The sequence below is a fragment of the Pristiophorus japonicus genome, chromosome 11 (assembly GCF_044704955.1).
Source record: "Pristiophorus japonicus isolate sPriJap1 chromosome 11, sPriJap1.hap1, whole genome shotgun sequence".
In the NCBI taxonomy this organism is placed as follows: Eukaryota; Metazoa; Chordata; class Chondrichthyes; family Pristiophoridae; genus Pristiophorus; species Pristiophorus japonicus.
The window spans coordinates 125,899,898-126,188,255 of NC_091987.1; the positions used below are offsets into that span (position 1 = coordinate 125,899,898).

General features: G+C 44.2%; 3 protein-coding genes and 1 non-coding gene across 8 annotated transcripts; 1 reads left to right on the top strand and 3 right to left on the bottom strand.

Annotated features, from left to right (window-relative positions):
• Positions 1-3,448: 3,448 nt before the first annotated feature.
• LOC139276633 (U2 spliceosomal RNA) lies at positions 3,449-3,630 on the bottom strand. The gene has a single exon (XR_011595967.1). It is a non-coding gene; the product is annotated as a U2 spliceosomal RNA (small nuclear RNA).
• Positions 3,631-7,478: 3,848 nt separating this feature from the next.
• Positions 7,479-151,632, top strand: LOC139276267 (integrator complex subunit 6-like). 5 transcript variants are annotated; one of them, XM_070894004.1, is made up of 18 exons: positions 7,487-7,861; positions 8,039-8,116; positions 8,941-9,090; positions 48,387-48,476; positions 57,712-57,895; positions 62,677-62,805; positions 67,550-67,713; positions 69,505-69,657; positions 73,487-73,619; positions 85,661-85,755; positions 114,157-114,267; positions 118,062-118,277; positions 122,704-122,830; positions 128,273-128,415; positions 130,200-130,437; positions 134,351-134,722; positions 141,983-142,076; positions 150,785-151,632. In XM_070894004.1, the coding sequence occupies exons 1-18, from the start codon at positions 7,751-7,753 to the stop codon at positions 150,876-150,878; spliced, it is 2,682 nt and encodes an 893-aa protein (XP_070750105.1). In that variant the 5' UTR covers positions 7,487-7,750; the 3' UTR covers positions 150,879-151,632. The 5 variants fall into 5 exon arrangements, with proteins under 5 accessions (XP_070750109.1, XP_070750108.1, XP_070750106.1 ...); XM_070894006.1 differs by lacking the exons at positions 85,661-85,755; positions 114,157-114,267; positions 118,062-118,277; ... (4 more) ...; positions 141,983-142,076; positions 150,785-151,632 and adding an exon at positions 75,692-75,808 and having other exon boundaries at positions 7,481-7,861; XM_070894005.1 differs by lacking the exons at positions 73,487-73,619; positions 85,661-85,755; positions 114,157-114,267; ... (5 more) ...; positions 141,983-142,076; positions 150,785-151,632 and adding an exon at positions 72,253-72,453 and having other exon boundaries at positions 7,480-7,861.
• A 450-nt stretch (positions 151,633-152,082) lies between these two features.
• serpine3 (serpin peptidase inhibitor, clade E (nexin, plasminogen activator inhibitor type 1), member 3) lies at positions 152,083-177,046 on the bottom strand. Its single transcript, XM_070893053.1, has 8 exons — positions 176,779-177,046; positions 174,463-174,696; positions 167,511-167,708; positions 163,873-164,071; positions 160,457-160,557; positions 160,050-160,136; positions 158,517-158,600; positions 152,083-152,377 (listed from the first exon to the last, which is right to left on the bottom strand). The coding sequence occupies exons 1-8, from the start codon at positions 177,032-177,034 to the stop codon at positions 152,334-152,336; spliced, it is 1,203 nt and encodes a 400-aa protein (XP_070749154.1). The 5' UTR covers positions 177,035-177,046; the 3' UTR covers positions 152,083-152,333.
• Positions 177,047-207,317: 30,271 nt separating this feature from the next.
• LOC139275573 (protein FAM124A) lies at positions 207,318-285,386 on the bottom strand. Its single transcript, XM_070892743.1, has 7 exons — positions 285,080-285,386; positions 281,348-281,549; positions 263,594-263,774; positions 260,921-260,952; positions 258,954-259,099; positions 231,363-232,099; positions 207,318-208,178 (listed from the first exon to the last, which is right to left on the bottom strand). Exons 1-7 carry the CDS (start codon positions 285,384-285,386, stop codon positions 207,318-207,320), a joined length of 2,466 nt encoding a protein of 821 aa, XP_070748844.1.
• Positions 285,387-288,358: the final 2,972 nt, after the last annotated feature.

A 288,358-nucleotide genomic window follows, 5' to 3' on the forward strand; every position in this document is an offset into this window, starting at 1 on the left:
TGTCGAAGACAGAGTCTCGGTTCAGAAGATCTTCGACGTGCACCTTCCAGCGGGCATTGACTGCCTCTCTGTCCTTGATGAGTATCTCTCCGTTCTTAGCCCTCACTGGGGTCGGACCTTGGGTGCTTGGGACATAGGTGGTCTTGACTGCGCTAAAGAATCCACACACGTCATGGTTGTCGGCTAGTTGCTGGATCTCCTGCACTTTTTCCAACCACCATCTGTTCTTTAGGTCAGGAGTTTTATGTTGGACCGCGAGTTTCAGACATCTATAGAGCTTCTTTCTTGCTCTCGAGTTGTGTTACTGTTTCCAGTTTAAGAATGCCTTGCGCCTACAGTTTATTAGCTCCTGGATCTCCTGGTCGTTCTCGTTGAACCAGTCTTGATGTTTCCTGGTGGAGTGACCAAGCGTCTCTTCACAGGTACTAATTATGGAGGCCTTGAGGGCAGACCAGGTGCTGTGGGTACTCTGTGTCTTCGGTTTTGTGAGGCGCTGGCTGAATAGGGCTTTCTTAGCAGGGTCTTTGCGTGCTCCAGCGTTGATTTTCCTGTGGCAGCGTTTCTGTTGCCGCTGCTGTTTTGGGGCTACATTGAAGGAAATGACAGAGCGGATTGAGCGGTGGTCAGTCCAGCAGTCGTCAGTTCCTGTCATGGCGTGTTTGATGCGAACGTCCTTGCGGTCCCTCATTCGGTTGATGACATAGTCTAGCAGATGCCCGTGCTTGGAGTGAGGATGTTGCCATGAAGCCTTGCACTTGTCTCTCTGACGGAATAAGGTGTTGATTATGAACAGTGCGATTGCGGTAATTACAGAGGAGTGTCCCTGCTGTCTGCCACAGGGAAAGTCATCGCAACCATACTCCTCAATCGCCTTCTCCCAGTGGCTGAAGAGCTCCTCCCAGAGTCGCAATGCGGATTCTGCTCACTAAGGGGCACAATGGACATGATCTTTACCGCGCGTCAAATTCAAGAGAAATGCGGGAAACAGCACCCACCCCTATTCCTGGCCTTCTTTGACCTCACAAAGGCCTTCGACACTATCAACCGTGAAGGATTATGACGTGTCCTCCTCAAATTTGGCTGCCCTCAAAAATTCATCACTATCCTCCGCCTGCTTCAGGATGGCGTGCAAGCTGAGACCCTAACCAACGGATCCACAACAGACCCAATACATGTGCAGACCGAGGTCAAGCAAGGCTGTGTCATCGCACCAACGCTCTTCTCAATCTTCTTGCTGCAATGCTCCATCTCACCCTCAGTAAGCTCCCCGCTGGAGTGGAGCTAATCTATAGAACAAATTGGAACTTGTTCAACCTCCGTCACCTCCAGGCCAGATCCAAAGTCGGTCATCCTCTGTCATTGAATTACAGTATGCAGACGACGCTTGCATTTGCGCACATTCGGAGGTCGACCTCCAAACCATCGTCAACACCTTCATCGAAGTGTATGAGAGTATGGGCCTTACACTAAACATCCGTAAGACAAAGGTCCTCTACCAACCTGCCCCGGCCACACGATACTGCCCCCCGATTATCAAGATCCATGACGAATCCTTGGACAACGTGGACCATTTTCCATACCTTGGGAGCCTACTGTCAACAAGGGCAGACGTCAATGACGAAGTCCAACATCGCCTTCAGTGTGCCAGTGCAGCCTTCAGTCGCCTTCGGAAGAGGGTGTTTGAAGACCAGGACCTCAAACCCGGCGGCAAACTCATGGTCCACAGAGCAGTAGTGATACCCGCCCTCCTATATGCTTCAGAGACATGGACTGTGTACAGCAGTCATCTCAAAGCACTGAAGAAATACCACCTCCGCAAGATCCTGCAAATCTATTGGCAGGATAGGTGCACGAACATCAGTGTTCTCACTCGGCCAACATCCCCAGCATCGAAGCATTGACCACGCTCGATCAGCTCCGATGGATGGGCCACATCGTCCGCATGCCCAATACTAGACTCCCAAAACAAGCGCTCTACTCAGAGCTCCGACACCGCAAGCAAGCCCCAGGTGGGCAGAGGAAACGCTTCAAGGACACCCTCAACTCCTCCTTGAAAAAGTGCAACATCCCCACCGACACCTGGGAATCCCTGGCCCAAGACCGCTCAAAGTGGAGAAGCATCTGGGAAGGCGCCGAACACCTTGAGTCTCTTCTCCGGGAGCACGCGGAAGCCAAGCACAAACAGCGGAAGGAGCGCACGACAACCCAGGCTCCCCACCCACCCGTCCCTCCGAGCATCATCTGTCCCACCTGTGACAGAGACTTTAGGTCCCGCATTGGACTCATCAATCACCTGAGAACTCATATTAGTGTGGAAGCAAGTCATCCTTGACTATGAGGGACTGTCTAAGAAGAAGATTTGATGGTAGAAGATGAACTAGATGGATCTTGGTCTTTTTTTGGTTAGCAATTCTTTTGTTCCACTATACATTGAGCAGAACAAGGCATGAGGCTGGAGAAGGTGAGAGGGGAATGTAAAGAGAACACTCGGCCGTGGACATCTCCTTGCTCTGGAAGACCAAAGTTTGTCTTTCACTGAGTTGATGGCTCTCCAGCAGCAGATGATGTCTGTCTCGGTGTGCGTCCCTGGGAACAGTCCGCAGAGCACAGAGTCCTGTGTTACAGAGCTGCTTGGGATGAACCTCATCAGCAACCACTGCATCTCATTCCAGACCTGCCTTGCAAAGGGGCAATCCCGAAGGAGATGGATGACAGTCTCGTCCGCACCACAGCCGACTCGGGGGCAGAGTGCCATGTCTCTGAAACCCCGGCTGTGCATGAAGGATCTGACCGCCAAACAAGCTACGTCTTGGTGCTTGTGTGAAAACTCTGGCGATGAGACATTCTGCCAAACGAGTTCTCTGCGGACACGGTCCATTTTCGATCTCCAGACGAAATGGGTAACTGCCACGGCACAGGAGCGGGGTATGGCCAGACCTGCGCCACGTACAACAACACCGAGAGTACCTCACTCCTGATGACCAGGTTCTTTCCTGCAATGGAGAGGGAGCGCAGCTTCCACTGTCCCAGTTTATGTTTGGCTTTAGCGATCGGCTCCTTCCAGTTTTTGGCGCACACCCCGTCCGCTCCGAACCATACTCCCAACACCTTCGGGTAATCTGACTTAACGGTGAACAAAATAAAGGATCGGTCGGCCCAGCTTCCAAAGAACATGGCCTCACTTTTGCTGTGATTAACCTTCGCCCCCGAGGCCAGTTCAAACTGGTCGCCGATTGTGAGCAATCTGCGGACAGACTGCGGATCCGAGCAAAAGAAGGGGTTGTATAAGAGAAAGTCTGGATTGGCTTTTACTTCATGGGGAAGGCCACATATTTTTTTTAAATTTCACATATGTGTGTCCATTTTTTTTTCATTCTTGTCAGATCAACTCCAGCGCCAAAGATCACTTTGCGCTACTACATTTGATCTTAGCCAAAAGGCTGAGATGGGAAGCTGCACCGTTCCTGGAAACACTGCAATACCAGGTCGATGCGTGAAGTGGACGGAGCAAGCCCCTGTTCCATCTCCCTGTTCCAAAAAACAATTTAATATTTGGTCCCCAGATAGGGGATATTAAACTGAAAAGAACAGATACTACACTTGATCTTAGCCAAAAGGCCGAGAAGCGATCTTCGTGTCCATTTACACAGGTCCAACTGTTGGTTTTCTCCACATGTTTGTTGTTGAGCAGAGGTTTATTGTACAACACATTCAATGGATGCAGCTTCTTGCTGATGGTATTGCGATTTCTGCAAATCTGTATGCTCTTGATTGGGGTTTTTCATCCAATGAGCAGCAAGACACAAATCAAAACTCAAATGTTGGAAATTTAAATAAGACTTGCATTTCTATAGAGTTTTTCATGACCTCAGAATGTCCCAAAGCGCTTTACAGTCAATTAAGTACTTTTGTAGTCACTGTCGTAATGTAGAAATAAGATCCGTCCTAATTTATGATCTTCAGGATGCTTTGCACAAGGGCAGATCAGGGATGAAGCAGAATGTGTAGCAGTTTCCCTTCAAATTATCTACTCTCCATACATGCTGACCTCGAAATCTAACAAGGCTAACCAACAACTTCCCAAAAGTCCCTGATAAAGTGCGACATCCCCACTGACACCTGGGAGTCCCTGGCCAAACACTGCCCTGAGTGGAGGAAGTGAATCCAGGAGGGCGCTGAGCACCTCGAGTCTCATTGCTGAGAACATGCAGAAATCAAGCACGGGCAGCGGTAGGGGCGTGCGGCAAACCAGTCCCACCCACCCTTTCCCTCAATGACTATCTGTCCCACCTGTGACAGGGACTGTGATTCTCATACTGGACTGTTCAGCCACCTAAGGACTCATTTTTAGAGTGGAAGCAAGTCTTCCTCGATTCTGAGGGAATGCTTATGATGATGAAAAGTCTCAAAGAGCTGACAATTCAAAAATAGGCCTGACATATGAAAACATGTAGTAACTGAAGTGGTCGGTAAATACAGCATTCTTTCACATGCATTGAAAGAGGAAAATAAAGCTTAAGTATATGAAAGCTTGAAGGGGAAATCCAAATGTTGAAGGCGCAAAATTGTTGATGTATTTCGAGGGAGCCCATGCTCCCTCAGAAAACAGTGAATTTTAATTTAAAAACAAAACATTTCGATTCATCTCCTGCCTGACAAGTATTAATTTTTAAATTCAAAAACAGAGAAAACAAGTGACATTTGGATTTTCAGCAGATGAACTAAATACTCACTTACTGAAAAATTACTTCAACAGTAACTCTCTCAACACCCAGTGCACAAAGGCATTCTACCTCTCTGGACCCAGTTTACAGAGACACAACACAACTGCAGTGCACACCCAACTGCACACCCGATCACTGAGGAACAGTCTCCTTCTCTGCCCACGTGTTCTGCCCTGGGGAAGGTCATAACTCAAGTCTCACTGATGGGCTTCTTGAGACACTTACTCTAGAAAAGCAGCCAAAGTGGTTTCCGTTGTCTTTCTCACAGTTTTTATCTTGGGAGTACCCTTTCCTAGTTGGGCTCCACCCACCCGCACCCACTGGACATCCAACCAGTATTCAGAGCTTGCTCTCTGGTCTCCATTCACTAGGGCTGTCCGTCTCAAACCAAACCCTTCTCCACTTGCTGGAGTTGTCTGGAACGGGGCTCCAACCCTACATCTACTGACTCAGAGGTGGGAAAGATAATTAAGCTGGTACTCTTCTGCATTCTGCCAGTTTAAGCTGTCACTCATGCTGATGGAATTCTAGGTTTTATTATAAAAAATATGGAATATAAAAGTCCAGTGGTAGTAATAAGCCCATATAAAATCTTAATTAAGCCTGAGCTGGAGTACTATCCCGTATTGAGCTCCACACTCTCGGAAGGATATTGAGGCTTTGGAGAGAGTACACATATTCACTGGGATGCGACCTGGTATGAGAAAATATAAACATAAAGACTTGAAAATTTGAATTTTTCATTAGAACAATGTAAATTATGGGATGATATATGTATTTAAAATTATAAAGTGATGGGGAAGAGTAGATAGAAGCAAACTGATTAAATGTAAAAGAGGACAGAAAAAAATTATTTATTGTGAAGCTGTGGAATTCACTTCCAGGGTTATTGGTTGAGACAGAAACTACATTAACGTTCAAGGTTGGATTGGATAGGTGGATGAGACTGAGTGTATGTGATTAGGACTGATTGCTCCTGCGGAGGTTAAATGTCGACATGGCTGGTTGGTCTGCACGTGTTCTAAATTCTATGCATTTCTACTATAGGGATGAGCTTTAATGCCTTTTCTTATTTTTATCTACCCTTATATGTTATATAGGGGTAGCTTGAGCTGAACACAAAATCCATAAATTCGGACTTGAACTCTCCCATATAGTTAGTGTTTGCTCGATCTAGCAGGATCCTTGGGGCTGTTTGCTGATTGAGGTTTGGGCTCAACTCAGTTTCAGACTAATAAAGTAAAAAGACTTGCATTTATATAGCACCTTTCACGCCCACCGGACATCTCAAAGGGCTTTGCAGCCAATGAAGTACTATTGGAGTGTAGTCATTGTTGTAATGTGGTAAACGCGGCAGCCAACTTGCACACAGCAAACTCCCACAAACAGCAATGTGATAATGACCAGATAAAACTGTTTTTGTTATGTTGATTGTGGGATAAATATTGGCCAGGACACCGGGGATAACTCGCCTGCTCTTCTTCAAAATCGTGGCATGGGATCTTTTGCGTCCAACTGAGAGGGCAGATGGGGCCTCGGTTTAATGTCTCATTTGAAAGACGGCACCTCCGACAGTGCACTCCCTCAGCACTGCACTGGAGTGTCAGCCTAGATTTTTTTATGTGCTCAAGTTCCCGGAGTGGGACTTGAACCCACAACCTTCTGACTCAGAGGTCACAGAGTCAGCTGACTAACGCACAAACTTTGGCTTATGGATCATCATGGTCACTCTTGTGGTGGGGTTCAGGCCCGGCCTAGTGTGGAGTCCTTGTTCATGGGGCCTGGAGCCGCATTGTGCACACTCTGATTTTCAACCCCACCAAAAAGGCTTTCGGGGGATGGGAGCTTGTCAGCTGGATTGGCTTCACAGTGAGGTGAATCTTATCGAAACATATATGATTATGAGTGGGCTTGACAAGGTGGATGCAGAGAGGATGTTTCCACTGGTGGGGGAGAGTAGACCTAGAGGGCATGATCTTAGGATAAGGGGCTGCCCATTTAAAAATGAGAAATTTCTTAAGAGGGTTGTAAATCTGTGGAATTCGCTGCTTCAGAGAACTGTGGAAGCCAGGACATTGAATAAATTTAAGACAGAGATAGACAGTTTCTTAACCGATAAGGGAATAAGAGGTTATGGGGAGTGGGAGGGGAAATGGACCTGAGTCCATGATCAGATCAGCCATGATCGTATTAAATGGCAGAGCAGGCTCGAGGGGCCGTATGGCCTATTCCTGCTCCTATTTCTTATGTTCTTATGTTCTATGTTCCAACAAAGGGAATTAAATCGTCGAATTAAATGAAATAGGTAAAGACAGACTTGTGACAGAGCTGCTCCAGTCTGGGCACCATTCCTGTGGGTCCTGGCACCTGGCGCTCTGCAACTGCCCTTCGCCCAGTGCGCATGTGTCGATATCTGGGCGGTTTGAAAAAAGCCGCACATGCGCAGACACACCGACTGACGTGTTCATTTTTTTCTCGCCCCCTCCACTCTACCTCACACACGGCGCGGGCATGCGCACAAGGAGCCTCGCTGGTTCCAATATGCAAACGAAAGGGGCTGGCCCCCACCAATGAGAGCCGGCGGTGGGTGGAAGGAGCGGTGTCACGTGACACCGGTGGGGGCAGGGGACTTAAAACGAGAAGCAAAGTTGTGCAGAGCTGCATTTAAGCGAGAGACAGGCACACGGTTGGAGTGGGGGTCGGGGGGGGAAAAATAGAGAAAAAAAATAACCCGAGAGGCCGGTGGGGGATTGTGTGTGCGAGGGAAGGGAGCGGTCCCCCGGATCTCGGGGGAACGCAGGGGGGGGGGTGGAAGGGAGGGGGTGACAGACAGACACAACAGGGCAGAGACCCTCACACCCCCCTCAACCCCTCCGAAAGTTGAGCCCTCGGTGCCCAGCTGGCTAAAGGAGCCGAGGCTCCGCTCCCGAGTGCGATCACCCCGCAAATCCCAAGGCCTCCTCCTGGTCGACGGTGGTCTGATTACATTACACCCCCCACCCACCCCCTAACTCACCCCCACCATCATGCCCATCTTACTTTTCCTCATAGACACGTCCGCCTCCATGAGCCAGCGCACCCATCTGGGCACCACCTACCTGGACATAGCCAAAGGCGCGGTTGAAACCTTCATGAAGGTAAAAAGGGAATTAAAAGCAATGGGAGTTTGTGTGTGTGTGTGTGTGTGTGTGGCGAGTGTGGGGGGGAAAGACAGGCCTCAGGCCCCGCGCTGACGCCGAATGCGATGCGGCGGTCCGATCCTAACTTGTCTTCTCTCTCTCTCTCCCTCCATCTTACTACCCGTTTTTAAACAGCTGCGAGCCCGCGACCCTGCCAGCCGGGGGGACAGGTACATGTTGGTGACCTTCGACGAGCCGCCATACGGTATCAAGGTAAACCCGCGCCCTTGTTGTTGTTGTTGCTGGGCTTTTATTGTGATTGTAATGTTGTGTTTGAGGAGAGGGGTTTCCTCATCTCCGCTCAGGCACCGTCAACATGGCCGACATTTTCCTCTGATGCACAATTGCGGATGATATGTGAGGGGTGTGGGGGGAGATGGCTTTACGATGGACACGCCGCCTTATTTAGCATAAAAGGGAGGGGAGGATGATGTGAAGAAACTTAACTTGGACAGTTTCAAAAATGTCTAAATCGACTTTATAGTGAATATAAGTGTAGTGCGAAACGCCTTGGTGACTCATTTTCACAAGGGTGTGTGACACTTAAAGGGGGAACGGCGGACTGAATCAAGTGCCCAGATTTTCCTCTTGAATGGGGAAGGGCATTCTTGAGACGAGAAGCCAGACTTTCTCAAATGGGAAGGATGGTCGAAGCCAAATGCTTTTTGTTTAAAATGACTCCTTCCAATTTTTATATTATTACAAAAGTTACTTTAAATAATTTCGAGTTACATGTAGATCCCAGTATTGGGTCTGACGCTTGCTAAACCAAGTTGTGATGTTGCTGACAAGGTAAGTCTTGGAGCAGCTCCATTGAAAATAGAGGAGCTGTGATTTTTGAGCCTGAGTCTATTAAAATGTGTTGTATTTTCAACTTTTATTAATGTTATTATGAAGTTACTAATCTTTCACAAATTTCTATACCTTTTCTGTATTGATATCCTGCTAAAATGACCTGGCTCCCTGCAACTTAAGTGATGAAAGAATTGGAAGAATTCTGAACAGAGAAAGCATGACTGAAATTTTTTATTTTTCAGGCTGGCTGGAAGGAAAACCATGCAACGTTCATGAACGAATTGAAAAATCTTCAAGCTGTAGGATTATCAACTCTTGGCCAGTCTTTAAGGACATCCTTTGATTTATTAAATTTAAATAGATTAGTTACTGGAATAGACAACTATGGGCAGGTATGTTTAACACAAGCAAAAATATATAATAATTCTACAAAATATAATTTGAACCCTCTACGGATATAGGTGCAATAAAAATCCCTATAACCATTCCTTTCACAGTTGTGAATGCAGGAAACCACTTGGACGGAATTGGGGGAAACAAATCAAGAGACATTAGCCTATATTTGGGTAGTTCAGCAATTTGTTTACCCTTCTTCCCTGCCCCTCCCAATTGTTACAGATTAAACATGCTGCCTGGCGTGGTACTTTGTCAAGCAGAACAGAAAGATCCCAAGGCCTGGTTTTTGTTCTGAGGTCAGTTATCTGATCACAGGGTGGTAGTATAATGCTGCCCCCCTGCTAAGGGATGGAGAAGTTATTCGAATAGTAATACAATAATCCATGCTGCAACCTTCATGTGCGTGGACAAGATTGACCTGGAAAGTTCAATACTGCAGCTCGCTGTCCTTCTATGTGAAGAATGACTGTTGGATGGAGGCTGCACCTGTGGGGTGCTATCCCAACATGATACTTCCAGGAGAGGAGGGGAGAAATTGTAGACCAAGAATTTAGTGGGGTATGAGTGATGAAGTTTTGCATAAGAGGAGCACTGGTAAGTAGTGGGCCATAAGTCTTTCTGTTGAATTCACCATATTCTTAGATTGCCTCTGGCTATTTAAGTCATCACACATGCTGTGGCTCCCCCGCTGACTGAGAATTTGTCTAATGAGTAGCTGACCCATAGAGATCAGGAAGTCCTTGGTTTGATCCCTGCTGCTATTCGCTGAGTTAGCCTCCATGTCCCTGAAGGGATAACTATTGGTGTTCCAGCTGATATTGCCATGCAATGGCCTCAGCTGGACATGGATAGAGTGAGAATGTGATCGGGCGTGACTATGATCTGGCCCCCATTCCAGCAGTCGACCAGCCTGTTGATTCTGGCTGTTGAGGTAAATGCATTAATAATGGCCACTTGGGAATGTTACTGAAAGTAACTGCCAACAGCAGAACTGTATCCAAGCAAAAAGTCTTCGGGAGGCGGGAAAACAAAATCTAGTGCGTGTTGGGTGAAAAGAGAAAATTGTGCTTGAATGTGTCCGTTCGCCTTACAACTTTAGTGAATCTTCTACAGCTGGATGAAAATTGAAATATAAGCATTTAAAACTTGAATTTCCATCCTACAATGTCACGTTTATAAAAAAAAAATCAACTTCTATAGATCAGATTAACACTTGGGCGCACAGGAGATTACTTCCAAACTTCTTGTCACACCACATTCTTAAAACTTTTTTTGTGTGTGCACATTATCTCCATTTCTTAACTTTGCTGTCTCCAAAGCTGCATATACTGGCCTCTGGCAGAGGACATGTGGTAACTATAGATCTCTTCACTGTGGTCAGCCAGTGTGTACACACAGGAATTGAACACGTACCAGATATGTAACTGCTGATTATTTCTGTCTCCTTCTTGACTTAGCACCATCCCTCTGCTGATCTGCATTTGATGGCAACGATGGGCAACTATAACTAAAGCACCAATGTTCTGAGGTTGGCATTGAAACCGGTGTCTTAGCATCAATGCATTGTGCTCCTAGGTTGATTTAAGTATAAACTTTAACTGCTGGTAAAATTGCATTCTACATCGTGTTCCCTAGCATGTAACAAGTAAACATTCAAATATTTGAACCATAAGTTTTTTTTTGTGCCTGAAACATTGCAGTTGATTTGGGTTCATGATGATCCAGCTGAAGATGGCTTGTGTATATTTGTGCGTTCAAGTCAAATATACCGATAATGCTTGATCACCAGTTACTGTAGACCATGACAGCTTGAAAGATTTTGTATTTTTCAAGTTACCCATGGCTAGTTATCAGGGAATCTGTTGGGGAAGGATCTGATCGTAAAAACCATGTGGTTCTCTTTTTTTTTAAAAAACACAAGACCCATCTTGAAAATACAGTTCTATCTCCAGTATAAGTGACAAAACCGACCTATTTTGTAATTTATTCCTTTATCCTGTTTCTTCAAATTTTCTTTGACCTTTTTTAAACATGTAAAAGAATGGAGGCAAAATATTGAAGTACTTTATGCTTATTTATGAATAGCTTGCTTATTTAAAGAACATTTATGCTAGTGTTGGTAAACAAATGCATTTTGGAGAGGGGTGAATTTACGCTCACCAATGCCTGTGATAGAACATAGTCAGTTTTCAGCATTGAGCAAGATTGTCTGTGCTTGATTCTGCACTAGATTCCAAAGATGACAGGACAGAGTTCCAACTCCTTCTTTCATTTTTCCAAATGCTGCTTTAAAGAAGGATTAAATATCTGAAATGACATATTTCCTTTCACTGGCATTAAAAAAAATTCTTCCTGCCTTGGCACCCGAGTTGTGTACTGTTCAAGACTCTGCCAATCCAGGTCTTGAGCTGGCCACGATTGCATAATGGAAGATCTGCTTGGGAAGGCTTATTGATGGATTACAAACCTATTTCCTCCTTTTTAACCCCACCCATTGGCCCTAAAAAGCTTCACTCAGATGAGTTTTGCAAGCCTTCTGCTCCATGCTGCTTTGTCTATAGTTTGCAATTGACATATGTAGTGACTATTTAGGTTTGAAGAAATTCTCATGTAAGTCACACCTCATCATTTTTAATCCTCTGGAAGTTGTGGAAAACAGAGATAAGCACATTTTGTTCAAATTTCCTTGCTCAGCAAAAAGAACAACTTGAGGCTTTGCGTGATGAGGCTTTAAGTAATTAAACTACTTAAATGACTTCATTCTGTAAGACACTGGCTTCCTTTCAAATATCTTGCAGTGAATCAAGCAATATTTGGACCTGAATAACTTTAAAATTCTTTATGGAGTGCTACAAGGCTGGCTTGATTTTGTTTTCATTCCTTTCCCCACCACATTTCTCCCATGCCTTACTTCAGTGGCCTCCATTATCTGGTTCAAGTAGCCATTCTAAACGAGGGAGCCCAGACAGTGAATTTGGGTGGATTATTCAACCACAAGGCATCACAGCTGAGTTTGATCCCACCCTTGCCTCAACATTGATGTGGACTTTGAGCAAGTGTCACCAGAGTGTGATCTGAGGTCAACTGGAGTGCCCTGCTTGTCCTAGCTGAGATTAGCTAACTGGCACAGTCTGTATGGCTCAGCTATTTACTAAATTAACCATCTGCATTAATTGGGGAAGCTTCACCAGATTGACATTCATGGAAGGCTCAAAATACACGGGCATTAATATCAACAGCTTACAGTGTAGTTTTTGAAGATGTACACTGAGGTCCTATTGGGAATTACATGCCAATAGATAAAGGGAATGCTTCTCTAGTCATGGTGAGTAAAGATACATTGATCCTATTGTCAATAATATGCCATAACTGCCACTCGGCAATGGAAGAACCTTTAGTTCACACTAGACTTATATTACATTGATGTCTTTACCAATCATTTAAAATTGGACTAAGAAGCTGCACTCATGAGCAGGAGTTTAAACTTGGGCACGCTCAGAAAGCAGAGGCTCATCCAGGAGTCCTGACTCATCACCGGCTGTTTCAATTCAGACACCCAGATTCTGGACATGCTCATGATGCTAAGTTATTGGAGTCTGCCATTTGGTTATGGAACCATACAGCAAGAAAGAAAATTGGAGGGGGTGAAAATAATTGGCTTTGCTCAGAGCTGCTGTAGGCATTATGGATACTAAGTTATACTGATGAGTGATCCAGGTTTGATCTCTGTTCTGTGCTTGGCTGGTCTTGGATGGATGGGATGGTACATTTGGCTTCAGCTCAAGGGAGGGGGAACATTTCAGCTGGGGCACTCTGATTACCGGTGAGAAAATGCTTGTGTGGATCTGTTTAGGCTGTGATGCCTCAGGTGACATGGACTACAGATGCTCACTGCTAATGCTCACTGTCAGTGCTCACTGTCAGTGCTGTCAATACTCACTGTCAAAGCTCACAGCTGGCCACTTGGATCAAGTACTGGGGGGCGGGGGTGGTTGGTGCTTGTGGGCCTCCACTCCAGCAAGAGTCAATGATCTTGGGGCAAAAAAGAGGGGAGTATGTGGCAGAATAAAGATTAAAATCCACCTCTTTCTCCTCTTTCCTCTGTCCTCCGCCCCCCCCCCCCCCCCCCATTTAAAAAGAACAAAATAGGTAACTGTAAGTAGTGATTCGTCATTGTCCTCCTAAACAGTATGCTTGCAAAAAATTTTGAACGAAATAAGTAATGTGGGTTTGGAATATTTTTACCCAGCTGGTTAGAGAGGAGATGATCTACCCTTCTGCACAGGCAGCTTTGATATTTCAGATCTATTTCCTATTTCCCCTGCCTCTCCTACAATGTGGAAACTTTACCTTGACCTTCCAAGGGCCACAGGCTGTGGACTGTGCTTGTCTGTTTGACTGGCATCAATACTGCTCCACGATGGACCAGCGGGAGATGTCTGCTAGAGGAGTGGGCGGGCAAATGGATGTCTTGTAATGATACCTTTTAACTTGACTTCACTGAGCTGGGTGGATTTTACAGTTGATCAGTCCAAGAGCTTGGAAATAACACGTCTCTTAACGCGGTAGATTTAGTGTGCAGTACAACGACACTGGATTTAGAATAAACATGTTAATCGCTGTTGGATTGAAATACTTGGTAAGATCGTGAGATGTGCATTCCATCCAGTTTGCACTATATTGAGTGCTGCCAGACTTGGCACAGCTACCTTAGAGTGACAAGGTATCAGTGATCAAAGCATGGTTGCAATGCCAGTAATGGTGTTGGAAGCCTCATTGCTTAACTAAATTGTTGAAACTTTAGTTAGAATTATTAATGCAGTATGCTCAATTTTCCATGATTTTTACAGTGCATGAGACAACTTTTATGTTTTATAAAGAAAAAAATGCTGAGTATAAAGTTGTAACATAAAATCACAATCGATAGAAATTGCTGTCAACGAAAGGAAAATCTTCTGGTTGAGTAGGCCCGACTGAGATGTCATGTGGTCTGCAACATTTTGCTGCAGCTGGACAATGGCCATCAGGTGAGAGTTTTTCTTACGGGGCAAGACTTTTTGAACAAACATGGGTGATGCCTAGTTTGTCCTTGCAATCTTGAGGTCATACATGGCCTCCTTGTGTCAACCCTATGATGTGAAGAGCATTCCTCACTGCATGTACAACTTCCCCATGACTGCAAATGTCCAGTTTTCCCTGTGTGCTAAGTACTTGGGAACTGTCTTCACTTTAGACTGGTGAACTGCACTTTTCCTCATTTCTGGCAGCTATTAAATCCCTTTTTCATTTGAATGAAGGCCCTGTGTAACTTTCTAAATTCCAAGTCTCACTCCAGTTCATACAGCTGATTATCGACAGTTTATATTTGTAAATCTTTATGAAAAACATCATCATTAAATATTAGAATTAGAAGTAAGTGTATTCCAACCCCTCTGGTTGGCATAGGAAGGAACCAATACTGTGACCATCACTCTTGTATTGTATAGTCTGGTTTACAGTACTCATCTGAAATCCATTAATTGAAAATATGCAGGTTTGCCCATTGTTATCTGCCTGTCTCCTTTTCAAGTATTTCCCAGTGGTAAAGCAAAATTGATGCCTATTATATATATTTTTGTCACCAGTAATCTGCTTTATTGTCATCAGTATGAAACAAATTTTTAGTTCAGCATGTCACCTTTCACTATCTCGGTTTTTAAAGTAATTTTCATTATCAAATGTTTTTGTAGAATTCATTGATGTTTGTAATGCAAGAAATAGGCCAAGTATTTATCTACAAACTAGTACAGGGTAATCCAATTCTGTGACTGCTTTAAGGAGTAGATTCTCTGGTGGAGATGGAGTATCAAATTGGCATGTCTGTCTGAGATCTGAGGCTTACAATTTTTAAAAAACTTTTTAAACGTGCAGACTGATGGATTTTTAAAAAAATGCTGTTTTTCAACTAGCTCACCATCGGTATAAAAAATATATTTGCGAGCTTCACATCACCCTCGTCAAAAGCACAGAAATCTTCACCTTGCATTCAGGTTGCCTCTGTTCCCAGAATTCTCCTGCAGTAATTTGAGCTCCATAAAACAATATGAATGAATGATTGACTTCAACCAGAGACCAGCTGGGAGGTGGGTGGAGCAGTAGGAGATTTGATAAAGTATAGTCAGTGTTTTATTGCAGTGCTGGAGTTCTATAATCTGAATTAATGATACAGGTTCAGACTTTCAATGCAGTGCAAAGTGTAATGTCTCCAGCATCATGTCTGAAAATATTTAAAGTTTGTATTTATTTAGAACTTTTGTAAAATTGCACTGAGACAAAGGCAGAAGTCAAGCAATGCTTTTCATACAAGTGTAAATGTCCCAGTGCTGTCATTTCAAGGTATGATGAAAGATGAGCAACTTGGGTTTATATCAGTCCGTGGTCATTGAATGCTGTCTTTATCCCAGGGGTGCTTTGTGATCCATTAATTTTTCCTTTAAGTTACAACCTATGTGGGATTTCTTTTCAGCACCCAAGTTTGTTTTTCAATCAAGCCCACCATTGCCCAATACTAAACATTTCCTACACAAATGTAAGGAAGCAAGATCTATACAGTACAACAGATCTCCTTTTAACGTGCAGTGCTTTTTGTATCACAAAACCAATAAAGTACAGCTACATTTTAGTGTACATAACATGTCCATACATCTGGAAAAATGTGCCCAAATTTGTTCTTGTCAAAAACTGGCATTAGATAGATTGAATTTCTGTAGAATGTTTATCCTTTTAGTAGAGTAATTTTATCGCTGTTTTTGTGAAATTGTGAAGACATGTACCTTTCCATTCCCACAATTTTATAACAAAATCGAAGTAACTAACTTTTCAAACTTGGATTCCAGTAAGTTCAGTCATTAACAACAACCTTTTATCTACCAATTCTGGGTTGAAGATTTGCAGTTGAGTTTGGAATTTCGTTGGGCAGGGCAGATCAGGAGGAAATCAGTTGAGGTCATCTTGAAACTAATTCTCTCAAATGTCTGGTTATATTGCTGATTATACTTTTTCACATCCCTTGGTTGTTTCTTTCCCTTTCTCAAGGGGAAGGCTTGATGGGCTAAGTCGTCTCCTCATTCTTGACCTCTGTTTACTCACGTGTTGTGCTGAGATACATCACTGTCTTCGTGTACCTTATCCAACTGGCTATTTGTGTGTGAACCAAGATAGTATGTGTTATCAGGCTATTTGAGTATGGAATGGAGGGAGAAAGATTACCATCACAATTGGGCCCAAGGCAATCTTCAATGATGTCCATCCCTACATTTATGCAGCAATGATTGGAAGCAGATTTTTTCTCGTGTCTCGCCCCCACCCCAGGTTGCCAGCCTAAAGGCCAAAGGCTGATTGTGGTATTGTTGCTGTTGCCCTGATGAGATCGGCTAACTCTGCACAAACCAAGCATCAAATCAAGCAGGGGCTAGATCTGTAATGGCCCAGTACCAACACCAGGTACTGGACTATACTTATTTACGCAATAAGCCATTGGGGGAGCTACTGCTTCACTTGTTGCGATTTTAATGCCAAAATTTAGTGCACTGGAATGAAGGGGCCCTTCATTAGTCATTCTTGCCTTAATCTCTGCCTGAAACAGACTGAGACTTTGATTCCAAATATACTGATTTAAGCAAAAGCAACTAGTTTCATTTTATGTAGAGCTTCTTCATAATCTTGGGACTTCCCAATAAATTTCACATCCAATGCAATACTTGAAATGCAGTCACATTTGTGTCGGCAAATTGAGCATCCAGCTTGTGCATGACCAGACCCCATGAATGAATTGTTTTTTGTGTGTGTGTGTGTGTGTGTGTGGTGGTTGAGGGAGGTATGCTGGCCAAGACACTGGTAGAACTTAGAATTTACAGCACAGAAACAGCATTTGGCCCAACTCATGCTGGTATTTATTTTCCACACATGAGCCTCCTTACATTATTTCCTTCATCTCATCCTATCAACAAATCCTTCTATTCCTTATTCCCACTTGTACTTATTTAGCTTCCCTTTAAATGTATCTATGCTATTCGTCTCAGCCACTCCATGTGGTAGCGAGTTCCACATTCTCACCAGTCACTGAGTAACGAAGTTTCTTCTATTATTGAATTTATTAGTGACTATCTTGTATTTATGGCCTCTACTTTTGGATACTTTCAAGTGGAAATATCTTTACATCAACTTCTTGTTCTTTGAATAACACCAAAGGATCTCTTGCATCCACCTGAGCAGCCAGATGGCACCTTAGTTTAGTGTCTCAGCTGGAGGATGGCACTTCTGACATTGCAGCACTCCTGTACATTCTAGTTTAGACTGAGCAATATTAACATCATAAATGTTCCATAAAAGTAAAAGTTACCTTGCCACACAGATTTCAAAAATTGATTGCAGTTAAATTATAACTTTGGGACTGAAATTATTTCATTACAATCCAGTGTTTATTAAAAAAAAAACCCTTGCTGTTTTCTAAATGATTTCATTGCATGTGCCAGCTGGCAACTATGCCTTACCCTTGCTCCGCTCCCCAGAAATGTTTGGGGAGAAAAAGTGTTTTTGTGCGTTGGATGACTCAAATGGTCTCAACTGCTTAATATGGCTTTCCTATTTTTTATGACTTAAAATGGGTTTAAAAAATGCATTTATTTAGAAGGGAGTTGATTAGTAATCCAGAGGCCTGGACTAATCCAGAGAATGAGTTCAGATTGCATTAGGCAGTTTGGGAATATGAATTCAGTTTTCAAAAATCTGGTAATAGTAAAAGTGATCATGAAGCTGTTTAATTGTTGTAAAAATCCAACTGATTCACCAATGCCCATTAGATAAGGAAACCTGCTGCTCTTGCCTAGTCTGGCCAATATGCGGCTCCAGTCCCACACCAATATGTTTGACAATTCACTGCTATCTGAAGTGGCCCAGCAAGCTGCTTCAGTTGTTTTAAACTGCACCATCATTACAATATTAGTAAGAGAGAATGTAGATAAGGGAAAGCAATTGGCAGAGAGTACGGAAAGAATTAAGGAATAAGAGAGGACTTAAAACTTTACTAGGAGTTGTCTATTGGCTTCCTGATGGCAGCAATGAAATGGCAGAATGTGGTAATTCAGTGATTCGAGAGAATTTTAGAAAAAGCACAGTTTTAATGGGAGACTTTAATTTTCATATGAATTGGGAAGAGCAGAGTAGCTGAAGTCCGAAAAGCAGTGAATTTCTTGAGTGCATTCAAGATAGTTTTCTGGAGCAATATGTGCTAGAACCAACAAGAGGGCAGGCCATACTAGATTTTGTAATGAGCCAGATTTAGTTAATGATGGAACTGTAGGGGTACATTTATCCAACAGTGATAAGTGTCAGCTGTGGCTCAGTGGGTAGCACTCTTTCCTCTGAGTCATAAGGTTGGGGGTTCAAGTCGCAGTCCAGGGACTTGAGCACAGAAAAAATCTAGGCTGACAGTCGGCCTAGATTTTTTTTTTGGATGAACTGAACTGTCTGCGCGCTCAAGTGGACGTAAAAGATTCCACGGCACTCTCGGAGAAGAACAGGGGATTATCCCTGGTGTCCTGGCAAATATCTATCCCTCATTCAACATACCAAAAAAAACATTATCTGTTCATTATCACATTGCTGTTTGTGGGAGCTTGCTTGTGTGCAAATTGGCTGCTGTGTTTCCTAAAAAGTACTTCATTGGCTGTGAAACACTTTGAGACGTCCGGTGGTCGTGAAAGGCGCTACATAAATCCAAGTCGTTCTTTATAATATCAAATTCAATGTTCAGTTTGAAAATGAGAAACTTAAGTTACTGAGAATCTAGAGGCTAACTTTAACTGGATGAGACCGAAACTGATAACAGCAAACTGGTCAAAACTGTTGTTGGGTAGAACAACAGATGAACAGTGGGAGGTGTTCAAAAAATTTTTTTAGCTTAATATAGGACCAGTATATACCTCCTAAGAGGAAAGAGATCCACATAGAAAATAAGAGCCATGGGTGACAGATGGGGGTAATATTGCAAATTAAAATAAGAAAATGGCAGAATTGTTGAATAATTATTTTGGCAGTTTTCACAGTAGAGGAAGAGGACAATATACCTGCTATTCCAGGGAAATTAATAATGAATCAAGGCCTGGAAACTCATTAAAGTTAACATAAGCAAGGTAACAGTATTATAAAATTGAGTGGCACTAAAGACTGATGATGTCCATCCCAGAGTTTTAAAAGGAAGTAGGTGAGGAAATTGCAGATGCCTTTAGCCATAATTTTCCAAAGCATTCTTGATTCAGGAATTGTTCCTTTTTTCGATTGGAAAATTGCAAGTATCACTCCATTACTTAAGAAAGGTAAGAACAAGAAACCAGGAAATTATTGACCTGTTGGTGTAACATCTGTTGTGTGGAAGTTATTGGAATCTCTAAGGACAGAGTGATTGAGCACTTTGAGAAATTTGAGCTGATTAGAGAGAGCCAACATGGATTTGTAAAAGGTACAAACATAATTGAATTTTTTGAGGAAGTAATTAATGTAGTAGTCAGGGGAATGTCTATGGATGTAGTTTATATGGACTTCCAAAGACATTCGATAAGGTTCCATGTAACCAAACTGTTAGCTAAAATTGAAGCTCATGGAATTTAAGACAAATTATTGACCTTGTTACATGCATACATAGAATTACATTGAATGTACAGCGCAAAAACAGGCCATTTGGCTCAACTGGTCTGTCAGTGTTTATGCTGTACACGAACCTTCTCCCGCCTCTCTTCATCTAACCTTATCAGCATTATCTTCTGTTTCTTTCTCCCATATGCACTTATTTAGCTTCTCCTGAAATGCATCTATGTGATTCACGTAACTCATGGTAGCAAGTTCCACATTCTAACCATTCTTTGGGTAAAGAAGTTTGGGAGATTGGTTAGACAGTAGAAGAGAGTAGGGAAAATGGCTATGTACTTCAATTGGAAGCAAATGACTAAGGATTTATGCTGGAGCCTCAACTTTGCACTATTATTAATGCCTTGGATAACGCAATAGAGAGCCATATGTCAAAGTTGGCCAATGAGACAAAGATTGTGTCATAGTAAGTAGATGGGAGCATAACATTACAAAGACATTGATAGATTAAGTGAGAGGGTGAAACTGGCAGATGCATTTCAATGCAGGTAAGTGTGAGGTCATCCATTTTGGACCAAAAAAGGGGAGATTTGAGTATTCTTTAAATGGTGAAAAGCTAGGAATACTGGAGGCCCAAAGAGATTATGGGGTCCATGTGCACAGATCACTAAAATGTAGTGGTACAAAAAATAATTAAGGCGAATTGAATGTTAGCCTTTATAAATGGAGGACTAGAATATAAAGGTGAGGATGATTTTCTGCACTTATCCAAAGCCCTGGATCAACGACATGGAATAGTGTGTAAACTTCTGGACATCACACCTATTTAGAAAAGATATATTGGCCTTGGAAAAATTGCAGCGCAGCTTCACCAGAATGTTGTTAGGGCTCTAAGGGTTAGATTATGAAGAGAAATTACATAAACTAGGCTTGTATTCCCTGGAATATAGAAGGTGATTTGATTGAAGTTTTTTGGTGAATTGATAGATGTAGATAGAAAATGTTTTCCACTGGTGGGGAAGTCTTGGACAAAGGGACATTACCTTAAAATCAGAGCCAGGTCATTCAGGAGAGAAGTTAGGAAACAAAAAGGTGGTAGGTGTGTGGAACTCAAAAAAAAAAGCAGTAGATGCTAGCTCAATTAATACTTTTAACTCTTGAGTTTGATAAATGTTTGCTAGCTAAGGGTATTATGGGATATGAAGCCAAGGCGGGTGGATGGAATTAGAATACAAATCAGCCATGATCTCATTGAATGGTGGAACAGGCTCGAGGGGCTGAATGGTCCAATGTTTTTCTGTTCCTACCACCATATCAGGGCACCTGGGGATGGGCAATAAATGCTGGCCTTGCCATTGGCGCCCATGTCCTGAGAATGATTTAAAATAAAAAGCACTGTTCACATCCTCGGATTGTCCCAAAGTATTTCGAAGCCGGTTAAGTACTTTTTTTTGAAGTAGTCACTGTTGTAATGTAGGTACACGTGAAACCCATTTTGTGCACAGCAAGGTCCCACAAACACCAATGAGATAATAACCAGCTAATCTGTTAGTAATGTTGGGTTGAGGGATAAATATTGATGAGGACTCCCCTGTTTTATTTTGGAAGAGTGCCATGAGATCTTTTACGTTCACCTGAGACGGCAGTCATGGCCTCTGTTTAATGTCTTCTCAGATAGATAACAGTGTTGACAGTGCAGCACTCCCTCACTAATGCCAGCCTAGATTGTGTGTCAAGTCTCTGGAGTGGAGCTTGAACCCATGACCTTTTGTCTCAGGCAAGAATGCTACCAATGATCCAACGAGCTAACTTGGTTAAGATAATGCCCCAAAGGAAATTTACATAAGTACATTAAGCAAAGTGCTATAAATAGTGGCCAGTGGAATTTCAGCTCGTGTGGCAGTGACATTCAGGACCTAATTTAGAAAGTAAATAATAAAATAGTAATTGAGTACTGATACCTAAAAGCACATTCATTTTTAAAATCTACAGTCCAGAATATTAACACCAAAAAGAAAATGGATATTAGTTTATTAATTCCAAAATCCCCTGTTTTTTTTTTTAGTTGACTCATCTTCCATTATACAGTGTTTACCTTGCTTATTGATCAGGTGACCTGTTCCTTGGTCTCTGCCAATATTGTACTGAAACGAGCTGCTGGGAAGCATGCAGGCTGATGTTTGTTTTTTGTCCTGTGGGGGAGCAAAGTGCTTCCCTGCAAGAGCCCAGCTAAGGTCAGCAGCTTGCTGTGTGGAAAATCGTTCACAAACTTGCGTCTTTTTTGGAGTAGTGCATTGGGACGTTAACATGCTGCACCCTGGTCCAAACCAGTGTGGAATTATGGGTGTGATCCAGGCTCTCCCACTCAGTAGGCTGCCTCCTTACTTGCTCTGTTTAATTTTTAAGAAAGGGGTATAATAAGTTGACCGTAACACACCGAAACCTCCGGTCAATAAAGAGCACTATTACAAGTTACAATCCTATGGCAATTGACACCAAACCTTGCTCCCTGGAGCGCAGGATCTGTTTGGTGGATTGACTGAGTAGCTAGAGTGATGGATGTGTAAAATTGCATTTTGTTTTTGTTCATCTGGTGAAATGTAAGGATTTGGTTAATTTCAGAATTGTCGGTGTAGAAATGGACCTGTGCAGTCAGCACGATATCATTTAGTGAGATTTTCATGGAAAAAAATTTAATTGTAATAAATGAAGTGCTTTTTAAATAAAACTGCAGAAAATAATGGTTGCAGGTTGGAAACTTGGACTGTTCAAAGCTGCTGTTTGAGTGGAAAGGAAGTTTTAAAGCTTCACAGGGAGCACAAATATTAGCAATCGTGTTTGTTTTGTGTTTTTAAAAGAAATGTGACACTTGAACGTGATACCTTCTTTAGTTTGTTTGACCGTGATGTGGTATCATATGATACAGTTTTATCAAATTTTTAAAATTTTTAAAATTTTTTTAAATTTTTAAATTTTTTTAAATTTTTTTTTAATTTTTCGTTGTCAATCTTTCCAATTCTTTGTCAAATCACAAACGCCAGAGGTCACCTTGCACACATCAAGGATCACTCTGCGCCAATGCTCTTAGCCAAAAGGCCGAGAGCCACTGCACCGTTCCTGGAAGTACTGCAATACTAGGTTCATGCCATGGAGGTGGATGGGTCAGGCCCCCCACACACCTCCGTGGAGGTGGATGGGTCAATCCACCCCACCCACCTCCTATTTCAGTTTTATCAAAATGGTTTAGAGCATGCTAGGCAAGTGAATAATGCACATAACTGATCACATTAACTTCAGTGGCATTCAGCATGGAAGCTGATTCACTTTACGCTGAAATAATTAATCAGCATGCTGAGAGGCCCATAGGTTCAGAGTGGTCTGTCAGATAAACAACTTCCTGCTGTTCGAAGTGCTTGACTTAGCTCAATTTCCTTGGTTGGCGTCGCGTTGTCTTCCAAGCATTTAAACGGAGTGACACAACAGCAAGTTGTTTTAATCCTAGGTAAAGTGCAGAAGGAAGCTTGAGTTGTGTTTTCTGCTGGAGGTTGGGGGCAGTAATACTGTTCAAACTGTTCCACTCTCAGCTGTACGTGGCTGGAAAACAGCTTGGATATATAGAAATTGCATTTTAGCATTGCAGCCAAAACAAATGCTTCCAAACAGAGGTTCTAGCACTGCGTGCTATTTGAATTGAGCCTCACTTGTGATGAGTTCCTAGTTAGAATTTTAAGTAAAAATAAGAGTGCGATTGCTGGGGGGGATACTCTTGGAAAAAATCCATAGTCATGGAATGAGATCAAAGAGAGACCTAATATCTTAAAGGACAAGGCAAGAGGAATTGGGAGAATGAAACACTTTCCATTTCAGGCATCCAGTGCACCAGCCTGATCAGGTATAGCACAGCTAGGTGCTGTGTAAAGCTCGCTTTATTCCACCCCCGGCATTGTTTCTCGGCCCCGATCTCAGAATATTCTATAGTACTTGTGAAGCGACCTTTTCCATTTCCTACACTAACCATCCTTAGGCCTGTCTGCATAAATGTCTGTCAGCTGTGGCTCAGTGGTTGCACACTCGCCTCTGAGTCAGAAGTTTGTGGGTTCAAGTCCCAGTCCAAGGACCTGAGCACACAAATCTAGGCTGTTACTCCAGTGCAGTGCTGAGGGAGTGCTGCACTGTCGGAGGTGCCGTCTTTCGAATGAGACATTAAACTGAGGCCCCGTCTGCTTTCTCAGGTGGACGTAAAAGATACCATGGCACTATTGCGAAGAAGAGCAAGGGAGTTATCCATGGTGTCCTGGCCAATATTTATTCTTCAATCAACATAACAAAAAGATGATCTAGTCATTATCACATTGCTGTTTGTGGGAGCTTGCTGTGTGCAAATTGGCTGCCGTGTTTCCCACATTACAACAGTATTCCAAAAAGTACTTCATTAGCTGTAAAGCAGTTTGAGGGGTCCGGTGGTCGTGAAAGGTGCTTGTATATAAATGCAAGTCCTTTCTATAATACTTTCGATCTGGAACAATTTTATGCTGAGGGCTCGTGCTAACTGGAAATTGGATTGAAACTGCCCAAACTCTGATTCATTTAATTTGCAGTTAGCAGATGGGAAGATTTAATCCTAAATTTGAGGTACAAGGCCAGGTTGTAATCCACCACAGCAGTTTTTCCCACCCCGACTTTTCATTTTCAATCGGTTGCCTAATAAAATTAGTAAACTGGTTAATTTCTCAACTTTTGGTCCTCCCTTTTTTCTGGAACACACACAGGAAGACCAGGTGAGGGAGCAGATATGTGACTTGCTTTGAAACTTGTGTTGCAGTATGATGGCTATTATAATATGGGTGAGGGGCCCGGCTCTAGCTTGACCACTTTTTCATGCTTCCACTGCGACTTTGTTTGCACCCCTTATCTCAAGAGAAGACTTGCGATTTCCACATTTAAAAGTTGGTTTTAAAATGCTGTATTCCAAATTTAACAGCAATAAGGTAACAAATCGGTAACTGCAGTGAAACTCCCATCATCTGCCTTAATGATGCAGAACCACCGGTGAATATTGTCTCTGGGCTTATAATGAGTTCCCCAAGTTTTGGTCTTGCATATATGGTGTAGCAATATTCTAGTTGAAGAAATGAAAACGCCTGCAATGTAACTTAATGAAAGAAACCTGTTTTATTCACCAAGAAAATTAGACTGGATACAACTAGTGAAAGAAACTGCATTTGGGTGGTCATGTGCAAGGCTGTGTCTTGCATAAAATCTGGCATGCACCACAAAGGATCTCCACTACAGGCTTTTTTGAAAAGCTTTTCCTTTGTAATGTTAAAGAGTAAACTCTTGTTAGTTTGATTGAAGTAAAATGATTTTGGCAGGTTATGAAAGAAACTAATGGTATCAGATGCTGTGTTTCTTCTTACCTATTTTTAAAGCTTGCATACTCTAGAGACACGAGTACACAATGGTATGTTTTACAGGATTATGTGTTCAGAGAATTGAAGACATCTCAATAGTGTATGGCCCACTCCAAACTCTGCTTTATTTGGTCCACTCCAAACTATCCTGCATTAATATTTATACCTGTACTGAATGCCCTTCCATTAGTAATTAACAGTTTCATCTTGTGATCGGACATCTTGAAGCAATAACTTTGTCACCTTTTGGCATGTAATCTGCTTCCCATTGATGCCTTCTGAACTGAGGCACAAGCTGATAAAATCCTAATTGGTGTTTATATTGCATTTTAAAACTTGTTCACTGGTCACCAAACTTTATATTTTCTACATGTGAGCAAAATGTCCTTGTCAAACCTGGCTATGATCAGATAAAATCCAATAATGCTTGCAGTAAGCGTCTTCAAACAGCATTATACATTTTCAATTGATTTCTGAAATATGACGTAAGTAGAATTCACTCAATTCAAAGTTATTTATTTCAAATTATCTGATTGTAATTTTTTTTCCGCACTACTCAGTGCTGTTGTGTGGATTACATTATTCAGATTATTAGATAATTTAAGTGGAAAATATGGCTTTTGTCAGGAGCTTAATTATTTGACAGAGTCATTGACTACATGAATTACTTGGATTGGTAAATTGCTGTAGACCTAGCAGCAAAATGTGAGATAATAGGCATTCTAAACAAATACTTGCATGTGCTGTCTCTGGACTCGATCCTTTAATGTGCTTTTGATTTAATTGTCCCTCTGAAATCGGCTCCTTTTTATTATTTACACTTGTAGTGAACGTTCAGACTTGTGCAGCAGTTATTGATTATGTAGTTTCTACCAATGTTGCTCTGGAACTGACCCCAAGGAGCTATTGGAATAGGTCAGATTACGTTCCGCTCCTTCCTGAGAGGCTGGACTCCCAATGTGGATGCAGTAACTTGGCATTCAAGGGATTTGCATAGTACAGGTCCACGGCCTGTTGGTTTGTGAAAGTGTTTTAACTGCTGCCGCTATGTTTATCTGCTACTGAAAAAGTGTGTTTGTGTTTAATGCCATGTACCTTCCGGTCTGACCTTCTGCTTGGTGACCCTATTGACTGTTTTGTTGATTTTGCAAAATGGAAAATTGGCAATTTTTTCAAATACATACTCTTGATTAAATAGTGAGTAAATGCATCACCTAACACCAAACCATTACGATCAGGAAGGTCCTATGTTTGGATTCCTAGTCTGTGCTAATCCAGCTGATTAAGTCTATCTTAGCAGTGAATTGATCTCCGTGTACCCAATCTGAGGAGAGGAAATATTGGCCAGGGTTCCAGGACTTGATAACTGCTCGTAACCCTTGCTCAAAACTGAAATATAGGTGAGGACGGGTTCAGGTTTGGTTGTGATAACTGAATGGATGAATAGTCCACTGGCATCGTTGTCTAGGCTTACCCATAAGAATGATCTCTTGGGAAAGATTATTAGCGAGGTGCTGCTATCTCTGGAACTTTATTGACCATTCAGCAGTGTCGAGAGGAGGGGTAACTAAAGGAATTCAAGTAGGTTCTGTAGTAAATAACTGCATAAACTTGTGGTTTATGATGTGAATCAAATCTCATTACTGAATTGTAATTCCCTATTAGTGTGTATGTAGGTATTCCATAAGAGATCAAGCTTGTCTAAGTTACATGAACGCACTTGAATATTCCTTGACTTTGTTACAACATGGAATTTTGCAATCATTCATTAACAAATTTAAAAATCAAAAAGTGGTTTCATTTAAGCAGGGACATTGGTAAGTGAGCTGGCTTTCTCTCTTACTCTGCCTACACTATTATGAACTTCATTTGCCCCGATATCTCCACTTCCCGAAGGCTCTGATTTGGTGAAATCTAATATCTTGCCAAGTGGCAATTTTTCATGCCAACCCATAGTGTTTTAGCATCCTGGTATCACTGGTGAATGTGGTCCTGTTCTAATCTGAAGCCTACACATGCACTTAGCAGCAGGGTTCACTGGATAGCAGTGGAGGTGGTTATTTTTTAATACTCCCTAGCACAGGGTTGCTCATGCTCATTGCGGCACACTTCTCTACCGGCCTCATTAAGATCAACTTGCTCAACACAAACGAGGCATTGAACCTTCTGGTCTGTATGGCTCAGTACTACACAGAATGGAGCTGTTACCAACAAAGTTATCGTGGAGCTTTGTAAATTCTCCCCCCCACCCCCCGCCATTTTTTGTATAATTTAAATGTTCTATAATGTAATGATCGATTAACCAGTTAATCCTGGAACACACTAGACACATAGCTATAAATATGTATAAAAGATCAATAAACTAACTGACAAAATTGCAAGTTGGAAGGAATGGGCTTTGAACAACAAAGCACAAATTTAAAAAAACAGGCAGGGATTCATCTTGCGCATTCGGAATAGGAATCATACTGAAAGAAACCAGTACAATAAAAAGGCACTGGGCTGAGTAACTGCTAAAACAAGAGCCAGGGCTGGGCGGGGAGGGAACGAGAAGGAAGGAAGTCTAGAGATTTGGATTAGCCACGACTAAGTCGGACTTGATTCTTACCTGGCAAAAGACACACTTTCTTAAGTCCTGGACCCAACCAATTCCACAGGGACTGGCCCATAAAGGATGGACAAAATAACATGGACAAGGATTCCTGGGGACTCCTTTCAGCACAGTAGTGAAGGGAAGGCAACCATACCCTCAAGGCCGCTGTGGATTTGTAAAGTGAATTCATTTATTGAGAGCCTAAAGCCTTAGTATCTGTGTCATTGTGCTAGTTTGTTTTCCCCTGCTCGAAGTGTTTTGCTCCTTGCATTGGACCTCTTGCTGGCAAAACAGGCAACCAAGTGTCCAGTCAGTCTACAGGAGTAGGTTGAATCAGTCTGACAGCATCAAACATTCTGTTAATGTCTCCATCCTGTTTGGACTTTATTGTTTCTTTTTCAGTTTTCAGATCATGGTTGCAGCCAGATGACCAGCTTCTAGAAAATATCTCACTATGCTGTTCTTGCCAGGACAGACATATAAATTAATTGAAAAGAAACTGTGTTTAGTATTTCTGTAGTAACAGAAGCAACCAATTCTATTCTTCCCTGACCAGTGCTTTTCAAACATTTCAGTGGGGAGGGAGGGGGCAATCCCTGCAAATATTGACACACTCCCAGGGACCTCCTGATCTTAACTTTGTGCTAACCACCCAAAGGAAAACAATGTGCTCACTACCTTTAAAGAAAAACTTTCATTATTTCTATTGCCATATACTAATATAAATGTGTTTGCATGTTAGAAAATTCAGATGACTTTGTGGAATGCTGAGAACCTTCTGCCAATAGAGGCCAAGTAAAAGTAAATGGGCATGAGTATTCAAGGGGTTAATATTATTTGGATTTTCATAGACTGAACAGACTGTCCCAGCCAAGCTGTAGTCATAAGGTATACCCATCACCACAAACCCATGCAATACATTGCCTGCATCAAAATCAAATTGATTGCCTTCACAGTTGGGTCAGCATCTGCCAGTGTTTTTAAATACTGTGGAAATAATACAATTGTTCATTGAAAATGACTAGTCCTGATCATTGCATAAAATCTGATGATATGACTTGCCAAATTGCTTCTGAAACATGCTTGAGGAGTGGTTACACTAGGCATGCATTATTCATAAGATGACAAACACATTAAGCCCAAGCAATTCTGGCAGATCCAGTTGGATGTTACTGAGCATGAATAATGCAAGTGTTCATTGGTACTGATGTTGTTCGCTTTAAATAGTACAGCACTCCATGTAAATGAGGGGCAGATAAACATGTTCTCTCCAAGTTAGTAAATATCCGCATAATCAGACAGGACTCTCCTTTTAAAGGTAAGGTCCTCAGCTTCGAGTTTGAGGCATCAACCCAGACAGTTAACATTGGGTAGCTTTAGAGCTATACTCAACGATAATTAAAATAAAGTATCCCTATGAAGAATATTGGAAAGCTTCACAAACCATAATTTAAAAGCTTTTTCTAACAATCCTGGCTTTGTAATCTCAGCCTCAGCCTCAACTAGGGGGGGATGGTAACCCACTTCCAGCTGACGGTGGTCCCCATCTGCTCTGTTAAAACATCAGAGATCTTACCTGAAGAGAAGGATTTGAGGATATGGAGGCAAGTATGGCACTTTTCCCTGTCGCTCAACCCCTTAAATAAGCCAGTGACTTGGCACGATCAGTATGAGCCATGATCCCTGCAATGGCTAGGCAGGCTACAGTCTATTGCCAGTGGGGACTCAAAGGCCTGTTTTATAACCTTACAGTTTACATTTGAGACAGTTGGATTCACAGGAGTGTCATCAGTCATAATTTGACACTGAGCCACATGAGATGTTGGGACTGGTGATCAGAAGCTTGGCCAAAGAGTGTCTTTAAAGGAGGAGAGGTTTGGGAAACGAATTGCTGAACTTGAGGTATAGACAACTGAATGCATGACAGGGTGAAGGAAATCAAGGTAGCACACGAGACCAGAATTGAAGGAACGCAGAGTTCTTAAAGTTGTCGGGCTGGAGGAGGTTCGAGATGGGCAGGGCAAGACCATGGAGGGATTTGAATACAAGGATACGAATTTTAAATTTGAAGTATTCCTCGACCGGCAGCCAGTGTAGGTCATTGACCACGGGTGATTGTTGAACAGGACTTGGTGAGAGTCAGGATACGGGCACAGAGCTTTGGATAAGCTTGAAGTTCACAGTATCGGATGGGCGGGGTGAGGGGGTGGTGGGGGAAGATGGTTGATATTATAGTTGGAAGTAGGCGGTCTTGGCCATTGGGAGGATATGTAGTTGGAAATTAAGCTCATGGTCAAATAGGACATTAAGGTTATGAACAGTCTAGTGCAGCCTCAGAGGCCAGGGAGAGGGAGGAAATCACAGGCAAGGGAACAGAGTTTGTGGTGGGGCCGAAGACAATGGCTTAAGTCTTCCCAATATTTAATTGGAGTAAGTTTCTGCTCATCCAATATTAGCTGTCTGGCAAGCAGCGTAACCAATCAAATGCAGTGGAGGGGTCTAGAGAGGTGGTGGTGAGGTAGAACTGGGTTTCGCCAACATTTGTGTAGATGTGTTTTTGCATGATGTCGCTGAGTGGTAGCTGTATTGCGAAATTAGATGACAAAAGTGGAATCCCTTTTAAGAGCCTTCCTCCTCCAGTTCACTCAGCACGCTGTATCAGAGCCTGGCTCAGCTGCACCACTTTTTGTGGTATCACCTGGAGTTATTGGACATTGAAGGATTCCCAGCAAGAATTACAATCAACCTTTGTACTTGCATCAGGAACTGCTTCACAAGCAGCCTTTCAATAATCCATGGAAATAGCATCCAGATTACTTGTGGGGATCTGTCAATAATCCATGGAGATATGAAGGCAAATTACCTGTGGGGTTCTCTAAATCTATGGAGTATAAAGCCAGATTACCTGTGGCGATATTAGGCCAGATTTCTTGTAAAGACCCTTCAATAATCCATGGCAATAATCAAGGCAGATTACTTGTGAAGACCCAACAATAATCCATTGAGTTAGAAGGCCAGATTATTTGTGGGGACCCTATCATAGAAAATATACAGCACAACAGTCCAAGCTATTAAGGAAGGAAATTACTGGTATACCCCTGAAAGGTAAAATGAGTACTTTCAGGGGTGATGCAACAGTGGTCGGAGAGTGATTGAACAAAAGGAGGAGGCTTATTTTAAGGATGAAAAACAATGGATTATAGGAAGTAGCAAAAGAAGGCAAATAATCACAAGTGGTAAAGGAAGTGGGCCCCGATAAAATGGCTTTTTTTATAGCACACTGGTAAATGATGATAACATGGCAAAAATGCTAAATTAATTAACTGTGAACTTCACGGCGAAAGATGAAATACTAGAGATACAAGGAAACCCCCCGGATATAAACTAGCAAGAAATATAAAAACATAGTAAGAGCTTCTACAGGTATATAGAAAGGAAGAGGGTAGCTAAAGTTAACGTCATCCCATGGGGGATGAGACTAGGGAATTAATGATGGGAAACAGGGAAATGGCAGAGACATCGAACAAATATTTTGTATCCGTCTTTATGGTAGAAGACACTAAAAAATCCCAATAATAGATAACAGTGGGGGGGGGGGGGGGTGGGGGCGGTACTTAAAACTATCACTGCAGAATAAGTGCTCGGTAAAATAATGGAACGAAAGGTGGACAAGTCCCCTGGACCTGATGGCCTGCATCCTAGGGTCTTAAAAGAAGTGGCTTCAGAGATAGTGGATGCATTGGTTGCAATCTACCAAAATTCCCTGGAGTCTAAAGAAGTCCCAGCGATTTGGAAAACTGCAAATATAGCGCCCCTATTTTTTTAAAAAAAAGGAGGGAGACAGAAAGCAGGAAACTATAGACCAGATAGCCTAACATCTGTCGTTGAGAAAATGCTCGAGTCAATTATTAAGGAAGCAGAAACAGGACATTTGGAAAATCATAATGCAGTCAAGCAGAGTCAGCATGGTTTTATGAAGGGGAAATCATGTTTGACAAATTTACTGGAGTTCTTTGAAGATGTAACAAGTAGGATGGATAAGGGGGAACCAGTGGATATGGTGTATTTGGGTTTCCAGAAGACATTCGGTAAGGTGCCACATAGAAGGTAACTGCACAAGATAGGAGCTCATGGGGTTGAGGGTAATATATTAGCATGGATAGAGGATTGACTAACAGAAAAGGGAGTCGCGATAAATGGGTCATTCTCCGGTTGGCAAACGGTAACTTGTGGGGTGCCACAAGGATCGGTCCGAGGGCCTCAACTATTTGCAATTTACATTAATGATGGGTGAAGGAACTGAGTGGAATGTAGCCACATTGCTGGTGCTACAAAGATGGAGGGGAAAGCAAGTTGTGAGGAGGACACAGAGTCTACAGAGAGATATAGACAGGCTGAGTGAGTGAGCAAACATTTGACAGATGGAGTATTATGTGGGAAAGTGTGTGGTTATTCACTTTGGCAGGAAAAATAAATAAGCAAATTATTATCTCAATGGAGAGAGATTGCAAAATGCTGAGGGTCCTTGTGCATGGAACACAAAGTTAGTATGCAGGTACAGCAAGTAACCAGGAAGGCAAATGGAATGTTGGCCTTTATTGCAAGGAGAATAGAGTATAAAAGCAGGGAAGCCCTACTACAACTGTGCAGGGTATTGATGAGGCCACACTTGGAGTACTGTGTACAGTTTTGGTCTCCGTATTTAAGGAAGGATATACTTGCATTGGAGGCAGTTCAGAGAAAGTTCACCAGGTTGATTCCTGAGATGAGGGGTTGACTTGCGAAGAAAGGTTGAGCAGGTTACGCCTATACTCACTGAACTTTAGAAGAATGAGAGGTGATCATATTGAGACATATAAAATACTAAGGGGGCTCAACCATGTAGATGGAGAGAGGATGTTTCCACTTGTAGGGGAATCTAGAACTCAGGGGCATAGTTTTAAGAATAAGGGGTTGCCCATTTAGAACTAAGATGAGAAGGAATTTCTTCTGAGTGTCGTAATTCTGTGTGGAATTCTCTGCCATAGGGAGCTGTGGAGGCTGGTTCTTTGAATAAATTTAAGTTGGAGATAGATTTTTGAACAATAAGGGAGTGAAGGGTTATGGGGAGCGGGCAGGGAAATGGAGCTGAGCCCAAGATCTGATCAGCCACGATCTTATTAAATGGCGGAGCAGGCTCGAGGGGCCTAATGACCTACTCCTGCTCCTAGTTCTTATGTTGGTCGAGAATAAATTTTCTGGGATTAATATACACAGAAAAATTGTAATGGATATAACAATGGGATTGATGCCATAATCATTTCCACTTGGGCCTATGAAAAGAAATGGGTAACACAATATTAATCATAAGCTTGCAGGATTTGGGAATAATAGAGGATTGGTCAGTAAATAAAGGAGGAAATGACAATAGGGTTGAGTTTAATGTCAATAGTGGCATTAATTGTTTGATTTGAGAAGGAGAAAATTTGCAAGACTAAGGGGAAAATGCGAGGAAGTTGAAATAATTGGATGGCTCTTTCAAACAAAAGAGATGGTGCAGGCATGATGAGACAAATGGTTTCCTGTGTTGTGTGAGTCTATATACTGATCTTGGAGAAAGTACAGTGATGATGCATGGGATAACAAGACTGGGTAATTCCCTGGTGATGAGGTCATGGGATGATCTGATTTAGGTGTTGAAAATAATGGAGAGAATTGACAAAGTAGGGAATGATTCTTTCCTCTAATAGGAGAGTCCAGAATAAATAGACACAACCTTAGAATTCAGTTTTAGTCGGTTAAACGAGAATTTAAAAAACAAGTTCTTGCACAGGAGGCTATGAACATGTGGAACACACAGCTGTAGCACACCACAGATGCAAAGTCAATTGAAGTGTGGCGAGATTGGTACTTGGGAAGTGATAGTGTTGACGAACTATTGGAGTTGAGAGCGAATTTGGATTTTAAGAACTGTCATGGCTAACAAAATGGCAGAGCAAGCTGAGTGAGCCCAAGGCATCCTCCTGTTCTAGAATTTCTCTGATCAGAAGATAACTGTTCTCACCCTCCTCATTCCCACCTGAAAATGTACATTATTGTACATAGATACTGTGGTGGTCTAATTTGTTTGGAGTGGCTTCCTGTCTGTGGGCTCACAATGCAGTTTGCACAGTTCATTCATTTAGTGGACCAACTGCACTGGCCATTGATCTGTTAAAAAATTAACAGTCTGAGTACTTAAAGTGTTTATTTGAATTAATGCTGAAGAATATTTTGGTACTGTATACCTCGAATGAGGGGGTGTACCTGCTTTCTTCCCTGTTTGTTTATTTTCACAGATCATTATTCCTGGTGGTTTTCTTGCCACCAGGCCTTTGGCAGTGCTGCTGTTTGCTGCCATCGTGGATTCCCTATCTTAATCCATCCCTCACTGATTGATTGGGAGATGCCTCTTGGCTCATGAGTGCTTACCATGGATTGAGGCTGAATGCTGGTGTTTGAGTATGTACTATTGGAGCACTCAGCCCTGTACAAAGGACACTAAATTAGATGTCATGTAGCAGTTGACTTACAATCCTGACCAACTGCTTGGAGTAAAATACCTCATGACAGAATTTTTTATAGGCGTATTTAATTAAAAGGATTCCCTGTTTTCATTTAACTTTCTGTTCCCTTTCCATAATTTTGTGTTTCCCCATTCCTTCTTTGGGCAAGTACTTGGCTTGATCTATTCATTTGCCAGTGCTGAGCTGAGATTTCGACCCCATATCCTCTCCATCACAAAGTCTGCCTACTTTTACCGACATAACATTGCCTGTCATCGCCCCTCCCTCCCCCCTCAGCCCTTCTGCTCAAACTTTCATCCATGCTTTTATTATGTCCAGACTGCTATACCAATGCTGTTGTGGTTGGGCATCGATCTTCCATAAGTCTGAGCTGATCCAAACTCTGCATCAAATCATGTTAGCCCATTACCCCGATGCTCACTGACCTACACTGGCTCATGAAGCACCCACAATTCTCATCTTTGTGTTCAAATCACTGTGTCCTCGCCTCTCCCTTTCTCTGTAACCTCTAACCTTATAACTTTGAGAACTAGGGTTTGTCCAACTCTGATTTCTTGCGCATTCTCTATTTCCTTCACCCCACCATGTCTTCAGCCATCCACGCCCCAAGCTGTGGAATTCCCTTAACATCTCTCCCACCTCTCTCCTCCTTCCTTAAAATCTATCTCTCTGACCAAGCTTTTCGTCACCCCTTGAAAAAAATCTTTCTTTGGCTTGGTGTCAATTTAGGTCTGATTACGCTCCTGTGAAGTACCTTGGGACAGTTTTCTACATTAAAGGCATTCCATAAATGTAAGTTATTGTTTTGAGAAAGGGAACTCTGCGAAGCATTAAATTGGGAGGGGGGATGGAAAGAAACGTTTCTTCTACCATTATGTGGGTCAAATTTAATGTTAATCTTGCACTACTGGCCAACAAGTTTTTTTTTAACTCTTAGATGTGGTGGTCAGTTGAAATCTTGAATTGTGTACAGACTTGCCTCATTATGCAAGAACGTAAATAGCAGGCGTATTCTGCCATTCAATAAGATCATGGCTGATCTACCTCAACTCAACTTTCCTGCTCTATCCCCATATCCCTTGATTCCCTTAGTATCCAAAAATCTATATCTCTGTTTTGAAAACTCTCTCTCCCGACTCTTCCAATTGCAGTTATGAACTCCCAACTGTCCAGGCTTTGGCCTTCCATTCATGACATTTCTGCAGCTACAAATCTGCTCAATCACACCCTCCCAACCACCTTTGATGCTCTTGTCCCTGTTGAAACCATGACTCTCTCTCACCCTGGCTGTTCCCCCTGATACAGCTCTGATCTTCGCTCCCTTAAGTCCAAGGGACGCAGACTTTAACGGATATTTTGGACAACTGGTTTAGCCATTCACCGCCAGATCTGGCAGGACCACATAAAGCATTATCAGGTCCTGCTCTTATCTGCCAAAATTGCTCACTATTCCAGAATCATTCTGGAATGTAAAGATAAACCCCGGCTTCTATTATCCACTGCTAACAGTCTTTTTAAACCCCTCTCCCGAGTTGCCTCCGCCACTTCCAACAATAAGTGTGAGGAGCTCATGGACTCCTTTGTCTCTCTAAGATTGAGACATAAAAAACATAGAAAATAGGTGCAAGAGTAGGCCATTCGGCCCTTTGAGCCTGCACCACCATTCAATAAGATCATGGCTGATCATTCACCTCAGTACCCCTTTCCTGCTTTCTCCCCATACCCCTTGATCCCTTTAGCCGTAAGGGCCACATCTAGCTCCCTCTTGAATATATATAATGAATTGGCATCAACAACTCTCTGTGGTAGGGAATTCCACAGGTTAACAACTCTCTGAGTGAAGAAGTTTCTCCTCATCTCAGTCCTAAATGGCTTACCCCTTATCTTTAGACTATGTCCCCTGGTTCTGGACTTCCCCAACATCGGGAACATTCTTCCTGCATCTAACCTGTCCAGTCCCGTCAGAATTTTATATGTTTTTGTGAGATCCCCTCTCATCCTTCTAAACTCCAGTGAACACAGGCCCAGTTGATCCAGTCTCTCCTCATATGTCAGGCCTGCCATTCCGGGAATCAGTCTGGTGAACCTTCGCTGCACTCCCTCAATAGCAAGAACGTCCTTCCTCAGATTAGGAGACCAAAACTGAACACAATATTCCAGATGAGGCCTCACTAAGGCCCTGTACAACTGCAGTAAGACCTCCCTGCTCTTATACTCAAATCCCCTAGCTATGAAGGCCAACATACCATTTGTCGTCTTCACCGCCTGCTGTACCTGCATGCCAACTTTCAATGACTGATGTACCATGACACCCAGGTCTCGTTGCACCTCCCCTTTTCCTAATCTGCCACCATTCAGATAATATTCTGCCTTCGTGTTTTTGCCACCAAAGTGGATAACCTCACATTTATCCACATGATACAGCATCTGCCACGCGTTTGTCCACTCAACTAACCTGTCAGTCATCCTGCAGCCTTTTAGCGTCCTCATCACAGCTCACACCACCAGCTTAGTGTCATCTGCAAACTTGGAGATATTACACTCAATTCCCTCATCCAAATCATTAATATATATTGTAAATAGCTGGGGTCCCAGCCTGCCATTCTGAAAAGGACCCGTTTATCCCAACTCTCTGCTTCCTTCTGCCAACCAATTCTCTATCCACGTCAGTACATTACCTCTAATTGAATTTTGCACACAAATCTCTTGTGTGGGACCTTGTCAAAAGCCACTGGTTCTCCCTTGTCCACTCTTCTAGTTACATCCTCAAAAAATTCTAGATTTGTCAAACATGATTTCCCTTTCATAAATCCATGCTGACTTGGACCGATCCCGTCACTGCTTTCCAAATGTGCTGCTATTTCATCTTTAATAATTGATTCCAACATTTTCCCCACTACTGATGTCAGGCTAACCGGTCTATAATTACCCATTTTCTCTCTCCCTCCTTTCTTAAAAAGTGTTACATTAGCTACCCTTCAGTCCATAGGAACCAATCTGTTCAGCCTCCTCCTGAAGGAATTCCCTTCCTTCCCCGAGCCCACAGGGCCAAACTTCCTCTAAGGATCCCCCATGCTCTATCCCTGACCTCGCATCTCTCTCCAGTTTCTCTCTGATCTCTCCTCATGACCTTTCAGAGCTCATACAGTCCATGAGACCCACTTCCTGCTCCCTTGATCCTGTTCCCACCAAACTGCTGACCACCCAACTTCCTTTTCTGGCTCCCATGTTAGCTGACATTGTTAATGGTTCTCCTCCAGGACTAACTCCCTCATCTGCTGTCATCATCCCTCAAAAAACCAATCCTTGACCCCTCTGTCCTTGCAACCTACCGCCCCATCTCCAACCTCCCTTTCCTCTTCTTCAAAGTCCTTGAACATGTTGTCACCTCCGCACCCCCCCCCCCCCCCCCCAAAATCTGTGCCCACCTTTCCCACAATTCCATGTTTGAATCCCTCCAATCTGGTTTCCGCACCTGCCACAGTATCGAAACGGCTTTCCACAGTCAAAGACAAACTATCCCTCCTCGTCCTTATTGACCTGTCACGGAGAAGGATAGAGTAGTCAACCAACGCCTCTCCACAATTGTTCAGCTGGGTGGGACTCCACTCGCCTGATTCCATTCTTGTCTATCTAACCGTAGCCAGTGAATCACCTGCAATGGCTTCTCTTCCCACTCCCGCATCGTTGCCTCTGTTTTCCCCCAAGGATCTACCCTTGTCCGCCTCCTATTTCTTATCTATATCTTGGCGACATCATCTGAAAACACTGTCAGTTTCCAAATGTACGCTGATGACGCCTAGCTCTTCCTCACTATCACTTCTCTTAACTCCTCCACGGTCTCTCAATTGTCAGACTGCTTGTCCGATATCCAGTTCTGGATGCGCAGAAATTTTCTCCAATTAAATATTGGGAAGACCAAAGCCATTGTTTTTGGTCCCAGCCACATACTCCGTTGCCTAGCCACTGCCTCCATCCCTCTCCCCAACTTCTGTCTGAGGGTGAACCAGACTGTTCGCAACCTTGGTGTCATATATGACCCTGAAATTAGCTTTCGAATGCACATCCGCAGCATAACTAAGACCACCTATTTCCACCTCCCGAACATCGCCCATTTCCACCCTTGCCTCAGCTCATCCGCTGCTGAAACCCTCATCCATGCCTTTGTTACCTCTAGACTTAACGATTCCAACGCTCCTGGCTGGCCTCCTACATGCTACCCTACATAAACTAGAGGTGATCCAAAACTTGGCTGCCCGTGTCCTAACTTGCACTAAGTCTCGTTCACCTATCACCTCTGTGATGTCTGGCCTACATTGGTTTCCGGTTAAGCAATGCCTTGATTTAAAAATTCTCATCCTTATTTTAAAATCTTTCCTTGGCTTTGCCCCTCCCATCTCTAATCTCTAGCCCTACAACCTCCCGAGATGTCTATGCTCCTGTAATTCTGCCCACTTGAGCATCCCTGATTTTTATCGCTCAAACATTGGTGACCGTGCCTTCTGTTGCCTAGGCCCCAAGCTCTGGCACTCCCTGCCGAAACTTCTCCGCCACTTTAACTCTCCTTACTCCAAGACGCTCCTTCAAACCTACTTCTTTAACCAAGCCTTTGGTCACCTGAGTTCATTTCTACTTCTGTGGCTTGGTATCAAATTTTTTATCTCTTAATAATCCTGTGAAGTGCCTTGGGATCTTTCACTACGTTAAAGGATCTTTATGAATATAAGTTGTTGTTGAATATACTCAACGACTGAGCATCCACAGTCCTCTCTGGTAGAAAATTCTAAAGCTTCACAACTATTTGAACGAAGAAATTTCTCTTCACAGTTCTAAATGGCCGACCCCCTTATTGTGAGACTGGCCCCTATTTTTAGACTCCCCAGCCAGTGGAAACATGCTCTCAGCATCGACCCTATCAAGCCCTGAGATCACCTCTCATTCATCTAAACTCTAGGGAATATAGGCCGAGTCTATTCAATCTCTTCTCATAGGACAATCCCTTTATCATAGAGATTTACAGCACAGAAGGAGGCCATTCGGCCTATTGTGTCCGTGCCGGCCGACAAAGAGCTATCCAGCCTAATCCCATTTTCCAGCTCTTGGTTCGTAGCCTTGTAGGTTACGGCACTTCAATTGCATATCCAAGTACTTATCAAATGCTTTGAAGGTTCTAAACCCCAGCCTATCCAATTCTTCAGTCCAGGCAACATCCTCGTAAAGCTCCTCTGGATCCTCTATAGTGCAATTACATCATTCCTATAATGTGGTGACCAGAACTGCACGCAGTACTCGAGCTGTGGCCTAACTAGTGTTTTATACAGTTGAAGCATAACCTCCCTGTAAGAAATAGGCGCACGAGTAGGACATATGGCCGTTTAATACGATCGTGGCTGATCCGATCATGGACTCGGGTCCACTTCCCTGCCCGTTCCCCATAACCCCTTATCCCCTTACCGATTAAGAAACTGTCTATTTCTGTCTTAAATTTATTCAATGTCCCAGCTTCCACAGCTCTCTGAGGCAGTGAATTCCACGGATTTACAACCCTCTGAGAAGAAATTCCTCCTCATCTCTGTTTTAAATGGGCGGCCCTTTATTCTAAGATTATGCCCTCTAGTTCTAGTCTCCCCCATCAGTGGAAACATCCTCTCTGCATCCACCTTTCAAGCCCCCTCATAATCTTATATGTTTTGATCAGATCACCTTTCGTTCTTCTAGATTCCAATGAGTAGAGGCCCAACTTAGTCAACCTTTCCTCATACGTCAACGCCCTCATCTCCGTAATCAACCTAGTGAACCTTCTCTGAACTGCCTCCAAAGCAAGTATAGCCTTTCGTAAATATGGAAACCAAAACTGCATGCAGTATTCCAGGTGTGGCCTCACCAATACCCTGTATAACTGTAGCAAGACTTTCCTACTTTTATACTCCATCCCTTTTGCAATAAAGGCCAAGATTCCATTGGCCTTCCTGATCACTTGCTGTACCTGAATACTATCCTTTTGTGTTTCATGCACAAGTACCCCCAGGTTCCACTGTACTGCAGCAATCTTTCTCCATTTAAATAATAACTTGCTCTTTGATTTTTTTCTACCAAAGTGCATGACCTCACACTTTCCAACGTTATACACCATCTGCCAAATTTTTGCCCACTCACTTAGCCTGTCTATGTCCTTTTGCAGATTTTTTGTGTCCTCACACATTGCTTTTCCTCCTATCTTTGTATCGTCAGCAAACTCGGCTACGTTACACTCAGTCCTTTTTTCCAAGTCTTTAATATAGATTGTAAATAGTTGGGGTTCCAGTACTGATCCCTGCGCCACCCCACTAGTTACTGATTGCCAACCAGAGAATGAACCATTTATCCCGACTCTCTGTTTTCTGTTAGTTAACCAATCCTCTATCCATGCTAATATATTACCCCCAACCCCGTGAACTTTTATCTTGTGCAATAACCTTTTATGTAGCACCTTGTCAAATGCCTTCTGGAAGTCCAAATACACCACATCCACTGGTTCCCCTTTATCCACCTTGTTTGTTTACATCCTCAAAGAATTCCAGCAAATTTGTCAAACATGACTTTCCCCATCATAAATCCATGTTGACTCTGCCTGACCGAATTTTGCTTTTCCAAATGTCCTGCTACTGCTTCTTTAATAATGGACTCCAACATTTTCCCAACCACAGATGTTAGGCTAACTGGTCTATAGTTTTCTGCTTTTTGTCTGCTTCCTTTTTTAAATAGGGGCATTAAATTTGCAGTTTTCCAATCTGCTAGGACCTCTCCAGAATTCAAGGAATTTTGGTAAATTACAACCAATGCATCCACAATCCCTGCTGCTACTTCTCTTAAGACACTAGGATGCAAGCCATCAAGTCCAGGGGATTTGTCTGCTTTTAGTCCCATTATCTTACTGAGTACCACCTCCTTAGTGATTGTATTCTATGCCACAGCTAATGAAGGCCTGTATCACGTATGCCTTCTTAACCACCTTATCTACATGTCCTGCAGTGGACATGGACATGCACCCTCTACACTTCAGTGTCCTACCATTTATTGTGCATTCCCTTGCCTTGTTAGCCCTCCCCAATTGCATTACCTTGCACTTCTCCGGATTGAATTCCATTTTCCACTGTTATCCCCACCTGACCATTGACCATCATAGACAGTCCCTCGGAATCAATGAAGACTTGCTTCCACTCCTGAAGTAAGTTCTTTGCTGGCTGAACAGTCCAATACAAGAGCCACAGACGGGACAGATAGTCGTTGAGGGAAGGGGTGGGTGGGACTGGTTTGCTGCACGCTCTTTCCGCTGCCTGCACTTGATTTCTGCACGCTCTCTGCGTTAAGACTCAAAGTGCTCAGTGCCCTCCCGGATCCACTTTCTCCACTTAGGGCAGTCTTTGACCAGGGACTCCCAGGTGTCAGTGGGGAGGCTTTGAGGGTGTCCTTGTAACGTTTCCGCTGCCCACCTTTGGCTCGTTTGCTGTGAACGAGCTCTGCATAGAGCACTTGCTTTGGGAGTCTCGTGTCTGGCATGCAAACTAAGTGGCCTGCCCAGCGAAGCTGATCGAGTGTGGTCAGTGCTTCAATGCTGGGGATGTTAGCCTGGACGAGGACACTGATGTTGGTGCGCCTGTCCTCCCAGGGGATTTGTTGGATCTTGTGGAGACATTGTTGGTGATATATCTCCAGCGACTTAAGGTGTCTTCTGTACATCGTCCATACCTCTGAGCCATACAGGATGGCGGGTATTTCTACAGCCCTGTAAACCATGAGCTTGATGGTAGATTTGAGGGCCTGGCCTTCGAACACTCTTCCTCAGGCGGCCGAAGGCAGCACTGGCGCACTGGAGGCGGTGTTGAATCTCCGCATCAATGTCTGTTTTTGTTGATGAGGCTCCCGAGGTATGGGAAATGGTGCACATTGTCGAGGGTCACGCCGTGACTCTTGATGATTGGGAGGCAGCGCTGTGCGGCAAGGACAGGCTGGTGGAGGACCTTTGTCTTACGGATGTTTAGTGTAAGGCCCATGCTTTCGTATGCCTCATTAAATGCATTGACTATATCCTGGAGTTCAGCCTCCGAATGTGCGCAGACACAGGCGTCGTCCACGTACTGTAGCTCAACGACAGAGGTTGGGGTGACCTTGGACCTGGCCTGAAGGTGGCGTAGCTTAAACAGCTTCCCACTGGTTCTGTAGTTTAGTTTCACTCCAGCGGGGAGCTTGTTGACTGCGAGGTGGAGCATGGCAGCGAGGAAGATTGAGGAGAGGGTTGCAGCGTTGGCGTCGCCCTGTTTGACCCCATTCCGGATGTGAATTGGGTCTGTAATGGATCCGTTGGTAAGGATCGCTGCCTGCATGTAGTCATGGAGCAGGCAAATGATGTTGACAAACTTTTGGGGGCATCCAAAATGGAGGAGGATGCTCCATAGACCCTCATGGTTGGCAGTGTCAAAGGCCTTTGTAAGGTCGAAACAGGCCATATATAAGGGCTGGTGCTTCTCCCTGCATTTTTCCTGCAGCTGTCGCTCTGCAAAGATCTTGTCTGTTGTGACCCGTAAGGGATGAAATCCGCACTGTGATTCTGGGAGGAGCTCCTCGGCCACAGGGAGAAGATGGTTGAGGAGAACTCTAGCGATAACTTTCCCAGTAGCTGATAGAAGGGAGATTCCCCTGTAATTGCCGCAGTCGGAGTTGTCCCTTTTTAAAAGATGGTCACGATCACTGCTTCTCTGAGATCTCCCGGCATGCTCTCCTCCCTCCAGATGAGAGAGATGAGGTCATGTATCCGCGTCAACAGCGCCTCTCCGCTATACTTTAGCGCCTCAGCAGGGATTCCGTGTTCGTGAGCTGTTGTTTGGCTTTTCCTACCTCGTGCAACGTTGGGGTTTCACTGAGGTGGTGGCGGGTCGCATGCTGCGGGATGGAGTCGAGAGCACTCTCGTCAAAGGCAGAGTCTCAATTTGAGGAGATCTTCAAAGTGCTCATTCTAGCGGGCCCCTACAGCCTCTGTGTCCTTGATGAGTGTTTCCCCGTTCTTGGCCAGCAGTGGGGTGGGGCCTTGGGAGTTTGTAGGTGGCCTTGACTGCGATGAAGAATTCTCGCATATCGTGGCTGTCGGCCAGTTGTTGTATTTCCTGTGCTTACCACTGCAGGGAGCAGCGCGTGCTGCTGCAGGAGGGCAACGGCTACGAAACCAGGTCGCTGATTGCAGTGCGGGCAGGAGGGGCGAAGGAGCGGCAAGAGTCCGTAGAGGAAAGTGACTGGGGCCCAGGAGAGACGTGAATCTGAGGCCCAGAAGAGGCGAAGGCCCAGGGGCAGCATGGTCTAGCCCACACTGCGAAATGGGTGCACGCTCGGTCTGTGCAGCAGAGCTGGTCTCCAGTTCGTCTTGGGTAATCCTTACCACTGGACCAAGACCTAGCTCTGTCAAGCCCGTGTGGTGACTGGTGTGCAACGGCCACCACACTTTTAAAAAAAAAAAAAAAAAAAAAATAATAATCATCCAAGCACAGGCATCTTCCACCCTTCACTATGTAGTTCAGGATCTGGATTATTAGGTCCTTCATTGAAACACCTGTGAACTTATCCCTTTTTGGCGTGGAAGCAAGTCATCCTCGCTTCGTGGGACTGCCTTTGATGAGGATGCTTTCTCCATCCACCACCTGTTCTTTAGATCCCGGGTTTTTTGTTGGACCTCAGCCTTGAGCTGTCTGTAATGTTGCTTTGCTGTTCCCGAGTTGGGTTGTTGTTTGAAGCTCAGAAATGCTCTGCGCTTGCGATCTATTAGTTCTTGGATCTCCTGATCATTCTCATCAACCCAGTCCTGGTCTTTTTTGGTTGTGACCAAGTGTCTCTTCACAGGCAGTAGTTATGGAGGTCTGGAGGGCAGCTCAAGCGCTTGGACATTCAGCATCTCAGGGTCATCAAGGCACGCCAGGTTAGTTGTGAGGTGTTGGCTGTACAAGGCTCTCTTGGCTGTGTCACAGCCCCTGCATTGATTTTTTTTGCAGCACTGTTTCTGCTGTATCCTCTGCTTTGGGCTATGTTAATGTTGATGATGGATCGGATTAGGTGGTGGTCCGTCGAGCAGTCGTCAGCTCCTGTCATGGCGCGGGTGATGCACACATCCTTGCGATCCCTGGTTTGGACGATGACATAGTCAGGCAGGTGCCAGTGTTTGGAGGGAGGGTGTTGCCACGATGCCTTGTATTTGTACCTCTGGCGGAACAGGGTGTTGGTGATAAGTTCATGTTCTAGACATTTTGTCAGGAGTTGGGTACCGCTGGACTTGGCTTTCCCTACCCTGTCTTTGCCAATCAAGCCTCCCCAGAGGGCTGTGTCTTTGCCGACCCTGGCGTTGAAGTCACCTCGGAGGATCAATTTGCCACCCGTGGGGACGCGGGAAAGGGATGTTTCGAGGTTGGAATAAAAACCCTCTGGTCTCATCCGTTGCATCGAGTATTGGGGCGTATGCACGAATGACTGTGGCGCATTGGTTCCGGGATAAGGTGAGTCGAAGAGTCATGAGGCGTTTGTTAACTCCGCAGGGGAAGTCTTTAAGGCGGTCGACCAGCTTATTTTTGATGGCGAAGCCGACTCTGAAGGCGACGTTCTTCCTCTGGTTTTCCTTTCCAGAAAAAGGTGTAACCTCCACCTTGTTCCTTGAGCTGGCAGGGTCTCCACCTTGTTCCCTGCCCGCCGGGTCTCGCTTAGGGTGGCGATGTCGATGTCAGAGTGTCTAAGTTCCCAGGAAACTATGGTGGTGCGGCGTTCCGGCCTGTCGCTGTTGGAGTTGTCCATGAGGATCCTGTCGTTCCAAGTACCGAATTTCATGTAAACAAAGTGGAAGATATCATCTTTTATTATCAACCACTCGGTCAATTTTTGTATCATCTGCAAACTTCTTAATCATGCCCACTGCATTCAAGTCCAAATCTATGATATATACCATAAAAAGCAAGGGATCTAGTACTGAGCCCTGCAGAACCCCACTGGAAACAGCCTTCCAGTCACAAACGCCCATTAACCATTACCCTTTGCTTCCTGCCTCTGAGCCATTTTGGATCCAACTTGCCTCTTTGCCTTGGATCCCATGGGCTTTTATTTTTGTCGTCGGTCTGCCATGTGGGACCTTATAAAAAAAAAAAGCCTTGCTAAAATCCATATAGATTACATCAAATGCACTACCCAAATCGACCCTCCTTGTTACCTCCTCAAAAAATTCAATCAAGTTGGTCAGACACCACCTTCCCTTAACAAATCCATGCTTGATTAATCTGTGTCTTTCTAAATGAAGATTTATCCTGAAGATTTTTATGTAGCTTTTTTTTTCAATAATTTTCACACCATCGAGGTTAGGCTGACTGGCCTGTAATTACCTGGTCTATTCCTTTTCTCCCTTTTTAAACAATGGCACAATATTAGCTGTCCTCTGGCACCACACCTGCAGCCAGAGAGGATTGCAACATGATGATCCGAGCCTCTGCTATTTCCTCTCTCGCTTTTCTTTAACAGCCTGAGAATTTATCCACTTTCAAACATGCTGAATCCCTTAATACTTCCTCTCTCTCTATATTTATTTCATCTAAAATTTCACACTCCTCCCCCCTAATTGCAATGTCTGCATCGTCCCTCTCCTTTGTGAAAACAGAAGCAAAGTTTTCATTATCCCAGGAATCAGTCCAATGAACCTTCGTTGTACTCCCTCTTGGGGACATATATCCTTCCTTGGGTAAGGAGATCAAAACAGTACACAGTACTCCAAGCATAGTCTCACCAAGGCCCTACATAATTGCTGTAAGACTTTACTCTTGTACGCCAATCCCTTTGTGATAAAGGCTAACATACCATTTGCAGCACAACAATGAAAGACTAAATACCACAATACAGCCAAACGTGAACAAGGGCACTAAAGTTCTCAGTAATTTCCACAACACTGCCATTTTAATCGCCAAAACATTGGTAAAGACCCTGGAATCCTATGCAATAAAACATAAATTTGATTTATTTGGTTATTGCATTAGTCATAAGCATACTTGGTCAGTAGCATTAGTCATAAGCATACTTCTTATAAAATATGTAAGATATCATCATTGAAGGCATTCCCAGATATAAATAACCCAAGCTGTGAAGCACTGCCAACAATGCAGATCTTGCTTTTGTGCATCTACTGTTTTCCATCAGATTAATTGCCTAATCTCTAGTCTTGTAAATACACTGACCCAGTTCAGTATTTCTCTATGCTTCTGTCACATCATAAAATAGCATAATGACTCATCCACTCCAGCACACACAGCGAGAGTTTTGTCAATTTCCAGTCTGCCTGCTCCCATTTCTGGACATTTTAAATACAACCCATGTTGAAACAGAATTAACCACTCCGATCTTTTGTTAAATCATTTCCTGTTTGAATATCATTGCCTCTGAATGTTTTCAGTAACCTTTCATTTCAGAGAGAGTCGGGGGAAAATGCAGAAAGGATGGTTAGAATTATTGAAGGCAGGTCAATATTATTTTGCAAGGAATATTGAAGATTATTGGGAGTCAGCAGGAGAATGGGATGAGATCAGCTTGCTCATACGGAGAAGAACACGAACATAGACTTGATGGATCAAATGGTCCTTTTCTGAGCTAGATCATTGTTTGGTTATTTTACCTTTTTTATAAAAAAAACCACATGTTTGGAATGGGAAGTTGCTGCCTTGCTTTTGGTATCTGCAGCTTGCACTCTTATTGATCATAAGTTCCATTTGAGCTATATCCTTTTAACTTGTAGATGTGTCAGAGAATGCTGGGCATTGCCTCTATTGCTTAGTGAACCTGCATTCCCCAGAGTGCATTGCAGTGAAGCTGGAGGAGAGTATTTGAGTGTACACGCATCCACATTCTCAAAGGGTGGAACCTGACCATTCCAAATCCAAGTGACTTGCTTTTGCCAACTAGATGCATAACGATTGGTTTCACAGCTGTTGGTTTCCCAACATTTTTGACTGACCTTAACCATGGTGTGAATTGACTGAACCATGAAGGCGAAGTTCAACACACCCCTGCAGGTCTCTCTGTAATTGATTTGAAGGAAGTAGTTTTCACATTTCAAGTACAGGTGGGATGATCCGTCTCTGAATTAGTATCAATAGGATAATCATCAGCTTGAAATATTGGTGATGGGTCTAATCTTGCTAATTTGGCAGCTATAGCTTTTCTAAGCTAATGACGGTTATATATCCATCTGAAGTTGGTGACCAGAGTTTTCTGCTGAGGTAGGAGAGGAGGGATTCAGCAGGTTAAGGCCTGCTAGAACTTGTAAACAATTAACAAAAATCCCAATTGTGTCAGCCACCAGACAATTCCTGTCTTGTTGTTCATAGAAGTTTGCTTACAGATAAGAACAAATATTCTCCATACCACTTGTCACATTTGCTCGTATCCATGCCAAATCTTCAACAATTCGGGCTTTATGACCGGTATTCTGATGTGTGTTAATTGTTACAGGTCCTAGTTTTGCTCCTTGCCTAATTATTGAGTAAAAGATATTGTCCAATGATGCAGCTTTTTTTTCCATTTAATCCACTCTAAAGGTAAAGATTGTAACCAGTCATATCTCCAGAACAGAATCTGAATAGCTAACACAAGATGGTATATTCAAGAGGAGATACTCCTCATACAAGACTGACCTATTTATTACTTACATTTTCCACTTGCAGAAGGATTTTGCTGAGCAAATGTATAATGTTCTATTCTACCCCTCCCCCACTATTTAAAAAAAAATAGGTTGAAGATATTTTCTTGATTTTTGTCTTTCTGATGTTCCTCAAATATATGATCTTACTTTTCTTAGAAAGGCACTGTGAAACTAGAATATTCAGTATTAGTTAGATTAAATGTATTTACATCTTGTCCTGCCCCTCCGTTGCAGTTAAGATGCAATGTTTGAACATGTTGAATCCCAGTGGCATTGCTCACTGAAAAATAAAATAAGTATGTTCCTTTCCCTGCTTTTCTCTCACTTTAATGGCTAACTTGCACTTGGTCATAGCTGTGTTGCTGGTAGGAAAATTAACATCTGCTCAGCTTTTCTAAAATATGGATTACTTTGCTCCTTGAATTTTTTTCAGGGGAGAAATCCTTTCTTTCTGGAACCATCAATCATCGTTACCATTACTGATGGGAACAAGTTGACAAACAATAGTGGTATACAGGAGGAGGTAAGTTGCAGTTTGTGTTGATTTTGTCAGTGTTGATATCAATTTTTGTTAACCGTAGTAGATTTTCTCCCAGTGATGCTTATGCTTGTCCCTGGAGTGTGAGGTTTTTTTTTTGATTACCTCAAAGGATGGGATCTTTTTTTAAATCCAATTGATTTGGAGTCAGCTAATTGATCAACTCAAAGATGTTTTACCAAAGTCTGAATGTACATTTCTCATTTTGTATCACTTCTTACATCCATGTTTACATCATGTACATCATCTTGGACTTAAGACATGTATGAGGAAATGAAATCTCTATTTTGTTAAGATTGGCAGTATATTTGACGTTGCCTCTTTGTTGTAATTCAGTATACTTCCTGACTGTTGCAGGGCAATTTTTCACAGTACTTGGTGGCGTTGGTTCTATGAGTGAAGTAGTGAAGAAATGCATTGAAAGATCAAAAAATATATATATATATGTTAAGGTACAGACAGCTGGGCTAGAAAGAGGGTCTATCTATGAATGAGGAGCAGGTTTTGGGAACCTGAGAAATTAGAGTGAAAGACCAAAAATGCACCAATGGCCATGTGATTAATAATACCGCTAAAGGTATTGGAAAGGAAGAAGATAGCACAGACTAATCAGATCATAGAGTCATAGAATCATAGAAATATACAGCATGGAAAGAGGCCATTTCGGCCCATCGTGTCCGCACCAAGAGCTATCCAGCTTAATCCCACTTTCCAGCTCTTGGTCAGTAGCCCTGTAGGTTACGGCATTTTAAGTGCACATCAAGTATTTTTTAAATGTGGTGATGCTTTCCACCTCTACCACCCTTTCAGGCAGTGAGTTACAGATCCCCCCCCCCCCCAGCCCACTGGGTGAAGGAATTTCCCCTCGTATCTCCTCGAAACCTCCCTCCAATTACTTTAAATCTATGCCCCCTGGTTGTTGACCCTTCTGCCAAGGGAAACCGGTCCTTCCTATCTACTCTATCCAGGCTCCTCATAATTTTATACACCTCAATCAGGTTTCCCTTCGATCTCCTCTGTTCCAAAGAAAACAGATCCAGCATTTCCAATCTTTCCTCATAGCCAAAATTATCCAGTTCAGTCTAGTCCAATTCTTGGCAATGTAGATCAGTGGTGGGCAAAATCCGGCCCACTGGATGGGGCAGAAATAGAACGCGAGCCAGAGCACGAGCTGCACATTCGTCTATCCACTTTAACTTCTCATGGTCAGAGTAGACCTGAACTGCAGCCAAGGCAAAACCATAGTAATACTGTACTTCATTCAAATTAATAATTCGTAAAAGCGATTCTCCCTGGCCCGATCTTAAAAGGATCCGTTCCGTGAGTCTGGGCCCCAATGGCAGACGTCCGCAACTGGAATGTACTGCGTACTCGAATATGCCCTATCCATTTTAGAGCGGGAGTAATGGCTGCTCACCTCCCACAAATGTTTTACCAAAGAAAGTGACTGTCGCTGCATCTGTCCTCTCCTGGTACCCAGAGTACGACACCAGGGGAGTTCACATTTGGCACCAATTGGGATGACATTGGTAACCTTTGCAGAGGGACATGAGGATGACTGAGGTGGGAAATTGATGCTGTCACAGGCTCAAAAGAGAGTAGAGTTCTATTTCACAGCACTGATTTACAGAGACCAGAAGATATCTCAACTTTTTCATTGATTCATTCCTAAGTATCAAATACATGTGTATGTAAGATAGCATCGGACTACTATCTGAATTTATGTTTATGCAATGTTTATATTTATGCACATGTTCCCACTATTTTTTTTCCGCAAGCGGTCCCTTCAATTTTGTTGTGCGACCGACCAATATGCAGCCGCACATGCGCAATATCTCTTCCAGCGGCGGGAGCGGCCTGCACTGGAACATTGGTAGGCAGCCTTCAGCACTCACCAAAACTTGCTAAGTGGCCCTCCAGCCCAAATAATTGCCCACTCATGGCGTAGATGGAAACATAAAATTACAAAGGGATGTTGTTCGACTGTGAATGGGCAAAATTGTGGCAAATGGATTTCACTGTAGGCAAATGTGAGGTCATCCACTTTGGACCTAAAAAAGATAGAACCGGGTACTTTCTAAATGATGAAAAGCTAAAAACAGCGGGGGTTGAAAGAGACTTTGGGGGGGGTTCCAGGTATATAGATCATTAAAATGTTATGAACAGGTACAGAAAATAATCAAAAAGGCTAATGGAACACAGTCCTCTAAAGACTAGAGGACTTAAATATAAGAACATAAGAAATAGGAACAGGAGTAGGCCAAACAGCCCCTCGAGCCTGCTCCACCATTCAATAAGATCATGGCTGATCTGACCATTGACTCAGCTCCACCTCCCTGCTCGCTCCCCATAACCCCTTATTCCCTTATCGATTAAGAAACCATCTATTTCTGTCTTAAATTTATTCAGTGTCCCAGCTTCCACAGCTCTCTGAGGGAGCGAATTCCACAGATTCACAACCCTCTGAGAGAAGAAATGTCTCCTCATCTCTGTTTTAAATGGGCGGCCCCTTATTCTAAGATTATGCCCTCTAGTTCTAGTCTTCCCCCATCAGTGGAAACATTCTCTCTGCATCCACCCTGTCAAGCCCCCTCATAATCTTATATGTTTTGATAAGATCACCTCTCATTCTTCTGAATTCCAATGAGTAGAGGCCCAACCTACTCAACCTTTCCTCATAAGTCAACCCCCTCATCCCCGGAATCAACCTCGTGAACCTTCTCTGAACTGCCTCCAAAGCAAGTATATCCTTTTGTAAATATGGAAACCAAAACTGCACGAAGTATTCCAGGTGTGGCCTCACCAATACCTTATATAGCTGTAGTAAGAGTTCCCTGCTTTTATACTCCATCCCCTTTGCAATAAAGGCCAAGAAACCATTGGCCTTCCTGATCACTTGCTGTACCTGCAAACTATCCTTTTGTGTTTCATGCACAAGTACCCCCAGGTCCCGCTGTACTGCAACACTTTGCAATTTTTCTCCATTTAACTAATAACTTGCTCTTTGATTTTTTTCTGCCAAAGTGCAAGACCTTACATTTTCCAACATTATACTCCATCTGCCAAATATTTGCCCACTCACTTAGCCTGTGTCCTTTTGCAGATTTTTTGTGTCCTCCTTACACATTGCTTTTCCTCCCATCTTTGTATCGTCAGCAAACTTGGCTACGTTACATTCAGTCCTTTCTTCCAAGTCGTTAATATAGATTGTTAATAGTTGGGGTCCCAGCACTGATCCCTGCGGCACTCCACTAGTTACTGGTTGCCAACCAGAGAATGAACCATTTATTCCGACTCTGTTTTCTGTTAGTTAGCCAATCCTCTATCCATGCTAATATATTACCCCCAACCCCGTGAACTTTTATCTTGTGCAGTAACCTTTTATGTGGCACCTTGTCAAATGCCTTCTGGAAGTCCAAATACACTACATCCACTGGTTCCCCTTTATCCATCCTGTTCATTACATCCTCAAAAAACTCCAGCAAATTTGTCAAACATGACTTCCCCTTCATAAATCCATGCTGACTCTGCCTGACCGAATTTTGCTTTTCCAAATGTCCTGCTACTGCTTCTTTAATAATGGACTCCCAACATTTTCCCAACCACAGATGTTAGGCTAACTGGTCTATAATTTCCTGCTTTTTGTTTGCCTCCTTTTTTTAAATAGGGCCGTTACATTTGCAGTTTTCCAATCTGCTGGGACCTCCCCAGAATCCAGGGACTTTTGGTAAATTACAACCAATGCACCCACAATCCCTGCTGCTACTTCTCAAGACCCTAGGATGCAAGCCATCAGGTCCAAGAGATTTATCTGCCCTTAGACCCATTATCTTACTGAGGAGTACCACCTCCTCTGTGATTGTGATTGTGTTAAGTTCCTCCCCCCTTATAGTCCCTAGACTATCCACTGTCGGAATATTGTTAGTGTCCTCTACCATAAAGACCGATACAAAATATTTGTTCAGAGTTTCTGCCATCTCCATGTTCCCCATTACTAATTCTCCGGTCTCGTCCTCTAAGGGACCAACATTTACTTTAGCCACCCTTTTCCTTTTTATACACTTATAGAAACTTTTGCTGTCTGTTTTTATATTTTGCGCTAGTTTACTTTCATAGTCTATCTACACTTTCTTAATCATTTTTTTCGTCGTTCTTTGCTGGCTTTTAAACGCTTCCCAGTCTTCTGTCCTCCCACTAGTTTAGGCCACTTTGTATGCCCTTGTTTTTAATTGGATACTGTCCTTTATTTCTTTAGTTAGCCACGGATGGCTATCTTTTCTCTTACACCCTTTCCTCCTCGCTGGAATATATTTTTCTTGAGTTGTGAAATATCTCCTTAAATGTACACCACTGTTCATCAACCGTCCTACATTTTAATCTATTTTCCCAATCCACTTTACCCTCATTTTATTTAAGCTTAGTACGCTGGTTAGAGATCCAACTTTCTCACCCTCCATCTGAATTTTTAATTCAACCATGCTCTGATCACTCATTCCGAGGAGATCCTTTACTCAGAGATTGTTTATTAATCCTGTCTCATTACACAGGACCAGATCTAAGATAGCCTGCCCCCTGGTTGGCTCCATTACATACAGGAAAAAACAGGAAGGCAGATTATTATCTGAATGGTGACCGATTAGGAAAAGGGGAGGTGCAACGAGACCTGGGTGTCATGGTACATCAGTCATTGAAGGTAGGCATGCAGGGAAGCAAGCAGTAAAGAAAGCAAATGGCATGCTGGCCTTCATAGCGAGGGGATTTGAGTATAGGAGCAGGGAGGTCTTACTGCAGTTGTACAGGGTCTTGGTGAGGCCACACCTTGAATATTGTGTGCAGTTTTGGTCTCCTAATCTGAGGAAGGACATTCTTGCTATTGAGGGAGTGCAGCGAAGGTTCACCAGACTGATTCCCGGGATGGCAGGACTGACATATGAAGTAAGACTGGATCGACTAGGCTTATATTCACTGAAATTTAGAAGAATGAGAGGGGATCTCATAGAAACATATAAAATTCTGACGGGATTGGACAGGTTAGATGCAGGAAGAATGTTCCTGATGTTGGGGAAAGTCCAGAACCAGGGGTCACAGTTCAAGGATAAGGGGTAAGCCATTTAGGACCGAGATGAGGAGAAACTTCTTCACTCAGAGAATTATGAACCTCTGGCGTTCTCTATCGCAGAAAGTTGTTGAGGCCAGTTCGTTAGATATATTCAAAAGGGAGTTAGATGTGGCCCTTACGGCTAAAGGGATCAAGGAGTATGGAGAGAAAGCAGGAATGGGGTACTGAAGTTGCATGATCAGCCATGATCGTATTGAATGGTGGTGCAGGCTCGAAGAGCCGAATGGCCTACTCCTGCACCTATTTTCTGTTTCGATACTGCTCAAGGAACCTGTCCCTTATGCACTCCATGAACTCCTCCTCAAGGCTACCCTGACCAATTTGATTTGTCCAATCAATATTGAGATTAAAATCACCCATGATTATTGCTGTTCCCTTTTTACAAGCCCCCACTATTTCCTGGTTTATGCTCCGACCAACAGAGTTTCTACTGTTCGGGGGCCTATAGACTACACCCACCTGACTTTTCCTCCTTATTGTTCCTTATCTCCACCCAAACTGTTTCAACACCCTTATCATTTGAGCCAATATCGTTTTACTATTGCAGTGATTCCATCCTTTATCAATAGAGCTACCACACCTCCTTTTTCTTTCTGTCTGTCCTTCCGGATTGTCAAGTATCCCTGAGTATTTAATTCCGAGTCCTGGTCACCTTGCAACCACGTCTCTGTAATGGCTATCAGATCATACCCATTTGTCTCAATTTGTGCCGTCAACTCATCTATTTTGTTACAAATGCTACGTGCATTTAGACAAAGTGCCTTTAAGTTTGTTTTTTTACCCTTTTTTCTTGCTTGTTTCCTCTCTCCTTCAAACTCACTTTCTTTATTTTTGCTTTCTAATTCCCTCTTTACTCCCTTCCCTATTGAATCTAGCTTTAGGTTCCCATCCCCCTGCCATGCTAGTTTAAACCTTCCCCAACAGCACCAGCAAACCCCCCGTGAGGATATTGGTCCCGGCTCTGTTGAAGTGCAACCCCTCTGGCTTGTACAGTCCCACCTCCCCCAGAAGCGGTCCCAATGCCTCAGGAAACTACAGTTCTCCCGCCTGCACCATCTCTCCAGCCACGTATTAATCTGCTCTATCCTCCTATTTCTGTACTCATTAGCTTGTGGCACTGGGAGTAATCTGGAGATTACTACCTTTTTTGAGGTTCTGCTTTTTAATCTCTCTCCTAGCTCCCTAAACTCTACCTGCAGGCCATCATCTCTCTTCCTACCTATGTCATTGGTCCCGATGTGGACCACGACCTCTGGCTGTTCACCCTCTTCCCCCCCCCAGAATGCCCTGCAGCCGCTCAGTGACATCCTTGGCCCTGCCACCAGGGAGGCAACGTACCATCCTGAAGTCATGTCTGCGGCTGCTGAAGCGCCTGTCTGCTCCCCTGACTATTGAATCCCCTACCACTATAGCTATAAGGGGGTAGAAGTTATACTGCAGCTATACAAAACCCTGGTTAGACGAAACTGGAGTACTGTGTTCAGTTCTGGGCACCTCCCTTTAGGAAGGATGTATTGGCCTTAGAGGGAGTGCAGCATACGTTTACCAAAATGCTACCTGGACTCCCAACGGTTAAATTATGAGGTCAGATTACACAAATTAGGGTTGTATTCCCTAGAATTTAGAAGGTTAAGGGGTGATTTGATGGAAGTTATTAAGGGGAACAGATAGGATAGATAGAGAGAAACTATTTCCATTGGTTGGAGATCCAGATCTTTCAGGAGTGAAATTAGGAAATACCTGCACAGGTGCAACGTCCAAAATCCAGAGTTCCGGAATCCGGACACCGGGCCAATTCGTGGCAGGGCCGTCTGGAAACAGGAAAATGTTCCGAAATCTGGACTCCCCAGCCTCTGCCCGACCTCTGGCGGCCCGGCCTCGGCCCGGCCCAACGGCTTGACCTCCCCTACCTACATTCCTCGGCTCAGGCAAAGACGTTCCGAAATCCTGAAATATCCAAAATCCGGAACGACCTCGGTCCTGCGGTTTCCAGATTTCAGACATCGCACAAGTACAAGTTAGGAATTCTTTTCTGCAAATGGCAATTGATGTTAGATCAGTTCATTGTAAATCTGAGATTGATAGAATTGTGTAAACCAAAGGTATTAAGGGATATGGTGCAAAGGCGGGTATATGGAGTTAGGTCGCGGATCAACCATGATCTGCATTGAATGACTGAACAGGCTTGAGGGGCTAAATGGCCTTCTACTGTTCCCACGTTCCTAATACTAAGCCCACAAATATAAAGAAAACATCAAATAGAACATTTGATAATTTACATCAGGTATTTTGGCTTTCACCTCAGACTGGGATAAGACTGCATGTTTGTTTGGTGCTCTTCCTGGAATAAAAATAATCCTGTAAACAGCGCAGTACACTCCAATTGTGGGAAGAGACAGGCTGGATCAGCACTCTGTTTCTTCCCGCCCTCATCCCACAGGTGCCAGAAATTGGTCACTCAATACAACTACAATCCTGGGCAAAGCACAATGTAGCTTTGTTTCATTTTCTCGCCATCTGTTGCCAAAAGAAAAAGCTATCCTTGTTCTATGTGACACCAGTAGTTTATACAACGAGGTCAAGTGAATCATTGCATTGGTATATGTCCCTGTAAATGTCATGTGTACAAATACTGTCCTATAAACCATTGTAATATTCGGTGATGGAGGGAAACATCTGTTTTTGATTTTAAATGCAGTACAGGTGCAGCATCGAGAATCCGGAACCCAAAGCCATTCCGGTTTCCGGACTTTCGATCGCTTTCTGACGTCACGAATCCAGAAACACCCGAGCCCAGGTTCTAGTATTTCCAGATTTCGGAACGTCATAGTGGGGGGAGGGGGGATCCCCGCCGAGGAGCTGTTCGGTCCGCCGGCCCCGTCGATGATGTCATCGGGTGGAGACCCGCCGCCGAAGAGCTGTTTGGGCTGGTGGTTGGCGAGGAGGCCCCGAGGTAAGGATAGCGGTGGGGCCCCGAGGTCGTCAGGATCAGGATTCCAGGCAACCCTGCCACTGATCGGTCCGGATTCCGGAATTTCGGATTTTTGAAGCCTCACTTGTATTTCCTTTATAATTTTTTTGAGATTAACATATTGCAGTACTGACCAGTTGACTAAAATATACTGGAAAATAGTAGTTTGTCACATTGAGACAAGTTTTTTTTTATTCCTGCTGAAAGGAAGCAGGGACTGGTTTCTCCTTCCTTGCCGTGCCACTGAAATCTCATCGTCCTCTTACCCAGTCGCCAGCATTGTGATGAGATGAGATATGATTATGCATCCATTCTGACTTGGCACAGACCAGATTTTGGTTTGGCTCAGTGCCATCAGCTTTTGATCAGCCTATTGTAAGCAAAATAATGTGCCACAATATGAAACTTAATGTCACTTGTGGTCTTGGACTGAGTAATAGATCTGCCTAACCTTGGAGAGCTGCTCTTTTGGGCAGTCTGTTTACATACGACACAGCACATCCAAAGTAATGCCACTGATGTCGGGTTAACTGATGTGTGTATTGAAGGAACTACTTGCTGTCCAGAGTTAAGAATTCTGGAAATCTATAAACAAAATGAGGATGAGGGAAGGATACCATCATACTAAACAGGAATGAAATATAAAACAACCCTGATCACGTGAACACCATCAGCCCTTTTCACAATTCTATTTGGCTTAAAATCCCATATGCATCAGCTATTTTTAACTGAAATGGCTGACCTCGCCTTTCACTTTTACTTTTAATTAATGGAACAGAATTTAAGTTGTTAAAAATGTACCTCTACTTTGTGCTGTTGCCAAGTGAAGTGATTGTCAGATATCTCCGACTACATCCTTGTAAGTTACTATCAAGAGCAGCATCTCCTAAAACCATAATTGGGATTTAACTTTGTCCATCAAGCCCAGTACTTCATTTGTTTTAAAAGTTATTTATTAATAATTGCTAATGGAAAGCTTGGAATCCCTTGATTTACCCGTAATCTAATTGTTTGGTCTTTTAATAATTCCATAAATTATTAAAAAGTTGATAATTTAAGGAGAAATTATTAAGTTTGTAGTTCCAGATGAGTAAAATACTAATTAAGCTGTTTATTTTCCACGATTCCAGCTGCACCTACCACTCAATTCTCCCTTGCCAGGGAGTGAATTAACCAAGGAGCCGTTTCGATGGGATCAGCGACTATTTGCCCTTGTTTTGCGTCTTCCTGGATTGATGTCTCTTGAACCAGAGCAATTAGGTAGTGTGCCATCTGATGAATCTGCCATTACACCCATGTGTGAGGTTACAGGAGGTGAGATTATACACCTTATGTTTTTTTAACTGACACTTTTTACTCCATTTGTTTCACTAAAATTAGTCATGGCAGAAATGCTGGCCCCTTGTTTCATTATTCAGAAGATCCTGATACTCTTTTGTGCTCTAATGTCGTTTTGTACCGCGTGGTTTATTGACACCACTATCAGCCAATGAGTTGGACATATGGCAGGATTCTAAGTTTACTCCACAAATATCAAAGCAAATCCAAGTCTATTTACTCATGAAACAATCTATTTAAAAAAACGCACAACAACAAACGATTTACAGAATCTGCCTTTTTTAAAAAAAAGTTTCTGCAAAATAAAGCAAACTGAACAAGTGTGATGGAAACTACAGCAACTTCTCCTGATAAAAGCATGATGATTTCTCCAGCAAAATGCAGTAAGTGGGGAATAGTTACGTACAAATTATGTGTGTAAAATCAATCCCAGTCACTTACAGCACGATTGACGTGGTAATTACCCAATCGCTTCTATTCTGCCCAGGAATAGTGGTGTCCCTATATGCAGCCCATTTTGTATTGCCAAATGGTCGAGACTAAAAAAAAAAGCTGGTTGAGCCATAGAATTGCAAGTTGTAATTTGATCGCCAGATTCAAATGACTAATGCACAACTCGAGCTTTGTTCTCGCAGTTGGACATCTTCTCGCCCCTCGACTTGGATTACTGTCTTTGGATCCACTCCTACCCATACAGTATCCTTATGATTTTAGCTGTTGTGTGCAGTTACTGTATCTTGTAATGCAATGCTGACCACTTTATTTCCTTCCTTCTGTGCTTCCTTTGCAACCATTTTGTTTTAAACAGGACTGGTTTTGAAAGAGGGAAGGTTATTATATTGAGTACACTTTCTTGTGATTAGTGCAAAATTCTATTATTCAGAAGATGCAATTTGTCAAATGTTACCAAATTGATGTTTATGGTGGATTCGTGTAGGTTGTGTAATGGACTAAGAACACTGAGACATCTATCCTTTTAGAAATCGTGGTAAAACTAATTTAGTTAATAGATTACCTTGACAAGTTAAGGGATGTGCTCCTTTTTTTTCTTGGTTAAAATCTATAATATGGGTAAGGGGTGTAGTTCTTTCACTTCCAGGAACTACTTCTGCCTCTCTTGCATTAGCCTCGACATTGGACACTGCCTCCAACTAGGGTGCTGTCTCCCTAAGGAACAAAACAGAAGTTCGGGATGAGAAAAAGTCATTCAGCCAATTAGAATTAATCCCTCAGGTTTCGAGATTTCGCATGATATTACTCACCTGTTCATACTTTTGCCAATTAACCCTGAGTGTATAGTTACTTTATATTTACTTTTCATGAATTTAAAGTTATATCTTATCATTCTTCCCCTGGTTTACTTTGAAATATTATATTATCAAAACGTATAAAATTTTATAGTGTCAGCCGTTGCTCATTGGTAGCACTTTCTCCTTCGAGTTGGTAGGTTGTGGGTTCAAGCCCCATTCCAGAGACTTGAGCATGAAATTCAGGCTGACACTGACATTGGAGTACTGAGGGAGTGCAACACTCTTGGAGGGGTTGTCTTTTAGATGAAAGGTTAAACAGAGACCCCATCTGCCCCCTCAGATGAATGTAAATGATCCCATGGCACTATTTCAAAAATAAGCAGAGGAGTGCTGCCAGTGTACTGGTCAATATTTATCTCTGAACCAACGTCACTAAAACAGATTATCTGGTCGTTAACCACATTGCTGTTTGTGGGACATTGCTATGTGCAAATTGACTGCCGACATTACAACAGTGACTATACTTCAAATAGTACTTCATTGGCTGTAAAGTGCTTTGGGATGTCTTGAGGTCATGGAAGGTGCTATTTAAATGCAACTCTTTTTTTTACTTCAGTGAGTGAACACTCCTGCCTGGTAGACAGTAGAGCTTGAGTTTCTCTAATCTCTTTTTATCGCTCAAGCCTTTATACTCAACAGCAATCTTCTTCTCTGCATCCTGTCCATTGCTTGTATATGACTTTTCTGGTATGGTGAACAGAATTGATCAAACTGCTCCTCCAGGTCACGTCTGGCAATTGCATCGTCCAGCCCCAGCATGATTTCCAGTGACTTGTACCCTATTGTGATGATCAAAACCAGCTATCTGTTTACTTTTTTAATTGCATCACCACATCACCAGACGAGGATGAGTCTTCTACCATTCCCAGGACCCTCATTGTATACTTCTGGTGTATGTTTTACAACAAATGAGCAATACTTTATTTAATGTTTCACACAAAATGAGTGAAACTCATTCATTTTGTCTAACGTTACCTATTTTGGTGCACCTCACCTACCATATATATGACAACTTGCGTTTATATAGTTCCTTTAGGATAAACATCCCAAGCCTTTTCAAAACAGGCATGTGCAAAATGGATACCAAGCTAGGGAAGGCAAAAGTGGCAGGAGCCACCAAAAGCTTGGTTGAATAGATGGGTTTTGTGGAGGATTTTAAAGAAGGGGAGGGAGGCAGTGGGATTTAGAAGGGGAATTTGAGAATAGGATCCAGGCAGCTGAAAGTTCCTCAACCAATAGTGGGCAAAATTAGGACGAAAATCTGAGTTGGGATTGGAGAGATTTGGTGATGGGATATAGGGTTGGGGGAGATTGCAGCGCAAGGGTTGGACAAGGATATGAGGGATTTGATAAACTTGAGGTGTTGGCGTAGAGATAGTCTTGATCACAGGGAGCTCTTCACACTTGATGCTTGAAGTGGCAGGGTGGATGAGATGGTTTTGAGGAGGCGATTGGTTGTAGGGAAAATGAGCATTTGGTTATCCTTGCCCTCCCAGAGTGATCTTGGAATATTGGGCTATTTTGGCTGAGGGCATGCGAAGCACAACAGTGCTCGACGTCAAACCAGATCGGATGATGAATGGCTCGTACAGCTGTGCGCCAGATGAGTTCCCATTTATGCCCTCGGATGAAGGAGGAAAGATGAAGCCCATATTGAAATCCCATCGAGGGTATTTTTTCTAAAGGTAGTTGTTAGAAATTAAGATTCTTTCCTTTTACCCTGGAATGTTGACAAGTCTGATTGTTGAGCTTTGACGTCGTCTAACAATAACCCAAGCACGTTGTGCCCTTTTCTTAAATGCCTTTTCTGAAAAAAGACATTTGGCCCCTTGATGCATCTCTTGGCCTGTCTGACGGGATTAAAACTGCTCTCAGGCAGAATCTCTGACCAGATTTTATTTCTTGAGATATGGCTTAACTGCTACCATTCATATGTGGGGCACCATCGGCAGTGTAATCTCGATCTTGCTGCTCATGTGGGAATTAGCTCTGACAATTTCCAACTTGCTCAGAACACAAGTCTTAACCGATTGTCCTCACCTGCTTTAATATGCAAATACGTCTGACCATATGTGCACAACTCCTGAAGTCTCTGACTGCCTATGTGCCTGTACTTGCAGCCTGTTGGGACGAAGATTTTGTTTTTTTGATATTAAGGACAAAGCTTGAGTTGTTCCCTCTCCCACAAAGAATGTTGTGGCTTTGTATGTGAATATGTTGCACCAAATTCCAGCAAGCTGATGCCCCTTGTGGCTCAGAATTTGTGCTGTGTTGTGAGTGAGTGTCTTGCACTTGATGGTGATACTGAGCGCTGTGTAATAGGCCTGGTCAGCTGCAGCTGGTGCGTAGTTTGAGAGCTAAGGTAGAGGAGTGGAAAATAAATTCAGTGCATGTATTCAGTTCCTAACACAAAACCAAAATGCTGCGGATGTTGGAAATCTGAAATTAAAAAAACCAGAAAATGCTGGAAATACTCAGTAGGTCAGGCAGCATCTGTGGAAAGAGAAAGAGTCAACGTTTCACATCGATGACTACTCTGACGAAGGGTCATCAACCTGAAATGATAACTCTTTCTCTCTCCATAGATGCTGCCTGACCTACTGAGTATTTCCAGCATTTTCTGTTTTTTATATCAGTAGTTGCTGTTTAGTTTAAAAGGGAGATAGATGACATAGTTTCCCCCAAAGGGTTATTTAAGAAAGACAAACTTTCTTGTACTTCCACTGTCAAAGTTGGTAGTTGAAGTAAATCCTAATTTAAAGAATGGTTGTGATACCTGTAGTGGCTAGGTAATGTATCACTTTCATTGTTGGGGAGGGGAGGAAAATAACTAACCTCCTTCTCCAGTGTTGCTAACTGACAACACTCCTCCAGTCAAAAGGATTGTGTAGACCAGTGTTGTCCAATACCCTATACAATACCCACGAGCCATGTGCAGCTAGTTGGGAATCCAAATGAGGCTAATTGCATTTTGTTGACTAAATATACACTACTACATTTACCAGTGGTATGTTGTGTATGTAAGGTATTTTCTGCGGCTATAATGGTGTTGCTGTAAGGCACACTTCTTGCTCGCCAACGATTTTATATTGCGCAACACTAGTGTATAGACTACAGATGCATCCATTGGGTTAAGACTGGCAACTGACTTTTGACAAATTTCAACTTTCAACTTTTTTCCATTCAGGTTCTGATGCACATTAGCATTTTATCTCAACTCCGTTTAATACAAGTAATCATCTTGGAAACCCTCATGAGCTTTGCATATAAATTGACTTTTTTAAAAATTTGGACCACATTCAGTGGATGGTGGCTGCATTTATCAGTTAATGCAGAAACTGTAGAAGACTTGAAACTGATCAAGCATGTATTGTCTGCTGTTGCTGATTATGTCTGAAGTACCCCCATTTATAGCTGTACCTGCATTTCTTCCTGGCAATGATCTAGGTCGGTCATACTGTGTGTGTACACAGCGGATGCTACTCCAGTGTCTGGAGTCACTCGTGCAGAAAGTACAAAGTGGAGTGGTACTAAACTTTGAAAAAACTGGTCCAGATCCAGCTCCTGTTGGAGAAGGTAAGTTTATGTCTTTTGTGTATGTTGACTACCAAAACTAACTTGCTTAATCTCTCTGGCTTGTAGATATGAGTTTCTTCAAAGACCTGTGGGTATTGAGGTGATGTGTTGAGACCAGCCCTCAAAAATTTCAGCTTGTTCGTGATGTAACTAAAAATGGAATGGCTGGCTTAGTCTGTTAGAACATTAGCCCACTCCTGATTCTTTCAGGCCCTCGGGCCTGTTCCGCCATTCAGTTAGATCATGACTGATCTGCATCCCAAGTCCATCTGTCCGCCTTAGAAACATAGAAAATAGGTGCAGGAGTAGGCCATTCGGCTCTTCGAGCCTGCACCGCCATTCAATAAGATCATGGCTGATCGTTCCCTCAGTACCCCTTTCCTGCTTTCTCTCCATACCCCTTGACCCCCTTAGCCGTCAGGGCCATATCTAACTCCCTCTTGAATATATCCAATGAACTGGCATCAACAACTCTCTGCGGCAGGGAATTCCACAGGTTAACATCTCTCTGAGTGAAGAAGTTTCTCCTCATCTCAGTCCTAAATGTCCTACCCCTTATCCTAAGACTATGTCCCCTGATTCTGGACTTCCCCAACATCGGGAAAATTCTTCCCGTATCTAACCTGTCCAGTCCCGTCAGAATCTTAAAGGTTTCTATGAGATCCCCTCTCATCCTTCTAAACTCCAGTGAATACAGGCCCAGTTGATCCAGTCTCTCCTCATATGACAGCCCAGCCATCCCTGGAATCAGTCTGGTGAACCTTTAATAGCAAGAACGTCCTTCCTCAGATTAGGAGACCAAAACTGAACACAATATTCCAGGTGAGGCCTCACTAAGGCCCTGTACAACTGCAGGAAGACATCCCTGCTCCTATACTCCAATCCCCTAGCTATGAAGGCTAACATACCATTTTCCGCCTTCACCGCCTGCTGTACCGGCATGCCCACTTTCAGTGACTGATGAATCATGACACCCAGATCTCGTTGCACTTCCCCTTTTCCTAATCTGCCGCTATCCAGATAATATTCTGCCTTCGTGTTTTTGGCCCCAAAATGGATAACCTCACATTTATCCACATTATACTGTATCTGCCATGCATTTGCCCACTCACCTAACCTGTCCAAGTCACCCTGCAGCCTCTTAGCGTCCTCCTCACAGCTCACACCGCTTAGTGTCGTCTGCAAACTTGGAGATATTACACTCAATTCGTTCATCTAAATCGTTAATGTATATTGTAAAGAGCTGGGGTCCCAGCACTGAGCCCTGCGGCACTCCACTCGTCACTGCCTGCCATTCTGAAAAGGACCCGTTTATCCCGACTCTCTGCTTCCTGTCTGCCAACCAGTTCTCTATCCACGTCAGTACGTTACCCCTAATACCACGCCCTTTAATTTTGCACACCAATCTCTTGTGCGGGACTTTGTCAAAAGCCTTTTGAAAGTCCAAATACACCACATCCACTGGTTCTCCCTTGTCCACTCTACTAGTTACGACTTGGTTCCTTAACCCTTAAAATGCTTGCCGAACAAAAATCTATCCATCTCCGTTTGGAAAATTTGAATTGACCTGGCCTAGCTTTATGAGGGAGTGTGTTCCAGATTTCCATGAGCCTTTGTGTGTAGATATGCTTTCGGACATCACCCCCTTTATGTTCCCTTGTTCTGGGCTCACCCTCCAGAGGAAATAGTTTTATTCCATCTATCATATCAAATCATTTAATCAGGGTATTGAGCTTGAGCTTGGGTCGTGTCTGCACGGCAGGAGGCAAAGCTTGACTGGTTTCTGACCATCTGGCTATTGATATTGCGTATCCACAGTGATGGCCTTCTGAATATGATGGTTGTTTTGTTGCATGATGAAGTTAAGGGGCATTGTGGCACATGTTCAGGTATTCCACCCTGATTATAAAATTATGGACTTAAGATAACTTTTCAGTCACAGTGAGAGATCTTCAGTGTTGAAGATTCTTGCACTTTATTCTACTTGAATTCAGTATCCTCGACATATAGTAATTATTGGCTCAGAAATTGCTGGAAAAATAATGCTGAATTAACGGCGCCCGCCATTATTAGTTCATAAAAAATCCAGCAATTTGTGGCAAAGAGGAGATATGTCCACAAATTGCTGGATGATTTGCATCATTCTGCCATTCGCCTGGACAACACCAAAAACATTGCAACCTCACCATGAGCCTCCCCATTGAAATTAATTGTTAGCACAAAATTGCTGAATTTACGCCGTTAAGGCGAATTAATCTGGCTGCAGCCATTTAGGGCTGGTAATTCACGTCGTAAGGATTCTATTCAGGATGTGATTTATGGTCCAAATTAGCTACAATGTCGCAAAGACAGTTGATTCTGATCAGGCTGCTTGTGAAATACAAAAGAAGTTGGACAAATTATGCAGGTGGGTGGAACAATGGCTGATGAAATTTAATGCAGGTGAATGTAAAGTACGGCATACAAAAGGGGAAACATCTGTATTCTCTGTATGGTGTCAAAATAACTAACGATGAAATTGAAAGAGATCATGGTGTCTTGTCAGCTCAATGCTGAAACACATCAAACCAGTACTGAACAGTAATTAAGAAAGCAGATGGAATGCTAAAGTATTCCTCCGCACAGTGTAGTAGTAATGCCACATGTACTCCTCAAACTGTACAGTTTACTGATCAAGGCATGTGTCCAGTTCTGCTCATTGATATGAAGGAGACAGAGAAGATGCCCACGCTGATCTTTTAGTATCGTAGGTATGGGAAACAAAAGGAAACAATGGACACGTGATGTGAAGGTGTATGATGGTAACTGCTATGGAGAAAGTAGATCTGGAAAATAACTTGAAACTAAATTGGAAGACCAGGACAAGTTCTTCAGAGTGATGAGCATGTGGTACGGGCTTCTGGATTGAGTCGTGGAGGTGAAACCTTGGATTTATTGAAGATATAATTGGTTGCAACATTTGGGGAGCTGTAGGGTGTTTGTAGATCATTGAAGTACTATTGGATGAGCAGCCTTTCTCTCCCATGTTTATCTTGTGCTCACTAAAATTAAACAAGGCTGAAAATAACCAGCAAATAAATGGTATGGGAAAGAATAAGATGAGGATTTTACATGGTGAGTTCTTCCCCAACCCTAGCTGTTTCCCTCATATTTAGTTGTATGCCCAATATGTTCAGTTTGAGCATTATTTCTCTAAACCCAGAGCGAGCACAAATTCAATATTTCATATAATGCACTAACACTAAAGGGCATAAGGGATTTGTGGCAGCATAGGATCATTTAAATTACTTTCCCCAATTAAAACACACATTATGAATTCTGATTTAGTTATGAAAAACTTTTTGTGATGGCCTATAATCCCCATCAGTTTTACGTCTTCATGTTTACACTGAAGGTCAAAACTGCTTTATTACAATAATTGGGGATTGAGGTGAGGAGCCATTACCAGTAATGCTCAATCCCTTTCTTCCCCCTCCTACCTGCCCCCCACCCCCAATGCTGGTGGAGTTCTCTTGATCAATCACTATAGGGCACCTACCATCTGATCTAAATTGTAGACTATTCACATGTATCCATGCATTTATTGATCCATGAAACTTCTATTTTTCCCGAGACATTAGACAGTAGAAATGGTTTCAGTTCTGCATCGACTTGCACTTTGGATATAAAACAGCAATTAGTTATGAAGATATTTGTTTCTCCTCATTTGCAACTGAGCAAACTTTTTATTGACAGTTTAATACAGGTAGATTTTAAAAATCTTTTCATTAGGCCATCTTGAATTGCGTTGAAAGGCTGCATCTTTCCATGCTTCTGTTGGCTATCTTTGAAATAGGAAGCATGTTTCCATGAAGGAGCTTTTGCTTTCTGTCGGATTGTTCATTTTTAACTTGGTAATCCTTACCCTGTCAGCTGTTTGTTGGAAAGGAGATTGGTCATAAAAAACTTATGCTTGAAATACACAGCTTCTATGAAGAGAAAAGAAAAGTTAATTTTTTGTCGTCCCTCCATCAAAACTGGAGGTTTTTTTTTGAACTGGTTCAACTTCCCGACTCTCCTGAATGTATTGACTCTTCGCTGAAGTACTGATCCACTGGTGCTAGTTGCCCACTGATGACTCTCCCAAATTGTCTTCAATCACGTGTGAGCCTTGACTGTGAGTGTCAGCGAACGAATGAATAGTGTTGGATGAAATTTCCACATCTGCAAGGGAGGCCCTTGTGATATTTATCTTGTAATATTTTTGTGCTCATCAAGGCTGTTCATGCTAGAGGGTAGAATTCACTGCACTTCAGTGCACACTTTGTCCACATAAAGAACCCCCAGGTCAGATATAGCTCAGCCACATGCAGAACACCATCTACTGCACCAGTATGACAACTTATCCATGTCCTATGCCAGTGAGATTGCCAATTAGTGCCTTATTAGATACAGTTTTGTGCTGTAGGACCACCAAAAACTAGAGCTAGCCGAAACTCTGCTCAAATAAGTTCCTTAAAATCAGCAGGTAGAGGATTCATTGATCCTATATTGGTCTGGGTTGGATTTAAACCCAGGTCCCATAAGTGAAAGACCAATCTAGGGCATTGAGCTGCCTAGTTTACCCACCTTATGATTAGAATTCGATCAATGTATACAGTGGGCTGAAAATAAGGAGATGTTACTAATAAGCAACATTATACAGTAAATTGAACCAAAGAATTGTAAATATGGTTGTCACTTGCATTTTATTCATCTTGTCTAGATGGTACTCTTGATGCACTTAAATCTGCCCCTCCATTTGGACCACAACTTTGGCACAGTTGTCACAAACTCATCTATGTACGGCCCAACCACAAAACTGGTGTTCCAGTTGGACATTGGCCGATCCCAGAGTCCTTCTGGCCGGACCAAAACTCTCCAACCCTAGTAAGTTTTTGCTGATCTACTTTTGCTTTTGTTCACCTCCAGGAAATTTTTTGCATATTAAACAATTTTCAAGTACTGTATTAAAGTGTGCATATATTTATCTAAAATGGCAATTGAAAGAAAATTGTCCTTTTTTTATTGGCCTTCCGATTGCGCGTCATTTAGCTGCACAAGAACACTTGAGCCACTGTTACCCCACCACTACCAGAAGAGACCCGATGGGAGTTGTTTGGACTTTGGTTTCCTCTTCTGTGTGCACAAACTGTTACAAAACTTGCCATGTGGGAATCAAAGGAGAAGCAGCTTTGCCCTACTGCTCTGGCACCTTGACACAGCACTTGAATACCACTTGATAACTTATGATCAAGGCGATTGTATATGATGCCTCTAGAAAGGTGGCAATCTATCCGAGAACTTCAGCAAAATGTTACGTATTATATGTAAATATTGTTCATACGGCTTTCCCGTTCTTCCGCTCCTTAAACATGTTTAAAAGGCATAATATGAACACCCAGATTCTAGATTAACTCCAGGTTAAACAGCAATTCATTTGTACTTCTTGCAATTTAATAGCATCAGCATAGGCGGTCCCTCGAACGAGGATGACTTGCTTCCACACGAGTTCACAGATGTTTCAGCGAAGGACCCGATATTCCAGTCCTGAACTCCAATTGAAGGGGTGGAAAATGCCTGTGCATGGATATTTTTAACGTATGATGACCTTTGCACATCAGCCACCACACGGGCTTGACCGAGCTAGGCCTTTATCCAGTGGCAAGGGTTAACCAGGACAACTGGAGACCTGCTCTGATGCATGGACCTAGTGCACATACATCGCAGTGTGGGCTGGCCCGTGCTGCCCCATGGCCCTCAGCTCTTTTGGGCCCCGTACCCTCATCTGCCACACCTCCGCCATGATCTCTCACCGCACCTCCGCCACAATCTCTCTCCACTCCTCCGCCACAAAACACTCACCAAACCTCTTCCACGATCTCTCGCCGTGATCTTTCGCCATTGCTCCGTACCAATTTAGTATACTGTATTTGCTGCTCACTGTGTGGTCTTCTCTACATTGAGGAGACCAAACGCAGATTGAGAGATCACTTTGCAGAGCACCTCCGTTCAGTCCACAAGCGTGATCCCGAGTTTCCGGTTACCTGTCATTTTAATTTGCAACCCCACTTCCACTCTGACCTCTCTGTCCTCAGCCTCCTACACTGTTTCAACGAAGCTCGAGGAACAGCACCTCATCTTTCTATTAGGCACTTTACAGCCTTCCGGACTCAACATTGAGTTCAACAATTTCAGATTATAACCTCTGCCACCATTTTTTCGGACAACACTTGTTGCTGATGATTCTGCTTGTCCCATTTACACCTCCTCCATCTTGTGTTTCTTTACTTGTCCCATTACCACCTCTTTTTGCCTTGCATCATCATCTCTTGTGTTATTTCATCTCTCCTGTCTTCCACCCTATCACAGACCTTTTCTCTTGTTCTTTCCTCCACTTCCCCCTTTTCCCTGCCCCGGCACTTGCTTAAAATCTCTTGCATTTCTCTAACTTTTCCAGTTATGACAAAAGGTCATCAACCTGAAACGTTTACTCTGTTTCTCTCGCCACAGATGCTTCCTGACCCGCTCAGTGTTTCCAGCATTTTCCTGTTTTTATTCTAGAGTAACTTAACTGACTGACTATAATAGAGAACTTAGTTGTGAGACTAACTTAGTGTATTTAGTGACATTTTGATTACAGGCAATGCTTGTTTAATTCTGTACCCTTTCTTAACTCAGCCACCTCGCAGTGCTCATCCTGTGGTGAAATTCTCCTGCGTTGATTGTGACCCGATGGTTATTGATAAACTGCCTTTTGATAAATATGAGCTGGAACCTTCACCTTTAACCCAGTATATTCTGGAACGCAAATCTCCTCACATCTGCTGGCAGGTAAGATAGTCCATATGGTTTTGTCTTTTTGTATATCCACCTTAAAATTTCTGCTGGAAATTATTGAAGAATATCCTAGTTACTGTTAATGGTGACTACTCCCAATTCGTCAAGAATGCTGGTCATTGTTTCATGTTGTCTGTAAAATGTGTCAACTAAGAAAACAAAGCTTTAGACCTTTGCTCAGCCTGCTAGTGTTGGGGTGGACACGTAATGATTTCTGGAGACTAGATTTAGTTGGTGAGTTGAACTTTTGATGTGTCAGACAAATACAAGAATAGAGAATACCTTGGATAAAAAGACAGACATGTTCGAAAATGCAAACTAAAAGTGAATCGTCATAATTTAAGTTCAGGAAATGAAAACCTTTCGAAGTTGTGAGAGATATGGAACTAAAACTCAAGAATGTGTGCAGTGTCAACAAGCATATCATCATACCTCCACCTCAGACCTGCAATGCTGTTATCAATTTGTTGACAATTTATGACTTGCATATAAAAGGAAAGCCTTTTTTGGCAGAATTGGGTATCTTGAGAAAAGCACACTGAAAACTGCTGAATTTGGAGAGGTGGGGAACGAAACTAGGCTTGTATATTCATTTACCAGTGCGTCAAAGTCTTAAATTTATTGCTAGAATTGAGTTTTCAATGGCAGCAGATTATTGGCGAGGTGGTTGAGTGTCCTCTAATGACAGTTCCTGCACTGTCATTACACAGCACCAGCCTCAAAGGTAGTGTGCTGATTTTCCTCATGCTGATGTAATTGCAGCTGGCACAATAACTCCTAGTTACACTTTCAAACTTTTTTTAAATAGACGTTTAGGCAACTACTATCTTGATGGCGAAGCTGTTGAAAGGGAGCTTCCTTTTTCCTGTTTACTCCTTAACTCTTCACTTGAGCATGCTGACTCTTGCAATTGTTGGCAATCCTCAACCAAGTGCCCATTCGTTTGAGAAGCTTGCAACAAAGTTATGTTTAATTGCAAGTTAATATGTTGGGAATAAAGGAATTGTTGATGCAATATTCAAATGGTGAGGTGTGGTTGAGTCCTTTCCATTAAAATTTGCTGCTTCCTAACAGTATTGTTTTGCTGATTGAGCTTTTTATTTTAGCAGTGTGGGCTGTTATGCTTTAATATCCACTCTATTATGCTGTATGGTTGCTAAAGTTTAGCAACTTGTGTGTAGGTTTTCTGTTGCGATGAGCATGCAACCCAATTGACCATGCCTGTTTATCCTGTCTTTGGATCCCAATTTTAAATTTTTGGGTAGGTGTTTCATGTAAGCCGCAACCACTGTCCAAGCACAGGCCTTCCCTCTCTTCCATTACCTTGGAAGACTGCCTCTCCTGCACCCCAAGGTGGCATTTTTTAATTTCTGCAACAGCTGACTTGAGGGCCCCATTGGCTATGATTTGCCAACTTGTGCCAAACTGTGGGAGGTTTGGCACTACAAGTATGTGCTCGTTTGGAATTGACTTGAAACTGCACAAACTAATGTCATGTAGGACCTTCCAGCTGGCAGAAACTTCAGATAAGTCCAAAGTGGAGTTACATGTTAAGTTAAACCTTGTTAGGCTTTTGCAGAAAACTCACATACTGAAATTTTATCAACCCATGTTTAGTTTATTTAAAAAGAAATTTCAATGTATTTCTTTACTGAGACCAAGTCCAAGAACATTTGGTGATTGGTTATGAAATATTTTGTTGCTAAACAATGAGTCTAGTGTAATGCATGTTATTTTCTGTTCACTTGTGAAAAGCTCCTTCTGTTTGTGCAATGCCTGCTTTTCTTTGGACAATACACCCAAAGTGGCTGCATGAGTTTTATCATTACTGTAACAAAGCAATACTTTCTTGGTTTGACCACTTAAGTTGGCCTCCATACTAGTCTGTGACCCACACCCCTTTTTTGTACGATTGTAGCATGAATAATTTGAACCGATCGAATGAGTGTAGAATAATGTTCCATTACTTGCCATAGATATAATCTCTCTCTCTCCTTGCACCTCCACATACACAGCCCACTTGTGGGATATTTGGAGTTTCCATTTTTTTTGTTCAATTTCTCATATCAGTCTGGTCTCTTTACCTCTCTTGAAAAGAACACTGTGCTTCAGAAAGAAGCCTTAAATGCAGAAGAGCTGAAGGAGAAGACTACATGACTTTCGTTTATATAGTACTGAAAATTTGAAGGGCAAAGTCCCAAGTAGTCTTCCTCAATTCATCATTTGTATGTCAAGAATGAGGAAGCTAAGTCTTAATGAGACTTTTCTGGTGAAAATTAATTGAATAGATTCCGATTGTTCATGGTTATAATAGAATCTCAAATTCTGTTTATAAATGCAGATGTACAAATACGGAGATCAGGGAAGCAAGTGGCAAAAACATTATGATTATAATGGGAGATGTTATTTTTCTGACCGTAGACTGGGAGAAGCAGAAGAGCTCAAGTAGTAAAGGCAATGAGTTTCTAGAATATGTTCTTTGGTCATGTCTAACTAATCTAGTTGAATATTTTGTAGAGGTCACTAGCATGGTGGACAAGGGAGTGTCTATGAATGTTGTGTGATAGAGATATATATATATACTTTCAGAAAGCATTTGATAAGGTTCTGCACAAAAGATCATTACCAAAGACGAAAGTGCACAGAATTGAAGGTAGCCTAGTGACCGAGGTCGGTAATGGAACGGTTTCTCATTGGCAGGATGCGGCAAGTGGTGGTGCCCAGGGATCTGTACTGGGATTCAGTTTTAATCGCATATCTTAATCACTCGAATGGAGGAATAGAGGCATCGTAAGTTGTGTGCATGGGAGAATGATGTTGCAAAGAGACCATAGACAAACAGAGTGCAAAACGATGACACATGAAGTTCGATGTGGGGAAATGTGAGGTCGTTCACTTTGGATCCAAGAAAGACAAATTAGAATATTTTCTTAATAGTGAGAGACTTTAGAAGTGTAGAGGAGCACAGAGAATTTGCTGTCCATATATACAAATCATGAAAAGGGTGGAGGAAGCAGATTCAATAGTAACTTTCAAAAGGGAATTGGATATATACTTAAAGGGAATAGTTTGCAGAGAAGTGGGGAACAAGACTAATTGGACAGCTCTGTGAAAGGCATTGTATCATTCTAGTGCAGAAAGTAATCAAAAAGGCTAATGAGGTTTGGCTTTATCTCGAGGGGTTTGAATTCAAAAGTGAGGAAGTTCTGGTTTAGTTTTACAGAGCTGTTATCTGGAAATGTGGAACTTCCCCAAAAAGGCTGTGGATGCTTGAGGTCAATTGATAGATTATTGTTGGGTAGGATATCGAGGTACATGGAGCAAAGGCGGATAAATCTAGTTGAGGTACAGGTCAGCCATAATCAAATTGAATAGCAGAACACGCTTGAGGGGCTGAATGGCCTACCTATGTTCAATATTTCTATGGTGTTTATCAGATGGATGTTCAGGTAATCTAATTTTTTTTTAAGCTATTTATTTTGGTTTTGAGTTTCCCAGAAGGAAGGTCACTGGGACCACCACTTGAGATGTAAGATTTATGTGGAGATTAGAGTGAGAAATATGGAGTGATTAGTGAAAGAGAAAATTAAGGCAAAACTAGTAGTGAGAGAAATTGCTTCCAAGATAAACTTCATATTTTTCCTAATAAATAATTTCAGCTAGCTTTAACATGTTGAATATTCCCAAGTCAACCTTGGTCTGAAATATGTACTATTTATTGAATGAAAATTTCATGGTTAGTAGCTGTGTAGGCAATTAAGTTCCAAACCTGACTTCAGACTTCCTGCATAACAAATTCTAATCCATCAAATTGTCATTCCAGGTGTATGTGAACAACAGTGGGAAGTATAGTGACCTGGGTCATCCTTTTGGTTACCTAAAAGCTAGTACAGCTTTGAATTGTGTTAACCTTTTTGTGATGCCTTACAACTATCCTGTACTGCTTCCACTTTTAGGTAAGTATGATGTTTTACAAGGATTCTAATGGAGGACCAGATTTTGAGATTAATTATAAGTGTCCATGTTACATTCTTGTTACAAGATGTAAAATGTTACAAATCTATAATTTTGCTGTTAACTGTCACTAAATCTATTTATTCTATCGATGCAAATAGGAATTGGTAGCTAAGAAATTATTAGTTGAATTGAAATAATGTCTGCAGTGTCTGTGCAATTAAGCCAAAGGTTCTATTAAGGCAGCAAATGCCATCTGTCTCTTTCAGAATTTGTGACGGGCTAGTTTTGTGATTTGAAAGGAATACTTCTTGAAATAGAATCATATGACTGATGCTTCTGGTGCAACTCACCTTATTTTAAAACCTTCTGCAAAGAAGCACATAATTGTCCAGAGTTGTGAAAATGTCAGCTCACAGTTGAGTGAGTGTCCAGTACTGCACTTCAAATCTGAAAGCATTGCACGTTAAAATGAAAGGTGACAGATTTGGCAGTTCGCCTTGTTGACCGTTTTTTGCTGGCGAGGGTGTACATATGGGCAGGATAACTTGTTCAGAGTCGTGCCAGTGTGCATCTTTGGAAGCACCCTTTAGGAGATGCAGTCAGAATTCCTCTATTATGTATAAATGTAACAATTGGCCTGGAAGAAAAATAATTAAGCATTTCTTCTCTACCTCTTGCTGTTCAGTTTAAGCTCAACTGCTCTGGGGCACCATGAGTCGAGAGACAATCTCTGCCAATGCATGGTGCACTGATGGACTGTGCCATTCCTAGTGTGCCTTTTTACGATCATTGGGTACTAATTGCATACTTAGCAAGGATTATATAGTCCAGTATTCAAAAGAAGTAGACTCGTACTAAAAGTTCAACAAATTAAAAATTAATATTTTAAAACAGATGTTTTTATTCTTTGCAATAAGTGGGGGGAATAGCTGGAATATGAGAGAATTTTGGAAACTGGAGAATATTGATTCAAATTTAAGAAAAATGTAGAGGCTGTTACAGTGCATTAGTGTGTTTTGAATGTTACTTATTGAATTCCTGCTCTCCACCATGGAATCAAAAGCCTTCCCTTGTGGGTGGAAAGAAAGGAGGACATTGTTGCACTGGATGGTTCTTGTGCTCCTCCTAACAGTCTATTCAAGAGCATCTTCAATCTGGCACGGGAATCTTGCCTGGCCTCCTGGCCTGGGGATGAAATTTAATTAAGAAAAAATATATATATATTGTCAGGAAGAAATGCCGATGACATGGCTGCTGTGGATTTAAAATGTCTTGGCAATGATGTTTCATTGCTCACTTCAAGTTGTAGAATATTAGGGGTAATTAAAAAGTCCCTTTGTTGGCATTGGCAGAGGCCCACCTCTTGAAAGATTGATAGGAGGGGCTGACCAGACTGCAGCTGTTTTCCTGCCCAAATGAGACAACCTCCACCCATTTCCTGAATTCATGGAATTGTGACGGACACGTTAAGATTGTCATTATATCTGTCTTTTCAGTTGACCTGGAGAGAAGTGGATTGAGGCATGAAGTTCTTTTATTAATTTACAAAGCAAACCTCACGTGGTTGAGGGAGCTTGCTCTCATTTGTTTTTAAAGACGATCCTTTACTCATTCAGTGATGAGATTGTTAGCATTGTAGATGAGAGAGGCTGAGGACCATCTACATAATATAAATCTACTACTATTAAATATTCTCCTCTCTGAATTTGTACTGCAACATAATTCATCTGCACAGAAAATAGAACTGCACTATCTATTTCCAGTTGTGTACGAATTACAGCCCCAAAGATCTTTTCTAGGTTACAAATTGTTCTGTTAATGGGTTCTTAACGTAAGGAGTGTACATTGTGTTTGACATGGAAATTGGCAGAGTTGCTAATCATTGGTCATCGTGCTCGTAAAACTGTTGGTGCCACTTTATTTTAAAGCTTAATTTTTGTACAGTTATAGAAAAAAATGAACCTGCTTTTACATCTCTGCTTCTCAGCCTTGGTATTGCTGTATGTTGCATTTGTTTGTTGTACATGAATCTAATGATGGTATATATGTGTGTGTCTTTACATGTCCGGAGAAATGCAATCAGCACGAACTGGGCCTGACCAATAAGCCTCTCTCTCGACTTCCTCTGACAGTCAGAAAACATGGTTCATTGGTCGACACCAAGGCCCGCCATTGCTGTTGCATTGTTTCATGGGTAGGTAACTTTTGCTGAACTCTGGTATTACGTTACATTTTCTCGTGCAATTGCTTTCCTCAGGTTTATTTGGATTTCTTCGTGTAGCTGCATTTTAGTTTAATTAGTATTTACCAATGGGTTATATTGTATACCAATAATAGCATATGCTAAAATCTATTGGGATCTGATGCTGCATCGACAAATAGACTGCACTTCATTGTGCATTTCTTTAAGCACAAAGGTTGAACTAGGTGTGACATCTCGCAGCAGATGAAATAATTGATTGGAAAGGCTCTGTTTTAAATTGACTTGGTTAATTTTTTTTTTACTTAATAATGAGTTAACATTCAAGTCCCATTCACCCATCACCCCTGAGCTTGCTGATCTATACTGGCTCTCAGGCCAGCAACGCCTTGATTATAAAGTTCTCATCCTCGTGGTCAAATCGCTTCATGGCCTGGCCTCGCCCCTCCCTATCTTTGTAAACTCCGCTAGCCAGAAACCCTTGAAGATCTCTGCGCTCCTCTAACTCTGGCCTCTTGTACATCCCCCACTTCCTTCGCCCTCATAATTGGCAGCCATGATTTCAGCCGTTTTGGGTGCTAAGCTCTGGAATTCCCTCCCGAGACCTCTGCCTCTGCACTCCTCTATCTCTATCTCTATCTCTATCTCTCTATCTCTCTCTCTATCTCTCTCTCTATCTCTCTCTCTATCTCTCTCTCTATCTCTCTCTCTATCTCTCTCTCTCTCTCTCTCTCTCTCTCTCTCTCTCCCCCTTTTAAGATGCTCCTTAAAACCTACTTGTCCGACTAAGCGTTTGGTCACCCGTCCTAGTGTCTCCTTCATTGGCCCAGTGTCAGTTTTTGTCTGATAACGCTCCTGTGAAGCAACTTAGTACTTATAACATGGTAAAACGTCCCATGTTAAGTAAGATGTTAAATAGAAAATCTTTCTCAATGATTGCCACATTTCCTACTCGCAGGTCTGAGTTTGCTTCATTGCCACAGGTTTTCCTGTGACGGTCACAGAAGTGCTCCATTCAGTTGAGGAATTTTTATCATGACTTTGCCCTCTTCCTCTTGTTTACCTCCATCTTCCTTCCCACACCCAAAAGAAATACAGAATGATCATCACAGATCTCTGCATTAACAACACGCAAATTACATCATTGTTTTTATTTGAATATTTCAGATGCATTTTAAATTGGTTTTAGTTGGAACTGTTTTTTGTTGAGTACTGATTTAGTTGTAGGAAATAGTTGAGTCTCACAGGTTTTGTTTAGCACCTAGCTATGACTTCCTGTACAGTCCCCTTAAAACTGCTTTGATGTTGTGCTCCGTGGGATGCTAGGGACTGCCAGTTACCAACGCGCAGTTCTTGCATAGCCCGCAGTAACCCCAGAGTAAACGTGCTGCTCACATTAGCCGGCATGTGGGAACACACTTTTCGTTAAAACGTCATGTTTTCCCCACAGCCTGCCTTAGCGAATCTGCCAGCTTTTCTGTGGGGTGTCCATCTGCTTTAGCATCCTGCCAAGCACATCATAAAAACAGGTTGAACAGGCTGGATGTTTGGTCTTGACCAGTCAAATCATTTTGCTATTGGGGAGCTATCTTTTGCCAGCTCCCCTTGCCAAAGAACAGGGGATTTAATGTGAGATGCTACAAATGGACAGACTATGGACACCCCTATAATGCTGACTGTGTATCACAAATGGCGAAGTTAATGAAATGTATGGATTTGATCAAAATTTGAAAACCACATCTTTTTGATTTTACACAATGCTTAGATCTGATAGTTTGCTTTCTCTCGCTTGGTGTGCATTAATACAGTCACAGCATTGGAATAAGTCATCCTAGACTGAACATCTGTTTCAAACTGGTTGTCTTATTTATTTGAAAATTTTAAATCTTAGTCTGCAGCCACATTTTTTTGCTTGCTTTCTTTTGTTCTCCCCTTCTCATACACGAGCACACGACTTTTACAAATTCAGGAACTCAAAACAAATGCTAAATTCCTTCCTGTAACTATTTGAAAATATACTGAAGTCTTTGGTGGCTCTGCAGTGAGGAACTGAGTGGAGATGGGGGAGAGGCCCTAATGCATCATACAAATGGACCACTTAAAATCCTACCTGATCTTATTATGCCCCTGCAAGCTGCACACTTTTAACCTCATTATTTTGGGAGCCTGCTGAGAGGGTTGGCACCATGTTGCACATATTCTGGTATCACTTCAAAGCCGATACACTTTTCAAAAGTGCTGCATTTCTATGCATTAATTGAAGAATATGATCCCTGAACTAGTGTCTCAAATCCTGTAATCCTATGTAAAAGAAGGGCTTTTGCCCTATTACCAATGGCCCTGGCCTCCATCTTTGACATGCTCGCAATGCCCCAAGCTCTTTGATATGACTGTATAGGTTTTTGAAAAGAAGGTTCGCAATTCCTGTATTAGTTCTGTCTTGTGAAGACACTGGCTCTCTCCAGTCCCAAATGTATTTTAATGCTGCCGTCATAAAGTTTGTCCTTTCTGATCGTGGCCCGGCTCAGAATGAGTTATTTCTTGGTGCAAAAGCAAAATACGGCGGATTCTGGAAGTCTGAAATAAAAATCGAAAATGCTACTCAGCAGGCCAGGCAGCATCTGTGGAGAGAGAAACAGAGTTCCTGTTTCAAGTCGATGACCTTTTCGTCAGAACTGAAAAAAGTTAGCGATGTAATCGATTGTAAGCAAGGGCAGGGAAAAGGGGTGGGGAGGAAAGAACAAAAGGGAAGGTCTGTGATGGGGTGGAAGGCAGGAGTGGTTAAATGACAAAAGGTATATTAGTACAAAGCAAAAGGTAATGGGATAAGTAAAGAAACAAAAGATGAGTCTAAAAGAGGTGTAAATGGGAATGGCAGAATCATCAACAGCTGCCATGAAGAAAAATTAGGGGCAGAGATGATGGTCTGAAATTGATGAACTTGATGTTGAGTCCAGAAGGTTGTAAAGTGCCTAATCGAAAGAGGAGGTGCTGTTTCTCGAGCTTGCGTTGAGCTTCGTTGGAACAGTACAAGAGGCCGAGGACAGAGGTCAGAATAGGAGTGCAGCGGAGAATTCAAGTGACAGGTGACCGACGGCTCGGGGTCACGCTTGCCTACTGACGGAGGTGTTCCATAAGCGGTTACCCAATCGGCGTTTGGTCTCCCCAGTGTAGAGGCGACCGCGTCGTAAGCAGCGAATACTACATTGAATGAAGTACAAATAAATTCTCGTTCAACCCTCCCTCTGGCCTCTTACCTTTTCTGGATCTTTACGTTGAGAATGATATAAATTTACAGCACCAAAGGAGGCCATTTCAGCTCATTGTGTCTGCGCTGGCCGACAAAGAGCTATCCAGCCGAATCCCACTTTCCAGCTCTTGGTCCTTAGCCTTGTAGGTCATGGCACTTCAGGTACACATCCAAGTACTTTTTAAATGTGGTGAGGGTTTCTGCCTCTACCACCCTTTTAGGCAGCAAGTTCCAGACCCCAACCACCCTCCGGGTGAAAACATTTCCCCTCAAATCCCCTCTAAACCTTCTACCAACTTTAAATCTATGTCCCCTGGTTGTTGACACCTCTGCTGAGGGAAATTGATCCTATCCACTCCATCTAGGCACCTCATAATTTTATACACATCCAGAAGGTCTCCCCTCAGCCTCCTCTGTTCCAAAGAAAACAATCCCAGCCTATCCAATCTTTCCTCATAGCTAAAATTCTCCAGTCCAGGCAACATCCTTATAAATCACCTCTGTACCCTCATGCAGTCACATCTTTCCTGCAATATGGTGACCAGACTACATGCGGTACTCTAGCTGTGGCCTTACTAGTATTTTATACAGTTCAAGCATAACCTCCCTGCTATTGTATTCTATGCCTTGGCTAATAAAGGCAAGTATTCCGTATGCCTACTTTACCACCTTATCTACCTGGCCTGCTGCCTTCAGGGATCTGTGGTCATGCACTCCAAGGTCTCTTTGTTCCTGTACACTTCTCAGTGTCCTACCATTTATTGTGTATTCCCTTGTCTTGTTAGCCCTCCCAAATGCATTACCTCACACTTCTCCGGATTGAATCATTTGTCACTGTTCTGCCCACCTGACCTGTTCATTGATATCTTCCTGCAGTCTGCAACTTTCTTCATTATCAACCACACAGCCAATTTTGTATCATCTGTAAACTTAATCATACCCCCTTCATTCAAGTCTAAATCATTGATATGTACCACAAAAATCAAGTGACCCAGTACTGAGCCCTGTGGATCCCCACTGGAAACGGCCTTCCAGTCACACAAATATCAACCATTACGCTTTGCTTCCTGCCTCCAAGACAATTTTGGATCCAACTTGCCACTTTGCTTTGCATCCCATGTGCTTTTATTATTGAGACTAGGTCCCACATGGCAGACTATCAAAAGTTTGCCAAAATCCATATACACTACATCAAACCCTCCTGGTTACCTCCTCAAAAAAACTCAAATCAAGTTAGTCAGACATGACCGTCCCGTAACAAATCCATGCTGACTGTCCTTAATTAATCTGTGTCTTTCTAAATGAAGATTTATCCAATAATTTTCCCACCACCAAGCTTTAGCTGACTGGCCTGTAATTACTTGGTCTATCCCTTTCCCTTTCTACCTTTTTAAACAAAGGTAAAATGTTAGCAGTCCTCCGGCACCACACCTTTAGCAAGAGAGGATTGGAAAATGATGGTCGGAGCCTTTGCTATTTCCTCTGTTTGTTCTCAACAGTCTGGGATACATTTTATCTGGGCCTGGGGATTTAACCACTTTCAAAGCTGCCAAACCCCTTAATACTTCCTCTCTGGTTATTTCATCTAATATTTCACACTCCTCCTTGCTGATTACAATGTCTGCATCGCCCCTCTCTTTTGTGAAAACAGACGCAAAGTATTCATTAAGAACCATACCCATGTCTTCCGCCTCCACACACAGATTACCTTTATGGTATCTAATAGGCCCCAATCTTTAATGATCTTCTTGCTTTTCATGTATTTATAAAACATCTGGGTTTTCCTTGATTTTACTTGCGAAAATTTTTCCATGCTCTCTCTTTGCTTTCCTAATTTCCTTTTTAGTTTCACCCTTGCATTTTCTATATTCCCCTCGGGTTTCTGCAGTATTGAGCTCTCGGTATCTGTCAGAAGCCTCCTTTTTTTTTTCTTTATCCTACCCTGCATGTCCCTTGACATCCAGGGACCTCTAGATTTGTTAGTCCCACCCTTTTTCTTTAAGGGAACAGACTTGCTCTGAACCCTCAGGATCTCCTCCTTAAATACCTCCCACTGCTCTGACACTGATTTACCTTAAAATCGCTGTTTCCTGTCCACTTGGGCTAAATCACATCTCAGCTTAGTAAAATTGGCTTTTCATAACATAAGAAATAGGAACAGGAGTAGGCCATACGGTCCCTCGAGCCTGCTCCGCCACTCATGGCTGATCTGATCATGGACTCAGCTGCACTTCCCCGCTCGCTCTCGTAACCCCTTATACCCTTATCATTTAAGGAACTGTCTATTTCTGTCTTAAATTTATTCAGTGTCCCAGTTTCCACAGCTCTGAGGCAGTGAATTCCACAGATTTACAACCCTCAGAGAAGAAATGTCTCCTCATCTCTGTTTTAAATGGGCGGACCCTTATTCTAAGATCGTTCCCTCTAGTTCTAGTCTCCCCCATCAGTGGAAACATCCTCTCTACATCCGCCTTATCAAGCCCCCTCAATCTTTTCTGTTTCAATAAGGTCACCTCTCATTCTTCTGAATTCCAATGAGTAGAGGCCCAACCTACTGAACCTTTTCTCATGTCAACCCCCTCATCCCCAGAATCAACCTAGTGAACCTTTTCTGAACTGCCTCCAAAGCAAGTGTATCCTTTTGTAAATATGGAAACCAAAACTGCTCACAGTATTCCAGGTGTGGCCTCACCAATACCTTTATATAGCTGTAGTAAGACTTCCCTGTTTTTATACTCCATCTCCTTTGCAATAAAGGCCAAAATACCATTGGCCTTCCTGATCATTTGCTGTACCTGCATAATATCCTTTTGTGTTTCATGCACAAGTACCCCCAGGTCCTGCTGTACTGTGGCACTTTGCAATCTTTCTCCATTTAAATAATAACTTGCTGTTTGATTTTTTTTCTGCCAAAGAGCATGACCTCACACTTTCCAACATTATACTCCATCTGTCAAATTTTTGCCCACTCACTTAGCCTGTCTATGTCCTTTTGCAGATTTTCCTCAATTGAGAACTTTTATTCCAGGTCTATCTTTGTCCTTTTCTAAAACTACCCTAAATCTAACTGAATTATGATCACAAGCAACAAAATGCTTTCCCACTGATATCCCTTCCACCTGTCCAGTATAATTTCCTAAAACCAAGTCGAGAACTGCCCCCTCCCTTGTTGGACTTGCGACATACTGACTTTAAAAAAAAAAGTTCTCCTGAATGCATTTTAGGAATTCTGCATCCTCTATACCTTTTACGCTGATTTTATCCCAGTTAATATTAGGGTAGTTGAAATCCCTTACGATTACTGTTCTATAGTTTTTGTATTTCTCTGAAATTTGCCTACTTATTTGCTCTTCTATCTCCCTCTGACTGGGGGTCTATAGTACATTCCCAACAGTGTGATCGCCCCTTTTTTGTTCTTCAATTCAACCCATATGGCCTCATTTTGATCCTTCCAACATATCATCCCGTCTCATAGCTGTAATTGTTTCTTTAATTCCTTTTTTATCCCTCTCTCTCTGAAAACCCTACCTTCCTCTGAACTTGCAGCACTTCGTTCTCCCAGATCCAACCCAACATTGTTATTAAACCTGCTGACAAGGGTGGCGCTGTTGTTGTTTAGCAAACCGACCTCTACCTTGCGGAGGCCGGACACCAACTCTCGGACACCAACTCTCGGACACCACCTCGTACCTCCCCCTGGACCATGACCCCACGACTGAACATCAAGCCATCATTTCCAAGATTGTCACTGAGCTCATCTCCTCTGGAGATCTTCCCTCTATGGCCACCAACCTCATAGTTCCCCAACCCCACACGACCCACTTCTACCTCCTTCCCAAGATCCACAAACAGAACGGCCTCGGAGACCCATCGTTTCAGCCAGTTCTTGGAACTGATTTCTTCCTATCTTGGCTCTCTTTTCTCCCTTTGTCCAGTCTCTTCCCACATACATCCGCGACTCTTCGGACGCCCTCCGTCACTAACAGTTTCCTGGCCCCAACCATCTCCTTTTCACGATGGATGTTCAATCCCTCTATACCTCCATTCCTCAGCAGGACGGCCTGAGGGCGCTCCGCTTATTCCTTGATCAGAGGCCCATCCACCACCATCCTCCTCTGCCTGGCTGAACTTCTCGCATTGAACAACTTCTCCTTTGACTCCCCTCATTCACACCAAATTAAAGGTGTGGCTATGTAAATCTGCATGGGTCTGAGCTATGTCTGCTTTTTCATGTGATATGTGGAACATTCCTTGTTCCAGTCCTACTCGTGTCCCCTCCCTCACCTCTTTTTGCCAGTACATTGATGACCTATGTTGGTACCATTTTGTGCTCTTGGCCTGAACTAGAAAATTTCATTCACTTTGCTTCTAATTTCCACCCTTCCCTCACCTTTACATGGTCCATCTCTGACTCTTCCCTGCCTCGACTTGTCTCTCTCCATTTCTGAGGATAGGCTATCGACAAACATCCACTATGAGCCCACAGCTACTCGTACGACACTTCCTCCCAACCCGCTTTCTGTCAGGACTCTTCCATTCTCCCAATTTCTCCGTCACAACTGTTCTGGTTAAACAGTGATTTACTTGTACACCGTTCAATTTCGTATACTGTTTTTGCTGCCCCTGATGTGGTCTCTACATTGGGGTGACCAAATGCCGATTGGGTGATCGCTTTGTGGAACACTTCCCTTCAATCCGTAAATGTGACTCCCGACCTTCTGGTCGCCTGTCAGTTTAATTCTCCACTTCACTCCTAATCTGACCTCTCTGTCCTCGGCCTCTTGCACTGTTCCAACGAAGCTCAGCATAAGCTTGAGGAACAGCACCTCATCTTTCAATTAGGCACTTTTTCGCCGCCTGGACTCCACAATTAGTTCAACAATTTCAGACCATAACCACTGCCCCTATTTTTTCCACATGTCAAGCTGTTGATGATTCTGCCATTCCCATTTACACCTCTTCGAGACTCCATCTTTTGTTATTTACCTGTCCCTTTACCATCTCCTTTTGCCTTGCACCATCATCCCTTTTGTCATTTAATCTGCCTTCCATCCTATCACAGACCTTTCCTTTTGTTCCTTTCCTTCTGCCCCTGCGCTTGATTAAAATCTATTACATCTCTAACTTTTTCCAGTTCTGACGAAAGGTCATTGACCTGAAATGTTAACTCTGTTTATTTCTTGGTGACTGCCCTAAACTGATTTCCGATGTTTTTGCCTTGCGAGATTGCAATTGCTTGCAGACAGAAGGGGAGGATTCATGGTGTTGACAGCCCTCAAGTGTGAATGACCCAATATCTTGAGCAGCAGAGACCCACTAATTGTGCCTTGCCATTTCCTATTAATACGTTGGCCTACTGCTGTGAGCTGCCGAATTGGGTCAATGTTTCTACACGTTTGCTTTGTGATGGGAAATGGCACCATGACGTGGGCACACTGCCGCATGGGATGAGCGTAGCAGCATATGCTCAATTGATGCCTTGACCAGGGGAACGTGTAGGGAAGTGCATGCTTAAGCTCCATTATGGTTACAAAAGAAAGTGTTTTAAAATTTAAAATCAAAATGAATAAACTTGATACTTCGTGTGATCATGTCACCAATTCACTCTGACCCCCAATTGTTTAGTTTTTAATATTTCACGGTGACTTTGAATTTTGGCCACTTTTGTGCACATCAAGGGTTAGAATGTTCAAGGTAGAAGATAGTGCACTTTCGCATTTCAGGCTGTCCTGGACACTTCCAGGTCCAGTACAGCGTGGCCAACAATAGAATAAAGCTGCTTCTGCTCGACTATACTGGAATACTTTAGTATCAAATTTTGGAAGAGAATCCCCAACTGCAGCACCAGCCATCCTGATAGCTTCACTGAAGCCATTGTTATGCTGATGCTTGGTGAGATTGGTTTGCACGAGATGAGGCTCTGCTGCCATGAAAAGGGAAGCCAGATATAGTGGTGTAGCTGTGGAGAGTGGGTAACAGATGCAAGTTTCCTGGAATCTGATCTAAATGAGCAGCATAAAAGTGGATCGAGTGAGATTGTGACCCAGACACAGTCGGAACTGGATAAAGACTGCCCAAACTCACTTGATGGACCTTTACAGCCAGAACCACTCTTGTTTTGCTTTGAACCCAGGGCCCAGAGGTCAAAGAACTTTTGTCCCCAGGCCCCAAAAACTTGATTTTTTAAAAACTGAAACGTGGATTTCTGCAGCATGTACTCTCAATGTAGCATAACTTCAAAATTTGAAATTCAAAGACAGCCCAGCTTATAATAAATTGGAGGGTGCAATCAAGTTCTAACATGTAATGCTATTGGATGGGTTGAGGCAGGTTTGATTTTATTCCCGACTGTTCTGTTCCTGCTCCGGCACTGACTGACAGATCTTAAAGCAGGTCACCTTTCTTATGACACAAGTACAGCATCTAAAAAAATAGAGTGGGGTGAAAACTGGGGCTGCATCTCCTTGACTAGAGAATAAGTCTTAATATAATTTTCTTTTAAAAATCCAGATCAAGTTGCTTCTGTGCGCAACAGGGAAATTCTTGATGGACTTGGTATAATATCTCATTGTTTGATTTTTGTTTTGCAGATGATTTGTTCAAAGTGCATAAGCTGAAGCCAGTTATGAAATGGCGGCAGGCATTTGAAAATTACTTGAAGACAATGCCTCCCTATTATATTGGGGTATGCTGAATTTGATATTTTGCCTTTTTTAGTGCATAATCGATTGTGCAGTTATCTGTGAATTCAATTCTACCTTTGCTTCAAGTCAGTTAACACTTTACACAGTTGGAAGAATGACGTTTAAAGAAATGGTATCTTCCAATTGTACTTCAGCGTCGTGTCTGCAAGAGTGAGAAAGCTCGTACCTTAAGTTGTAGTAGCCCACTGCTTTTGTCGTTGAATGTTGATGCACAGAGTGCTGTCGACTGTGGGTTTTTAAACTGTTGGTTATAGCTCTCGCATGCTGTGCTATCAAGTATGACGTGTGTGACAGTCAAAACATATATGCCTTAACATTTAGCATGGTATTTTGGTATTTGCTTCTTTCATTGTCACTCTGTCATTCATAGTGTCAAGGGACTAAACATTAGCTTCACTCTCATCATGTCCTAACTTTCCCACATCATAGGCAGTCCCTCACAATCGAGGGAGACTTGCTTCCACTCTTGAGTTCTCAGGTGACTACAGTCCAATACGGGAATTACAGTCTTTGTCACAGGTGGAGCAGAAAGCCGTTGAAGGAAAGGGTGGGTGGGGAGCCTGGTTTGCCGCACGTTCCTTCCGCTGCCTGCGCTTGTTTTCTGCATGCTCTCAGTGACGAGACTCGAGGTGCTCAGCAACCTCTTGGATGCTCTTCCTCTCTCCCACATTACAACGGTGATTACACTCCAAAAGTACTTCATTGGCTGGAAAATGCTTTGAGACATCCAGTGGTTGTGAAAGGCGCTATATAAATGCAAGTCGTTCGTTCTTAACTCAATATAATTGTTACAGCAACGGGTTGTCTGAGAACAGAACCAAGCCATGCGGTTCAAATGTAAACAGCTTGTGGAATTTGTTCAGAAATTTGTTTGCCAACTTTATTGAGTTGATACTTTAAGTCTGCTCCAAGTCACTTTTTGAAGATACTTACTTATTTATTAGCCCATCTTCAAATTGGAAAATCTGTCTTTGGTGTTCAATGAGAGATAACTTCCATGGACAGTGAGGAAGAGGAGGAACTTGTACATGTTATTGTGACCATAGTTTATAATAGCAGTCACAAATTTCTCGACTGGAGGTAGCTTATCTGCCATAAAAATGTTATTGTTTTATTTGCTTGCTCTATCACTGTCATGTATTCAACTGTCATTGTAATCCATGTATAAACTGACCTAAGTTGTATACCGTGAGAACACTGACCACTAGGTGGTGAACTTGTAGGAGACACTCCTAACCTGGACTTTCAGGCTCCACCCATCTTCTTCACTTCAGTGCTGGCTAATAAAGGTTACTGGTCACAGAGTGACCTTCTCTCTAGTATGGGCCTCGTGTGCATTTGTACTGTATAGTAAGGACATATTGGCGACGAGAAACTGGGATTTACACACGCGAGCATGGTCACTAGCAGCACAGACGAGAGGTACTGTATTGGTCATTGGGACGATTTTATTGAGACTACTGCAAAGTTTCGTCACTAAGGAATGGCTGGGACAGGATTCGGCCGACAAACACAGGGCTCATCTCCTGACGGTTTGTGGATCCAGGACATACTTCCCTAATGAAGGACCTTCTAGCGCCAGAGAAGCCGGCAGACAAGACATTTGAAGAGCTCAGTAAGTTGATCAGGGAATACTTTAAACCGGCGAGCAGCATGCACATGGCGAGACACCGGTTTTACACGGACCGGCGGCGAGAAGGGCAAAGCGTGGCAGACCTCAGGCGACTGGCGAGCCTATAAGTTCCCAGATGCATGCAGAGCGGAGATGCTGCGAGACTTTTTTTCTTGAGGGCATCGGGCACGCTGGGGTTTTCAGGAAACTGATTGAGACCAAAGACTTGACCCTGGAAACGGCGGCTTTGATGGCCCAGACATTTATCTCCGGGGAGGAAGAGACCAGAATGATGTTTGACAATAATCTTGGTTTAAATGCAGCAAATGGACAGGGAGTCAACATTATTAACGCAGCACACAGTTCTCCAGGCAGATGGGCAATCTGACATGCCCGAGCATGTAGTCGAACCCAAAGGGGGAATTCAACAGAGACAATGGCTAGCTGAACGGCGATTCATGCCATCGCAAGGGACAATGCGGCCAGTAATGGGGCCATCAACACCTGTCAATGGTGCGCTTAAGGACAGTTACAGAGACAGTCAGAGACGATCGACTGGTAATGGACCTTTTGTTTCCAACAACGGCTCATGTTGGAGGTGTGGAGGCAAACACCCAGCCAGAGCTTGCAGGTATCAGCAATATACCTGCAGAAACAGCAACGTCAGCGGTCACTTGGCATGTATGTGCAGGAAGCCTGCAGCCAGGTTGATGTACGAGGAGGACGGGCCCGATGTCAGCCCCACGAGGCCAGAAGGACACGGGGAAATCGCTGGAAGCTGAAGTTCAGCGAGTTCATGTGGAGCACATATACAGTTCATACACCAGGATGCCACCGATCAAGATGAAAGTGCTCCTCAATGGCATCCCAGTGTCAATGGAACTAGACAAGGGGGCCAGCCAGTCTCTGATGAGTATCAAACAGTTCGACAAATTGTGAACGTCCAAGGCCAGGAGGCCAAAATTATTGCCGATTGACTCACAGCTATGGACATATACAAAGGAGATCACTCCGACGTTACGCAGTGCCACGGTAGTCGTGACCCACAAAGATTCGGAGAACAGGTTGCCACTCTGGATTGTCCACGGGGATGGTCCCGCACTGCTGGGGAGCAGTTGGCTTGCTGACATGAACTGGAAATGGGGCGATGTCAATGCAATTTCTTCTGTGGAGTGAATGTCATGCTCACAGGTCCTGGACAAATTTGACTCACACTTTCAACCCGGCATCGGCACTTTCATGGGAACCAAGGTAGTGATTCACATAAACCCGGACGCCAGGCCAGTACACCACAAGGCCAGAGCGGTGCCATATGTGATGCGGGAAAAGATAGAAGACGAATTGGACCGCCTGCTGAGGGAAGGCATCTCGCCAGTCGAATTCAATGACTGGGCGAGCCCGATTGTGCCGGTGCTGAAGGTGGATGGGTTGGTCAGGATATGTGGTGATTACAAGGCCACCATCAATCGGGTGTCACTCCAAGACCAGTACCCACTATCGAGAGCGGAGGACCCCTTTGCGACGCAATCCGGTGGCAAACTTTTTTCAAAATTGAATCTGACCTCAGCTTACATGACCCAGGAGCCGGCGAGTGAGTCGAAGAAGCTGACCACCATCTCGACACACAAGGGGTTGTTTGAGTACAACAGATGTCCGTTTGGGATTTGCTCGGCCGCCGCGATCTTTCAACGAAACATGGAAAGTCTCCAAGTCGATTCCAAGGACGGTGGTTTTTCAAGACGACATCCTCATCACGGGTTGCGATACTGAAGAACACCTCCACAACCTGGAGGAGGTGCTACTCAGACTGGACCGGGTAGGTCTGCGACTGAAAAAGGCGAAGTGCGTCTTCCTAGCTCCAGAGGTAGAATTCCTGGGGATGAGGGTAGCAGCAGACGGGATCAGACCTACTGCGTCCAAAACGGAAACAATCCAGAGAGCACCCAGACCCCGCAACATGACGGAGCTGTGTTCGTTCCTGGGACTCCTGAACTATTTTGGTAACTTTCTTCCCAAATTGAGCACGCTGTTGGAGCCGCTACACGTGCTCCTACACAAAGGTCGCGAATGGGTCTGAGGGGACAGCCAGGAAAGGGCATTTGATCGAGCATGCAATTTGTTATGCTCCAACAATCTGTTAACGCTGTATGACCCAGGTCAGAAACTTGTTTTAACGTGCGATGCATCGTCCTATGGGGTCGGGTGTGTGTTGCAGCATGTCAATGCCAAGGGTCAGTTACAGCCCGGTAGCTTATGCCTTCAGAAGTCTGTCCCAGGCAGAAAGGGGCTTCGGGATGGTCGAAAAGGAAGTGCTTGCATGTGTATATGCAGTAAAAAAAAAAAATGCACCAGGACCTGTTTGGCAGGAAATTTGAGCTGGAGACAGATCGCAAACCCCCAACGTCCCTTTTGGCCGACAAAAAGGCCATAAATGCATAACTGCGTCGGCCCGCATACAGAGGTGGGCACTTAGGTTAGCCGCCTATGACTATACAATTCGGCACAGACCAGGCACCGAAAACTGCGCCGATGCACTCAGCAGGCTTCCACTAGCCACCACCAAGGGGGCAACCGAGCATGCTGCTGAGATGGTCATGGCTGTTGAAGCTTTCGAAAGCAAAGGCTTACCCGTGACAGCCTGTCGGATCAAAGTCTGGACAAATAGAGATCCGCTACTGTCTTTAGTCAAGAAATGTGTCCTGAATGGGGACTGGGCAGCCACGTATGGGGCATGCCCTGAGGAATTTAAACCATTTCACAGGCGCAAGGATGAACTCTTGATTCAGGCCGATTGCCAACTATGGGGAAACCGAGTCATCATGCACCAGATGGGCAGAGAGGCGTTCATCCAAGAACTCCACAATGAGCACCCGGGCATAGTCATGATGAAGGTAATTGCCAGGTCACACGTTTGGTGGCCAGGGATAGATGCAGACCTGGAACTTTGTGTTCACAGGTGCAACACTTGTGCTCAGCTGGGCAATGCACCCAGGGAAGCCCCCCTTAGCCCCTGAACCTGGCCCACCAAGCCATGGTCACACATCCATGTGGACTACGCAGGTCCTTTCATGGGAAAAATGTTTTTGGTTGTAGTAGACGTCTACTCCAAATGGATCGAGTGTGACATTCTCAATTCAAGCACATCCTCTGCCATGGTAGAAAGTCTACGAGAAATGTTCGCCGCTCATGGTCTACCGGACGTCTTGGTCAGCGACAATGGCCCGTGCTTCACAAGCATTGAATTTCAAGACTTCATGGCAGGAAATGGTATCAACATGTCAGAACGGCACCGTTCAAGCCGGCCTCAAACAGCCAGGTGGAACGAGCAGTGCAGATAATCAAACGGGATGCTCAGAATCCAAGGGGGTTCCCTACAAAGCCGCCTATCGCGCCTCCTGTTGGCCAATAGATCCCGACCACCCTTGCTTACAGGGGTTCCACCCGCAGAGCTGCTCATGAAAAGGACGCTCAAAACCAGGTTATCCCTTATACACCCCACCATGAAAGAAATTGTTGAGAGCAGGCGTCTGTCACAATGTGACTATCATGACGGGAATGCGAGGGCGCGATGTATTGATGTCAATGACCCTGTCTTTGTCCTCAACTACGCTGCAGGGCCCGAATGGCTCGCAGGCACTGTGATTGCCAAAGAGGGGAATAGGATTCTGGTAGTTAAACTTATCAATGGACAAATCTGCCGTAAACACGTGGATCAAACAAAAAGGAGGTTCAGCAACCCCATAGAAGAAGCAGAGGAAGAACACGATGTAGAGTTCACTCCACCACAGGTGACCGAACATCGGAACCAAGTGGAGGAGAGCCCAGTCACTGTGGGCAGTCCGGACAGGCCAGAGGCACCGCAAACAGCAGACACTCAGGCCAGTGCCCAACAACCGAAGCCCCAACTCAGGCGCTCCACAAGGGAGCGTAAACCACCAGAGAGACTTAACCTGTGATCCCAATAAGACTTTGGGTGGTAGGTGATGTCAATATTCAACTGTCATTGTAATCCATGTATAAACTGACCTAAGTAGTATACCGTGAGAACACTGACCATTAGGTGGTGAACTTGTGGGAGACACTCCTAACCTGGACTTTCAGGTATAAAAGGGGAAGCTCCACCCATCTTCTCCACTTCAGTGCTGGCTAATAAAGGTTACTGGTCACAGAGTGACCACCTCTCTCATATGGGCCTCGTGTGCATTTATACTGTATCGTAAGGACATATTGTTTAGTAAGGACATATTAATTACCATGAAATAAGCTTGTTTGACAGAAAATGTCAAGTGTAGTGTTACTGTGCTGCCTTCTGAAGACCAGGAGTATCACGTCATAAAACCGCTAGCTAAAATAAACTGAGGAGTGTTTTCGGTTTGTTCCATGGGATACTATGAAATGAAAATACTCTTTTTGGGACAAAACCAAAGCTTGCCTCAGCAGCTTGAGATACACGCAAACCACAAACAAAATTACGAGTAAAGAAACCCAAAGATGTAACTTTCTTGCCTGTTAATCTCCGACTATTTCAAATGTGCCACCACAGGGAATCACTGGAGGCTTGGGATGGGGCTCTTCTGAGAAGTTGCAGGAGAGAAATAAATGGAATATTAAAGCGTTTATACTCTCCAGTTTTCTTGGGTGCGCGTGAGCATTCTCTGTTTACTGTCTCACTCTCTGTTGTCTTCCAGCAATTTTCCTTACTTGCTCCAAAATTATGCTGAAGTCTTTTAATCTAAATTACATAACATCCATCAGACCAGTCAAATCAGGTTCACTGTGTAATGGGAGTAAGTAACTATGCATGGATTTGTCTCAGTCAGCAATGGAAACCCGTCCAACATGTTGCAAGCCTTTGTTGGTCAGTACACTTGTAACGTGAGTCCCCTCAGATTCAATTAATTCGAGTAGTCTTGCTGCGGAACTTGCTATTTAGACTCCTGATCTGTCAAAGGGAACTGGCCACTGTTAAGGTTTTTGGAACTTTGAAATAACTTATGAGATCTCTGAATAATGATTCTGGAGAACTACTGTAGTCGGCAAATGTACCACTCGACCTGCCGTATAATACTGCATTTTTTACGTGCTGACTAGAAAATAATCTAGTGGGTTGTGAATCGTATGTTGTCATTTTATGTTCAGCATTATGGAGCAATTCTTTGCTTCGCCCTTTGGCAAATTTCAGCGAAACTGATAGGTGTAGAATGCAGTTTTGTGTCTTCCCATTTAACGTTTGCATTGCTGTGATGACGCCGAACATTTTTAATGAATCATAGGTTTAAAAAAAACTGCAAATGCTGGGAACCAGAAAATGCTGATGCCACTCAGCAGGTCAGTGTGCAACAATGGAGAGAATAGATGTTTCAGATTGCATATCTTGTGTGTTCTAATTTTTTGATTTGTCTCGAGCTTCCTTTTCTCTCATGCATATCACGCCTGCTCTTCAACCATTTCCTGATCACCACCATAGCATTTTGCAGCTCATTCAAAGCCATGCTTGTTTTTTCTTCCTGTTTCTTTAAATGCTGTCGTCTGTAATATCTCTGCATTCTTTGAGGAAGGGTTTATACCAGAGTTGTTAATTGACTTGTGTTTTCTCGATGGATGCATCCTGACCTAGGTGCCTCTAGTGTTTTCTGTTTTTGTTGCATATTTTCAATGTCTGGCTTTGCTGTAAAATAATGGTTATTGTTTCCTGATTAGGTGAAGGAGATCTGTTTAACTGGCCTTGTTTTCCATTAGCTCTGTTGTTATCGGTTCTGAATTAAATGCTGATAGTTCCACTGTGCAGAAACTCTTTGACCTAATATTAATGGTTGTCCTCTTGCTGATGCTGAGGGTGTTGTCGATTTAGCTCCGTTGCTGTTTGTGTTGACATTTATGGGATTGGTTGGCTAATTTGCTGCTGTTTTGTGCCCTGTTGTGCTATTTTAGGGTGGTTTATTACATTACATAAAATGTTGAGTGCTGTATGTTGGGAGGTTAGTCTCACTGATGTGAATAATGCAGAATTAGTTGTGTGTTAGACTCCCATCAAAAGTAAATGTCAACGGTGACCTTTTTATTAATGTAAGATTACAGTTTGATGCATAGTGTGAAAATGTCAGTGTCCATCAGAGGATTAACTAGATTTGTAAACAATACACCATCACTTGATTTTATCCTCCAGCACAGTTGAATAAAATATATTTATTTAAAGGGGGAAGTGGCTGAATCATTGCATTCTATAGTGGGAATTGGCCATGTTATTTTTGATTAGTTGAGTCTTTGATGCTGGTGTTAACTTATCCTGAGGATTGTTGCTTTGTCTGAATGCAGCATGTGTTGTTATGGAGGACAAACATTTTAAGAATTGTAGTTTCCTGATGCTGGCATGTTAAAATTGTCGAAGTGCTTATAAATCACAGACCCCATCAGATATGTTTATTTCAAAAAATAATCCGGTATAGTTTTAAATTGTCCTAGTTTTTTTCGGAGGGGTGCAGTTTGTATCTATTCTGGGCATTCTCTGAGCTAACACTGAGCTAATGTTGTAAAAAAAACCTGCTGTTTCTAAATTTCTTGGTTCAACAAGTGACTAAAAGATTGAATACCGAAGAAGTTGAATAGTGAGTGCTCTGCTGATAACTAGCCGACATTAATGCTGGCCTTGAGGCAGGCGGTGGTAGCTGCACAGCAGCACAGCATGCTGAATGGTGTTCTGGATCTTCTTCACAGAATAGTGTTCTCTCTCTCATGCATCCTACATGGCTACTGTTGGTATTATCACAAGGTGTGCCACCAGAGGGCACAGCAGTGGGAGACTTGTAGGTTACTTATACAGGTGTGCCTGGCCTAGTTTAAAAGGCAGGCCTCCAGGTGTGATCCTCACTCTGGAGTTATCAATAAAGGACTAAGGGCACTACAGTTCAAGTGCAACACATTGCTTCGTGGAGTCATTATCAGAGCATCCTAGGACCTAACAATTGGCGATGAGATTACGGACTTTCATGCAAAAATGGATACCCTTGGTACATTGCAGTAGTTTGCCGATTGTGATAATAGGGACACCTTTGTGGAGAGGCTCGACCATTTCTTCACAGCAAACAACCTGGCATGAGACAACCCGGCCACACTGGCTGGTAAGCGCAGAGCTATCCTGCTAACCCGCTGTGGGCCTACCATCGAGGACCTCGTCAGGGACTTGCTGGTACCAGCAAAGACAATGACCAAGACGTAAGAGGAGCTTGTAACACTGATCCAAGAACAACTCGAGCCCAAGGAGAGCATTCTCACAGCCAGACACTGGTTCTACTCCCACTGAAGGCCAGGAAATCGCGAAATACGCTGCAGACTTCAGGAGGCTGGCGGCAGCGTGTGATTTCGGCAACCACCTCAATAAAGCGCTGCGGGTCATTTTTGTCATTGGAATCGGTTATGAGGGCCGCCTTCTTGAGCTACTATCGGCGGATACCACAGTCAAACTGCAGAAGGCCATTTCTGTGAGCCAGGCATTCATGACCTCGACCTGCGGCTCGAGGCAGATGACTCACACTCAGGACTCAAACCCGGCAAGTACTGTGCACAGAGGCTGATCGCGAACTTTCTCAGGAAAGAGAACAGGCCCCTAAGTCCCTTAACTCGGAGTCCGCCGAGGGGGGCTAATCGAGTAGCACCATCCTGGCATTGTGGAGGGAATCACAGGGCTCACCAGTGCTGTTTTAAAGACTTTGTATGCAAAGGCTGCAGCACAAAGTGCCACCTCCAGCGAATGTGTAAGAGAAATATGACTCACTGTGTTGATGAGTCTGCAGATGGCCATGAATCAAGCACGGATTATGAAATGAGAGGCAGCTCAACCCTACGATGAGGTAGACAGCATGTTTACCTGCACCACCGAGTGTTCCCCGTTGAGGATGGAAGTTGAGATAAATGGCGTTCCAGTCTTCATGGAAGTGGACACAGGCGAGCCAGTCAGTAATGAATCAAGAAGCCTTTGAGAGGCTATGGGACAAACAAACTGAACGACCCAAGTTGGTCCCGGTTCAGGCAAAGCTGCACACCTACACCAATGAACTTATCCCAGTCGTTGGTAGTGCGAATGTAAAAGTACTCCATGATGGCGCGGTGCACAAGTTACCTCTGTGGATTGTTGCAGGTGATGGACCAACGCTACTCGAAAGAAGGTGGATGGAGAAAATCCATTGCAAGTGGGAAGACTTCACCCCTCGAGCGATCGACCTCCTCTGCGCTCAGAGGCAAAGCAAGCCCTCACCTGAGGTTGCATCCTGCACCAGAGAGCAGACCAGCACAGCACCAGAGGCACAGACCGCTCAGCACGACTGCGTGGAGATGATCCAGCTGGGACGACCCGAGCGCACCTTCCAGGCTCCAGTGGCAGGACTCCGGAGGAAGAAAATCTGATCCAAAAGCGACTCCCTAGCTTTGGTGGCAGAACCCGGGGAGAAGAGGATCAGCACAAGCGACATGGTGGATGGAGGAAAGATGGCGTCCAAACGACGAGGTGATGCGCTGAAAAAAAAGATAGCGGCGGCCAGACCACGAGGTGCAATGCTGCTGGAGCAATACGTGGCACCAAACAGAGAAGAGGATTGGGGTAAAGAAAGCAAGGCTCTCTTAAAGGAGGTCTGCAACCCACCACACTTACAGGGACCGTTCCACACACTCAAGCGATGTAACAGCAACTGTGAGTTAAATGAAAAATGTAAAACTGATGATCAGAGTTGTGTACATGCAATAAGTAAGAAAAGTCTCGCGATTGCAATCGGCGCTACAGGGTATTCACAATAAGTAATGAAACATTGTGCGATGTCTGATTTCAACGGCATACAGTCAATGCAGCGGGCAAACGCGCATCGGGAGCACACTGGTCCAGCGAGCTGCCCAACGCTGTGGCCTGCGTCCCTGGGACCAGAGTTATGCACCATGGAAGGCGGCCACAAGCAGCCAATACACGCGCTGCAGAGCAAGTGATCTCAGGAAGGCAACGGCACCGATATTGATACCCTGCCCTGGTTCGGCTCTGCCTCTCAGGCACCCGATGGCATCAACCGCCACGAGCCTGAATGAGCAAACTGTGCTAAGGCACAGCCCCCAGACCCCAGCGCCACCAAGGCCATACCCGGGAACAAAGGGTCACCTGCAACAGTTCTCCCAAAGGGGACCGGGACCAGCCAGGATCCCAAACCAAACAACACCCAGGCTAGCGAGTCAGCAGTTCCCTGTGCACTGATAGACGACAGCTCCTCTGGGAGCAACAGTGACCCAGGGCGCATAGAAAGGACAGGGAGGTCACAGGCATCTGTGAACCTGCCCGACGCTAGGAACCACGACAACAGCCCCGAGAGCAGGCAACTTGAGCCAACCGGGTTCCCACTGCCAGCACTGGGCACTGCGCCACCACCAGATTGCCTGGACACCATCCTGCAGTTCTGGAACTAGCTTGTCCTTACGCACCGGTTACTGATCCCCAGTATGTATTGAAAGTATCTCGCCAGTCTTAATGTACTTGTCTCATAACTGAACCACAAATGTAATGCAAACTTGTTTTTCTGGTCTTGAATGTATATGAATGCAATGAGCCCCATCCTGGCCACTCTGCAGAGCTTCCAGTGCCCTGGCGCAGCGCAGATATATCAGTGGGGGGCGAAGCTACAGGCCTGCGCAGAAACGAATGCCGGCAGCGTCACGCATGCGCAGTGGTGTTGGCCCCGATGATTGTGCATGCGCAGTAGCGCCGAAACTTGACGCTCGGCCATTTTTGAAGTGCATCGCTGTGTAGCCCCGTTTAAGTTTAAAAATACTGGCTGCTTGCTGCCAGAACCCCACCCGATTCGATTTTTGAGCAGCCCTAGAAATGGACAACCAGTGCTCCTGCTTGTAATAGGTGTGAGCCTTAATAAAATCTCTCCTCTTTTTTTCCACTCCCCGATGCCGCCAAGCCCAGCTTTTCCGAACTCTCTTCTTGCCCCCCCCCCCCCCCCCCCCCCCCCCAGATGCCGCGTCTGGAGCCTCCCCATGCCTCCTCTGCTCTCGGGCAGCCCAGCCTTTCCTCACCATCCCTGGAGCCTCCCAATGCGTCTTTGCTGGCCGCCACTATCCCATGCCAAATGGCTTCCCGTACAGGCCCGGCCCACTGCCTTACCTGGCCTAAAGTAGGATTTACTTCAAATATTTAATTGTTAATCAATTGCTCACCTCAGTTTTTTTTATTTTTATTAAGTTATTTGAAGTTTTATTTGTAATGTTTGTAGATCCTTCCTTACTTACTTACCTGCGCCGATTTCTTAACTGCCCGCAACGTTTTTCAGAGCTGGCCACATATGCTGACCTAAGTCGATTTGGTGCAAGTGTTAGCTGGCTAAAATGGCATAAATGGCCAAAACTGGCGTAAGTGTCTGGGAACGTCCCCTTTGGTGGAAAAAAAACTGAACTAAAAAAATTGTACCTAACTAAGTTACTCTGGAGCAAGTTTATTGGGGAGAATGTTTTTTTTGACTTATGCCAGAAAAATCAACTTACTCCAAAAAAAAAATTGGAGCAAGTCATAGCCAAAATTGGGCCTCATAAAGCAAAAGAAAGACTTAAATTTATATAGCGTCTTTCAGAATCTCGATGTCGTAAAGCACTTTACAGCCAATGAAGTGCTTTTGAAGTGTAGTCACTGTTGTAATGTAGGAAATGCGGCAGCCAATTTGAACACAGCAAGCTCCCACAAACAGCAATTTGATAATTGTTATATATGTGGTCTCATATTCACTCTTTACAGCCACCAGAGGGCTCATCCCAAGTCCCAATGGATCCCATAATTCCTTCGGAGCACAGGTATTTAAGGAGGCTTCACAGGTTGGAAAGGCACTCTGGAGACCTGCAATAAAAGACTACGGTCACATAGAAAATAGGTGCAGGACCAGGCCATTCGGCCCTTCGAGCCTGCACCACCATTCAAGAAGATCATGGCTGGTCATTCACCTCCGTACCCCTTTTCTGCTTTCTCTCCATACCCCTTGATCCCTTTAGCCATGAGGGCCATATCTAACTCCCTCTTGAATATATCCAATGAACTGGCATCAGCAACTCTCTGCGGTAGGGAATTCCACAGGTTAACAACTCTGAGTGCAGTCTGACTCTTTCTCCATACACAAAAACTGGCGACGCGATACAGATAGCGAACCCAATGATGCAGAGAACAGTGGATATCCGGGAGAAATTCTCGGAGGGATATGATTGGGAAACTTTTGTGTAGCGACTCGACCAATACTTCGTGGCCAACGAGCTAGATGGGGAAGAGAGCGCTGCCAAACAAAGGGCAATCCTCCTCACCGTCTGTGGGGCACCAACGTATGGCCTCATGAAGAATCTACTTACTCCAGAGAAATCCACGGAGACATCGTACGACGATTTGTGCACACTGGTCCGAGTGCATTTGAACCCAAAGGAAAACATTCTGATGGTGAGGTACCGGTTCTACACCTACAAAAGATCTGAAGGCCAAGAAATGACGAGTTATGTTGCCGAGCTAAGATGCCTTGCAGAACATTGTGAATTTGGAGCACATGCTCAGAGACTTTTTCGTACTTGGCATTGGCCACGAAACCATACTTTGAAAACTTTTCACCGTATAGACCCCAACCTTGAGTAAGGCCATAGCGATAGCCCAGGCGTTCATTGCCACCAGTGACAATACGAAGTAAATCTCTCAGCACACAGGTGCTGCTAGAAGTACTGTGAACAAAGTGATGTTTTCAAATCGTAACTTACAGGGCAGGTCACACATACCTGCAGCTGCACGTCCACAGATGACTGAGTGAGTCCACCATCAAGGATGATGAATGCTTGGCCATTAACACCTTGTTGGCGCTGCGGGGGTCATAATCGTTTCCATTCATGCTGATTGAAAGAGTATGTTTGCAAGGGTTGTGGAACAATGGGACACCTCCAACGAGTATGCAGGCAAGCTGCAAAGCCTGTTAAATCTGCAAACCACTATGTTGCAGAGGAGGACAGATCCATGGAGGATCACGACGAACCAGAGCCTCAGACCGAGGAGGCAGAGGTACATTGGGTGCACACATTCACCACGAATTGTCCCCCGATAATAGAAACATAGGTGCAGGAGTAGGCCATTCGACCTTTCGAGCCTGCACCGCCATTCAATAAGATCATGGCTGATCATTCCCTCAGTACCCATTTCCTGCTTTTGCTCCATACCCTTTGATCCCCTTAGCTGTAAGGGCCATATCTAACTCCCTCTTGAATATATCCAATGAACTGGCATAAACAACTCTCTGCGGCAGGGAATTCCATAGGTTAACAACTTGAGTGAAGAAGTTTCTCCTCATCTCAGTCCTAAATGGCCTACCCCTTATCCTAAGACTATGTCCCCTGGTTCTGGACTTCTCCAACATCGGGAACATTCTTCCTGCATCTAACCTGTCCAGTCCCGTCAGAATCTTATACGTTTCCATGAGATTCCCTCTCATCCTTCTAAACTCCAGTGAATAAAGGCCCAGTTGATCCAGTCTCTCCTCATATGACAGCCCAGCCATCCCTGGAATCAGTCTGGTGAACCTTCGCTGCACTCCCTCAATAGCAAGAACGTCCTTCCTTAGATTAGGAGACCAAAACTGAACACAATATTCCAGGTGAGGCCTCACCAAGGCCCTGTATAACTGCAGTAAGACCTCCCTGCTCCTATACTCAAATCCCCTAGCTATGAAGGCCAACATACCATTTGCCTTCTTCACCGCTTGCTGTACCTGTATGCCCACTTTCAGTGACTGATGAATCATGACACCCAGGTCTCGTTGCACCTCCCCTTTTCCTAAACTGCCGCCATCCAGATAATATGCCTTCGTATTTTTGCCCCCAAAATGGATAACCTCACATTTATCCACATTATGCTGCATCTACCATGCATTTGCCCACTCACCTAACCTGTCCAAGTCACCCTGCAACCTCTTAACGTCGTCCTCACAACTCACACCGCCACCCAGTTTAGTCACATCCGCAAACTTGCAAATATTACACTCAATTCCTTCATCTAAATCGTTAATGTATATTGTAAAGAGCTGAGGTCCCAGCACTGAGCCCTGCGGCACTCCACTAGTCACTGCCTGCCATTCTGAAAAGGACCCGTTTATCCCAACTCTCTGCTTCCTGTCTGCCAACCAGTTCTCTATCCACGTCAGTACATTACCCCCAATACCATGCGCTTTGATTTTGCACACCAATCTCTTGTGCGGGACCTTGTCAAAAGCCTTTTAAAAGTCCAAATCCACCACATCCACTGATTCTCCCTTGTTCACTCTGCTAGTTACATCCTCAAAAAAAAATTCCAGAAGATTCGTCAAGCATGATTTCTCTTTCATAATTCCATGCTAACTTGGTCCAATCCTGTCACTGCTTTTCAAATGCGCTGCTATTTCACCCTTAATGATTGATTCCAACATTTTCTCCACTACTGATGTCAGGCTAACCGGTCTATAATTATCCGTTTTCTCTCCCTCCTTTTTTAAAAAGTGGTGTATATTAGCTACCTTCCAGTCCATAGGAACTGATCCAGAGTCGATAGACTGTTGGAAAATGCTCACCAATGCATCCACTATTTCTAGGGCCACTTCCTTAAGTACTCTCGGATGCAGACTATCAGGCCCCGGGGATTTATCGGCCTTCAATCCGATCATCTTCCCAAACACAATTTCCCGCCTAATAAGGATATCCTTCAGTTCCTCCTTCTCACTAGACTGACTGTCCCCTAGTACATTCGGAAGGTACTTTATGAAGACAGATGCGTAGTATTTGTTCAATTGGTCTGCCATTTCTTTGTTCCCCATTATAAATTCACCTGAATCCGACTGCAAGGGACCTACGTTTGTCTTCATTAATCTTTTTCTCTTCACATATTTATAGAAGCTTTTGCAGTCAGTTTTTATGTTCCCTGCAAGCTTCCTCTCGTACTCTATTTTCCCGCTCTTAATTAAACTCTTAGTCTTCCTCTGTTGAATTCTAAATTTCTCCCAGTCCTCAAGTTTGTTACTTTTTCTAGCCAAATTATATGTCTCTTGCTTGGCTTTAACACTATCCTTAATTTCCCTTGTTAGCCATGGTTGAGCCACCTTCCCCGTTTTATTTTTACTCCAGACAGGGAGTAAATTGCTGAAGTTCATCCATGTGATCTTTAAATGTTTGCCATTGCTTATCCACCGTCAACCCATTAAGTATCCTTTGCCAGTCTATTCTAGCCAATTCATGCCTCATACCGTCGAAGTTACCTTTCCTTAAGTTCAAGACCCTAGTTTCCAAATTAACTGTGTCACTCTCGATCTTAATAAAGAATTCTACCATGTTATGGTCACTCTTCCCCAAGGGGCCTCGCACAACAAGATTGCTAATTAGTTCCTTCTCATTACACATCACCCAGTCTTGGATGGCCAGCTCTCTAGTTGGTTCCTCGACATATTGGTCTAGAAAACCATCCCTAATACACTCCAGGAAACCCTCCTCCACTGCATTGCTACCAGTTTGGTTAGCCCAATCAATATGTAGATTAAAGTCGCCCATGATAACTGCTGTACCTTTATTGCACACATCCCTTATTTCTTGTTTGATGCTGTCCCCAACCTCACTACTACTGTTTGGTGGTCTGTACACAAATCCCACTGGCCTTTTCTGCCCTTTGGAATTCCGCAGCTCCACCCATACTGATTCCACACCATCCAGGCTAATGTCCCTCCTTACTATTGCATTAATTTCTTCTTTAACCAGCAACGCCACCCCGCCTCCTTTTCCTTTCTGTTTATCCTTCCTAAATGTTGAATACACCTGGATGTTGAGTTCCCAGCCTTGGTCAACCTGGAGCCATGTCTTTGTGATGCCAATTACATCATATGCGTTAACTGCTATCTGTGCAGTTAATTTGTCCACCTTATTCTGAATACACCTCACATTGAAGCACAGAGCCTTCAGGCTTATCTTTTTAACACACTTTGCCCCTTTAGAATTTTGCTGTAATGTGGCCTTTTTGTTTTTTGCCTTGGGTTTCTCTGCCCTCCACTTTTACTATTCTCCTTTCTATCTTTTGCTTCTGACTCCATTTTATTTCTCTCTGTCTCCCTGCATAGGTTCCCATCCCCCTGCCACATTAGTTTAACTCCTCCCCAACAGCACAAGCAAACACTCCCCCTAGGACATTGGTTCCGGTCCTGCCCAGGTGTAGACCGTCCGGTTTGTACTGGTCCCACCTCCCTCAGAACCGGTTCCAATGCCCCAGGAATTTGAATCCCTCCCTTCTGCACCACTGATCAAGCCATGTCATGCTGAAAGTTGAACTAAATTGACTCCTGCTGTCAATGGAGTTGGACACAGGCGTGAGCCAGTCCATCATGGGCAAAAAGACTTTCAAAAGGTTGTGGTGCAACAAGGCCTCAAGGCCAGTCTTAACTCCAGTTCGCACAAAACTAAGAACTGACACGAAAGAACTGATTCCTGTAATTGGCAGTACTACTGTAAAGGTCTCCTACGATGGAGCGGTGCACACGCTACCACTCTGGGTGATACCGGGCGCTGGTCCCACGCTGCTCGGCATTTGCTGGCTGGGAAAGATACGGTGGAACTGGGAAGACATCCCAGTGCGATCGCCCGCTGACGACACTGTGTGCCAAGGTCTTAAACAAATTTCCTTCGCTGATGACCTCTTTGCAACACTGGCGGGTGGGAAGACGTTCACGAAGCTGGATCTGACTTCAGCCTACATGACGCAGGAACTGGAGGAATCATCGAAGGCCCTCACCTGCATCAACACGCACAAAGGTCTCTTTGTTTATAACAGATGTCCATTCGGAATCCGATCAGCGGCGGCGATATTCCAGAGAATCATGGAAAGTTTACTGAAGTCGGTCCAGCACACTGTGGTCTTCCAGGATGACATCTTGGTCACAGGTCGGAACACAGTCGAGCACCTGCAGAACCTGGAGGAGGTGCTTAATCGACTCAACCACGTAGGGCTCAGGTTAAAACGCTCGAAGTGCCTTTTCCTGGCGCCTGAAGTGGAGTTCTTGGGAAGGAGGATTGCGGCGGTCGGCATCAGGCCCACCAACGTGAAAATGGAGGGAATCGAGAACACACCGAGGCCACAGAATGTGACGGAGCTGCGGTTGTTTCTGGGACTCTTGAACTACTTTGGTAACGTCTTACCGGGTCTCAGCACCCTGATAGAACCACTACATGTCTTGGTATGAAAAGGGGGCAAATGGGTTTGGGGCAAAAGCCAAGAAAATGCCTTTGAAAAAGTGAGAAGATTGTTATGCTCAAACAAATTGCTTGTGTTGTATGATCCATGTAAGTGTTTGGTACTAGCATGTGATGCGTCGTCATATGGCGTTGGTTGTTTATTGCAACAAGCTAATGATTTTGACAAACTGCAATCGGTTGCTTATGCATCCAGGAGTCTGTCTAAAGCTGAGAACACCTACAGCATGATTGAGAAAGAAGCGTTAGCGTGTGTTTATGGGGAAAAGAAAATGCATCAGTACCTGTTTGGGCTAAAATTCGAATTGGAAACTGACCATAAGTCACTTATATTGCTGTTTTCCGAGAGTAAAGGGATAAATACCAATGCATCGACCCGCATCCAGAGATGGGCGCTCACGTCCGCCTACAACTACGCCATCCGCCACAGGCCAGGCACAGAAAACTCCGCCGTTGCTCTCAGTAGGCTGCCATTGCCCACCACGGGGGTGGAAATGGCACAGCCCGCAGATCTAGCCATGGTTATGGAAGCATTTGAGAGTGAGCAAATCACCCATCGCTGCCCGGCAGATCAATACCTGGACAAGTCAGGACCCCTTATTATCTCTAGTCAAAAGCTGTGTGCTTCACGGGAACTAGTCCAGTGTCCCAGTGGAAATGCAGGAAAAGATAACGCCGTTCCAGCGGCGCAAAAATGAAATGTCTATACAGGCAGACTGCCTTCTGTGGGGCAATCGAGTAGTGGTCCCCAAGAAGGGCAGAGACACCTTCATCAATGACCTCCACAGTACCCACCCAGGCATCGTAATGATGAAAGCGATAGCCAGATCCCACGTGTGGTGGCCCGGTATTGATGCGGACTTAGAGTCCTGCGTTCACAGATGTAATACATGCTTGCAGTTAAGCAATGCACCCAGGGAGGCGCCGCTAAGTTTATGGTCTTGGCCCTCCAAACCGTGGTCTAGGCTACACGTCGACCATGCAGGCCAGTTCTTGGGTAAAATGTTCCTTGTGGTTGTAGACGGGTACTCCAAGTGGATTGAATGTGAGATAATGTCGGCTAGCACATCCGTTGCCACCACTGAAAGCCTGCGGACCATGCTTGTCACACACTGCTTACCCTATGTCCCGGTGAGCGACAACTGGCCATGTTTTACCAGTGCTGAGTTGAAAGAGTTCATGACCCGTAACGGGATCAAACATGGTCAGGCAGAGAGAGCAGTGCAAACCATCAAGCAAGGCTTGAAGAGGGTAATTGCAGGCTCGCCTATCCCGAGTCCTGCTGAGCTACCGCACGAGACCCCACTCACTCACTCACTGGGATCCCACCTGCTGAATTCATGAAAAGGGAACTTAAGACAAGGCTCTCGTTAGTTCCCCCTGATCTACATGAACAGGTAGAGAGCAGACAGCTTCAACAAAGTGCCTACCATGATGGCGCAAATGTGTCACATGAGATTGAAATCAGTGATCCTGTATTTGTATTAAATTATGGACAAGGTCCCAAGTGGTTTCCCGGCACTGTCGTGTCCAAGGAGGGGAGCAGGGTGTTTCGGGTCAAACTTTCAAATGGACTCATTCACCGGAAACACTTGGACCAAATCAAACTCAGATTCATGGACTATCCTGAGCAACCCACCTTGGACCCTACCTTTTTTGATCCCCGAACATACACACCAGTGGCAACCGACACCACTGTTGACCACGAAGCAGAACCCATCATCCACAGCAGCCCAACACACCAGGCAGCCCAGCAAAGCCAGCTGCACAGCAGCCCAGCGAGGGCCCAACAAATGATTCAACAACACCAGCTTTCACACCAAGATGATCAACCAGGGCAAGAAGGGCACCAGATCGATTCACATTGTAAATAGTTACACTATTGACTTTGGGGGAAGAGTGTTGTTATATATGTGGACTTGTATCCACTCTGTACAGCCACCAGAGGGCTCATCCCCTGGAGTCCCAAGGGATCCCTTAATTCCTTGGGAGCACAAGTATTTTAGGAGGCTTCACAGGTTGGAGAGGCACTCTGGAGACCTGCAATAAAAGACTAAGGTCACACTTTACTTTGAGCTCAGTGTTCAGTCTGACTCTTTCTCTGTACGCAACAATAATGACCAGATAATCTAATTAGTGACGTTGGTTGAGGGATAAATATTGACCAGGACACTGAAAGAACTCCCCTGCTCTTCCTCAAAATAGTACCAGGGGATCTTTTACATCCACCTGAGAGGGCTGATTGGTTTAATGGCACCTCCAACAGTGCAGCATTCACTCAGTATTGCAGTGAACTCGACTCGCATCAAGACCCACCCACCCATCACCCCCGTGCTCGCTGACCTACATTGGCTTCCAGTTAAGCAACACCTTGATTTCAAAATTCTTGTCCTTTTCAAATCCCTCCATGGCCTCGTCCCTCCTGATCTCTGTAATCTCCTCTAGCTCCACAACCCCCCCGGATGTCTGCGTTCCTCTAATTCTGCCCTCTTGAGCATCCCTGATTATAATCATTCAACCGTTGGTGGCCGTGCCTTCTATTGCTTCGGCTCCCTGCCTAAACCTTTCCACCTCTCTACCCCTCTTTCCTCCTTCAAGACGATCCTTAAAACCTACCTCTTTGACCAAGCTTTTGGTCACATGTACATATACAGCTCGGTGTCAATTTTTTAACCTCGTAACACTCCAATGAAGCGCCTTGGGATGTTTCACTACGTTAAAAGTGCTATATAAATACAAGTTGTTGTTGAACTGTCAGCTAGATTTAGTGCTCAAGTCTCCTGGAGTGGGACTTGAGCCCACAACCTTCTGACTGAGACGAGAGTGCTACCACTGAGCCATGGCTAACACTAGTGAGCATTAGCCTCGAACATAGACGTATGTTTTTTCTTTCTAAATAACATCAAAAAATAACATTTGCAAGATCCTTTGGTTTTGACGAAGGGCCATCAACCTGGAACGTTAACTTTACCTTCTCCTTTCCACAGTTGCTGCCTGACCTGCTGAGTGTTTCTTGCATTTTCTGTCTTGATTTCAGATCTCCAGAATTCTGCTTTCAGTTTTAGGTGTTTTTCATATTTACCTTCCTCTCGCTACTATTTTTCATGTGAGTCAAAGGATCTTTTATGACGATGCTTTTGATCCTGCAACTTCAATTTTTTGGTTCCAAAATTTAGTCCACAAGGTTTTGCTTGTATTCGTGTACCAGTTCAGTGAACTCTCATGACCTTGGGCATGTTGAGAAATTTATGTGTATACAGGATTGATGGTTGTCCTTTCAATCTTCTCTGGAGCCAGATGTGAACAGTTGAAATAAAATCTGTGGAGAAAGAAACAGAATTAATGTTTCAGGTTGATGATCTTTCATCAGAACTGCATTTTCTGCTGCTTTTTCAGATTTCCAGCATCCGCAGTCTTACTTTTGAATAGTTCCATTTCCTTTAGCTGGCGACTTGTCCCACTTGCTTTCCCTCTCTGCTAAAGTTAGTTTCCTGCATTCGCACTGCTTTTCTGGAACTACCATGTAGATTTTCTAGCCACTAATAGCCAGTGATGCATTTGACCTCTCTTCACCAATTAATATGAAGTTCTTGAACAGTGAAAGAAAAGATGATCTGCCACACCATGGATAATTGAAACTTTTTATTCCTCCTTTAGCCAAAAAAAAAGGAAACCAGAGTGTGAAACTCAAAACCAGGTCATCACAGGACTCTGCACTTGGGCATTGTTCCAGCCAGAATGGTTCTTTGTACTGTAGATTCACAAATATTTAACATGCATCAGAAATATTTCATTTCAAACCAGTGATGTCTGTCGTGCCACAAAATGACCCACAACTTAAGTGTTGCCTTTTCCAGCCCTTGTTTAAAGTGGACTGACTATCTGTGGAACTGAGTATGGTGATGAGCCCTGCCCATTGCTGCAAGTTGCAACATTGCCATCCAAGCATTCACTTTCTGCGCAGTTTGTCTACAATCATTTGGAGGCCATTGCTTTTGGGTTAGCCACAAATTGCGACAAAGGAGTGAGCAACTTAGAGTCAATCTGCTACTGTGGTCAATGCAGGAACAGCTGAAGTTTGCTCGTGTTTATCATGAAGGGAGTGAGACAAAAACATGTGTAGGAAGAGAGAATGTAGTTTTTAATGCAGACTTGCTAGAAAGGTGTGAGAATCTGAGCATTTCTTGCATGGCACATGCTGGAAAAGATTTGAAATAAGTGGGGCCAGGACTGAGAATGTTGGAGAATCGCTGAAGTAAATGATTTGAGCACACCGCTGCTTTGAGTCGGTGATTTCTGATTTTTTTATAATCGGGCACTCTGGCATTGTTCTGTACAGGGAGGGTATCCAAGGTGTGCACACTTTTTCTATTTGTGCACAAATGTTTTCTCCTGTTGGTTGCAGCATCTTGAACTTTGCAAACCTGGAGGATTGAACCCTGATGGGTTTGGGCGAGGCTGATCCTACAGTGTTCCAAATCCACCAATCCTCTGGGCCCAGGAAACTCTCAATCATGCAAACAATGGGAAAAGAAACAGCAACTGGACCAGGTCGAGGTGGCAGCGGCATCAAGTACAACAGATTAAGTATGACAGTGTGGTGGGGCTGCCAAGGTAGCTCAGGAAGAGGGGAACCCAGTCAGTCAAATTTTTTTTTTTTAAAGAGTACTTGGTTTTGGGAGTTTCAATGTATTGGGGTCTGAATTTTTTTTACTACACTTTTATATTTTTATCAAGTTTCTGTGCCATTTGTCAAATGGTACTTTAGTGTGTTTGCACATTAGTATAATTGGTATGTTGTGCACATACTGGAGACCACTGGGTGCTCTTTGGGGTCCAGGATGACTTGGTAATAGCCTCTGGATTAGAGGAGTGGCATCCAAGATTTAAGAAATGTGGACTTGGGTTTTGTAGGCTCAGGCATTGTCTTTTGTAGAGCAGCAGTAGGGGGTTATTTCGTTTGTGGCTTTGGTAACTATTTTGGGGGTGGTCTCAGTCATTGTGGGCTTCCAGGAATGGCAAGGATTAGGAAGCCAGCACAGTGCGACTTGCCGGATTGGTCGTGAAAAAGGTTGGATAAGGGATTCTGTGCAGTACTGTACCCATGTGGCTGCAGCCCCTCCAACATTGGGTGCGGTAAGCTCTGTTGCATATTTTGCTGTAGATGGTAGTTGTGAGTGTGTTTCCATACCTTTCTTTCTTCTCTGCTATCCAGCGGTCGAGGTCTCACAGCCTCACATTTAGGCTTTTTGTGTGTCTTGACCTGACAGCAAATGTGGTACGAAGGATGGTGGGTGATATGTCCAACAGAGCATGTCGGGGGAGCGCACATACTTGACTTTGGTGCTTTTGACCATGTTTGGGTCTTGGGAGATCGTTAATTTGGAGTTTGAAAATGTTGGATCAGATGGTGCTTATTGGGAGGGCATAATCTGCCTTCTGTTGAGAAGTTGACCTAGTCTGATGATGCCATTGCCACACCATAGAATCATAGAAATTTACAGCACAGGAGGTGGCCATTTCTGCGCCGGCCGACCAAGAGCTATCCAGCCTAATCCCACTTTCCGGCTCTTGGTCCGTAGCCCTTGTGATACGGCACTTTCAGTGCACATCCAAATGTGGTGAGGATTTTGGCCTCTACCACAATTTCAGGCAGTGAGTTCCAGACCCTCACTATCCTCTGGGTGGAGAAATTTCCCCTCATACCACCTCTAAACCTTCCTCCAATTACTTTAAATCTATGCCCCCTGGTTGTTGACCCCTCTGCCAAGGGAAACCGGTCCTTCCCATCCACTCTATCCAGGCCCCTCAATTTTATACACCTCAATTTGGTCTCCCCTTAGCCTCCTCTGTCTCCCCTTAGCCTCCTCTGTTCCAAAGAAAACAGACCCAGCATCTCCAATCTTTCCTCCTTGCCAAAATTCTTCAGATCAGGCGATATTCTTGTAAATCTCCTCTGCACCCTTTCCAGTGCAATGTGGTGATCAGAACGGCACACAGTACTCCAGCTGCGGCCTCACCAGTGTTTTATGCAGTTCAAGCAAAACCTCCTTGCTCTTGTATTCCTTGCCTCAACTAATAAGAACATAAGAAGTAGGAGTAGGCCATACGGCCCCTCGAGCCTGCTCCGCCATTCAATAAAATCATGGCTGATCTGATCATGGACTCTGCTCCACTTCACTGCCCACTCCCCATAACCCCTTATCCCCTTGTTGTTTAAGAAACTGTCTATTTCTGTCTTAAATTTATTCAATGTCTCAGCTTCCACAGCTCTCTGAGGCAGCAAATTCCACAGATCCACAACCCTCAGAGAAGAAATTTCTCCTCATCTTAGTTTTAAATGGGCGGCCCCTTATTCTAAGATCATGCCTCTAGTTCTAGTCACCCCCATCAGTGGAAACATCCTCTCTGCATCCACCTTGTCAAGCCCCCTCATAATCTTATACGTTTCAATAAGATTACCTCTCATTCTTCTGAATTCCAATGAGTAGAGGCCCAACCTACTCAACATTTCCTCATTAGTCAACCCCCTCATCTCCGGAATCAACCAAGTGAACCTTCTCTTACTTGCCTCCAAAGCAAGTATATTCTTTCGTAAACCAAAACTGCACACAGTATTCCAGGTGTGGCCTCACCAATACCCTGTATAGCTGTAGCAAGACTTCCCTACTTTTATACTCCATCCCCTTTGCAATAAAGGCCACGATACCATTGGCCTTCCTGATCACTTGCTGTATCTGCATACTATCCTTTTGTGTTTCATGCACAATTACCCCCAGGTCCCACTGTACTGCAGCACTTTGCAATCTTTCTCCATTTAAATAATAACTTGCTCTTTGATTTTTTTTTCTGCCAAAGTGCATAATCTCTCACTTTTCAACATTATACTCCATCTGCCAAATTTTTGCCCACTCACTTGGTCTGTGCATGTCCTTTTGCAGATTTTTTGTGTCCTCCTCACACACTACTTTTCTTCCCATCTTTGTATCGTCAGCAAACTTGGCTACGTTACACTCAGTCCCTTCTTCCAAGTCGATCAGATTGTAAATAGTTGGGGTCCCAGCACTGATCCCTGCGGCACCCCACTAGTTACTGATTGCCAGCCGGAGAATGAGCCATTTATCCCTACTCTCTGTTTTCTGTTAGTTAGCCAATCCTCTATCCAGGCTAATATATTACCCCCAACCCCGTGAACCTTTTATCTTGTGCAGTAACCTTTTATGTGACACCTTGTCTGGAAGTCCAAATACACCCCTACACCCCGACACCACTTGTTCCCCTTTATCCCACCCTGTTCGTTACATCCTCAAAGAACTCCAGCAAATTTGTTAAACATGACTTCCCCTTCATAAATCCATGCTGACTCTGCATGACTGAATTTTGCTTTTCCAAATGTCCTACTGCTTCTTTAATAATGGACTCCAACATTTTCCCAACCACAGATGTTAGGCTAACTGGTCTATAGTTTTCTGCTTTTTGTCTGCTTCCTTTTTTAAATAGGGGCGTTACATTTGCAGTTTTCCAATCTGCTGGGACCTCCCCAGAATCCAGGGAATTTTGGTAAGTTACAACCAATGCATCCACAATCCCTGCCGCTACTTCTCTTAAGACACTAGGATGCAAGCCATCAGGTCCAGGGGATTTATCTGCCTTTAGTCCCATTATCTTACTGAGTACCACCTCCTTAGTGATTGTGATTGTGTTAAGTTCCACCACCCCCCCCTCCCTATATCCCCTTGACTATCTATCTACTGTTGGAATATTGTTAAAGTCCTCTACCGTAAAGACTGATCCAAAATATTTGTTCAGAGTTCCTGCCATCTCCATGTTCTCCATTACTAATTCCCTGGTCTCGTCCTCTAAGGGACCAACATTTACTTTAGCCACTCTGTTTTCCTTTTTATACACCTATAGAAACCCTTGCTATCTGTTTTTATATTTTGTGCTAGTTTACTTTCATAGTCTATCTTCCCTTTCTTAATCGTTTTTTAGTCATTCTTTGCTGGTTTTTAAAAGCTTAACAAAACCAGTATTCCATATGTCGCCTTAACCACCTTATCTACCTGGCCTGCTACCTTCAGGGATCTGTGAACCTGCACTCCAAGGTCCCTTTGTTCCTCTACACTTTTCAGTGTCGTACCATTTAATGTGTATTCCCATGCCTTGTTAGATCTCCCCAGGTGCATTCCCTTGTACTTATCCGGATTGAATTCCATTTCCCACTGTTCTGCCCACCTGACCAGTACATTGATATCTTCCAGCAGTCCGCAGCTTTCTTCTTCATTATCAACCACAGTCTATTTTAGTGTCATCTGCAAACTTCTTAATCATACCCCAACATTTAAGTCCAAGTAATTGAGATATAACCACTAAAAGCGAGGGACCTAGCACAGCCCTGCGGAACCCCACTGGATACAGCCTTCCAGTCACAAAAACACCCATCAACCATTATCCTTTGCTTCCTGCCTCTAAGCCAATAGGTTCCAACTTGCCACTTTGCCCTGGATCCCATAAGCTATTACTTTCGTTACCGGTTTGCCATGTGGGACCTTATCAAAAGCTTTGCTAAAATCCATATACATTACATTATACGCACTGCCCTCATCGACCCTCCTGGTTACCTCCTCTCAAAATTGAATCAAGTTACTCAGACATGACCTTCCCTTAACAAATCCATGCTGAACGTCCTTGATTAATCTGTCTTTCTAAATGAAGATTTATCTCAGGATTTTTCCCAATAATTTTCCCACCACCGAGATTAGGCTGACTGGCCTGTAATTGCTTGGTCTATCTCTTTCTCCCTTTTTAAACAAAGGTACAACATTATCAGTCCTCCAATCCTCTGTGGCACCACACCTGTTGGCAGAGAGGATTGGAAAATGATGGTCAGAACCTCTGCTATTTCCTCTTTTGCTTCTCTTAACAGCCTGGAATACATTTCATCCAGACCTGGGGATTTATCCACTTGCAAAGCTGCTAAGCCCCTGCATACTTCCTCTCACTATTTATCTCGTCTAATATTTCATACTCCTCCTCCCTCATTGCAAAGTCTGCATCGCTCCTCTCTTTTGTGATAACAGATGCAAAGTATTAATTAAGAATCATACCTAAGTCTTCTGCTTTCACGCACAGATTTCCTTTATGGTCTCTAATAGGCCCCACTCTTTCTTTAGCTATCCTCTTGTTCTTAATGTATTTATAAAACATCTTTGGGTTTTCCCTGATGTTCAGAACCTGCCTGTAGAAAATTCATCTGGCTGATCCCATTGCACCAAATCGACCCTGTCAGGTTTCCAGGAATTGCAGAGATCTTTCCAAATGGTTAGTGTCTGCCTTTGTTATTGGGTGTTTGGGTGCCCCTAGCTGCCTCTTCTGAGAGTCAACAAAGGGCAATCTGGGTTGTGGGATTGTCTGAGATGCCAGCCAAGGGTTGTGAAGGCAGGTCTACCTCCAGTCTAGTATTCCCTGCTTTTGGGTTTCCCAGGGGTGCCTGAAATTTGGAAAGTTAAGGCCTCCTTGATCCATGTGGAACTGCAGGTGTCTCTTTTTTTTGTTGTGGACTGGCCTGGGACTCTGAGGTGTTGAAGTGTACAAATTCCTGATTGATTTGGGTGAGGGTCAGATGTTGGTTTGGCCTTTGCTTTCCGAATTGATGTGACTGATCTGTATGTAGTTGCAAGTTATACACTTGTATTTCCCCAGCTCTACTCTGCTCATTATTTAACCCTGGTGTATCAGGGGAGTTTTCTGCTCCCACTGATGACAGATTGTTGAGTTCGCCTCTCGCCTGTGTCGGGGCTCGCTTAATTGTTCACTGATCGGTGTCTTTTGTGCTGAATTACTAGCTCCACTAGTCTTTGCAGTGCGTATAATGTAGTATATATGGATTTTCGCGAAGCTTTTGATAAGGTCCCACATGGCAGACTGATCACGAAAGTAATAGCCCATGGGATCCAGGGCCAAGTTGCAAGTTGGATCCAAAAAGCAAAGGCTCCCTCTGGGTTTGCAGTGCTCTACACAGTTTGGTGCAGGAGAAGGGTAATGATGTGGCTTCTGTGGATTGTCATGTGGTTTCCCAGAGTAGTGTAAGGGAAGTATTGGGCTCCCTGTTCTTATCTCTGCAGTAGGCGATCGGTGATGGAAGGGAGACCACAAACTTCAATTTTGCTCAAAACTGACAATCAAAAAAGCATGTTGATGTGTGACATTAAATGGTTATCCAACATGTACAGACACACAGCAGTTTATGGATGTTCCCAACATTTGGACTACTGGGTGTGTTTAAAACAGTTTTTTTTTCTGGTATAAATCTTAATTTCAGTGCCCTTACCAATTTAAATGTGGCTGTTCAAACTCACATTTGGTTATTTGGACAACTGTTGGTGCAGTGCAGAGGTTTTGAGTAACTTGTGGCAAGTGAAAATTCACTGTAGATTGTGTTTTTTGATGATGCCCTGAAAGTTAATTGACCACTTTTTATACTTTAATGATGCAGTAAAAATCTTGTGTTGAATTTTCCCAACAGCCTTTGAAAAAGGCGCTGAGGATGATGGGAGCTCCTAACCTGATTTCGGAAGGTGTGGATTATGGTCTTAGCTATAGCGTGATTTCTTACCTCAAAAAACTTAGTCAACAGGTAAGATGAGAGTCTCCCAACTGTTTTTGTAATTTATGTAACTTATTTCTTCCCAGCAGCCTTCCCAGAGTCTGTTCTCCTTCAATCAGTAGGGCAGCACTCGGCCTATCAGCAAGCAATCTCAAACCATATCTGTAAAGAATAGTTGAGCTGTCCATCCAGTTTTCAGGGCAAAGTTGACAAAAGATGAAGGCAAAAGAAAGATGGTCACTTCGCTTTGAGTTGGCAACCTCAATGGATGTACCAACACTTAGTGCTCTTTCTTTACCCCGCCCTGCCCCTCCCCAGATGGCTGCCTGCAGCACGGTTATTGGCAGGAGGTTATAATTATAGTGCGACACAAATTTATCATGGCAGTTTCCATGATAGGCTCGGACAAAGTATTTTATTTTTAAAAGTAAAGTAAAGAATGCATCACTTCAAAATTAGGACTGAGTTCTGTCTGTGCCCTGGTCTAATTATTTCCTTGCCTCTAACTCTGCTTCAATTAAGGCCATTATATCATGTCTGGACTCTTCCCTTGGGCTACTCCCATGACCAAGTTAGAGAGATGAGCCATGTGAATCCCGATTTGCTTCATAGAATTACATAGAGTATACAGCATAGATACAGGCCATTTAGCCCAACCAGCCCATCCCAGTGTTTATGATCCACTTGAGTCTCCTCTCATCCTTCCTCATTAACTAATTCCCTGTATTCCCTTCTCCATTGTGCTTATTTAGATTCCCCTTAAATGTATTTATCCTATTCACCCCAACCACTCTCAGTTCCACAATCTCACCACTCTCTGGGTAAAGAAGTTTCTACTGGATTTCCTATTTGATTTCTTGGTCACTATCCTGTATTGATGGCCTCAAGTTTTGCTTTTCCCCACAAGTGGAAATCACTGTCTACTTTATCAAAACCTTTCATAGTTTTAAAGACCCTACAACAACTCCTGGCTCCCATGTTAGCTGTTACTGTTAATGGTTTTCTCCTCGGGTACTGTCCCCCTCACCTTCAAATCTCCTGTCCTCACCCATCTCTTCAAAAATGAATCCTTCACCTTACTGTCCTTGCAAACTATTGCCCCATCTCTAATCCCCCTTTCCTCTTAAGTCCTTGAACATGTTGTTGCCTCCCAAATCCATGTCCATGTTTCCCGAAACTCCATAATTGAATCCGTCACATCATGTTCCTGCCCCTGCCACAGTAATGAAACTGCTCTTATCAAAGTCACAAATGACATCCATATAACAAAGGTAAACTATCCCTCCACGTCCTTATCGACCTGTCAGCAGCCTTTGACATGGTTGACCACCGTCCTCCCCCAGTGCCTCTCCACCATCGTTCAGCTGGGTGGGATTGCACTCGCCTGGCTCCATTCTTATCTATCCAGTTGTAGCCAGATAATCACCTGCAACAGCTTCTCTTCCCGCTCCCATACTTTTACCTCTGGTGTCCCCCAAGGAACTATCCTTGGCCCCCTCCTATTTCTTATCTGCATGCTGCCCCTCGGTGATATCATCTGACAACATAGCGTCAGTTTCCACATGTACGCTGACGACACTCAGCTCTACCTCATCACCACCTCACTCGACCCCTCCACTGTCTGAGTTGCCACACTGCTTGTCGGCCATCCAGTACTGAATAAGAAGAAATTTACGGCAACATTGGGAAGACCGAAGCCATTGTCTTCGGTCCTTGCCACAAACTCCGTTACCCAGCCACTGACTCCATCACATTCTCCCTGGCAACTCTGAGGTTGAATCAGACTGTTTGCAACTCTTGGGCTAGACTTTTCCCAGAGTCCTCACCGCCCAATTGCTGCTCAGAAAAGACCGCTAAGCTTCAGCAATTAACGGTGCATAAATTTCCATTAATGAGGTAAGTAATGCCGCCCAGCGAGAAAATAATTGCACCAAGATTCTCGGCGGTTTCTGGGCGGTTGCAGCTAAAACTAGCGAACGGGCGGTTCTTGCCTGAATGGACGGTAAGTTTTTTTTAAATTTAGTCCAAGGCTGCGGTTGGACCTCGGGATGGGGGAAAACTTAAAAAATATTTTTCACAAAAAAAATAAAAGTTGAAAAACATTCCCAAGATAGTTTTAAAGGTAATCGATGTTTTACAATTTAAAAAACAACCTTTAACTTGCCTTTCTTTGCAGCGTACTCGCCTACTGCCCTGTTTTAGGCTGCTTCCTGTGGGCGGTTTCCTCGGCGATCTGAACAGGCCTCCGTTGAGGCCAAACTTCCGTCCTGGCGCTTTTCTTGACGATGCACACAGGTGCACGTCAGCGGTTTGCTCCCCGGTGGTCGTTTGAGATGTGGGCGGTTCCATTTAAAAAGTAAGGGGGAAACTTTTGCCTGGTGGTTTCTCTTACAAAAACAGCTGTACCGCTGGGAAAACTGCTGAAAATGAAGGCGAAAGTCTCCCCCTTTGTGACATATATTTGACCCAGAGATAAGCTTCCACCACACATTCATGCCATCACTAAGACAGCCTATTTGCAACTCAGTAACATCGCCTGACTCTGCCCTGCCTCAGCTCAGCTGCTGATGAAACCCTCATCCAGGCCTTTTTTACCATTGGACTTGACGATTGCAACACTCTCCTGGCTGGCTTCCCATGTTCTACTCCGCGTAAATTTGAGGTCATCCAAAACTGCTGCCCATGTCCTAACTTGCACCAAGTCCAGTTCACCCATCACACCCGTGCTCGCTGACGTACATTGGCTCCTGGTTAAGCAATGCCTTATTTTTAAAATTCTCATCCTTGTTTTCGAATCCCTCCATGGCACCCTCCTCTCTCGAATCACTAATCTCCTCCAGCCCTACAGCCCTCCAAGATATCTGCGCTACTCCAATTCTGGTCTTTTGAGCATCCCATGATTTTAATCGCTCCACCATTGGCAAACATGCCTTCAGCTGACTAGGCCCTAAACTCTGGAATTCCCTCCCAAAACCTCTCCGTCTCTACCTCTCCTCTCTTTCTCCTTCGAGTCGCTCTTTAAAACCTACACTACCCTAATATCTGGTTGTGGCTTGGTGTCAAATTTTGTTTGGTAACGTTCATGTGAAGTGCCTTGGGACGTTGTACTATGTTAAAGACGCTATATAAATACTTGAGTTTTTTTTTCTTCTTAGTTTCTTCAACTTTCTCTTTTTAAGAGAAAAGAGACCCAGTCCTTTCCTGATAGGCATAACCTCATATTTCTGGTATCGTCCTTCTCAGTCTTATTTGCACCCTCTCCAATTTCTCTATATCCTTTTATGGACTTTGATGTGACTCTGTGCTGCGAACTCGCCTGGAGGCTGATCCAGAGCCACCTACCCTCTTTTAAAAAGTGGCGCTGTTGCATATGAACCGAACCGAGTTATTTATTGACAGAGCAGGGGAGTACCTTCTAAGATTTTCAACCTGATTTGGTCCATCAGATAAATGCTGTAGCTTAACTGCAGCACAACAGTGACTGCTCTTTAGAATATCCAGAGGTTGTCAAAGTTGTATGTGAATTCAAGTTCTTTCTTTACCTTTTTTAGGAATAGGAAGCTTCTGTGTGTTGTATATCTACATGCATGTTTGTGTCAGTCATATGTTTACTGAAGGAGCAAAATTATTTAATTTTATTTCCATGGAGATGTTGTAGTTAGCTGCTGATAGTCATTATATATTGTCCTTGTAATTCAATAAATTTTCACAAATATATTTAGGTTTTGAGAAAGTTATTTTTGAAATACTTTGTTGTGCAGGCATTTATCTTGAATTTTAAAATGTGTGTCCTTATTGAAAAGCATCCCTCTTCCAATTCTCAGGCTAAACTAGAATCTGACCGAATCATAAGTTCTGTGGGTAAGAAGCCAGTTCAAGAGTCTGCCATTAAAGTGAAAAACAGAAGCAGCAGCCTCTCATTGGCTCATCGTAAAGACTTGAGGCAGATCCTGATGGGGATCACGGGGGAGCTTCCTTACAGACTTCTGGATTTAAATATGAAGGAGTTTGCTGGATTCCAAATTGGGATCCTGACCAAGGTGAGACACCTTCCTTTCAGGTATTTTTCATCTGATGTTGAATTTCAAGAATTTGTATTTATCTGCAGAATTAAAAAATATTTCTTCAGTTCAAAAGCCAGCAATTGTAATGATTTGGAAGATTAACTTTTTTATAGCTGTCAAAGGCTGATGGTTTGAGTCTAGATGGAAAATTCTCTCGGTTTTGGAGATCTCTTTAGGAGTCCCCACATTGATCAGATTGTAACTGGAAAACATGCATTGAACATTTCCTCTTTACTGATAACTTGTGAAATCTACAGGAGAGGCAGCAAAGTATGTGGAGCATCCTGGTGTCACATTGTTTACAATGTGGTGAGACTTTAAGCTAGAATGTTGAAGACTGCAATTCTCCAAAGCAATAGACATTTATTTCCAGTTACCTGCTGGAGTTAAATGTCTTGGGGAACCAGATGCTGAACAAGAATTTGTAACAGAACTTTACCACCCCATTGTTGCTGCTGAATGTAATTCACAAGTGCTCTCTTGTGAAGCAAGTTAACAATATGAACTTGAGCACCACTGAATCAATTAGAGGCTGTGACTGAAGTCCTGCTGCGGAGTTGACTTGCCTGGAACCATTTTGTTCAAACAGGACTGCAGTGGTGAAGGCGTCCCAGTAACCTTGGGGGGCTCGAGCCAGTCCCAGATTTGTCTGTACAGCGAGACTATACTTTTTATTAAAAAAAAAACCAGAGGGGTCAAAAAATTGTTGACCAAGTCTTTGGCCAATTCTTTTGGAATGGAATTTCCAGAATACAGTTGCTCAGAGATTGATGTTTATTGTGTCAAACTAGCGAGAGCCGGCAACCAGATACTGAGAGAATAATTGATAGGCCATTACTGCAGCAGAAAGAAACATCCTGAATTAAATATCTGTCTGGTAAACTGTTCTCCGATGTTGAACTATAAAATGTGCGTTCAATAGCCATTGTTTGCTAGTTAACTCTCTGAAATTCCCTTGATATCTAGATGGGTGAGCAGAAATTGTTCATGAATTGCCACGATACAGTTATCGGTCCAGAAATTGCAGCCAGAGGCTTCCTGTGGGCGGATGCCTCCGACCGCAAAAATTTCTGCAAAAGTACCTGGTGGTCCCGGAGTTTTGGAGACTTTTGGTCCTGGGCCTCTATGCGTAGTTCTGCGTGGGAGCCCACATATTGCAGGGAATTACGCGGTTCATTCACGTCGCTGGGATCACATGGGCCGGCCCAACCTATCAATATGGGGGTATTCCCATTCATACTTTTGGTGAGTTCCGTTTCTACAGAGCTGCCATAAGTATGAATGGGTATACCCCCAAAAACACACAAACACATTAAAGAAATTATTTAAAACACATTACATATTTAAAATGAATTAAAATGCAATTTAATTAAACATTTTATACAAAATTTTTTGGGGAAATTTAAAAAAATGTTTTAACAGGGCTATAAATAAACTTGCCTTCATGAACAGGGATTTTAATATATAAATGAGTGATAACATTTTATTTTTCTATTTTCTAAAACTCTTATGCTGGTAAAAGCAAGCCTTATGCCTGCTTTTGCCAGCGTAAGAATTTGAAGACCATTCGCTGGGCAGGAGTTGGGCAAATAGCCCAACTCTCTGCCCGCGGAGACCCTTTTCCTTCAGATGCAGTGGATCTGTCAAGAGAATTCTTGACAGATCGCAAGTTCCAGGTTTTGGCGCATCCACTTCGCATACCTAAACTGGGAACTTGCGGGTTCCGTCGGGCAGGTGCACACTTCATACCTGCCCATGGGGGGGCCACGATTTCAGGTCCAACATGTTCATTAGCTCGTGCTGATCCCACTGGAACTTAAGTTTCTGGTAACCGGAAGGATAAGTCATCCTAATGGGAATTATGTATTGCCTAACAAGCTCAAAATGATTATTTCCCAAATGAAATGTGATTTTCTAATACTGTGATAGATTGCTTCGGGAAAGAATGCAACTTCATTACAATTATATGAATCTTGGCATCCCATTGAGAATTTTACCATTAACCAATTGCTGGACTCGCCTCAAAAATTAGATTTGGGTTGTTTTTTTTAAACGAGGGCCATGTAGCCTTGAAAGGTAGCATATGGGCTCCCCTGGCATAATGGGTGTGATCCTGATGTGTTCTGACCTGATGGGTTCCAAGTCCTTGGCTTCTACTGAGTTTGGGTGTTGGGCTTAATGTATAGAAACACAGGTTTCCTGCTCCTGATTGCTATCTAATGACTCTGTGCACATGTCAAGACGTCTGGTGAAGAAATTTTAGGGGCTAAAAAATTCGCTAATTATTCCAGAGTAGCATATTGAGCCCTATTGCTAAGAATGGTTGAAGTTTTTCATCCAGCCAATTTACGAACTTTACGAATATGTTTTAATTTAAGCATCAACATTTTTGGTAGGGTGGGGCAGGAGGAAGAAGTTGAACTAACAAAAAAAAACTGGGTAAATTTGGGGGGGAAGGGGCTGAGTGGCAAATCTAAGTCTTCTGGCAAGTGTATGCTTGTAGGAGTTGGATTAAACTGCGTTTCCAAGAATTTAATTTTTGGAAAGAATGCCATGCTGCAAGGGAGCAGTTGGTGTTTTTAATCTTCCATCTGCATCCTTTCATCTTTGCAGAAATGTTTTTATTCTTCTGTCTTTGTTATGTGCCAAAAATAATTCTCAGTCCACTGAAAACTTGAATTTGATGCATGATCACTCAATTTCCCATGGTCTTAATATCTCCACAGCACCTCTAACTGGCACAGCAGACAGAATTCTATTAACGCAGATTTTCCAGCGAGTCCTTCCCCACCCATAGCCATTCCAAAGTGAACCTTTTGACACTCCAGTTGGTGACACTCTTGTCTGTACCCAGTTCTAAATGTGAGAGCTCGGAGGTAGGTGGTAGATACTGGAGTTCAACTTGGGTAATGTAACTTCAGTCTGTTCACTTTTTTTTATCTTGCACAAAAGTGATCTAAAACTTCCTGGAAAATTAGCGCTTTAAAGCTTTAAATCAGGCAACGTGCTAATATTCCATTCCAGTATTGAGCACATAGACATAGGTGATTCTCGCTACTGCAAAATCTAAACTGACCAAGTCTTTAAGACCATTCTCCCTTGAAAGAATCTGCAACTGAAAAAGGGTTCCCCCGCCCCCCGATGCATGTATAACATTAATGACGTTATGTCTTGTATAGCAAATACATCACTGTGTCAGGATATCTGTCATGGGAATCACACACATCATGGAGTCCAATTTTCATCATTTTCAAGTGCAAAATTTGTAGATTGACTAAGCAAAGAAAAGAGGAATTTACTGTGGAAGTTAGTTAAAAAGTTACTCATGGTTGCTACATGTATCTGATGTACACAATGACTATTTTGAGATTTGTTTTGCTCTGACCGCTTACTCCCTGGCTAAATGGTTAGAAGGTTTACAAGTTCAAATACTGGTATTACAAACCCAAATCAACATTGAATTGGAACCAGTTGCCTTTCATTTTTACCACAGTTAAATCTGTGTTCAGCTCCGTCAGACTGTCGTTTAAGAGCTGTGCAGTGTAGACCCATGACGGCACAGTAACAGAAGACTTCATTTTGAAAAGCAAGTATTGGCTAATTATTAACTTTCTGGCCAGCACAACAAGCCTTTGATGCAGCCTTCATTAGATGCCAGTTTCTAGGCCTCTCCTATATCTTGCCTTTGGATCTAACACCCTGATGATGATGGTGCTTTCATTTATATTAAGAACAATTTGTGCAATTGTTATTTTTAGCCATATTCCAAGTATTTCCCTTGTGCTCAGTGCCAAAGACCATTCCTGCAAGTGAACCTTTGCTCCCTACCAACTAGAGTGTCATGTAGTGTTGCTGAAGGGTCAAACAGAAGCCCCTGTTACTATAATGACTTCCTGAACTGACCTGTGCCTTCCTGTGCTCAGTCTTCAGATAGGGAAGAATAGAATGTTGTGACTTCGTCTGTAAGCCACGTGTCGGTTTATTAAAAGTGAAGGTTAACCAGTCGCATCAAGACGGTGCACTTGGTTGCAGAATTCTACTTTTTTGAATATTTGAAAAAAATGAGGCATTTCGCTAACTCCAGTTGTAGTCACCCTTGAATCTGCACCCATAACATAACCTCTGTGAAGTTTCAATCACCAATATAGAGACTCTCCGTCTCTTGACTTTGCTGAGAAGAACTAGCTTGGCTTAGAAAAACTTGCAGTAAACAGCCAACTATATATATCTGCCGGGCCAAGGCAGGTCAGTCCATTCCTAAATGCTGAGCTACCATACCTCTACTCCCAGCAGGACCTGATTACTTGAGGTCAACGCATATCTTTGTGATTGCCATTCAACAGTTGAAAGATGGGATACCACCTGGCTGGCACCATTAGACTTCTCTTTTTCTATTTTTAAGGATTTGAAGCCTCAGAGTTACAAGAACGCTTATGACATACCAAGGCGAAATCTTCTGGATCAACTTACACGCATGAGGCTGAACCTGTTGAAAACGACACATGCTCCATTGAAAGGGCAAGATGAAGGTAAGAAAAAAATTACAGAACATGGCCTAACAATTTGTGTATTTTACTTGAATGGGTGCCATGGTAAATGGGACACAGCACCAATTTTGTAATTACAAGCCTCCTTCTCCATTTTAAAAAGCTAAGCAGCAAGAGTAAATAACTGCAAGATGTGTGAAGTGATTCAAGTGCGTCGTGTTCTCCTTTTCCTCAGTGCTACAAGTGTGTCTGATTCTTGCTGTGTTCTGCTGTCGGTCTGTTTTAAGTGAGATATCATTAACAGTTATTAAGTGTGGCCGTTGACCTGAACGACAATAGATTTGTATAGTTCGCAAAGTCCAAACTGAGGGTCACGTGTGGTCACTGAATCTGGACAATCTACCCCAGAAAATGCCCGGCAGCTGTCCTATTTGTGATTTTTCAATATGGGTTAATTCTATTTGAATTTAGGGGGCTGGGCGGGAAGTTAGGAAAGAGGTGTTTGTACCTAATCCTAAATCAGAAGAAAAAGGAAATATGTTTTAATAGCACCTCATCGCCTGAGGAAGTCCCAAAATACTTTGCCTCCAGTGCAAAGTGCCGTCACTGTTATGTAGGCAAACAGGACAACAACTTGCATTTAACTAGTGCCTTTAACCCAGATAAAATATCCCAAAGCACTTCACACGAGGGTAATCAGACAAATTTGACACTGAGCCAATAAAGGAGACATGAGGAGAGGTGACTAAAAGCTTTGTCAAAGAGATAGGTTTTATGGAGAGCCTTAAGAGAAGTGGTGATACAGAGGTAGAGAGATTTAGGGACAGAATTCTATAGTGTAGGGTCTAGAAGACCCAAGGCACGGCAAAGGGAGGGGGATTGCGCAAGAGGCCAGAGTTCGAGAAAAGAGGAGCTCTTGGGGCTTTAAGGCTGGAGGTTACAGAGAGAGGGAAGGGTGAGGCCGTGTATGGATTTGAACACAAGGATGAGAATTTTCAAATTGAGGCGTGGGTGGACCGGGAGCTCATGCAGATGAGCAAGCGCAGGATAAATGGGAAGTGAAACTTGTTGTGTGATTGGATACAGGCAGCACAGCTTTGGACAGGCTGAAGTTTGTGGAGGCTGGGCAGCTGGCCAGGAGAGTATTGGAATAGCTGAGTCAGCCAATTTGTGCAGCTACCATAATACATGAAATGAATCATTGGTTTTTTGCTGCTGTTGATTGAGGCAAGAATATTGGTGAGGATGTGAGGAAAACTCCCTTTTCTTTGTGGACTTGTGCCATGGGATCTTTTACATTCACCTGCACGTACAGACAGGGCCTCAGCTCAACATCTCCCTGAAACATAGCACCTCCAACAATGCAGCACTCACTCAACACTGTACTGATGTATGAACCTAGGTTAAGTGCTCTATCAAAGGATGGGGTTTGAACCCACAGTCTTCTGCCTTAGATGACAGTGATGCCACTGAGCCAGAACGAAAACCGAAATCAGATTGTATCGCAGCTTGAATTATATGCAAATTTACATCTTGTAAATTGTCCCTCAGGCTCCATTAATGCAAAAAGCTTGGGTAGTCAGAAAAGCATATAAATATTATTGAACATTGGGTGATATTGCCCATTTAGTAACACTGATTCCCTCCTATTAATGTTTCTTTTGAACAATTAATTAATGGACGCCACTGCTGCTAACGAACCGGAAGGAGTTGCACATGCGCAGTTCGTGGGTTTTTTTTGTACTCGCTGGACTTCCCACAGATTAAATAAGAACATAAGAAATAGGAGCAGGAGGACGCCATTTGGCCCCTTGAGCCTACTCCGCCATTAAATAAGATCATGGCTGATCTTGGCCTCAACTCCACATCCCTGCCTGCTCCCCATAACCCTTGACTCCCTTATCATTCAAAAATCTGTCTATCTCCACCTTAAATATATTCAATGACCCAGCCTCCACAGCTCTCTGGGGTAGAGAATTCCAAAGATTCACGACCTGCTGAGAAGAAATTCCTCCTCATTTCCATTTTAAATGGGCGACCTCTTATTCTGAAACTATGCCCCCTAGTTCTAGATTCCTCCACGAAGGGAAACATCCTCTCTGCATCTACCCTGTCAAGCCCCCTCAGAATCTTATATGTTTCAAATAAGATCACCTCTCACTCTTCTAAACTCCAATTAGTATTGGTCCAACCTGCTCAACCTTTCTTAATACGACAACCCCTTCATCTCGGGAATCAACCTCATCAACCTTCTCTGAACAGCCTCCAATGCAAGTATATCCTTCCTTAAATAAGGAGACCAAAACTTTACACAGTACTCTAGGTGTGGCCTCACCAATACCCATGTACAGTAGTAGCAGGACTTCCCTACTTTTATACTGAGAAGAGGGTTAGAGCAATGATACAGCCCTGTTTGACCCCGGTCCGGACGTGGATTGGGTCTGTAATGGATCCGTTAGTAAGGATCACGGCCTGCATGTCGTGGAGCAGGCGAAGGATGTTGACAAACTTTTGGGGGCATCCGAAACGGAGGAGGACGCTCCATCGACCCTCGCAGTTGACTGAGTGAACGGCCTTTGTAAGGTTGAAAAAGGCCATGTATCAGGGCTGGCGCTGCTCCCTGCATTTTTCCTGCAGTTGTCGCACTGCAAAGATCATGTCTGTTGTGTCCCGTAGGGGACAAAATCCGCACTGTGACTCCGGGAGGAGCTCCTCGGCCACAGGGAGAAAATGGTTGAGGAGGACTCCAGCTCAGATGCATGGACCATGTACAGTAGAGACCTCAAGTCGCTGGAGAAATACCACCAACGCTGTCTCTGCAAGATCCTACAAATCCCCTGGAAGGACAGGAGTGTCAACATCAGCATCCTTGTCCAGGCCAACATCCCCAACATTGAAGCACTGACCACACTCGATCAGCTCTGCTGGACAGGCCACATAGTTCGCATGCCAGACACACAACTCCTAAAGCAAATGCTCTACGCGGAGCTCCTTCATGGCAAACGAGCAACAGGTGGGCAGGGGAAAGGCTACAAGGACACCCTCAAAGCCTCCCTGATAAAGTGCAACATCCCCACTGACACCTGGGAGTTCCTGGCCAAAGACTGCCCTAAGTGGAGAAAGTGCATCTGAGAGGGCGCTGAGCACCTCGAGTCTCAACGCCGAGAGCATGCAGAAATCAAGCGCAGACAGCGGAAAGAGCATGCGGCAAACCTGTCCCACCCACCGCTTCCCTCAATGACTATCTGTCCCACTTGTGACCTAGTCTGTGGCTCTTCAGCCACCAAAGAACTCACTTCAAGAGTGGAAGCAAGTCTTCCTCGATTCCGAGGGACTGCCTATGATGATGATGATGATGATGTTTATACTCCATCCCCTTTGCAATGAAGGCCAACATTCCATTTGCCTTCCTGATCACTTGCTGTATCTGCATGCCAACTTTTTGCATTTCATGCACAAGGACCCCCAGATCCCTCTGTACTGCAGCATTTTGTAATCTATCCCCATTTAAATAATAATTAGCTTTTTTATTTTTCCTACCAAAGTGGATAACCTCACATTTTCCCACATTTTACTCCCATCTGCCAAATCTTTGCCCACTCATTTAGTCTATCTATATCCCTTTGCAATTTTTTTGCGTTCTCACAACTTGCTTTCCCCCACGTATCTTTGTATCAGCAAATTTGGCTACATTGCACTTGGTCCCTTCATCCAAGTCATTAATAAATAGTTGAGGTTCCATCACTGACCCCTGTGGCACCCCACTAGTTACTGTTTACCAACCGGAAAATGCCCCATTTATCCCAACTCTGTTTTCTGTTACTTAGCCAATCCTCTCTCCATGCTAATATATTATCCCCAATCCCATGAGCTCTTATCTTGTGCAGTAACCTTTTATATGGCACCTTATTGAATGCTTTCTGGAAATCCAAATACTGACATCTACTGGTTCCCCTTTATCCACCCTGCTTGTTACATTCTCAAAGAACTCCAGCAAATTAGTGAGAGAAAAAGGTGAGGGGTGGAAATCTTGGGTATTGTGAGGTCTGTAATGTGACTGGAAGATAATATGGGGATGTTGTCAGCTTGTGAAAGTTTTATTCTACTCTCCTGGCGTGTGTTCATTGCTATCAGGTTGTGGATTGAACATGCGGCTGGTGAACAGAATGCAGCTGCTCGATGTTGGGATTTAATTGGCTGGGTAAAGAATCATTGAGAGAGAGTAGAGACTGTATAGAAAGATAGCGAGAGCAGCACTAGACAGAGACTGGGGAGTAAAATGAGAGGGAGGGCAGAGAAGGAACGCGAGGAGAGGGAGAGTGAGTGGCAGCAGTGTGATTAATTCATCAGAATGAACTGCTAAAACTTCCAGTCCAATTTAAGGAGGAAATGTGACTTGAAGGTGATATTAGGATGTTGTCAGCTTGTGAGTTTTGTTGTACTCTAGGAGCATGCTTGGTTGCTATCTGTTATGGTGAATGTTACTTTTCTAATTTGTGACCTGACATTTATGCGTAGAATACTTTGTAGACTGAGGATGGAGAGAAGAAAAAGTAACGCATAGAATGTTTTTGGTCGCTGTAGGTTACAGACTGCTGCAGTGAAGGAGTTCAGCTGTCAGCCTGTTATCTGTGTAAGTCTGTACATGGCAGTGATTTTTCAAGTACTTGGGCATGTGGGATGTTTTTCTGCATTAAAGACACTCTGCAAATGCACCTTGTCATCTGGTATTGATGGGGTGAGGGAAGAGAACAGGGTAGCAACTTGTGGTTCTTGTAAAATGGAGAATGAATGTAATTTATATTTTGCTACTTTTCAATCTAATCTCTCCTCATCAACACACAACTCTAAATTTAAACTTGACATAGGTACCATATTTTTCTCCGTATTTCCTTGATGTCTTTAGTTAAATTATCCAAATGTAATGAAACCTTTTCAGAAGGTCAGAAATGTGAAAAGTTGCCCAAACATGCTCTGCTGTGGGGATATAACTTTCTGCCCTGAGTTCATGCATGTTTTGTAAGTTCTAGTTTTCACGCACATTCTATATTTTTCATATCTTTACACTTATGCTCATTTATATTTTATATTTCTGTTAATTTAATTATACATACAACTTGTATGTATAGTTAATTCCAGCGATGATCCTGCTTCTGAGTACGAGGGCTAATAAGTGAATAGTATATTTGTTTGCTGTAGAAATGCTGAGGTTGTATTTCTGCAGATTGAGTGTTTTTCTACATTAAAGAGACACTACAAATGCAAGTTGTTGTCATCTGGTATTGATGTGGTGGGGGAAGAGAATAGGCTAGAAACTTGCGGTTCTTGTAAATTGGAGAATGAATGTAATTTATAATTTGCTTCTTTTCAATCTAATCTCCTCATCAACACACAACTCGAAATGCAGTTGCTTGGGGCTGCAGTGAAGTGTTGAAAAACTGGAAATTTGGCCCCTTAAATGTGATGACTTTCTTATCCTTGCAGACCAAGTGCACAGTGTCCCAATAGCGCAGATGGGCAATTACCAAGAGTTCCTGAAGCACGTGCCTTCTCCCCTACGTGAACTTGATCCTGATCAGCCCAGGCGACTGCATACGTTTGGAAATCCTTTCAAACTGGACAAGAAAGTATGTAACAGTATACTTGTGTACAGCCTGCAAGACTTGAGAGTTCCTTGTTCTTTCCCACTTGAGGTTGTACATTTGTGTGCTCCTGCAAGGTGTATAAGCATCTGTTTGCAGCTTTACTATGGTTCAAGTCTCTTAAGCTGTCTGCTGTTTTTACTCAGTACTATTTTTAGAGCTGTGGCATAAATGATTTAGTGGATGCATTAATGGCCCCCCCGAGTTTCTTGGCCGTTCTGACTGCAACACTCTTGATTATATAGAGCATTCAGCGCATGACAGATAGCACCTACCCTGCAGTACACATATGCAGTCTCTGTTCAACGCTGCAAATAAGATGGCACGTCGTCCTTTTTTTAAAATACAAGAGAGCTTCAATGGTAGTTGGTGACTTGAGCCATAGATTGCTTGTGCTGATTGAATTTGGAAGGGGCAAAAAGTTCCTCCACAATATTCGGAACAGATCATGACCTCCAAACTGAACTGTATTTTTAAATCAAATCCAAAGGTGTGGAAATGTAGTTGATATATACAGGATAATTCTGTTTTTACATTTTTAAAATGATTGGTGCAATGTGAATGCAAACACTTGAATACAGTGCCATCAATATATTTAAATATTCTTGAGCATCCCTTCATGATGATTGTCATTTAAATGCTCAATATAACTATTTTCAAAGTTGGATATAGAACAAATCTGTTTCTTTAGGTATTCTGAACATGTTAACTAAATCTCTTTCAAATAGTATACTAAATTGATTGTTGAATTCCTGATCTAAATGTTTTATCTGAAGTCAGATCTGCCTCGATTCTGGAGAACTCTTAAATTCTTGCAACACACGGATATCCCATGAAACTTCTTTTTGTTAGTTTCTTTGCCTGGACTCTTTCCTTCTGAAGATATTCACTCCTTACTGGAGAATAGTTTAACAGGTGCCGGGTACCTTTCATGTCGGCTTTAATCATGTGAGCCTCGCTGAAGACTCTGGATGGGTTATTCAACTGCAGGGGCCACTGATTCCATCCTCACCCGATACCCACATAAAGGCAGCAAAGGCCGCTGGATAGCCAGCAGGACTTGGAACCCTGGTGTTCTACTTGTACTCTCCTTGGCTGATAGGAACCCCCATACTATTGCCCTGACCAAGATGAGCAATCTACTAGATAAACTGGAGAGTGTTTGGGGCAGCTTTCCTTCTGGATCTGAGCAGACTTCGCACAGCCTTGCTGTTTGTTGACTGCTGTTTTTATTTTATTTGATCATAGAATCGTACAGCACAGAAGGAGACCGTTCAGCCCATCGTGCCTGTGCTCTTTGAAAGAGCTATCCAGTTAGTCCCATTCCCCTGCTCTTTCCCCATAGCTCTACAAATCATTCCTATTCAACTATAATGTGATGAAGTAGTTCATACTAAATGTTCTGGTCCTTAGTGGAAACTCTTTGCAAAGCCTTGAATCTCACCATGTTTTTTCTAAATCTCACTTCTATGAGATGTACAGTAATTTATAAGTGATAGACTAGTGGCTGTGGACTAAAGGCATACACTCATTGCACCAAGTCTGATTACCTGAGTGCCACTTACAAAGATTAAAAAGTGAAGTATTTTTGGCAGTTCTGAAGTTTAAGTGTAAGCTGTATGTAGGAAATGTTTCTGCTGTAAATTGAGATTAGGGTGAGTTGGTCAGTATCTGGTGATGGATTATTAATTGGCAAGGTAATACGATTTGACTATGCTGCAAGATATTTTGTCCTGTGGGCATTGGAGTTACAGACCTTTGCATTGCAGGGAATGATGATCGATGAAGCAGACGAGTTTGTGTCCGGACCTCAGAACAGAAACAAACGGCCGATGGAGCTGAACATGGCGGGAATTCCCAAAAGGCGTCGCTGTATGTCACCTTTATTGAAGGGACGCTCACCAACACTGCCAACAGCAGCTAATCACATTGGAGGAAAGGGCCCTTCCATTGTACCAGTTACACAGCCACAGCCAGACCTTATAAAGCCAGTAGCTGTTCTTCAAGGTAAGGGGGATATGCAATCCAAGTGCTCTAGTCTATGGATTGTGGTAGATGTATGATACTAAAGAAGTACACATGAAGGCGGCCTGTTGAAACCAGTGAAACCCTGTTATCTCAGATTGATATGAATGTTGCTGTTGGTAATACTAATGAAGGCAAAATCTGCTGACCATTTTGTTGAATCCACAGTGTCATATTTGATCCTGAAATGAGCTTTCAACCACATATCCGTAGCATAACTAAGACCGCCTATTTCTACCTCCGTAACATCGCCCGTCTCCGCCCTTGCCTCAGCTCATCCGATGCTGAAACCCTCATTCATAACTTTGTTAGCTCTAGACTTGACTATTCCAATGCACTCCTGGCTGGACTCTCATTCTACCCTACGTAAACTGAAGGTTATCCAAAACTCTGCTACACCAGTCCTAACTTGCACCAAGTCACGCTCACTCATCATCCATGTGCTCGCTAACGTACATTGGCTTGCTGTTAAGTAACACCTCAATTTCAAAATTCTCATCCTTATTTTCAAATCCCTCCATGGCCTCTCCCCTCCCTCTCTCATCTCCTCCAGCCCACAACCCCCCCGAGATGTCTGTGCTCGTCTAATTTTGCCCTCTTGAATATCCCTGATTATTACCGGTCAACCATTGGTGGTTGTGCCTTCTGTTGCCTGGGCCCTAAGCTCTGGATCACCCTGCCTAAACCTTGCCGCCTCTCTACCTCTCTTTCCTCCTTCAAGATGCTCCTTATAACATAACACTCTGACGAAGCCTTTGGTCACCAGGGCTAATTTCTACTTATGTGGCTTAGTGTCAAACTTTCTATCTCATAATACTCCTGTGAAATGCCTTGGGGCGTTTCACTACATTAAAGGCGTTATATAAATACAGGTTGTTGTTGTTAAACACAAAGCAACATGTAGAAGTGAGTCTGCTGAAGCTAGTGACTTGTAATGTGATTCAGACTACATGCTTTTTGTATACTAATTACTGTTTTTGTTGAATACACTATAGACTCGAGCATGTTTATAATTTTGTTTTCTTGCCCTCTACCTTGCTTGTAATGTCATGCTGGGGAGTTGTTTTACTGCTGTTCGTATGTATCCAGTGCTTCACTCACCTGGCTTCAACCCTGGCTGACTTTTCCCCTCCCTCGTTCAGGAGCTTTGAAGACAATCTTTACACACCCCTTCCCCTGTCCACTTGAGATCAGCGAACTCAGCACAGACCAAGGTTAAACCTGGGACATTGGGCCCTATTTTCGCCACCATTCGGCGCTGTTTTTTGGGTGCCGCTCTTTTTTTTTTGAGCAAAGGTTTCTGAGCCATCGGAAACTACTTACGGACGATTTTATGATGTCACTGGGGGTGCCAGTTGAGAAAAACTTGCTTCCATTGGTATATCAACGGTACTCTTGAGATCCTATTTAACAGTGCAGTTTGTACCTTATAAAGACCCAGAAGATTGTGTGCCCTCGTGACCGAATCAAATCTAGCTTGATATTTAGTGAGATTCTGCAGTGTTGTCTGTTGATCTAGAAATTATTCTGTGTGCATCAACCTCCAGTCGGATAGATTTCAGATAAACTGCAACCCAAGATGTTGGTATTATCACACACAACTATATTGATTCAATTTTTTTTATATCACGAAAAACACACACACAATCCTCCCTTGTTGGGCATTACTTTGCCAACAGGATCTTGCCTGATGGAATATAACTGAAGAGAAGTAAATTGGTCACTTCTGGGCAGAGTAGGTCTCCTGCTCCCACAAATGAAGGTTCAGCTCTGTAACATGAATTTATTGTCCTATTTATTGGGCTATCCTGAAAGAGAGTACAGGATTCCAACTTAGCATCCCTTTTGCTTCCTTTATTTTCAGAGACTGTAATCTGTAAACAACCTAATTTGGCTCTGTGGTGTTAAAGGAGCTCATTCACTTCAGTGGGTTTTCAAATTGATAACATTAAATATGCTCAGTGAGGTTATCGTACTACAATTTTACATTTAATAGTGAATTTAAATTCCAGCATAAATAGTCTTGACTTTTGAATATCAAGCATGACTGTATACTGTTAGCAACAGTAATTCTTGTTCTCAACCGATCATTGTTTTCGGTGTTATAACATTCTATTGGGGCAAATTCTGCTGTAGGGAGGGGAAAAAAAAGAGTGACAGGAAAGAAAAGTTAAAAAAAAAAATTAGACTTAAAATGTCATTTTTTAAATTGGCAACAATTAAAACCTGAAGGAATGAGACTCCATTTGTAAACGTTAATTTTCAGTGCCAGAGAGGTGGTTTGGCAATAATTGACACTTGTCTCTCATTAAAAAGGTACATAGACTGGAATGGACAATACTTAACTTTCTGTGGTCAGTTTAGTTTGTATGTGCTATGCAAATACAGCAACTTCATGTCATTCAATGCATTTGAATGGTGAGCTAGTCAGCAAGATGCCGTTTTCATGGAGCTAATGGCGTAGTGGCACAACTCGGACAGCAACTTTTAAATATTTGAGTTTAACCGCGCATCTGCCCCTTACCTGCACAATTTCACACAAATAATAGCGAGCACTATTAGCCTCACTTATTTGACCGAAAAATCTGGGTCATTGTTTTTGAGTTTTTACTCCAATTGTGTTCCTCTGCTTCAGCATGTCAGATCACCCCCATAAACAAGCTCCTTGCTCCCTATAAAATGGACTGTGCCTTTACCTTCCCAATATCTAGTCTAGTTTGTAGCAGGGGTCGAACTGAAAACCCTCTAACTGTACTTTGCTTTCCTTGTTACATCACCTGCATCAATGAGCTTCAAGTTTGGAAAGTTGTCGAATAAACGCTCCAGGAGAATAAATGGCTTCAACAGGAAACAGCCAAAAGAGTTTCTTGAATATTAAATTGGTACATCAACATAAGCGAGACACTGTACATTTACTATTCCTCCTCAGGGGTTATTAAGTAGTACTTGTGTCTGTCACACCAAACCTGCCTCACTGTCCTGAATTGACCTAATATGGAGATTAATGGCTGACCTTCCCTGTAGTCTTTGTCCTATGTATCTCTCTGGCTTCAGATGGGCTCCTTAATCTGAAGAAAAACGGATTGAGATATACTTAAAATTTGACTCTGACAAGGATGTTTAGATATGTATTTCTTAAACTGATCATATAGTCAAACAAGACCCTTTTAATTGAGTAGCTTGGTCCTCATTTGGATACCTGTTGCAGATGTAACATCTGTTCAAAACAAGCTAGTCTATTTTGAGTGAAACTTGTTTCTGATCCCATATGTACTATAACACAAATCAATTACATATTATAAACAAATGTACTTCATTTTGTCATGGATATTGTATCTGGCATATAGGTTGAAGAAAGAACATTGATTTATGTAACCATTGCACAGTCTCAGGACGTCCCAGAGCACTTCACAATTCATTACTTTTGAAGTGTAATTGGTGAGATGTAGCCAATTCGTGCACAGCAAGATCCTTTGAACAACACTGAAATAATCAGTTAATCTGTTTTTGTGATGTTGATTAAAGGCTGAATGTTGGCTGGGACACTGGGAGAACTCCTGGCTTTAATGCGATTAAAGTGTTGAGATCTTTTTAGTCTATCTGAACCGGCAGAAGGGTCCTCGGTTTAACATCTCATCCAAAACATGGCACCACCAACAGTGCAGCACTCCCTCAGTAATGCATTGAAGTGCCAGCTTAGATTACTTGCACAAGTCCTGTTGTAGGGCTTGAACCCACGACCTTCTGACTCTTAAGGTGAGAGTGCTCGCATTGGACCAAGATGGCACTGGGAAAAAACAGTGGGTCAATGTAATTTTTTTAATGTGCATGTTTCAGGCATTTAAAAAAAAATTCTATATTAGGAGTTATATCATCGCATGTTTCTCCTTTCCAGACACTGAAGAAAACCATGCTGTGTGTGTTGACTATGCTGGAAACAATATTGTAGACCCACTTCCAGTTGAAATTCCAGCCCCGGGACTTGAGTCAGCACAATCTCTAATACACTCAACATCTGGCTCTGTGGAGTCCACAGAAGAATTAGCAAATCATGAGATGGACAGTGATCTTTTAGTAGTCAACAATAATTCTATTGGCAGTGTTGGGCTTAACCACGAGGAATCAAAAGACAGTGAAGTATGTCGGGATGAACTTTTGAACAGGTCTTCACCAAATGCCATTAAAACACTTATGCGGTCAAAGCAGCAAGAGACTAACACAGAACTAAAGGCACAAATTTTTAAGGAGATCCGTAAGCCAGGCAGACGTAAGTATGGTTGAACAATAAATGTCACTTGTTTTGCTCCATGGGAATAACAGCCTGCAGCATCGTGCTCCATTTTGGAAATATTCAAATGTTTATAGTTGAGACCAACAGGCAAATTCAGCAACGTTGTGCTGCTTCTTCAGAGGAGCTTAGGTTGGACATTTGGGATGCTAATTTATTATAGCTCGATGTCTGATTTGTGCTCTCACCTGCGCGACTCTGCTGCAGTAGTGCAGTCGCACTGCATTTGCCCTTGCGTTGCCTCACTCCTTCAAGTGATTTTCCCCTCTTCATCCAATGTAATTACCTATGACTTTTTCGATCCTTTTTCTCTTTTTCTCTTTGTATTCCTGAGAATATGTGAGAGATGAGCTGTGCAGGACTGCACCAACTTTGGGCTGTGGATCAGACATGTGCAATCTCAATTGCATCATTGAAGTGTGCACCATCACTAACTGGTGATCTTAGTCAAATTCCAATCTATTCAGTATACATTTAAGATTTTACATTTAATTCTTATCCACTTCTTGAGTACAGTATTAATGGTGACTGCTTTTCCTCGTCCTTGTCATAGTCACATACCACTTGGCCGGTGAGTAGATCAAGAATAGAATTCCCTTCAGTATTTTCTGATTATAATGACCAAGAAAAGGAGGATTTCTCAAGCAGTAGCTAAAAGCAAGAACTGGTCAGGTTATTATCCCAAATTCCAGGTTGTAGGAGAGGTTGCATCAACTTCTGCTGCAAATTGACTCTGGTAATTGGGGTGAAGTATGAATTAATAATTTGCTGCTGAGACAAACTATCTCCTGCACCCTGCTGGTCACTAACTGCATCAGTCGAGAGGAGAACTGTTTCCTAATGTTAGCAAATGTGATGGAGGGCAGGAAATCACAGCCTTCTCCTTCAAGAAGACAGTTCCTGTAGTCTTGAATTGGGAAATCCACCTGAAGTCAGTTGATCATGAGGGTGGATTGGGTTATGTTTCACAACCTGCACTCCAGGAAGTTGTTCCCATCACTACCCTCGCTGTACCTCGAGGGAAAGGCAACGGTGTGAATCGAGTGAAAGAAACCACCCATTTGTTCCAAGGTAGTGACTGGTTTTGAAGTTAATTGTTTTAACTCTGGCATCCTTCCAGTTGGGGAATTGAGCAGATAAATTCTTGGCAGTAAGGATCACAAACTCGAGCATTTAGGTCTTTCAAATTGCAAGGCAGACCTTGAAGATACTCTGGCAAGACTGACTATTGATCAGGTATAGAAACATGGAATGCAGGATACAGCAGGTCCATCAGCATCTACAAAGAGAACAGGTGGGATTTCTTTGCACAGGTGCTGGCAGACCTGTGTAAATCCAACATTTCTGTTTAAACAAACATCCAGAAAGGAATGGGCAAACTTGCTGGCCTATCAGTGAACAGTCTAGTCTTGCATACTGTCCTCCCATCCCATAATGATGCCCCCTCCAAGGAGGCAAAAGTCCTGTGGTCAATTAAGAAAAAACTGAAATTCAAGCGAGCTCCAGGAGACCATTGTCCATTGCATGTCTGATCTGTAATCTCCCTCTCTCGCTGGCCTTTTCAAGTGAGAATATGTTGAGCTCACTTTTCAAGGACTATAACATCCCCATTCTCCCCATATGGAAGTTGGTTTCTGCAAAACAAAATCATTCCTGGAATCTGACCTAACTAACTCTGCACCAATAGATTTTGTAGGATTATATTTGGTTTGCAGCATTTGTTTCCCCCACCCCCTTTCAGTGAACAAGTATATTGGGCAAGCTTTATGCAGTTTGCCTTCATTGACTGTATATGAACAATTATGTTACAGCTCCAAAAAGCTCATGATGATTTGGATATATATGTGTTGGATGTGCCAATGAGACATCACATTGCCTAGACAGCTGAAGTAAATTGATTTAACTTTTTGATGTGCTACTTTGTTTGAAGACCATATTCTTTCCTTGCTCTTGCGAACTCATTCTTTGGGAAGCCAGGATATTCTTGAATATAGTACGATCAGAATCTATTTTGTGGCCATAAAATTGTCATCACAACAGAATTTAAGTGACATCATTCAGCAATAGTGCAGCAAAAGAGCAGCAGAAAGGCCCAACCTATAGTCTTTCAAAAGCCAAATCCAGTTGCTGACACTAGGTCAGTAACTAATCAACGTTTCAACACCTAGAATGGGGGCTTGGTTTTGGGGCTTGCAACTTTTTGGGCAAAGATTGATTTGCATTTGTATAGCACCATCTCAAAACGTTTCCCATTTCATGAATTACTTCGAAGTGCATTGACTGTCACGTAGGCAAAGGTAGCAGCCATTTTTGCACACACCTAAAGGAGGCACTGGACAATCTCACTCCTTTTCTGATTGTGCCAACAAATGTTAATGTCCACTCCAACCACGGGACAGGGATTATTGTCGATAACTGAAGCAGCAGTCAGGCTGCTTATGGTTGAGGCCCTTCCCAATATCTCATCTACTTCAAATGGGTTTATTGTTTCCTAAAGCAGACTGTGTCTCCCAAACTGAAGCCCACACTATTTGCTCTCTGCTGTACTGTGCTAGTGTCACCGTGGTCTGGTAATTAAATTCAACTAATGTCACTGTGGTCTGGTAATTAAACCCAATCACAGTAAACTGCTCATTGGGGACCATGTAGGATGCTCACTACATCACCTAACACTGCCATACCTTTTTTGTACAGACTTAAACTACTGATAAAGTTTTTACAATTGGCTGATTTGCAGAATCCAAGATATAGACATCATAGTGCGCAGCGCAAGCCGTCATTAGCAATACAGAAAACTGAGATAGCTGTTTGAAGACTCCACTCTTCTCCCAGCTCCTCTTGGTCGTATCCTGAAAAGACTGTGCTGCTGTAGCACATGTTCCATCCACTTACTGGATTTGTTGGATGTGAATGTACTGCTGGCCACTGAAGGGAGGCTTATTTTGAGCATATTCTTCCCTTGTGTGTTGAGTGAGCAACCTACATGGTCCCCATTAAGCAGTTTACTGTGAGTTTAATCACCAGACCACGATTACGCTAGCACAGTACGGCAGAGAGCAAATAGTGTGAGTTTGATCAAAGCATTTTAATTTGAAGATGATAGGGCAGGTAGAAGCTCAACAGCCGAACATCTTGGTAATCGGTGATGACTCAGGATAGTGGCACACGTCCCCTGCAGTTTTCAAGCATCTCAACCAAACAGGAGACCCCTGCAGATTCTCATTGGAATTAATAGAAACATAGAAAATAGGTGCAGGAGCAGGCCATTCGAGCCTGCACTGCCATTCAATAAGATCATGGCTGACCATGCAATTGCAGTACCCCACTCCCGCCTTATCTCCATACCCCCTGATCCCCTTAGCTGTAAGGGCCACATCTAACTCCCTCTTGAATATATCCAACAAACTGGACTCAACCTCTTTCTGTGGTAGAGAATTCCACAGGCTGAAAAAGTTTCTCCTCATCTCGGTCCTAGATGGCTTACCCCTTATCTTTAGACTGTGACCCCTGGTTCTGGACTTCTCCAACATCGGGAATATTCTTCCTGCATCTAACCTGTACAGTCCTGTCATAATTTTGTTTCTTTGAGATCCCCTCTCATTCTTCAAAATTCCAGTGAATATGAGCCTAGCCGATCCAGTCTTTCTTCATATGTCAGTCCTGTCATCCCAGGAATCAGTCTGGTGAACCTTCGCTGCACTCCCTCAATAGCAAGTACGTCCTTCCTCAGATTAGGAAACCAAAACTGCACACAATATTCAAGGTGTGGTCTCACCAAGGCTCTGTACAACTGCAGTAAGACCTCCCTGCTCCTATACTCAAATCCTCTCGCTATGAAGGCCAGCATGCAATTTGCTTTCTTTACTGCCTGCTGTACCTGCATGTCTACCTTCAGTGATAGTTCATTTAGCATGGACTGCGATGGAGACAGTTGAAGCACTCTAATATAATTGCAGAGTTTATAGTAGAGCTGACAAAACGTTACAGATTCCCAATCGCATCTCAAACACACTGCCCCGTTAGAGAGTCTGTCTTCACAAGTTATTGGCCTAAGATTTCTGTCCTGTGACTTAGAAATTTGTCTGAGGAGCCATTTCCGTTCTCTATAGATTGCATGCTCTCCAACTTGGACATGAGTTACCATAATTTAAAAAAAAATCTGTATCTCACTATCAACATAAATTCTATTTTTGATACTGGGGTTTCATACTGTGAGATTAACTAAGTGCTGTATAGAAACTAAGAAGGCTTCTTGATTTGATACATATCGCAGATTTTTTTATACTCTACGGCTGTAGTTACATTCAGACTTTTCCGTTCAAACTTTTCTTCCCAAAAAATAGAATAATGCAGCCCCTCATTTACCTAAGAAATCTTCTCCGGAAGGAAAGGCACCACCTGAATTCCTGCAACCAGGCAGTACGCTAATAAGAACATAAGAAATAGGAGCAGGAGTAGGCCATTTGGCCCCTCGAGCCTGCTCTGCCATTTAATAAGATAATGGCTGATCTGATCATGGACTCAACTCCACTTCTCTGCCCGCTCCCCATAACCCTTTATTCCCTTATTGCTCAAAAATCTGTCTATCTCCGCCTTAAATATATTCAATGACCCAGCCTACACAGCGCTCTGGGGCAGAGAATTTCACAGATTTGCAACCCTCAGAGAAGAAATTCCTCCTCATCTCAGTTTTAAATGCGCGGTCCCCTTATTCTGAGACTATGCCCCCTAGTTTTAGTTTCCCCTATGAGTGGAAAAATCCTCCCTGCATCCAGCTTGTCTAGTCCCCTCGTGATCTTACATGTTTCGATAAGATCACACCTCATTCTCCTGAACTCCAATGAGTATAGACCAAACCTACTCAACCCCCTCATCTCCGGAATCAACCTAGTGAACCTTCCCTGAACAGCCTCCAATGCAAGTATATCCTTCCTTAAATACGGAGACCAAAACTGTACGCAGTACTCTAGGTGTGGCCTCGCCAATAGTAGCAGGACTTCTCTGCTTTTATACTCCATCCCCCCTTGCAATAAAGGCCAACATTCCATTTGCCTTCCTGATTACTTGCTGTACCTGCATACTAACTTTTTGTGTTTCATGCACAAAGACCCCCAGGTCCCTCTGTACTGCAGCACTTTGCAATTTTTCTCCATTTAAATTATAATTTGCTTTTCTATTTTTTTTTTCTGCCAAAGTGGATAACCTCACATTTTCCCATATTGTACTCCATCTGCCAAATTTTTGCCTACTCACTTAGCCTATCTATAATCCCTTGGCAGATTTATTGTGTCCTCCTCACAATTTGCTTTCCCCCACCCATCTTTATATCATGAGCAAACTTGACCACATTGCACTCGATCCCTGCGGCACCCCCCGAATTACTGTTTGCCAACTGGAAAATTACCCATTTATCCCGAGACTCTGTTTTCTGTTAGTAAGCTAATCCTCTATCCATGCTAATATATTACCCCCAACCCTGTGAACTTTTATCTTGTGCGGTAACCTTTTATGTGGCACCTTGTCAAATGCCTTCTGAAAATCCAAATACTGGAAATCCAAATACACCAAATCCAGTGGTTCCCCTTTATCCACCCTGTTCATTACATCCTCAAAGAACTCCAGCAAATTTGTCAAATGTGATTTCCCTTTCATAACACCATGTTGACTGCTTGATTGAATCGCGCTTTTCCAAATGTCCTGCTACTGCTTCCTTCATAATGGATTCCAGCATTTTCCCAATGACAGATGTTCGGCTAACTGGTCTATAGTTTCCTGCTTTCTGTCTGCCTCCATTTTTAAATAGGGGCGTTACATTTGCGGTTTTCCAATCCGCTGGGACCTCCCCAGAATTCAGGGAATTTTGGTAGATTGCAACCAATGCAGCCACTGCTTTTAGGACCCTAGGATGTAAGCCATCAGGTCCAGGGGACTTGGCCGCCTTTAGTCCCATTTATTTTACCGAGTACTACTACTTTAGTGATTGTATTAAGTTCCTCCCTCCCTATTGCCCCTTGATTATGTACTATTGGGATGTTTTTAGTGTCTTCTACCCTGAAGACCAATACAAAATATTTGTTCAAAGTCTTTGCCATTTCCCTGTTCCCCATTATTAATTCCCCAGTCTCATCGTCTAAGGGGCCAACATTTAGTTTAGCCACACTTTTTTTTTCTTTTTATGTACCTGTAGAAACTCTTACTATTATCTGTTTTTATATTCCGTGCTAGTTTGCTTTCATAATCTATCTTCCCTGTCATTTTTTTAGTCGTTCTTTGCTGGTTTTTAAAAGTTTCCCAATCCTCTGGCCTCCCACTGTTGTGCACCTTACATCTCAAGGATGCAATGGAGAAAGTTGCTCAGGCACTCGGTGTTGTAACTGTTATAAATAAATGCTTTCTTTTAAAAGGCCTAAAAATACCAGATTTGCCCTGCCCTTGCATTCAGATCACTCACTGAAGATGGTGATGTCACTATCACTCCAAATAACTATTCTGCCTCCGTCTCCTCTGGGTCCCCACCTGGATTGAAACAGTAATTCTGGTGCAGAGTTTCTACCAATGCAAAAACTTGTGTGCGCTAAAACAGTATATGTGGTGAGCTTTGGTACATAAAACATGCAGCAGGTAAGGCAACTTCTGTTTAAAAAGCTATATTAATTTTAAACATTAAGTGGAGAGAAGTAATCCTTTTTGTTTGCTAGTCTCTGCGGGTCAGGAACAAAAAGACTGGAGCACTACATTGAGGGTGAAATATGTGAAATAAATCAAGCTTCTCTGAAAGGGACAAATCCTGCGACCGTCTCCCATTACTTGTGCTATTTGCCGTATTACTCATAATGTCACATTATGTTGCTGCCTGGCTTGCGGGAGGGGAGGGGTGAGTAGGGGAGAGGGGGTCTGTCAATCCAGAACAGTAACCTGTAAAAATAAAACCCCTTGTACAGTTTTCCATTTCTGTTCTGTGGCAGGTCCAGGGTTCTGGCGTTAGCATATTAATGTATGTGGGGACACAATCCCATTGTCACAGTACATACAAAAATGTAGGATTGGTTAGAGAGGATCACGTCATGACCTTGGACCATTGGAGCCTTTGAGCTTTAAGTCTGAAAGCCGATCTCTGGCCATCCCAGCGTGCCACAATAAAGAATTGGTACAAATGTATGGTATTTAATTGTTTAAAGAAAAACTATAATGGGTTCTAGCAGTGTTGCCTATAGTTTGATCATTGTCTTTCCCTTTCAGATTATGAAAATATCTTCTATTTATTGAAACTAGTACAAGGCAGTCTGGAGACCCGGATGGTGTTTGTGCAAAATGTCATTAAAGAGGCAGCAAGGTAATTTCTTACCCAGTGATAGACATTTGGAATCTTAGTGAAAGGTCAATCTTGCATGTCAGATAATCCTTCAGTGAATTATCAAAAGTAGCCAAGTTAAACACATGCACATTTGTACTAGAATAATCAGGACATTAAACACCTACTGTCCACATTTTAGACTAACCTATCATTTTTTTTAAAAGCCACTTACAAACTTTATTTTTGTTCCTCCAGTTTAAACCTCATGATTTTGTAAAAAGTGGTATAAATTGCCCAAGCCCACAAAACAATAAGCAGAAAATCTGGCCTCCCATGTGGTTTTATTCAGTAGATATTTTCCTTATTCACATCCTTCTAAATAGGCCCTTATTCCAATTTGGGAAGGGTGACTTATCAGTACAGGTGTACTGTTCTTTACAACCTCAAGTTAGTCATGCAGGAGATGCCTACCATATGTGTCTCATTCAGTCTCACTCTAGGTTGTTTTCCCACTCCCAGCAATAGGAGCAGTGTTTAATGTTAGTTTAACCATTTCCCTGTGATTGTTGTCTTGTAGTCTTTAATTTTAATGTTCCAAAGTTTTTTATTTCTTTGCTGTGTTTTGGAGTACTGTTTTTATTTTCTGTTTTCTGGTCCAGACATGTTGATTTGGTGGTGCCCTGCTTGAAGTCAACTTGGGTACCTTGAACTTGGTGTTAGTTAGTCTCGATGGTCATATTTAGAAGTTGCAGTTCTTACCACCAATCCTTTGCTGCAATGGAAGTCCTTGCACCACACACCCAATGCTTGAAAATGTTCTACAATATATGGCCTAATTCCAAACTCTGTTGCTACTGCTTGAAATGTTGCAAAATAATGATCTCAGTCCTCTTTACATGAGTGGGAAATTGTGGATTTCAGATTGCATTCAAAGCAAGCACAAAAGCAGACTAAACTGAAGGTTGAATTATAGCAATTCAACCCCAAAAGTTCGACTGTGCTATCTTCAAAACACCAGCTGGGTCTCATTTCAGCCTTGACCCAAGGGTTCGTACAGAAACCAGCAGTGGCCTTGATCTGAATAGACATGCACTGCTGATATTGAAGCAGTGTTGGCAATAACTGGTGTTGAAGCGAACAACCCTCTGTGGGGCCATGTGTCCCGTTAAAGAAATGTTGTTGACCCATCAGCCAGGTATGTTTGCTAATGTACTTTTTGCTTCTGGCCAGGACTGTCTCATTGTAAGGTCTTGGTTGAAGCTTTGATTTGAATCATCATCCAGATATTATTTCAACCCCCCCCCCCCCCTAATGCATTTATATCCAATTGAGGCTGGTATCGTTTCTGACTATTGAAATGTGATATTTCCATCTTTTGAAAAATGCCTTGCAGGAAGGCTTTGACACAACAAATAAGTCTGCATTTCATCCAGACATTATTCTCAGCTTAAGGCAACACCTGACCCCCCCCACCCCCCCACTCCTCCTATCATCCTCCCCTCTTCTCTCCTCCCCTCTTCTCTCCTCCCCTCTTCTCTCCTCCCCTCTTCTCTCCTCCCCTCTTCTCTCCTCCCCTCTTCTCTCCTCCCCTCTTCTCTCCTCCCCTCTTCTCTCCTCCCCTCTTCTCTCCTCCCCTCTTCTCTCCTCCCCTCTTCTCTCCTCCCCTCTTCTCTCCTCCCCTCTTCTCTCCTCCCCTCTTCTCTCCTCCCCTCTTCTCTCCTCCCCTCTTCTCTCCTCCCCTCCCCTCACCTCCTCCCTCCTCCGGCTCCACCTCCCTCCTCCGGCTCTCCCCCCTCCTCCGGCTCTCCCCCTCTCCCCGCCCGACCCTGGGGGGGCCTCCCCTCCTGGGAATGTCACCCTAGTTTGTGTAATCTCTCCTTGTAATTTAACTGTTGGAGTTCAGGTATCATTCTGGTAAATCTGCGCCGCAGATCTTCCAAGGCCAATATATCCTTCCAGGTGTGGACTAAACAGGGCTTTGTACAGCTGTAACATAGCTTCTACCCCCTTGTATTCTAGTCCTCTAGAAATAAAGACAAGCATTTTATTAGCGTTTTTGATTATTTTCTGTACCTGTCCATGACATTTTAATGGTCTCTTTGGACCTCTACTGTTTCGAGCTCTATTTCTAACTTTGCAATATGAAGAGGACTAACCACGGAGAAGGGAAATGCCACCCACAATGTAGGCTGGAGCAATACACAGACCATGACAAAAAGGCTTTTGCCTCGGAAACCCATTTGCAGCCAAACCAGGAAGATTGATGTGGCAGGTCCACATACAGCACAGTCAACTATAAGTGTCTTTGCCACACCTCTAATGAACCCATAGGTACTCAATTAAGTGACCCAGAATGCAGTTTCCAACATTGTCCCTTATACTACCTCAGCTGCCATCCATGCCCATTCTTTGTTGTGTTGCAGCCTTATTTTGCATCCTCAATGACATTGCTAGACAGTTTAACTCATCTTATAAATTATGTGTGTAATTTTATAACAACTTGCATTTAGTTGGAGTTGGCGATGTTACGGAGGTGAAAGATCTTGGTGATTGAGCAGATGTGTGGTTTCAAACTCATCTCTGGGTTAAAAACGCCAAGGTTGCAAGCAGTCTTGGTTCAGCCTCTGACAGTTGCTAGGGAGAGGGATGGAATCAATGGTTGGGCCCAAAGACAATTGCTTTGGTCTTCCCAATATTTAGTTGGAGGAAATTTATGCTCATCCAGCACTGGCTGTCAGGCAAGCAGTGTGACAAATTGGAGACAGTCGAGAGAGGCGGACACGTGGAACGTGTTTTCGGATGATGGTACCGAGGAGCAGCATGTCGATGAGAAATAGGAGGGGGCCAAGGATCGATCTTTGGCGTGCCTTCAGAGGAAACGGTGCAGGAGCGGAAGAGAAGCCATTGCAGGCTTCTCTAGCTATGACTGGTTAGGTTAGAATGGAAGCAGGCAGGTGCAGTCCCACTCAGCTAGATGACCGAGGAGGATGGTGTGGTCAACTGTTTCAAAGGCTGCAGGCAGGTCGATAAGGATCAGGAGGGATTGTTTTACCACTGTTACAGTCACATTGGATGTCATTTGTGACTTTGATGAGGGCCGTTTCAGTATTGTGGCAGGGCCAGAAACCTGATTGGAAGGATTCAAACATAGAATTGCGGAAAGATGGGCACGGATTTGGGAGGTGACCATATGTTTAAGGATTTTGGAGAGTAAAAGGAGGTTGTAGCTGGGACGGTAGTTTGCAAGGCCAGAGTGGTTAAGGATGGTTTTTTTGAGGAGAGGGGTTATGATGTGTAATTTTACTGTATTTTGGCCTGGTGCTTCCTCTTGGTGCTTATGTTCTCTCTCTATTTCTCACTGATCATTTCTGAGTATGCACCAAGTGGAAGGGGTGAATAAGGTGGCTTTCGTGCTGGCTCTGAAGATGGCCCGCTGTTTATTGCCTCTGCTTCTGATGCACAGGTAGTGCTGTGGTTGGCCATTCTTGCCTTTCATTTTGGCATCTTTATTTCTTACATGAGTAACCTTGCATAGGCAGCTTTCTGAAATGCTGCCACCCTTTGGCGTATATGCCGACAGCTTCAGCAAATACTGGAGCTAGCGTGGACTTTGGTGCCACCACCTCCAGAGAATGTTACACTGCTATCATCCGGCAGGTATCCTGGAGACCAGGCGGACTAGCCCTTGGAAACACTTCATGCAGCGGCACTTCGAGGGACTGTACTGGGTGGGAGTCGTTGAGTGATTTCGTGGGATCAAGGGCATTGGTGGAATAGGGAGGAGGGTGGGAGAAGAAGAAATGATGAGTGATTGGTGAGAATGAAGGTGTTGATGCTAGATTGCGAGAGAATTGGTGGGATCGTGAGTTTCTGTGGGAGTTGAGTAGTCCCAACAGTGGCCCGAGGAGAGGGAGTTGGAATTTGAGATTGAATTAATTGTGATGCAGGGCGACAGTTTCCCCTGTCCCGGGAGGCTAAAAGAGGGTGAGCTACTTAAAAGGTGCCCGAGCAATAGCCAGCGTAGAAATTATTCATGAGAACTTTGCCACTGCCACAGTGCTTTAGGTGAGTCAGGTTATGAAATGCGTAGCCAGGCAGGAGGCTGAGAGAGGAGTCACTGCCCACAAGTCAGGTTTCTGGTATGTCCGTAGATTAGTTGTGTGGTCCAGGATAGCGAGAGCTTTATGAGGTAGGGAACATTGTGGAGGATGTTGATATGATTTATTTGGCTGGGTTTGCTGGAGTGGGGGTGGGTGGCGGGGAGTAAAGAAGTGGTGAGATGAATGGTGAGGATACCAAGGAGGTTAGCCTTTGACTGATAAATTGGGCCAAATGGTTGCCTGCAGCAGTGTTGCTGCTCTGAGAGCCAGTGAAGGTTGTCATAATGGTCAAGCGAAAGCGGTCACATCTTGGAATTTTGGAAAAAAAAAATTCCCTCACAGAAAAGATATTGTAAAAGATAATTTCAATGTTGGACTTTTAAACCGAAGTGTAATCTATTTTTTTTAAAGGCACCTAGACGAAAGCGAATAGAAACATAGAAAATAGGTGTAGAAGTAGGACATTCGACCCTTCGAGCCTGCACCACCATTCAATAAGATCATGGCTGATCATTCCCTCCATACCCCATTCCTGCTTTCTCTCCATACCCCTTGATCCCCTTTGCCATAAGGGCCATATCCAACTCCCTCTTGAATATATCCAATGAACTGGCATCAACAACACTCTGCGGCAGGGAATTCCATAGGTTAACAACTCTGAGTGAAGAAGTTTCTCCTCATCTCAGCCCTAAATGGCCTACCCCTTATCCTAAGACTATGTCCCCTGGTTCTGGACTTCCCCAACATCAGGAACATTCTTCCCGCATCTAACCCATCCAGTCCTGTCAGAATCTTATACGTTTTTATGAGATCCCCTCTCATCCTTCTAAACTCCAGTGAATAAAGGCCCAGTTGATCCAGTCTCTCCTCATATGACAGGCCAGCCATCCCTGGAATCAGTCTGGTGAACCTTCGCTGCACTCCATTAATAGCAAGAACGTTCTTCCTCAGATTAGGAGATCAAAACTGAACACAATATTCCAGGTGAGGCCTCAACAAGGCCCTGTACAACTGCAGTAAGACCTCCCTGCTCCCATACTCAAATCCCCTAGCTATGAAGGCCATCATACCATTTGCTGCCTTCATCGCCTGCTGTACCTGCATGCTCACTTTGTGACTTATGAACCATGACACCCAGGTCCCATTGCATCTCCCCTTTTCCTAATCTGCCGATATTCAGATAATATTCTGCCTTTGTGTTTTTGCCCCCAAAATGTATAACCTCACATTTATCCACATTATACTGCATCTGCCATGCATTTGCCCACTCGCCTAACCTGTCCAAATCACCCTGCAGCGTCTTAGTGTCCTCCTCACAGCTCACACCGCCACCTAGTTTAGTGTCATCTGCAAACTTGGAGATATTACACTCAATTTCTTCATCTAAATCGTGAATGTTTATTGTAAAGAGCTGGGATCCCAGCACTGAGCCCTGCGGCACTCCACTAGTCACTGCCTGCCATTCTGAAAAGGACCTGTTTATCCCGACTCTCTGCTTCCTGTCTGCCAACCAGTTCTCTATCCACGTCAGTACATTACCCCCAATACCATGCGCTTTGATTTTGCACACCAATCTCTTGTGCGGGACCTTGTCAAAAGCCTTTTGAAAGTCCAAATGCATCACATCCACTGGTTCTCCCTTGTTCACTCTGCTAGTTACATCCTCAAAAAATTCCAGATTAGTCAAGCTTGATTTCCCTTTCATAAATCCATGCTGACTTGGTCCGATCCTTCACTGTTTTCCAAATGCGCTGCGATTTCATCCTTAATGATTGATTCCAACATTTTCCGCACTACTGATGTCTGGCTAATCGGTCTATAATTACCCGTTTTCTCTCCCTCCTTTTTTTAAAAAGTGGTGTTACATTAGCTACCCTCCAGTCCATAGGAACTGATCCAGAGTCGATAGACTGTTGGAAAATGATCACCAATGCATCCACTATTTCTAGGGCCACTTCCTTAAGTCCTCAGGGATGCAGACTATCACGCCCCGGGGATTTATCGGCGTTCAATCCCATCAATTTCCCTAACAATTTCCCGCCTAATAAGGATATCCTTCAGTTCCTCCCTCTCACTAGACCCACTGTCCCCTAGTACATTCGGAAGGTTATTTGTGTCTTCCTTTGTGAAGACAGAACCGAACTATTTGTTCAGTTAGTCTGCCATTTGTTTGTTCCCCATGATAAATTCACCTGAATCCGACTGCAAGGGACCTACGTTTGTCTTCACTAATCTTTTTCTCTTCACATATTTATAGAAGCTTTTGCAGTCAGTTTTTATGTTCCCGGCAAGCTTCCTCTCATACTCTATTTTTCCCCTCTTTATTAAACCCTTGGTCCTCCTCTGTTGAATTCTAAATTTCTCCCAGTCTTCAGGTTTGTTGCTTTTTCTAGCCAATTTATATGCCTCTTCTTTGGCTTTAACACTAACCTTAATTTCTCTTGTTAGCCATGGTTGAGCCACCTTTCCCGTTTTATTTTTACTCCAGACAGGAATGTACAATTGCTGAAGTTCATCCATGTGATTTTTAAATGTTTGCCATTGTTTATCCACCGTCAACCCTTTAAGTATCCTTTGCCAGTCTAATCTAGCCAATTCATGCCTCATACCATCAAAGTTACCTTTCCTTAAGTTCAGGACCCTAGTTTCCGAATTAACTGTCACTCTCCATCTTAATAAACTGTCACTGTCACTCTCCATCTTAATAAAGAATTCTACCATATTATGGTCACTCTTCCCCAAGGGGCCTCTCATAACAAGATTGCTAATTAGTCCCTTCTCATTACACATCACCCAGTCTAGGATGGCCAGCTCTCTAGTTAGTTCCTCGACATATTGGTCTAGAAAACCATCCCTAATACACTCTAGGAAATCCTCCACTGCATTGCTACCAGTTTGGTTAGCCCAATCAATATGTAGATTAAAGTCGCCCATGATAACTGCTGTACCTTTTATTGCACACATCCCTTATTTCTTGTTGATGCTGTCCCCAACCTCACTACTACTGTTTGGTGGTTTGTACACAACTCCCACCTAACGTTTTCTGCCCTTTGGAATTCCGCAGCTCCACCCATACCGATTCCACATCATCCAGATTAATGTCCCTCCTTACTATTGCATTAATTTCCTCTTTAACCAGCAACGCCACCACGCCTCCTTTTCCCCTCTGCCTATCCTTCCTAAATGTTGAATACCCCTAGATGTTGAGTTCCCAGCCTTGGTCAACTTGGAGCCATGTCTCCATGATGCCAATTACATCATATCCGTTAACTGCTGTCTGCGCAGTTAATTCGTCCACCTTATTCCGGATACTCCTCGCATTGAGGCACAGAGCCTTCAGGCTTGTCTTTTTAACACACTTTGTCCCTTTAGAATTTTTCTGTAATGTGGCCCTTTTTGTTTTTTGCTTTGGGTTTCTCTGCCCTCCACTTTTACTATTCTCCTTTCTATCTTTTGCTTCTGCCTCTATTTTATTTCCCTCTGTCTCCCTGCATAGGTTCCCAGCCCCCTGCCATGGTAGTTTAACTCCTCCCCAACAGCACTAGCAAACACTCCCCCCTAGGACATTGGTTCCGGTCCTGCCCAGGTGCAAGTCGGTTTCCTCAAAGACTTTATTAATAAGCAATTTCTTATGCTTATCTTGGAATTTGATGGACATCTCATTGTGTTAGAAGGGTTTAGATATCTTTCCAACTGTGAACAGAGGAAGGTGGAAAAAGAGGTTATCAGTCAAGTTTTGAAATAGAAAGCTGAGAGAGCTTTTGACATGAGAGTCGAAATGCTTTGGGAGAATTCGACACCTTGGTTAAGTCCAGTGAGATGAACCACAAGTGAGGAAGTGGCACATTCTTTATTTAGTATTATGTGAAGATGAGTTGTACCGATTTGATGAAGCAGCTTATCGGATCAATCCATGTCTCACCAGTTGCTCATTTGATCTGGCCTCAAGATTAAAGAAGTGAAAGAATACATTTGTGAAAGACACACCAGGTTTCGGTCACACGAGATGGTATTGTTACACCCCCAGGTTATGCTGCCATATAGGTAGACACGGTAGTGCGAATCAACTCCTATAAAAGTAAGACTTGCAGACTTCAGGCTTGGGCCCAGGTGTGTGTGTGTCATGACCAGTAAATTAGCTTGAGCTTTGAGAATTGTGTCTTCAAGAGATTTTGTTGTTTTGGGGAGGAGGGGGAAGAGTGAGGAAGAGATACTTTTTTTTCCTTTGAGAAGATGCTGGTGAAATGAATTGGTTGAGATTCCTGTCCAGCAGAGCTGCCAGAGGTTAATTGCATCCTGATGTAAATGTGTCGAGGGAAGGAAAGTTAACCAGGACAACTCATTGTACTGCTTCACACTGTCTAGTGGCGAGAGATCAGGTAAGTGAACCTTACCTGGAAATAGTGTGATGCATGACATCTAATAACAGGAGCAAATGACTGGCGGTAGTGAGGCTGGTGGAGGGAACCAAGCCAATAGCAACAGGAAAAAAAATTATTTTTGAAATGTCAGCAGTTCAGATTATTCATGATCTAAATGTCTACACCACTCCTAATGCTTGTTTATATATGTATGTTGTGGGATGAAGGGGTTGGTGGTGGATACGTGCCACATATCACTAATGCTGTTCTCTTTTTCTTTATATAGGTTTAAAAAACGAGTCCTAATTGAAGAGCTTGAAGGGATTTTGGAAGAAATACAAAGTAAATCCAGTCGGGTAAATCATATTAATAACCGATAATGAATCCTGAGAAACAATAAGACTGGACTCTTTTTTTTTGGTATTCTCTTAAAGTACCCGAGAAAGCTCCATTGGATCACACAAGCTTATTTTTTACTGTACTTTCATCTGCTCTGCGCTTAAATTTGCCTTCACTTTTCTTTGCACGTATAGACTATCTGGACCTTGGCAAAAGGAGTATTTTTAAGAGTGCCATCTGATGGTGTATCTGCCACTTGGTTAAAAAGATGTTTCTACAACACATTCAGCACACTCGGCAAGAGGCACTTCACTATTCCAATAGATGACTTGTGCGTTATTTTACCTTCTGAAAGGCAACATTTTGTAGCAACATTTGCTTTCTGTAATTGACCCTTGTTTTTGTGTTGAAGCAACTTGCTTCAGAGATGGGATAAATCATCTTGGCAAAAGAATGAACCCAATTTGATTTTATGTTGCACTGGAATTAAAGGAGGAGAAGTCTTTTGTGTCCAATGAATTCTGAAATGTGTTTCGTCTTGTCTGCATTTTGTCGCAGTTCCCTTCTAGCCTGGCTTAGCTTCCCCAGGTCAATCCTTCTGATAAATCCTTGGGAACTGGCCCTTGCCAAACAAACTGTATACACAATAAGGACATTTGTCTTTTTTTAAAAAAGCTAAGATTTGTCTACAGCAAATTATTTTTGAATGGAACACTGTGTTGTAAATGGCCATATTTTGAAAATTATTTAAAATGCCTTTGTTACTATTTCCTGCATTAAAAAAAATCTATTTTATATTGGATTGTTTTGTTTGGCATATGTAACCAACCTCCCGGACTCCAGATGTCTTTTTCCTCAAGTACAAGTGACTGACTCCTTCTGCCTGCTTGAGTGGATGCCATCTTTACAAGTGTTGACCATTTATCTTCTCAGCTGTGTAATGGTGTGTTGGCAGTGCACGCACACTACGGGGTAGTTACTGGTAGCACGAGACTTGGATTAAACCTCCCCTTATATACAAGGTAAGCCTGAATGTTTAAAGTGGAATGAAGGTAGAAGGGAGCGACATTTGGAAAATCTGCTCTATATAATGTATTAAGTGTAAAATTCCCATGGCAGTTTCACTCCTTGTTGCACATTAATTGCACCTCCACTGATCAAGTGCTGATTTAGCCGAGGAGTGATCAACACAAATATTAATGTTCACAGGACCTATTGTGTTTGATGTGTGTATGTTAACTCCATTCTTTAGCATTACAATGCTGTCATTAAAATAAGGGATAGATGTATAACTGCATACAAACTTATTTTGTCACTCCAAATTTATATAACAAAAGATATGTATGGTAAATATATAATCCCTCTTTCAGCTAGACTGTTATTTGCTGTTTAAATTGACAAGGTAGATAGTTAATAAATACACACTGTCCTAGAAGTTCCTCAAATGGCAAGAAATCTTATTTCTTCAGAATTGAAAAAAACACTTCAGAATGTGTTTATTCAAGAGGATCCATCACGCGGCCCATGAAAAGAATTGTTCCTGTGGGATTAAATGGACAATATTAATATCATTTTACATCATGCACATAAATCAAAAACTTCTGAGTGAAAGTCAAATCATTCTGAATAAATAGAATTCTACATATTGCAATTATAACCCATGTATAGCTGAGTTATTTTTGAGCTTATAGTAGTTACAAATGATCAACTGTTTAACTTAGTCAATATGCAAGATGTAACTGATAGTTACCAAAAACATGAAGGATTATTATTGTATGTGTAAGGCAATTTATGAATCACTTGGTTCGTCCTCGGGTTCTGGTTTCCAATTCTGGGCACCAATCTTTGAAAGGACGTTAAGGCTTTGGAGAGGATGCAGAGGAGATTGCTAGAATTGTACCAGGGAGAATTGTGTGGAGAGACTAGAGAAGCTGGGATTGTTCTCTTTAGAGCAGAGAAGGTTAAGGGGAGATTTAAAAGAGAAAAGAGACTTGCATTTATATCGAGTCTTTCACATCCTCAGGACATCCCAACCCAAAGCGCTTTACAGCCAATGAAGTACTTTTGAAGTACAGTCACTGTTGTAATGTGGGAAATGCGGCAGCCAATTTGCATAAAGAAAGCTCCCACAAACAGCAATGTGATATTGATCAAATGATCTGTTTTTGTATTGATTGAGGAACAAATATTGGCCAGGACACCAGGGATTACTCCCCTGCTCTTCTTCGAAAGACAGCACCTGCAACAGGTGTAGCATTCCCTCAGCACTGAAGTGTCAGCTGAGATTTTTGTGTTCAAGTCCCTGGAGTGGGACTTGAACCCACAACCTTCTGCCTAGTGCTACCAACTGAGCCACAGTTGGCACAATAAGTGTTCAAAATTATGAGTAGTTTTAAGAGTGGAAAGAGGAAAACTTGTTTCCATTAGCAGAAGGGTCGATAACCAGAGAATACAGATTTAAAATAATGGGCAAAAAGCCAGTGGGGGGTATGAGGAATTTTTTTTACTTGGCGAGTTATGATCTGTAATGCACTGCCTGAAAGGGTAGTGGAAGTGGATTCAATAGAAACTGTCAAAAGGGAATTGGATCTCTACTTAAAGAAAAGATTTGCAGAGCAGGCGAGTCATAGAATCATACAAGTGTACAAGCACAGAAGGAGGCCATTCGTCCTATCGTGTCTGTGCCGGCCGAAAAAGAGCCACCCAGCCTAATCTCACTTTCCAGCTCTTGGTCTGTAGCCTTGTAGGTTAAGGCTATATCCAACTACTTTTTAAATCAAATGAGGGTTTCTGCCTCTAGCACACTTTCAGGCAGAGAGTTCCAGACCCCCACCACCCTTTGGGTGAAAAAATTTTTCTTCAACTCCCCTTTAATCCTTCTAATATCTACTTTAAATCTATGCCCCCTGGTTATTGACCTCTCTGCTAAGGGAAATAGGTCCTTTCTATCCACTCTATCTAGGCCCCTCAATATTATACACCTCAATTAAATCTCCCCTCTGCCTCCTCTGTTCCAAAGAAAACAACTCCAACCTATCCAATCTTTCCTCATAGCTAAAATTTCCCAGTCTTGGCAACTTCCTTTTAAATCTCCTCTACCCTCTCGAGAGTAATCATATCTTTCCTGTAATGTGATGACTAGAACTGTACGCAGTACTTTATCTGTGGCATAACTAGTGTTTTATACAGTTCAAGCATAACCTCCTTGCTCTTATATTCTATGCCTCGGCTAATCAAGGAAAGCATGCCGCATGCCTTCTTAACTACCTTGTCCACTTGCTAGCTTCAGAGATCTGTGGATCTGCACTTCAAGGTCCTTCTGTTCCTCTACACTTCTCAGTATCCTACCATTTGTTGTGTGTTCTCTTGCCTTGTTGGCCTTTCCCAAATGCATTACCTCAAACTTCTCTGAATTTGATTCTATTTGCCACTTTTTTTGCCTACCTGACCAGTGGGTCTAATTTGGATATCTCTTTCAAAGAACTGGCATAGGCACAATGACCTCCTTCTATGCTGTATGATTCTAAGTCATGCAGAGATGAAAATGTAAGGAATGAAGTACTTTTTAATTAGGGTGGGAATCAAGGGAGCCTACAAATGCGAGGAGGCGGGTGGCTTTCATTTTCTTGTCATAATGAGGGGAAGGGCTTGGGGAAATTGCAATGCAAATAGTAGTTCAAAAACAAATGACAAGTAAGAGAGTAGAGTAGCAGTCAGAAATTGTGCTTCAGGAGCTACATGTAAAGGGAAAACTAAAAGATGTAAAGCGAGTAAACCAGGAGAAATAAGAAACATGTGAGTAAAGCATTAGAGCTGAAGGACAGGCTAGGTGTGTGGCCCAAATAAGCATTCTTTTTACAAACCCAGAGTATAAGCAATAAATTAAATGTTCTGCATACACACATTCAAATTGGAGGGTATGACATGGTACCCATTTCTGAGACTGGGCTACAAGGCAGTCAGGACAGGGAACTAAATATACCAGATTGTCAGGTCTACAGGAAAGATAGGGAAAATGGCAGAGGGGAGGAGTAGCATTAGTGATTAAGGATGAAATCACTTCAATTATGAGGATTTAAAGAGAGGTAAGCAGCCAATGGAGACCATATGGGTTTGAATTAAGAAATTGGAAAGAATCTAAAACTGTAGTGAGTTGTGTGTAGGCCCCCTGGTAGCCGCTGTGAAGTGGTAGATTGTATAAATGCGGAGATTAGACAAATGTGCAGCAACGGCAGTGTGGTTTTAATGTGGGTTTTAACTTTCATATAGATTGGGATAAGCAGACTAGCACTTGTTAGAAATGTAGTGAATTTCTTGTGTGCGCCCGGGGTAGTTTTCAACAACAATATGGCCTAGAGGCAACAAGGTGGCATGCCATATTAGATTTTGTAATGAGCCAGATTTAGTTAACAGCCTAACTGAATGTGAACATTTATCCGATAGCGATCATAACAAGATCGAGTTCAAAGTCGCCTTTGAAAGGGAGAAAGGCGAAACAGCTATTAAGATTCTAGATTTGGGTAATGCCGACTTCAACGGGATGAGACACACTGTTCACAGTAAACTGGGCAAATCTGTTAATGGGTAAAATGACAGGTCACTGAGATGTTCAAAAAATAATTTTCAGGTGATACAGAAGCACTTTATACCCCTGAGGGGCAAAAGCTCTACTTGCCCAAAAAAACCAGCCTTGGATAACTAAAGAGGTAAGGGACAGTGTAAAACGAAAGCAAAGGGCATACAAAAATGCAAAAAATAGCACAGATCCTGGCGAATGGGAAGGATTCAAAGAACAGCAAAGGGTCACAAAACAAATCGAGCTACAAAAGGGAATATGAAAAGAAACTTGCAAGGGATATCAATCAATCTGAAGAATCTTTACAGTTGCATTCGGAAGAAGTGGATGGTCAGGAGCAATGTGGTACCTTAAAATCTGAAAGTGGGGGATATTGTCTGACAGTGGGGAAATGGCGGACAAGTTGAATAATTATTTTGCGTCAATATTTACAGTAAAAGAGATAGTATGCTGGAAATCCCAAATAAACTAATATTGAATCGGGGACAGGGACTCTAAAATGAATAAGTAAAATAACAGTAATGAAGAAAATAATGGTACTAAAGAGTGACAAATCCCCAGGGCCAGGCCAGATGGTTTCCATTTCAGGGTTTTAAAGGAAGTAGGTGAGCACGTTGTAGATGCCCAAACTATATCCTTCCAAAGTTCTCAATTCAGAAATCGTCCCTTCAGATTGGAAAATTGCGCATGGCACTCCGCTATTTAAGAATGGCGAGAGAGGGAAACCAGAGAATTATAGACCAGTTAGCCTCACATCTGTTGTCGGGAAATTGCTAGAGTCGAAAAGGATAGGGTGACTGAACACCTCAAATTTTCAGTTGATCAGAGAGAGCCAGCATGGATCTGTGAAAGGTAGGACTTGCCTGACGAACCTGATTTGAATTTTTGAAGAGGTGACTAAAGTAGTGAACAGAGCAATGTCTATAAATGTTATTTATATGGACTTTCAGAAAGCATTTGATGGAATCCCACATAACAGACTTATCTGAGGTAAAAGCCCATGGAATTGAGAGCAAATTTTTGAGCTGGTTAGGAAATTAGCTGAGCGGCAGGATAATGGGTAGCTACTCAAGTTGGCAGGATGTGACTAGTGGTGTCCTGCAGGGATCTGTGTTGGGGTTGCAATTATTCACTATTTATTAACGACTTAGATGATGGCATAAAAAGTCATATATCCAAATTTGTCGATGACACAAAGAGAGGCGACATCGTTAGCAGTGTAGATGGAGGCATAAAATTACAAAGGGCTATTGATAGATTCAGCGAATGGGTGAAGCTGTGGCAAACGGATTTCAATGTAGGCAAATGTGAGGTCATACACTTTGGACCTAAAAAGGATAGAACAGGGTACTTTCTAAATGGTGAAAAGCTAAAAATAGTGGATGTCCAAAGAAACTTGGGGGTCGAGGTGCATAGGTTATTAAAATGTTATGAACAGGTACAGAAAATAATCAAAAAGGCTAATGGAATGGTGGCTTTTATATCGAGAGGACTAGAATATAAGGGGTAGAGTTATGGTGCAGCTATACAAAACCCTGGAGTACTGTGAGCTGTTCTGGGCACCACACTTGGGAAGGATATATTGGCCTTGGAGGGAATGCATCGTAGGTTTACCACAATGATGCCCAAACTTCAAGGGTTAAGTTATGAGGAAAGATTACACAAATTAGGGTTGCATTCCCTAAAATGTAGAAGCTTAAGGGGTAATCTGATCAAGTTTTCAGGATATTAAGTGGAACAGGTAGAGTAGATACAGAAAAGCTATTTCCACTGGTTGGGGATTCTAGAATGAGGCGGTATCGTCCAAAAATTAGAACCAGACCTTTCAGGAGTGAAATTAGGAAACATTTCTACACACAAAGCGTGCAGAAGTTTGGAACTCTCATCCGCAAATGGCAATTGATGCTAGATCAATTGTTAGTTTTAAATCGGAGATTGATAGCTTTCTGTTAACCAAAGGTATTAAGGGATATGGGCCAACAGTGTGTATATGGAGTTAGAACGCAGATCAGCCATGATTTCATTGAACGGCGGAACAGTTTCGAGGGGCTGAATGGCCTACTCTTGTTCCTATGTTAGATCATGAAAGATAACTAACTTCACACTCTAGTGTCACATGGCTGTGTTCATTTCTGTCCTGCATCCAGGAAAATAAAGCCACTTGTATAACCTGGAGCAGTGCTGCAGTGACAATTACCCGTGCTATGTGGAGTATACTAATCAGCATCATGGGTGAAGGTGGAGTATATGCCACATCTTTTTTTAAACTGGTGTGGAATTTCCTCCGCCCCTGCTTTAGCCCACCTTCTGAAACTCTCAGCCATGCTTTTGTTACCTCCAGACTCAACTGTTCCGATGCTCTCCTTGCTGACCTCCCATCTTCCACCCTCTGTCCTCCGTCAACTTGTGCTCATCCAAAACTCTGCTGACGGTGTCCTATCCTGCACCAAGTCCTGTTCACCCATCACCCTTGTGCTCATTGACGTACAGTGGCTCACAATTTGCAATGCTTAAAATTTAAAATTCTTATTCTTGTGTTTAAATCCCTGCATAGCCTCGACTCTCCCTTTCTCTGTAACTTTCTCCAGCCCTACAAGCCCCCTGAGAGCTCTGCGTGTCTTCAACTCTGGCCTGTTGTGCATCCTCCCTCCCTTCGCCTCACCATTGATGGCTGTAAGTTCAGCTGTATAGATCCTATTTTCTGGAATTCACTCCAGCTCTCTCCTTGAAGACCCTCTTGAGAACTCTCCTCTTTGACCAAGAGTTTAGTTAACCATGCTAATATCGGCTTCTTTGGCTTGGTGTCCATTCTTGTCTGCGCTCCTGTGAAAGTGCCTTAGGATGCTCTTCCACATTATAGGTGCTATGTAAATGTAAGTTGTTATCATTAATGTTGTTGTTTTGTTTCTACTGGCTGAGAACGGAGCATAATTTGTGCTACAATTAAACTGTCGTGTCTTAATGTTAACTTTTACTGTTTGCATGACTGAATCACCTGTGTGTAAAATATATTCAAATTTGAACAACAACTACTGCAACTGAAGATTAGTTGTATACCTATATGTTGTGTATTATAGGCAACACATATATAAATATACATTACCTGTGTTGGAATGCCGCAGTAGAAAGAAAAATGGCCTGTCAGCCTTAAATACAAGGGCTCGGGACCTTTTCAGTAGAACCATAGCTAAAACAAAATTGGAATGTAGTTACAAGATCTATGGTCAGAATAGAATCATTCACAATTGTTAGATTTACATCTATAGTTTGTTAGTGAAATGAATTTTCTAGGTTTAAGTAACATTTAATACCCAAGTTATACATTTGTATTTGTCTTAACTGGTTCTTCCTTCTCTTTTCCCCACCACTCAAATTATTCCCTCCCTGTGCCCCTCATGTGAGTTTGATGTTCTGTGGGTACTGTAACCCTTTAGCGCCTCACCCAAGTGTCATTCTTGAAGCACAGGCTTCTTGGTGAGGCTATGTGACTCCGACCTTGATCTTCAGCACGTATCCTGCGTGGTTTGCTGCATAGCAAGCAGTCTGGAATAGAAATCCAGGCTGCCACATTTTCCCTCCGCCCTGGTTCTGTTGCCTCAGCTGAGATTGCCTCAGCCTTTTCTTTCTTTTAGATGTGTATTGTCCTGTTATTAGTCCTATGAATGCATTGCCTATAAATAGATCTATCTTTTAGATCCTCCTTCATCCCTTTTATATATCTGTCATTTTACTGCCTTGGAGGAATCGCTTGTATCCTATGTTTTTCTGCCCATTTATTTTCCTTTTAGAAGTCCAATTGATATTGTAATCTGTATTGTAAATTTGGTATATTTGAACAAATTAATTTTCTACATGGCAAAAGGTCATTGCCATATATGTGACAGATGAGGAGAATTCATTATATCTGCTTAATATATTAAATGTGAAATGTTCTTCCCTTTATTTCACTCCCACCTCATACCAGCAGCTATGCCAACTTTACTTTCTGAAGGTAACACTTTTTAAATCCATTTTCTGGTACCCTTGGAGCATAGTCCACATGCCCCCTAGTGGTGAGGCCGGGCAACTTTAAAGCCTCTCCACTAACTGAATTTAGATGCTGTTTGCTGCTCTGGGATGAGTTACACTCAAATTTTCTCCTTCTCCACAGGGGGAAGAGCCAATTTGTGTACAGCAAGGTCCCACAAACAGCAATGAGATACATGACCAAATAATCTATTTTAGTGATGTCGGTTGAGGGCCAGGACGCTTCTGCTTTTCTTCACAATAGTGCTGTGGGATCTTTTACGTCCACCTGAGAAGGCAGACGGTTTATCCAAAAGGCACCTCCAACAGTGCAGCACTAGTGTGTCAGCCCAGATTTTGTGCTCCAGTCTCTAGTGGGACTTGAACCCATGACCTTCTGACTCAGGCAAGAGTGCTATCCACAACTGACACCACAGGTTTAGGGCAGATTTAACATGCTTGTTAACTTTCCAGAAAACAGACAATGAGCCTTCTGGTCATATGTGAGCACTGCATCTGCTGTTCCAATGTAAGGGAACAGGTTTGTCCTTATCTTTGTATGTCTCGGAAAGGAACATCTTTATCATTGTGTGGTAGAAACTTGGGAATACTCATTCGATTCAGTAAATACCTGTAGCAGCTGCAGCTTCAGTGCCATCCTCTGTTACTTCTATTTTTGCTTCATGGATAGCTTCAGAAACAAACAGTTTGTCGTGCTCTAAAATTATGAAACATCACTAGTTATTACTCAACATTCAAAATCATATGTTGGATTTAAAAATGGAGCTTGATTGTTGGTTTCATTCATTGGTGTTTGCCAGAAGCCAATTTGCTTTGATTTATCTTGGAAAAGAATACTTAAATGTCAACCATGAAATCATTTCTCTGCGTATGACTATGTGGCTTCAAGATTTTAACATGGAGACCAAGATTGCTTCTTAACTGAATATGCAGGAATATTAAAAAGTCTGTTACTGAAATGCTACGTTTCTGATGTATAAACCTATCCTGCCGCCTTAGGATTCGCATGCTGCTTACCCGAAATTCCTCTGAAGTCTGCTTTACTGGGATTGAAAAGGTCAATGATTCCCAAAGTGGTTAGCACCGTCTTAAGGTTGAACTTATTTTGCACTTTAAACCTAAATGTTAAAAGTAAGACAAGATAGTGTCAGTTTAATACTCTACCACGGAGACAGTGGGGGTAATTTTAATCTAACCTCTACCTCAATGGAAAGTAAAACTGGGGTGTGGTGTAAAATGGGCGGACAATCTGATCCTGTCAGTTTTCTGCCGGGTGGGTTCAGTTAAAATTGCCCCCAAATATGACTCTTTAAAAATTGATGGTCATTGAAACAGGATATCAGTATGTGAGTATATGCAATCAAGGAGTGGGAGACACAGGTTTTTGATCTCTTATCTTGTTGACTCCCCACTCTATACGCTGCTGTGCACATGCTTCCCTGTAAGGAGAGGGAAAACTAGATGTTCTCTCCCCACCCCCTCAGTAATGTTTACTGTTTGGTGATGGACTAAGTCCGGGATTGAGCATATTACCCACACCTGCTTTGAGTACAAGTGTGTGGACTGGTGGGGAGAAAATTGGGAGAGAGAGAGGAATATGTTCTCATATCCTCAAACAAAACCTATATTACTAAAGGACATGAGTGCAGTATTCCAATTCAGCATGGTTAAACTGTGTCTATGTGCCATGATTCCCCACTGTAAAGGGTGCATTATTTATTGGCAGATATTTCAATTGGATGGAGACAAGGACTCGCTCCATGGGGAGGGAGAAAATCCAGTATCCGGTGGCCTTGATCTCTCGGCACATTTCTTTGCAAACTTAAGAGCAGATTGACTGCTCCTTTGGAGGAAAAGCAAGTTGGATGGAAAGGACCAAAAGGAAGGTGACAAAATAAAATTTCAGGGCTTGGGTGTTGCAGTGTCCTTTCATTTCTCAGACCGGGATTCCAATCTAGCCCAGGCTGATGGGACAAAAGTCTCCCTCGTCCCTGCTGGTTCTTGGATTATATAAATCCACAGCGAAAAACATCATGTAACTTGATGGTAGTTGCCAATCTCACTCAGTGGTACAAGGATGGTTTGTGCACGGAATGGAAATCTCACACTGGGGCAAAGTGGAGGCAGCTCTGCTCTGCATCTGGCTGTTACATCTGACCTGGAAGATCATATCACTGACACTGCCTGTAAAATAGCAGAAAAGTAATCTATTCCCCAGCACTGCGTCATTCATTACGTTGAGTACAACATTCTCACCAAACCAAAAAAGTGGAAAAAACTCGACGTTAGATTTATAATTGAAATCTCTTCTCAATTATATTGGAAGGCAGCTAACGAATGAATATAGTCATATTTTCCCTAAGATTAAATAAAACAACTGCAGTAAATACAGATCTCGTTGATGTATTTGGCCCATTTTTACAATAATGACTGACAATCAAAAATGATCATGAATTAACTGCGCTATAATTACTAAAGCAGGAAGAACTGCTGAATGATATCTCTGTTCAGTTAGCTTCATCTGGAGCACAGGAGGAGTTAATTAAACAAGACAACTTTTAATTAACTGAACTGTCAGGAAGCTCAAATACCAATAGGCAGGCAAAAATAAATAGATGTTTAAGATGTATTCATTCATAAGTGGGTCTCCCAGGGCTGAAATGGCTGCTATCACAATTTGGGAGTTCGTTGGAAGCTAAATTCAGCAGTGGTATTGCATTTGAAAATTAACCTACATTTTTTTATTTTATTCGTTCTGGGATGTGGGCGTCGCTGGCGAACCCAGCGTTTATTGCCCATCCCCAATTACCCTCGAAGGTGGTGGTGAGCCGCCTTATTGAACCACTGCTGTCCGTGTGGTGAAGGTACTCCCACAATGCTGTTGAGGAGGGAGTTCCAGGATTTTGACCCAGCGACGAAGGAATGGTGATATATTTCCAAGTCAGGATGGTGTGTAACAAGGAAGGGAACTTGGAGGTGATGATGTTTCCATGCACCTGCTGCCCTTGTCCTTCTAGGTGGTAGAGGTCGTGGGTTTGGGAGGCGCCGAAGAAGCCGAGGCGAGTTGCTGCAGTGCATCTTATAGATGGTACACACTGCAGCCACGGTGGGCCGGTGGTGGAGGGAGTGAATGTTGAAGATGGTGGATGGGTTGCCAATCAAGCGGGCTGCTTTGTCCTGGATGGTGTTGAGCTTGAGTGTTGTTGGAGGTGCACTCATCCAGGTAAGTGGAAAGTATTCCATCGCACTCCTGACATGCGCCTTGTAGATAGTGGAAAGGTTTTGGAGAGTCCAGAGATGCGACACTCGCCGCAGAATACCCAGCCTCTGATCCGCTCTTGTTGCTACAGTATTTATGTGGCTGGTCCAATTAAGTTTCTGGTCAATGGTGACCCACCCACCCCCCCCACCCCCAAGGATGTTGATGGTAATGCCATTGAGTGTCAAGGGGCGGTGGTTAGATTCTCGCTTGTTGGAGATAGTCATTGCCCGACATTTAAGTGGCAAGTAACATTCTCGCCACACATCAGACCAAGGCCGAATGTCGTCCAGATCTTGCTGCATGTGTACATGAACTGTTTCATTTTCTGAGGTGTTGCGAATGGAACTGAACACTGCAATCATCAGCGAACATTCCCACTTCTGACCTTATGATGGAGGGAAGGTCATTAATGAAGCAGCTGAAGATGGTTGGGCTTAGGACACTGTCCTGAGGAACTCCTGCAGCGATGTCCTGGGGCTGAGGTGATTGACCTCCAACAGCCACAACCATCTTCCTTTGTGTTGAGTATGACTCCAGCCAATGGAGAGTTTCCCCCCTGATTTCAATTGACTTCAATTTTACTCGGGCTCCTTGATGCCGCACTCAGTCAAATGCTGTCTTGATGTCAAGGGCAGTCACTCACCTCACCTCTGGAACTCTTCTCTTTTGTCCATGTTTGCACCAAGGCTGTAATGAGGTCTGGAGCCGAGTGGTCCTGGCGGAACCCAAACTGAGCATCGATGAGTAGGTTATTGGTGAGTAAATGCCGCTTGATAGCACTGTCAACGACACCTTCCATTACTTTGCTGATGATTGAGAGTTGAGTCATGGGGCGGTAATTGGCTGGATTGGATTTGTCCTTTTTTTTTGCAGTCGCTACCACTGTAGAGCAACAGTCTGCCATTTTGAGAAGATCAATGCATGTGCTAGGAGATGGTTTGTGTAGTGTTGTCATGCTTCATGGTTAAGCCACTGCGAGAGTTTTGATTTATTTTGATAGGAAATAGATTTTGTGAGTTGACAAATCATAGAATGGTTACAGCACAGAACGAGGCCATCCAGCCCCTCGAACCTGTGCCGGCTCTCTGCAAGAGCACTTCAGCTAGTCCCACTCACCCACCCTTTCCCCGTTCATGAATTTATTATCACTGACACCAAATATCAGACTTACTTGGGTAAGAAAACTTCCATTTTCATTCTTCTCATGCTATTGGTCCATGTTGAAAGTGTTTGGGCTGTGATGTGTGGCTCTATAGAGGAGATGTTTTTTTTTCTTTCACTGGGAATGATGATAAACATGCTTACTGCACACTTCAGATAGCTGAGTTCAACCACTATAAACCTCTGATTACTTCCAGTCTTGATCTGGCCTGTAATATATTGGGGAGAGGGGAAATATCAGTAAAAATAGCCTTGACAAAAAATAAACCATAATAGGCCAGTTTGCATTCAAGTTATATGCATTTGTTTTTGGATTCCGGGAGGTTGGGGAGAGATGTCAAGGAGGATCAGGTTCAGATATCTACAAATATTCTGTTCCTATTAAAGCTTCTTTGCAAGTACATTAAGAGACCCTATGGAAATTTTGTGCTTGAATGAAAAGATGCTGACTACCACTCGGCATATATCTGTTCTTGGAATAATCCCCGTAGAGAGCAGGTTTAGCAAGCTGCAATTTGCTGACTTGAAAAATGAAGGAAGAGTATTTTTTTCTGCTGCGATGTTGGATGAATTACTGAACCATCTGGGATAAAATAAGAGGCAGTGGGGTCTTTTGGGCTAATTTAGAAAGAAATTGGACTAAAGAGCAATGTAAACTGACTTGCAACATTTCTTGCAGAATGGTGAAGCTAAATGAGGGAAATCGCACCAAAAGAAAGACATGAAAAAAAACACAATCATACAGCACAGAAGGAGGCCATTCGGCCTATCGTGGCTGTGCCGGCTCTTTGAAAGAGCCATCCAATTAGTTCCATTTTAGTAAGAGGCTGATGGAATTATAAAACAAGAAATAGTGTCAGGTTTTAAGTGGCTACTAGACTCTTAGTTGCACAATCATCATAAGGACTCTGATGGTAAGTTTGGAAGGGAAGGCTGGTTCAGCCAAAAGCTTTCTGCCAAGAACATTACTATTTGACTTAAGTTTATTTTTAAAAAGGCTGTTGTCCCAATTTTTAATTTTTGGGGGCAAATATTACTTTAATCTTAAATAAAAATGGCTGTGTGGATTTGTTTTAATTGCAATATTTATTTAACAAACTTTTTTTCTTTTGTATGGACTCGCATCTTGCCAGGCCAAGTACCAATACTGACCAGCAGGCAGCCCGCTAACACAGATTTTTGTTAGGTAAGGATATCGAGGGATATGGAATAAAGGCAGGTAATTGGAGTTGAGCTTACAGGTCAGCCATAGCCTAACTAAATGGCAGCACAGGCAGCGAGGGGCTAAATAGCCTACTCCTCCTCCTATAGAAACAGAAATTTACAGCGCAGAAGGAGGCCAATTTGGCCCATCGTGTCCACGTCGGCCGACAAAGAGCCCTGAAGGTTACATATAAGCCAATGAACCATGGCGGAAATGCAAAGAGCACCCAGCCTAACCAGTCTGCCTCACACAACTGTGATACCCCTTCTACTGAAACAGTCTACACTCCACCCCAACCGGAGCGATGTGATCTCCTGGGAGAGGCAAAAACCAGATTTAAAAACCCAGGCAAATTTAGGGAGAGAAAAAATCTTGGAGAATTCCTCTCCGACCCATCCAGGCGATCAAAACTAGTCCAGGAGATCACCCTGGCCGTATTTGATTCCCTGCAGTACTTACCATTATATTTGCGCCGGCCAACAGAAGGTTCTCCAGTCTAATCCCAATTACCAGCTCTAGGCCCCGTAACCCTGCAGGTTACGGCACTTTAAGTGCCCATCCAACCATCTCTTAAAATGGTGAGGGTTTCTGCATCCACCACTCTTCCAGGCAGTGAGTTCCAGATCTCCCCCCCCCCCCCCCCCCACCTCAAATCCCCTCTAAACCTTCCACCAACCATCTTAAAACTATGCCCCCTTGTAATAGACCTCTCCACCAATGGAAATAGGCCCTTACTATCCACTATGTTCAGGCCCTCTCCATATTTTGTACAACTCAATGAGGTCTCCCCTCAATCTCTTCCAATGAGAACAAACCCAGCCTATCTAATCTATCCTCATAGCTAAGATTCTCCATTCCAGGCAGCATCCGAGTAAATCTCCTCTGCACCCTCTCTAGTGTAATCATGTCCTTCCTTCCTATAATACAGCGACCAGAACAGCACGCAGTACTCCAGCTTGTGGCCTAACCAAAGTATTGTAAAATTTGAGCATAACCTCCCTGTCTAAAAATCCTGTAACCAAGAATATTGATCTGCCAAACCTGCCCCTCTTTCAGCCATGTTTCTGTAATGGCTATAATGTCATACTCCCAAGTATCTACTTGTGCTCTTAGCTCATCCGCCTTATTCACTATACTCCTTGCATTAAAATATATACTATTTAGCACAGGAAGACCTCCTTGCTTACTACTTACTAAGCCTTGCTTCCTCTGTCTTACAGATTCGCTTTCTAGATTCTTGCTATCCAATTTCTGCTTTACTTCCTTCCTATTGAATTTATTCTCTGGTTCCCATCCCCCTGCCAAGCTAGTTTAAATTCTCCCCAACAGCACTCGCAAAACTCCCCGCGAGGATATTGATCCTGGTGCTGTTGAGGTGCAACCCGTCCGGTTTGTATAGGTCCCATCTCCCCAGAAGCAGTCCCAATGCCTCAAGAATTTAAAGCCCTCCCTCCAACACCAACTCTCCAGCCACGTGTTCATCCTCTCTATCCTTCAATTCTTGTAATTAGTACGTGACACCGGTAGTAACCCGGAGATTACTACCCTTTAAATTTTCTTCCTAGCTCCCTGAATTCTTCCTGTAGAACCTCATCCCTCTTTTTACCTATATGGTTGGTCCCGATGTGGACCACGACCTCTAGCTGTTTACCCTCCCCCCTCCCCTCCCCAGAATGCCCTGCGTCCGCTCTGTGACAACCTTTGTAGAAAGCCCTCGTCTGTTTTTTCTCTTGGGTTCTATGATTCACACGTTTTTCCTGGTCATTTTTCTCACTGCTTTAGTTTAGTTCTCACTGTATTTTGGACAAGAGGTCGATCCACTGTTGGGTCTTTGAAAATACTTCTGTTGCGCAGGCCAGTGGGAATTACGGAAGTTCCTGGTTTCTGCTCGACTTCTGGCACAGCAAGATCAAAACTCCAATTAGGGATAAAGCCTGTATCCTTCTGAATTGTGGTACACTGTTTATAAACAAAGTTGCCATAAACATTAGGAAACCTTCCTGTAACTTTTTAAATAGGTAAAAATAGTCAATTAAAGGGGGGAAAAATTAACACTTTGCATCGAATGTGTGATTCTCAAAATTCTTTCTCAGGATGTGGGTGTCACTGGCAAGGCTAGCATCTGTTTCTCATCATTAGTCGCCCTGAGAAAGTAGTGAATCAACTGAGTGACTTGCTCGGCCTGTTCCGAGGGCAGTTAAGAATCCACCACATTGGTGTGGGACTGGAATCACATATAGACCATACTGGGTAAGGATGGCAGGCTTCCTTCCTAAAGGATATTTGTGAACCTGTTGGGTTTTTACGAACAACTTCATGGTCACTTTTACTGATGCCAACTTTTAATTTCCAGTTGAAATTCTCAAACTGACAAGGTGGGATTTGAACTCGCATTCTCTGGATGACTAGTTCAGACACATAACAAGTGAAGGTATGATACTTACCATAGTTAACCTCTGATGTTTGGTACATCATGGGCACTTTAATGACAGACCCATCTGCTTTGGTAAATGAGAGGTGTTGAGTCTCTGCAAGTGAAAATGGATTCTGCCATGTACTTTTAAAGTACATAGTGCTGATAACCGCAATCTGTGTAAGCGATAGACTTGCCATGGGTCGTGACATAAAATCTTTAATTTCACCTGCGAAGATAATATGTGACAGTGTTATAGTATGACACTGACAGATTATTTTGGCTTCCAAGCATTTTCAACATTGCAGTGTAGTGTAACTTGAAGAGCACATTGAAAATGGGCATTTTAAACATTGGAGGAATATAACAACACACACAATTTACACTGTCATAATTGTGATTTGAAAATATTTACAAATACCTATAAGAGTAGTTACAAGCTATGGCTAACTTATCCAATGGAAGTCAGTGAGTTGTAATGGAATTTCTGTATTGTATTAAGCAGGTTATCCTCTTGGCACATTTTCTAATGATTAAACAAATAAACTCTTCTGGGCTGATGTTTGTGGCTCATTCCAAGCTCCTCCCCACCCCTCTCCCCACATCTTGGAGGTTGTAGAAGTCGACGTGATTGCTGGGGAGACTGGATTTGCAATCCTCCGCTTTCTCCTTCATGTCCCTTTCTAGCTCCCAAACCTCCAATTCAGGTGCCTTCTGAAAGAAGGGGAGAAGCAAAACCCACCAATTAGGATATTCAGCTAATGTACCAAATGCTGAAACTTACGGAATATTGGTTGCTGCTTTACTCAGAAGCAGAATACTGAAAATGGGGAGAGGCCCCTTATAATAATGTCTGCATCGTACTGTGTTTGTAATGGAATCACATTCCTATTAACTAAATTAGTTTTATGCACTCTTTATTTACCTGTTGGGACCAATTTGTTTTTTTAAAGTGGGGGAGCATAGTGACACTGGGTAATTTATGGGTCTTAGAGTTTTCCTCCTTTTTCTGCCATCAGATAGTTTTGAATATGTTTATACATGGCCACGAATACACGCATCCTGTGGGCTGCTGAATAAAAAGAAAAGGATGACTTGCATTTATAGACCACCATTCACGACCTCACGGCATCCCATAGCGCTTTACAGCAAATTAAGTATTCTTGAAGTGTAGTCACTGTTGTAATGTTGGAAACATGGCAGCCAAATTTGCACACAGCAAGCTCCCACAAACAGCAATCAGATAAATGATCAGAAAATCTGTGTTTGTGACGTTGATTGAGGGATAAATATTGGCCAGACCACCGGCTAGAACTCCTACTATTCTTCAAAATCATGCCATAGGATCTTTTACGTCCAACTGAGCGGGCTGACTGGGCTTCGCTTTAACATCTCATCTGAATGATGGCACCTTCGACAGTGCAGCACCCCCTCAGTGGAGAGCCAGCCTAGATTCTATACCTATATCCATCACATGTTTCGTTGGACTCATAACGTAGATAATTAGAAATGAAGACACCAAAAATATCCATTTATCTCCAACAAACCTACGGCAGAGTACTTCAGTTAATGGACTTACAACAATCAATCAGACTAACTTTGCCATACTCATTCAGTTGCAATGTTCAGAGCAGACTTGTCTATAACAAGTGTAGCTGGACATTCCTCCATGCGTTACCTTTATCCCACGGGCAGATTCATAGTGAGTACATGATTTTGACCAGAGAATAAACATAATGCACGGAGGAAGTTGTAAACAGTGGTTTTCCAATACAGGTTCAAAGCAGATTCATTTATCGTTTGGGATGACTGTAACCAGCCATTGTAGAAAGAGATGATCTTTGAGACAAGTGTCCTGGTGTTTTATTGAAGGTATCCTGTGCCACGTTGTCATGGTAAACTGTTTCACAAAACATTCTGCCATTGTTAATACAAATGTGTAACATAATCTGGCCCTACAAGTTTATCCATACAGTTTACCTGTTTAACAGGTTCTGGAATGTTTTTTATGTTTTCAATTTTCTCACTGACACAGAAAGAAGCTATGATTCAGTATTGAAGCCACTCGGGTATTTTGATTTGGCTTTATTAATACAACTTTAACCTTAAGCTACTAAAATAAACAGTTCAATATGTATCTACCCCACTGCAAGATACTCTATAAGTACAAGTATTTTAACATGGCACTTCTTCTTTCCCTTTTTCCCTGTTTTCGCTCTTATTTTAACTTTACTTTCCCTTCCTATTTAATTCAACCTAATTATTTATTCTGTACACTTTTGCTTGTTAAAGGAAGTTGTAAACACTTTCATTCTGTCTTTCTGGGTTTCCTATCCAGTTTGAAGATGGTGCAAACTCTGAAATACATTGGACTTTGTTGTACTACAATGAGAAAGATTGACCATGGATGAACTACAACAATTGTACATTCCTGTCTGGCGTAAAAATAAAAAAGGGAAGGTGGCTCAACCGTGGCTATCAAGGGAAATCATGGATAGTATTAAAGCCAAGGAAGTGGCATACAAATTGGCCAGAAATAGCAGCGAACCCGGGGACTGGGAGAAATTTAGAACTCAGCAGAGGAGGACAAAGGGTTTGATTAGGGCAGGGAAAATGGAGTACGAGAAGAAGCTTGCAGGGAACATTAAGGCGGATTGCAAAAGTTTCTATAGGTATGTAAAGAGAAAAAGGTTAGTAAAGACAAACGTAGGTCCCCTGCAGTCAGAATCAGGGAAAGTCATAACGGGGAACAAAGAAATGGCAGACCAATTGAACAAGTACTTTGGTTCGGTATTCACTAAGGAGGACACCAACAACCTTCCGGATATAAAAGGGGTCAGAGGGTCTAGTAAGGAGGAGGAACTGAGGGAAATCTTTATTAGTAGGGAAATTGTGTTGGGGAAATTGATGGGATTGAAGGCCGATAAATCCCCAGGGCCTGATGGACTGCATCCCAGAGTGCTTAAGCAGGTGGTCTTGGAAATAGCGGATGCATTGACAGTCATTTTCCAACATTCCATTGACTCTGGATCAGTTCCTATCGAGTGGAGGGTAGCCAATGTAACCACACTTTTTAAAAAAGGAGGGAGAGAGAAAACAGGGAATTATAGACCGGTCAGCCTGACCTCAGTAGTGGGTAAAATGATGGAATCAATTATTAAGGATGTCATAGTAGTGCATTTAGAAAATGGTGACATGATAGGTCCAAGTCAGCATGGATTTGTGAAAGGGAAATCATGCTTGACAAACCTTCTGGAATTTTTTGAGGATGTTTCCAGTAAAGTGGACAAGGGAGAACCAGTTGATGTGGTATATTTGGACTTTCAGAAGGCTTTCGACAAGGTCCCACACAAGAGATTAATGTGCAAAGTTAAAGCACATGGGATTGGGGGTAGTGTGCTGACGTGGATTGAGAACTGGTTGGCAGACAGGAAGCAAAGAGTAGGAGTAAATGGGTACTTTTCAGAATGGCAGGCAGTGACTAGTGGGGTACCGCAAGGTTCTGTGCTGGGGCCCCAGCTGTTTACATTGTACATTAATGATTTCGACGAGGGGATTAAATGTAGTATCTCCAAATTTGCGGATGACACTAAGTTGGGTGGCAGTGTGAGCTGCGAGGAGGATGCTATGAGGCTGCAGAGTGACTTGGATAGGTTAAGTGAGTGGGCAAATGCATGGCAGGTGAAGTATAATGTGGATAAATGTGAAGTTATCCACTTTGGTGGTAAAAACAGAGAGACAGACTATTATCTGAATGGTGACAGATTAGGAAAAGGGGAGGTGCAACGAGACCTGGGTGTCATGGTACATCAGTCATTGAAGGTTGGCATGCAGGTACAGCAGACGGTTAAGAAAGCAAATGGCATGTTGGCCTTCATAGCGAGGGGATTTGAGTACAGGGGCAGGGAGGTGTTGCTACAGTTGTACAGGGCCTTGGTGAGGCCACACCTGGAGTATTGTGTACAGTTTTGGTCTCCTAACTTGAGGAAGGACATTCTTGCTATTGAGGGAGTGCAACGAAGGTTCACCAGACTGATTCCCGGGATGGTGGGACTGACCTATCAAGAAAAACTGGATCAACTGGGCTTGTATTCACTGGAGTTCAGAAGAATGAGAGGGGACCTCATAGAAACGTTTAAAATTCTGATGGGTTTAGACAGGTTAGATGCAGGAAGAATGTTCCCAATGTTGGGGAAGTCCAGAACCAGGGGTCACAGTCTAAGGATAAGGGGTAAGCCATTTAGGACCGAGATGAGGAGAAACTTCTTCACCCAGAGAGTGGTGAACCTGTGGAATTCTCTACCACAGAAAGTAGTTGAGGCCAATTCACTAAATATATTCAAAAGGGAGTTTGATGAAGTCCTTACTACTCGGGGGATCAAGGGGTATGGCGAGAAAGCAGGAAGGGGTTACTGAAGTTGCATGAACTCATTGAATGGTGGTGCAGGCTAGAAGGGCTGAATGGCTTACTCCAGCACCTATTTTCTATGTTTCTATGTTTCTATGACCAATTTATGTGATAGATGGGAATGGTTTGCTCTTTAACTCAATTTTCCTGCCTTAAACAAAGGAGCCCTACCCCTCGACAAGTTATCTTGTTATTTCCCAATAATATGACTCATCCGCAGTGCAGCAAGGATCCAGCTATATAATTTTGTGTCTGTGAGTGTGTCTGATTTTAGGGTAGTCTCTCTTTGGTCCAAGCTAGTCACATGGTATTACTGGTCACATGATTGGCAGAGGCTAATCAGATCTATGAATCACTTCCCACAGTGACTGCAAAAGATAACCCTTGTGGTTCCACACCAGAAAATGAAAACAAAAAAAATTATTTAAAAGTTGTAATTGAAATTCAAAACTACATTGAAGCAATTGTAAACCTATCTGAATTCCACTTCTAACTGAAACATTAAACAAGGACACAGATTTAAGGTGATTGGTTCTTCTGCCAAAGGCGACATGAGGAAAATCTTTTTTATGTAGTGAGTGGTTAGGATCTGGAATGCATTGCCTGAAAGGGTGATGGGGGCAGACTCAATCGTGGCTTTCAAAAGGGAATTGGATAGGTACATGAAGGAAAAAAAAAATTGCAGGGCTACGGGGAAAGAGCAGGGAGTGGGACTAGCTGAAGTGCTCTTGCAGAAAGCCGGCACGGGCTCGATGGGCCGAAAGGTCTCCTGTGCTATGACCCTTCTCTGATTCTATAAGTTGGAGTCCTGCATCAGTTGCACTAATATGCAAATCAATTTATGAGCAAGCAGAGACCGAGGTGTCGGGAACTGGGCCCCCCTCCATTCCAATTCTCTTTTTATAGAATCATAAATCTTACAGCACAGAAAGATGCCATTCAGCCCATCGTGCCTGTGCCAGCTCTTTGAAAGAGCTATACAATTAGTCCCACTCCCTCTGCTCTTTCCCCATAAGCCCTGCAAATTTTTCCTTTTCAAGCATTCCAATTCTCTTTTGAAAGGTACTATTGAATCCGCTTCCTCCTTTCAGACAGTATATTCCACATCATCATAACTCGCTGCATAAAAATAATTCTCATCGCCCCAGTGGTTCTTTTGCCAATTATCTTAAATCTGTGTCCTCTGGTTGTTTATTTTATCATCGCGAGGCATTAACTGGTTGAATCCAATTTTCTTGATATGAATATTAAGGGGAATCGGGATAGAACTGGAAAGTGGAGTTGAAGTCGAAGATCAGCCATGATATTGAATGGCGGAGCAGGTTCGAGGGATCGTATGGCCTACTCCTCCTATTATATTCTTATGAATCTCTCTGATTTCTGATTGAGCTAAACAGTTGCTGTAACCGAGAAGGCTACTGAGTGACTTGCGCCCAAGTCTCCACCAGCACTGGTCTGAGCCAGGTGCTAGAAGGTGCCCAAGAATGATACAGGGTTGTGCCCATCTCCCATAAGCACCTGGGCCAGTATTCATCACCTCCATATTGCAATGTGGTGGACATCATGAGCTCTGCATTTCTGGAGATCGAAAGTGCATTCTGCCATTACACGATGGTCCAACATGCTGCAGCTCCACATTGCATGAAAATAGTATATAATGTTTAATGAAAACTGAAAGAGCAGAGTAAAGTTATGCTGGGAAATATGTGCGCAAGATTACAGTGAGCTTTTTCTTTGTTTTAATTCTCGGGATGTGGGCGTCGCTGGCAAGCCCATCATTTATTGCCCATCCCTAATTGCCCTGAGCAGATGGTGGTGGGCCACCTTGCAGAACATCTGCACTCCGTGGTTGTAGCAACATGATACCACTGCGTGACTTGATAGACCATTTCAGAGGACAGCTATTAGTCAACGAAGTTGGTCTAGGACTGGAGTCGTGTACAGTCCCGACCGGGTAAGGACAGCAGGTTTACATCCCTAAAGCCCATTAGTCAACCAGTTGGGCTTTTATGACAATCTGATAGCTTCATGGTCACTTTTACTGGTCCAGATTTTTAAATGGAATTGGTGTCTGCCTTGGCTCAATCTCACCTGAGTCAGAAGGTTCAGAGTTCAAGTCCCATCCCAGAGACTTGAATGCAAAATCCAGTCTGACACTCCAGTGCAGTACTGAAGGAGTGCTGCCCTGTCAGGGGTGCTGTCTTTCGGATGAAACGTTAAACCAAGATCTTCATCCTTCAACCGAACACTTAAAATAAAACACAGATTATCTGGTCATTTTGACGTGGCTGTTTGTGGGACCTTGCTCTGTGCAAACTGGCTGCCGCATTTCCTAAATTAGAACAATGACTACACTTCACAAAAGTGCTTCATTGGGTATAAAGCGCTTTTGGATGTCTTGAGGTCGTAAAAGCTGCTATATCAATGCAAGTCCTTCTTTCCAGGAAGTAGTCAGTCCAATAACATCCCAGTTGCAATACTATCCATTCCTTAAACAGATCATTAAGTTATTCCATTTTTGATGTGAAATTCAGATGCGACTAAGTTACTAACTATCACACCACGTGCTGGTTACCTCGACTCTTGGTGCCAACCCATTTGTTTATCAGCGTTGCGGTTTCATTGGGATTGCTGAAGTCCACCCGTTGCAGGCTGCCATTTATCCAGGCTGCAATGTCCTCTGAGAACTGCGGGGAGAGCTTGATGCTGGACTCCACAAAGAGGCCACAGGCCAGCTGAACTGCTGGAGTGTGGGTAGAGTTTGTCAGATCCCCATACATGGTCCGCAAGAAATGTTGTACTCTGGCGTCTGCAAAATAAATATATATAACTGATATAATGGCGGCTGATTTTAAAGTCGGTACGTGCATCAACTTCATCCTTAAACTGCTGTGGGAAGTAGCTTAGTGATGGTAACTAAGCTTATTAAAATTATTTATTATTTTGCTTTATTATGTAAATTGAAAATATAAAAACCATTCAAAACAGACCAATAGTGATGCCAGTCATGAGATAGGCATCTTAGAATGTGCTTCCTTTGATGAGTGTGCAAAACTTTGGCTCAGTGGTAGAATTGTCTCCGAGTCAGAAGCTGCAGGGTTTGAACCCCACTCTAGACCATCCCGGTGAGTGGAGACCGGAGCTCCGGCTCTGAATTCCGGGTTGATATCCAGAGGGATACTCTCATCCGGTGGATGGGGGTGCCCCCTTTCTTCCACCCCCCCCCCCCCCTTCATCATATAGGTTGTGGGAGCCCATAAAACCACCTGCTGTATAGGACAAACCACCTGCTGTATAGGACTAACCACCTTATCAGCTGGTATAGAGATGGTTACTGCCATGGAAGGAGCGTTCACGTTGTGGCCTGTACACTGTTAATCAGCCTGCGAATTCTCCCACTACTTCACACAGTTCTCTGAGAGAAAAGTGAGAAGATATAAAAACAACACTGACCTTGATTCCTAATACTTTCCACCCTTTTCCCTCCCCTCCCCCTCACAGCAATGATTCAGGATGTCGGGAATCTGAAAAGAAGCAATAAAACAATGCTTTGTTTCTAATGTGGGTAATTCAATTGGTGGCCTCCAATCTGAAAACTAGTCATCTCACAATCGTAAAAAAAAATGAGGGGCATTTTGTTTGTTTCCTTCTTTCATGGAGTGTAGAGTTTGGGATTGGACTGGATTGGTATTTGAGAGACCAGCTTGATTCAGGAGGCTTATTACATGTGTTGGGAAGATTGGACAGCAGATTGCACACTGCCCGTAGAGGGGATTGGTTTGCAATGAGGGAAGCCATTTAGTCCAACTTGGGTCATCCATCACATGAATAATCGAACTGACCATTGAATGAATCTAAGGTTTTCACTTCTCTACCCTCCCCCTAACTCTTTGCATGAAGTCCTTCTTGATGTCTTCTAAATTTTCACCACTTTCAAGCTATCTGCCCCCGTTGCTCCAATCTCCTGACCTACCTGGAAGCTGTGCTCTGATTAATCTACTGCGTAACATTCTGCATATTTCTATAAAGTCCCCCTCTCATTCATCTGTCAAGGCTAAAGAACCCCAGTCTTCGTAACTTAATCCTTTGAGAGCGAGAGAGATCAACCTCGTGCCTCTTGCATCATCTCCACAGCTGAAGACCAAGTGTGAGTATGTCACCAGGGCTGAGGGCCTTCAGTTGTGTGGAGAGACTAGAGAAGCTTTTTGGTTTTCAAGCAGAACATAAATTTCTGGAAATCAATGCTTGCAGTACATATTTGGGGGGTCCACTTTGGGTGCAATCTGCAAATTGGGTGCAAATTGCACTGATTAGATTATAGTTCAAGTTTCTATTAAAATTCGTTTGCATAATGACAAAACACAATCTTCCATAAGCTAGCACTATTGGTCTGTGTAATAGAACGTAATTGATTATTTATTTTTCTTTGCAAAAAATATTCATTGATGTTATTAAGGGTGGAAAATGGGTTTATCACCAAAAGGAAGCATTTTTTTGTTATAAGTGTGTCTAGTCCACCACTCTGAGCTTTAAAAACGTGCCCACTAATGTCTGTGTATCTGAGAAAATGAGCTCAATTTGAATGGATATAATCGAAAGAAACTCAGCATCCTCATTATTTCCATCTGGGCCGTGGCCCGTTTTGTGAATGGGGCCGACTTTGGGCAAAATAATTTTTAAACCAGCGTTTAAGATCTCGGAAATGCCATTTACACCTGACATAGCTTTCGTTTACAACTCCCCAATCTCTTGCGCAGTATGGGCTGATTTCACCCGGATTGTGCTGATAAAACCAGCGGAAACTCTACCCATTGCTCATTGCAAATCTCATTGCTTAATTGCTTTTTTTTTAAGATTACTGACGTGTGTAGCGTACAAGATTCACCAGTACCGTGAACAGTGTATCCGAGTGCATTCTTCAACTGCGTGAAGGTGTCTCCTTTGGCTCCCAACTGTAACAGCCCCAGTGCAACAGTGACACCTGCTGGGGATACAATGATGTTGCGGTATTCTTCACCCTCGGTGAATTTTTGGTAAAGATTTAGAGCAAACTCTGTATTCAGTTGGCTGATATCCTGGAAAGCACAGCTCCTCCTCATGATGAATAGCAAGTGCAGCAACAGATTGAGGATTGAGAGGGAACACATGATGATGAAGTAGCTGACAGTGAGCTTTGGGTCTGCCAGGACAAAGATGTAGTATCTACAAATACAGGTAAATGGGGAAAAATAAACACAATCAGCATCCTTAGCTACATGAATTGCACAGCACACAATTGGAGCTTATGTAAAGCAGCCACAAGGTTATAAATATGGTCCTAATGTACATACAGCATCATCTGACGCACAGCAAAGCTGTATTAGATGATGTAACCATCAGTAAGAAAGAACTTGCATTTATATAGTACTGTTTGCAACCTCAGGTCATTCCACTGCTTTACAGCCAATGTAGAACTTTTGAAATGTCGTTCCTGTTGTAATGTAGGAAACGCAGCAGCCAATTTGTGCGCAGCAAAGTTCCACAAACAGCAATAATGACTTTATCGTCTGTTTTCGAGTGTATGTGGGATGAACATTGGCCAAGGTGTCAAGAGTAATCCCCTGCTCTTCGAAAGAGCACTGTGGGATCTTTTGTGCCGCCTAAAAGGGCAGACCGGGCCTTGGTTTTACATCTTAGCTGAAAGACGCCATTCCGACAATGCAGCACGCCCTCAGCAATGTTTCCGTTAAGTTGCACAGCCGCGCAGTGCTCTGGAGCTTCCACGCAGCCAGCTCACCAGCTGGTAAGTAGGAAAAACCGCGCATGCGCTGTATTTTGAGTGAGCTGCATGGCCCTTAAAGGGGCCAAGCACTGCAAATAAAACTAAAGGGAACATTGTACTGTACAGCTCAATAGAAAGTGTTCACGGTAAGTGCACAAAGTAATGTACAGTCGTGGTTCTGGAAGTCTGCGGTTAATCCTGTTCTCAGATACCAGTGATAAATTAAATGATGCTTACCAACAAATAAAGCTCAAGTTGTTTAAGAATGCTTTTTAAGCTTTTTACTTGTACATTTTGAGCAAAAGCCTACGAGCTGAAAGGAATTCTCATTTTATTTTGATTTCCATGCAAAATTCCTCCCTCCCCTCCCCTTTGCTGGGGTATAGTTGAACAAGCATCATCCTACCACCTCCTTTGCATAATTGGCCACTGACTGAGTGTCAGAAGGCGATTCAAACACATGGGGCACCACAGCCAAGCCTGCTGCTGCAATTAGTCATTACCCACATTGGATTAGAGGGTGAAGAGAAATAAAAAATATATATATATTGTTCAGCCTTCCCAATTCTTAATTGATGTCTAGGAGTCATGAGATACCAGCCAGGAGTGGGAACTGTGGATGATTCTTTACCCCCTTCTTAACCCAATGGCACAGAAGCCACCTGATGACCTGTAACTGATCAATTACCAACATCCAGTGGGCTTTGAAGCTGGGATCTTCCTGCTTGGTAAGGATCTGCTACTCACTGGCTAAACTCACTGAGCCAAGGAAAGTGGATCTAAAGTCATATATTGTTAATCACACTTGTCCTATTGGAATTTGTAATTCCAACTAAGCACTTTTCCTCAGAATCTCATTAGCACGTGTAAAAACCAGTGGAAATCGGCATAAACAATTGTGGCCTGAGGAAAGCGCGGAGCATCTTCCTTCTGTAAGAACATAAGAACTAGGCCATCCAGCCCCTGGAGCCTGCTCCACCATTCAATAAGATCATGGCTGATCTTCGACCCCGACTCCACTTTCCTGCACTATTCCCATATCTCTTGATTCCCTTAATATTCAAAAATCTATCAATCTTTGTTTCGAATATACTGAGCCTCTACAGCCCTTTGGGATAGAGAATTCCAAAGATTCACAACCATTTGAGTAAAGACATTTCTTCTCATCTCAGTCCTAAACGGCCAACCTCTTATTCTGAGGCTGTGACCCCTGATTCTCGACTCCCATCCAGGGGAAACATCCTCCTTGCATCTACTCTGTCCAGCCCTGTAAGAATTTTGTGTGTTTCAATGAGATCATCTCTCATTCTTTTAAACTCTAGAGAATATAGGCCTAGTCTACTCAATCTTTCCTCACAGGACAATTCCCCATCCCAGGAATCAGTCTGGTGAACCTTCGCCACATTCCCTCTATGGCAAGTATATTCTTCCTTAGGTAAGGAGACCAAAACTGTACACAATACTCCAGGTGTGGTCTCACCAGGGCCCTATATAATTGCAGTAAGACATCTTTACTCTTGTATTCAAATCCTCTTGCAATAAAGGCCAACATACCATTTGCTTTCTTAATTGCTTGTTGTACTTGAATGTTAACTTTCAGTGGTTCATGTAAAGGACTCCCAGATCCCTCTGAACACCAACATTTCCCAATCTCACCATTTCAAAAATACTCTCTTTTTCTATTTTTTTTCTACTAAAGTGGATAACTTCGCATTTCTTCACATTATATTCCATTTGCCATGTTCTTTCCCACTCACTTCGCCTGGCATCCTCCTCACAACTTAAATTCCCAACTAGCTTTGTATCATCAGCAAACTTGGATACATTACATTTTGTCCCCTCATTCAAACATTTGATATAGATTGTGAATAGCTGGTGCCCAAACACTGATCCTTGTGATACCCCACTAGTTACAATGTGCCAACCCAAAAGTGACCCGTTTATTCCTATTCTCTGTTTTCTATCCATTAACCAATCCTCAATCTATGCAAGTATATTGCCCCCCAATTCCATGAGCCCTAATTTTGTTTAATAACCTCTTGTGTGGCACCTTATTGAATGCCTTCTGAAAATCCAAATACACCACATCCACTGGTTCTTCTTCTTCTATTCTACTAGTTACAACCTCAAAAAAACAAATTTGTCAAACATGATTTCCCTTTCATAAATCCGTGTTGACTCTGCCCAATCCTATTATTATTTTCTAAGTGCCCTGTTACCAAGCCCTTAATAGATTCTAGCATTTTCCGTAATACTGATGTCAGGCTAACTGTAGGTCCTTGTTTTCTCTCTTCCCTCCTTTCTTAAATAGCGGGGTTACATTTGCTACCTTCTAGTCCACAGGAACCTTTCTCGAATCTATAGAATTTTGGAAGATGACAACCAACGCATCCACTATCTGTATAGCCACTTTGAAAATCCTTGGATGTAGGCCATCGGGTCCAGAGGATTTATTGGCTTTCAGTCCCATTAATTTTTCCAGTACTATTTTTTTTTACGAATACTAATTGCTTTTAGTTCCTCATTCTCACTAGACCCTTTGCTCTCCACTATTCTTCTGTGAAGACAGACACAAAGTATTTGTTTAATTTCTCTGCCATTTCCTTATTCACCATTATAATTTCTCCTGTCTCAGCCTGTAAGGGACCCACATTTACTTTCCTAAGTCCCTCTTTATTTTAGTGATGTTATGAAAACTAATGTTTGAAGCCATCAAACTGGCATTTATGCACATTAAACACAGCATGACTAAGAAAATATGATTGTGGATTTTTTTTTAATATAACATTCTGGTACCATTTTATTTAAAAGCATTTGAAGATATAAAAATTAGAGTTCAGTTTCTGTAAGGAGAAATTTTTTAATTGCTTTGAAAAATTGCAATAAAACACCAGAAATAATTACTTTGAATTTTGAGTGTAAATTTCTGCCTGTTCAGGAAATTTGCATTCTCTGGTGTTTTGCATGGGGACGTGGTTATGTTAATGAGCTGAGTGGGGTTTCAGCAGATGTAACCTGAACATGGTCAAGTGGTCGAGGAAAATTTACACGTAGTGATATTTTGATGTAAATCAGTGTGTGCAAATGTCCTAGGTCAAAAATTAATCATATCTGCTCTTCTGCCGTAGTTACACCAAAGCTTACCAAGAAATTAGGAGCATAAAGCGCATGCGAATAACATATGGGGGCTGAATTTGTGGTTCCTACGGGCGCGTATGAGGTGTGCACGCACCCATAGGGGTCCCGCAAGTTCCGGGTTTAGGCGTGCGCTGCGCATGCACCTAAACCCAGAACTTGCGATATGTCAGCGATTTGGGCTATTTGCCCAACTTCTGCCCAACGATGCCCTTGAAATTCTTACGCTGGTAAAAGCAGGTGTAAGGCCTGCTTTTACCAGCGTAAGAGTTTAAAAACAAATAGAAAAATAACATTTTATCACTCGTATGTATATTAAAAACCCTTTCCATTAAGTTAAGTTTATTTTAAGCTTTGTTTTCCAAAACAAAATATTTTCCAAAAAAATCTTGCGTTCCTGGGATACGTGAGCTTCTATGCGGGCCAAGCAGGTCCAAAAAGAATTACTGGGAACATAGGCCTCAACCACTTGTTGTGGTAGTGAGTTCCACATTCTCACCACTTTCTTGGTGAAGAAGTTTCTCCTGAATTACCTATTGGATTTATTAATAACTATCTTATATTTATGGCTCCTCATTTTGGGCTCCCCACAAGTGGCAACATCTTCTCTATGCCTGCTCTATCAAACCCTTTCATAACCTCTATCAGCTCACCCCTCAGCCTTCTCTTTTCAAGCGCAAAGCGCCCCAGTCTGTTCAATCTTTCCTGATAGATATAACCTCCGGTATCATCCTTATAAATCTTTTTGCATCTTCAGTGCCTCATATCCTTTTTATAATATGGAGACTAGAACTGTGCACAGTACTCTAAGTGTGGTCTAATCAAGGTCCTACACAAGTTTCAGGTAACTTCTTTGCTTTTCAATTCTACCTTTTTAGAAATGCTTTGTTTGCTATTTCTATGGCCTTATTAACCTGCATCGCTACTTTTAGTGATCTGTGTATCTGCACCCCTGGATCCCTTTGCTCCTCTACCCCATTTAGACATTTATTTTCCAAGGAGTATTTGGCCTCCTTATTCTTCCAACCAAAATGTACCACCTCACATTTACCTATACTTATTAGTTATTTTAAGTGCCACACAACTTTCCCTTTTAAACCTCTCCAATTTTCTTCCAGTGAATAAACTACAATTCTTTAAATAATAAAATAAGTCCCAACTCTAATTAACATTAAACATTGCCCCTCACCTTTGCTATTATGAAATGTAAACAGTAGTTAGAGAAGTTTCAATATTTGAAACTGTTATTTAATTCCTCTATTAAAATTGATATTTTTAAATTTCTTTCTGCAAATGTCAATGATCGTACAACGTGAATTGAATTACTTGCCCTGTTTTGTGGCTCTTTCACCCTCTTTTTCTCTTCCTCCCTCTTTCTCTTCCTCTATCTCGCGTTCTCTCTCATGCCTCGTTGAGTGAAGTCATAAGACTGAGTTTAATGCTGTGGGTAGTGTCTGCACTCTCTCTGTCGGCGATGTCTGTACCACTCTCCCCGGATTCCTGCAAGCGACTCTTTATATAGAGCCAGACGAAGAGAGGGGACAGCACGTCACAGCCACAAACAAATCCCCAAATCCCACACAGCAACTTACACTCAAACACCCACGTCCTAGTGCACACTGGCTGCTGTCACAACCTTGCTCCGATTCCTGCACCCACCTCTCGTGCTATATATTCATATTCTCTCTTCGGCATTCTCTCTTCACGTTGTATTCAGAACTCCCACGTCCAATCATGGAAATATGATCCAACACTATATTTGCATCCAACTAATAACTCCGCCGTTTTGTACGTTATTCTGACACTTGTTAGATATCAGAAGACTGGATTGAGATTTGCATAGGCGTTTGAGGAATTAGATCATTTTAATGGACATAAACGACCTAATTGCAACCAGAAAATCACTAGTTCAGCACCCCATTCTACGCCAGTCTTCTACCTGCAAATTCTGGAGGTATTTAGTTTCACATCTCACTGATACCACAGTGCAGGGTGTCTCACATGGGAGGGTCCCACCATTAAGGTGTGCCAGTCCTCTGCATCGGTATTTCGCCAAGAACATTGCAAACCTGACTTTTGCACAAGTTCGGTACTTTAATTACGTAACTCTTACCTGCACTTGTCCTTAAAAGTAATCATTTATTTTACATATGTAAGCATTGTATAGAATCATAGAATGGTTACAGCACAGAAGGAGGCCATTTGGCCCGTCGAGCCCGTGCTGGCTCTCTGCAAGGACACTTCAGCTTGTCCCACTCACCCACCCTTTCCCCGTAGCCCTGCATTTTGTTTCCTTCAGGTACTTATCCAAATTCCCTTTTCAAAGTCAGGATTGAATCAGCCTCCACCACCCTTTCAGGCAGTGCGTTCAATTTTCATGAGATATCTTTGAGTATGTTGCAAATTCGTGAAGATTGGGACATGGAATTAAAATAGTCTGAATATAAAGAGCATTAACATTCTTATGTCTGATCTGCTCTCCTTCTTTGGGCATCACCATTCTGTGACACAGTCACACATAATTCCGGGGTGGTGCAAATCTGCAGCAAGTCGCAAAGGCTTCCTCAGAATATAAGACCAGAAGAAATAGGAGGAGTAGGCCATTCGGCCGTTCGACCCTGCTCCGCCATTCAATAAGATCATGGCTGATCTATCCCAGCTCCATGTTTCCACCCATATCCCTTGATTCCCTTAGTGCCAAAAATCTATCGATCTGAGTCTTGAATATACTCAACAACCTAGCATGCACAGCCCTCGGGTAGAGAATTCTAAAGATTCACAGCCATCTGAGTGAAGAAATTTCTGCTCATCTCAGTCCTAAATGGCTGACCCCTTATCCTGAGACTGTGACCCCGTGTTCTAGATTCTCCAGCCAGGGAGAAACAGCCTCTCAGAATCTACCCTGACGAGCCCTTTAAGAACTGTATATATTTCAATGAGATTAGCTCTTATTCTTCTAAACTGCAGAGAGTACAGGCCCATTCTACTCAATCTCTCCTCATAGGATAACCATCTCATCCCAGGAATCAATCTCGTGAATCATTGCTGCTCCCCCCTCTAAGGCAAGTATATCCTTCCTTAGGCAAGGACACCAGTGCACAGTACTCCAGGTGTGGTCTTATCAAAGCCCTATATAATTGCACCAATCTCCTTGCAACAAAGGCTAATATACCATTTAAGAACATAAGAAGCAGAAGTAGGCCATTTGGCCCCTCAAGCCTACTCTGCCATTTAATAAGATCATGGCTGATCTGATCTTGGGCTCAGCATCACTTCCCTACCCACTCCCCATAACCCTTCACTCCCATATCATTCAAAAATCTGTATCTCCACCTTAAATATATTAAATGACCAAATCTACACAACTCTCTGGGGCAGAGAATTCCACAGATTTATGACCCTCAGAAGAAATTCCTCCTCATCTCAGTTCTAAATGGGCGACCCCTTATTCTTAAACTATGCCCTCTAGTTCTAGATTCCCCCACACGTGGAAACATCCTCTCTGCATCTACTTTGTTGAGTTCCCTCAATATCTTAAGTTTCCCCCCTCCTTATAGCCCCTTGATTATCTATTATTGGGATGTTTTTTAGTGTCTTCTACCGTGAAGACTGATACAAAATATTTGTTCAAAGTTGCTGCCATTTCCCTGTTCCCCATTATTAATTCCCCAGTCTCATCATCTAGAGACCAACGTTTACTTTAGCTACCCTCTTTCTTTTTATATACAGGTACCTGTAGAAGCTCTTACTATCTGTTTTTATATTTCTTGCTAGTTTACTCATAATCCATCTTCCCCCTTTTTTTAGTTGACCTTTGCTGGTTTAAAAAAAAATCCCAAACCTCTGGCCTCTCACTAATTTTGGCTACATTGTATGCCATTGTTTTCAATTTGATACCATCCTTTACTTCCTTAGTTAGCCACGGATGGTTATCCCTTCTCTTAAATTTCTTCCTTCTCACTGGAATGTATTTTTGTTAAGTGTTATGAAATATCTCCTTAAATGTCTGTCACTGCTTATCAACCGTCTTACACTTTAATCTATTTTCCCAGTCCACTTTAACCAACTTTGCCCTCATAACTTTGTAATCGCCTTTATTTAAGATCAGGACACTGATTTGAGGCCTAACCTTCTCACCCTCCAACTGAATTTGAAATTCATCCATACTATGATCACTCTTTCCTAGAAGATCCTTTACTATGAGATCATTTAGTAATCCTGTCTCATTACACAGTACCAGATCTAAGATAGCCTGCTCCCTGGTTGGTTCCACAATGTACTGTTCAAGGAAACCATCCCGCATACACTCTATGAACTCTTCCTCAAGGCTACCCTGGCCAATTTGATTTGTCCAATCAATATGAAGATTAAAATTGCCCATGAGTATTGTCGTACCTTTCTTACACGCCTCCATTATTTCTTGATTTATACTCTGTCCAACTGTGTAGCTACTGTTAGGGGGCCTATAGACTACGCCCACCAGTGACGACTTTCCTTTATTATTTCTTATCTCCATCCAAACTGATTCTACATCTTGATCTTCTGAGCCAATATCATTGCCTTCCTAATTGCTCGCTGTACTTTCCAAACCCATGCCCTCTACTGCCTAGAAGGACACAAGCAGCAGGTGCTTGGGAACACCATCACCTCCAAGTCACACATTATTCTGACTTGATACATATATTACCATTCCTCCTTGGTCAAAATCAATGAACTCCCTATCGAACAGCGATGTGGAAATACCTTCACCACATGGACTACAGCGGTTCAAGAAGGCCTACCATCACATTCTCCAGGGCAATTAAGGATGGGCAATAACTGTTGGCCTTGCCAGCGACATCCCTAGCCCCAGAATGAATTATTTAAAAATCCCCATACCTGCAACTACATCACTAATGAACTCCAAGGGACATTTGCTTTGTTCTGACTTCCCCTGGACAAAGCTATGGGAGAAACACTAGTACTTTAATCCATGGGCTTGCCCCTCCCTATCTCTGTATCACTGTTGTTGTGAGCAAGTCATTTGTCGCACAGCAAGATCCAACAAACAGCAGCGAGACAAATGCCCAGTTATTTTGTTTTGGCAGTGTCGGTTGAGAGAGAAATGTTGGCCAGGGCATCAGGAGAACTTCCTGCTCTTTGAACAGTGCCTTGGAAACTTTACCATGCCCCTGACTCACCTGAATAGGTAGACATTAGACAGTACCTCTGTTACATGTTTCATCCAAAGGACTGAACCTCTGAATACAGCCCTTCCTCAATGCTGAGTAAGAGAGATTAAATGCTTTTAGTAGATATGGTACAACAGCACAGTGGTTATGTTACAGGACTAGTCATCCAGAGGCCTGTACTAATAATCCAGAGAACCTGAGTTCAAATCGCATCAGTTTGAGAGTTTGAATTCAGTCTAAACATTTTGGAAATAAAAAGCTGGTATCAGAATAAGTGACCGTGAAGTGGTCCGATTGTCATAAAACTGCTTCACCTTAGGGAAGGAAACCTGCCGTTCTTACCCAGTCTGACCTATATGTGACTCCAGTCCCACTCCCCTGAAGTGGCCTAGCAAGTCATTCTTGTCCAGGTCAACTAGGGATGGGCAATAAATGCTGGCCTTGCCAGCGATGTCCACATCCCACGAATGAATAATTTTAACATATTCATAATTGGCACTTAAACAACTTTCTAAAGTCATTTGAGTTAAAATTTTTTTTTTAAATAATTGGGAGAAACTTGGATTTGGCAATTTGACTGAATAGCAGCAGTAATTATGCATATCACTTAATGAAATGTAGGAACTCGATATGCAGTGTCTCCACCAGTTTGACAAGTAAATTAGCACAACTATAGAATTCGGTTATTTCTGGACCTGGGCATACTGGGACTCTTGTACCTCAATCATCTGCAAATTAAGCAGAACCATTAATGAAAATGTTGGGTTCTGTGTAGTAATAATGGACTTCCCTTTTCTCACGATCTAAATGTGTCCGGTGCTGATTGCATTACTACTGCTACTTGTTAATAAATGAGACATTCCCATGTTATTTTTTTTCCGGGGGATGGGGGAAATGCTTCGTTGTAACCAGGTATTTGGTTCCTTTGTTAGTCAAAAGGGTTTCTTTTCCGTCTCCGGGGTGCACTAATTGGTAGCCCTGCATTAGATCTGATTAGAGATGTCACATACTGGAATATCACTGCTGTATCCTGGAATGCAGGAAGCATAAAGGGAATTATAGGACAGGACCACAAGCAATTTTCCAGCCACTGGACAGAGACAAAGACTTTGATTGCAGTTGGAGACGAGAGGTTTTTCTGATATTTGTTCTGTTGCTGGCAGTTGGGATTGAGAGTCTATTCCACTAGATTATATCGTTACAACCCTGAGGCTCGAGGATGTGAAAGGCTGGAAGGGAAATGAGAGGGGGGGAGATTCTGATTAAAAATGAATGATGATTAAGCATTTTGCGACATAATATTCCCAGCACTTGAATCAATTGCGCAAATATCTTGAAATTTATAATTCGTCTAAAGCAGATTAGTTGGTCATTTATCACATTGCCGCTTGTGGGAGCTTGTTGTGCACAAGTTGGCTGCCGTGTTTCCTACGTTACAACAGGATATGTGTGAAATGCCTGAAGCCGCATCAGTCTCATTTTTGGGGAGGAAAGAATATTACTCTTGCCCTAACTCTCACCAAGTCTCGTTCACCCATCATCCCTGTGCTCGCTGACCTACATTGGCTCCTGGTCCATCAACGCCTCAAATTTAAAACTTTCGTCCTTGTGTTCAAATCCCTCCATGGCCTCACCACTTCCTATCTCTTTAACCTCATCCAGCCCGACAACCCTCCGAGATCTCTTGCGCATCCCTGGGTTTCGTAAAGGGAGTGTGGGCTCCTGAGCGTTGGTTGCAGTCCAACTAGGAAAGATTTTTTTTAAAATGAAGGATTTTCGACCTGAAACGTTAACATTGTTTCTCTCTCCACAGAAGTTGCCTGACCTGCTATGTATTTTCAGCATATTCTGTTTTTATTTCCGATTTCCAGCATCCGCAGTATTTTGCTATTGTGTTGTGTGGGAAACCACCTCAGCTACTCGGCCCTAGTAAGTGGCTCAAGAATCTTACATGCGGGACTTATCAGGACCTTCCCGAGGGCAGAACACAACGGGCGGATGGACATTTGAGGTGCCACCCTGGCAATTATCCTCACTTTTGTTCGGTTAAACTCTCTGTTCTGGCCATCGAAAGCCTTCAGATTGCAAAGCATTTCCTTTATCCTTCTTCAATTTTCAAGCTTCTCTCTGTTGAAAATTATATTGCATTCTTTGGAAAGAATTACATTTGATGAACTGCCAATACTTTTTTCTCCTGAATTGTCTGTCGAGGTTCTCTGTTGCAATGATCTAGATCTGCTTTATGTTACCACACTCCTGTTACTTTTACATCCCCTCGATTTGATTTACCTCATTATAGCAGCATCTCTTGTACCGTGTAATTTTTCTTTTCAATAATGCTTCCTACGCTTCTAGTGAACAGCATCCTGACATTTTACTTTGTAACTTAATTGTTTCTCAGCTGTTAATTGATTATATAACACGAAGTACCACCAGCAACACTCTAATATGTTCCTACTTAAGTTCCGACAGCTCTCTGCTTCGCACATTTCATCTCTGTATGTTGATGACTCAGTCAGTTCATATTCTCCCTTGAAATGTCCTTCTTCTCATCTCTTTTGAAGGGTGAAGCAGTTGCTTGCAATGTGATAATCTATTATATTGTGAATATACTAGCAGAGTAAATCATAGGATCAGACCAAATAGAATGATAGAGCACAGAAGGAGGCCATTCGTTCCTTCGTGCCTGTGTCGGCTCTTTGAAAGAGCTATCCAATTAGAGCCACTCCCCGCTCTTTCCCCAGCTACAAATGTTTCCTATGTATTCAACTCCCTTTTGAAAGTTACTATTGAATCTGCTTCCACCACCCTTTCAGGCAGTGCATTCCAGATCATAACAATTCGCTGCGTAAATAAAATTCTCCTTATCTCCCCCTCTGGTTCTTTTAACCAATTATCTTCGATCAGTATCCTCTGGTGACTGACCCTCCTACTGCTGGAAACCATCTCTACTTATTTATTCTATCAAAACTCCCCACAATTCTATCAAATCGATGGTTGTGGGCTGAGTGAAGTGTTCACATTAGATAACTGCATCAGAGATAGTGACTTCTCATTTCAGGTCAAAAAATGTAAGAGATATCCCAACTGTCAATAGCAGTGTGGGAGTTCAGCTGCTTTGTTCATGCCAGGTTGGAATTTCTTACAATTATCAAGTTCAGATGTAGGTTTAATGTAGACTTAACACAGCACTGAAGCTTTTTGTTGTTGGACTGGTACAATGGGCAGAATGGTTACAGCACGGAAGAAGGCCATTTGGCCCGTTGAGCCCATGCCGACTCTCAGCTAGTCCCACTTCCCTACCCTTTCCCCGTAGCCCTACAATTATTTTTCCTTCAGCTACTTCTCCAACTCCATTTTGAAAAATAAAATTGAATTTGCCTCCACCATGCAGTGCATTCCAGATCCTAACCACTCACTGCGTAAAAATGCTTTTTCTTACGTTGCCTTTGGTTCTTTTGCCAATCACCTTAAATCTGTGTCCTCTGGTTCTCGACCCTTCTGCCAATGAAAATAGTTTCTCTCTATCTACTCTGTCCAGAACCCTCATGATTTTGAACAACTCTATCAAATCTCCTCTCAATCTTCTCTGCTCTAAGGAGAACAACCCCAGCTTCTCCAGCCTAGTCACGTAACTGAAGTCCTTCATTCCTGGAATCATTCTTGTAAATCTTTTCTGCACCCTCTCTAAGGCCTTCACATCCTTCCTAAAGTGTGGTGCCCAGAATTGGACACAATACTTCAGTCAGAGCCGAATCAGTGTTTTATACAGGTTCACCATATTCCCACATTTTTGTACTCTACATACTCCTATTTATGAAGCCCAGGTTCCCGTAAACCATTTTAACTGCTTTCTCAACCTGCCCTGCCGCCATTATTGATTTATGCACACATACCTCCAGGTCTCTCTCTTCATGCACCCTCTTTAGGATTGTATCCTTTAGTTTATATTTATCTTTTCATTCTTTCTACCAAAATGTATCACTTCACACTTTACTGCAGTAAATTTCATCTGCCATGTGTCCGCCCATTTCACCAGCCGGTCTAAGTCTTCCTGAGGTCTATCGCTATCCTTCTCACTGTTCACTATACTTCCAAGTTTTGTGTCATCTGCAAATTTTGAAATTATGCCCTGTACACCCACATCCAAGTCATTAATATATATCAAGAAAAGCAGTGGTCCCAGAACTAACCCCTATGGAACACCATTGTATATCTTCCTCCAGTCCGAAAAACAGCCGTTCACCTCTGTTTCCTGTCACTGAGACAATTGCATATCCAGGCTGCCAATGTCCCTTTTATTCCATGGCTTCAATTTTGCTGGTAACCTATTATGTGGCACTTTTGGAAATCCATGTACACTGCGTCAACTGCATTACCCTCATTAACCCTCTCATTACCTCATCAAAAGCTCAATCAAGTTGGTTAAACACAATTTGCCTTTAACAAATCCTTAATTAATCCACTCCTATCCAAGTGACTTTTGTCCCTTTTTACTGTTTCCAAAAGCTTCCCGATATGAAGATTAAACTGACTGGCCTTTGTTGCTGGGTTTAGCTTTACACCCTTTCTTAAACAATGGTGAAGCATTTGCAATTCTCCAGTCCTCTAGCACTACCCCCGTGTCTATGGAGGATTTCTGCCCTTAAATCCCTCCGCATCCTAGGATGCATCCCATCTGCTCCTGGTGATTTATCTACTTTAAGTACAGCCAGCCTTTCTAATACCTCTATCAATTTTTATCCTATCAAGTGTCTCCACCACCACCTCCTTCACTGTCTATGGCAGCATCCTCTTCCTTGGTGAAGATAGATGCAAAGTACTCATTTAGTACCTCAGCCATACCCTGTGCCTCATGCATAGGTCTCCTTTTTGGGTTCTAATCAGCCCCACCCATCCTCTTACTACCCTTTTACTATTTATAGGCCTAGAGAAGACTTGGATTACCTTTTATGTTGGCTGCCATTCTATTCTCAGACCCTCTCTTTGCCCCTCTTATTATCTTTTTTACTTCTCCTCTGACCTTTCTATATGATAACCTGCTTCTCAGTGTCTGCAACCTGACATCTGTCATATGCGCTCTTTTTCTGCTTAATCATATTTTCTCTCTCTTTTGTCATCCAGGGTGCTCTGACTTTAGTTGCCCTACCTTTCCCCCTCGTGGGAATGCACCTTGAATTTACCCAAATTATTTCCTCTTTAAAGGCAGCCCATTGTTCCACCTCAGTTTTGCCTGCCAATCTTTGATTCCAGTTTACCTGGGCCAAATCCGTTCTCATTCCACTGAAATTGGCCTTCCGCGAGTTAAACATTTTTACTCTAGATTGCTCCCTGTCCATTTCCATTGCTAATTTAAACCTTATGATGCTATGATCACTGTTCCCTAAATGTTCACCTACTGACACACAGGGACGGATTAAGGGGAGAGGGGAAGGGGGCCGGTCACCCGGGGCCCAAGCCTAGAGTGGGGCCCATACAGGGTCAGATTAAGGGTAAGGGTGAACAGTATTGACATAGGTGAAGTAGCGATAGCGGGGCAAAGCCACGAGGGCTCAGGCGCATGTTATTCTTGACTTGATGTAAACAGACTCTAGGCACCTGCAGTGCCTGGCAGGGTGACGCCAGACAACACTTCTGGCCCAGCCTGTTGTACTGAAATTACATGGTCTAATCCAACACTAACAGAGTTTGAGGACTTCGAAGACCTAGAGCTTAAACTGTGGCCACGACGAGTACAATTCAGCTCAGACGCATGTCCCCATATGCAACCGCTGCTGTGATGATGGAGATGCTGAAAACACTGTGCTGTCACCCAAGGAGAAATTAAAACTGAAGTGTTCCTTGTCATCATTGATCAACTAATCAGTAGCTTGAAACACTGCCTTGAAACATACAAGGAAATCAACTATAAGTTTGGATTCCTGTCCAAGCTAGCCGTTCTCTCGCCTCATGCGATCAAGCAAACCGCAGCAAATCTTGCCCGCTCCTATCCCAAAGATCTGGAACCTATGTTTGACAGTGAGTTCATCCAGTTTTCTAGTTTGTTGGCATCCTCAACAGAGCTTCAAACCTCAATTTCTGTCAAACAAACTAAGTCAGCAGAGCTGAGAATGTACCAATTTCTCCATAAACACGCCCTCACCCAAACCTTTTCTAACATTGAAATAGCTTTTCGGATATATCTATCGATGATGGTATCAAATTGCAGTGGTGAGCGGTCCTTCTCGAGACTAAAACGCATCAAGGATGAAGTCAGGAGCTGAATGGGACAAGATCGACTTAATAGTCTTTCAATCCTGAGCATCGAGAGTGAAGTACTGAGGGGACTTGACTTCTCGAAAATCATTGACTGGTTTAGCCGGCAAAAATCTAGAAAAAGACCAATGTGATGTTATGCTTGTAGTTGCCTCTAAGGAGAAAATGGAATGCAAATGACAAATGATGGTCTTCCAAAAATATTGCGCTAATCTTGTTCTAAATTGTTGTCGTTGTTGATATAGTTTCAAAATGTAAGGATTAAAAAAAATTAAAGCGCTGTTGTTTACTGTTTATACAGGGTTTCATCAACATAGAAAATAGGTGCAGGAGTAGGCCATCATTCAATATGATCATGGCTGATCATGCACTTCAGTACCCCATTCCTGCTTTCTCTCCATACCCCTTGGTCCCTTTAGCTGTAAGGGCCGCATCTAACTCCCTTTTGAATATATCTAACTAACTGGCCTCAACAACTTTCTGTGGTAGAGAATTCCACATGCTCACAACTCTGAGTGAAGAAGTTTCTCTCGGTCCTAAATGGCTTACCCCTTATCCTTAGACTGTGACCTCTGGTTCTGGACTTCTCCACCATCAGGAACATTCTTCCTGCATCGAACCTGTCCAATCCAGTCAAAATTTAATATGTTTCTATGATATCCCCTCTCATTCTTCTAAATTCCATTGAATATAAGCCTAGTCAATCCAGTCTTTCTTCATATGTCAGTCCTGTCATCCCGGGAATCAGTCTGGTGAATCTTCGCTGCACTCCCTCAATAGCAAGAATGTCCTTCCTCAGATTAGGAGACGAAAACTGTACACAATATTCCAGGTGCGGCCTCACCAAGGCCCTGTACAACTGTAATAAGACCTCCCTGCTCCTGTACTCAAATCCTCTCGCTATGAAGGCCAACATGTCATTTGCCGCCTTCACTGTCTGCTCTACCTGTATGTTGTACCTGTATGCCAACTTTCAATGACTGATGCACCATGACACCCAGGTCTCATTGCACCTCCCCTTTTACTAATCTGTCACCATTCAGATAATAATCTGCCTTCCTGTTTTTACCACCAAAGTGGATAACCTCACATTTATCCACATTATACCACATCTGCCATGTATTTGCCCACTCACCTATCCTGTCCAAGTCACCCTGCAGCCTTTTAGCATCTTCCTCACAGCTCACATTGCTACCCAGCTTAGTGTCATCTGAAAACTTGGAGATAGCACATTCAATTCCTTTGTCTAAATCATTAATGTATATTGTAAATAGCTGGGGTCCCAGCACTGAATCTTGCGGTACCCCACTAGTCACTGCCTGCCATTCTGAAAAGGACTCGTTTGTTCCTACTCTTTGCTTCCTATCTGCCATCCACGTCAGTACATTACCCCCAATACCATGTGCTTTAATTTTGTACACTAATCTCTTGTGTGCGACCTTGTCAAAAGCCTTTTGAAAGTCCAAATACACCACATCCACCGGCTCACCCTGTCCACTCTACTAGTTACATCCTCAAAAAATTCTAGAAGATTTGTCAAGTATGATTTCCCTTTCATAAATCCATGCTGACTTGGACCGATCCCGTCACTGCTTTCCAAATGCGCTGCTATTACATCTTTAATAATTGATTCCAACATTTTCCCCACCACCGATGTCAGGCTGACCGGTCTATAATTCCCTGTTTTCTCTTTCCCTCCTTTTTTAAAAAGTGAGGTTACATTAGCTACTCTCCAGTCCATAGGAACTGAACCAGAGTCTATAGAATGTTGGAAAATGACCACCGATGCATCCACTATTTCTAGGGCCACTTCCTTAAGTACTCTGGGATACTGACTGTCAGGCCCTGGGGATTGATTGGCTTTCAATCCCATCAATTTTCCTAACACAATTTGCTGACTAATAAGGATTTCCTTTAGTTCCTCCTTCTCGCTAGACCCTCGGTCCCATAGTATTTCTGGATGGTTATTTGTGTTTTCCTTAATGAAGACAGAACCAAAGTATTTGTTCAATTGGTCTGCCATTTCTTTGTTCCCCATTATAAAATTGCCTGATTCTGACTGCAAGGGACCTACATTTGTCTTCACTAATCTTTTTCTCTTCACATATTTATAGAAGCTTTTGCAGTCAGTTTTTCTGTTCCCTGCATGCTTATTCTCATATTCTATTTTCCCCCTCCTAATTAAACCCTTTGTCCTCCTCTGCTGAATTCTAAATTTCTCCCAGTCCTCAGGTTTGCTGCTTTTTTTGGCCATTTTATATGCCTCTTCCTTGGATTTAACACTATCAATAATTTCCCTTGTAAGCCATGGTTGAGCCACCTTCCCTGTTTTATTTTTACGCCAGATAGGGAAGTACAATTGTTGATCCATGTGATCTTTAAATGTCTGCCATTGCCTATCCACCGTCAACCCTTTAAGTATCATTCACCAGTCTCTCCTAGCCAATTCACGTCTCATACCGTCGAAGTTACCTTTCTTTAAGTTCAGGACTCTAGTCTCTGAATTGATTGTGTCACTCTCCATCTTAATGAAGAATTCTACCATATTATGGTCACTCTTCCCCAAGGGGCCTTGCACAACAAGATTGCTAATTAATCCTCTATCATTTCACTTCACCCAGTTTAGGATGGCCAGCTCTCTAATTGGTTCCTTGACATATTGGTCGAGAAAACCATCCCTTATACACTCTAGGAAATCCTCCTCCACTGTATTGCTACCAGTTTGTTTAGCCCAATCTATATATAGGTTAAAGTCACCCATGATAACTGCTGTACCTTTATTGCAAGCATCCCTAATTTCCTGTTTAATGCTATCCCTAACTTCACTATAACTGTTTGGTGGTCTGTACACAACTCCCACTAGCGTTTTCTGCCCTTTGGTGTTCTGCAGCTCTACCCATACAGATTCCACCTCATCCAAGCTAATGTCCTTCCTTACTATTGCGTTAATCTCCTCTTTAACCAGCAACGCTTCCCCACCTCCTTTTCCTTTCAGTCTATCCTTCCTACATGTTGAATACCCTTGGATGTTGAGTTCCCAGCCTTGGTCACCTTGGAGCCATGTCTCCGTAATTCCAATTACATCATATCCATTAACAGCTATCTGCGCAGTTAATTTATTCACCTTATTACGAATGCTCCTCGCATTGAGACACAAAGCCTTCAGGCTTGTTTTTTTAACACACTTTTTCCTTTTAGAATTATGTTGTAATGTGGCCATTTTTGATTTTTACCATTGATTTTTCTGCCCTCCACTTCTACTTTTCTCCTTTATACCTTTTGCTTCAGACCACATTTTACTTCCCTCTGTCTCTTGCATAGGTTCCCATCCCCCTGCCCTATTAGTTTAAATCCTGCCCAACAGCACTAGCAAACACTCCCCCTAGGACATCGGTTCTGGTCCTGCCCAGGTGCAGACCGTCCGGTTTGTACTGGTCTCACCTCCCACGGAACCAGTTCCAATGTCCCAGGAATTTGGAGCCTCCCTCTTGCACCATTCCTCAAGCTACGTATTCATCCTAACTATCCTGCTATTTCTACTCTGATTAGCATGTGGCACTGAGAGCAATCGTGATAGTTCTACCTTTGAGGTATCTGTTTGATTGTTTGGAAACATAATAAAATATTAAATGTGTGTCGTCATAGTATCAATGAGAACTTAGCCTGAGATGACCTGACCTGACCTGATTAGCCTTAGCTCACTAATGTCATTTACTGCAGGATGTGACGAGGAGTAGAGGGCCCATGGCTGGGGAACCGCCCAAGGCACCCTTAATCCATCCCTGCTGACACTTGCTCCACTTGACCTACCTCATTCCCCAGAACCAGATCCAGCAATGCCGCTTCCCTCAGCAGGCCGAAAACGTAATAATCAAGAAAGTTCTCCTGAACACACTTCAGAAATTCTTCCCCTTCTCTGCCCTTTACATTATTTTGATCCCAGTCTCTATTAGAATAGTCGAAGTCCCACATTAGTACTACTCTATAGCTCTTGCACCGCTCTGTAATTTCTCTGAAAATTTGCTCCTCCATATCTTTCCCACTATTTGGTGGTCTATAGAATACACCGAGTAGTTTAATGGCACCTCTAATATTTCTTAACTTTAGCCATATAGATTCTGTCCTTTACCCCTCCAGGACATCCTCCCTCTCCAGCACTGTAACATTCTCCTTAACCAATACTGTCACACCACCTCCTATCTTTCCTTCCCTATCTTTCCTGAACACCTTATAACCAGGAATATTTAATACCCAATCCTGCCCTTTTTGAGCCAGGTCTCGGTTATTGCAACAGCATCATCTTCCCATATGACTATTTGTGCCTGTAGCTCACTTACCTTGTTTACTAAACTTTGTGCGTTCACTGTAAAACCATCGTAGACAATCCTGTATTCTCTTAATTGAACCCCACCTATATCTTACTATTTCTTACTTTAGTGCTCTCTGCTGCTCCCAATTCTTTGAGCACTTTATTTCCTCTTTCTAATGTTACATCCTGGTGCCACCCCCCCCCCCCCCCCCCACACCCACCATACCAAATTAGTTTAAACCCTCCCCAACTGCACTAGCAAACCTCCCTGTGAGGATATTGGTTCCGGTCCTGTTGAGGTGCAACCTGTCTGGCCTGTACAGATTCCACCGGTTCCAACGCTACAGGAATCTGAAGCCCTCCCTCCTGCACCATCTGTTCAGCCGTGCATTTGTGATATATTCTTTACAACATCACTAATACACACATTACACAAGATGCCTCTTACTGGAAACTGTCATCATGTGACATGACTCTTTTATTGTTATACATCAGTAGTTGCATTACCATAGTAGTCCACTAGGTGGAGCTCTATTACACTTCTCCCTCCTTAATGAAGAAATAATCATAACAAACAATCATTATACATAACTTGCATGGTATATACAACAAAAGATATGGACTTATTTTGCCATATTTACAAATCAAACTTAACCACTGCTTTTCTGTTTCAAAAAGGATACCTTCGCTCTCGAATAGAACCTTCCAAACATGGTGTAGCACATGTTCTAGGCGGAGCCTGTGGAAAGTTTTTATCCATGGGCAACCCTTGATCTACATTTTGACTCTCTACAACTTCAGACTGTTTGTCTGCCTGCCTCCGACTCAGACTTAAGTTCTGACTTTCTCTTGGACTTGTTTCTAATACATCTGATGTAGGATTTTCTACTGGTACTCAACTTATAACAAGATTATCTGACTCATCAGAAATAATCAATAATCAAATCATTCAAACTTTCAACTCCTTCCGCATCTGTAGGTAAAATATGATCAATGTAAACAAACCTAACCTGTCCATGATCAAACATCTTGAGCAAATATGTGCGAGGGCCTCATATCTTCACTACTCTTCCTGATAACCACTTTAACCATTTATGGTGATGGTTCTTCACTCTAACCTTCTGATTCAATTTCACACTTCTCTCTCTTACTCTACCTCTATCATGATTGTCTTAATTGTTTCTCTTCTACTGATTGTGTCAAGTTTGGCTTTAACAACAAGAATCTGGTTTGTGACTATCGTTTGAGAAACCACTCTGCTGGTGTTCTACCAGTAGTTGTATGGGGAGTATTGCAATAAGTAATTAGAAAATTTGATAATTTGTAGTCCAACGACAACTGCTGTTTCTTTGGATTTAGATCCAACATTTGCTTGATGAGGACATGTTTTACAATTTGTACTGTGTGCACTGCTGCACTATTTGAAGCAGGGTGGTACGATGGAACTTTGGTATGTTTCACACCGTTTCTGCTCCTAAACTGTGCAAATTCTTCTGAACAAAATTGTGGCCCATTATCAAACACAATTTCTTCTGGGAAGCCATATGAAGAAAACAAACGTTGCAAATTGTCTAGTGTTTTACTTGTTATTTTCATCATCGGAAACACCCCCTCTACCCACTTCAAATGACTATCAATCACTATGAACAATTATTCTTCTAGCTCAGCAAAATCTACATGTAACCTTTGCTACATCCTGGGAGCCCATTTCCATGGCTGTAATGGTACTGATGGTGGTTTCTTCCTTACCGATTGACATGTTGTACACTGACTGATGATGTACTTTATGTTTATCTAAACCTGGCCACCATAAGTAACTGTATATAAAGCTCTTGGTCAAGCACATTCCCTGATGCTGGTCATGGAGGTCTCCTAATAATTTGGACCTGAGCTTATTTGGAATAGCTGCTCTTGCACCCAACATGATACAATCTTTATCCACTGATAATTCATTCCTACGAATGAAATATGGATGAATATCTTCTCCAATACCTGATTTGGCCAGCCATTTGTTGTGTAATCATACACCTTTGACATAACTGGGTCACGTTTGGTTGCTCTACCAATCTCTTCAGCTGTGACTGGCAGCTCATGAATGTATGAAAAATAGAACAATTCTTTCCTATTGCATGTAACTTGTGATGAGGATGGCAACCTGGATATAAGCATCAGCATTACCATCTGACTTAGGTGCAACAACAATGGGTGTAGCCCAATTACTTAGATCTGTGATGTCACTCCTGGATTTATTTTCGCTCTTTATTCCAGTTCCGTTCTCACTGCACTCCCACTCGGGTCCACTCCATCTGTCAGATGTATATAAAAGCATCCTGCACCAGCATTGAGCAGTTCAAACTCCATGGCCTACGGTTTCAATTCGGCTGTGCCGTTTTTTTCAGGCACAATTCACCCGGAATCGGCCAGATCAGTATAAAAGATTACGGTATTTTAAGGCAGCGCAACTCGAGATGTTCAGCACAACTCGAGATTCCGCGATCTTTTGCGCTAATTTAAATAACATTGTGCTGGAAGCCGGCCCCGCCCACACAACCAGAATTTCTTTACATTTATTAAGAAACTGACTACTGTACTCCAAATGGTTCTGTATAGTTTTTTTAAAGTCATTTTAACTTATTCAAAATCAGGTTACTCACAGGTGGTCATTCTAATCGGAGCGAGGTTGGGAGTCTCCTGGTTAAGATATGAACATTCCTGTCCTGCAAGAGAAAAGTTAGAGCCGGCCAGCATAGGGATTACTAACGTGTAAAGGGAGTGTAGCCTGTAACATGGGTATAGTGGTGTACTTTATTCTCTAAGGTATAAGGAGCGATATGAAAAACGAAAAACTTGCATTTCTATAGCACCTTTCACAGCCAATGAAGTACTTTTGAAGTGTAGTCACTGTTATAATGTAGGCCCACAGCAACCAAGTGTGCACAGTAAGCTCCCACAAACAGCAATGTGATAATGACGATATAATCTGTTCTTGTTATGTTGACTGAGGGATAAATATTGGCCAGGAGAGTGGGGGTAACCCCCTTGCTCTTCTTCCAAATAATACCACGGGATCTTTTACACCCACCTGAGAGGACAGATGGGGCCTCGGTTTAACGCCTCATCCGAAAGACGGCACCTCCGACAGTTCAGCACTCCCTCAGCACTGCACTGGAGTGACTTCCTAGATCCATGTGCTCAAGTCTCTGAAGTGGGACTTGAGTCCATGACCTTCTGACTCAGCGGCGAATGTGCTACCGACTAAGTCTCGGCTGACACTAAATGTGAAATAAATGTAATTCACTTAGAAATGCATTCTGTTCATTCATATAGTACTTGTAAAATAAATTAGTCTGATGGTTTACAACTGGCCTCATCTTGCTATAATGCACCTTCTGAAAGATAGCAGAAGTACATATGGTGACACAGTATCTAGTACACACAAACAGGGCTCTTATTATTAGGGCCTTCGGGTCACACTATTGTTTAGCTGGATATCCGGCAGTAAAAGTACTCTCTGGATCAGAGGGGAAACAGGGAATGACCGATAACACTGAACCTGAGAGGAAGTTTGTAACAACTGTTGATGTCACGAGAGTTGCCGTACATGATGTGGTGGACTGCAGTATTATCCAACCATCATAAACGGCTTTATACATGAGGCTAGTGGACTCCGCTAGACACTTCTTGGCATGGTTCCCCCAATACCTATACAAAATGCTTGCTGCTCAGAAAGCACCCAGCATTTAAAAACAAGTCCCATGGAGTCCAGATTCCCCCAGGCTCAGCAGCCAATGTGGGATGCTGCTGATCCTCCAGGCATTGGTGTCCTTCTCCTCACTCTGAGGAAGATCGTAGTGAGTCTCCCAGATTGCCCGATCTGCTGAGGTCATTGATCTTTTTCCATCCCTGCTTCCATGTGCACGGAGTTGTGAGGTGCATTGGTGCTGGTGGCCACCTCCTACCATTGTCCTGGGCTACTCTTCTTGGCCAAAGAGGTAGGTTTTAAGGAGCATCTTAAAGGAGGAGAGCGAGGTAGAGAAGCAGAGAGATTCAGGGAAGGAATTCCAGAGCTTATGGCCCAAACAGTTGAAGGCCACCAATGATGGGGCAGAGGAAGTAGGGGATGCACAAGAGGTCAGAATTGGAGGAAAATCGTTCTCAGAGGACTGCAGGGTTGGAGGAGGTTACAGAGATAGGAAGGCTGTGTGGCTCACTCTGCTCCTTGGAAACCAGCTCTATTGCTTTGCGGTTTAATTTAAAATGGGTGCCTGCCCCTTTAAGTTGCTGCAGGTCTTCATGTTCTGCTGTAGAATGCAATATCTTGCTCCCCTGCTGAGCAAGCTGTCAATGAGAGGTGTTTTCCAAGCCTGGAACTTGCCCATCATAGTTAAATGAGGGTGACCTCTAAATTCAAGTGGGGTCAGTACACTACGAGTCTGGTGGGTACGAGCAGCCACGAAAATGTTCTCTGCAAAAATACAATCATCAGCCAGGGATCCCACCTTCAAAGGGACTCTCACGCCGTGCAGGATCGCCTACTGTAAAAGCATTATCGGAAGTGATTTCCATTGACACGTTTTTTTGGGACTTTCAGAAGGAGGCCAACAAATGTCTGAAACAGCCATTGTGAATGTTCAACAAGGCATCAGAGGTTCTCGGCTGCCATTTTGTTTAGTGCACAACCTGCTCGTTACCATAGAATCATACAGTACAGAAGGAGGCTATTCGGCCCATCGAGCCTGTGTCGGCTCTTTGAAAGAGCTACCAATTAGTCTCACTCCCCTGCATTTTCTCCTTGTGAGATGGGACATTATTCTCTTCCTCCAAACACTTCTCTTGATGGTTCAACAATCAGAGAAACAAAATTAATCTACTCCGTGGTCTGTCAATCCATCTGTACTTCTATGTCAAATCGTCCATTTGTTCTGGGGATTGATGGTAGGAAATTTTCACAAACACTGAAGACAGAAGTAAAGTGAAAAACAATGTACCCATAGTTCTCACAGCAAGTTGCTAAGAGTTTTTGCTAAATATTATAGGAGGTTAAGAGCACACATATTTTTATTGCATAGAGTTCGTAAATACAACTGTCCAAACTAAGGCATTAGACAACATCACTAATCCCTCAGTCTACATTTTATACTCATTATATGAACCCTAAGAAAGACTAGGCCAGCAGATGCATGGAAACACCATTACCTACACCCTCTCCTCCAAGTCACACACCATGCTGACTTAGACATATATCGCCATTCCTTCATCACTGGGTCAAAATCCGGGAACTCCCAACCTATGAATATAACTGTAACTTAATTTACATTGTTTGACAACATTAGTTCTGAGATGAGAACGTTTTTAAACCGAGGGCCTCAAATTGAAATATTTGAGACGAGAATTGCTAACCTGACCATATCATCTGTGCATTTCTAGAATAGATTGAAGTAGAGAGGACGGCAAGTGTCATGGCCAACTGTAGCATGGTAAGACATGCATTCCACCCATACTACCCCATGTGGTGAGACACCAATCATGGCCATACAGCCCTAGTACAAGAGCCATGCTTTGGTAATGCACTTCCCCAAAGAACTGGACGAAGAGTCATTGGTCCACTCTCGCTTACTGCCTTCTGATTGGCCATACAGAGGCTGAGGCATTGTTGGAGGTGAAAACCCTCATTTTTATGCCAGTCAGTAATTTGCGATTTAATTTAAAAAATCAGTATGGGGGAAGAGGGACAGGATAAATCTTCATTTGGAAAGACATGAATTAATCAAGGATAGTCAGCATGGAAGGTCGTGTCTGACTAATATGATTTAATTTTTTGAGGAGGTAACCAGGAGGGTCAATGAGGGCAGTGCAGATGATGTAGTGTGTATGGATTTTAGCAAAGCTTTTGATAAGATCTCATATGGCAGACTGGTCATGAAAATAATAGCCTAAAGGATCCAGGGCAAAGTGGCAAGTTGGATCCAAAATTGGCTCGGAGGCAGGAAGCAAAGGGTAATTGTTGATGGGATTCCAGTCGGATTCCGCAGGGCTCAGTGCTAGGTCCTTTGCTTTTTGTGGTATATATCAATGACTTGGACTTAAATATTGGGGGTATGATTAAGAAGTTTGCAGATGACATTAAAATAGGCTGTGTGGTTGATGATGAAGAAGAAAGCTGCGGACTGCAGGAAGATATCAATGTACTGGTCACGTGGGCAGAACAGTGGGAAATGGAATTCAATCCAGATAAGTATGAGGTAATGCATTTGGGGAGGTCTAACAAGGCAAGGGAATACACATTAAATCGTAAGACACTGAAAAGTGTAGAGGAACAAAGGGACCTTGGAGTGCAGGCCCACAGATCCCTGAAGATAGCAAGCTGGGTAGATAGGTGGTTAAGAAGGTATATTGGATACTTGCCTTTATTAGTCAAGGCATGGAATACAAGAGCAAGGAGGTTATGCTTGAATTGTATAAAACACTGGTTAGGCCGCAGCTGGAGTACTGTGCAGCTCTGGTCATCACATTACAGGAAAGATGTGATTGCACTGGAAAGGGTGCAGAGGAGATTTACAAGAATGTTGCCTGGACTGGAGAATTTTGGCTATGAGGAAAGATTTGAGATGCTGGGTCTGTTTTCTTTGGAACAGAGGAGGCTAAGGGGAGACTTGATTGAGGTGTATAAAATTATGAGGGGCCTAGATAGAGTGGATAAGAAGGACCTGTTTCCCGTGGCAGAGGGGTCAACAACCAGGAGGCATAAAGTAATTGGGGTGGAAGTTTAGAGGAGATATGAGGGGAAATTGCTTCACCCAGAGGGTGGTGGGGGTCTGGAACTCACTGCCTGAAAGGGTGGTAGAGGCAGAAACCCTCACCACATTTAAAAGATACTTGGATGTGCACTTAAAGTGCCGTATCCTGCAGGGCTATGGACCTAGAGCTGGAAAGTGGGATTAGGCTGGATAGCTCTTGGTCGGCTGGCGCGGACACGATGGGCCGAAACGGCATCCTTCCATGCTGTAAATTTCTATGATTGTAAGAGGAAAATGAGGAAGTGCATCCAGGGAGACAAAGGAACTAGAGTGAAAATAAAATGCTGGAAATACACAGGAGAAATGATAGGGATGGGCAATAAATGCTGCACTGTGCAGCCTCTGCCAGCAGGGGGTGCCCAAGACCTAGCCCGGCCCGCCCGGCTTTTTGTAGCCTGACCCCCGACCCCATGACCTTCAGCAAGATCAGCAGCGAGTTGACTGCAACCCAGCTCTTACTCCAGAGTGAACTCCCGCAATTCAGGGCCTGGGCTGCCAGCTTGGAGCCGACAGTGAGAGAATATTCATCCGCTATTGGCTGCAGTTTTTGAATATAACAATGTTGATACAATGTCCACAGTGACATTTAACAACACACTCACATATTTATCACAATAATCTGTTAATTGTTAAAAAATAGTAACACGGCCAGTGTACATTATATTTTATTCATTCTCAGGTTATTGCTGGCAAATTTATTGCCCATCCCGAGTTGCCCTGAGAAGATGGTGATTAGCTTTCTTCTTAAAACGCTGCAGTCCATGTGGTGAAGGTGCTCCCACAATGCTGATATTCTTTGTAGTTATTTGATACAACGGAGAGGTTTGCTAGTCCACCACAGAGGGCAGTCGAGCATCAACCATGTTGGTCTGGGACTGGAGTCATGTAGCGGCCAGACCAGGTGAGGACAGCAGGTTTCCTTTCCTAATCTTAAGGCATTTTTCTGTCCAGTTACACTCATATCTGCAAAAGTCACAAATATATCACAAGCTCTTTTGAAAACTCTGGATTTATCAAGACGTCTGCAGGGGTAAATATGGTGACTGCTGAAAAAAGTTTTAATATATGGCCCCATCGCACCCACAAGTACAGTACTCGAAGCCAGTTATTTACACATCAACAGTATTATCTAATTCCCATTAAAGACATGAATTCTACTTCAGAAAAAAGCACTTTAATTGTAGAAACCAGTTACAATGTACAGTACACAGGGAATGTGGTATCGGGTTAGTTCTCTGTAATGTGGAGCAGGCAAACAGTGCTACCTTACTGGTCGATAGAAAGGTGCTCGGCCAACCTTCCTTTTGTTTGGTTGTCCAGCAGGATATGACACAATAGGGCGACCTGACCAATCCCATGGCCCCAATGGGTGTTCGGCTGGAGAACAGTGACCCTATCCCTGAGCGAAGCTCCCATTGGGAGCATGGAATCTGTCCATTTTCTCGAATGAATAAATCGTTTCCAAACTTATCATTGCACAGCCTTTGTATGCTGTTGATATGATGAGAATAATGTGTGGCTTTTCTTTGGCTATTTTCCATCCTTACGCAAAAAACAATTACTCCAAACAAGGATGAGGGACTTTAGTTACATGGCAAGACTGCAGAAGCTTGAATTGTTCTCCTTAGAGCAGAGAAGGTTAAGGGAAGATTTAATCGAGGTGTTATTATGAGGGGTTTTGATAGAGTAAATAAGGAGAAGCTGTTTCTACTGGTGGAAGGGTCAGTCACCGTCGGTTACAGATTTAAGATAATTGGCAAGCGAAGTAGAGGGGAGGTGAGAATCGTTTTTTAATGCAGCAAGTTATGCGGATCTGGAATGCCCTGCGTTAAAGGATGGTGGAATCAGATTCAATAGTTGAATGGGAGAGTGGGACTTATTGGACAGTTTTTTCAAACAGCTGGCACAGGCACGATTATTCGAATGTCCTCCTGTGTTGTATGATTCTATGAAGGACCTTTTCAGGAAGGCAGTGCACCTTTAATATAACCTGTGACCCAGCCCAGGCCATGCTTGGATAACATTAGAACTCACTGCTCCATAATCCTTTATGGCAGGAGTTTAGCGGTGAAACTGTTGAAGCACAGACGTAAAACTGTTTGCCGATCTAACCATGTCAGATCCAAAGTTTTGGCAAAGAAGGGAATTAAAAACATCATGGAGATCAAAGGAACAACCTTTAATGCCCTGCTGAAAACTGCTGGGAACCTCACTAACGCCAGAAATGCGTCAACTATTTTACCTGTTAAATAAAGATAGGACATTACACCATCACTGCATTTAATGTAATGGTGAGAAGGAGTTGTAAATTTACAAGCACCGCATTAAAGTAAACCCAATAATGTGCATCGCATTCTGTTTAAACCCTGGGCCTCACTGTTGCAAAACAGAAACACAGCAAATAAAATGGCGCCAACATTTGCATTTAACGGGATCAATTTACTCATGTCACCGATTCCCATGGAGATGTGATGGTGTTTTTTTTTGTAGGGAGGGTGGGGTATTTGAGCAATATCTACACTCCTCCGAGTTGTCAACTGTTTTTGCACTTAGGGTTACAGAAACAAGACCGATAGATGGAATTAAGATACAAATCAGCTGTGGTCTAATTGAATGGTGGAACAGGCTCGAGGGGCTGTTCCACCATTCTTGTTCCTATGTACCACTGCAACAGTAGATGAGGTCATTACTTTCATGGGTGTGAAATATCAGTATGGCGGGGAGGGTGAAGAATATAAGGGGCGATTTTACTGGCAGGGAGTCAGGCGAACATTCTAGATAGATGCTGTCCGATCTCCTGATACGAGTGGCTGATGACCAAGGCTCCTGGGCATCAGCCAAAGATCAACGGTCAGAATTCCATTTCTAGTCATGTGCTGTCTTCAACGCGTTTCGAGTTATTAATATTTATATATTAGTTTAATGCCTTATAACGGCGAGTTTTATCAATAGACTCCATTTTTACTTTGTACAATAAATAATGCCGGAATACTTCACACTGTACAAGGATCAGTGACAAAAGACTAACGACTTAGTATATTAAGAGTTAATAGCCCATAAAGTGATGCCATAAACTAAAATTAAGATTTGGATTTTATTCAGTCAATTAACGATGATTCAATTTATCAAATCACCGATGGGCCGAGTCTAAATGACTACAAGATGGGAATGACCACATGACGTTATTCTCACCCCGAATGTGGGAGGCGCAGACAAGTCTGATTTTTATTGCTCATCCCTAGTTGCCCATGAGATGGTGGTGGTGAGCCGCCTTCTTGGACCACTACAGTCAGTGTGCTCCAGGTGCTTCCACAATGCAGTTAGGTAGGGAGTTTGGGATATTGACCCATCAGGTAGATAGTACTTGGCTGAATCAGCCTTGAGGAGGGCATCGATTTTCCAATTGCCATTATTTTAACACTAGTATTAACCCAAAATGGATTAAGGTAACATTGGTCAGAAAACCTAGGCCCAATTTGGTTAAAATTTGTGATCAATAAAGCAGTACAGGTGTTTAAACAGTTGCTTATCAGGAACAAGTTGAAGGATGTTTGAACAAAGGGGCCACAATTCTTGCCATCAGGAATTTAAGTCTTGGAAGCCAGAAATTCCAAGCTGTAAACAAATTGCTCACACAGCAGTGTTGGCTGCTGTGATCACCTCAGTACTTTTATTCTTGAAGTCTTTAACACATTCCGGATTTCTGAACAAAGGCTGTGGTGTGTTGAAAAATGTTTAAAAAGTGGCACTTCTGAAGGGATTTTTTTTTAGTCTGCCGTCATCGGTGATGCTTCCGAACAGCTGCGTTGCTATCGGTAACGCCAAAGCTCACCTTGACCCCCAGCAGCAAGGCGACCTGGGTTACTGTTAGCAGCACTCTTCCTGCCTCCAGCTTAACACACTGTATAGGTATTATTAACCACCAGCTTAACACTCTGTATACGTATCATTGTTCAACATATTTAGTGATAACAGGAAGGAAATCTTGCCCAACAAAATGGGTCAGATGTAAAATTCCTGCTCTCCCTCCTGAGGAGCAGTGGGTTGTTGGCCTTCAGGGCGGTTTTCATTTTCTGTTTCCCTTTTTCTTTCCAAAGAAGAAGATTGTTTTGCTCTGGAGCAGAGCCAAGGTGTCGCGGTGAAGGCACGGGGAGATGGTGTGCGCGAGATTCGGCAGCAGGAAGAGAATTGCGGGAACTGAGGAAATGAACTGGAGGGCAGCTGACAGAAGGAAGGAAGAGAATCATCCATCGAGGATAAAGGTCTGAAGAGATCCGGCTTTGGTTTGCTGCGGCACTTCCCCAGTGAAGGAAGAGCGGCGTCTAAATCTTTGCCAAACCCATTCAGCGTCGAGTGGGTGGACAGGCCAGACAGGTCGGAGCAGGACGTGGTGAGCCCAGTGTCGACATCGGTCTCTGCCGCATCTTCCAGGCCATGGACGGCGATCCCAGAGGTGACGCCAAGTGCCGGGATTCTGATTTTCTGACCTCTATGGCGTGGTGAAAGGGCCAGATCGCCCAGCGGCGAGGATGAGGAGGATGCTGAACTGCTGAAGGTCGGCAGACAGAACAAGGACTTACTGCGCTGGGCCACTCGTGAATTGCCAGAGGCACTCCTGGCCGTCCTGCCGGCATCCCCTTGGCAACCGATCCAGATGTCTTCTTGGGAACTCCCGCGGAATTGGCTGAACCCACTGGTGTGCTGGGGTTTGTGGTTAATCTGCCGGCGGCGACGGTATCTGTCTGGTGCATAGCCGAGGCACTGGGGAAGGAAGCAGCGCGGAGGGATGGAAGAGGTGCTTCTTGCTGTGACGAACTGAGGAACGACACTCCTCCTCCACGAGCTTCTGGACAAGCCCCGTACCTATAAAAACAACATTTCAAAAAACGTTCATGGCCACACATACTGCACATACAGTCTCCTGAACGATTCGCTTGCTAAATTATCAATTAATCTGGTGCCGGGTTTAAAAGGGGTCGATTTTGACTGCCGTTCACCTGGTGTTATCGGGGCAGTAATAGCCTCTAAATGGGATTGGTCGCCTTACCGCCAGCAACGTGGTCGGCTACATTTCGAAAGGGGATTTCCGTCGGATGTCCAAAGCGCTTGCCTATTTCAAACGATATGTCCCTTTTAGTATGGAAATCAGGGTGGTGCTGCAATGTAAATAGGATACTGATTGCCATTTTAGGTCAGAGCTTGCACAGTGCACAATCCGCCGGCGATGGATCTGAAGAGGCTCCTGCCAAAGGAATGTGTCAATTTAATTTCTGGGCCTTGGAGGAGCAGGAGTGTACCTCCAGGGACCACACAAATAATCTGGGCAATTGCCGCTCTGGGACGCCCCCCCCCCCCCCCCCAATCGACTGGAATGAGCTTTGATACAACCTCAATTGCACCACTGTTTCAATTTTGTGTTCTGATGGAGGGCACCCATCCGAAACTTGTCTTCTCTCATTACAGATGCAGAGTCAATTTTGATCACTTCACCTGAGGAAGGATATTGGGACTCTGGTGAGGGGCAGCGAGGATGACCCCCAGCCAGGCATCATTGAGCGTTTAAGGTAAATATGATGCCTTGGCTTTGTACTTGCAGGAAAGATGGGAAGTGAATATTGGGCGGGTTCTATTACGGGCAATCTGCTCTGCCAGTTTTATTGCCCCAATGGTGAAAATTAGAAGTCCCCCATTGGGGTCTCATAGGCAATCTGATCCGGGTATTCAAGATTACTAAAGTCATGGGCCCCATACATGCCGATTGTGCTTGATGTGACAGGGTTGGGTAGAACTAGGGCCACCCATAAAATTAGAAAGCACGGTGTGAGGTTGGATATCCAGTGGGTCTTCGCTCTGTTGAAGGGGATTCCAGAAGTAGTAGTGGGGCTGGATTCCTTGCAGTCCTTCAAGTAGGTGATAGAAGCATAGGAACAGGAGTTGACAATTCAGCCCCTCGAGCCTGTTCCGCCATTCAATTAGATCATGGCTGATCTGTACCATAACTGCTCTACCCACTTTGGTTCCATAACTCTTAACAGCCTTGCATAACAAAAATCTATCAATCTCAGTTGTGAAATTTTCAATTGACCCCCAGCCTCAGCAGCTTTTTGAGAGAGCAAGTTCCAGATTACCATTGCCTTTTGTGTGAAGGACTGCTTCCTGACATCCCCCCTGAATGGACGACCTCTAATTTTATGCTTATGCCCCCTTGTTCTTGGCTCCTCTACCAGAGGAAATAGTTTCTCTCTGTCTACCCTATTAAGCATCTTAAACACCTCAATTAGATTACCCCTTAATCTTCTATATTCAAGGGAATACAAGCCTAGCATATGCAACTGTCCTCATAATTTAAACATTTTAGCCCTGATAACATTCTGGTGAATCTGCCCTGCAACCCCTCCAAGGCCAAAATATCCTTCCTGAGATGTGGTGCCCAATACTGAATGCAGTTCTCCAGATGGGGTCTAACCCGAGCTCTGACAGCTGTAACATCACTTTCACCCCTTTATAGTCCATCCCCCTTGAGATAAAGGCCAACATGAAATTATATCGGGGAACAAGGAAATGGCAGACTTTAAACAAATATTTTGTACCTGTCTTCACAGTAGTATACCAAAAAGAGTGGGGAACCAAGGCGCTAATGAGAGCGAGGAACTTAAAGCAGTTAATATCAGTAGAAAAAAAGTACTTGAGATACTAATGGAACTAAAAGCCGACAAATCCCCTGGACCTGATGGCCGACATCCTACAGTTCTAAAAGAGGTGGCTGCAGAGATAGTGGATGCATTGGTTGTGATCTTCCAACATTCCCTAGATTCAGGAACAGTCTCAGTGGATTGGTAGCTAGCAAATGTAACCCCGCTATTCAAGAAAGGAGGGAGAGAGAAAACCAGAAACTACAGGCCCTACATCAATAGTCTAGAAAATGCTGGAATCCATTATTAAGGAAGTATTAACAGGGCATTCAGAAAATCATAATATGATTAGGCAGAGTCAACATGGTTTAATGAAAGGGAAATTGTGATTGACAAATTTATTGGAGTTTTTTGAGGATGTAACTAGCAGGGCAGATAAAGGGGAACCAATGGATGTAGTATAAATGGATTTCCAAAAGTCATTCAATAAGGTGCCTCATAAAAGGTTGTTAAGCAAGATAAAGGCATATGGGGTTGGGGCTAATGTATTAGCATGGCTAGAGGATTGATTAACAGACAGAAAACATAGAGTAGGAAGAAATGGGTTATGTCCAGATTGACAGGCTATAACTAGTGGGGTGCCGCAAGGATCGGTGCTGGGGCCTCAGCTATTTACAATCTATATTAATGACTTAGATGAAGGGACCAAGTGCAATGTATCCAAGTTTGCTGACGATACAAAGCTAGGTGAAAAAGTAAGATGTGAGGAGGACATGAAGAGTCTGCAAAGGGATATAGATAGATGAAGTGAGTGGGCAGTAAGGTGGCAGATGGAGTATAATGTGGGGAAATGTGAGGTTATTCACTTTGGCAGGAAGAATAGAAAACAGAATATTTTTTAAATGGTGGGAAACTATTAAACATTCAGAGAGATTTAGGTGTCCTGGTACAAGAAACACAGAGAGTTAGCATGCAGGTATAGCAAGCAATTAGGAAGGCAAATGCCATGTTAGACTTTATTGCTAGAGGGTTGGAGTACAAGAGTAAGGAAGTCTTGCTACACTTGTACAGGGCTCTGGGGAGACCACACCTGGAGAACTGGGCACAGTTTTGGTCTTTTTATTTAAGGAAGGACATACTTGCCATCAAGGCGGTGCAACAAAGGTTCATTAGATTAATTCCTGGGATGAGAGGGATGTCCTATGAGGAGAGATTGAGTAGACTGGGCCTTTGCTCGCTTGAGTTTGGAAGAATAAGGGGTGATTGCATTGAAACATATAAGATTCTGAGGGGGATTGACAGGATAGATGCTGAGAGTTGTTTCCCCTGGCTGGAGAGTCTAGAACTAGGGGGCACAGTCTCAGGATAAGGGGCTGGCCTTTCAAGACTGAGATGAGGAGGAATGTTTTCACTCAGAGGGTTGTGAATCTTTGGAATTCCCTGCCCCAAAGTGCTGTGGATACTCACTAGTTGAGTATATTCAAGGTTGAGATAGATAGATTTTTTGGACTCCAGAGGAATCAAGGGATATGGCGATAGGAAAGTGGAGTTGAGGTCAAAGATCAGCCATGATCTGATTGAATGGCGGAGCAGGCTTGAGGGGCTGTATGGCCTACTCCTGCTCCTTATTCTTATGTTCTTGTGTTCCATTAGTCTTTTAAATTATTTTTTGTACCTGTCCAGATAGACGGAATTCTGACAAATGAGGTGATCACAGCATATGGAAGGTCAGAGGAAATGATTATAGACAAGGGATTAAGAAGCCCGTAGAACTTGGCAGATGATCCAGGTGGGGCGTCGCAGAAAATACTTTGAAAGAGGTCCCTTTTTTTTTGCCTTTCCCAGAACGTGGACTTGTAGGAATGATTGATCGGTTGGTGCATGGGCAAGGAATCAGTAGAAGGATGGCCTTTTCTCATCCTGCATATATAAATGTTAAGAGATGTTTTTGGTTTGATTCCTGTAATGATAAGCAACTGGCCAGCTTGGTATCCCGCCTCCTGGTTGAGTTTGGGCCATCCCATTGTTATGGGTGCAAACCCACCGCTTAACCATTCTGTGGTACTTTATATTAGTATGAGATTATTCCTCTGCCCCCTCTATCTGTTTAATCATTTTTCAATAGTGCATACATGGAAGTAGATTTTATTATCCTTCTGATAACATAAAATTGCCTTGGTTTGCGGAAGGCCACTACCAGAGGGTGGGTCAGTATTAAGCGCACAGCCATGGCTCAGTGGTACATAAGAACATAAGAAATAGGAGCAGGAGTAGGCCATTTGGCCCATTGAGCCTGCTCCGCCATTCAATAAGATCACGGCCGATCTGATCTTGGCCTCAACTCCATTCCCTGACCCCTCCCCATAACCCTTGACTCTCACCTCACCTCTGCGTCAGAGGTCATGGGTTCATAGTCCCACCCCAGAGACTTGAGCATAAAATCTAGGCTGACACTGTAGTGCCGTACTGAGGGAGTGTCGCACTATTAGAGTGCTGACTTTCAGTTGGGACATTAAACTGCGGTCCTATCTGCTTTCTCAGGTAGACATAAAAGATCCCATGACACTATTCGAAAAAGAGCAGGAGAATTCTCCCCAGTGTCCAGCCAATATTTATCCAGCAACCAACATCACTAAAATTACAGATGATCTGATAATTTATGTAATTTCTGACTGTGGGATCTTGTGTGCAAATTGGCTGCCGTGTTTCCTATATTATAACAATTACTGCACTTCTAAAGGTGCTTCATTGGTTGTGAAGTGTTTTGGGACATCCTGTGGTGGTGACAGGCGCTGTGTAAATGCAAGTGTTTGTCCTTAAGAATGTAACCTATCTTGGGTTCAATCTACCTTGAGTCAATGTTAAGGTTGTCTTTTTGCAACTAATTACTGACAAACATTGTATGAGCAAAAATATAATCACCCCAAAGAGTTATGGGTTTCGAAGACCTGGGTCCATTTTTCAATGATTATTTTCTTCCACTAAAGTCTCCCTGGATTACAAACCTAACCCAATTGAGTGGACCGACTGGATATCTACTTCCTCTTACTCTGCGGGCTAGGGCCCATTTTCCCTACCAGTCCAATACGGCAAAAGTTTGTGCTATTTTACAGCTAGTATTGGAATTGTGCCTTTAGTTCATGCACCGATTTACCCTAAAATTCTGCAGCTGTCCCTATGGAGAGAGCACACTCCCACAATGTCTTGTGGCCAGTCAGTGGATTAAGAAAATGGTTCCCATTTCATTCAAAGTTGGGACTTTATTTAGCTTCACTGTGGACGGCTCTCAGTGTTAAGTGTGTGCTAAATGATGTATAAATCGGTTCCCTTGTAGAGCCAAAGCCTTTAAAGCCTATTACCTCACTCAGGGTTACCTAGCACTGCCTGGTATCTCCCGCTCATGTGTGTGCCAGAGAGAAAGTGCTCTAAATCCACATGAAACGGGTACTGACTAAAACAACAAAGACCATTTGTCTACTTGGCCACTCAATCACTCGGTCAACACTGAGCGACATCACAGCGACTTAGTGACAACTTAAAGCAGATATCAAAAAGCTGTGCCCACACCGTGCTGGGTTATTCAAGTATTTCTGCTTTATTTTTAGTAAGCATCGCTGTTGTTAGTATCCTTTTTATCTTCTGAAGGTTCTACTAAGGGGGAAAAATTAGGCTACTTACCACCACCCATTTGTGCTGAATCCCGCTCTAAGGCTCATCTCTGGTGTGGGATTCGGAGGCTGCCATTTTGATGAGGGCCATACAAGTCTGGAGGTTGACGTCAGTCGGCATGCAACGCCGACGTAATGCTACGCTCTGCGAACTTGGATCTTTGCAATGAGTTCAGCGCTGGGTCCTAAGATCACTCTGAAAAGCAAGTGTTCAGCAGACTGACAAAGACGCTGTCAGCACTTTGTAAAGGGACACACACACCTTTCAGGTAAGTTTGCATTTAGGCTTTTGGACTAGACTTTTAAAATATTTTATTGAAGTAGTTGCTTAGTGCAATACATGATGAACATTTTTGAAGTGTGCAGAGAGTGCTGCTGGATGCTTGCGAGGTCTCATATGGTAAAGGAAGGTCTCTGAGAAGACAGAAAATGCTGTTTCTCTCTTCAAAGATGCTCCCTGACCTGATGAATATTTCCAGCATTTTCTGCATTTATTTCAGATTTGCAGCATCCACTTGCAGAGGGAAGAGGAAGAAACAGAAGAGGAGGAAGTGCAAGGAAAGTTGCAATCCAGACAGCCCGTTTCTGGCCAGGATATCCGGGATGGAATCATCTGCCTGTGATAACAGTGACCACACCCCCAATTCCCCTTTCATAATTTGTCCCACACCTTACCTTCCCTCAGTTACTGACCATCACAGCGTCCTCTTCGCCAAGATACTGAAATAAACGCCATCACAAAGCAAATTTTCCAATCCAACTTTATACATCTATCCATCCAATGTGACATTGAGAAATCATCTAATAATCCTTATACATTCCCTTAGTGACTGTCTTATGTGTGCCTTTGCCTATCCTACTGATGACACACAGTGCTACCCCAGTGGCTGCAGCATGGCTGATGGAAGGCAGCTGACTTTCAGTGGGGAAGACTGCAGATGGCCTTGCTGGTCAACCTTGAGGAGCTGGTTACTGGGAGTGTGAAATCGAGTGACAGTGTTTCTTCTTCACTCTCTTAGTCTTCTCTCTTCTTCTTAGTCAAACACTGGCTGGGCAGGCTGCATTTCTTGGCAGTGTGAAATGAGGAAGGCACAAGGGTGGAGTTGTGGTGAGGGGAGGTGGGAAAGCAAGAGGTGCATGTGAGAAGCAGGATAATGTATGAGGATACCAGCACCTTGTATCCTTTCAGCCCTGCCACTGGCCAAGGGCTCAGCTATGTCCCTACCAAGAATAGCCAGCACCGTCTCCTCCAAGAGGGTGAGGTGAAGCTAGGAATGGGAGGTGTGCCTCGTGTTTGGTACAAATTGTTGGTAGATGAGTGATGTGGGGGCGGGGGGTGGGAAGTCGTGCATTGAGCAGTATGGGAGGCTGGTGGAGACGGCTTTTGAATATTCATTCAATGACTGTAACCAGTTATCTGAGGTCATGAAGTTTCTTTGAGCACTGGAGCCAGGTGGTGGGGGAGACAATGCTGGCAGTGACGGCCTCGGAGATGTACTCCCACATTGTTCTTTCTGCAGGGCCTCCTGGCCCCTGTGGGTAGAGGACCTCTTTGCAGTGTTGACCCCCTGCACAAAGCCGGAGTGCTGCATACGAGACCCTGGGTGCCCCTTCCCTGACCTGCTGAGCCATTTGTGTTAGTGCTGAAACACTTTTCCTATTTTATTTTGGTGCAGAAGGCAATTCAGCTTTAAGAGCAGAAGACTGTCATTTGGGAATTCTTTTTAATGTAAATTTTTTTTCAGGAGGCAGTTGAGCTGCCTATTTTTGAATGATTTTTATTTTTATCGTTTTAGAAGGCAGTTCCCCTTTAAGGGACCGATACTGCTTTCTAAAATGACAGGCTAGCTTTAAGAGAAAGCTGTCTTTGCTGCACTCACGTTGCAGCCACGCTATATTGGGCTTCCTGTTGCGACTACCACCACGAAAACCGGCCTTGCACAATGAGCTTTGCGCTGGGCTAATGTTAATTAGGAGGCAGCACTAATATTCAGGTGCTACTAGCGTCATTAATTTCGGCGGCCGTTAACGGCGGCCCGTGGTATCGATTCCCAGTGCTCTCAAATTTCTAGGCCAAAGTTTTTACTCAATCACGGTCTATTTTGACCTTTGGAGTGAGCGACCAGGAGAGGGCGCTGGTCAACTGCCCTATATTCGCCATCGGAGGCCCCCCACCCCCTCGCCCGCCATTTTGAGGCACCGGCTTTCACTTAAATCTGGCAGGTGAGCCGAGGACAGAAAACAGACTTGTGATGCCCTGAAGTGTGACACTTTTGTGTGGTGACCCTTCTGTGGTGCCCATGTTTTCAGATGTGATGCCTATATAGGAACTCAGGAATAGGAGTAGTCCAATCAAGCTCTTAAGTCTGTTCTGTCATTCAGTCCCAGGGCTGATCTGTGTCTCAACTCCATCTAACCGCCTTTGCTCCATATCCCTGACCCAACCAACATCAACTAATCTGAGTCTTGTAAATGTCAATTGACCCCCAGCACCCACAGCCTTTTGGGGAGACAGTTCCAGATTTCCACTACCCTTTGTATGAAAAATCATTTCCTGATTTTACTCCTAAATGGCCTAGCTTTTATTTTAAAATTGTGTCCCCTGGTCCTGGATTTCTCCACCAGAGGAAATAGTTTCTATCTGCTCTATTGAATCCTTTAATCATTTTCATCAACTCAATTAAATCACCTCTCAACCTTCTAAAAGGAAATGCCAACTAATTAACACTTTAAGCCCACAGTATCATTCTGGTGAATCTGCGCTGCATCCCCTCCAAGGCCAATATATCCTACTTGACAGAATCTAGTATCCCAGCTGGGGTTCAGCCAAAGCTCGGTACAACGGTTGCATTAATTCCTCACTTTTGTGTTCAAATCCCCTGGAGAGAAAGGCCAACATTTTATTAGCCTTTTTGATTGCTTTCTGTACTTGTGCACTAATTTTTAATTATTTGTGTACATGGACACCTCAATGTTTTTAGTACATTTTTTTAAGGCATGATGTGACAGGCACACTAGACATTGGACAATGTGCGTGTGTGAGTGAGTGAGAGTGAGTGTGTGTCTGTGCATGTGAGTGCGTATGTCAGTGCATGTATATGTGCATGTATATGTATGTGAGAACGTGCGGGGCACGAGAGTATGTATGTGAGCGAGTGTCCATGCATGTGAGAGATTGTGAGTGTGTGTGTGTGCGAATGCGATTGTCTTGTGTTGTGTATGTGTTTTTTCACTGAAAATGTGGTAAAGACAATAATTTTTTGTGGTGCAGTGTCTAATTTAGTCCACTCAGCAGGTATATAATTGGAATGTCAGTGCTGAGCAGAAAAACAAGCACACAATATAACACAAACACAATATAACACATGGAATTGCTTTGAGGGCCTGAGAAAGAAAGAGAGAGAAATAAAGAGAGGGGAAAAGATAGACTGTGGCCTACAAATTGGATAATGTCTGAAAGCGGTTTCAAGAGCCAGCGCTATTTGCCTGCACCTGTTGAAAGTGGTGCAGGCAGCACGCAAAATTCATGCTGCCTGCTCATTATATTGACCTCAGCGCTAAACTTGCTGCTGATTGGCTTAGTGCTGAACAGGGGCACAATATCGGGTGCAGCCTAAAGGCCGGTAATGTTTGACCTAGGTTCTCGGCACTACTTAAAGGGGAGGTGCTTTGTTGCAGCAGCACCTCATTGTCAGTCAGGCTGAAGCCATGGCACAACAACACAGAGAGAAAGCAAGAAGGTTTTCGGATGTTCTTGAGGCAGTGATAGTGGCAGTAGAAAGGCGGCGGGATGTCCTGTTCCCGTAGGGTGGCAGGAAGCCATCCAAGCCCACTTGCAGAAGGCTCTAGCAGGGGATAGCTACTTCTGTCATGGCCACCAGTGTCGTGCCGAGGACAAGGATCCAGTGCCGAAAGAAGTTTAATGGCCTCACGCGGCAGGTCAAGGTGAGTGAAGGCTTCAGCAAATGCTATATCCCATCATCTGCACCACAAGCCTCACACACTGCTTGATGCACCACACCCCATCATTCACCTACCAACAATCTCTACCCATCACCAATCATACCTCACAATCAGAGCTGCGCCACTCTCTCAGCCTTACCACTGCTGCAACACTCACATGCACATCTCACAACTTGCACACACTGAAAGCTATTCAACTATGGCAGGCACATCACCCAAACACATTGCTCCACAGTCACTCACACATGTCCCTTTCTCTTGCAGCCCAAAGCGGCTCACAACCGCCGGGAGCAGCGGCAGGCAGGAAGGAGCCAGGCCTCTTTATAGACCCTCAGCCAATTGGAGGGGTCTGTGCTCCACAAAGCCCTTGCTGACAATAATGGTATGGTCATTCCTAATCCTTCTCGCATCCCACAATCTTGTCTCAATTACACGCTGCTGACGGTGTATGCATGGACATGGTGCTTTCCCCCCCATCACAAATGGACTCTTGTGCCTTTCTGCTTTCAGATACCCAAGAACCGCCAGCAGATCAGCCTGCCCCTCATGTTGGGGAAGAGATTGAAGAAGAAGACGACGACACACCATCACTGCATCTGACACTTGCAGACACCAGCTCAGAAACTGGCAATATGCAGAATGTAGATGGTAGTATAGAGGGGTGATCTGCACATGGTGAGGCACTGGGCACGAGTGGGCTGCAGCAAGGCCTGGGGGAAAGAGTAGCTCAGGGGCCACCTCCCCGGGAATTTGATGAGGCAGCCTTCAGTAGAAGGGTCATACACACTAAAATCCTATGTGCAATGGGAAACCTGCCAGTGAGCCTTTTGTCTGTGTCAAGGAGCAGGCAGAAGTCCGGCTCCAACATTAGGCAGGGCTTGGTGCAGAGCTTGGAGCCCATTATTTCCAGGCTGGAAATGATGGACAACTCCAGGAGAGACCTTGTGGACCCAGCCATGATGCTGCGTGTGATGGGCGATGTCGCGGTTTCCATTGCAGCACAGGCGGAAGCGACCCAATGTTTCAGCGCTGCAGTGGAAGCTCAGACTGCTGCCATCATGGCTGGGTTTACAAGTGTTGGAAAGGGCTTGCAGGGTGTCGTGGCAGTTCAGCAATCTGTCCTCCAACAGATTACTAGGCATCCTGAGGTGCCACCCAGGGGATATGGCAGTGGGTCTGTGGAACAAGAACCTGCTGACCTCTCTCAGGTGGACAGCATTCTTACTCCCACACAGCAACTCGCCATTGTCCTTGTCGCTGCCTGTCAGCCAGTCAGCCCAGACTGCTGCCGCCCAGGCAGAGGTGGTGCAGTCTGCAGCCGGACCTTCTAGGCCGACAGCTGCTCGAGGTCGTCCTGCAAGGCCATCTGCAGTCTCCCCAACGGAAAGTCAGCAGCCTTCCATCAGCCATACAGCAGCCACTTGGGGAGGACTGCATAGGAGCACTAGAATAGGAAACGACACATGAACGACAGGCACTAAGGGATTGCACAAGGGTGATTAGTTCATAATGTAATGTTGATTGAACCGTGCTAAATGTATTAATTTTATTGGAATGTTTATTTTGTGGTGGCTCCCATTTTAGCTTTGTACCCAGGAGGATGCTGTGATGTTCCGTGATAAAGGGATGGTATGATGGGGATATGGTGAGCAACGGGGATCTGGGGTTTCATTCACTGGAATCAGACTCTGATGAGGTCTTCACAGACGGCCTGTTGGGAAGGGGGATCTGTTACCTGTCTCCTCCCTTTCTCCTCCTCTGAGGTAGTCCTGCCATCCCTGGTGGCAAGGGCTGTGCCCTCATAATGGCCAAGTTGTGAAGCATGCAGCAGACCACCACAAAATATGACACCCGCTCCATCCTGCACTGGAGGGCTCCTCCCGAGCGGTCAAGGCAGCAGAACCGTTACTTCAGCAACCCGATGGTCTGCTCGATGATGTTCTTGGTGGCAGCATGGCTGTCATTATCTGAGTGCTGGGCAAGCGTGGTGGGATTGCGGAGGGGAGTCATCAGCCAGATGCAGAGCGGATAGCCCTTGTCTCTGAGCAGCCATCCTTTGGATTGATGAGGTGGCTGAAAAATTGCAGGCTGGACACAGGATGAAGGCATCATCTCTGCTGCCAGGATAGTGGGCATTGACCATCATATGCTGGGCGTGGTCGCACAACAATTGCACATTAAGTGAGTGGGAGCCTTTGGAGTTACGGAAGATCTCAGGATTGCAAAGGCACATGGGTGCAGTCGATGGCGTCCTGCACCATGGATGGTGCTCGCAGGCCGTGGGGCCGCGCAGAATGCTGGGCCAGGTCGCCACGCTGCTGTTTCCGCTCCCCGGCCTGGCCGGCCTGCGAGCACCATAGGAGCAGGCTGGGGAGCGGAAGGAGCAGCGTGGCAGCATACCACTCCAGGGAGCAGCTCGTGCTGGAGCAGGTGAGCAACAGCAGCGAAGAGGGACGTCACCAAGATCCAGGTTGGTGATTGGAGAGTGGGCAGGTACATCAGGAGCGGCGAGGTCGGGGCGAAGGAGCGGCGAGAGATTGTAGAGGGACGTGATCGGGGCCCAGGAAAGGCGCGAGTTCGGGGCCCAGAAGAGGCAAGGACCCAGGGACAGCATGGGCCAGCCCTCACTGCGATATATGTGTGCACACTAGGTCCGTGCAGCAGAGCAGGTTTCCAGTCATCTTGGTTAATCCTAGCTCTGTCAAGCCTGTGTGATGGCTGGTGTGCAACGGTCACCACAAGTTAAAAAAAATCCAAGCACAGGCATCTTCCACCCTTCAAGATTTAGTTCGGACCTGGAATTTTAGGTCCATCATTGAAACACCTGTGAACATTTTGACGTATAAGCAAGTCATCCTCGATTTGAGGGACTGCCTATGATGATGATGATGATGCACCATGGAGCAGCCTGATATCCTGGCAAAGCCACATGCGCGCTCCTCCTGCTTCTCTCTGCTGATGTAGAGAGCCTCTGTCACCTCCTGGATACAGCAATTGACGGCAAACGGGAGATGTTAGCTATGCCTCCTGCTGCAGAATCAGAGAAGTTTACAGCACGGAAGGAGGCCATTTCGGCCCATTGTGACCGCGCGGCCAACAAGAGGCTATCCAGTTAAATCCCACTTTCCAGCTCTAGGTCTGTAGCCCTGCAGGTTACGGCACTTCAGGTACACTTCCAAGTACTTTTTACATGTGGTGAGGGTTTCTGCCTCTACCACCCTTTCAGGCAATGAGTTCCAGACCCCCACAATCCTCTGCGTGAAGAAATTTCCTCTCAAATCCCCTCTAAACCTTCTACCAATTACTTTAAATTTATGCAGCCTGGTTGCTGACCTCTCTGCTAAGGGAAACAGGTCCTTTCTATCCACTATATCGAGGCCCCACATAATTTTATACAGCTCAATGAGGTCTCCCCTCAGCCTTCTCTGTTCCACGGGAAAAAAAAACAGCCTTTCCAATCTGTCCTCATAGCTTAGATTCTCCACTCCCAGCAACATCCTCGTACATCTCCTCTGTACCCTCTCCAGTGCAATCACATCCTTCCTGTAATGCAGTGACCAGAACTAGAAACATAGAAACATAGAAAATAGGTGCAGGAGCAGGCCATTCAGCCCTTCTAGCCTGCACCGCCATTCAACGAGTTCATGGCTGAACATGAAACTTCAGTACCCACTTCCTGCTTTCACGCCATACCCCTTGATCCCCCGAGTAGTAAGGACTTCATCTAACTCCCTTTTGAATATATTTAGTGAATTGGCCTCAACTACTTCCCGTGGTAGAGAATTCCACAGGTTCACCACTCTCTGGGTGAAGAAGTTTCTCCTTATCTCGGTCCTAAATGGCTTACCCCTTATCCTTAGACTGTGACCCCTGGTTCTGGACTTCCCCAACATTGGGAACATTCTTCCTGCATCCAACCTGTCCAAACCCGTCAGAATTTTAAACGTTTCTATGAGGTCCCCTCTCACTCTTCTGAACTCCAGTGAATACAAGCCCAGTTGATTCAGTCTTTCTTGATAGGTCAGTCCCACCATCCCGGGAATCAGTCTGGTGAATCTTCGCTGCACTCCCTCAACAGCAAGTATGTCCTTCCTCAAGTTAGGAGACCAAAACTGTACACAATACTCCAGGTGTGGCCTCACCAAGGCCCTGTACAACTGTAGCAACACCTCCCTGCCCCTGTACTCAAATCCCCTCGCTATGAAGGCCAACATGCCATTTGCTTTCTTAACCGCCTGCTGTACCTGCATGCCAACCTTCAATGACTGATGTACCATGACACCCAGGTCTCGTTGCACCTTCCCTTTTCCTAATCTGTCACCATTCAGATAATAGTCTGTCTCTCTGTTTTTACCACCAAAGTGGATAACCTCACATTTATCCACATTATACTTCATCTGCCACGCATTTGCCCACTCACCTAACCTATCCAAGTCACTCTGTAGCCTCATAGCATCCTCCTCGCAGCTCACACTGCCACCCAACTTAGTGTCATCCGCAAATTTGGAGATACTACATTTAATCCCTTCGTCTAAATCATTAATGTATAATGTAAACAGCTGGGGCCCCAGCACAGAACCCTGCGGTACCCCACTAGTCACTGCCTGCCATTCCGAAAAGTACCCATTTACTCCTACTCTTTGCTTCCTGTCTGACAACCAGTTCTCAATCCACGTCAGCACACTACCCCCAATCCCATGTGCTTTAACTTTGCACATTAATCTCCTGTGTGGGACCTTGTCGAAAGCCTTCTGAAAGTCCAAATATACCACATCAACTGGTACTCCTTTGTCCACTTTATTGGAAACATCCTCAAAAAATTCCAGAAGATTTGTCAAGCATGATCTCCCTTTTACAAATCCATGCTGACTTGGACCTATCATGTCACCATTTTCCAAATGCGCTGCTATGACATCCTTAATAATTGATTCCATCATTTTACCCACTACTGAGGTCAGGCTGACCGGTCTATAATTCCCTGCTTTCTCTCTCCCTCCTTTTTATACAGTTCAAGCATAACCCCCCTGCTCTTGTATTCTATGCCTCGGTTAATAAAGGAAGCATTCTGTATGCCTTTTTAACCACCTTATCTACCTGGCCTGCTACTTTCAGGGATCTGTGGACATGCACTCCAAGGTCCTTTTGTTCTTCTACACTTCTCAGTGTCCTACCGTTTAATGTGTATTCCCTTTCCTTATTAGCCCTCCCCAAATGCATTGCCTCACACTTAAATTCCATTTGCCACTGTTCTGCCCACCTGCAGACTGGAAGGATCTGCTGGCGAAGAAATTGAGGGCCACGGTGACCTTGAGGGCTACTGGGAGAGCCATGTTCGCCATGCTCTGAAGCTGCAGGAGGGGGCAGAGATCTATGACCACCTCCTTGGTGAAGCGGAGCCTCCTAATACAGTGCTCCTCGCTTAAGTGAAGATAAGAGAAGTGCTCTTGGAAGAGCCTAGGTGGGTAAGGCCTCCCGTTGAGAGCCCTCCTGGTCCTCCTCCTCCCTCTGCACGCATCTTCTCTTTGCTGCCTCCGCCCCCCTCTTCCGAAGATACTCGAGAGCGAGGGGGATTGCCAGTAGAGGCCCCATGACTGTGAGCAAGTGTTATGTGCAGGAGCCTTTAATGAGAATGAAGGTGTTCTCCACTTGCACCAACACTCCATCACCTCAGCAACTTGAAACGAGTTTAGAAAGCTGCGGGAGTTTCAGAAAGTTACACAGAGCCAGTCAAACTGAAAAACCATGTCAGCTGTAAGTTGTTGATGATGATCCCTTTATATATCGCTGCTGGAGGCACCTTCCTGCTACTTCCAGTGTCCCTGCCTACTATGTGTGTGGGAAGTGTGTCCAGCTGCAGCTCCTGACAGACTGCATGATGGCACTGGAGCTGTGGATGGACTCACTCTGGAGCATGCGCGATGCTGAGAATGTTGTGGATAGCACATTTAGTGAGTTGGTCACACTGCAGGTAAGGGTTAGGACAGATAGTGAATGGGTGACCAAGAGACAAGGCAGGAGCAGAAAGGTAGTGCAGGAGTCCCCTGCGGTCATCTCCCTCCAAAACAGACATACCGTTTTGGATAATGTTGGGGGAGATGACTTACCAGGGGAAGGCACCAGCAGCCAGGTTCATGGCACCATGGGTGGCTCTGCTGCACAGAAGGGCGGGAAAAAGAGTGGGAGAGCTATAGTGATAGGGAACTCTATTGGAAGGAGAATAGATAGGAGTTTCTGCGGCCGCAACCGAGACTCCAGGATGGTATGTTGCCTCCCTGGTGCAAGGGTCAAGGATGTCTCGGAGTGGCTGCAGAGCATTCTGGAGAGGGAGGGTAAACAGCCAGTTGTCGTGGTACATGTAGGTACCAACGATATAGGTAAGAAGCGGGAAGAGATCCTACAAGCTGAATTTAGTGAGCTAGGAGTTAAATTAAAAAGTAGGACCTCAAAGGTAGTAATCTCTGGATTGCTACCAGTGCCACGTACTAATCAGAGTAGAGGGAGTAGGATAGTTAGAATAAATACGTGGCTTGAGCAGTGGTGCAAGAGGGAAGGATTCAAATTCCTGGGAAATTGGAACCAGTTCTGGGGGAAGTGGGACCTGCACTTGGGCAGGGCTGGAACTGATGTCCTGGGGGTAACATTTTCTAATGCAGTTCGGGAGTGTTTAAACTAATAAGGCAGGGGGATGGGAACCGATGCAGCGAGACAGGGTGAAGTAATATGGAGTCAGAAACAGATGGTAGAAAGATAAAAAGCAATAGTGGAAGGTCGAGTAAACAAAGGCAAGAAACAAAAAGGGCCACACTACATCATAATTCTAAAAGGACAAAGGGTGTTAAAAAAAACAAGCCTGAAGGCTTTGTGTCTTAATGCAAGGAGAATCCGTAATAAGGTGGATGAATTAACTGTGCAAATAGATGTTAACAGATATGATGTGATTGGGATTACAGAGACGTGGCTCCAGGATGATCAGGGCTGGGAACTCAACATCCAAGGGTATTCAACATTCAGAAAGGATAGAATAAAAGGAAAAGGAGGTGGGGTAGCATTGCTGGTTAAAGAGGAGATTAATGCAATAGTTAGGAAGGACATTAGCTTGGATGATATGGAATCTATATGGGTAGAGATGCGGAACACCAAAGGGCAAAAAACGTTAGTGGGAGTTGTGTACAGACCTCCAAACAGTAGTAGTGATGTTGGGGAGGGAATCAAACAGGAAATTAGGCATACATGCAATAAAGGTGCAGCAGTTATAATGGGTGACTTTAATATGCACATAGATTGGGCTAGCCAAACTGGAAGCAATACGGTGGAGGAGGATTTCCTGGAGTGCATAAGGGATGGTTTTCTAGACCAATATGTCGAGGAACCAACTCGGGGGGAGGCCATCTTAGACTGGGTGTTGTGTAATGAGAAAGGATTAATTAGCAATCTCGTTGTGCGAGTCCCCTTGGGGAAGAGTGACCATAATAAGGTGGAATTCTACATTAGGATGGAGAATGAAACAGTTAATTCAGAGACCATGGTCCAGAACTTAAAGAAGGGTAACTTTGAAGGTATGAGGCGTGAATTGGCTAGGATAGATTGGCGAATGATACTTAAGGGGTTGACTGTGGATGGGCAATGGCAGACATTTAGAGACCGCATGGATGAACTACAACAATTGTACATCCCTGTCTGGCGTAAAAATAAAAAAGAGAAGGTGGCTCAACCGTGGCTATCTAGGGAAATCAGGGATAGTATTAAAGCCAAGGAAGTGGCATACAAATTGGCCAGAAACAGCAGCGAACCCGGGGACTGGGAGAAATTTAGAAATCAGCAGAGGAGGACAAAGCGTTTGATTAGGGAAGGGAAAATAGAGTACGAGAGGAAGCTTGCAGGGAACATTAAGATGGACTGCAAAAGCTTCTATAGATATGTAAAGAGAAAAAGGTTAGTAAAGACAAACGTAGATCCCCTGCAGTCAGAATCAGGGGAAGTCATAACGGGAAACAAAGAAATGGCAGACCAATTGAACAAGTACTTTGGTTCGGTATTCACTAAGGATGACACAAACAACCTTCCAGATATAAAAGGCGTCAGAGGGTCTAGTAAGAAGGAGGAACTGAGGGAAATCCTTATTAGTCGGGAAATTGTGTTGGGGAAATTGATGGGATTGAAGGCCGCTAAATCCCCAGGGCCTGATGGTCTGCATCCCAGAGTACTTAAGGAGGTGGCCTTGGAAATAGCGGATGCATTGACAGTCATTTTCCAACATTCCATAGACTCTGGAGCAGTTCCTATGGAGTGGAAGGTAGCCAATGTAACTCCACTTTTTAAAAAAGGAGGGAGAAAAAAAACAGGGAATTATAGACCGGTTAGCCTGACATCGGTAGTGGGTAAAATGATGGAATCAATTATTAAGGATGTCATAGCAGCGCATTTGGAAAGAGGTGACATAATAGGTCCAAGTCAGCATGGATTTGTGAAAGGGAAATCATGCTTGACAAATCTTCTGGAATTTTTTGAGGATGTTTCCAGTAGAGTGGACAAGGGAGAACCAGTTGATGTGGTGTATTTGGACTTTCAGAAGGCTTTCGACAAGGTCCCGCACAAGAGATTAATGTGTAAAGTTAAAGCACATGGGATTGGGGGTAGTGTGCTGACGTGGATTGAGAACTGGTTGTCAGACAGGAAGCAAAGAGTAGGAGTAAATGGGTACTTTTCGGAATGGCAGGCAGTGACTAGTGGGGTACCACAAGGTTCTGTGCTGAGGCCCCAGCTGTTTACATTCTACATTAATGATTTAGACGAGGGGATTAAATGTAGTATCTCCAAATTTGCGGATGACACTAAGTTGGGTGGCAGTGTGAGCTGCGAGGAGGATGCTATAGGCTGCAGAGTGACTTGGATAGGTTAGGTGAGTGGGCAAATGCATGGCAGATGAAGTATAATGTGGATAAATGTGAGGTTATCCACTTTGGTGGTAAAAACAGAGAGACAGACTATTATCTGAATGGTGACAGATTAGGAAAAGGGGAAGTGCAACAAAACCTGGGTGTCATGGTACATAAGAACATAAGAATTAGGAACAGGAGTAGGCCATCTAGCCCCTCGAGCCTGCTCCGCCATTCAATAAGATCATGGCTGATCTGGTCGTGGACTCAGCTCCACTTACCCGCCCTCTCCCCGTAACCCTTAATTCCCTTATTGCTTAAAAATCTATCTATCTTTGACTTGAAAACATTCAATGACCTAGCCTCAACTGCTTCCTTGGGCAGAGAATTCCACAGATTCACAACCCTCTGGGAGAAGAAATCCTTTCTCAACTCGGTTTTAAATTGGCTCCTCTGTATTTTGAGGCTGTGCCCCCTAGTTCTAGTCTCCCCTACCAGTGGAAACAACCTCTCTGCCTCTATCTTGTCTATCCCTTTTATGATTTTAAATGTTTCTATAAGATCACCCCTCATCCTCCTGAACTCCAACGAGTAAAGACCCAGTCTACTCAATCTATCATCATAAGGTAACCCCCTCATTTCTGGAATCAGCCTAGTGAATCGTCTCTGTACCCCTTCCAAAGCTAGTATATCCTTCCTTAGGTAAGGTGACCAAAACTGCACGCAGTACTCCAGGTGCGGCCTTACCAATACCTTATACAGTTGCAGCAAGACCTCCCTGCTTTTATGCTCCATCCCTCTCGCAATGAAGGCCAACATTCCATTCGCCTTCCTGATTACCTGCTGCACCTGCAAACTAACCTTTTGGGATTCATGCACAAGGACCCCCAGGTCCCTCTGCACCACAGCATGTTGTAATTTCTCCCCATTCAAATAATATTCCCTTTTACTGTTTTTTTTCCCAAGGTGGATGACCTCACACTTTCTGACATTGTATTCCATCTGCCAAACCTTTGCCCATTCGCTTAACCTATCCAAATCTCCTTGCAGCCTCTCTGTGTCCTCTACACAACCCGCTTTTCCACTAATCTTTGTGTCATCTGCAAATTTTGTTGCACTACACTCTGTCCCCTCTTCTATGTCATCTATGTATATTGTAAACAGTTGTGGTCCCAGCACTGATCCCTGTGGCACACCACTAACCACCGATTTCCAACCGGAAAAGGACCCATTTATCCCGACTCTCTGCTTTATGTTCGCCAGCCAATTCTCTATCCATGCTAATACATTTCCTCCGACGCCACGTACCTTTATCTTCTGCAGTAACCTTTTGTGCGGCACCTTATCCAATGCCTTTTGGAAATCTAAATACACCACATCCATCGGTACACCTCTATCCACCATGCTCGTTATATCCTCAAAGAACTTCAGTAAGTTAGTTAAACATGATTTCCCCTTAATGAATCCATGCTGCGTCTGCTTGATTGCACTATTCCTATCTAGATGTCCCGCTATTTCTTCCTTAATGATAGTTTCAAGCATTTTCCCCACTACAGATGTTAACCTAACCGGCCTATAGTTACCTGCCTTTTTCCTGCCCCCTTTTTTAAACAGAGGCGTTACATTAGCTGCTTTCCAATCCGCTGGTACCTCCCCAGAGTCCAGAGAATTTTGGTAGATTATAACAAATGCATCTGCTATAACTTCCGCCATCTCTTTTAATACCCTGGGATGCATTTCATCAGGACCAGGGGACTTGTCTACCTTCAGTCCCATTAGCCTGTCCAGCACTACCCCCCTAGTGATAGTGATTGTCTCAAGGTCCTCCCTTCCCACATTCATGTGGCCTGCAAATTTTGGCATGGTTTTTGTGTCTTCCACTGTGAAGACGGAAGCAAAATAATTGTTTACGGTCTCAACCATTTCCACATTTCCCATTATTAAATCCCCCTTTTCATCTTCTAAGGGACCAACATTTACTTTAGTCACTCTTTTCCGTTTTATATATCTGTAAAAGCTTTTACTATCTGTTTTTATGTATTGTGCAAGTTTACCTTCGTAATCTATCTTCCCTTTCTTTATTGCTTTTTTCGTCATTCTTTGCTGTTGCTTAAAATTTTCCCATTCCTCTAGTTTCCCACTAACCTTGGCCACCTTATACGCATTGGTCTTTGATTTGATACTTTCCTTTATTTACTTGCTTATCCACGGCTGGTTATCCCTTCTCTTGCCGCCCTTCTTTTTCACTGGAATATATTTTTGTTGCGCACTATGAAAGAGCTCCTTAAAAGTCCTCCACTATTCCTCAATTGTGCCACTGTTTAGTCCTTGATTCCAGTCTACTTTAGCCAACTCTGCCGTCATCCCACTGTAGTCCCCTTTGTTTAAGCATAGTACGCTCGTTTCTGACACAACTTCCTCATCCTCAATCTGTATTACAAATTCAACCATATTGTGATTGAAGGTTGGCATGCAGGTACAGCAGGCGGTTAAGAAAGCAAATGGCAGGTTGGCCTTCATAGCGAGGAGATTTGAGTACAGGGCAGGGAGGTGTTACTACAGTTGTACAGGGCCTTGGTGAGGCCACACCTGGAGTATTGTATACAGTTTTTGTCTCCTAACTTGAGGAAGGACATTCTTGCTATTGAGGGAGTGCAGTGAAGGTTCACCAGACTGATTCCCGGGATGGTGGGACTGACAAATCAAGAAAGACTGAATCAACTGGGCTTGTATTCACTGGAGTTCAGAAGAATGAGAGGGGATCTCATAGAAACATTTAAAATTCTGATGGGTTTAGACAGGTTGGAAGCAGGAAGAATGTTCCCAATGTTGGGGATGTCCAGAACCAGGGGTCACAGTCTAAGGATAAGGGGTAAGCCATTTAGGACCAAGATGAGGAGAAACTTCTTCACCCAGAGAGTGGTGAACCTGTGGAATTCTCTACCACAGAAAGTTGTTGAGGCCAATTCACTAAATATATTCAAAAAGGAGTTAGATGTAGTCCTTACTACTAGGGGGATCAAGGGGTATGGCGAGAAAGTAGGAATGGGGTACTGAAGTTGCATGTTCAGCCATGAACTCATTGAATGGCGGTGCAGGCTCGAAGGGCTGAATGGCCCACTCCGGCACCTATTTTCTATGTTTCTATGTTTCTATGAACACTTGGTCAGCTGGTCGTCATTAACACAGGCCGGTAAATGGAGCGGCAAACGTGAAAGCGGCAGATTGGACGTCAGTTGAGGATTGCACAGTCACTGAGGGTGCGCTCTGCACAATCTGCAAATCTCCAGCGAGCACGACCATCGGCAGCGCTGTCGACCTGCCCAAAATGGCAGCCACCTCAGGAAATTGCAGACGCGGGCAGACGCCATTTTTCTTTCAAAACGGACCTTAACAGTCAGCGCTAAAACCCCCAATTTCTAGACCCAGAAACTTTTTAGGCATATGAAATCTTTTTACAAAGTCCTCTTGTTAAATCGTTCTTCTGTTTCGAGGTTTGTATGTGTGCATGTGTGTGTGTAAAGCAGTCATGTGATTGGATACACTCCCAGGAATTTCCTTATTTTTGCCAAAACACAAACTTGATTTGAAAAGTCAGATTCACAGGGAAGAATAATCAATATACCTGGTAAAAGTTTCTCCTGTTGGATTTCTAATCCTATCTCAGAAAACCATTGTGGTCTTTACTAACTGGCCGATGAAACTGGGACTTATGGACTGGCCCTTCACGCCGCAGGAAAGTAGAAATTGCCAGGTGTTAATTTTTTTTCCCAAATAAGGTTTATTGATATTAGGAGCTGCTGCCTGGCAGACTCAGGGCCGCAAAGGTAAACGTTTGCCATGGTTGCCAGTCGTCCGTTCCAACATTTTATGCAGTAGGCCCAACTCTCAGCCGCCGTTAACAGGCCAGCAATGCCATTTCAACATTGCCGGCTCGTATGGGTTTTACCCCCGGAATCAGGGAATGTCAGCAGCCAGCCTAGTAAACGGGGTGGTGGGGATAGGACCGTGCAATGGCACGGAAGTCCCGAGCCAGCCAGGATTCCCCCGCCCCCCCCCCCTCCACCCCCCGAACACATCCAGTGAAGGGACATCTATGCAACAGTAAGAGAGTTACCAACTCTGGTCTGACGTATTCCTTCAGGTTTCATCACACGACCCCCTGCCTCCCAACCCCCGCTCAGCCATTTTCCTCATCTCTCATATTTTTATTACCAATAAAAAAGTGTTCCTTTTTTTTTAATGCTGCTGTGATTTTTCTCCCGGAGTTTCTCGCAGGGCTGACCAGGAGATTAATCTTTAATTCCTGGAGACTCCAGGACAATCCTGGAGGGTTGGCAACCCTGAACGGTAATAGCTGATCCCTGATCATTGTGTCAACTACTTTTTATGGCACCTGTTTTAAACACGCCTTTCCACGGTCGCGCCTGTGCGGATATGACACCGAATTAAGTCAGTAGTATTTAATATTATCGAGTAAAATGTAGGGGCCCCCAAACCGCCCCTTTTTGCAGGGCTCCCGCAAGGCACAGGCCACTCACGTGGTAAAGCCGGGGAGACAGCTTTGTAGCGACTGCATGGGCATGTGTTCCAGTGTTGCCAACTGCGCCCTAGGTGTGGTCTTCCCACGGGCAGATGGCTCCTGTGGTTGCATGTGTGTAACAAACGCAGCCATTCTGGGGACGAGGTAGCTCCTCCTGTCAATGAGCCGGAAAAACGGTGGGTCTCCGTCGAAGCTAGAAATTTCACTCTTACTTTAAAATATGCCATTTTCTAAAAATGTGTTTTAAAAAAAAACATAGACATGGGGTGCTACTTTAAACAAAACATGTCTCCCCCCCCCCCCCCCCGCCCCCACCTCTCCTCCCCCAGCGTTTCCTTTCCCTCAGCACCAGGGGGCGATATTACCTGTAACAGCAGCTTGTTGCCATCATAGTCTTCCGTTTGCCACCTCACGTCACTGATTGGGCTGCAGGGATTGGGCAGGAGCGGGACGAGGTGTCCGATGTTGTGAACTCTGAACTCGAGCACAGCCGATTCAGTGGGAGTGGGGCACTGACCCTTTGGGAGCCTCTTCAGCGAGAGCTGAATATCGACGTCCATGTTGGAATAAACCGTGAAAAACACAAAGTCCGGCTTCCGCTTAGATGCCTCTCTTCTCAGGATCAGCTGGTACATCCGGACTGTGTCCACAAAGTTGTCAAAGCTGCAGTAAATGGTGAAGCGGATAATTTCTTTCCCATAGTGCACCTGTCTGATGGCCCAGAGAGCCGCGTGATTGGCCAGAGTGAAGAAGTCCTGGTTCCTGGGCATGTAAGGGAGAATACTGCCCTTGACGCGCTCGGTATGGTGATATTGCCACGGGGGATGGAGAAAGCGCTCGTGGAGCTGAGAGATCTGTTGCCCGCACTCTTCGTGGACGAAAATGATCACGGCCAACGCCGGCTGGACCACAATGCCGCCGCTGCCAGTCCTTAGTGGCTGCGAGGAGCCACGCTCTGAGGCGATAAAGAGCCGCAGGTCAGGGTTAATCCAGGTTGTGAGGCTGTCGATGGCACTCTGCAGGGCTGCCGAGTTACCTGGGTTGGTGATGATGTGCATGGTGACCAGGAAGGGATCAGGCACGGCCTCTAAGGACAGCTTGCCTGCACATGGGAAAGGGTGAGAAGAGAAAGACATTTGGGTTATTGTCACCACGGAATCTTACAGCACAGAAGGAGGCCATTCGGCCCATCGTGCCTATGCTGAATTCTTTGAAACGGCTATCCAATTAATCTCACTCCCCCGCTTTTTCTCCATACCCCTCCAATTTTCTCCTTTTCAACTATATCTCCAATTCCTTTATGAAAGTTACTGTTGAATCTGCTTCCACCACCTTTTCAGGCAGTGCATTCCCGATCACAACAACTTGATGCGTAATAAGAATTATCTTCATCCCCCCCCCCTCTGGTTCTTTTTCCAATTCTCTTAAAGCCAATAACCTCTGGTTTATGTGCTCAAGTCTCTGGAGCAATCAGAAAAGCAATCGTTCACACTAACTGGCTTGAAATGATAAAATGTGTCTGATGGTGAGATCATTGAGAAGCAAGAGCAGGAAGAATGGCACACAAGAGGTTAAAATCTGGTCACACCAGGCGAAGCCCAGAGCAAGCAATCATAAAAGTTAGTAAATGAGGAAGAACTAAAAATTCATTCGTGTCTTTGCCATTTTTGAGTTAAACTTTCTTGCGAGACTGGATCCCATATTTCCCGATTCGGTATCTATGCTATGTACAAGGTCCTCAATAGCAATTGAGGGAGATTCAGCTTAGAAATACCTAGAAGGTACAATACGTAAACAGGCCATCCCACCCACTAGTCCATGATCACCTTGCACATGAGCAAATGGTCCCAATCCCATTTATCCGCCCTGGTCCAGTATCACTTCATCTCCTATTACTTTATCCACCTGTTCAAACTAATCTTGAATGTTGACATTGTTCCTGGGTCAACCACTAACTCTGGGATGAAATTCCGCAGCCTCACAATTCTCTGTACAGAAGTTTCTTTTGCCCTCCATTCTAAATCTCTTCTATTTACTGCTGTATCCATGACCCCTCATTCTTGATGCCTCAACTACTGTAAACTGTTTTGTATGGAGAAAGAGTCAGATTGAACACTGTGAGCTCAAAGTAAAGTGTGATCTTAGTCTTTTATTGCAGGTCTCCAGAGTGCCTCTCCAACCTGTGAGGCCTCCTTAAATACCTGTGCTCCCAAGGGATTATGGGATCCCTTGGGACTTCAGGGGCTGAGCCCTCTGGTGGCTGTACAAAGTAAATAGAAGTTTACATATATAACAACACTCACCCCCCAAAGTCAATAGTGTAACTATTTACAATGTGAGTCGATCTGGGGCCCTTCTTGCCCTGGTTGATCGTCTCAGTGTGAAAGCTGGTATTGTTGAATCATTTGTTGGGCCCTCACTGGGCAGCTGTGCAGCTGGCCTTGCTGGGCTGCCTGGTGTGTTGGGCCCTGCTGGGCTGCTGTGGATGATGGGTTCTGCTTCGTGGTCAACCGCAGTGTCGGTTGCCACTGGTGTGTATGTTGGGGGATCAAAAAAGGTAGGGTCCAAGGTGGGTTGCTCAGGATAGTCTGTGAATCTGAGTTTGATTTGGTCCAAGTGTTTCTGGTGAATTAATTCATTTGACCCGAAACATCCTGCTCCCCTCTTTGGCCATGACAGTGTCGGGAAGCCACTTGGGACCTTGTCCATAATTCAATACAAATACAGGATCGTTGATTTCAATCTCGCGTGACACATTTGCGCTATCATGGTATGCACTTTGTTGATGCTGCCTGCTCTCTACCTGTTCAAGTAGATCAGGGTGAACTAACGAGAGCCTTGTCTTAAGTGCTCTTTTCATGAGCAGTTCAGCAGGTGGAACCCCAGAGAGCGAGTGGGGTCTCGTGCGGTAGCTAAGCAGGACTCTGGATAGGCGAGTCTGCAGTGAGCCTTCAGTTACCCTCTTCAAGCCTTGCTTGATGGTTTGCACTGCTCTCTCTGCCTGACCATTGGACGCTGGTTTAAACGGGGCAGATGTGACATGTTTGATCCCATTACTGGTCATGAATTCTTTGAACTCAGCACTGGTAAAACATGGCCCATTGTCGTTCACCAGGACATCGGGTAGGCCGTGAGTGGCAAACATGGCCTGCAGGCTTTCAGTGGTGGCAGCAGACATGCTAGTCGACATTATCTCAGATTCAATCCACTTGGAGTACCTGTCTACAGCCAGAAGGAACATTTTACCCAAGAACGGGCCTGCATAGTCAACCCTAGACCACGGTTTGGAGGGCCAAGACCATAAACTTAGCGGCGCCTCCCTGGGTACATTGCTTAACTGCGAGCATGTATTACATCTGTGAACGCAGGACTCTAAGTCCACATTGATACCGAGCCACCACACGTGGGATCTGGCTATAGCTTTCATCATTACGATGCCTGGGTGGGTACTGTGGAGGTCATTGATGAAGGTTTCTCTGCCCTTCTTGGGAACCACTACACAATTGCCGCACAGAAGGCAGTCTGCCTGTATAGACATTTCATCTTTGCGCAGCTGGAATGGCTTTATCTCTTCCTGCATTTCCACTGGGACACTGGATCAGCTCCCGTGAAGCACACAGCTTTTGACTAGGGATAATAAGGGGTCCTGGCTTGTCCAGGTTTTGATCTGCCGGACAGTGACGGGTGATTGCTCACTCTCAAATGCTTCCATAACCATGGCTAGATGTGCGGGCTGTGCCATTTTCACCCCCGTGGTGGGCAATGGCAGCCTACTGAGAGCATCGGCGCAGTTTTCTGTGCCTGGCCTGTGGCAGATGGCGTAGTTGTATGTAGACAACATGAGCGCCCATCTCTGGATGCGGGCCAATGCGTTGGTATTTATCCCTTTACACTCGGAAAATAGGTATATTAGTGGCTTATGATCAGTTTCCAATTCGAATTTTAGCCCAAACAGGTATTGATGCAATTTCTTTACCCCATAGACATACGCTAATGCTTCTTTCTCAATCATGTTGTAGGCTCTCTCAGCCTTAGACAGATTCCTGGATGAATAAGGAACCGGTTGCAGTTTCCCGAAATCATTAGCTTTTTGCAATACACACCCGATGCCATATGACGGCACATCACATGCTAGTACCAAATGCTTACACGGATTATACAACACAAGCAATTTGTTTGAACATAACAATTTTGAGCAAGGCATTTTCTTGGCTTTTGCCCCAAACCCATTCGTCCCCTTTTTGTAGTAAGACATGCAGTGGTTCTAACAGTGTGCTGAGACCTGGTAAGAAGTTACCAAAGTAGTTCAGGAGTCCCAGAAATTACCACAGCTCTGTCACATTCTGTGGCCTCGGGGCGTTCTCGATTGCCTCCATCTTCACGTTGGTGGGCCTGATGCCGTCCGCTGCAATCCTCCTTCCCAAGAACTCCACTTCAGGTGCCAGGAAACGCACCGAGCATTTTAACCTGAGCCCCACGCGGTTGAGTCGACTAAGAACCTCCTCCAGGTTCTGCAGATGCTTGGCTGTGTTCTGACCTGTGACCAAGATGTCGTTCTGGAAGACCACGGTGTGCGGGACCGACTTCAATAAGCTTTCCATGTTTCTCTGGAATATCGCCGCCGCTGATCGAATTCCAAATGGGCATCTGTTATAAATAAAAAGACCTTTGTGCGTATTGATGCAGGTGAGGCTCTTTGATGATTCCTCCAGTTCCTGTGTCATGTAGGCTGAAGTCAGATCCAGCTTCCTGAACATCTTTCCTCCCACCAGCGTTGCAAAGAGGTCATCGGCCTTTGGTAGCGTGTATTGGTCCTGCAGGGAGAAACGATTGATAGTTACTTTGTAATCACCACAGATTCTGACGATGTCGTCTCCCTTGACGACAGGAACGATCGGACTGGCCCACTTGTTGAACTCGATCAGTGAAATGATGCCCTCTCTTTGCAGCCAGTCTAGCTCGATCTCTACCCTTTCTCTCATCAAGTACGGTACTGCTCTCGTCTTGTGATGGATGGGTCGTGCCCCCGGAATTAGGTGGATCTGCACTTTTGCTCCTTGGAATTTCCTGATGCCCGGTTCGAACAGCGAAGGAAATTTGTTTAAGACCTGGGCACACGAAGTGTCGTCAGTGGGCGATAGCACTCGGACATCATCCCAGTTCCAGCCAGTATCTTTCCCAGACAACTCCTGCCGAGCAGCGTGAGACCATCGCTCGGTACCACCCAGAGTGGTAGCTTGTGCACCGCTCCATCGTAGGAGACCTTTACGGTAGCACTGCCGATTACGGGAATCAGTTCTTTTGTGTAAGTTCTTAGTTTCGTGCGAACTGGAGTTAAGACTGGCCTTGAGGCCTTGTTGCACCACAAAGTCTTTTTGCCCACGATGGAATGGCTCGTGCCCGTGTCCAGCTCCATTGACACCCGGAGTCCATTTAGTTCAACATTCAGCATTATTGGGGGACAATTCGTGGTGAATGTGTACACCCCATGTACCTCTGCCTCCTCGGTCTGAGGCTCTGGTTCGTTGTGATCCTCCGTGGATCTGTCCTCCTCTGCAACATGGTGGTTTGCAGGTTTAGCAGGGTTTGCAGCTCGCCTGCACATTCGTTGGAGGTGTCCCACTATTCCACAGCCCTTGCAAACATACCCTTTGAATCGGCATGAATGGAAATGATGATCACCCCCACAGCACCAATAAGCTGTTAATTGCCTTGCATTCATCACCCTTGATGGTGGACTCTGAGACATCTGCGAATGTGCAGCTGCAGGCATGTGTGACCTGCTGTGTACGTTACGATTCGAAAACAACATCACTTTGTTCACAATACTTGTAGCAGCACTTATGTGCTGAGAGATTTGCTTCGTATTGTCACTGGTAGCAATGAACGCCTGGGCTATCGCTATGGCCTTACTCAAGGTTGGGATCTCTACAGTCAAAAGTTTGTGAAGTATGGTTTCGTGGCCAATGCCAAGTACGAAAAAGTCTCTGAGCATGTGCTCCAAATGTCCTTCAAATTCACAATGTCCTACAAGGCATCTTAGCTCGGCGACATAACTCACCACTTCCTGGCCTTCAGATCTTTTGTAGGTGTAGAACCGGTACCTCGCCATCAGAACGCTTTCCTTCGTGTTCAAATGCTCTCGGACTAGTGTGCACAAATCATCATACGATTTCTCCGTGGGTTTCGCTGGAGTGAGCAGATTCTTCATGAGGCCATATGTTGGTGCCCCACAGATGCTGAGGAGGATCACCCTTCGTTTGGCAGCGTTCTCTTCCCCATCTAGCTCGTTGGCCATGAAGTATTGGTCAAGTCGCTCCACAAAAGTTTCCCAATTATCTCCCTCCGAGAATTTCTCCAGGATGCCCACTGTTCTCTGCATCTTTGGGTTCGCTATCTGTATCGCGTCGCCAGTTGTTATATATGGAGAAAGAGTCAGACTGAATACTGTGAGCTCAAAGTAAAATGTGACCGTAGTCTTTTATTGCAGGTCTACAGAGTGCCTCTCCAATCTGTGAGACCTCCTTAAATACCTGTGCTCCCAAGGGATTATGAGATCCCTGGGACTCCAGGGGCTGAGCCCTCTGGTGGCTGTACAGAGTAAATACAAGTTTACATATATAACATAAACAATCTGCTGCTATCTACCCTGTCCCATCCTTTCATCATTTTAAATACTTCTAATAGACCACGCCATAATCTGCATTGTTTAAATGAAAACGGCCTCAACTTTTCTAGTCTTTCTTCCTATTTGGCTTTCAAAGAGTGGGGGAGAGAACTGGGGTTATAGGTTTTAACCCCATATTTGACAGGTGCTTGGTCTAGGCTGGGATTGGTGAATATGCTCTTAGAATTCTGTTGTTGGGGTACGAAAAAATGTCATTTGTTATGAAACCCATCACAGTAGTATTTTACAGTTGGTACATGCTATTTGAATTGTCAGAAAGTTTAGTAGTCAGAGCATTAGTCTAGACTTTCTAGTCGATACTACTTTAGTACTCGTGGTAACCCATTTAAATTAATTCGGCAGCATTATGCTATTGTATCCTGGAGTTAGGTTGCACATTCCCACCTATTCATAGTCAATGGGGAAAATCTAATCAGAAGGTCATGGATTCAGGTTCCACTCTTGGGACTTGTGCATAAAATCCAGGCCGACACTTCAGTGCAGTACTGAGGGAGAGTTGCACTGTCAGAGATGCTGTCTTTCAGATAAAACGTTGAATCGAGACCCCGTCTACCCGCTCAAGTAGATGTAAAAGATCTTTTGATAATATTTGAAGAAGAGCAGGGGAGTTCTCCCCGGTGTCCTGGCCAATATTTATCCCCTCAACTAACACCACTAATACAGTATATAATGGTCAGTTGCTTCATTGTTGTTTGTGGGAGCTTGCTGTGTGCAAACTGACTGCCGTGTTTCCTACATTACAAAAGTAACCACACTTCAAAAGTACTTCATTACCTGTGAAACCCTTTGAGATGACCTGATGTCATGAAAGGCACTAAATAAATACAAGTCTTTTCTTATCTTATCCTACAATCATCCACTAAAATACTGCCATGATGCTCAGAGACACATCTGGGGGAAGATCTCCACCTTCACCACCTGTGTGGTCTTCTGGCGGAGTGGAATGTGCGCTCATTATAGAACCAATGTTCCGTCATTTTTTTCTGTGCACGGCCCGTTTAGTTGACTGCGTGGCCCTGTCAGATTTTCCCGCATGTGCGGTTTCTCCCAAGTAAAAGCCGGTGAGCAGCCTGCGCTGGACCTCCAGATCACTGCGCGACTGCGCAGTTTAGCGGGAACATTGTATATATTTCCATCCCATTGAAATCATTGATAATCAGACAGGTTCTATAAGTGGTGGGTTATGTGCAAACGGCAGTTTATCTGAAGATGAAAATCTACATCGTGTCATAGAGCTAAAATCTTAATCCAGCTAGTGTGACGATTCCTTATCCCTTTGCTCCAGAAACCAAAGCACATAATCTAGGCTAAAGCTCAAGTGCAGTACTGAGGGAGCGCTGCACTGTCTGGGGTGCCGTCTTTCAGATGAGACATTAAACCGAGGCCCGGTCTGCTCTCTTAGGTAGATGTAAAAATCCCATGGTGCTATTCGAAGAAGAGCAAGGAGTTCTCCCGGTATAGTGAATCTCTCTCCCAGTATACTGAATAACAACACTAAAAAAAAAATGAATATCTGGTCACTTGTCTATTGAGGGACCTTGCTGTGATCTGGGCTAGATTTTACACTTTTGTGCAGATCAGCCAAAAATGGGTGGTATTTCCGGCGTGGGCACTAAAAATGGGCTTTGAGATCACCGGCTTGTCGCCCATTCTCAAAGCCTCTAGTCTCCATTTTTGAAATTGGGCGTTACCACGAGCGATATGAAATGGGCATTAGCGTTAAATCTCTCTGACCTTCTGCCGTAAAGTGTCACCGTCCTTAGCAACAGCATGGCAACGCTTGATTCCCGCGATTCAGGAGGTCAAGGGTCATCATGACATGCACAGAAGAGGAGACAGAGAGAGAGGGAGCCAAGAGGGACTGAAAGCGTGTGTGGCTGTGGTGTGTGCTTGTTTGGCTGTTGTGGGAGGCACAAGGGAGATTCACCAGCAGCAAAAAACCTACTAAGCACCAAGAACTTAGTTGCCACTGAGTTTCTGTCCAACAAATAATAGATAATATGGAAGGGATGGAGAAGGCCCTGGAGCTGGTAGTCAGGAACACTGGTGGCAGAGGGCTCCCAGTGGTCCCAGAGCAGCACACTGCACCCCAAGGTGCCGCAACCCCATTGTCAACGACACGAGAGCCAGGAGCAACATCTTGCTTCTGGCTCGGAGCACGTTCCCACCTCAGGACCAACCTCTCCCGTATCCGTCCAAGCAGCAGTTCGGCCGTCATCCCCCACCTCCCAATGAAACAGCGCCTGAGGGCCTCCTCGGCCAGGCGGCTTGGAGTCATGAGGGGAAGGGGTAGAGTTGGGGAGGAGAAGGGGGGGAAGGACGGGAAGGGTTGATTTTAACAGAAATACTTATGATTTCAGACAAATGTTCGGTTTAAATGTTTTTTATTTAACAAAACCTTATTGTGCATTGGCTCAGATTGCTGCACCGTTACATGCTGGTGATTCTTTAACATCAAAGAGTATAATTACACTTAACTTCAATCAACTTAAACTTTAACTGTCACCAAGATGATGCCCACCATTGATGTATCACCTGCACACCCAGCAGGGTGTCAGCCTTGTAAATACCACCTACGTTCTTTCAGGCAAAGCGGTCATTTATGAGCTCCTGACGTAAGAGTCTTGTAGCTATCATGCCACCACGGGCCCTTTCATGCAGTCTACAGGTGGGTGGGGTCATGGCTTCAATATCAGCCTGATTGTCTGGGCCGATGTCAGCGTCCACCTCCTCATCCTCTTCTTCCTCTCTCTGGTGAGGTGGACCGTCACACTCTTCTGGCAATTCTTGTCCCCTCCTGATAGCCAAGTTGTGTAGCATGGAGCACACCACCACAAATTGAGCTACCTGCTCAGGGTGGTATTGGAGTTCGCCTCCTGAGTGGTCCAGGCATCTAAAGCGCTGCTTCAGCACTCCAATGGTTTTCTCCACTATATTGCGAGTGGCTCTGTGGCTCTCGTATCGCTTCTCGGCTTCGTTGTGGGTGTCACGCATGGGGGTCATCAGCCAGGTGGCGAGGTCATATCCTTTGTCACCAAGCATCCAGCATTGACCTGGTGGCTGATTGTTAAACAAGTCCAGATTCAGTGCTCTCACACAGGATGTGAGCATCATGGATGCTGCCTGGAAATTTAGCATTCACTGCCAGTATAATATGCTGGTGGTCGACAACGAGTTGGACATTCAGGGAGTGGAATCCCAGCGGCTCGGCTGTCAGTGGCCTCGCTTCCCCGCTATGGGTGTCTCCCTCTTTGCTGAACATAGAGCTGGCTCGGGGCCTGTGCCAGCTGCCAGTTACAGCACTGTGTGGAAGGGCAGTGACAGCCCCTCAGCTGCAGAGCAGCAGGAGCAGTGGCCTTAGCCCCAGCACTGCACCATGTGGGGGCCAGGCTGGCTCAGCTGGAAGGTGCAGTTACTCACTGGGCCAAGCTTGAAGCTGTGCTTTTAGGGTCTTCGATTTCGGCTGCTCCCCCCGACTGGTACCCGCAGACTTTTGATGTGCAGCAAGATCTGCATCAGCTACCTACTCTGCTGTCCGTATCCTAACTCACACCAAGTACTGTTCACCCATCACCAAAGTTCCTGGTCAGCTGTGCGCAGCGGTCTGGAGGCCCCGCGCAGGCTGCTCACTCGCTTTTCAATGGAAATAACAGCGCACGTGCAAACATTTGAATGGGTCGCGTGGCCGCGCACAAAAAAAAATTACAAGGAACATTGTCCGTCACCCCTGTGCTCGCTGACTTACATTGGCTCCCGGTCCACCAATGCATCAATTTTAAAATATTCATCCTTGTGTTCGAAGCCCTCCGTGGCCTCGCCCCTCCCAAATCTCTGTAACTCCTCCAGCCCCACATCCCCCTCCCCAGAACTCTCCGTTCCTCCAACTCTGACCACTTGTGCATCCCCGATTCTCTTCGCCTAACCATTTACGGCCGTGCCTTCAGCTGTCAAAGCCCTAAGCTTTGAAGTTGCCTTCCTAAAGCTCTCCTTGAAGACCTACCTCTTTGACCAAGTTTTTGGTCACCTGTCCTAGTATCTCCTTATGTGGCTCAGTGTTAAAGTTTGTCTGATAACGCTCCTGTGAAGTGCTTTTGAATATGTTAGTATGTTAAAGGTGCTTTATAATCGCAAGTTGCTGTTAGGAGAGCGCAGCCAGCAGTCCCCAATCTTGATACAGCCCACACTGCGATATGTGTGCGCACTAGGTCCGTGCAGTAGAGCTGGTCTCCAGTCGTCTTGGTTAATCCTTGCCACTGGACCAAGACCTAGCTCTGTCAAACCCTTGTGGTGGCTGGTGTGCAACGGCCACCACATGTTAAAAAAATCCAAGCACAGGCATCTTCCATCCTTCAATATTTAGTTTGGGACCTGGAATTTTAGGTCCTTTATTGAAATACCTGAACTTTTTGATGTGGAAGCAAGTCATCCTCGATTCGAGGAACTGCCTATGATGATAATGTGGAATCCCTCGCGGTTCCTGAAAACCTCAGCATCCTGAAAAGGTGCCTGCATCGTGATGTGCATACAGTCTATTGCTCCCTGCACCTTGGGGAAATTAGCAATTTGGTAGAATCCTAAAGCCCTCTCAGTCTGAGCCTCCCTGGTCATAGGGAAGCTGATAAAGTCCATCCTGCGTGCGTACAGGGCCCAGTGACCCAATGCAGCAATGTGTAGCATGCTGAGACACACCGCAAATGTAGCCAGCTGAGGCCTGAAAAGAACCCGACGCGGTGACTTTGACCTCGACGGATAGTGCAGTACTGATGGTGCTGGCAGGCTGCAGATCTCCCCTTATGAACTGACATACCTCAGTGATAACCTTTTTGTGGAGGCGCAGTCTCCGAAGGCAGGTGGTGCTGGGCAAGTTGAGGTAAAACTGCTTCTCCCAGTACTTGCGGCAGGTGTAACGTCTGGTCCTCCTCATCAGTCTGGCATATCTTACATTGGGCACACAATGCTGTGGAGCGTACTTTCTGCCATCTCGAGTCTGCAGCATGTAATTGGTCATCAAGAGAGGGTGAGAAAGGACAGGCCCCATTCCAAGAGCTATCTGTTTTCCACCGATTGGTCACAAAAAATGGATGTCCCGACGAAGACACGTATTCCAATCGTTCACAGTATGATAAAGATGTCTATTCAGATGTTCACGTCACCTCCAAAGATCTCTAGAGTACTTCCGAACTCCCCCAAGACTGAAGCAGAGCAGCTTTTTAAATGATGCGACATGTGATTTAGAACATGGCGTCCATAGCGCTGTGAGTAGTTCTGGTTAGTTCCATTTTTTCCCGGCGGTTTTTTGGGCAAGCGATATTGTGGGCGAGATGTGTGCGAGGGGGTGAAAGTTATCCTGGGCGTTAGTTTCGGCAAATGTGATCTTTACGACAAAATAAAGTGGACGGTCGGTATTATTGAATCTCGGCGTTAATTACGTGCAGAAAGTAACGCCGAGCGATATTATGGGTGTTGGTTTCGCCCATTCTGATGATTCCGCCCCCAAAAAGTGGGTGGGCGGAATTAATTTTTCCTGGCGTTACACACATGGGGAAAGTAACGCTCGGCGATAAGTGTCCGAAAAATGGGCGTCAGTTTCCATTATGTAGCTAAATGGCCAATATCAGGGCGTTATATGTCATTTCAGCGTTAAAATGGACGTTAAGTGGGCGCTATATGCATGCAAAAAAAGTGTAAAATCTAGCTTCTGGTATTTTAATTGTACCAAAAAAAGTGACCAGACACAAACATCTTAGAATCCTAGAATGAGAGAATCACAGAATGGTTACAGCATAGAAGGAGGTCATTTGGCCCGTCGAATCCATGCCGGCTCTCTGCAAGAGCACATCAGCTAGTCACACTCCCCCACCCTTTTCTAGTTCGTAGTCCTGCAATTATTTTCCTTCAGGTACTTATCGAATTCCCTTTTGAAAGCCACGATTGAGTCTGCCTCCACCACCCTTTCAGACAGTGCATTCCAGATCATAACCACTTGCTGCGTAAAAAAGTTTCCCCTCCTGTCGCCTTTGGTTCTTTTGCCAATCACCTTAAATCTGTGTCCTCTGGTTCTCGACCCTTCTGACAATGGGAACAGTTTCTCTCTATCTACTCTGTCTAAATCCCTCATACTTTTGAACACCTCTAACAAATCTCCTCTCAACCTTCTCTGCTCCAAGGAGAACAACCCCAGCTTATCCAGTCTATCCACGAAACTGAAGTCCCTCATTCCTGGAACCATGCTTGTAAATCTTTTCTGCACCCTCTCTAAGGTCTTCACATCCTTCCTAAAGTGTGGTGCCCAGAATTGGACACAATACTCCAGTTGAGGCCGAACCATTGTTTTAATAAAGGTTCATCATAATTTCCTTGCTTTTGTACTCTATGCCTCTATTTATAAAGCCCAGGATAACGTATGCTTTTTAACTGCTTTCTCAACCTGTCCTGCCACCTTCAACGATTTATGTACACATGCCCCCCAGGTCTCTCTGTTCCCCCACCCACATCTCCCGAGCCTCCCTGGTGTTCACCTGTAGAACCCGCCGAATGAAAGCCGGGCAGTTTTTGCCACGGGCAGGAAAACCGCTCCGCCATATTACTGGTGACGATTTACCTTGTGTATGTTTTGTCAGAGATCACAAAGTCTATTTTACTGCCATGGATATCAACAAAATAACGACGGGATCAACACTTTCATAAGATAGGCACATTCCCCGGAGGCAGGCGGGTGCATGTGGGCAGAGGAATTTCATTCGAGTGACAATGTGGTCGTTAACAATGCTTCACCCTACCCACCATCTCTGAACAGGTTTTGCATTCAGAACAAACAAGCGAGCCAGTCTCGCCCCCTGCCTGAATGACCTGCCCATCTGTGCGTCTGGGAATCTGAAAATGATTGTCCAAGAACACTCCCCGCATTCTTCTTTCTTTCACGTTGGTGCTCGTCAGACGACGGTGACCCCGGTTCCAAGAACAGCTGATGGTTTATTTAGGAGCAGGAGAAGCGGAATAAAGATCAGCAAACACATCTTACAATACACAAGCCTGTAACATCGCTTTCAAGCTCCTCCCACCCCCTGCTGTTTTCTCTCTTTCTTCACCACAAACACAGCCCTCGCTATTTACATGCAGGGTCTGTTGCCAGTTAACATCAACAGAGACAGTAACAATTGGTTTGGAGATTTAGAAGCGTCAAGGCTGCTCAGCGACCTCTGAAAGGTTTATGCGACCGCTTTCCTCTCCCTATCTTTGGACTGCCATTTAATATAGGGCCTGAAATTCCGGTCGGAGGCTTCTTTCCGACTAAAGCCTCTGACCCGAGAATTTTTACGGAATTACCTGATGGTCCCGGAGGCGCCTGCGACTCCGGTGGGAAGACCTTCTCTTCCCGCGCTTCGAAGCACGCTCCCGTCCTCCAGGTTCCCACGCAGAAGGTGCAGTCACAACCAATCAGGTACAGTATTCTCATTAATAGCAATGGGAACTCCGTATCTACGAGTTCTCATTGCTATTAATGAGAAAAACAAACACACTAAACACAACATCAAAAATAAAAACACACCTCACATAATTAAAAGTAATTGAAATTAAATTTAATAAATTTGTTAGAGAAAAAAATATTTTTCCGATTTAATTTTTTTTTCTTTAATTAGGGTTTAAAATAAACTTACCTTAGTGGGCAGGGTTGTTAACATAAAAACTTGTTTTTAAATGTTATTTTTATATGTTTTTTGTATGTTTTAAAACTCTTACGCTGGTAAAAGTAGGCTATGCGCCTGCTTTTACCAGGCGCAAGAGTTTTCAGGACATTTGCTGGGCAAGAGATGGGTTAATACCGCAATCTTGCCCATGCGAATGTCCTGGCTGTGGGGATATGGACGATCTGTCAAGCCAGAACTTGACAGATCGGAAAAGCTGGCTTACGTGCCGAAAACTGGCTTTTGAGATGCCTTCCCAAGTCCATATACACTCCATACAGACCCGGGGAGGCCGGAATTTCAGACCCATAGTTTTGCCTCCACACGTGAAGACCCATGGAGACTGAGTTTTAAATCTGAACCAAATCGAATTGCGCCTGAGCACCTTCTTGTAATCGTCAGTGATGCGAGCCAAGAATTCCGATGTCAGCCATGGCTGTCAGAGCTGGAGCTGCAGAATAAATCAGTAATACTCAGTCACATAGACTCAATAGGGTAAAAATTGATCTTGGGCGGCAGCACAAAATGGGCGATAGCGAATCGACAGCCTGGTTTAGGCATTGCCCGATATTCATTTCTTTTTGAAGTCAAGGGAAAAGAAAATTGGGGAAGTGTAAATCGTGCTGCCGATTTGCTATTGCCCATTTTGCGCCATGCCAAAGACCAATTTCAACTCCCAATAACGTTGACCATTCAATCCCTGTGCTCCTCCAATTCTGGCCTCTTATGCAACCCTGATTTGATATGCACCATCGCTCCACCATGGACATGGATATTCAGCTGCCTGCACCCTAAGTTCTGAAATTCCCTCCCTAAACCTTTCTCTCCTCCTTTAGGTCATTCCTTAAAACATACTCAATTGACCAAGCTTTTGGTCACCTGTCCTAATTTCTCCTGATGTAGCTCGGTGTCAAATTTTGTCTGATAATGCTCCTGTGAAACGCCTTGGGTCATTTTACTATGTGCTATACAGTACAAGTTGTTATATGAACATAAGAAATAGGAGCAGGAATAGACCATTTGGCTCCTCGAGTCTGCTCCGCCATTCAATATCATGACCGATCTGATCCTGGCCTCAACTCCACTTCCCCGCTCCCTCCCCATAACCCTTTATTCCCTTATCATTCAAAAATCTGTCTATCGCCACTTTAAATATAATCAATGACCCAGCCTCCACAGCTCTCTGGGGTGGAGAATTCCAAAGATTCACAACCCTTGGAGAAGAAATTCCTCCTCATTTCTGTTTTAAATGAGCGACCCCTTATTCTGAAACTATGTCCCTAGTTCTAGATTTCCCCAAGAGAAGAAACATTCTCTCTGCATCTACCCTTTCAATCTCCCTCAGAATCTTATATGTTTCAATAAGATCACCTCTCATTCTTCTCAACACCAAGGAGTATAAGCCCAACCTGTTCAACCTTTCTTCAAATGACAATCCCTTCATAAGAACATAAGAAATAGCAACAGGCGTAGGCCATACGGTCCCTTGAGCCTGCTCCGCCATTCAATAAGATCCTGGCTGATCTGATCATGGACTCAGCTCCACTTCCCTGTCCGCTCCCCATAACCCCTTCTCGTTTAAGAAACTGTCTATTTCTGTCTTAAATTTATTCAATGTCCCAGCTTCCACAGCTCTCTGAGGCAGTGAATTCCACAGATTTATAACTCTCTGAGAGAAGAAATTTCTCCTCATCTCAGTTTTAAATGGGTGGCCCCTTATTTTAAGATCATGCCCTCTAGTTCTAGTCTCCCCAATCAGTGGAAACATCCTCTCTGCATCCACCTTGTCAAGCCCCCTCATAATCTTGTACATTTCGATAAGATCACCTCTCATTCTTCTGAATTCCAATGAGTAGAGGCCCAACCTACTTAACCTTTCCTCATAAGTCAACCCCCTCATCTCCGGAATCAACCTAGTGAACCTTCTTTGAACTGCCTCCAAAGCAAGTATATCCTTTGGAAAATATGGAAACCAAAACTGCATGCAGTATTCCAGGTGTGGCCTCACCAAAATCCTTTAGCTGTAGCAAGACTTCCCTGCTTTTATACTCGGTCCCCTTTGCAATAAAGGCCAAGATTCCATTGGCCTTCCTGATCAATTGCTGTACCTGCATACTATCCTTTTGTGTTTCATGCACAAGTACCACCAGGTCCCGCTGTGCTGCAGCACTTTGTAATCTTTCTCCATTTAAATAATTACTTTCTCTTTGATTTTTTTCTGCCAAAGTGCATGGCCTCACACTTTCCAACATTATTCTCCATCTGCCAAATGTTTGCCCACTCACTTAGCCTGTCTATGTCCTTTTGCAGATTTTTTGTGTCCTCCTCACACATTGCTTTTCCTCCCATCTTTGTATCGTCAGCAAAATTGGCTACATTACACTCAGTTCCTTCTTCCAAGTCGTTAATATGGATTGTAAATAGTTGGGGTGCCAGCACTGATCCCTGCGGCACCCCACTAGTTACTGATTTCCAACCAGAGAATGAACCATTTATCCCGGCTCTCTGTTTTCTGTTAGTTAGCCAATCCTCTACCCATGCTAGTATATTACCTCCAACCCCGTGATCTTTTATCTTGTGCAGTAACCTTTTATATGGCACCTTGTCAAATGCCTTCTAGAAGTCCACTGGTTCCCCTTTATTCACCCTGTTCATTACATCCTCAAAGAATTCCAGAAAATTTGTCAAACATGACTTCCCCTTCATAAATCCATGCTGACTCTGCCTGACCAAATTTTGCTTTTCCAAATATCCTGCTACTGCTTCTTTAATAATGGACTCCAACATTTTCCCAACCACAGATGTTAGGCTAACTGGTCTATAGTTTCATGCTTTTTGTCTGCCTCCTTTTTTAAATAGGGGTGCTACATTTGCAGTTTTCCAATCTGCTGGGACCTCCCCAGAATCCAGGGAATTTTGGTAAATTACAACCAATGCATCCACAATCCCTGCCATTACTTCTCTTAAGACCCTAAGAATCAACCTCGTGAACCTTCTCTGAAATGCCTCCAATGTAAGTATATACTTCCTTAAATAAGGAGACCAAAACTGTACGCAGTACACCAGGTGTGGTCTTACCAATGCCCTGTACAGTTGGAGCAGGACTTCCCTACTTTTATACTCCATCCTCCTTGTAATAAAGGTCAACATTGCATTTGCCTTACCGATTACTTGCTGTACCTGCATGCTAACTTTTTGCGTTTCATGCACAAGAAACCCCAGATCCCTCTGTACCACAACATTTTGTAATCTCTCCCCATTTAAATAGATAACCTCAAATTTTCCCACATTATAGTCCATCTGCCAAATTTTTGCCCACTCACTGAGCCTATCTATATCCCTTTGTAGGTTACTTGTGTCATCCTCACAACTTGCTTTCCCACCTATCTTTGTATCAGCAAATTTGGATACATTATACTCGGTCCCTTCATCCAAGTCATTAATATAAATTGTAAATAATTGAGGCCCCAGCACTGATCCCTGTGGCACCCCACCAGTTACAGTTTGCCAGCCTGAAAAAGACTAATTTATCCCGACTCTCTGTTCTCTGTTAGTTAGCCAATCCTCTATCCATGCTAATATATTACCCCCAACCCCGTGAGCTCTTATTTTGTGCAGTAATCTTTTTGTGTGGCACCTTATCGAATGCTTTCTGGAAATCCAAATATACGATATCCACCCTGCTCGTTACAACCTCAAAGAACTCCAGCAAATTTATCAACCATGATTTCCCTTTCATAAAACCATGCTGACTCTGCTTGACTGTATTATGATTTTCTAAATGTCCTGCTCCTACTTCCTTAATGATGGACTCCAGCATTTTCCCAATGACAGATGTTAGGCTAACTGGTCTATCGTTTCCTGCTTTCTGTCTCCCTCCTTTCTTAAATTGTTGTTGTTGTTCCGCTAGACTGTTGAGTTATTAATGTTCCTTTTTCAAAAATGCTTTTATCAGGGTGCTTGCAGAGAAACTGCCCGATGCAAGTGATTACCCAGAGAGAATGAAGCACATATTGGCAACGGAAAATGCAAACCGAGCATTCGATATTGGAACAACAATAGACCCCACTGGGTCTGCTGCTCACTGCCGAGGCTCCTAACTGTTTGAGAAGGAAAGGGCAATCCTGTTTAATCTTGCACCACTTATAAGAGTAAGCTTTGCTCGGCTCTGACCCTGACGCAGAATTTCAATTGACGGAAAGGCAGATCGGAGAATTGGGTGCAGAGTTCATTGGCCCTGATCTGCGGGGACTCCTGACTTCCTGCCATCCGATTCTCCAGCCCGCACAAGTGTCGAGTGAGCTTCTTTACTGAAAATGCTGATCTACAAACCTTACTTCATGGGCTTTGTGGATAATCTCTATTCCCCCAACGTTCCTCTCTCCTACATTACAACAGTGACTACACTTCAGACGTTCATTGGCTGTAAAGCAATTTGGGACATCTGGTGGTAATGAAAGGTGCTATATAAATGCAAGTCTTCCTTTTCTTTTTTCTCCCCATTCCTCTGCGCTTGACAAAATGACCCGTCCAAGGTTACCAATTTGACAAGTCCTTAAACCTCTGGAGAAGTTGTTTCTTGTACCCTGAGCTGTCGGGGAACTGGTAGGGACACTTTTATGATCAATAGCGTCGAGTACTCTGGACATCCTTTTGGAGCTGTGCCTATTTTTTAAGCTACACCAAATAGACAATATCTTTAAACCAACAATACATATACATGGAGCTTGGAGGGGGTTATCGGGGCTCAAAGGGTTTAGGTATGAGGACAGGTTGCATAAACTTGGCTCGTACTCTCTTGAGTTTACTAAGTTGAGAGGTATTTGTTTAAAATGATAAAAGGATTTGATAGAGTAGATACAGAGAAACTATTTCCTCTGGTGGGGGAATACAGAACAAGGGGACAGAATTTTAAAATTAGAGCCAGGCCATTTAGGAGTGAAATAAGGAAGCACTTTTTCCACACAAAAGGTAGTGGAAATCTGGAATTCTCCACAAAAGTTTGTGGCTGCTGGGTCAATTGAAACTTTAGATCAAATAGTTTTACCAAGCAAGAGTATTGAGGAATATGGAGCAAAGGCAGGTAAATGGAGTTGAGATGTAGATCAGCCATGGTCTAATTGAATAGCGGAACAGGCTCGAGGGGCTGAATGGGCTACTCCTATTCCCATCAGGAATTGAACTCTTGACTGAAAATGAGGGCCATATTTGGTGTCTTGTCAGAGATGATCGACTGCAGCAGAGACCAGGCATTGAACTTACGATGACGTTCCTGTTCAGTTCGATTTTCATCTGGCACTCCCAATGATTGACGCTTGATAGCCTTATTTAGTGTCCCTTTCCAGGAGCCTAGAATGATGCCCATCACTATCCACACTTATCATCATCATCATAGGAAGTCCCTCCGAATCAAGGAAGACTTGCTTCCACTCCTGAAGTGAGTTCTTTGGTGGCTGAACAGTCCAATACGAGAGCCACAGACTCTGTCACAGGTGGGACAGATAGTCATTGAGGGAAGGGGTGGGTGGGGACTGGTTTGCCGCACGCTCTTTCCGCTTGATTTCTGCATGCTCTCGCCGTTGAGACTCGAGGTCCTCAGCGCCCTCTCGGATGCACTTCCTCTACTTAGGGCAGTCCTGGGCCAGGGACTCCCAGGTGTCAGTGGGGATGTTGCACTTTATCAGGGAGTCCTTGTAGCGTTTCCGCTGCCCACCTTTGGCTCGTTTGCCGTGAAGGAGCTCCGAGTAGAGCACTTGCTTTGGGAGTCTCGTGTCTGACATGCGGACTATGTGGCCTGCCCAGCGGAGCTGATCAAGTGTGGTCAGTGCTTTAATGCTGGGGATGTTAGCCTGAATGTGTCAGTGTGGCTTAGCACTAATGCTGTACATGTCTGGTGCAGACTGATGCAAGGCCTGAACGTACTCCCTAGCAAGTGAAGTGGGGCAAGATTCCCTCCTCTAAGAGGTCTCACTTCCTTTCACTCCCGTTTCAGTTGGGCTCGGAGGCTGGATGTGCACTCAGCATCATAGACAGTCCCTCGGAATCGAGGAAGACTTGCTTCACTCCTGAAGTGAGTTCTTTGGTGGCTGAACAGTCCAATACCAGAGCCGCAGACCCTGTTACAGGTGGAACAGATAGTCGTTGAGGGAAGGGGTGGGTGGGACTGGTTCGCCGCACGCGCTTTCCGCTGTCTGCGCTTGATTTCTGCATGCTCTCGGTGTTGAGACTTGAGGTGCACCCTCTTGGATGCACTTCCTCCACTTAGGGCGGTCTTGGGCCAGGGACTTCCAGGTGTCAGTGGGGATGTTGCACTTTATCAGGGAGGCTTTGAGGGTGTCCTTGTAGCATTTCCGCTGCCCACCTTTAGCTCGTTTGCCACGACGGAGCTCCGAGTAGAGCACTTGTTTTGGGAGTCTCGTGTCTGGCATGCGGACTATGTGACCTGCCCAGTGGAGCTGATCGAGTGTGGTCAGTGCTTCAATGCTGGGGATGTTAGCCTGAGTGAGGACGCTGGTGTTGGTGCGTCTGTCCTCCCAGGGGATTTGTAGGATCTTGCGGAGACATCTTTGGTGATATTTCTCCAGCAACTTGAGGTGTCTACTGTACATGGTCCATGTCTGAGCCATACAGGAGGGCAGGTATTACTACAGCCCTGTAGACCATGAGCTTGGTGGCAGTTTGGAGGGCATGGTCTTCAAACACTCTTTTCCTCAGGTGACCGAAGGCTGCACTGGCGCACTGGAGGCGATGTTGGATCTCGTCGTCGTGCACTATAACTGCAGTGTCAGCTAAGAAAGAAAGAACTTGCATTTATATAGCGCCTTTCACGACCTCAGGACATCCCAAAGCCCTTTATAGCCAATTAAATACTTTTGAAATGTAGTCACTGTTGTAATGTAGGAAACGCAGCAGGCAATTTGCACACAGCAAGGTCCCACATACAGCAATGTAAAAAATTACCAGATAATCTGTTTCAGTGGTGTTGGTTGAGGGATAAATATTGGCCAGAATACCAGGGAGAACTCGCCTACTCTTCTTCGAAATAGTGTCATGGGATCTTTTATGTCCACCTGAGGGGGCAGACCGGGCCTCGGTTAAACGTTTCATCTGAAAGACGGCACCTCCAACAGTGCAGCACTCCCTCAGCACTGCACTGGAGCAGCAGCCTATATCTTGTGCTCAAGTCCCTGGAGTGGGGCTTGAATCCACAACTTTCTGACTCAGAGTGCTATACACCGAGACATGGCTGATACCACAATTGCAGTATAACAGCACCCCCAGGAGTCACAGCTGCACAAGCCTGACCTTACAATCTGGTGCGTATATCAATGCACAAGTCTGCGTTAGTTATTATTAATTGTCCCTATGAATCCAATGTTTATACGTTTTAGTGATTGGCTTTTTGTTGGAAGGATAGATGGCAGCCCTCCTTTGAGAGGGACTGTGTGTGTCCATCTCCACCAGCTCTGAGGGGTGAAAAACAAACACAGCACACAGCTCAAAGCACAGTGTACAATGCAGCCGTTTGAATGTAAGGTTACACACACACCCGTGAAAAGCATCCTTTGTCCAAGAAGGACGGCACTAAACGCCAAGGCGAAGGCAGAGAGAGTAACTGACAAACACGGCTCAGAAAACCCACTCAGTGATCACTTTCTTACAAGGCCCAGCCTTAATCAGAGCATCCAAACACAGTTATGATCTCGCACTGTTTCACAAGGACATTTAACTAAACAAATTAAAAGCATCTTTTTATTATTTGCACAGATAATACACAAAGAAAAGCTGTTTAATGGTTGTAGTTCCCAAAGGATCTGAGGTATATCACGAAGCTCCTTAATCTGGTCGCCATCTGTTGTTTTTTTGGTTAATCCCACATGTTGATTTAAATCATAAATCGCTAATGAGTTCCAAAACTTTCCGGTTTATAACTGGGACTCGAGATGTGTCACCAACTTTGTTGATAAAATAATCACTGACAGGAGCTGCTTTTTGTGTTAAAAAAATGTGACAATGAAAGTATGGACACCTGCCTGTTTTCAAACTCTTTACAGGGCATGCATACAAATAGCAGTCAGCCTTTCAATTAATTAGCGTACAATCTATGTGCATGTAACTTCAAGCATACTTCAACCTAGAAATTTGTAAATCAGCAGTGCTGCACAAGAAAGACTCACTTATTCATTTCACATATATTTGTTATATATAATAACTTGCATTTATATAGCACCTATAATGTAGTAAAACGTCCCAAGCAACGTTCCCTTTAATTTGTTTTGGCTGCGGGGTCCCTTTAAGCGACTGTGCAGCCCAGTCAAAATACCGTACATGCGGCTTTTTCCTATTTAAAAGCCAGTGAGCCGGCTGCATGGGAGCTGCAGTGTGTGCCGCAGCCGCCCGGCTTAAAGGGAGCATTGGGCCCACGGTGCTTCACAGGAGCACAATCAGACAAAAACTGACACTGTGCTAAAGAAGGAGACATTAGGGCAGGTGACCAAAAACTTGGTCAAAAAGGTATGTTTAAAAGGGCATCTTAAAGGAGAGAGGGGCGGAGAGGTTTAGGGAGGGAGTTCCAAAGTTTAAGGCCTGAAAGCACGGCCGCCAATGGTGGAGTGATTAAAATTCTAGGATGATCAAGAGGCCAACATTGGAGGAGCGCAGAGATCTCGAAGGGTTGTAGGGCTGGAGAGGTTACTGAGGACAGGAAGGGGCGAGGCCATGGAGGGCTTTGAATATGAGGATGAGAATTTTAAAATCGAGGCATTGCCAAACCGGGAGCCAATGTAGGTCAGCGAGCACAGGGGTGATGGGTGAGCGAGACTTGATGCGAGTTAGGACACTGGTTAGGGTCGTTTCCACGTTTGTTAAGTTCTTTACATCACATTGTTGCATGTTCATGCGTCCCCTGCTAAACTACCTTTTAAACCATTAAGAAAATGCGGTGGAGAAACAGCAGTGTGTGATATTTCTGTGGAACATTGGCTAATAAATTCAGTAGCAGTTCATTGCTCTAAGGAGTTAGGTTTGCAGGAGGACACTGTTTTTGATATATCCTGAAAGGATCGCAGTTTTCAATGAGTCAGTTGTGAATTCTAGGCTGACACTCCAGTGCAGTACAGAAGGAGTGCTACACTGTCGGACGTGTCGAATTTCAGATGATACATTAAACTGAGACCCTCTCAAGTGGACAAAAAATATCCCACTACACTATTCAAAGAAGAGCAGGGGAGTTCTCTCAGTGTCCTGGCCAATATTTATTCCTCAACTAACAGCACCAAATAAAAAAAATTGTCTGGTCATTACCACATTGCTGTGTGCAAACTGGCTGCTGCCTTTCCCTACATTACAACAGTGACTACACTTCAAAAGTACTTCATTGGCTGTAAAGTGTTTTGGAACATCCTGAGGTAATGAAAGGCGCTATATCAATGAAGGTTTTACTTTATTTTCAAACAAGTCTCCATTCTGCTCAACATGGCCCACTATATAGTGATAGGACATGGGTCTGCACCCAATCCTTCGTACACTCCGATCTCCGATACGATAGTGGAGCTCGGTTTGGCTGACTGGGAAGTTTTGGCTGACTTGGTAGGAAGGGGACCGAGCTGGGAACTGGGCCCAAATCAGGAAACCCCAGAGTCTCGCAGGCCGAACCCAGAGGCCGAAGTCAGGTGACGAAGCTCCCTGGGAGTGAAATGGAGGCAGACTTCCAAAGGCTCATTGGCCGAACGCAAATTGGGGGGGGGGGGTGCGGAAGAGGTCATGACCCACCCCTGATCCCACCTCCCCACTGGCTCCACCGCTGCTGCCGCACCATTATAGGGAGATGCCAAGCAAAGGGGTTCCCCACAGAGAGGGAGGAGAACAGAGAGAGCCAGATAACATCTCCAGGTGGCAGGTTTCCAGTGTGCCTTTGGCAGAAGCTTGGGGTCGAATTCCTGTCAGCTCTGCCAGGCAAGGATGGTGCTTGACACATCAGTCTTAAAGAGCGATCAGGGAAAAATAAAAATACAAAACCAATTCTCCCTCCTTTCCCATGCTACTTGGTTGACACTAAATATAAATATTTTATACATGCTGTTGGCTTGCTCACAAGCATTGCGATATAGCAGAAGTATGTTCATATCGATGTATGCTGGCCTTTCCAGTGCTGATCGTGTGAACTTCCCCCCCAAACCCTCGACTCAATTCCTGATGTCCTCACATTTGCTAAAGCTCTTCCATCAACCTAGGCTGACACTCCAGAGCAGGACTGAGGAAGGGCTGCACTGTCGGAGTGCCGTCTTTCAGATGAGCCGTTATACCGAGGCCCCGCCTACCCTCTTGGCTGGCTGTACAAGATCCCACGGCACTATTCCTAAGACAAGCAGGAGAGTTTGGCCTCATGTTCAATATTTTGGATGCGTTTATTTGTACTAACTGAATTGCAGCCGTTTCTCTGATTGGCTTTCCATTATCACATGACCTATTGCTGATTGGTTCCCCTGGAGGATAAGCCACACCCTGAAGTTTCTCTGGAATGTGTGAATGGAACCTCCCAGACTAACTTTGTACATTGTAACATGATCCATTTGGACTTCAGAGTCAGAAAGGGCACATCCCTCCCCCAGCCGAAGTCCCTCATTACCCCAGCGCAAGTGCATCCCTCCCCAAGCCAAAATCCCTTACCCCAGTGCGTGCATGACCTTAACCGCAGCCCCCCACCCCCCCCCCCCAGCGCCCGCCATAGATGGGGCATTGTGTGCGGATTGTTAACAGGTTTATTGGGTTTGAAGTGTCAGTAACTTCTGGATTTCATCCACTCCAACGATGTCGGGTGTGGGTGTAAAGGGGATTGGAAGAATGTGATTTGTCTTCCCTGAGTTCCCTCTCTCAGCCCCCACCCCATCTCTCCTTCCCAAAGAGGCTCTCTGTCTCCCCCCCCGCCCACAAATAGGCACTCAATTCTCCCCCTAAACCAGGCTCTCTCTCCCTCCCAAACAGGTTCTCTCTCCCCCCCCCGCAAAACAGGCTCTCTCCCTCCCCTCCCCCACAAACCAGGCTCTCTCTCTCCCCCTAAACCAGGCTCTCTCTCCCCCCCTAAACCAGGCTCTCTCTCCCCCCAAACAGGCTCTCCCTCCGCCCCCCCCCCACAAACCAGGCTCACTCTCCCCCCAAAACAGGCTCTCTGTTCCCCCCCCCCCCCCCACGCCAAACAGGCTCTCATTTCCTCCCCTCCAACCAGGCTGTCTCTCCCCCCCTCAAACATACTCTCTATTCCCCCCCCACAAACAGATTCTCTGTTCCGCCCCCCCAAACAGGCTCTCTCCCCCCCCCAAAACAGGCTCTCCCTCCACTGCCACAAACCAGGCTCTCTCTCTCCCCCCAAACAGGCTCTCTGTTCACCCCCCCCCCACACCCCCACCCCAAACAGACTCTCATTTCCTCCCCTCCAACCAGGCTCTCTCTCCCCTCCAAACATGCTCTCTATTCCCCCCCCCCCCAAAACAGAATCTCTGTCCCCCCCGGCAAAAAAACAGGCTCTCTCTCCACCCCCACTCCCTCAAAACCAGGCTCTCTCTCTCCCCGCCACCGCTCCGCCACCCGCCCCCAAACCAGGCTCTCTCTCTCCCCCTCCAGTCGCCCGCAGGCTCTCTTTGCCCTTTGCTCTCTGCCCGGCTTGGGGCTCGGGGCCCAGTGGGGAGCTCGGGGCCCAGCGGGGGATCGGGGCCCAGCTGGGGATCAGGGCTCGGGGCCCAGCGGGGGATCGGGGTCCAGCGGGGGATCAGGGCTCGGGGCCAAGCGGGAGATCTGGGCCCAGCGGGGGATCGAGGCCCAGCAGGGGATCGGAGCCCAGTGGGGGATTGGGGATTGGGGCTCGGGGCCCAGCGGGTGATTTGGGCCCTGCGGGGAACTCGGGGCTCAGGGCCCAGCGGGGGACTCAGGGCTCGTGGCCCAGCGAGGGCCTCGGGGCCCAGCGGTGGGCTCGGGGCTCGGGGTCCAGCGGGGAGCTCGGGGCCTAGTGGTGGGCTCGGGGCTCAGGGCCCAGTGGGGAGCTCGGGACCTAGTGGTGGGCTTGGGGCTCAGGGCCCAGCGGGGAGCTCGGGGCCTAGTGGTGGGCTCGGGGCTCAGGGCCCAGCAGGGAGCTCGGGGCTGGTGGCTCAGCAGGCAACGTGGTGTTCGGGGCCAGTTCCAATGCATGCGCAGAAAAGGGTTAGTGTAAATTGCGCTGGAGGGAGGGGTGGATTTGGAGACTATTTGTCCTAACTCACTTCTGCGCATGTATCGGGAAATGCATGAGCAGAAGCACGAGTTTGGACAAATAGTCACTGCGAATATTTATCCCTCAACCAACACCTAAAACAGAGCTTTCAGTGTGCAAATTGACTGCTGCATTTCCCTGCATTACAACAGTGACTACGCTTGTAAAGTACTTCATTGGCTGTGAAGCGCTTTGGGACGTCCTGAGTTTGTGAAAGGTGCTTTCTTTATTTCTTTGCTTCTCTTACTGTAGATCTGCTGTTGAACTCACAGCTCAGCAGTTTCCAGTTCTGGGCACAGAACAGTCTTGGCACAGAAGTATCAGCTGTGGGTAGTACTCTTGCCTCTGAGTCAGAAGGTTGTGGATTCAAGTCCCATTCCAGGGACAAGCACAAAAAAATCTAGGCTGAGTTCAGTACTGAGGGAGCACTGCACTGTCGGAGGTGCTGTCTCAGGTGGATGTAAAGAATCCCGGTGGCACTATTTTGAAGAAGAGCAGGGGAGTTATCCCCGCTGTCCTGGCCAATATTTATCCCTCAATCAACATAACAAAAAAACAGATTAGCTGTTTGTGGGAGTTTGCTTGTGCGCAAATTGGCTGCCGTGTTTCCTACATTACAAGTGACTACACTTCAAAAGTACTTCATTTGCTGTAAAGCGCCTTGAGAAGTCCGATGGTCTTGAAAGGCGCAAGTCTTTCTGTCTTTCCCTCCCTCCTTACTGCAGTAGTAAGTGAATGGGTAATAGAGGGTAAAACCTTCCTAATGTACCACTTTGCTTACTTATTTTGTGTAGGTATCTGGTCTGTTTTCTGTCCATTGCTGTTAACCTTTGATCTTGTATCAGACCTTAAAGTGACATCTCTTGAAGGCTGACTGTAAGTTATCAATTCGAGTTCAAACTCCACCATGGCAGTTTGAGAATTTGACTCCATGTTTTTTTTTAAAAGTTGGAAATGAAAAGCTGGTATCAGTATAAGTGACCATGAAGCTGTCAGAATGTGGTAAAAACCCAACTGATTCACTAATGTTCTTTATGCAAGTCTTTCTTTAGGGAAGGAAAGCTGTCTACCTTACCTGGTCTGGTCTATATGTGACTCCAGACCCACACCAATGTGGTTGAGTCTTAACTGGCCTCTGAAGTGGACTAGCGAGCCACTCAGTTGTATCAACCCACTACAGTGGCTCAAGTACAGGCCCATTACCACCTTCTCAGGGCAACTACGGATGGGCAATAAGTGCTGGTCTTGCCAGCTATGCCCACATCCCGGGAATGATTTGAAAAAATTCCTCATTTGTGCTTTCAGTCCTACAGCAACTCTCACCGAGCTCTCCGAGCTTTACTCTGTTTCAATCTGCCACGTTTATTTTCGCTCCTCAGGTTGTGCCAGGCCCGTCTCGGACCTTTTCGTCCCATGTGACTCGCGAACACTGTCACTTTCTCAGAGATTAACGTTCCAATTGTGGGAGTAAAGAATTTCACCTGGGTTCTGTAAGCAGTGAATAACCAGACATGAAATCCAGCTGCCACCCAGCGTAACGGAGCAGTACCATGTCAGAACCAATCGCAATAGATCCACCTCTGGGAATGGCAAGTTTATTTTCTTTTAATTTGATTTATTCGATTTGTAAATGGGTTCATGGATCTGTCAGTGCTGCGTCTTGTCTTAAACTTAAGTCAACTTAACCCTTAGAATGCCATCAGCTCCAGAGAAACGTGATACTGAAACAGACACAAACATTGCAAGAAGGAGACTACACAAAGGTCAGGAGCAATCCCAATACTGTAAGGTCACCCATAGTAACAAAAAACATTTAAAACACCATTTTAAAAATGGAAAAGAAATGTACTTCAATCCTGTTCACGCTCCCTCCCCCGCCCGCTCCCTCCTCCTGTCCACTCCCCGTCCCTCTCCCCCTTTCTCCTGTTCACTCCCCCTGCCCCCTTTGTCCCCCTTTCTTCTGTTCACTCCCCCTGCCCCCTTTGTCCCCCTTTCTCCTGTTCACTCCACCTGCCCCCTTTGTCCCCTTTTCACCTGTCTATAGGATCTTGAGCAAACTGGTTGCTGTGTTTCCCTACATTCCAAGAGTGACTGCACTTCAAAGGTACTTCATTGGCTGTGAAGCACTTTGGGACGTCCTGAGATCGTTAAATGCAAGTTCTTAATTTTTTTTACTTCAATGAGTGAACACTCCCACCTTGTAGACAGTAGCGCTTGAATTTCTCTAATCTTTCTTTATCGCTCTTGTATTTTTTAAATTTCCAATTTTTAAATTGGAAATGTGTGGAATAATAAGTTGCATTTATCAAACTGTTCATTTCTACAGGTAGACACGACAGGGCCAAAATTCAGCTTCCCAATAAGGCCTGTTATTGCCGGAAAGTGCCGGCCATGCGGCGTTGTGGAATGGTCGCTGCTCGCGAAATTCTCCCCGTTGTTTTTTTTCAGCGGTCCCCACTTCTGCCCCGCTGCTGCCGAACCCTCCTAAGTGCGCCATCAAAGCGCGCACTGCCAATCTCCCGCTCCGCAATCAAAATTGACCGAAAAAAATCTTGCAGCCACTGCTCGGTGCCCCCGACAGTTTTTCTGTTGGTGCAGTGTGTTTGCAGTGTGTGTAAAATGGCGGTGCGGCCTCCATTAAAGGGGAGGGCGCACTGCCGCGGCTGGCATCTTGTTTATTTTTGTCGGCTGACTGCCATGTCAGCCCGACAATTATGCCCCCAGGTTCAGCCGGGCCACCAACAGGCAGCCTGACACCCCTCCTTGGGTGCCAGGCCGTTAGCCCGGCCAAAACCCTCCCTGGTGGCCCAGTGGACCTAACTTAAATAATCGTAGTGCGAGCTCGCAGTGGCTCTCCCCTTTAAGTGAAGGGGAGCGACATGGTGATGTGCCAGCGTGATGACATCATCAGCACTACGCTGATGACTGACAGCGGCGGACACTTCGCCCGCCCCCACTTCTGCCCCTCTTATGACCGATCTTCTGCTCTCCGCCTCACTTCCACCCCCATTATGACCAACTTCTGTTCCGCTCGGGGAAAAAATACAAAGGGCTGAATTTTGCACAAGAGGCCACCTCATCCACCGTGGCAGTGAAAACACAGGAAAAACGGTGGGTGTGCCCCATTTCCGGTGGAGATGAACGACATCCAACAGGAAATTTTATATCACGGAGGCAGCATTTTCCAGTTGTACATGATCAGGAATCGTTTTATTGCCCTTTGAGTGGTCATGTCCAATTTTCTCCTATTGCTATAGTAAATATGACAGGAAGGAAAATAAATGTATTGTACATCCTCTTAATACTCACTGCTCGTTGATGACATATGGCTGTAGTCTGACCTGAAATAGAAGCAGTGATATTTTTAGTCCATCATATCAGTCGTTTGAAAGCTCCAGGATGCTGGCACTGCTGAAAGTCTGGAATCTGGGTCCTGGAATCTGGGTTAACAGATATCAAGGAATGGGCAGAATCCATTTCTGTTATTACAGAATAATACACGGCAGCAGGGAGTTAAAATAGTGTCACTGAGCTGAAGTGAGGGATGTTACAAATTGTGAATAGAAAAGCTGGGATGTTCCGTGAAAGTCAGCAGACTATTGGCGTTGGATCACAGCCTTAAACTCGTTCCCTATCTGTACGTTTTTTGATTCTATACAATGCTGGATCACCCACTTTTTAAATAACCTTAGTTTAGGGACTTTTTTGAAAAATACTTTATGGCTGGATGTGCTAATGGAGTCGGATCACAAGTTCCAAGAGTGATACCACTCCTGGAGGTACTGAGCTAGTCTCCAGTGCTGTGAACCTTGCAAGCTTTCTCTAAACCAAAGCAGCAATGAATTAGTGAGAAAGAGTCAGCATTATACATTCAGCACTTCACAACACTCAGCCCAATTCACATGCCCTCAAGCCTAAAATACGCGGTGATTGAAGAAATGTTGTACTATCATTTCTCTCATCGTTTCAGTTTGAATTTCTGTCTTTTATGGACTGATGCATCTTGCATTTATATAGCACCTTTAACATAGTAAAGCATGCCAAGACGCTTCACAGGAGCGTTATCAGACAAAAATTGACACCGAGCCGCATAAAGAGATATTAGGACAGGTGACCAAAAGCTTGATCGAAGAGGTAGGTTTAAAGGAGCGATTTAAAGAGAGAGGTAGAGAGATGGAGAGGTTTAAGGAGAGAATTGCAGAGCTTAGGGTCTTGGCAGCTGAATGGTTGAGCGATGGAAATCGGGGGTGAGCATGGGTACTCACAGGGTTGTAGGGATGGAAGAGGTTACAGAGATAGGGAGGGGTGTGGCCATGGAGGGATTTGAACACAAGGATGGAAATGTTACAACAATTGCAGTCAGTGAAGTATTAATATGTTTTAAATACAAATTATATTTAAAATCAATTGAAGGCATCCATCATACTTAACATTTTACAAGTACTTAGCTACGTAAGGTAATTGATTCTTGATTATATATACCTACAAGTGATTGCTGTTCATGCAAACACATAGTGGGTAAAAATAAAGGTGGACTATCTGTGCGATGTTAAACCGGCCTGTCAGTCAGTGAAGTATTTTAAATACTTAACGACAATGGTCAGTCCCTGAACAGCAGCAGCTGTCAGGGTAGATCACTTGTAACAGTGCCAAGAGGATTAGATCAGATGACAAGTCAAATCCTTCCACCAGATCTCGACCCGTAACAGGTCTTCTGGTTCCATTTTCAAGGCAGATGCAAAACAACTTAAGATGTCCTAAGGTTCTTTTTTTTCTCGTTGATCCCAAGGTCATGCAGAGACTGATGTTCAGTAGCTGCCTCCAGGAGAATCTGCGCTGGAATTTTAGGAACTGGAGTGGGCCATTCAGCTCCTCGTGCATGCCCTTCGATACCCTTACCCAACAAAATCTACCAAACTCACTTTTGAAAGCTCCAATTGTTCCCCAGCATCCATAGCATTGGGGGGCGGGAGTGGGGGGGAGGGGGGGGGGGCGGAGAAAGAGAATTCTAGATTTCCATTACCCTCTGTGTGAAAAAGCACTTCCTGATTTCATTCCGGAATGTCCTGGCTCTAATGTTAAGATTATGTTCCCTTGCTCTGGATTCCCCCACCAGAGGAAATGGTTTCTCTGTATCTACCCAATCAAATCATTTTATCATTTTAAATATCTCGATTAGACCTTCAATCTTCTATACTCCTACAACCTGTACTTCTAATTTAACCCTGAAAGCTCTGGTATCATTCAGTAAATGGAATTCGAGTTGGCAACCTCCTTGTGGTCACAGCCAATGGCTGAGCAAGTGAATTGATCGTCAAGATGTTGGTTAATGACATGTTTACCCACCATTTTAAAGCACGCTCATGCATACAGAGCATCATCAAAAAAAGTTCTGTAATACATGTTTTTTCCCCCAACGCCACTCTGCACCGGTGACAGGCATCATTAGTGTCAGTGTCAGCTGTGGCTCATGGGTACGCAACATTGTTCTCACCCATCCATCTCCATTCTCAATCAGAAGGTCGTGGGTTCAAGTCCTACTCCAGAAACTTGAGTATATAATCCGGTTTTATACTCCAGTGCAGCACTGAGGGAATCCTGCACTGTCGGGGGTGCTGTCTTTCAGACATCTCTCAGGTGGATGTAAAAGATCCCACGGCAGTATTTGAAGAAGAGCAGGGGAGTCATCGCTCGGTGTCCTGGCCACCATGTATCCCTCAATCACCATTACTAAAACAGATTACCTGGTCATTACCCCATTGCTGTTTGTGGGATCATACTGTGCAAATAATGGGTTACTGCGTTTCCTACATTACAACAGTGACTACACTTCAAACGTACTTCATTGGCTGTAAAGCACTTTGAGGCGTCCTGAGGTTGTGAAATGCGCTATATAAATGCAAGTCTATGGGTTTGAAATTGGATTGTGGGCGCTGCATGTTACTGCACGCGGGAGGCGGCAAATGGGCAACAAAAGCCTACCTTCGATGGTAAGCGGCGTCGACGCCTCGTCAGAAATTCAGTCGGCTCTTTAACAGAGGCACCAAGAGGCATCGCTGTGCCAGCTAACGCCACCCACGTGGTGACGTCATCCAGCGTACAACGTCTCTTTGACGCCTCTGTCGCGACATTTGCTTTGTACGGCTGACGTACAAACAGGTAGCTGTACAGCCAGGAAAAGTGGTGGTTAAAGAGCAGATCTGTATTTGGACTTTCAAAAGGCTTTTGACAAGGTCCCACACAAGAGATTGATGTGCAAAATTAAAGCACATGGTATTGGGGGTAATGTACTGACATGGATAGAGAACTGGTTGGCAGACAGGAAGCAGAGTCGGGATTAACGGGTCCTTTTCAGAATGACAGGCAGTGACTAGTGGAGTGCCGCAGGGCTCAGTGCTGGGACCCCAGCTCTTTACAATATATATATTATGGATTTAGATGATGGAATTGAGTGTAATATCTCCAAGTTTGCAGATGACACAAAACTGGGTGGCAGTGTGAGCTGTGAGGAGGATGCTAAGAGGCTGCAGGGTGATTTGGGCAGGTTGGGCGAGTGGGCAAATACATTGCAGATGTCGTATAATGTGGATAAATGTGAGGTTATCCACTTTGGGGGCAAAAACACGAAGACAGAATATTATCTGAATGGCGGTAGATTAGGAAAAGGGGAGGTGCAAGGGGAGGTGTCATGGTTCATCAGTCATTGAAGGTTGGCATGCAGGTACAGCAGACGGTGAAGAAGGCAAATGGTATGTTGGCCTTCATAGCAAGGGGATTTGAGTATAGGAGCAGTTGTACAGGGCCTTGGTGAGGCCCCACCTGGAATATTGTGTTCAGTTTTTGTCTCCTAATCTGAGGAAGAACGTTCTTGCTATTGAGGGAGTGCAGCGAAGGTTCACCAGACTGATTCCCGGGATGGCAGGACTGACATATGAGGAGAGACTGGATCGACTGGGCCTGTATTCACTGGAGTTTAGAAGGAAGAGAGGGGATCTCATAGAAACATATAAAATTCTGACGGGACTGGACAGGTTAGATGCAGGAAGAATGTTCCCGATGTTGGGGAAGTCCAGAACCAGAGGATACAGTCTAAGGATAAGGGGTAAGCCATTTAGGACTGAGATGAGGAGAAACTTCTTCACTCAGAGAGTTGTTAACCTGTGGAATTCCCTACCGCAGAGAGTTGTTGATGCCAGTTCATTGCATATATTCAGAGGGAGTTAGATATGGCCCTTGCGGCTAAAGGGATCAAGGGGTATGAAGAGAAAGCAGGAATGGGGTACTGAAGGAATGATCAGCCATGATCTTATTGAATGGTGGTGCAGGCTCGAAGGGCTGGATGGCCTACTCCTGCACCTATTTTCTATGTTTCTATGTTTCTAACTCGGACGGAATCGCCCACAAAGGAAGGTAAGTTTTTCTCTTTATTTATTTCTGCATGTTTTCATTAGTTTTAAGAGTGGGGAGTGTGTGTGTAGATCAGAGAAGTTTTTGTTTTTTTTTCTTCCCGTTTCTTTTCCAGCATGGCGACAGTTTCCCGTCAGGAAATTCAGTCGGCCACTTGAGCTGCCATCTGAGGATGAGTGTGCAACACCACTTTTTAGCACTGCTTTCTCATCTTTGGGCGTAAAAACTGAATTTAGTACTTTGAGGCTGCACCTAACGGCCAGCATTAAAATCAGCACTCAGGCAGTGACACCGTCTCAAAAACGACCATAATGAATGTCGACCCCATGTTCCTTTTGTGAAAAGCGCTATATAAATGCAAGTCTACGTTCCTTTTTTAACCCAACTAAACTTAATTTGTCAAACGTTTTAGTGTTAGCATGGAATCAACCATCATCACGGACGCTAAATTGAACTGGCCTTTGGACATTGGTGAGAGAGGCTTTGTGCATGTGGACCAGATAGTGAGGCTGAACTGGAGGGTGTATTAGCTCGCTCTGTAATTCTCCAAACACAGAAAAAGCTGCAGTGTATCAGTGCCATGAGAAGTCCACAAACTTAACGCGCACTATATTATTTTTGAGAAAGTAGACATCAGGAAATGAATTCCAATGCTGTAATCTAATCGCTGGGTTCAACTGATGATTATCAATGACTTTAGCTTTCATGTTGTGGCTTATGATGTCATCTAAATCCCTCCGTCAGATTCCAACCTCACAACTCACTCCCGGGTATCCATTAATCTCCATTTTAAAAAAAACCCTGAACTAACAATGCTAGTTGCAAACATGTATCAATGCATGAATATCATTTCATTGCAACAGTACATCATATTACAATAAAATGACTAAACAACAGCTTGCATTTACATAGCACCTTTAACGCAGTAAAACATCCCAAGGTGCTTCACAGGAGACAAAATGTGACACCGGGCCAAAGGAGACACTAGGACAGGCTTGGTCAAAGAGGTGGCTTTTAAGGACTGTCTTAAAGGAGGAGAAAGAGGTGGCGAGGTGGAGAGATTTGGGGAGGGAATTCTAGAGCTTAGGACCAAGACGGCTGAAGGCACGGCCGCCAACGGTGGGGCGAAGGAAGTGGGGGATGGATAGCAGGCCAGAGCTGGAGGAACGCAAAGCTCTCAGAAGGTGGTGGGGCTGGAGGAGATTACAGAGATAGAGAGGGGCGAGGCTATGTAGAGATTTGAAAAAAAGGCTGGCATTGATGCACTCGGAGCCAATGTAGGTCAGTGAGTGCAGGGGTGATGGGTGAACAGGGCTCGGGGCGAGTTAGGATAGGGGCAGCAGAGTTTTGGATGAGTTCTAATCTATGGAGAGTGGAAGGTGGGAGGCTGGCCAGAAGAGCATTGGAATAGTCTAGAGATAACAAAAGCATGGATGCTTTTGAACAAAAGCTCTAACATCTACAATAGTTCCTCCAGTATCTTTTGTTTTAAGAATGACGCCTCCCAATGCCAGGTTACCTTTGAGTTCCCGAGCCCTATCTGTGAACCGGCTACAATTCTTGGCGTGCACGACATGTTCCGGATTGTATTATACTTAGACAGTTGTGCTACTCATTCTTAACAGTGAAATCTAACCCCTGTGGACCATCCGCTTTCTCAAATAACCATTTAGACACAGCCTCAACCCATAATATGCTCCAGGGATTACCTACAGACTCCCACCTGCCAGTGACGGACAGCGGCAGTTCTTTTTAACAAGCCTAACTTGTTACAGTTTTACAGGCTGGATATATAAATATATATATATATATAAATATAGAAATATAAATATCTATATCTATATCGATCTCTCTCTCTATACATAAATAAATATATATATTTATAAATAAACATAAATCTCTCTATCTATATATGTATAGATTTATTTGTATATAAAAATAAAATATATGTATATAAATATATGTATAGATTTATTTGTATATATAAATAAAAGGTAGCACATAATCCAATTAGAGAAATAAAACCCAAAGATTTGTCACAGTAGACTTGTCCAGTATTATTGACAATAAATGCCTTTCAAATGGGGACCTCATTCATTTTACTCTCAGCATATTCACCAGGGACTGATTCTTTAACACGTATCAGTTACCAGGACCGACAACTATTTTGTCTCACACACACATATAATGCCCCCCCTCCTCCCCTGTTTACACACACACTCACAGAGATACAGACACAAACATATAATCCTCTCCCATTCACTGACATTTACAGACACACGGACCTACCCTCCGGTCTCTGCTCCCGAGTCCTCCCCAGTACCGCTCTTCTCCATCGCCCGCCTGTCGCGATCGCCAGTGACTCAGGCTCCGCCTCTCCTGGGCTAGGCTGGGCTCGGGGTGTTGGACAACCTCCTGGGGTGGGTTAACATGCGGATCGGGCAATGGGCGGGGGAACTGAAGGATAGCGCAGCACTAGTAATAGTAGTGTTGTCAAACCAATGATGCAACATTTAACTTCTAACTCTCGGAGAAGATGGGCTCTGAATTAATAGATTTACCATTTTGATCCTTTAATTTAAAATGAGAGTTGATATTGAGCTAAAGAGCATTTCATTCATTGGAAGTGGCTGCAGTTATTCGACATCGATTCACAAACTAAAGGGGTTATGTACACGGGCATTTCTGAGGAAGAGGAAGTATTTTTTCTTTTTTTGCACTGAGGGAAATTGAATTTGGTTTTCTTGTGAGGACTCACACTGTAAGGTCAGCACGAGGTCAATTTTCACTGCCATTCTCCTGGTAGTAAAGGGGCAGTCCGAAACGGAGGAAGACGCTCCATAGACCCTCACGGTTGACAGTGTCAAAGGCCTTTGTAAGGTCGAAGAAGACGATGTATAAGGGCTGGCGCTGTTCCCTGCATTTTTCCTGCAGCTGTTGCGCTGCAAAGATCATGTCCGTTGTGCCCTGGAGGGGGCAAAAACCACACTGCGACTCCGGGAGGAGCTCCTCAGCCACGGGGAGAAGACGATTGAGGAGGACTCTAGCGACCACTTTCCCAGTGGTTGATAGCAGGGAGATTCCTCTGTAGTTGCCGCAATCGGACTTGTCCCCTTTTTTTAAAGATGGTCACGATCACTGCATCTCTAAGATCTCCCGGCATGCTCTCCTCTCTCCAGATGAGAGAGATGAGGTCGTGTATTCGCGCCAGCAGTGCCTCTCCGCCATACTCCAGTGCCTCAGCAGGGATTCCATCCGCTCCTGTAGCCTTGTTTTTTAGATGTCTTATGGCCTTTTCTACCTCGTGCAGTGTTGGGGTTTGACTGAGGCAGTGGTGGGTAGCATGCTTCGGAATGGAGTCGAGGACACTCGAGTCGAAGGCAGAGTCTCAGTTGAGGAGATCTTCAAAGTGCTCCCTCCAACGGGCCCTGACTGCCTCGGTGTCCTTGATGAGTGTTTCCCTGTTCTTGGCCAGGAGTGGGGCGGGGCCTTGGGAGTTTGGTCCATATGTGGCCTTGACTGCGGCGAAGAATCCTCACACATCATAGCTGTCGGTCAGCTGCTGTATCTCCTGTGCTTTCCCATCCACCACCTGTTCTTTAGGTCCCGGGTTTTTTGTTGGACCTTAGTCTTTAGCCGCCTGTAATGCTGCTTTGCTGCTCCCGAGTTGGGTTGCTGTTTAAGGCTCAGAAATGCCCTGCATTTGCAGTCTATTAGTTCTTGAATCTCCTGATCATTCTCATCAAACCAGTCCTGGTGTTTCCTGGTTGAGTGACCGAGCGTCTCCTTGCAGACACTGATTATGGAGGCCTGGAGGGCAGACCAAGTGCTGTGGGCATTCTGCGTCTCGGGGTCATCAAGGCACGTCAGGTTAGCTGTGAGGTGCTGACTGTAAAGGGTTCTCTTAGCTGGTCCTTAAGTGCCCCGGCATTGACTTTTTTGTGACACTGCTGCTGCTGTCCCCTTCGCTTTAGGGCTATGTTGATGTCAATGATGGATCTGATTAGGCGGTGGTCCGTCCAGCAGTCATCAGCTCCTGTCATGGCATGGGTGGTGCGCACATCTGTGCGATCCCTGGCTCGGACGATGACATAGTCGTGCAGCTGCCAGTGCTTGGAGCGAGGGTGTTGTTTTGTCTCTCTTATGGAACAAGGTGTTGGTGATGACAAGTTCATGCTCTAGACATTTTGTCAGGAGTAGGGTACCGCTGGAGCTGGCTTTCCCTACCCCCTCTCTGCCAATCACGCCTCCCCAGAGGTCTGTGTCCCTGCTGACCCTGGCGTGCTCCCAAAAGTACGTCACCATACTCCGCCTCTCCATGACGACATGCAAGCTGTGATCCTTACCAATGGATCCATCACAGGCCCAATTCATGTCCAGACTGGGGTCAAGCAGGGCTGCGTCATTGCCCCAACCCTCTTCTCAATCTTCCTCGCTGCCATGCTCCACTTCACAGTTGATAAGCTCCCCGCTAGAGTGGAACTAAACTACAGAACCAGTGGGAAGCTATTCAACCTTCACCGTCTCCAGACCAGGTCCAAGACCACTCCAACCTCTGTTGTCGAGCTACAGTACGCGGACAACACCTGCGTCTGTGCACACACAGAGGCTGAACTCCAGGACATAGTCGGCGTATTTACCGAGACATATGAAAGCATGGGCCTTACGCTAAACATTAGTAAGACAAAGGTCCTACACCAGCCTGTCCTCACCGCACAGCACTGCCCCCCAAACATCAAGATCCACGGTGTGGCCCTGGACAACGTGGACCACTTCCCTTATCTCAGGAGCCTCCTATCAACAAGAACAGGTATTGATGATGAGATCCAACACCGCCTCCAGTGCGCCAGTGCAGCCTTTGGCTGCCTGAGGAAAAGAGTGTTTGAAGATCAGTCCCTCAAATCTGTCACCAAGCTCATGATCTACAGGGCCGTAGTAATACCCACCCTCCTGTATGACTCAACGACGTAGACCATGTACAGTAGACACCTCAAGTCGCTGGAGAAATACCACCAGCGATGTGTCCGCAAGATCCTGCAAATCCCCTGGGAGGACAGGCGCACAAACGTTAGCGTCCTCATCCAGGCCAACATCCCCAGCATTGAAGCACTGACCACACTTGATCAGCTCCGCTGGGCAGGCCACATAGTTCGCATGCCAGACTCGAGACTCTCAAAGCAAGCGTTCTACTCGGAACTTGTCCACGGCAAACGAGCCAAAGGCTGGCAGAGGAAACGTTACAAGGACATCCTCAAAGCCTCCCTGATAAAGTGCGACATTCCCACTGATACCTGGGAGTCCTTGGCCATAGACCGCCCTAAGTGGAGGAAGTGCATTCGGGAGGGCACTGAGCTCCTCGAGTATCGTCGCCGAGAGCATGCAAAGGTCAATCGCAGGCAGCAGAAGGAGCGTGCGGCAAACCAGGTTCCCTGCCCACCCTTTCCCTCAATGACTATCTGTCTCACCTGTGACAGGAACTGTGGTTCTCATATTGGACTGTACAGCCACCTAAGAACATGCTAAGAGTGGAAGCAAGTCTTCCTCGATCCCGAGGGACTGCCTATGATGATGAAAGGGGCAGTACTAGCCTGGAAACAGGGTGGGTAACCTTGCCACCCTTGTACCACCGGCGATGTGTTTGGCTCCATTTTAAAAGGGGCCTACCGCCTTTACGACCACCGACGTCCCAAAGCACTTTACAGTCAATGAAGTACTTTTTGAAGTGAACTCACTATTGTAACATATCTGTGGCATAACTAAAACCGCCTATTTCCACCTCTGTAACATCGCCCGTCTCCGCCCCTACCTCAGCTCATCTGCTGCTGAAACCCACATCCATGCCTTTGTTACCTCTAGACATCGATTATTCCAACGCATTCCTGGCAGGCCTCCTACATTCTACCTTACGTAAACTTGAGGTCATCCAAAATTTGGCAGCCCGTGTCCCAACTCCACCAAGTCCCATTCACACATCACCCCTGTGCTCGCTGACCTACATTGGCTCCCAGTTAAGCAACACATCAATTTCAAAATTCTCATCCTTGTTTACAAAACCCTCTATGGCCTCGCCCCTCCCTTTCTCTGTAATCTCCGTCAGCTCCACAACCCCCCCTCCCCCCTCCGAGATATCTGCCCTCTTCCAATTTTCCCCTTTGAGCATCCCTGATTATAATCACTCAACCATCGGTGGCCGTGCCTTCAGCTGCCTGGGCCCTAAGCTTTGGAACTCCCTGCATAAACCTCTCAGCCTCACTACCTCTCTTTGCTCCTTCAAGACACTTCTTAAAACCCACCTCTTTGACCAAGTTCTGCCTTAATTTCTCCTTATGTGGCTCGGTGTCAAATTAATTTTTTTGTCTTATAACACTCCTGTGAAGCGCCTTGGGAAGTTTTACTATATTAAAGGCGCTATATAAATACAAGTTGTTGTTGTGTAGGAAATGCTTCAGCCATTTTGCGCACAGCAAGCTCCCACAAACAGCAATGTGATAATGACCAGATCTCACTCCATCAGAGATCTCAGAGATCTCAGAGATGCAGTGATCGTGACCATCTTTAAAAAAGGGGACAAGTCCGACTCCAGCAAATACAGAGGAATCTCCCTGCTATCAGCCACTGGGAAAGTTGTCGCTAGAGTCCTCCTCAACCATACAGAGGCTGAACTCCAGGACATAGTCAACGTATTTACTGAGGCGTACGACAGCATGGGCCTTACGCTAAACAAAGGTCCTCCACCAGTTGACCCCGCCACACAGCACTCCCCCCCCCACCCCCACCCAGTTATCAAGCTCCACATCGTGGCCCTGGACAACGTGGACCAATTCCCATACCTCGGGAGCCTCTTATCAACAAGGGCAGACATTGATGATGAGATTCAACACCGCCACCAGTGCGCCAGTGCAGCCTTCGGCCATCTGAGGAAAAGAGTGCTCGAAGATCAGGCCTCAAATCTGCCACCAAGCTCATGGTCTGCAGGGCTGTGTTGATACCCGCCCTCCTGTATGGCTCAGAGACGTGGACCATATACAGTAGACACCTCAAGTCGTTGGAGAAATACCACCAACGATGTCTCCACAAGATCCTACAAATCCCCTGGGAGGACAGACGCACCAACATTAGCGTCCTCGACCAGGCCAACATCCCCAGCATTGAAGCACTGACCACACTCGATCAGCTCCGCTGGGCAGGCCACATATTTCGCATGCCACACACAAGACTCCCAAAGCAAGCGCTCTACTCCTTCATGGCAAACAAGCCCAAGGCGGGCAGTGGAAACGTTACAAGGACAGCCTCGAAGCCTCCCTGATAAAGTGCAACATCCCCACCGACACCTTGGAGTCCCTGGCCAAAGACCGCCCCAAGTAGAGGAAGTGCATCCGTGAGGGCGCTCGAGTCTCATCGCCGAGAGCATGCAGAAATCAAGCTCAGGCAGCGGAAAGAGCGTGTGGCAAATCTGTCCCACTCTCCCTTTCCTTCAACAACTATCTGTCCCACCTGTGGTTCCCATATTGGACTGTTCAGCCACTTAAGGATTCATTTTAAGAGTGGAAGCAAGTCTTCCTCGATTCCGAGGGATTGCCTATGATGATGATGATTGACCGGATAATCTGTTTTAGTGGAGTTGATTGAGGGATAAATATTGGCCAGGACACTAGGGAGAACTCCCCTGCTCTTCTTCAAAATAGTGCCATGAGATCTTTTACATCCACCTGAGAGGGCAGACAGGGCCTCAGTTTGATATCTCATCCTCCAGACAGCACCTCCATCAGTGCAGCATGCCCTCAGTACTGCACTGGAGTGTCAGCCTTGATTTTTGTGCTCAAAGTTTTCTGGGTTGGGGCTTGAACCCACAACCTTCTGACTCAGAGTCGAGGATGCTAACAACTGGGCCACACCTGACACCTTTTAATGCGGAAATCAGGGTCCTGTGACTCAAATAGGACATCGATTGCCATTTTAGGTGCACAGTGTCGGCTTCAATCAGTTCCCGAGACAGTGGAAGAGCAGAGGTCCAGCCAAAGGTAAGTGTTCAATTACTATCGTGGGCCTCGGAGAAGCAGGAATGCAGTCTTGGGACCCTCACCCTCTGCGATCATGACCCCCACACCCACCGCACTGGCCCGGTTTTCAGTCTTCAATCTGGTGAGCTATGTCGGGCACCTTGATGCTCACCTGGTGAATTTAAATGAGGGCTGGGGCCTCAAAATCATGGGGGCTCTTCACTGCTGAACAGGGCAGTCGACCAGCACGCTCCTCGGTCAGTCATCCAAAGCTAATAACAGACCCCCGTGATACTAAATACAATCGACTTAATCTGGTCACAAATCCACACACATATGACCGTGAAAAGGTGTGTTTGCAATAGGTAATATAAAAATAGATCGATTTACTTCAATCTTGAAGCTTTCCACTGGGATCAGGTATTAGCATTGCAAAGTTTATCTTTCATTGGGTCCACTGGGACACCGTGCAATTACACAGGTCAAACAGATCTAACCGTGCCCCGGGGAGGTGCCGAACCCACGTCCAACTCTCCGTCCTTTCACAGACACAAGCTTTCCTCCTCCAACTCTTCAAGATCACACAGGCGCTCATTTTATTCACCCCCTCTATTTACCCTGGCACTCTTCCCCTTCAGTCTCGTAAGAGTTGATATTCTTTCTTTGCCCTTTCTCAGCTCTAGTTGATAGCTTTTCCCTCAGTTCAAACTGGCACTCTTTCGCTCTTGGGACTTGAGCACAAAAAAATCCAGGCTGACATCCAGTGCAGTGCTGAGGGAGTGCTGCACTGTCAGAGGTGCCATCTTTCGGATGAGACGTTAAACCGAGGCCCCGCCTGTTCTCTTAAGTGGAAGTAAAAGATCCCATGGCACTATTTCGAAAAAGAGCAGGGGATTATCTCCGGTGTCCTGGCCAATATTTATCTCTCAATCAACATAACAAAAAAAGAGATTATCTGGCTATTATCACATTGCTGTTTGTGGGAGCTTGCTTATGCGCAAATTGGCTGCCGCGTTTCCCACATTACAACAGTGACTACACTCCAAAGTACTTCATTGGCTGTAAAGCACTTTGAGATGTCCAGCAGTTGTGAAAGGCGCTATATAAATCCAAGTCTTTCTTCTTTCTCTCCACTCCTTCTCAACTAATGTTGGCTCTCTCCTTCCTCACAATCTCAAACTTTCTGCCCCTTTTCCTCTCAATTTCATTTCCTCCATTCAGTCTCCCCTTCATTTTCCCCTTTTTCTGCACCCTTCAATAGCATCCATTTTCTTCCCATTTCGCTCTCATTCATTGCCACCCATTTTCCCCTTCCTTCTCCCATTCAATGTTGTCTATTCCCTTCTACCTCTCTCCTTTATTTCGAGCCATTTTACCCTCTTCGTTCTCCCCTCAACACGGCTCCGCGTTTAGTCCTGTTGGCACTTGAAGTGACTCCAGCTGCTGCATACTGTCAGCGGGAATTTTTGTTCTGGGAAAAATTCTTGCCACAGTATTTACATCCATCACGAGTAGGACTGGGATGGGAATGGGACTGAGGGGAGGGGCCTGGTCTGTGTGGATTTCTTGCTATTTTTGAACTAATTGGGGTAACGTGTCTTTGGCCTCCAACGCTGCTTCACCTGTAACACTGAGTTAAAGAAAAAGGAATTCATGATGCAAGGGTGTGCTGATGGTCACTCTTCAAATGTAGCTTTCCATTGCACGAGTAGTGTGGAATTATTCCCCAACGTTTGGTGCCAGTTAAAGTGAAGAAATGGGCTGAGGAAGAAAGTGGTGTGTGGTTTAGTGTGAGCTGGGCCATGCCTTGCCCACTCCTTGCTTCCACAGTGGCCCTTCTGCCCTTAAGTTCTTGCATTGTTTTGAATCGCACTTAAAATTAATTGTGAATCTATTGGGTACTAAAAGGTGAAACCAGTAACATTTCAGCCTCCTGTTTTTCCAAAGTTCAAATCTTGCTCCCAATAAGAAAAAAAGGATTTGAGGCTGGGGTGAGCTGCCAGAGTGTTCCGACTGTCTGAGGACTATTATCGAACCTTTGAAGGGCAGAAGTCTACAGTCTGCTGCAGAAACGTTCATTGTTCTGCATTGGGGAGGGGAGGGGGGTTAATGAGGATCAGACTGCAACATAGAAGCATTGTGATTGCAAAATAAATGCACAGGCTGGGCTTTCCACTTGCAGCCCTTAACGAGAAGATGCTAACTTATCTACGTTTTATCTTCATCTTGTGCTATACTTGTCAGTGGGGTGTTTAGAACCATTACTTTGAGAATCATCCTTTGTGCTTTCTGAGTTCCTATTTTATTTCGCAAGCATGTGAGGGAAAACACAGCTTCTACAGTGCCTCTCTAACTTGTAGATCACTTGTCGACCTGTATCCTCCGCTAGGCAAAGCTTCCCAGCATTTTCTACAAGTGACTGCGCTTTGGGATGTCCTGAGGTTGTGAAATGCACTATATAAATGCCGTAAGAATTATAGTTGTTTTTCTTAAGCAGTTGGCACTTGAGTGCAAGATTGAGTGTGGCACCATCGAAGATGCCGTTTTTTGGATGAGATGTTAAACCAAGGCCCCATCTGACTGCTCAAGTGAATGTAACAGATCCCATGGCTCCATTCACGAAAGAACATTGAGTTCTCTGTGTTCTGGCCAACATTCCTCCCTCATCCAATACCCCCAAAACAAATTAGCTGGTTATTCATTCATTTGCTATTTGTAGTACTGTGTGTAAATTTTCTGTCGCGTTGTTTACATTACAACAGTAACCGCCCTTCAGAAGTACCTGTTCTTCAATGCGTGTAAAGCACTTTGGGACATCTTGAGGTCGTGATAAGGTACAAATATAAAAAACAAGTTCTGTCTTTCTTGTTATTTATTAATGAACACTATCAATGGAAGGAAGGCAAGGGGAGGACAGCACTTTTATTGAAGTCATTAATTTGCATCTATTTTATTTAACATTCTTTTGCCCGTTATTTGAAGGACGGATTGCACTTTATAAACAAACTTCATTTGTGGTTTTCAGATGGATGAATCACAAAGTCATAAAGGTGGACTGAAAGCCTTTATAGTGGGCTTCTTATACCTATTAATGTTTAATAACATAGGAATAAATCGATAAGTATTACATACTTTTCACAGAGTGAAACTTAGAATTAGAGATCTTTACCGTGATAAAGAACATAAGAACATAAGAAATAGAAGCAGGAACAGGCCATTTGGCCCCTCGAACCTGCTCCCCCATTCAATAAGATCATGGCTGATCTGATCTTGGCCTCAATCCCACTTCCCTGCCCGTTCCCCATAACCTTTGACTCCCTTATCGTTCAGAAATCTGTTTATCTCCACCTTAAATATAATCAATGACCCAGCCTCCACAGCTCTCTGGGGTAGAGACTTCCAAAGATTCACAACCCTCTGAGAGAAGAAATTCCTCCTCATTTCTGTTTTAAATGGGCGACCCCTTATTCTGAAACTATGCCCCCTAGTTCTAGATTCCCCCACGATGGGAAACATCCTCTTTGCATCTATCCTGTCAAGACCCCTCAGCATCTTATACTTTTCAATAAGATCATCTCTCATTCTTCTAAACTCCAATGAGTATAGGCCCAACCTGCTCAACCTATCTTCATAAGACAACCCCTTCATCTCAGGAATCAACCTAGTGAACCTTCTCTGAACTGCCTCCAATGCAAGTATATCCCTCCTTAGATAAGACCAAAACTATACGCAGTATTCCAAGTGTGGCCTCACCAATTCCCTGTACAGTTGTAGCAGGACTTCCCTACTTTTATACTCCATCCTCCTTGCAATAAAGGCCAACACTCCATTTGCCTTCCTGATTACTTGCTGTACCTGTATGCTAACTTTTTGTGTTTCATATACAAAGACCCCCAGATCCCTCTGTACTGCAGCATTTTGTAATCTCTCCCCATTTAAATAATAATTTGCTTTTTTATTTTTCCTACCAAAGTGGATAACCTCACATTTTCCCACATTTTATTCCATCTGTCAAATTTTTACTCACTCCCTTAGGCTATCTATATCCCTTTGCAGAAGTGGGCAAAAGGGGAGTTGATGGGGTCAATAGTGAGAAACTATTTTCTCTGGTGGGGGAATCCAGAAAAAGGGGGCACAATCATAAAATTAGAACCAGGTCATTTGTGCCTGAAATCAGGAAGCACTTTTTCACACAAAGGACAGTGAAAATCCGGAACTCCATCCCCAAAAGGCTGTGGATGCTGGGGGTCAATTGAATTATTCCAGAGTGAAATCGATATATTTTTGTTGGGTAAGGATAACAAACGATATGTAGCAAAGGCAGGTAAATGGAGTTGAAGTACAGATCAGACATGATCTGATAGCATGGCGAAGCAGGCTAAGAGGCTGAATGGCTGAAAGGGTCAGCCTGTAGCTGTGGCTCAGTGGGTAGGGCACTCTCCTCTAAGTCAGAAGTTTGTGGGTTCAAGTCCCACTCCAGGGACATGAGTACAAAATCCAGACTGACATTTCAGTGCAGTACTGAGGGAGCGCTGCACTGTCAGACGTGCCGTCTTTCAGATGAGATTAATGTCATGTCTGCCCTCTCAGGTAAAAAATCCCATGGCACTATTCGAAGAACAGTTTATCTGGTTGTTATCACATTGTGGGACCTTGCTATGTGCAAATTGGCTGCCACATTTCCTACATTACAACAATTTGTATTTATATAGCGCCTTTAACGTCGTGAAACATTCCAAAGAGCTTCACAGGAGTATTATGAAATAAAAATTTGATACGAGCCACATAAGTAGAAATTAGTGCAGGTGACTAAAAGCTTGGTCAAAGAAGTATTTTTAAGAGCGCCTTGAAGGAGGAAGAGTGGAGAGGTTTAGGCAGGGAGTTCCAGAGCTTGGGGCCTAGGCAATAGAAGCCTCGGCCACCAATGGTTGAGCGATTATAATCAGGGATGCTCAAGAGGGCAGAATTAGAACTCAAAATTACTTCATTAACTGTAAAGTGCTTTGGGATGTCCGAAGGCCATGAAAGGTGCTCTATAAATGCATTTTTTCCCTTTTTACTTCTGTTCCTATGTTCTTAGAATTGAAATAAACACAAATATCTCTTGGGGGCTCTTAGCGCCCAGGAGCATTTCAATAAATAAACTCCTTTGTGCTGCTGGAAGATTTAATAGATTAGAGGATGCTAAAGGAGGCAAACATCTTGTAAACAGAAAAACAACTTTCTCTGGGAGGAGGACAAAGACTATCTAGAATGTAAACCTTAAATATGTTGTATCAGTGCTGCTTGACATTTTGTCAGACATCTGGAATGCAATAATTTAAATATAGTGAGTCTTCAAATAAACACACAGTCTATCAGATTTCAACTCTTAACCTCCACTGCTGAGTAACTCTGACCCCTGTGTAGTGTGGGACACAGACACAGGCAGCTGTGCTAGGCTGTAATGCCCCATTTCCTGAATCTTAAAATAAATTATCCCATTGTAAGTGAAATAAAAGGTGCTATAAGTGCATGACTTTGTTGTATTCTGATCTGTCAACAGGATGACAAGAAAAGTCTAACTGACCCAGTTCTAATTTGGTCTTGCAGTCTGGAGCTGAAAAGCATTTTCCATCATTTGCCTTATCTTCAAACAATGCTGATTTAGTAGAATTATCAGACGCTTGACTAGATTTACTGCTGCGTCGCAACTGATTTGGGGCAGTGATCAGACAGAAGGGAATGACACGGTGATCTGTGACCCTGGCCCGATTCCCTGCCTTCAATTCCAGTGGACAGTGGAACTGCCTGCCCATTTTTGGAAATAAACATGTAACTGAGGCATTGATGACACAATGAAATCAGATGTTCAATCTCCCATTGTTACTGACTTATTTATGCCGAGTCTTAATCGTGCAATATATTGCTGTTCCTTCATCGTCGTTGGTTTAAATTCCTGGAACTTCCTACCTAGGAACATTGCGGGAGCAGCTTCATCACACGGACTGCAGCAGTTCCAAAAGAAGGCCCACCACCACCACCTTCTCAAGGGCAACTAGGGATGGGCAATAAATGCCAGCCTCGCTAGCGACACCCATGTCCCGAGAATGAATATAAAAGAACTTCCTCTTTTAATTCCTCGAGGAACGTTTGCCACCTGGCCCACACACTAAGTGGCTATTTAATCCTCGCAGTGTCAGCTTGACTCAGTGGTGGCACTCTCACCTCTAAATCAGTTGGCTGTGGGTTCAAGACCTACTTTAGCACATAAATGACACTCTAGTGCAGTGCTGAGGGAATGAGACATTAAACTGATATGGTGTCTGTCTGGTTAGGTGGGTGTAAAAGTTCACTTTTGGAAGAAGAACAGAGAATGCAGCATTCATCTCTCAACCAACATAACACAAACTGGTCATTCTTCGATTGTGTTTTTGGGATCTTGCTGTGCACAATTTGACCGTCATGTTTGTTTACCAAACAGCAGTGACTACAGTTCAAAGTCATTCATCAGTTATGAAGCATGTTGGGATGCCCTGATAACATGAAACACACGACATGAATGAAAGGTCCTTCTTTCTTTCCTTCCTTCTAGTTTCTGCATAACAAACCTTTTACAAATTCTGCATCCTTTAGAATCTGTTCACATTACTCTGGATTCAAACCTGTCCACGTTACTCGTATGGAAACTGATATCCTGATCATCTGTAATAGTTTGTCATTTTCAAGGACCCACCTGTTTTTTTTACTTTCCTTTTACTATTAATAGTAGTGAAAATATTTTATGTCCCTCTTTACAATCCATCTCGTGTCCACTTTTGTCCTATTTTTTTCTAATACATTCTTCTATAACTTCAGTGTCCCTTTATGGGAATCTCAATTTGCTGTTTAAAAATATTTGTACATTTGGTATATTTCTTCTCGCTTGTTATTGAGCCGCTGATCTAGGTGATGCTAGTTGTTTTTAAAAGCAGAATATATTTTATTCCCTCATCCTGCTTTAAATACACCCCATCTTTTACTTGCTGCTCTATTTTTAAGTATGGTGTCCCAAACGATATTGTCTAAGACTCTTCTCATAGCTCCTGTCCCAACACATTGTCACTTGTGGCCCTAGTTTTGACAACAATATCAAATCTAACAATGATTGCTAGATAGTATCATCGAATCAGCTTTGCACCCATCGTGTCTGTGCCAGCTCTTTGAAAGAGCTGTCTAATTGGTCCCACTCCCCTGCTCTTTCCCCATGGCCCTGCAAATGTTTCATTTTTGGGTATATCCCAGGCACTCAACTCCAGGTGAGAAACCAACTGAGATGGTGAGATAAGCACCAAATGTAATGTAGCCTGCTCCCAATAGCCTGCCTCAGATGTTGGGGTGGATCTGGACTTTGTGCGACAATGTAACACGGATGATAACGAGCCAACATTTAGTTTTACATTTCTCATGATTTTTATTTCCACTGACTTTAATGGGGAGAGATGTAAATTGGGCTGCCGGCTCAGTCTCACCCATTTTACACTGTTACACAAAGTCAAGATCTACCCAGTTGTGTGAGAAAACCATCCCTAAAACATAGAAACATAGACATTTATGGCCCAGAAGGAGGCCATTCAGCCCATTATGTCTGTGCTGGCTGAAAAAGAACTATCCAGCCTACTCGCACTTTTCAGCTCATAAGAACATAAGAAATGGGAGCAGGAGTAGGCCACCTGGCCCTTCCAGCCTATTCTGCCATTTAATAAGATCATGGCTGATCTGATCATGGACTCAGCTCCACTTCCATGCCCGCTCCCCATAACCCTTTATTGCCTAATTGCTCAAAAATCTGTCAATCTCCACTTTAAATATATTCAATAACCCAACCTCTAAGCTCTCTGGAGCAGAGAATTCCATAGATTTACAACTCTCTGAGAGAAGAAATTCCTCCTCATCTCAGTTTTAAATGGGTGGCCCCTTATTCTGAGACTATGTCCCCTAATTTTAGTTTCCCCTATTAGTGGAAATATCCTCTCTGCATCCACATATTCGAGCCCCCTCATTATCTATAAATGTTTCGATAAGATCACCTCTCATTCTTCTGAACTCCAATGAGTATAGGCCCAAACTACTCAACCTATAAGTCAACTCCCTCATCTCCGGAATCAACTGAGTGAACCTTCGCTGAACAGCCTCCAATGCAAATATATACTTCCTTAAATACGGAGATCAAAACTGTATGCAGTACTCCAGGTGTGGCCTCACCAATACAGTTGTAGCAAGACTTCTCTGATTTTATACTCTATCCCCCTTCAATAAAGGCCAACATTCCATTTGCCTTCCTGATTACTTGCTGTACCTGCATACTAACTTTTTGTGTTTCATGCACAAGGATCCCACATTGTCATAGCGACGGTTGCGTACCCAGACGTGCCTCTGAACTGAATTGTACTCGTGGCCACACAGTTTAATCCCTAGGTCTTCGAAGTCCTCAATTCTATCTGCTGGTTCTTGGACAAAATCGGCAAGGGACTCAAGTAAGTACGCCATGACATTCAGATTCAAGCCGGTCTCTTGAAGGGAGAGATTGGTCAGGTGAACATAAGAACATAAGAAATAGGAGCAGGAGTAGGCCATTTGGCCCCTCGAGCCCGCTCCTCCATTCAATAAAATCATGGCTGATCTGATTATGGACTCGGCCCCACTTCCCTGCCTGCTCCCCATAACCCTTTACTCCCTCATCGCTCAAAAATCTGTCCATCTCCGCCTTAAATATTCAATGACCCAACCTCCACAGTTCTCTGGGGCAGAGAATTCCAGAGATTTACAACCCTCTGAGAGAAGAAATTCCTCATCTCAGTTTTAAATGGGCGGCCCCTTATGCTGAGACTATGTCCCCGAGTTTTTGTTTCCCCTATGAGTGGAAATATCCTCTCTGCATCCACTTTGTCGAGCCCTCTCATTATCTTATATGTTTCGATAAGATCACCTCTTATTCTTCTGAACTCCAATGAGTATAGGCCGAACCTACTCAACCTATCTTCATAAGTCAACCCCCTTATCTCCAGAATCAACCTAGTGAACCTCTGAACAGCCTCCAATGCAAGTATGTCCTTCCTTAAATACGGAGACCAAAACTGTACGCAGTACTCTAGGTGTGGCCTCACCAATACCCTGTACAGTTGTGGCAGGACTTGTCTGCTTTTATACTCCATCCCCCTTGCAATAAAGGCCAACATTCCATTTGCCTTCCTGATTACTTGCTGTACCTGCATACTAACTTTTTGTGTTTCATGCACAAGGGCCCCCAGGTCCCTCTGTACTGCAGCACTTTGCAACTTTTCTCCATTTAAATTATAATTTGCTTTTCTATTTTTTCTGCCAGAGTGGATAACCTGACATTTTCCCACATTATACTCCATCTGCCAAATTTTTGCCCACTCACTTAGCCTGTCTATATCCCTTTGCAGATTTTTTGTGTCCTCCTCACAATTTGCTTTCCCACCCATCTTTGTATCATCAGCAAACTTGGCTACATTACACTCGGTCCCTTCATCCAAGTCATTAATATAGATTGTAAATAGTTGAGGACCCAGCACCGATCCCTGCGGCACCCCACTAGTTACCGCTTGCCAACTGGAAAATGACCCATTTATCCTGACTCTCTGTTTTTGTTAATTAGCCCATCTTCTATCCATGCTAATATAGTACCCCCAACCCTGTGAACTTTTATCTTGTGCCTTTTATGTGGCACCTTATCGAATGCCTTCTGGAAATCCAAATGCACTACATCCACTGGTTCCCCCTCATACACCCTGCTCGTTACATCCTCAAAGAACTCCAGCAAATTTATCAAAAATGATTTCCCTTTCATAAAACCAGCTGACTGCTTTATTGAATTATGCTTTTCTAAATGTCCCACGACTGCTTCTGTTGTGTATAGAAGAACTCCACGAGGCTGAGTACTGTGAGCTAAACTTAATGTGACCTTAGTCTTCTTTATTACAACTCCAGAGTGCCTATACAACATGGCAGCCAACCTTTTATACTGGCCCTGCACATGTGTGCAGGTGACCATTAGGACTCCAACAGCCGCGCCCTCTGGTGGCAAGTATTACATAGTTACATACATAACATCACTCCTCTCCAAAGTCTTCGGTACAAGTAGTTTACAATTTGAGGCGATCCAGAGCCCTTTGTTCCCTGGTTGATCGTCTAAGTTCAAACCCTGGCGTGTGTGAGTTGGCCGGACCATTGCTGCACTGCATCGTGGCTGGTCTGACCGGGCTGTCAGGAATGGTGGGTTCATCCTCGTGATTGACAGCGAGGTCGATTGCTGGTTGGATCGTCGATGGTGATGTCCTCTTCAAGTCGTTCCTGGTTGTCAGTAAATCGCAATTTGGTCTGATCTAAATGCTTTCTGCACGTTTGGCCATTTAACAGTTTGATTAGAAACACCTTATTCCCTTCCTTGGCCAAAACGGTGCCAGCAACCCACTTGGGACCATGACCGTAATTCAGGACAAACACAGGCTCATTAGTATCAATGTCACGTGAAACAGCCGCGCGATCATGTTCTGCTGGTGTCGCCGGGTTTCCACGTGATCATTAAGATCCCGGTGGACTAGGGAGGGCCTGGTTTTGAGGGCTCTCTTCAGTAACAATTCTTCCGGGGAAACCCCGGTGAGCGAGTGGGGTCGCGTCCGGTAACTGAGCAGAATGCGAGACAAGTGGGTCTGCAGGGAGCCGTCCGTCATGCGTTTCTTGCTCTGCTTGATTGTTCGGACTGCCCGCTCCACTTGACCGTTAGAGGCGGGCTTAAATGGAGCAGACCTGACATGCTTGATGCCATTGCGGGTCATAAACTCCTTGAATTCCGAGCTGGTGAAACACGGTCCATTGTCGCTGACAAGAACGTCGGGCAAGCCATGGATGGCGAACATGGCCCGGAGGCTTTCAATGGGTGGCTGTGGACGTGCTGAATGACATGATTACGCATTCAATCCATTTGGAGTAAGCGTCCACAACTACTAAAAATATCTTTCCTAGGAAGGGGCCGGCAAAATCTACGTGGATCCTGGACCACGGTTTGGAGGGCCATGACCAAAGACTCAATGGAGTCTCCCTTGGTGCATTGCTCAGTTGTGAGCAAGTGTTACACTGATGGATGCATGACTTGAAGTCCGAGTCAATGCCGGATCACCAAACATGCGACCTGGCAATTGCCTTCAGCATGACAATGCTTGGGTGGGTACTGTGTAGATCGCGTATAAATATTTCCCTGGCTTTTTTTGGCAAAACCATGTGATCACCCCATAAGAGACAATCCGACTGGATGGACATTTCATCTTTGCATCGGTGAAGTGGCTTAATTTCATCTTGCATTTCCACGGGAACGGCCAACCAGTTCCCATTTAGGACGCAACTGTTTACTAATGATAGCACAGGATCCTGGTTGGTCCAGGTCCTTATCTGGTGAGCTGTGACAGGTGACCCCTCGTTCTCAAAAGCATCCATGACCAGTAGCAAGTCTGCGGGCTATGCCATTTCAACCCCAGTGGTGGGTAATGGTAGCCGGCTGAGAGCATCAGCACAGTTTTCAGTGCCTGGTCTGTGGCGGATAACATAGTCATAAGCGAATAATGTTAGTGCCCATCTTTGGATGCGGGACGAAGCCTTGGTATTTATGCCTTTGCTCTCTGAAAACAGTGAAATGAACGGCTTATGGTCAGTTTCAAGCTCAAACCGAAGTCCAAATAGGTATTGGTGCATTTTCCTAACCCCATATACACATGCTAACGTCTCTTTCTCGACCATACTCTCTCAGCCTTAGACAGACTTCTAGACGCGTATGCAACTGGTTTGAGGTTGCCTGATACATTGGTTTGCTGTAACACACAGCCGACCCCGTACGATGAGGCATCACAAGCTAGCACTAAACGTTTACATGGATCATAGTGTACAAGTAACTTATTTGAACATAGCAGGTTCCTGGCCTTCTCAAAAGCTGTGTCTTGAGATTTGCCCCAAACCCAGTCGTCACCCATATGTAGCAACATGTTCAAAGGCTCTAACAACATGCTCAACCCGGGTAGAAAGTTACCGAAATAGTTGAAGAGTCCCAGGAATGAACACAGCTCCATCACATTCTGTGGTCTGGATGCATTCTTGATGGCCTCTGTCTTTGAGTCCATGGGCCTGATACCGTCTGCTGCAACCTTTCTCTCCCAAAATTCGACTTCTAGCGCCAGGAAAACACATTTGGAGCATTTCAGCCTGAGTCCCACTCTGTCTAGGTGACTTAGAACCTCTTCCAGGTTGTGTAGGTGTTCGATGGTGTCACGACCTGTGATCAGGATGTCGTCTTGAAGCACAACGATGCGTGTAACAGATTTCAGCAAACTCTCCATGTTTCTCTGGAAAATGGCTGCAGCCGAGTGAATCACGAAAGGGCACCTGTGGAATATAAACAGCCCTTTGTGTGTGTTGATGCATGTCAGTCTTTTCGAAGATTCAACCAGCTCCTGTGTCATGTAGGCGGAGGTTAGGTCCAACTTGTTGAACGACTTGCCCCCGCTAACATTGCGAGCAGGTCACCCGCCTTGGGCAGTGGGTACTGGTCCTGTAGTGAGACTTGGTTAATCATTACCTTGTAGTCTCTGCAGATTCTGAACGTGCCATCGCTTTCAACACCGGAATAATTGGACTGGCCACTCGTTGACCGCAACTGGTGACATGATTCCTTTGCGTTGGAGTCTTTCCAGTTCGATCTCGACTTTCTCCCTCATCATGTACGGAACTGCCCGAACCTTGTGATGGACGGGCCGTGTATCGGAGCCTAGATGGATCTGTACCTTGGTGCCTGTGAAGTTGCCGATGCCTGGTTCGAATAGTGAGGGAAACTTGCTCAGCACGTGAGCACACGAGGCGTTATCCACTGAAGATAGTGCTTTGATGTCGTTCCAATTCCATCTAATATTTTCTAGCCAACTTCTGCTGAACAGCATTGGACCATTGCCTACAACAATCCACAATCATAGGTCATGCACAGCTCCATCATACGTTCACTGCCATGCTTCCATTGACTGGTATGAGCTCTTTGGTGTAGGTACGCAGCTTTGTATTAATCGGGCTCAGTTTGGGCCTTTGTGCTTTATTGTCCCCCTCGAAAGCCTTCTGGCTCATTATTGACTGACTCGCACCCGTGTCCAACTCCATGGATACTGGAACTCCATTTAATTTGACTTTCAGCATTATAGGAGGGCTCTTGGTGGTGAAGGTATGTACCCCATACACTTCTTCCTCGGGTTGAGTTGCCTGTGCTGCATGATCCGCGCCAGATCGATCATCCTCTGCCACGTGGTATGTCGCAGCACATTTGCACATTCGCTGGAGGTGCCCCATCGTTGCGCAGCCTTTGCACACGTAGTGCTTGAATCGACATTGATGGGCCCGATGATTACCCCCGCAGCGCCAACACGGTGCTTATGGACTCACATTCACCCCCGATGGCGGACTCTGAGTCATCACAGGTCTTGCAGGGGTATAGGCCCTACCATATGCAGTTTGGCCTGCGAGCGACGTAATTTTATGCACAGTACTTGCCGGTGAGCTTCGATGTTGAGAAGATATCTGTTTGGAGTTATTGTCCGTGGCCATGCATGCCTGGGCGATCGCGATGGCCCTGCTCAGGTCTAGGGTTTCGGCAGCCAGCAGCTTTCGAAGAATGACCTCGTGGCTGATGCCCAGCACGAAAAAATCCCACAGCATTTGCCCCAACGCAGCTCCAAAATCGCAAGGTCCCGCGAGGCGTCTCAGGTCGGTGAAATAATCCACCACGTCCTGGCCCCCGGAGCGATGGCGCGTGTAAAAACGATATCTGGCCATGAGGATATTCTCCTTCGACTTGAGGTGATCCCGAACCAGCGTGCACAACTCTGTATATTCCTTCTCTGTTGGTTTTATCGGTGCGAACAGATTCTTGATGCGGCCGTATATTTTAGACCCTCAAACGGTGAGGAGAACTGCCCTGCGCTTGGCCGCGTTAGTGTCTCCTTCCAGCTCGTTGGCCACGAAGTAGTGGTCGAGACGCTCGACGAAGGCTTCCCAATCATCACCCTCTACGAATCTCTCTAATATTCCAACGGCAGCCATGGTTGCGTGAAGGTTCGTATTCTGTTACTCGTCGCCAATTCTTGCGTATAGAAGAACTCCACGAGGCTGAGTACTGTGAGCTAAACTTAGTGTGACCTTAGTCTTCTTTATTACAACTCCAGAATGTCTAAACAACATGGCAGCCAACCTTTTATACTGGCCCTGCGCATGTATGCAGGTGACCATTAGGACTCCAACAGTCGCGCCCTCTGGTGGCAAGTATTACATAGTTACATACATAACAGCTTCCTTAATAATGGACTCCAGCATTTTCCCAACGACAGATGTTAGGCTAACTGGTCTAAAGTTTCCTGCTTTTTGTCTGCCTCCTTTTTTAAATAGGGATATTACATTTGCGGTTTTCTAATCTGCTGGGACCTCCCCAGAATCCAGGGAATTTTGGTTGATTACAACCAATGCATCCACTTTCTCTGTAGCCACTTCTTTTAAGACCCTAGGATGTAAGCCATCAGGTCCAGGGGACTTGTCCGCCTTTAGTCGCATTATTTTACCGAGTACTACTTCATTAGTGATAGTGATTGTATTTAATTCCTCCCTCCCTATAGCCCTTTGATTATCCAGTATTGGGATGATTTTAGTGTCTTCTACCATGAAAACCGATACAAAATATTTGTTCAACGTCTCTGCCATTTCCCTTGCCCTGTAGGTTACGGCATTACAAGTGCATATCCAAATACTTTAAAAATGTGATTAGGGTTTCTGGCTCTACCACCCTTTCAGGCAGTGAGTTCCAGACCCCCATAACCCTTCGGGTGAAAATATTTCGCCTCAACTCCTCTCTAATCCCTCTGCCAATTGCTTTAAATCTATGCCCCCTGATTATTGACCTCTGCTAAGGGAAATAGGTCCTTCCTACCCACTCTATCTAGGCCCCTCATAATTTTATACACCTCCATCAAGTCTCCCCTCAGCCTCCTCTGTTCCAAAGAAAACAACCTCAGCCTATCCAATCACAGCTAAAATTATTCACTCTTGGCAACATCGTTGTAAATCTCCTTCGTACCCTCTAGTGCAAAGACATCTTTCCTGTAATGTGGTGACCATAACTGCACGCAGTACTCTAGCAGTGGCCTAGCTAGTGTTTTATGCAGTTCAAGCATAATCTCCCTGCTCTTGATTGATGGATGTTTTTGTGACTGGAAGGATGTTTCCAGTGGGGTTCCGCAGGGCTCAGTCCTGGGTCCCTTGCTTTTTGTGGTATATATCA

Bases quoted from the DNA above. Each gene is read 5' to 3' on its own strand.
- serpine3 (XM_070893053.1), bottom strand. From the start codon at position 177,034: ATGTGTTCCCTCTCAATCCTCAATCTGTTGCTGCACTTGCTATTCATC. The intron at 167,709-174,462 runs GTAACCAGCACG...TTATCTTCGCAG, and splicing joins GGTTGGCACCAAGAGTCGAG to GTGAAATTAAAGATTTTATG. The intron at 158,601-160,049 runs GTATTTACTGAA...ATTTTGTTTTAG, and splicing joins TGAAGCTGCAGCTGCTACAG to CTATGGTTCTACTGAAAAGG.
- LOC139276267 (XM_070894004.1), top strand. From the start codon at position 7,751: ATGCCCATCTTACTTTTCCTCATAGACACGTCCGCCTCCATGAGCCAG. The intron at 122,831-128,272 runs GTAAGAAAAAAA...TTATCCTTGCAG, and splicing joins ATTGAAAGGGCAAGATGAAG to ACCAAGTGCACAGTGTCCCA. The intron at 142,077-150,784 runs GTAATTTCTTAC...TTCTTTATATAG, and splicing joins GTCATTAAAGAGGCAGCAAG to GTTTAAAAAACGAGTCCTAA.
- LOC139275573 (XM_070892743.1), bottom strand. From the start codon at position 285,386: ATGGAGAGTTTGCTGAAATCTGTTACACGCATCGTTGTGCTTCAAGAC. The intron at 259,100-260,920 runs GTGAGTATTAAG...CACTGCTTACAG, and splicing joins CCATATGTCATCAACGAGCA to AACCCAGGTGAAATTCTTTA. The intron at 232,100-258,953 runs GTAAAGCTCGGA...TCCCATGTGCAG, and splicing joins ACGTGGCAGATTGAAACAGA to GCAAGCTGTCCTTAGAGGCC.